The sequence below is a fragment of the Columba livia genome, chromosome 5, assembly GCF_036013475.1.
Source record: "Columba livia isolate bColLiv1 breed racing homer chromosome 5, bColLiv1.pat.W.v2, whole genome shotgun sequence".
Classification (NCBI taxonomy): domain Eukaryota; kingdom Metazoa; phylum Chordata; class Aves; order Columbiformes; family Columbidae; genus Columba; species Columba livia.
Window position 1 is genome coordinate 49,886,855 of NC_088606.1, and position 245,102 is coordinate 50,131,956.

General features: G+C 47.3%; 8 protein-coding genes, 1 long non-coding RNA gene and 1 other non-coding gene across 38 annotated transcripts; 7 read left to right on the forward strand and 3 right to left on the reverse strand.

The window, feature by feature from the left end:
• Nucleotides 1–39,660: 39,660 nt before the first annotated feature.
• On the forward strand, nucleotides 39,661–59,124 carry RASSF7 (Ras association domain family member 7). 2 transcript variants are annotated; one of them, XM_065065060.1, is made up of 6 exons: nucleotides 39,664–39,800; nucleotides 53,498–53,651; nucleotides 53,880–54,784; nucleotides 55,785–55,953; nucleotides 56,577–56,687; nucleotides 59,022–59,124. In XM_065065060.1, the coding sequence occupies exons 2-6, from the start codon at nucleotides 53,549–53,551 to the stop codon at nucleotides 59,051–59,053; spliced, it is 1,320 nt and encodes a 439-aa protein (XP_064921132.1). In that variant the 5' UTR covers nucleotides 39,664–39,800; nucleotides 53,498–53,548; the 3' UTR covers nucleotides 59,054–59,124. The 2 variants fall into 2 exon arrangements, with proteins under 2 accessions (XP_064921133.1, XP_064921132.1); XM_065065061.1 differs by lacking the exon at nucleotides 55,785–55,953 and having other exon boundaries at nucleotides 39,661–39,800.
• A 4,166-nt stretch (nucleotides 59,125–63,290) lies between these two features.
• Nucleotides 63,291–64,983, forward strand: LOC135579605 (uncharacterized). The gene is made up of 3 exons (XR_010473059.1): nucleotides 63,291–63,447; nucleotides 64,592–64,722; nucleotides 64,807–64,983. It is a non-coding gene; the product is annotated as an uncharacterized LOC135579605 (long non-coding RNA).
• A 5,209-nt stretch (nucleotides 64,984–70,192) lies between these two features.
• Nucleotides 70,193–100,449, forward strand: PHRF1 (PHD and ring finger domains 1). 14 transcript variants are annotated; one of them, XM_065065046.1, is made up of 19 exons: nucleotides 70,238–70,335; nucleotides 71,088–71,202; nucleotides 76,137–76,251; nucleotides 76,576–76,680; nucleotides 78,156–78,382; nucleotides 79,107–79,190; nucleotides 80,181–80,311; nucleotides 84,045–84,142; nucleotides 84,690–84,865; nucleotides 87,471–87,600; nucleotides 87,965–88,104; nucleotides 88,923–89,110; nucleotides 89,898–90,017; nucleotides 91,745–91,899; nucleotides 92,697–95,456; nucleotides 96,154–96,305; nucleotides 96,833–97,093; nucleotides 98,160–98,288; nucleotides 99,478–100,449. In XM_065065046.1, exons 3-19 carry the CDS (start codon nucleotides 76,161–76,163, stop codon nucleotides 99,610–99,612), a joined length of 5,082 nt encoding a protein of 1,693 aa, XP_064921118.1. In that variant the 5' UTR covers nucleotides 70,238–70,335; nucleotides 71,088–71,202; nucleotides 76,137–76,160; the 3' UTR covers nucleotides 99,613–100,449. The 14 variants fall into 14 exon arrangements, with proteins under 14 accessions (XP_064921114.1, XP_064921124.1, XP_064921122.1 ...); XM_065065043.1 differs by having other exon boundaries at nucleotides 70,259–70,335; nucleotides 87,962–88,104; XM_065065042.1 differs by lacking the exon at nucleotides 71,088–71,202 and having other exon boundaries at nucleotides 70,193–70,335; nucleotides 87,962–88,104.
• Nucleotides 100,450–102,532: 2,083 nt separating this feature from the next.
• LOC106145856 (malignant fibrous histiocytoma-amplified sequence 1 homolog) lies at nucleotides 102,533–110,457 on the forward strand. Of its 3 annotated transcripts, XM_021296655.2 has the most exons (11): nucleotides 102,533–102,614; nucleotides 103,619–104,498; nucleotides 105,100–105,391; nucleotides 105,830–106,016; nucleotides 107,187–107,377; nucleotides 107,481–107,968; nucleotides 108,581–108,738; nucleotides 109,202–109,361; nucleotides 109,812–109,882; nucleotides 109,989–110,095; nucleotides 110,305–110,457. In XM_021296655.2, exons 1-11 carry the CDS (start codon nucleotides 102,596–102,598, stop codon nucleotides 110,320–110,322), a joined length of 2,571 nt encoding a protein of 856 aa, XP_021152330.2. In that variant the 5' UTR covers nucleotides 102,533–102,595; the 3' UTR covers nucleotides 110,323–110,457. The 3 variants fall into 3 exon arrangements, with proteins under 3 accessions (XP_021152330.2, XP_021152329.2, XP_064921128.1); XM_021296654.2 differs by having other exon boundaries at nucleotides 109,989–110,313; XM_065065056.1 differs by lacking the exon at nucleotides 102,533–102,614 and having other exon boundaries at nucleotides 103,476–104,498; nucleotides 109,989–110,313.
• IRF7 (interferon regulatory factor 7) lies at nucleotides 109,613–114,288 on the reverse strand. Of its 3 annotated transcripts, none has more exons than XM_065065059.1 (10): nucleotides 114,130–114,288; nucleotides 113,875–114,037; nucleotides 113,586–113,745; nucleotides 113,398–113,465; nucleotides 113,170–113,209; nucleotides 112,733–113,065; nucleotides 112,467–112,577; nucleotides 111,950–112,330; nucleotides 111,735–111,853; nucleotides 109,613–109,832 (listed from the first exon to the last, which is right to left on the reverse strand). In XM_065065059.1, the coding sequence occupies exons 1-10, from the start codon at nucleotides 114,150–114,152 to the stop codon at nucleotides 109,791–109,793; spliced, it is 1,440 nt and encodes a 479-aa protein (XP_064921131.1). In that variant the 5' UTR covers nucleotides 114,153–114,288; the 3' UTR covers nucleotides 109,613–109,790. The 3 variants fall into 3 exon arrangements, with proteins under 3 accessions (XP_064921131.1, XP_064921130.1, XP_064921129.1); XM_065065058.1 differs by lacking the exon at nucleotides 109,613–109,832 and adding an exon at nucleotides 110,646–111,075; XM_065065057.1 differs by lacking the exon at nucleotides 109,613–109,832 and adding an exon at nucleotides 110,646–111,156.
• A 1,823-nt stretch (nucleotides 114,289–116,111) lies between these two features.
• On the reverse strand, nucleotides 116,112–172,732 carry SLC25A22 (solute carrier family 25 member 22). 4 transcript variants are annotated; one of them, XM_065065065.1, is made up of 11 exons: nucleotides 172,518–172,576; nucleotides 168,843–168,999; nucleotides 151,593–151,708; nucleotides 145,871–145,996; nucleotides 144,119–144,174; nucleotides 138,412–138,502; nucleotides 123,069–123,187; nucleotides 121,054–121,225; nucleotides 120,087–120,241; nucleotides 119,199–119,274; nucleotides 116,112–118,342 (listed from the first exon to the last, which is right to left on the reverse strand). In XM_065065065.1, the coding sequence occupies exons 3-11, from the start codon at nucleotides 151,610–151,612 to the stop codon at nucleotides 118,189–118,191; spliced, it is 969 nt and encodes a 322-aa protein (XP_064921137.1). In that variant the 5' UTR covers nucleotides 151,613–151,708; nucleotides 168,843–168,999; nucleotides 172,518–172,576; the 3' UTR covers nucleotides 116,112–118,188. The 4 variants fall into 4 exon arrangements, with proteins under 4 accessions (XP_064921137.1, XP_064921135.1, XP_064921134.1 ...); XM_065065063.1 differs by lacking the exon at nucleotides 168,843–168,999 and adding an exon at nucleotides 162,746–162,827 and having other exon boundaries at nucleotides 172,518–172,573; XM_065065062.1 differs by lacking the exon at nucleotides 168,843–168,999 and having other exon boundaries at nucleotides 172,518–172,732.
• Nucleotides 172,733–183,607: 10,875 nt separating this feature from the next.
• Nucleotides 183,608–202,865, reverse strand: PIDD1 (p53-induced death domain protein 1). 8 transcript variants are annotated; one of them, XM_021296712.2, is made up of 16 exons: nucleotides 201,764–202,865; nucleotides 199,655–200,027; nucleotides 197,498–197,911; nucleotides 196,601–196,804; nucleotides 195,705–195,759; nucleotides 195,299–195,500; nucleotides 194,500–194,628; nucleotides 194,007–194,186; nucleotides 192,506–192,653; nucleotides 191,348–191,483; nucleotides 190,966–191,116; nucleotides 189,320–189,443; nucleotides 188,047–188,165; nucleotides 187,539–187,646; nucleotides 186,405–186,610; nucleotides 183,608–185,665 (listed from the first exon to the last, which is right to left on the reverse strand). In XM_021296712.2, exons 2-16 carry the CDS (start codon nucleotides 199,926–199,928, stop codon nucleotides 185,428–185,430), a joined length of 2,688 nt encoding a protein of 895 aa, XP_021152387.2. In that variant the 5' UTR covers nucleotides 199,929–200,027; nucleotides 201,764–202,865; the 3' UTR covers nucleotides 183,608–185,427. The 8 variants fall into 8 exon arrangements, with proteins under 8 accessions (XP_021152387.2, XP_005509123.2, XP_064922127.1 ...); XM_005509066.3 differs by having other exon boundaries at nucleotides 201,743–202,865; XM_065066055.1 differs by having other exon boundaries at nucleotides 194,500–194,625; nucleotides 201,732–202,865.
• A 145-nt stretch (nucleotides 202,866–203,010) lies between these two features.
• On the forward strand, nucleotides 203,011–207,930 carry RPLP2 (ribosomal protein lateral stalk subunit P2). Its single transcript, XM_005509067.3, has 5 exons — nucleotides 203,011–203,224; nucleotides 203,779–203,902; nucleotides 205,603–205,651; nucleotides 207,300–207,398; nucleotides 207,813–207,930. The coding sequence occupies exons 2-5, from the start codon at nucleotides 203,780–203,782 to the stop codon at nucleotides 207,887–207,889; spliced, it is 348 nt and encodes a 115-aa protein (XP_005509124.1). The 5' UTR covers nucleotides 203,011–203,224; nucleotide 203,779; the 3' UTR covers nucleotides 207,890–207,930.
• Nucleotides 205,806–205,938, forward strand: LOC135579709 (small nucleolar RNA SNORA52). Its single transcript, XR_010473309.1, has one exon. It is a non-coding gene; the product is annotated as a small nucleolar RNA SNORA52 (small nucleolar RNA).
• A 5,928-nt stretch (nucleotides 207,931–213,858) lies between the features above and the next one.
• PNPLA2 (patatin like phospholipase domain containing 2) lies at nucleotides 213,859–240,121 on the forward strand. Its single transcript, NM_001282838.1, is given in 9 exon segments — nucleotides 213,859–214,058; nucleotides 230,957–231,189; nucleotides 231,358–231,423; nucleotides 235,419–235,628; nucleotides 236,544–236,604; nucleotides 237,535–237,702; nucleotides 238,096–238,228; nucleotides 238,884–239,006; nucleotides 239,857–240,121. Coding segments are annotated over 9 exon segments (1,446 nt in total). The 5' UTR covers nucleotides 213,859–213,871.
• The last annotated feature ends 4,981 nt before the right edge of the window (nucleotides 240,122–245,102 follow it).

Sequence of the window (245,102 nt, forward strand, 5' to 3'; positions counted from 1 at the left end):
GACATCCACCATGGATACGTCCTCTCCCCATTGCCACCAAAAACCTCACTGTGCCTGTGCATTGCCAGTTGGAGATCAGCAGATCATGCTAAAATTGAGGGAGTAATTGAGATATTTTTTAAGCATGCAGGGGATGACAGCCGTCCAATGGGATCCTCCTGCACAACACAGCATAAACCAGAAAAATAAAGTATCAGATTCCTGAATGAAGAGTTGCAGTATCATTTATAAATGTAAAAACTGCACCTGAGGAAGAGAGTGCACATGCAACCAGGCAAGCAGCTGCTTTAGCTGAATTTGAAGAGCAAGAGGAACATTTTGAAATGGATGCTAGAGAGGAGAAGAGATTCTCCTAAGTGTAACTTTTAAAAGTAAAGTCTCAGAAACCAAACCCAAGCAGCTGCAGAGCATTTGATAGGTATTCAGCACAGAGTGGGCTCAACAATTTATTTTCGACCTTCTCCAGCATCCATTGTGCTGGCCTAGTGTGATGCCCCCAAATGTGCTATGCTGGTAGTAGCTTGCTGTATCACATACAAGTTCATTTAGAAATATTTCCTTAGGAAACCTGCAATGCCCACAAAATATAATGGAGAACATTCCTGATCTCTTGCCTCAGCATTAGAAAGCTTTGTGCTATAGGTCATCAGTGGTGCTATAGAGCATCTGATGATGCTACATACAATCCCAGCATGCCTTGAAGAGGTGGTCTTTGACACAGGCCAGAACTGCAAGATGTAAATAGGCTCTAGACCATGCATGGCTTGAGTTCCAGTTTCTCTTCCCTTGTTGACCAGGGACTTCTCGTCTGTGGAGCCTGTCAGACCAGGCAGAGCTTCCTGGGGGCTGTGCTCCCCAGCGCTGCTGGGCAAATTCCTGATGCCAGGTCTACCAATCTGGAACTAGTCCTCCCAACCCAGCCATGTTAAAGTTCTCTGCCACTTCTCTCCCATTTATCCAAACAGTTGTCTCTTCCTTCCTTCTTCCCTGCTCCTGGTTGTCACACAGCTTAGTCCACCGCTTGCAAGCACTTGCTGGCATCCTGGTACCTTCTGAGCAGGACTTCAATGGAAGAGCAGTGCAAGCTGGGCAGAGTGTGTGTTTGTTTCTGCTTTTCTCTCTTCCATGGTTTTCCCCCTGCAGGATTCTTGCCCCTCCTCCTGATGGCAGAACAGCACCAGGACACTCTGTCAGGTTGCAAGGGGCTTCACAGCAGTGACCATGAGGGTGGCTCAACATCTGCCACCACCCAGCCCATATCACTTCTGTCCCAGCCCTTTCCCCATGTGGAGCCTGGCAAAATCAATGCCCAAATTCTTACTGCTGCTCTGCGGCCAGGAACAGACCCTTCTTCTCCAACAGTGAGTACCAACCCAGTCCAGTCTCCATCCCAGGGCACCTTGCTGGGCAGACTTCTGTCACCACCACCCTCCATACCCCAGGGGACAACTACAGCCAACAGGGGCTCAAAGGTGGGTACCTCAGTACCTGGTCTCTCTCCACTAGTGAAAACACATTGTCCCCAGCCATGCCACCTGTGGGGATGGTGCTGAGCATGTGCTGTCTCTTATCATGCTCTGGGCTGATCAAGCCCACGTGGACCTGGGCTGTGCTGGGGCATGCACTAACTGACGGTATGAGCAATTGTGGCTGCACTGTCTGCCATGTAAAGGAGCTTCATCGTTGTCATGTTCAGAGAGAGGGAAAGCAAAAGTTAAACTACTGTGAGAGCAAAACATGGAAACCTTTGGGAGATCTGCCTCAGGAGGAAGGCACTTGGTGAGAAGTGGAAGAAGTACGATGTGGTGGGCAGCATGGGAGAAGATGGACGTGCTGGCAGCAGCAGTCAGGTTGGGAGCACCATGCCATCCTGCCACAGGCAGAGAAGCACATGCTGCTGGACCAGACACGGAGCTAGTAACAAGGCTGGGGTGATGAATTGCCATTTGAAGTAACTGCCCCCTCAAGAGTTAGAGCAGAGCACAGTGTTTCCAGACCACCCAAATGACTGCTAATGTTGCATGGTCTTCCCGAGACGAGCATCTTCCTGGGTTGGGGTATAGATCTCTCAGCCCTTAGGAGAAAAAAGCTGCACACAGGAACAACAGCCGGGATCAAGACAGAGTCGTCTTCTCCAGGAGAAAGATGTTTCCTGGGTTCATAATCAAATCTTCCCCTCTTCAGAAGCTCAGTCCCAAGAGCTGCTGGGGCCCTCCAGGGGTTGTCTCCTGATGCCTCTCCAGGTGGGGCTTCGTAGGGACAGCCAGGAATTAAAAAATATTCATAGGTCTTGTGGGATCAAAGCAACAAATATATTTTTTTTCCCCTGGACAATCACTAATTAATTAATTTTTAAATGGGGAAACAAAATCTACACTAAAAACCTGTCTTTTCCCTGATTTGTCCTATCCCTTTTATCTTATGTAGTGTCAGTTTTGGTGGTTTCAAAGAAGAAAAAGAGATATGTTACCTTCCCCTTTCAACTGATACTGCCCCGTCTTGATTTTCTGGATTATGAACAGTCCAGAGGAAGCAGGAATTCAAACACAAACCTTTGGATTAGACTAGTGGCATGGAAAAACAAAGGAGAGGCCTTGCTGCTGCAGAAAAAGTGGTAACTTTACAATGAGATTGAGCAACTTTGTGAGTGATTTGCAGGGGAAGATGAGCAGAAGGGAGAGATCAGCTTTGGTGTCAGCTGCAGCTAATTCACATTGGATTTTATAACTGCCTCTTCAGAAGGCACCACCATTGCACTGCACTGCACCTCAGCACATAGGTGGGTGGGCGAAGACCCCAAGGACATAACCCAGCTGGATGAAGGCCTGCCTGCGCTGGCAGAGAGCCAAGCTCCTGGCCTCCAGCTTCCGGAAACCCCCAATGTCTTGTCAGTGGCTGAGGTTTGGGGTCAAGGCTTTCTCCTCTGTCAGTCCCCAGCAGAAGGCTTGGGCACTGATGATGTTGCTACAGAGAATGACCACCCTGTCTGCAGGATACAAGCCCAGGCAGGGGAACAGGGAGGTTGTAAGAGTCAGAATCACTGTTAAGTGCCCAACAGGACCCTGCCTTTTCCTTGTCGTCTTCACTTGTTCTGCCTGGTGGAATACAAGGTGCTAGGAGATAGGTTCATAGCAGAGTTGGGTGGTATTTGAACTCAGCCCAACAGATCTGCTCCTTGGCAACTTTCCTCAGCGTGATGTGCTGGCCCACCTGACAGAGCATGATGTGGAGTCTGAATATCCCTCTTAAGTGCTTGATACCCTGCCTTCCACTGCCCTCATCTTCTTGCTCACCTTGTAGTCCTGCCCCTTTTCTCTCAGATCTCTGATGATTCTGCTCCTACATGGAAGCTCTCCTGCAAGCAGCTTGACCCCTTAACAGAACCACAGACTGGCTGATGTTGGAAGGAACCTCTCAAGGTCACCTAGTCCAACCCCCCTGCTCAAGCAGGGCTACATACAGCCAGTTGCCCAGGACCACGTCCAGGTGGCTTTTGAATACCTCCAAGGCTGAAGATTCCACAACCTTCCTGGGCAACCCAGTTAGGTTCAAGGTGTGTTTGCAGAATCACACTTCTGACAGTGGGTAGCTCAGTGCTTCCCCCTTCAGCAGACAACGGGTCTCATTGCTTGGCAGAACCAATGTTCTGTTCCTGATGTTTGGATGGAATCTCCTATGTTTCAGTCTGTGCCCATTGCCCCTCATCCTATTGCTGGGCACCACTGAAAAGAGTCTGGCACTATCCTCTTGACACCCACCCTTGAGATACTTATAAGCATAAATAAGGTCCCCTCTCAGCCTTCTCTGCTTCAGGCTGAACAGGCCCAGCTGTTTCAGCCTTTCCTTGTAAGACCCCTCATCATCTTTGTAGCCCTCCTCTGGGCTCTCTTGAGTAATTCCTTGTCCTTCTTAAACTGGGGAGCCCAGAGCTGGACACAATACTCCAGATGCAGCCTCACCAGGGCAGAGTAGAAAGGGAGGATAACCTCCCTCAACCTGTTGGTCACACACTTATTAATGCACCCCAGAATACCCTTGGCCTTCTTGGCCATAAGGGCACATTGCTGGCTCACGGTCAAGCTGCTGTCAGCCAGAACTCCCAGGTTCTTCTCTGCAAAGCTGCTCCAGCAGGTCAACCCCTAACCTGTACTGGTGCATGCGGTTGTTCCTCCCTAAGTGTAGGACCCTATACTTGCCCTTGTGGAATTTCATTATGTTCTTCTCTGCCCAGTCCTCCAGCCTGTCCAGATCTTGGTGGATGGCAGCACAGCCTTCTGGTCTATCAACCGCTCCTCAGCAAACTTGCTGTGGGACTCTCAGTCTCTTCATCCAGGTCACTGTTGAACAGGTTGAACAAGACTGGGCCCAGCACTGACCCCTGGGGAACTCCACCAGCTATGGGCCTCCAACTAGACTCTGTACCATTGACTACAACCCTCTGAGCTCTGCCATCCAGGCATTTCTCAATCCATCTCATTGTCCACTCATCCAACCCACACTTCCTTACCTATGAGGATGCTGTGGAAGACAAAGTGTCAAAAGCCTTACTGAAGACAACATCCATTGCTCTCCCTTCATCTATCCAGCCAGTCATACCATCATAGAAGGCTATCAGGTTGGTCAAACATGATTTCCCCTTGGTGAATCCATGTTGACTACTCTTGATAACATTCTACTCCTGATAACGTTCTTTTCCCCTGCATTCTTAGAGATGACAACCAGAATGAATTGTTCCATCACCTTTCCAGAGATGGAGGTGAGGCTGACTGGCCTGTGGTTTCCTGGGTTATCCTTTTTGCCCTGTTTGAAGACTGGAGTGACACTGGCTCTCTCCCAGTCTTCAGGCAGCTCTCCTGTTCTCCAAGACCTTTCAAAAATTATGAAGAATGGCTTTGCATAATATCTGCCAGCTCTCTCAGCACTTCTGGGTGAGTCCCATTGGGGCCCATGGATTTGTGGATGTCCAGTTTGCCTAAATGATCTCTAACCTGATCCTCCTCAACTAAGGGAAAGTTTTCCTATCTCCAGACTTTCTCTCCTACCTCCAGGTTCTGGGATTCCTGAGGGCTGGTCTTAGCAGTGAAAACAGAAGAAAAAAGGCATTCAGTAACTCTGCCTCCCCTGTACCATCCATCACCAGGACACCCTCCTCATTGAGCAGCAGACCTGCATTTTTGCTAATATTCCTTTTGCTGCTGATGTACTTTAAGAAGCCCTTCTTGTTGTCCATGACACCCCTTGCCAGATTTAATTCCAAGTGGAGCTTAGCCTTCCTCACCACATTCCTGCATACTCTAACAGAGATCTTACATTCCTCCCAAGTGGCTTGTCCCTTTTTCCACATAACAAACATCCTGCTTCCATTTGAGTTTTGACTGGAGTTCCTTACTTATCCATGCTGGGCTTCTACTCCCTTTACTTGATTTCTTGCTTATAGGGATGCATCAATCTTGTGCTTGAATATTAACCAACTCTCTTGGACCTCTCTACCTTCTAGAGCCCTGTCCCATGGGATTCTTCCAATCAGGACCTTGAAGAGGCCAAAGTTCACTCTCCTGAAGTCCACGGATGTAATCCTACTTATTGCCCTGCTTCCTCCACACAGGATCCTGAACTCCACCATCTCATGGTCACTGCAGCCAAGGCTGCCCCCAGCCTTCCCATCTCCAACCAGTTCTCCTTGGTTTGTTAGGACAAGGTCCAGCAGCACACCTCTCCTCATTGGCTCCTCCACCACCTGTGTCAAAAAGTTGTCATCAATAATCTGCAGGAATCTCCTGGACTGTGTGTCCTTAGCTGTGTCTTCCCAGCAGATGTCAGGGTGATTGAAGTCCTCTGTCAGAACCAGGGCTTGTGATTGTGAGGCTACTTTCAGCTGTCTGTAGAAGGCCTTGTCAGCTTCCTCTTCTTGATCAGGTGGCCTGTAGTAAACACCCACAGCAGTGTCACCCTTGTTAGCTTGTCCCATTTGTTCTGCTCTCTCACAGAAAGTGCAGCTCCTCCACCTTGCCTTGCTGGCCTGTCTTTCTTAAAAAGCACATAGTCTTCCATAACAACATTCCAGTCATGTGAGCTGTGCCACCGTGTCTCTGTAATTGTAATGAGATCATGGCCCTGCAAATGCACAGGGTTTCTTTTGAGGGGTGCAGAAGAATCCACCACAGCCATACATACCCTTGAGGTGCTTGGCCTTCTGGTTCTCATCGTACAAGGCAGCTAAGGAATATTTATCGCTGCCTTGGTTGGCCTGGCTTATTCCCCAGTTGGATGAGATTCCATGAGCATTGCCACTTCAGACCTCACCCCCCACAAGCCCGCCAGTTTAAAGCCTGCTATACCAAGTTGGCCAGCCTACTGCCAAAGATTCCCTTGCCACTTGTGGTTTAACCCCAGCTAGTGATATAACCACGATAGCTGCTCACTCACCACCCCCCCCCCCAATACACTAATACACTACTAGTAAATATATATATATAAAATAGAATATGAAATAAAAGATACTCAATGCAATTCCTCACAAACTCCACCCATGCCAAGCAGCCAGTCCCAGGAAGCAGCACCTGGTCCCAAACAGCTGATCCCAGAAAGAGAAGAGAGGAAAAATAAAAGGCAGAATGGCCCGGAGGCCTCTGCATAACAGCAGGATGGCAAAAGGTCAAACTAAAGAAATTCCCGAACGAAACTTCCCCAAACAGGTCTTTGTCCCAGCTCTGACAAAAAGAGAGAGCATGAGAGAGAGAGATTGGAAGATCCCGACTCTCCTTAAATATGAAGCATGATGCTAAGGGGATGGAATATTCTTATTGGTCAGCCTGGACAAGTTGTGGCATCCTCTCGGATATTAGCTCCTGGAAGGCAGCGTACCTCTTGTGACTCCCTATCAGGCCAGCAGATGGGCACTTCAGTGACCTTTAACAGAGTCACCCTCTATGAGCACCCTATGTTTCTTTTTATGATACCCACTGTGTGCTATTGGTACAGTTTCTCCTTGCAGACCTTACTTGTTGGTGTCTATAGCTGTTAAAGCTTCATATCTCTTTTTGTTTGTGATACTAGAGGGTGGAGATGGAGGTGGACTCCTGCTTTTGTGAGTCACCAGGATCGAAGATGCTTCATTCTCAGTGATGCCCTCTACAGGAGCACAGTCCTGAAACTGCCTATCTCCATCTCAGCTCCTCTAATACAGTGTAGCCTTTTAACAGTTTCCTGAACTCTGCCACCTGATGTATCAGATCATCAACCTGTGCACACCTTATGCAGGCATTTACCTTTTCTCTAGGAGAAAGGTCTGGGCACCTACCACCTGTACCAAAGTCTCCTTCCTTGCAGGTTCTGTGTGGGTGCATGAGACATCTCAGGGGCTTTCCCTGCAGTAGCACTGTTTTTAATTCTTGAGGTGAGTGCTCACCACCATGGCAGAGACCTAGAGTACTACCCTGGGCTGTGAACTAACGAGCAGCCTGCAGCACCCTGCCTGCTCAAACTGCTGCACCACGCCACACCACATTTGCCTGTCCTGGTCACTCAGGCTCCCCAGAGGCCATTTAACTCTTCCACGGTGGCTCCTGGCAGCACCCCCACTGCGTCAGCTCCCTTGCAAGAGCGCCCAGCTGCCAGGGGTCTCTCTGCAGGTCTGCAGGGTTCCCTGGCTCTGGGATCCCTCTTTGCTCCTCAACATGTTCTCAGCCACAGAACTTAACCGTAGCAGCCGCTCTCTTCACCTACCAGTCCCTGTTCCCACACTGCAGCCCAGAGGAGGGATGCAGCTGGCACAACTTGCCAATGGCTCCACATTTCCAAAGATGACTTGTCATATATATATATTTTCACGATGAAATTTCAGAATACTAACAGCCACAAGAGGGTGCAATGTTTGTTTTCCAGCTGGCATGGAAATGAAGAGAGGCTGTCATTGCTCCTCATTCACAGAGTGCTAATCAACCGAATTTCCCTGCTCTCCCCTGTGCTGTTGCTAAGTGCATCCTCTCCCCTTCTCCATGGCTTCCCTGTGTAGGAAACAATTACCTTGCAAATATAATAGGGCCAGGCTGGATCTCTCAGCAAAGCATATTTTAATAACGATTTTGCAAGATCAGGTGTTCTACCTAAAGGTAGGCACACATAATAGGGCAAAAAGCCCCTGTTTATACCACTCCAAATCCCGGCCGCAATTTCCCTCTCCTGTTCCCCATTGGTTGGGTACTGCAGGGTTTACAGACTACCCGACACCTGCCTCAGTTTACATATTTTACTCATCTAATCCGAACAATACCCTTCCCCTTATTGATCTATTTAAATTATGGGTTCCTGGCTCTTTGGCTACCCTTTCCCCGAGATTAACTTGTAAATACAGGTATGAGTATGTATTCCAGGATTATTTCAAAGAGATTTTGTTTTACATTAAGGATTCATAGTCTGATGTCTCTCAGTCCTTCCCCTGGCTGGAGTCAGGCACCAGCTCCTCAGTTTTGTAAAAACAACATTACTTTGTTAAATGTTCCTTACACCTGGAGCAGGCTGTCCTACACAGGGTCTATTGCTGAGGCTTTACCCTTCAGCTCTGCTTTGGTTTGCTGGGGCTCATTGGCACATCCTGAAGTCAAGGGCAGGTGTTGGCTCCAGCTCTGTGGTCTCCTGCCTTGTCTTGCAGGAGCTGGCGTGAGCAGCGATGCTTCCTGCTGCAGGTCCTGTCTCCCTGTGCAGTGCTGGACATGGGCTCCCAGCATCCCTAGATTTGGGTGCTCTCCTGGCGAACCATGGCATGCAGGCACTTGGTGCTCCAGTGTTAAACACCCACTGTCCATGGCCCCACTGCCTACCTCATGCATGGAAGCTGACAGCTCCTGCCAGATTGCAGAGCAAGTAGCAGCACTGTGCATAGGAAAAGAGACCAGGAGGGAGCACACCATGTTCCATCCCTCTGTAACTTCCCAGCTAGTGTCATCCTCTCCCTAGCATACCCATGCCCCTGAGTGGGCAGCAGGCACCATGTGAGATTGGTGAGCATCTGGTTCTGCAGGTGCAAATACTTACACCCAAATTCCTACCAGGCCTGCAAGGGGGATGAGCTGTCCCAGCTGTGTCTCCCAACGCCCTTGCCACCCAGCAAGCAGCCACCACACTGCCCAGTGCTGCTCTTCCCTGCAGCAGCCCACCTTTTCCTTATTTGTTTTTCTTCCCTTGAGAACTATTCTTTCCCTCTCATATGCTGTAGTAATTACAAGCAGTAACTTAACAGTTGCTCTGCTATTCCAGGCTCAGCAGAGACACGCACCTCCGCCTTCCCCCCTTCCCACAGCTCCAGGTCAGCAACTTGGCTTCAGCAGTTAGGGATTCCTGCAATTTCTGCCACTCTGGAGGATCTGGACCCTTTTCCCCTCAGTCACCATCTGTCCTCCGCCTGCCAGTGTTGCCAAGGGGGATGGGACTGCAACATCCATCTGTTCCCATGGAGAAAACTGAGCCAGCAAATGTACATGCCCCACATCCAGGGTGAAGGCCAGCAGAGAGGGGGTGAGAGGGATTTTCTTGTATATTTGTTTCATTATCATGTGTCTGGTGTCACTTGTGAGGTCTGCTGCAGGTGACAACCACCACCCTTGCTCACAATGGACTCCTGAGCCATCTTGGTGGATAGATGGTGGCCTTAGACATGATATGGCAGATACCACAATCACAGCTGGTGGACTAAGTCCACACCCCTTAGATGAATGCAGTGCCATTCCCTTTTCCCATGCAACAGTGGAGGTGCAAAAGCAATTGCATTAAAAGAACTTCTTGGGTCCAGAAGCTTTGGTAGCAGCCCAGCACTGCAGGCTGCAACCAACTGAGCTAAAAAAGGTGCAGAGATGGAGAACAGAGCTGAGCTGAGAGGGTCAAATGCAGCTTTTCAGTGGTGAGGAATGGTAGTTGCAAAACCAAATTCATGTAATTAAAGGTTTTATTGTGTTGGTCTGGGCTTATCCCAAAGAGGCTTTTGTTAAAGAGATAAGGGGAAAACAAGGAGGTTGCCCATGGCCTGGAAGTCCTCTTCCCTGTCCTGTGTTGCATGCTGCTCCAGCTGTGTTGACACATGCACGCGTAGCCCACAGTCCCCCTGGGCATACCATGTCACCCTCAGCGCTGCACCGTGCTGCATCCCATCCTGGCACACTCCCCAGGAGGTCATAGTTGCCCCACACAGCATACCTGGGGTCCAGAGCAGCACCCAGCCCTCCTCCTTTGGGTGTGGAAGGGTTTTTTTTCTCACTTTGCAAGAGATTTTTGCCTACAGCTTATCCTATTGCTGAAAACCCAGCAAGAAAAATACGGCAGGATGAGGTGTTTCTGCCTTCTCCTCCTCAAGGAAAGCACTGCCTCTCAGATCATGCCAGTCTCTTCCCAGTCTGCCAAGGCCAGAAGCACATCTCCAGCACAGATGAAGCTTCACAGAAATGTGTCAAGACAGCCCCATCCACGGAAGTGGTAGCAAGATGTGTGAGTTTCTGCTTCATGCTGGCTCATCAAGCCCACGAAAGGCTGTATTCCACTTCTTAAGCAGTGCCAATCTGCTGCCTGCCTGCTTGCTCCTGTACTGTCCAGTATCAGCTGCTTCCCATCTTCCAAAGGCAACATTCCCAGCACCACTAGTTGCAGCAGGCTCAGGGCAGCAACAAAGCCCTGCAGCAACCTGAGGCAAGTGTCTGCAGCGTGACCAGAACCTGAATTCATTTTTGGCAAGCTGTGGTGCAGGCAGGTTACCTGTTCTTCTTCCCTTGAGTGCTCTTGGTTTTACTGAGATAGAAAAATGCTGGGGATTAAAGACAGTATTTTGCAGAAGGGTGGGATTTGCCAGAGCCACCAGCTTGCAGTGGACCCAGCTTCTCTCTCATGAAGGCATACCACAGCAGGTAACATCTTTCCCTGCCACCAGCCAGCCTGTCCTCACACAGGTAGTTCCCACAGGATGCCTGGGGCAGGTCTCTCTAAGGGATGGGAGTGGATGCTCTTTCTCATGGTCCTCCCAAAGTCGTGGGAATAAAAAGTGGGAATGTGCGAGGAGGAGGGTCTTCCCAGGAATTTCACTTCCCACTTCAATGCAGCGGTGGGCAAGGTCAGGGTCCATGGCCAGGGCTTTTGTACACAAAGAGGCTTTTCACACAGCAGGGTGACTACAAAAATTTCGTGCTTCTGCTTTTGAGTCGGCAGCTGTGCTGCTCTGCTTTGAATTACTCTCCATCCAGAGGGCATTTTGAAGAGGTGACATAGTGTTTATCTGAGCTGGCTTTGACGTTTAGTAGCTCTGCGGGATCACCAAGCACAGGCTTCAGTGCCGGCAGTGGTGCCACTGGGGTACACTAGAGGATCATTCGCCCAGGGAAGCAACACATGCCTCGCTTACACCTCCCACGTGGGAATAGGCAGCCCCAGGAAAAGGCGGCTTGAAAAGACTGTGCCATCTCGTACGGGTAAGTTGGCAGCTCCATCTGGCTCTGCTTTGGTGGAGCCCTCTGAGGATCTGCCAAGGGCGGCTGGTGGGGTCTGTGGGTAGTGTGCCAGGAGAGTGTGAGGAGGAGGAGCAGCAGGTGGAATACATGTGCCCCACACTGCTAAGTTTCTCTTGGAGGGTCCTAACCCTTCATTAAAGCAACCAGACTGCCCCATGAGAGGGATGGTGGGTCCAGGTGCCCGTTTATGGTGTGTTGCTGGTGCTCAGCTGGAGGGGAAGGTGCTATAGGGGCTTCAGCTGACCCATATGAGGTGGCCCTGGGGACATACTGGGCTTTGTGCCCAGGAGGTTCAGCCAACAAATGCTCTGAGCGACCATGTGTGTTTGACATACAGTGACGTCTCTTTGCGGCTCTGCTCATTTTCCCAGGTCTCGTACTTTGCTCTCACTCTCCCAAAAGGCGGTGATTTTTTTCTTGAAACTAGTGATGTAATAGCTGAGTCATCATCAAAACAGGAAGCTGGAGTATTTGTTAGGATAAAAACACATGGGATTAGCTCCATACTCCTCGCCTCTCTGAGTCCAAGCTAATTCGCAACAAAATTACAGTCCTTATCTCCACCCAAGTTTTGCAGCAGAGTGACTGCAGCCATTTGGTTATTGGTTCCTTCATTTCAATGTCTTTGATCATGTGCCACAATTAATCTGATCTGATGAGTAGGAGTCAGAAGTGAAATTGTAATCGTCTGTGCCTTTGGCATGCGGGAATGGAATAGTTTTGCAGTCTCATCTCCACGCTGGTAGCTCTAGAAAAAGCCTTCATCACTGGAACAGCTAACAACACTGTGCAAGGCTAAGGGGAACAGATATAAATGGAAATACTCGGTCCGGGGTGCCATCACTGTTCCCTGTTCATTTATTTTCACAAGGTGCGTGCTACAAACCGCCATGTCAATGCCTGAAAACCAGCTGGCATCAGTGGGCTCTGGGCACAAAGACAAGTCCGTGATAAGTTGCCTACAACCTCATCAGTGCTTGCTCTCACCTGCCATGATGTGATACCAGGCAGCTATTCCCCAGCGTTGTTTCATTGCCTGAGTCAAAGGTAATGTGTTTTTAGTGGGCTGAGAGGAAGGAGGCGAGTGGAAGGAGCATCAGGAGGTGACACAGTGCTGCCCAGCCCTGTCCTGTCTCTCCCAGCACTTTTTGCTTGCTAGATCCCAACAGTGCAGCACCGGCACTGTTTTTTGCTACCCCGACAGCTGGGATAGAAGTGTTTCCCGCTCTCTAGCCCAGACTACCCTTGCCCCCACCACACTGACTTTTCTTCTGCCTACACAAACCCAGATCTCCATCACAGCCCTTTCTGTATTTGAAACGTCTCTTCAGTCTTTCCTTTCATAGACAAAACAATCCCAGTTCCTTTACCAACCACTCCTTGATCACTTTTCTGCCCATCTGATTGCTCATCTCTCTTCAAGGGTTTCTTACCACTCTTGAAAAGCATTACCAGCACAGAGCAGAATTAACCATGCAAGGGAGCTGTTTTGCACTGTTCATAACCCATTTCATGGGTCACCTTTTCTATAGAGATTCTTCCTCTCCATCTTCCCTTTGTCCAACTGATTATCCCATCTCACCTCACCCTCACTTCTGTTGAATTATGTTTAGGAAAGGGTTCCAGATTCTTCCTCCAGTTTCTAATGACCATTTTGAATCATTATCCCTTTGTCAGGTGTTCTTGCAATTCTTCGCGTTTACTGTTATCTCCAGACTGAATACCTGAATGGGTTAACAATTTTGAGCTCTCTCTGTTTTGGCCTGAGCAACCAGTAAATATGCTCCGCTCACTCTTTGTATAGTGTTTTTCATTTCTACAATCATTCCCCAGACTTTCCCATGTGAATGTTTTATCCATAACAATGCCTGAAGTCTTTTTAACATCAAAATATGTTGTCTCCTGCTTTTTCCCTGTCCACAAAGCTGGTGGCTCCACACAGGGGATGGTTGGATGAGTTTGACACAGCTCACCCTCAACACATCCCAGTGGGTGGTGACAGGGTGTAGTTTTACGCTTGCTACACTCACCAGAGCAAAAGCAAGAACTGAGCAGAAGACATGAACTATGAGGGCTGCTCTCCATCCGATGTTTCACTGTATCTTCTTGGTTGCATTGAGAAGCCCAGTCTGTCATACCCAGTCTTGCTAATGGTGTGTGACAATAAGTAGATCTGCTGTGGATTGCATCTCCCTGCAGTGTCCCATGCTCTTCACTGCAACACCAGTACCTCCCTGCCAAGCAAAACTGGCATGTGATCTCAAACAAAAAGCGTATTCCAGGTGAAGAGCAAAGACAAAGGCTATCCTCTGCCTGGCTGTCCCTCTGGATTTGTCCCCAGTCTCTGTGTGGTGCCTCTTGCCAGATGCCAGCCATCACTGCTGGTTATCAATAACTCTCATCCCCCAGAGGTTGTCTCTTTCAGGGAAAAGCTGACACATTTCATCTCGGTACAGTTTCCGGGTGCTCAACCCTAGCTGTCAGCCTCCTGAGAGTTTCCCACATGGAGCAGACCGGCTTTGCAAAACAGTTATGGAAGGAAGCCCAATGAAAAGCAATTTAGGCTGAGAAGCCTAAATGAGCTCTCATTAAAATACCTTCAGAAAAGGACTGACAGAAAGACCCTGACTCTCAGCTGGGACTCCTGTCTGGCACCAGGAAAATGGAAAAAAAAAAAAAAAAGAAAGAGAAGAGGAGGAGTGAATTAATGCCGGTTTATAGGCAGAGCCCATAAAGGCGATCCTTCTGGCAGCCCTTCTGGCAGTCCTCTGCCCTCAGCCTGCCCAAAGGTTCATGCGAGGAGCTGGGGCTGGTGCTCACTGCTCTTGTTCACCTCTGCTGTGGGGCAATGGGCTGGAGTAGAGCCATGCTTCCTCCTCTCTGGCACTATGGGACATTGCTGTATTCCTGTTTCTGGCTGGGATGGGGTGCCCAAATACTCTGAAGTGATGCTTGCTTCAGGGAAGAAGCTTTGTTGCCCTATGAGTGACAAGGGGCAACTAGCTGGCACTTGGCAGGGAACAGTTTTGGGGTCCGTATCTTCTGTGTGCAGGATAAACTACGGCACTGGGTACATGCACCTGTGCATTTCTGAACAAGCTTTGACAACTGATCCTCATGGGTCTGATTCCCCCTGCGCATGTAGGGTGGGCTTCCTCCCCACACACCCTTAGGGAGTGAGTGATTCCCTCCCTAAGCTCCATCAGTGAACAGCAGGCTCCAGGGAGGTGGGAAGATGTCGAGGCTAGAGGGTCGAGATCCCGAAAGGGCCATTTCTCTGCTTAGGCAGTCATGCTTCTGTTTGCAGCACCGGGACTGAAGAAAAGGCTGGATGTATTATCAGCGTACCCAAGTCCCCCATCATAGATCCTGAGCATTTCTTGGGGGCCCAGGGAAACTCCCAGGTGTTTCTATTCTGGAGTACTCATGACAGACAATATAAAATCAGCCAAGGGCTGTATTGACAGTCTCATTTGAAAAATAAAGGATTAATGGTCTCTTGAAGCTGCTCAGTACTCTCTGACTGCTCAGGATTGATGCACCCATGGGAGAGACAGTAGAAAGTGCTAGGGGACCTCTTCTTATCCCCATAGCACACTCATCCATGTTTAGCTGGGACAGCCATGGTTCCTGCTGAAGTTCCCACACTGCCCATCTGGATCCCTTTAGGAAACAGCTCTCACAAGTCACTTTTCATGCAGGGGAAGCCCCTCCAGAGCCACCCATCCAGTGCAGCTTCTTCAAAAGGTGCTTAGTAAGGAACAGTGGTCCTCTATTGTCCTTAATGCCATTCATGAGACTGGGTGGTTTTAAGTGCAGGCCAGGGCAGTACCCGGTCCTCTGCACAGCAGGACCCAGGGAAACAAACCACTTGTGTTTGAGTTGTGGTACCACCCAGCTGATCAAACAGAAACCACTGCTCCACTGGGGACATCACCATCTCGGCATACACCACGAGGGTGACAAGGGGAGAGGTGATGACCTTTGATTTGGAGAAGAGACTCCGGAGCCCAGACCTTGGTTATGTTTCTGCAATACAAGGAAACCCTAGGGTGGCTGAGTCAGTCTGTAAACCCGCCTGGCATCACCCCAGAAAGCAGCTGCAGAGTCAGGAGCTGAAGCCTGCTTTTCTGCACACAACTCAGGTGTTTGCAGATGTGTAGGAGTGAGCTCATCCTGAGAAAGAAAGACTGGTGGACTTCAGGTGGGAGAAAAGCCATGGCTTGCCGTTGTTCCCACATCCTGCTGGCTCGGGACAAAGCAGTATCCAAGCTGGCTTTCAAACACAAGGCAGCTCCTTTCCAAGAAAGGGAAAGAGGACAGGAAGAAACCAGAACTGCCTTTTAAAAAATGTTTGCTTTAGGTAACCCCTCCAACTCAGGGGCCTGAAAGGCAGATAAAAAGCCTCGTTGACCTGACGTTAACCTTCAGCTGTCAGCCATTCAACTCCCTGGTCCTCACATGCCGCTGCTTAATCCAGGAGGAAAAAATGTATAAAGCCTGCCCAGAGCCTGTGCCATCTCTCTAACATTTGGCTTAAACAAGATTTTTGTCCTGCACTGCAAGTGTAGTGGTTCCAGTTCAAATAGCACTTTCCTTTGCCATTGCCTTCGCAGAATGTCCCAATGGTGTACCGGCTTATCACAGCTTCTGCAGGGCCATGCTTTGGGGCTAGGATCTCTGAGGCGATCAACACCTGGTGAAGTGTAAGCTGGGCAGAGGCATTGGCATTTTTTGGCTTCATGAGAACTTGAAAAGACCTTTCTGTGAGGTTGCATGGTCCTTTTTTTGGCCAAGATGAGGTGGCTCCTGATAGGCACAAGACACAGACTAAACATGGGTTTGGCTGATGCATGGCACCTCTTGTTGGGGCTGATGATCACACAAGGCCATAAAAGCCAGACCACAGTGTCTGGCTTGCCATCACATCCCTCATGATGTATCTTTAGTGGAGGAGAAGGTCAGAGGTGTGGTTAAGGAAGACATCAAATAGGAGGGACAACAAGGAGCACGTGGGCATTTGAGCTTCAGCCTGCCACCTTCTACCCCCTCACTTGTGCAGACTTCACTTCGTTAAACACGAAAGCTCTGTGCTTTCCTGAGCTAGTAAGTATGACATGTGGTTCAGCACACATGAAGCCGGCAAGGGGACCTGCTGCCCCAGGTGTTGGCATGGGGCTAGCAAGGGTTTTCTCTTCCCAGCTGGGAGATAGCACTGGTAAGAACATGTTTCCACCTGACAAGCAAGCTGGAGGAGGTGGGTGGGTGGCTTTATGCTTTCTAACATGAGCAGTGTGCTTTTGGTGGTGGAGAAACACAGCCACCAGCTGAACAGGTTTGTGTGTGCTTGGAAATAGAGCTTCAGTTTTATAAAAGATGCACGATCCTCTATAGGCTTGATGGGATTCTTCAATGGAAGGACCTCAGATTCTGCTGACTATGATAACCCTTTACCAACAAGTCATTTGAGGCTGCAGCTTTGTATCTTTCATGTAGGCTAGCAGTTGAGGACATGCACTACAGGGAGAAATGATTTGCTATCAAACTTTCTTGGTGATAAGTTTTAGCACATCTCTGATCCTGGGGCGCCTAAGGAGATGACTGGGATCCATATGGCTGCTTAGCCATGAGTAAGTAGAAACTCCTGTAGGTCAGACCAAGGGTTTGAATTGCTAGGTGTCCTAGGAAGCCTTCAGGGAGCTCCCAATGGCATGTTGCTTGGCACCCCCTCAATTCCCACCCTTTGTCATCTTCTCCAGGAATGAGAGCCATGTGGGCAGAATGTGGCTTGTATATCCCTTCACCATTCTCTACTGACACAGGTCGAGAGCATAGCCCTACATGCTTCTTAAACAGTATTTCTCTGTATTTATTAATCCAGATGATCAACTTGTCCAGCCTTGTCTTTAACACATGTAAATGCTCATATCCAACAGCATCCTTGGGCAAGGAGTTCCCCAGGTCTGTGCCCCACTGCACAAGGACCTGCCTGCTTTGAAATCCACCCCAATTTTTGCAATGGGAAGAGGCAGCAAGGCACATCCCTATCAGCCTTTGGGCCATGCATGATTTCATAGCCGTCTACCACAACCTCTTCAATCACATCTTTTCCATGCTGAGGAGTCCTGGTGTGCACAAGTCCTTGCGTGCAGGGAAGCTCCTCCAGACCTTTGATCCTCCTTCATCCCGTTCTCTGTGTTGGCCTATAATATTTTGGGTTTGAGGCTGCAAAGAGGTGCCTTTTGGGGCACAGGTCAATGCGGTAGCTTGGTTAGCATGCCTGCCCTGCAGCTCTCACTCCCTCCAGATGCTGCTGTTTCTTCACCACAGACTGTGCCAGCTCCTGTGATCCCATTTGCTTAAGTAATTGGCAGTGTATACCATGCATAAACAGCTTGTTTGTTTTTTTGGTTTTGGTTTTTGTTTTTTGTTTGGTTTGGGTTTTTGGTTGTTTGTTTTGTTTTTGTTTGGTTTTGGTTTTGTTTGGTTTTGGGTTTTTTTAATGCAGAACTCTTTCTCCTCTGAAGGGTAGAGGTGACATAGGGCTTGTTTTATGAGCATTGGCTGTTTCCTGACTGCAAAGCCATCCTCTCAGTGTTAAATCTGCTTGGTTTTCCTACAGTGACCCCATGGTGTGTAAGTGACTCTAGGCAAGAGCCTGGTGCTGCCCAAGAGCTTAAGGGAATGCATTTAGTGCTGTACCAGCTCCTTCCCTTTGCATTTATCCCAGGTAAAACATATTTACAAAACAACATAGAGAAGCAAAGCAAGAAAACAAACCTCACTGTGGTCTATTCCTTCCTGGCTTATTTCATGCTAGTAAGTCAGTGACGGACTCAAACTGGAACTTCAAAGTTCTTTGAAGGCATTCAGCCTCTCATAATAGCAAGAACCAGATGCTCAGTTTGAGTTCTAAGATGAACTTTGCTGCAGATGAGGCTGTAATGTGAATCTGTCTTGAGAAACAATAACTCTTTTTCCTACACTTTTTTCCTTTCTCTTAGCCCCACTGCAAATCTGCTCTCACCACTCAGCACTAATCTCTTCTTTGGCAGCTAAAACTATTATCTTTATTGTTTCAGGGCTTTGCTTCTTCCTGTTAGATCTCCTAATTGGATTTTTACTCTCTGATCCATTTAGTCTCTTCTGTGCATTCAGTAAAACCGTTTAACCCTTTGGCACCCTTCCACTTTGCTAACTGATTGCCCTTGAAGGTTCTCCTCTCCCCACACTGTTCTGATTTATCTCCTCTCCCTGATTTGCATGGGTATGGCTTTCCTAAGCAATGGCTGTCATCTCCAGTCTCACTGTCTTCATCACCATCTTCTTTACACTTTCCAACTTTTAATCAAGGGTTAAACCTGAGTTGTAACCAAGAACAAGCAAAACAATCCACATCACCCTTTAAAAGGAGGTCTGAGGTCACTCTAGGCCAAAATATTCCAGAAATGATGAAAATTTAGCTGTGGCTAACAGAAGGCTTCATCCAGATTCACCTCTCACCTCAGAGGAGAGAGAGCAGTCCAGCAAGACCAGGTGTCAGTCCCATATTTCTGGCTGTGTCTTAAGAGTAAGAGCAACCACAAGAGAGGTGATACACCAGTGGTGCTGTATCCACTTCTGGCTCTGCCATGGACATCTGTGCTGACCATGGGCAGGTCACTCAACACTTCCGCTCCTCTACATCCTCTCTGGAAAACGCAGATCACAAAGCATGCTTTCTTCCATTTCCCACCAATCTTGCCCCTTCGACTTGCAAGCTCTATGGGACAGGGTCTTGCCCTTGCGGTGCCTCCCATAACAGGGTCTGGGTCTTCACTGCAGGCATCAGGTACACCAATAATGATCCAATTGCATTGCAGGTGCTTTCTATAGAGCTGCAATGACCTCTGTCCTCTCTACAAGTAAATAAGTGGGAAAATTATTCTTCTATTTATCCAGCCAGCAGATACGCTTGAAGCTGTCCTATGAGCATGGGTTAGATGCAATGTAGCATGGAGGGGACTTGAGTACCCCCTATCCAAAGAAGGGGCTGTTTGGTTTCATAGCCTGAGCCACATGGTTCATCTCACAGAAGAAAGATGGATCCAAGATGATGGCGTCACACTGATGGTCTCTTTTTTCCATCAGGCCATACAGTAATGCAGTGCTGGGACTTTCAAGCAGCTGGGATCTTCACTTGTAGTGTATCTTTACTACAATTCAGAGCACAGCGAAGCAAACGCTAGTCCAGGTCAATCAAGCCCGGTGGTGGCAGAGGTGATGGACCTCCTCTTAGCAAGATGCTGAGATGTGTAGCACAATGGGAGGAAAACGGCTGCTCGGCCCAGGTCCAGGTGCCTGGCTCTTCACAGATCTTTATGGACCTGGTCCCCCTCCTCCTTTGACACTTTTTTCCCAGACTTTTACAACCTTTGTGCCTTTGTGTTTTTAATGCTGGAGCACATTGCCATATTAAAGCTGTCATTCACAGCAGTGTTTGCATCTTACCTGTGAGATTTTTAGAGATTTTGTCTTTGGTGTATCAGGCCAAGGTATTAATATCTGGACAGATGTCTGTTGTCCAGCAACACAAAAGCTTTGCTGACAGCACAGCTGCAGGAAAGCTGTGCAAAAGGGGATTTTGTGCTCCCTTCCCATGCTGGCAGCAGCAGCATCTTCAGCTCTGCAAGAAGCTGGTGAGTCCTAGAGGAGGAAGCTGAACCCACGCCTGGGCAAAATGCATGGGGCTGGTGGGCAGTGACTACCAGCTAAGGAGTGAGACCCAGGTCCTCTGGAGTATTTTGGTGTCTCACATCCTTTGATTTTGCCTGGACGCATGTCTCATTTCCCATTTAACAAGAGGTACTTGACTATTCCTGGTTATACCTGGCTCCTGCCTGTGTGGAGGAGGGAGATGGCACATCCAGGGGCTGAGTCAGCTACCCAAGTCACTCTCAGTTGTTTATTTTCCATTCACTGAAAATCTCCCCACAAGACTGAGACACAAGATTAGCTGTCTAAAATAAAACCTGAGATAAAAGATGGTGACCTAGGTGGCTGGAAGTTCACTCCTGGCTTGGGTAAGAACAGATGGGTAGAGGATAAAGAGGAACATTTCCAAATCATGTGCAAGAAGTGCAGAAATGGTTCTTTCTCCACCAGAGAAATGCTGGTACTATGCCAGCTTGGTGTTTCTGACTGCCTCGTCTCCAAGCCCCACCACTGGACAGGGCTGGGGTGCCTTTTGCATGGCTGCAACTTCGCAGCTCACTGCCATGTGTTGCTACACTATGGCGATGTTCAGCCAGCCAGATCTTGCTGCTTTGCAATCTTGTTCTTGTCCTTTCATATCCAACTGGCTCCATGCTGATGATACACACCTGCTCTCACGCCTCTTTGGGAAGACTCCCAGAAATATTGTTGTTTTCATCCTCCTGTGCTGTGCCTTCTGGTGGGGCTGCAGCCCTTCCTGATGGCTGCCACCCTCACCAACATTAGTAATTGGGATGATGGAGCTGCTGAGGGGGTGAAATCTATCCCGTTGCTTTCTGTGATTGTTGTTGCCCTTCTCCTTCTACAATGAGTCAATGGAGCAACCCGGTATCTGAGCCAAACAAGGGACATCTGTAACTATGGTCCTACCAGCACTGCTAAAGGCTGATGCCAAGGATGAGCAGAGCTACCTCAGAGCTACATGGACACCTCCCTGTGCACTTATTTACTCCACAAAGTCACCATGACTTAACTGTAGGTATGTCCTGACTATTAATGAGTTAAAGTCCTTTAGAGTCCCGCATGGGCCAGCTTCTGCAGAAACAGTCCATAATTCAGTAATACCTCATCCATGAGGTGCTGTATTGAGCCCAAAAGCAAGGAGGGCAGTCTGAGTGCCTGGTACTGTACAGGCAACATGTGGATCCACTGGGAAAAGGCTGATACAACTTATCCACATCCACCTGCAGAGCAGAGCCAGGTGAGAAGCCAGCCTGGATTTGTTAAGTGTTTGCCAGCACTGGGTGGCAAGTAAACCAGCCCAAGTTGCAGCCATGGGAGTGGATTGCACCTCGACAGCGTGGCTAATTAGGGGAGTGAAATGAGTGTTTGGGAGGTGGTATAATGGAGATGTGAGTCAGGCATGGCACCACATGAAGATGATCCTAAAGTTCCTCCCTCCAGTGTGCTCAGACCATGCTTCAGGTGTTCTTCTCTTGGAAGCTGGCAAAACCTCAGTCGTCTTTTGCTGGGCAGAATAAATGACAGATGGCAGGGTTAGCAGAAACCAGTTATGCTTATCCCAGAGGCTCAGTATCTGCTCTGGGCATGGAGGATGTTATCCTGTGATTTCATCCCATGAGCAGGAAGGAGGTCCACATAGATGCCTGAGTTGTCTAAGGGTTTTGATGGGAGGAGCTCTGCCAGAACACCTCGGTCCATGTTGTCCATCTCACACCACAACCAAGGTGATGTGGAGGTTTCTCTTCATTATCTACCCAGGCACCTGGACCTACCCCACCTTTGGAAGGAGCCTTGGTGGGTCTAACCCTCCCCCTCTGTGGGCAACTGAAATGCACTGTCTCCCGCAACTGACACCAAAGGAGCAAAGACGATGGCTGCTTCTTCCACTCAGGTATGCTCCTTGGTAGCAGCTGCACATGTTTGGGCAGGGAAGCCAGCACTAAAAATGGTCCATCTGCATTGTGCACCTCAGTCCCCCATGCTCATGAGGGAGGGGCTTAGGGCTCCACTTCTAGGCTCTATAGAAAACATCTTGCAGGATACAGCTAGGAGAAAAAATACCCTTGTGACCACATCCAAGCCAGAAAGCAACCCTGCAGCTGTGAGTCTGTGCCCACACTGTGTGATCTGGGGCAGAGCTAGGCAGGTGGAAATGAACACACTGGGGGCATGAGGAGCACCCTTCCAGTACTGCTAAAGCTCCATAGCTCCTGGGCAGATGTGACCCAGATGCTGGCTTTCCATGGTGAGGTGACCACTGGGGTCTGGACTGGAGCCAGGAGGTGGAGAGAGAGGATATGCAGAAGACCTTGGGCTTTCAAACTTGGTTTTGGCAGTTGGAGGGAAGAGCTCTTCTCCCTTCCCTTCTCCACGTTTCTTTTGTTTTCCACAGCCCAACAGTAAGTTGCAGGGGTGGGGGTAGAGCCCACCCAAACAAAGGCAGCTCTCCATGGGCTGTGTGACTGCTGTCACACTTTTTCACTCAAATAAATGCCGGTGGTGGATGACGTGGGTCTGGTGCTTCCCAGCCCCAGGGCTGATTGGTCCCAGCTCAGGTTTGAACGCTGGGGCATCCTGGCAACAAGAAGCAGAGGAGTCAGACTTTCCTGTCTCTGTGCTGGGAGAGCGGTGGGTGCTGAGGAAAGGCAGGTACCGTGGAAAAAGGAGCAGCACACAGAGGAACTGGCCCTACTCCTCCAGGTACCCCCTGCGCGGCCCCAGCTCACACCCCAGCCCTGGCTCTGGAGCTGGCATGAGTTTCACCCATTTTGCACAGTGGGTGTCAGCTGGCTGCTGTCAGTGCTGACTTTGCATATTGCTCAGCTGGCACCTGTGCCCCCCGCAGACTTGGCAACAGGGGAGCTTGTTTCCAAGGGGGGTGGGGGGGGGGGGGGGAGGGGAGAGGTGTGGAAGTCAGTGTTTTTTTGGGGGTCTTGAAAGTGACAGTTCAGTTGGGCTTGCAGGAGGGATGCTTGGGGAGAAATTGTGCAGGCAGAGGGGAGTCAAGGGGTGCATGCCCATCCCCCTGGAGCTGTGGCTGTGGGGAAGAAGGGCCCTCAGGCCCAGCTGTGTGCAAGGAAGCAAGGGGAATTTGGAGGGGGCATGCTGTAATGAAAGGGCTTTTTCCTGCACTTGGGAAATAGGAGCAAAGGTGTGAGGATGTGGCAGGATGAGGACGTTTGCCTGCACAGGGAGGCAGCACTCAGCATAGCGAATCTTGTACCTATCAAAACTGACAGAACCACAGGTGTAATACCATGTGCCAGCCATCAATGACAGGGCAGGTCCAAGCTGTCCAAGATGAGAAACCCCCTCCACATGGTAATATCCATCCCAGAGAAGCCTCCTGGCTCAGTGGAAGGTCACGAGCTTGCAGAAGGGCTGACAACATGTGTGGATTCAGAGCACATGTTGAAAAGCAGTGCCACAATTCAGAAAAGCTGTGGTGCCCCAAGTGAGGGATCGATCGGGCTCACAATGTCAAGACCTTTTAGCTCATGGCTTGTGTTATTTGCCAGGGCACAGGGCAGGGAGCTGCCTGAACAGACCTTTCCCACAGACCCAAAGGCACGAGGAGACTTGGAGATCCCTTCTAGCCTCATGCTTGTAGCAAAAGAGCAGTCCCGCAGCATCCTGGTGGCAAGTAAAGGCAGAGGAACATCATTAAATTAGCAGAGAGGGTTCTGCTGACAGCATGCCAAGCAGAAAGGGATATCCTCAGGCCAAGTGGGCATATTTCATTTGCCCCATCCCTGAAACAGCATTTGGAGGCCTTGTCCAGACATCCCTTAGGGCACATGCTCAGGCAAAGTGACTGCTGCCATCCAGGTGTTTCCCTCCATCCCCAGCCAGATCACAGCTGGATGTGTCACTGGAGTGGGGAGGTGGAGCATAGGAGCCATCCCAAACCATTTTCCATTCAGAGGCATGGGGACGTTGGGAGCAGGACACAACAAGGACTCCTCTACCAAAGGAGTCCCCAAAACAACGGTGTAATCACTAAGTAGCCTCATGATGGGAAGCAAACTGCTTGTTATTGCTGACCTGGTTTTGCCATGATGACCTGGAGGTATAAGATTAGCACAGCCATCCTGTTCCAGGGCTGGAGCGGGGAATTAGAGAGAGGGAAAGAGTCATGCCTGTTACATAGATCATTTTTACTATTTAAATGGGAATATGTAGCACAAGTTGTCAGTTTTCAAAAAAAACAGGCATCATGCAGTGTCACTAAAGTTTACAATTTTAGGGGAAGCCTTACAGCAGTATAAGCTTTGCCTAGAAGACCCAGTTACTGGATCTATGAAAATCAATGATGCTTTTGGTATCTAAATAAAAGTTAAGGAAAAACAACTCTCCCATGTACTTAGGGGAGGTTTGGCCTAGATGAACCTAGAAATTCAGAATCCTAAAGGTGAATGAAATTAATTGCGTATTTTAATTATTTTTTCAACAGTAATGGGGTTTGAGCCAATTTTTAAAGTTCAGCAACTTGGGACTGGGTGATGCTGCTCCTACTTGGACCAACAGCTCTCCCTGCTCCAGTTAGTTCAAAAGAGCCTTGTTTCTCTGAAGGGTTAAGCCAAGTACATTTTTCAGGCTTTATTAAACCCATTAACAGTAATGCCAGTCCGAAAACCAAGAGAGAGGAAAACATACACCTTGCAGGCCATAAACAGAAATAAATTCGGCTCTCTATCTCCTGAACAGTTGTGTTGAGGCAGTTTATGAACTGGGGATGCTAGCCCCAGTGAAGCATGACTTTCCCAGATAGCTATTAAATAACTTGTCTTTCCTGTATCTGCTTTTGTTTGAGCGGGATCATATTTTAGAACAATCCTTCTGCTCAGTTTGCATGTTTGCAGTGATCCCAGCAAGTAATCACTCCGCGACTGGTAGTAAATTTACTCCCAGATGTTTAATGATGGTATTTACTGTTGAGAGTAGGAGCTACCAGTTTTAGGGCTGTAGTGATGATGCGGTGATTAGGGTGGGTTGATGGGACACAAAGCAGTTGGGTAATTGCTAGCAATGAGCTAGTGAACTCCCAGGTAATTGTACCTTACCTGGAGATGTGTGTTGTCATGAATGGTGGTTTAAAGGCGAAGTTGTGAGGTGTATAAAGGAGTCAGTGACTCCGTATGACAGGGCTGAACTATCCTAGGAAATATCCAGGAAACTATCCCTTCTCCTTACCCAGAAAAATAACATTTGATCTGTTTTCTTTCCTCTTGCTTTTATAAAGAAGACACACTCATGGTAAGACTTGCACCCCTTCCTTCTCTTCAGAGCCTTTAAACACTGTTGAGAAGTAGAGATGCTCTGCTGATGTGCCAAAAATGGGTCTTGAGGGGAGGAAAGAGAAAGACTCACTGACTGAGCCTATGAAGGCCCAGCATAGACCCAACCTCTGCTAGCCACCAGGGAGTCCTTGTAGCAGAGGGACCCTGGCAAAGCTCACTCACTAGAAGGCTTCAGCATAAGCTCAGATCTTCTCCATATACATGAGCCTCAAGCAATCCTGGTTCCTAGGAGAACAGACATAATGAACAAGGTTTTTAAAGGTAGACATTAATTTTACTTCTAATGAATGTGGCATCTGCAGGAGTTAGTGTGATCACTTGCCCCATTGGCCCTTGGGCAAGATTTCCCAAGTCCCAGCCATCTCTGTGTGTGCTTGCGCTCCTCAGGGTGTTAATCAACCTGAGTATATTTAGAGCTGGTAGTCCTCACCTAGGCCTCGCATCTGAGGCTATTTACAACACCTGCAGTCTCCAGCCTTTTCACTTCTTGTTTGTTTGCTCTGGATAGCCATCAGTGGAGAAGCCAAAATTGCTTTGCCCTCCCTGCTGGTGGAGAAAAGGGCTGGAGACTCAGTTGCTGTAATTGTCACCCTCTCCTACTCTGGAAAGGAGAAATCCCCAAAGCAATGGTGACACTAGTACTCTAATGCTTCTGGAGTCTTCATCAGCAGGTCCTGGAGGGGTTTGGGAAAGATGCTGTAAGCATTGCATCTATTTTACAGCTGGGAGGGTAGAAGTGGGGGGCAGAGCCTTGACACACGCTGCCAGGAGGAGAGCAGGTTTGGGTAGAGGCTCTTCCAGCAGAGCCAAGAAGCTGACAGTGTTGCTCTCACCTCACCCAAGGGAGCAGCTCATCAGATGGTGGGAACTCTCTAGTTGAGTGGCTCGTTATCTGCTAGAGCCTTTTCATTTTGCTTCATTATTAAGAGACAAAGATGGAGAGCGTGTCTCTTCTCTCTTTTTTAATAAGCTTTCCTCTCCCTGTGTAATAAGAGAAAAATTGCAGCAAAACAGTCTTCAGTACAAGATTGTTCCAGCAATGGGGAGAAAATAAGTAGTTTGTGGGCCCAGGACCACCCAAGAGAGGGGCTGCTCCTTGCTCAGCAGTGATTTAAGGGGTTTAGCAAGCCAGAAGTGCCAACAGTAAAGCAGGGTTATCAGTATGTTATTAATTTAGGGCAACTGGACCAGTTATTTGCAGGTATAGGCTGATAGAAAAGACAGGTCCAGGTTGCTGTAGCTCCATCGACATGCCTGGAGCTGCTCTAGTGCTACAGTTAGCGATGGGAAAAGTGGTTTAAGCTGTTCTCAGTCCCCAGCCTGATCCAAGCACTTGTTCCTCCACCTTCTCTTTTGTTGACATAAAAGTTTCCATGACTACCTGAGTCAGAGGCACCAGTCTGGCAGAAAAAAAATAACCATTTTCTCCCCTGGGCTTTTTCTACAGCTGGACCTGTCCTTGATCCAGTTCTGTGCAACAAGAGTAGGGCCATCCTGATGGGGGGGGCAACCCAGGCTGTCAGGCCACCAGTGCCTGCTTTAACCAGTCCAAAATATCAGCTGGGATGAGAGGTCTCAGACAGATCCTTTCCCTTCACTTTCCTGTGGGGCTGTTAAGGGAAACACACGCTGATTGTGGTTTTACTAACCACTGCCAGAAGTTTGAAATTATTTAGTTTAACTTTTGGTCCAGGAACACTCAGTCTAGTGGCTGTGACCGCTGGAGTGCTGAGCTGAAGCAAATCCCTTGAAATCTGTGCTCTGGTGTGAAGATGATCACCAGGCTTCATGACACCATTTTTGAACCTGAAGGTAGTGAGGTACAGGCAAAGATCAGAGCATGAGATTCAAAGGCAGGCGCTGCTGAGTGTCGATCCTTCTTCTACTGCTGAATCTTTTTGTCCTGGGGCAAATTATTTAGCTTTCCTTTGCCCCACTCACCTTCCATCCCTTTTCCAAAACCTTTGTCACATGAGGGTTGGAGAGAAGCTTGCAAAACACCTGCTGAAGTGCTTTGAAGATGGAAAGCGGTATGCACAAATGATAAGTTGTATAGGCAATATAAACAAACCTGGATCTACGTCTCTCAGTCTAAATGAGGAAGGAGGAGGGGTTAACTGGTGGATGGCACCCACCTCCTAATTACAAGGCTTGTCTCTGGAACCCTTCAGTGCAAAGCATCCTCTTGGCTAAAGAACAACTGACATGGTCACCCCTGAGGAAATGTAAGGGAGGAAAAACTGGTCACACAACCACAGTGGCTGGAAATTTTCTTCGGGAAGACAGGGGTGAGCAGTGGGTGCTAGCAGTGGGTTGGAGATCATTTCCTGGACCACCTCCAGACCTACCGGTTCTGCTCTATCTCCTCTTGCTTCTTGTCTGGTGATTTTTTTCAAGTAATTGCCATATGGTCTTGAGGGTCTCGTAAGATCTAGGAAAGTCCTTCTTGTAGCTGCCATTAGTCTCAATTTATCCTCTCTGACACCTGATTTTGGGGAGGAACCTCTGACGTGTTTGTACTCTGTTGATCTCACACCAGTTTGTTGATGCAAAAAAGTGGCACAACCCAAAAGTGTAAGATGGAAGCAGTAAATCGTAGGTATGCTTTGCTTTCTGAACCTTCACAGTGTTTCTGTGTCACACTTCTAACTTATTTTCACAACAGTGGGTGTTAAAACCTGATGGTGCATGTGTATGTGCAAGGAGAGGTGAGATATCCATGTAATCAGCAACAAGAAACACTTCAGAAGCCATTAGGGCTGACAGATCTTCTGAGATCAGTTCCAGCCAGATGCCTTGGTCATCTTCCACAGTGCCCATAGCTCTCTCCTCACTGCTGCTTCTTGCATCTCACATATGCTTATGACCTTGCCCTAAATCTAGGTTATTCTTGCAGGCATAGCTCCCCCTGAAGACTACCTAGGATAGGTTTGCAAGTCTGGCTCCTTGTTTTGGCCAAGTACGGCAGCTGTTTTCTGCATGGGCAGGGAAGTGCAGGTTTAGCAGGCTGAGACCAAGGAAAGTGGTTGCAATTCGCATCTCTGCCTTTGATGCTTTGTAGCTTAGTCAAAAATCATCCAGGACCAGCTGCATGAAGACACAGAAGTACCTAAAAATGCGGGTTAATATCTGCATGCTGTTTATTTTGCTTTTAAGCTGGCTGTGAGAATTTCATTCTCCATTTGGGAAATAGGAAAAAGTATCTTTTCTCTGTCCTTTTGTTAGTCTTCTCCATGCTAAAAGCTTTCTGGGGTAGCAGATGTCCCCACCTGTGTGCAAGTGCATGTTGCAGGCCCTGATCTCAGCTGGAGACTTGTACTGAATCACACAAAACCAGCTATGGAGCTGAGCAGCCCAAGATGCTCTTTAAGCCTTGCAGAGCTACAGGTAGTGGAGGATATTTTTTCCCAGCTGAGTGGTTGATTCTCACAGTGCTATTAGGAGAGGGGGATATCTGCACTGCCTGGGTGTCCCTCCATCACTTACCAGAGCTGGGCAGCACTCACTCACAACTGGTGCTTCACCCTGGAAACTGCTCAGGGATGCCAAGTCTATCTGCTACCTAGTTTCTCCTATCCTGCAGGTAACAGCCTGGATTATTATTGCCCCACCCATCCCACTTGCCAGACAGATGTTAGAGGCAGTGATGGATATATGCTCTTGGATTAAAAAGCAATTTAAAATGCATCCCCATCCAGCTGTGGTCCTCTTCCCTGTTAGCTTTCAAGTGCTTTCTTGAATAAATCCTCTTTTTTAACTCAGGCCTACCTTTTCCTGCAGTCTTCTCCTGCTGTTTTCTGCCTGGCAAAGCTCCAGCAGCAGCCCCCGAGCAACGTGGCACGTGCAGAGGAAATGACTTTGGCTGACTGGGGTGCTTTTGTAGGGAGCCCAGGTGCTGTACACAGTACAGTGGGGAGAAGAACACGCCTCCAGATGGAAGTTAATGATCTCTTCCTCCTCCCTTTTTCCTCCTGGATCCAGCAATTCAGCAATTGTGTCAGCATAACTCAGCAGTGTGGGGATAGGGAGGAGCTGGAGCTTCCGTTGCATCAACCAAAACCGTCGCTTTGCTCTCAGATGCTGTGTGAACCAACTCAGGCACGTTGCGAGAAGAGCCAGAGGCCACGAATGCAATTGCAAAGAGCAAATTTTATTTTAGTTACCTTGCTACTGGGGGATTTCCAAAGCAGCAGCTAAGCTCCTGGCCAGAGGTAACACAAGCAGGAATGCCAGTGCTGCACAATTCAGCCCTTGTAGAAGATCGCTGGGCCTGCTGCATTCTCCTGTATTTCAAGGCTTCAAGCAGGCACAGCTTTCTGCTCTTTCTCACAACAGAGCAGGAATCTCAGGCATAATGATAAGGTGCCATAGAGTTTCTCACAGGCCTGTGTTATCTAACAGAGGTTCTACTCGTCAAGCACACAAGGTCAGTAAAACAGTGTGATGTGTGTGCCTTTTCTACACCACAGCTGCAAGTGACTTGAGTGTATTTACATTTAACCTTCTCGCCATTCTTGCACAATTCCCATATAGATGCCTTTTGAAGGCACCTATTTATGTGTCCTGGTTGTGGAGGGAGAAAAAGACCTGCAGGGAGGGACACTATAGGACAACTCCTTCGGGGGGAGGGTGAATGCTTTGTCTTCTGCCTTGGACATATCTATACCAGCTTGCCCTGCCCCAGTGTCTCTGCATAGGAAAGATCTCCCTTGACGTGGATATTCCTGCCTTTCCCCAAGGACTGTGAGAGCTAACCATCCCTGGGCTACCTTTCCAGAACTTTTCATCCTGCTAGAGACCATACCAGCATGGGCTGTGGTGAAGGTCTCATTCCTTCCCTGGGTTTGCCCTGCATCGGCAGCAGCAAGGATGTGCTGGTCCCTACAGTCAAACTACAGGCTGGTAGGCTTCCTTTTTGCCTAGGTAGATTTAAAAGCCTAAGAGCAACAATATCTCAAAAATACTTCCTCCTTTGGCAGTAGATCTGGGTGAGAAATTTTGGCTCAGAGTTGACGTTGCTTTGGGACAGGGATGCTGCGATGTCAGTGCTAGTGGGAGATGTCTATGCCTGCGCTACTTGTGGTGATGTAGGTGAAATCGTTAACCTGGAAAAGAAACATATAAATTACATGCATTCAATAGATAGATAAAGCATTACTTCTACCAGCACTGTAAATTAAGACATTTCTCCCCACCTCCACCCAGATTTTGCCAGCCTAAACTGGAATGTTCTGTGCAATATTTTTTTCCCTATTAATACTTTAAGAAACTATATTTTCAAGGAACCAGTGACTTCTTTTTTCTTAAAATCTCAATTTTCCCCTGAAGTCAGCTCAGAACACCTGTCTCTTGGAAAACCAGGACCCTTTAAGATTCTCAGGCTGCTTTGAATCACTAATTGCTTCTCAATAGGCAGGCCAAATGTTTTATCACTTCAAACACCCATAGCAATGCAAATCTATACAGCTGAGAAGCCTCTTTGGATGCATGGGGGTGATGGGTATAGATAAGGACTAAAAGTGGAAAGAAATTCAGCCCAGGGGGTCCTCTTTGTTCCTCCCTGCCCTCAGTGAGGTTGCCAGGACTACATTTGTTCCCCTGCATCTTTTTTGGATGGGATCCAGTGCCCCTTGAATGCAAAGGCAAGAGGTACAGTGGCTGGAGAATGTTGGATGAGGTCCTAGGTACATACACATTTCATTGCCCATGCCAGGCTCTGTATTGTCTTCTCTCTCTGTTTTCACAAGTGTGGTGTTTTCTAAAGCTCCCCCTTGTTGAGGGTGGTGTCCTCCAGGCTTCATCCATTCTAAAGTTTCTGGTTGTTCAGTTGATTTCCACTTTCTCTGAATACCAGCCAGGCATATTTCCATGCCTGGTGGGAAAAGTAGGGAAGTTTGGTGGGAAAAACAGGACCCACCGGAGAGTCGTTTGTAGGCACCAACATCTTCCATGACATGTCCTTTTTGGGGCTGTTTCCTGTGTTTTGGGGCTATGCTGGTTCACACAGTGTGCAGGAGATGTGCAGCAGGTCTTTGCAGAGTCTCCGCGGTGCTGGGTTGCCCCTGACTTCTTTGCCTGAAGGCAAATCTTGACTAATAAGAGGTGGAAAATCTCAGCGAGCAAGGACAGCCTAAACCCTCCTTTTTGCTTAGATTGTCTGTTGTTAAAGCTGCCTGCTGTGTGCTGAGTACGGTTGCACACAAAAATTGCCAAGATCTCAGCATTATGGGAGCGAAAGCCAATATACTGACTTTCCAATAGAAAGGAAGATGCATGCTGAATGTGCATCTGTTGGATGATACTTCTATTTCAGGCATGCTGCTAACATACAAACGGAAAAGCATGATTTTTTTGCATTATTTATGTAGTTACTAGAAAACCTTGGGTTAAGAATACAGCAATACTTTGTAGGCATCAGCTGTTATTTATTCTTAGCCTAGAAGGTAATAAAATCTATTTTCTCTCTGATTTTGCAAGTGAATTCCAGTTGACTGAGATACATTACCTAACTTGCTCAAGTACTCTGGACATGGAAAGCAAATAAAGTATCCTGACAAATAGTATCTTCATGTAAAATTAATAACTAATAAAAAAAATAGTCCATTTAGGATAATAACTTATCTTTAAAATTAAAATAAAAACTGCAAAATTTAGTCAGATGGGGAAAAAAAATCTCTGCTCCTCTTTATTTAGGTATCATTCTTTCTGTGTTTCAGATGCTTATAGGACCCACTTAGGACTCAAAATAACTAAGGATAACTATAACTATATATCCTTCAGGTCTTTAAGTCTTTAGTGAGGAGTTCCAACCCAAGTGTAACTGTCTTGCTAAACTGGAGTATACCCTTCATGTATAACCCTGGTCTTCCTAGCTGGGCTATCCAAGTCAGTACTCCAAACAGTTCAGGCTTGGGACCCTTCTTGTTTCTGCCTGAGGTCCCCATTGTTTAGTGCCACAGCATAGAGCTGGTGTGGGACTGTGCTGTGCTCTGGTGTCTGGCACCATCAACCACAGCAGAGCCAGGCCCTGGGAGAGGACCTCTGCTTTGCGTGGTGTGAGAGGACTGTGGCACTGACTGTGTGTAACATGGGGGTTTCTGAGAGCACAGGCTGGAAGGTGGCTACTGAAGCACAGTATTGGAAAAGCAGTTTGGGACCAACAGGAATGGCATGGGTAGAGAGCAGAAAAAGGTGTCCCAAAGGGTGGAAGTTATGCTCCTCCCCAGTCACAGGTGCCCTCCCAGTGCGAAACTGGGAGCCCAGGCAGGGAAGGAGGTGGAAAGGCTGCAGCAAAAACTGGAAAAACCTGTTCATGCAAGCTCAGGATCCACGTTACTTGCACTGCACTGGTTTAAAACCGGTCATGTTTGCTTTTGTTTCAAGGCAGAGACAGCCAAACTGTCTAAAGACTGTTTTCAGCCCAGCTTAGAGAAGGTCTGAGCTCCTGTGTGCCTGTTTTCTGTGTCACTGCCCCTGTGCTCTCCTAACCCATTGTCAGTGCATGGTCTTACTAGGGGTTTAAGCCTTTCTAACCAGAGGCTGGGCTAGGAGCATGCACACAGGCATGTTCCCCAGCCCATCTGAGAGGCAGAATCCACAAGCAGTGGGATCACATCCAGGTGCTCAAACCTCCTGACCAGCAATTGGCTTTGAAGAAGCTCACCCAGTGAGTTTGCTAGTTGAAGGTGGGTGGGAGTCAGCTTCTGGGTATGCCTCCCATTGCAAAGGAAGCGTGTTTGACCTCCCCTCAATGCCATAGCAGGTGAGAAGCTCATGGCAGTGATGCCACTTGAAGCTGCCCCACTGCAGGTCTCATCAATGCTAGCACTGGGGCTGGCTGCACCATGCTTCTTCCCACCAGAAGCTGAGGCAGATGGGTCAGGCCCATATGATCTATCGGATTATTACAGTCAACTAGGTGTGAGTAGCAGGGCTGAAACCATGCTCTGGTTGGGAAGGAGAAAAAATGAAGCTAATAGAGTTACAAATCAGATTGTCTGAGGCTAATGCCTCTATCTGCTTATTAGGCAGCAATAACAATAATTTAGCTTTGAAGGGCAATAATTCATCCTAACACTTTGCACCTACCTCATGAATCCTCACTGCTTATCTCACCCCTCTTGTTTGGGTATCTGAAAGCACTTAATAAACATTAATTAATTATTCCTCCACACCCCTGTAAGCAAAGTAAATATTATCCTCATTTTGCAGCTGGGGAAGCTGAGCTCACGTGAGGAGATAATAACTGAGCAAGGATGCAGGTGCCCAGAAAGCAAACCTCTACCCCATCTTCTACCACAAGCACCTTTCTTCAGAGGGCTCTGCAGTGTGAGTGTTGGGGACATAATCCAGGGTAGCTCAGGCCCTCAACCATGCACATTTCTGTGCTTATCACTGTTTTCAGGTGGCAGGAAAGGTGTAAAAAGGGTGAGGGCTGCTCCTGCTTTGGAGATGTCTGCAACAATGGTGGCCATCACTATCTCATCACATTTAAGCCTCCACCATGGCGGACCAGGCATCTGCCAGTGTGAAGCACCTGTCGTTATTTGCAACAGGACTCTCCATTTTTTAATGACTGGATTGATGACCCTAATCTGTTGGTGTGAAAGTGGTTAATCCCACAGCTCTAAGGACTGTCAGTTCAGAAACTTTTCTTCTCCTCCCTCTTCACACCTCATTTTGCATCCTAATCTAATGCTCTAGCACCAGAATGGTGGATCTTGTGCAAAGCAGAAGGTTCCAACCCCTGTCCTGGCTTGGAAATTGCGCTGCTATGAGAAACAGGATGCAACAGTGAAAAATCAGGCCATCCATGTCCCTCCTCTCAGCTCGGGGATGTGAGACACATAGTGCCGTCCCAAAACAAGATGCTTGAAGTTAAACCTGTGCTCAAGTGTTTTAATGGATCTTGGCCTTTGAGGAAGAGGAAGTCTGGCACCATGACTGCGGTATATGACAAAGATGTAAATTAAGGGGGGGATGTCCTCTGAAAATAATGAGCAGTGGCAGCAGAGAGGAGGATGAGACACCCAAGGTCCATGCAAGGCCAATGGAAGCCTATTGGAAGGTTTGTTGTTTGTTTGTTTGCTTGTTTTCAAAACTAACAGTTGACTTTTAGAAGGCAAAGGGATGCTAGCATCAGAGTGGGAGTAAGGTCGTGTTCCATAGACAAGTCACAGTGGATTAAATGTAAATGACTCTGCAGCTTGATGGACAGATGTGAACAGTGCTGGCAACCCCAGCTCCTGGTGGGGAATGGATTAGTAATGGGTACCAGTGCGTTTGCACACAAGAAAGGAGTGAAAGACAAGGCAGGGAGTTTTCCAGCATTACCCTGCCTGTAGCACCACAAGAAAGAGACATCTTTGGGCCCAAAGAAGAGAAGTCAAGCCTAGATAAACACCAGCTTGGTCCCCCATCAGACAATCACTGAGGCATAAAGAAAATCTTTAACAGCTTCAATGCTGGTTTTGAACCACTTAGTAAAAGGGAGGGTCAGGAGGTCAAAACTTTCAATGCCCCTGGGAAGGAGAGGACTTTGAAAAAGGCTTTGAAAAACCTGAACTAAATTAGCATGACCACACACTAAATGCTTGGGAAATCCGGATAGCTCAGGTCACAGGCTCCCCCAGCAGCAGAGTGGTGAAGAGCTGTTGCATTTCCATACTCAACAGCCGCAATTAATGGCGCTATTTCCTAGGTGAAAGGCAGATCTTGAGAATCCTACCCAGCACCTGGATGGGAAATAAAAGCTTGCAGAATGTTCCCTGAGCATCCTTTCTCTTCTCTGATGCCCTTTCCCCTTTCTATTTCTCCCATGCATTTTTGCTCTTCACCATTGTTTTGGCTGTTTCTTCTTCCCCTGTTCCTGGTGTTGCATGTCTCAACTTGCTGTTGAACTGGGGAAAGATGGTAAAGCTGTAATGACCCACCCATACCTTCCCCTGGGGATCCAGGACCTCCAACATAATTACATCACATTTTTTCTACTTTTTATTGCAAAAGGTGTGAGTGAGAGACCTGCTCTACATTTTGAGTTATTCACTTCCATTTCAAAGGTAGATTTTACTGGTTTGGACCTTTTGCAAGAGCTGTTCTAGCAAAGAACAGGCAACACAAGTTTCTGGAGGATGTAGGGACCTGAGATTTCTACCTTTGACCTCATTGTGGATTTTTACAGTGTTGACCTTCCACTTGGCCCGTTCCTTTGCACCATGAGTTTTCTGGACACTACTTTTCAGGAGACCCTTTGCAGGTCATCTCCATTCACAGCTCCCACTACCACAGGAGTAGAAAGCAGATGGGCACACGTAGACACTGCAGCTATCGTTAATGTTTTCAGAAAAGTGCTGTGTACCTATGAGGTGCAATCAAAATACATAAGAAGGAAAATGTGGCCAAAAAGTTTACTGTCTAGGACTGCAGTCCTACAGGACGCTGTTGAGCATCCCCATTCCTATTGTAGCCATAGGACACAAGTGTTCAGCAACTTCTGCAGGCTTGCTGCAGAAGCAGAATAAATACTTCATTGAACAAAGAAGGAGGACAGGAAATATAGCATGTTTCAGAGGTCAGAAGGCCTGCCCTTGAAGGAGAATGACAGGCCACCAGATCAAAATGTCTCCTTCCTGCAAGCCCTAACCTAAGTAGGGCTGTGGGTGGGAATGGCAGGGTACTGTCAGCTGCAGTGGCTCTGCGGTACTGAGCCCTGATTTGGCTTTCCTGTGATGCTGCAGCATCTTTTCTTTCTCATGCCTCTTGTTGTCCTAGAAACAGAGGATAAAATTCTTTCAGGCAAGTCCTTTTGTTACACTCCAGGCAGCATCTTCTGTTTCTTAGCAAAATGGTGTATAGTTGCATAATAAAACCCTTGCCAGAGAAAAAATGATGTGTTCAAAACCTTCTAAAGAAACCTGGAAAAACTTCACACCATCCAAACTTTCCCAAAGTCCTAAGAGTGCTGTAATGGTCAACTGACACTTCCCAACCCTGCTGCAAGTATATGCTGAGCAACAGAAGGCAGTACTCCTGTGTATATGTATAAAAAACTGTATCTTTTATTGATATTTATATCTCTGGAATTATATCTCTTATTTATATGTATTTTTTATATATACTTATGTAGATATACACAATAGGTCCTCACTTCTGTATTTGAATTACAGCTCTTGAGGTCAGGAAGTCTGCTGGAAGAGAAAGTCAATATACTGTATGGTACTGACCCCTTTTCTCTCTTGGTGCTGAGGCTTCCCTGGAAATGCCAGAATTTTGGGGGTGATTGTCTTTATTTCAGAGGGAAGCTTGTCTTCTGGGGAAACATGCCCTTCTGTATGCTGAGCCAGGCAAGGGATGTGCTGCATAATTTCTGTGTGGCACATGAAACATCACAGCTGTGTCAGGAAAGGATGGTGACTGACAAATTTCCTGAGGTTCGCAGGGTCTGGAAGCACATTCCCAAGGTATCAAGGACTTCATGGCAAAGGGAGAAAGAAAGGAAAGCACCATGGGGACCATGCAGCCCTTGTCCCCCAGGAGGAAGGGGACTGTAGCTCCTGCCTCTGGAAGTGTCTGGTGGGAGATGGTGAAATAACAGATGACCCTCAGGCCAACAAGAAGGTTTGTTAGCCATGATGCTGACCACATCCAGCTCCTGTAGAGACCAGTGGATGTGGGACAGCTCTGAAAATCTGACTTCTCATTCTTTCCTTTTGGAGATGGACCTGGAAAAGAAACTTTCCCCTAGTCTGCCCTCACAACAACAGCTCAGAGTGTTTTAGCTTTTAGCAGAAAACCAAAACCCAACAGCTCTGCAGATTCTGGTGTCAAATACCCATTTTCCTTTCATCACCCATGGTGACCATGCAGTGCCACATTGCAGCACGGACTAATACTGCTGTGCTTGATCTTGCTTGGGTGGTTGTCTCAGTGGAGAAGTGCTCTGTTAACAGAGGCTGTGACTGGTCACGAAATTATGAGCTGCTGCTAGTACATGGTACATTTGTACTCATGAGGGGATTTTTGTGCAAACATGTTCCGTATCCAAACAGGCCTCTGAGCAAGGAGTCTTCTTGTTACAACTATCTCAACTGCAATAGGGAGGCTGCTGGTAAGACCACAGGACCTGCTTGGTTATAATTCAACAGCTCAAGATGCTGAGGTAGCTCCACTCTCCTCCCAAAAGCAGCTTGGCTGCTCAGTGTACAACAAGCATACCATTTTCAAATCTTTAACATGCACCTTTAGAAAACCCAGTGAAGGACCAGTGAGCACAAACCCAGAAATCATCTCTGTCACTGCTGCTGGGTCAGTTCCAGAAGGTGGCCTCAGGAGCTTCTGAGCTTTGGGAGTAAATCTGGAGGTGAGCTGAGACGCTGCAAGGGTTGGAAGAGGTGGTCCATCAGCAGCCAGTCTGGAAGAGGTCACCAGTAGGAGCCTGTCCTCTGGACACTCTCATCCATCTCAGTTGATGGAAGTCATGGAGAACTCTTTGTAGGGTGGGGGATCATGCAGATGTGCAGGTACAGATTTAGAAGTATATTTCCATTCTTTTTACAAGCTGCTTAGGGTAGAAAGATTAAACACTCAAAATCTTTTTATTAAAAGAAAGACAACTGTCCTCACTAGCGACAAATGAACCTCTGTTGAGTTCATGTCTGATTAGGATCTCAGAAGAATATCCAAGCTAGTAAATAAGATACATATCTCCTGAGAACTGCTTTTGTTGTTTTCTTGTACAGATCTTTGTTCCTCCTGTGCTGTAAAGTCTCCAAGGCATTGGCCATGTTACAGAGTGCCAGATGTAATATCTGATTTTAGGAGATCACAATTATGAGAAATACGTCAGAACAACAGAAAACTTCATTTGAAAGCCCAATTAAAGCTGCTGAGTGATAGCTGCATATGAGTGTGTTGCATCACCTCCTAATCCAGCAGCCCAGATGCGGAGAAGTGAGTAGTTCAGGATGTTGTAAACCTGACATAGTCCACACGAGATGGAGGTTTTTCTGACTGTAAGTAAAAATGAACAGACATTTCATGATGGAGCAGCAGCACTGAGATCCATTTTAGAGCAGCCACCTCAGCCTGATGGGTGGGTGGGTTACCCTTTCTCATGAGCAGTAGGACATTTCACAAAAATTTCTGGATAAAGAAAAATAAAGTTAACTGTCCCCACGCCCTACTTCAGGAGATGCTTGGCACTGGGATTGCACCAGCATGGGCATGGCTGGAGCACCCTCGCTGATGAAGACTGCCAGGATGGGGCACTGAGGCTGATGCCACCACAGCCATCTTCCTTGCTTGGCACGCCACAGAGGAAGGGTGTCAGCATGCACGGCGTGGGGAGCTTTCAGATGGGGTTTTTGGGAGGTAGGATGGAAAAAGCATGTGAGGGGAGGAGATGAGCAGTTTCCAAAGCCTCCAGTGTGGCAGCAGGCACCTGCTTCTTCCCAAACTGGCTAAACCTGTCTCCCTCCCGTTGCCTCTCTGTGTGTTTGAAAGGTGTTTGAAACCCCCAGCCAGCTGGAGGGTGTGGGGCCTGTGCCCACCTCCTAGGCCAAGCCAAGCTCTTCCTCTCCAAAAAGCGTTGTTTCCTTCATCTGACCTGGGGACCTGTGGATGGGGCAGAGGCTTTTAGGTAAGGCTGAGTGCTTCTAGCCAGGAATGAGCCCATTCACATGGCCCCTGCAGTGCTGTGAGCTGGTGATAGAGAAGGACAGTGAAGTTTTGCTTGGTTTAGTTTTAAAAAGGGAGAATTTAAGACTTTGTTAAAAAACCACGATAACAATTTAAGACTTTTAAAAAAAAAAAAAAAAATTAAGAACTTTTTAAAAAATTAAAGGAGAACTTAAGACTTTTGGGGAACAAACAAGATTTTAAGAGATCTTAAAAAAAATAAGGAGAATTTAAAGCTTTTTTTTTTTAAAGGAGCATTTTTGAACTTTTTTTGAAAATAATTTAAGATTTTTTTTAAAAAGAATAAGAATTTTTTTAAACTTCTTTTAAAAAATGATAATTTGAGGAAAATAACAACAACAAAAGCCAAAAATCCCCCACCAAACCAACAAAACCCGGCACCACACGCTACCCAACAGTCTGTAAGAGCTGAAGCGCGGGGGGCGGGGCTCACCTGGCGCGGGGGCGGGGCGGCGGGGGGCGGGGCGCTGGGAGGGGGCGGGGCGGGGGCTGCAGGTCGCCGGGGCTCCGCGCTGCTGAGCGGGGCGGTGGGATCGGGCCGGAGCGGTTGCCGTTGGCGGGAGGAGCCGGAGTTGTGCTGCTGTGGCCGAGTCGGCGACAGGTGAGTGCGCACCGGGGCAGTGGGGCCAGGCCGGGCCTCTTGGCGAGAGGCCGCCGGCGCTTTGCAGCAGCGGGGTGCGGCGCGGCCCTGCCTGCAGCTGGGCCGGCACCCTCGGGGAGGGTGGCTGCTGCTGCTGCTGCTGCTGCTGCGGCGGCGTGGTGGCCGCTGGCCCCGGGTCTCCCAGGCGCGAGCCGCCCCCGGGACAGTCGGCGCCTTGTCGGCCTGGCAGGGCACACCGTCAGCGGGGGATGATCCCACTATTTTGGGGCTGCACAGTGTAACGACCCTCCCGGGTGTGCGGAGTGAGGCAGGAACGGTGAGGAGGTGACTTGGGGGCAGAATGCCTGCAGAAACTCCAGATGCCTTAATGAGAGCCCAGGCAGGATGACTGGGAGTGACTTTTGGCACTGGTGAGACCTTGAGCCCCTTTGCCACCTGCCTGGTGCTGTGCTGGTTGTGTCCTGGTTGGTCAGGCTTTGCCTCCCAGCTGCCTGGGGCACCCTAGCAACACCTATCACCAGCATGACCCACCCAAGCTCTGCCTGAAGGAGCAGCATTGCAGTCCCACTTTGCACTGAAAATGCTGTCCAGAGCCCACACTGGAGGAGCAGCTGAGGTGACATGAGTCTCAGCTACCCATTCCAGAGGCCTCACTGGGTGGTCTGTACCCACAGGGCAAAGCTGTCCCTCCTCCCTTCAAAGTCATCTCTGGCTTCCTGAAGAGAGGGGTTAAATTCCTCGACAAGAGCCTGGCTCCTTGCTGCATGCTTCCGATGCCTTCTGTGAACTATGCCAGCAGGTTGTTTTGTAACTCCACTTGTGGCCCGCTGCAGGTGGGAGCACAAACTCCTCTCCCTGTTTTTTAGCCTGCCCTGCAACAGCACTTCTTTATTGCACATTAAAAACCCAGTTGCAGGTTAAAAAAACAAATGCAGGTTTTGGGGTGGTATTGCATGGAGGGAGGGGTCATGGCCACGCACTCCTTGTTCAAACAGAGCAGCTGACTCCAGCACAGCCTGTGGCACTCCTCTTGGGATGGCTGGTTACAGGAGAAATTGGGAAGAGACAGGTGGAAACAGGTGAGAAATGGTCTGAAGAGGCAAGACAGGAGTTTTGGCTGCTCCTCGCAATAAGCCAGGGCTGGCTCCCAGGGATACCGGTGCTAATGGCATGCTTGCAGGCCCTGGCTCAGTGCTTTGCTGAGACTTGCCAGGCAGGTGCTGGGTCCCAGGAATGTGTGGCAGCAGGAACGCCAGAGCTCAGCTGTCCGATGGTGGGACGCTGGATCTGCCTGAGATGGGGCAGTGGTGCTGCATGTACCCAGCTACTCCCATTGAAGGGTAGTTGTGTGGGGTTGCACTCCTCATGCAGCAAGAATTGCAGCTCTTCTTGGGAAGAAGAAGGAAAAATGCCTGTGTGCGCATGCTGTATCTGTAGTGGTTATGAGCAGGAAGCATATCTGAATGCCGCCCGCTTTCCGTAGTGAGCAGTGCCAGTGGTGTCTGCTCCAGAAGGGGCTGTGGGGAAGGGGACATGCTCTTACCTTCTGCTGGTGCTGTTGGAATGCCAGGAATCCTCCTGCACCCTGGTTATCTTCTGGGAGAGCCTGAGCAGGCGCCTGGCCTCCCTCTCCGCATAGCTTTGCTAGTTTCCCCGCTCCCTCTTGAAAGAAATAGCACGGAAATCAAGAAGCCCTCCAGAGTGCATACATCTTCCTAAAGCCTTTCTTCTACCTTTTCATAGAAAGTTGTGAGGCCAAGGAGCTTGCAGTGCACTTCAAAGCATTGAGCGCTGTGGGTCCAAGGGTCCTGCGCTCTGAAATTTCCTAGCAAGGGCATGCCAGTTGCTTTAAAAAATAATACTCTTTGCAAATGAATATGAGAGATATGGGAGTAAGCTCTGCCAAGGGCTTGAAGCGGGGTGGGGAGGGGGGGTGCACCTGAGCAACAGCCTGACACTGAGATAACAAAACAACTTAAGAACAAAGTCTGATTTATTTTGATTTTTTTTTTTTTTCTTATGCTTAAGAAAAGTGAGTTACGGCTGTGGTCAGGCACTTGGTAGCTTTGGATACCCACAGGCCCCAGCAAGCGTGCTAGGGAGCTTGCCAGGCTTGACCAAACCTTTTGGCAGTGGGCAGCAGCTGGCCGAAGCAATGCACTGACAGCTGTTCTGAGTCATCCCAGGGTGCTCTGTTCCCTGCTCTTTGAAATGCAACTTGATGAAAAAAGGTAATGTGATGTAATTGCTGAAGATACAGGGATTTACTGCACCAAGGCAAACAGAGGAGCTTCTGTGCTGAAGTACAGAGTGTTTCAAAAGGACAGACCCAGTTTGAAATCACTATTGCTTTGAAATTGGATCCATCTTTTTGAAACACCCTGTATTTTGGGGACTGGATGTAAGAGGAAGGTGGCTGGGAGCTGGTCTGCTCTGGCAACGTGTGTTGTCTGTGTCTGGAGTGGAGACTTGTGTCACGGCTTGTCTTCACTGAAGCCATGTGTTGCAGAGAAGTGTTGCTTCAATGCATCTGCTTGTGCCCCCCCTGGATCATCTAATCTCTGTTTTTCAACATCTTTCTACCCTGCCCTGTTTGTGTCTTCTGCTACGGGAAAAACTTCCAGTGGTGTCTTGGAAGTGACCCAAGCCCATGTTCTGCTGTATGTGTTGGGGGGGATGATGCTTTGGGACCACATCCAGAGGAGGGGTTGATCCTACCTGCCTGGGAGCCATGATGTGCATGCCAAGGCTTCGTAGCAGGATATTTCCTCAAGTTGTGTGATGTCAGGTGCTGTGGTGAGCTAGGAAGAAGTCCAGGTGCTGCTTGATGATGGGTTGCTCTGTGCCTGAGTTTAAAGTCATGAGATATGTTTTAAGTATTAGCTCTGTGTTCATGTGTTGTTTTTTAAAAGTATCCTATTAAGGGATGTTCCTTGATCTGTCCCAACTTGTCTGTGCCCTTGTAAACCTGTGTAGTCAAATCAAGGCATAAGCGTGTCTTCACAGCATGTTTTTAACAAAATCCTATTATTGTAAATGATTGCTAACAATTTGATGTCCTGCCATTTTTCAGATGCCAAGTTCATGAGCTTTTAAAAGCAGCTGGTTATCTGGCTTTTTGTGGACTGCATTCAGCACTTTCTTGAGGGCTGGGGTGCTTCCAGTTGCCCCAGGCTAGCCATGTAGAATAACTCGTTGCTTCAAAAAAAGAAAAGGGGGGGGAGGCAACTTCTTACCTAAAGACATGGGTGGGTCAGCCCTGAGCTGGAAACTTTGGGGCAGTTGAGCACTGCCTGAATTTGGAAAAGTTTCCTCTGCTGCAGTGCAGGACCTGCTGGAGCTCTTGGTCTTAGGAGCCACATGCTCAGACTTCCCCAAATGCCTCATGTGTACCAGGAAGACTGGTGATGGGATGCTACAGTGCTCTCACAGCATTTTGGGGTCCAGCATTCTCCATGTTAAACCTAGCACTGTGCTCCCATTCACAGGGACTTTGGAGGCACCTATAGGAAAAGCACCCTATAGCAAAGCGGCTGAATCAGCAGAGAAGCCCAGTGAGCAACAACCTCCCCTTTGCTCCCTGTTTTTCCTGCCAACCTGGAGAAGCCATTGGCAAGGGTGAGAGCACTCAGCTAGTGTTGTGTAGTGAGGGATTGCAGGGAGGGCATTTTTTAGCGTTCTTGCTGGTTTGATGATTCCTGCTGGGAATATTGTTTTTCTTGGGAGACACAAGTGTGCAGCAAGGAGCTGGTCTCTGCCTCTGCATGCTAGCCTGTGATGGATGGTGGTGTGCAGCAGGTTGGATGAACAGCACAGAGAATAAAGGTGAGAATAAAGATGGATTGTTTTTATTATTATTTTGAAGGCTTTGTGGTTGCTATTTTCACTTGCTGAGTTTTATTTATTTTCTTTTCCAAGTTCTGGCAATGTTTGGAGGTGGCAGTGCTCCTTTCTGCAAAGAGCCAAATGTACTTGCAGTGGGAAGGCTGAGTGGGCCAGGCAATGGGATTTTATCCTCTTTGCATGTCGTGATCAGTGCTGGCTGGTTCCTGCTACATGACTTCCCCTGCTTCTCTGAGGGACAACATGAGCTTGATAAATTGTCAGAAAGCAGCTGGTGGTCTCCTTGGGCTCTTGACCAATACACCCAGGTCTTTTGCTTGGGCTCTTGACCAATACACCCAGGTCTTTTGCTTAATGGTTTGTGCCTGTAGAAAATCAGGTGTTTCCCAGGTTTGCTCTGAGGATATCTCTCCTCCTTCTCACTACCCTGATTTCTCTGGAATGGGGCTTTCTCAGAGCATCTCATCGAGTCCTTGAGGTCCCATCATAAAGGGGTGGCATTGCGAGGCTTTCCCAGGGCTAACCCAGCCCAGGGACCAGGTTATACCACGTCATACCTGGTCCAAGGGGTTCTCACCTGCCCCACCATCAGTGGGGAAAAAGCTGTATCTGCACAGGGATTTGTACTGCGGAAATTGTTGCTGTATGTTGTGGTGGAGTTTTTTGGTTGTTTTTTTGTTTGTTTGTTTGTTTTTAAGTCCTTTTTCATTGCTCTTTCTAGTCTTTTAAGAATCTTACAACTCAACACCTTATGTTGTGAAAGGACATTTGCTCTCCCACTCAGGCAGGGAAATATCCCTGGGATACAGGAGTTGATCCACTAGAAACAATATCGCTTTGCATCTTTGAGATGCTGCATGCCAAAGACTAGTTGTTCCTCCAGTCTACTTTGCCTCAAGTAACTTTTTGAGTGTTCTAACACAGTTTGAGGATTGCTTAGATTGCGATGTTGGACTTGGTGCTCTCCTCTCTGAATTCATTTGGCTTTTTAATGACCTCCTAGGGAGTATAAAGAAGTTGAGGTAGAAGGTTCAAAAGGTGGAGTTTCCTCAATATGATCCTAGGTGAGCATGAGTTGTGTGAGGATTAAGCTCCTAAATGCTGCTGAAAACCCAAGATTTTTGTTATTGCAACTCCCTCTCCATGCAGGTGGGAGGGCTAGCACAGTCCCTGGCACTGGTTCCCATCACATCTTGGTCCTTCAGGTATCACCAAGTGCCAGCCCCAGCGTTTGGAAGGAGGACACCTATCTCTGGAGGGAGAGATGAAGCCCTTTGCTGGCATTGAAATCCCTTCAGCCAAAGGTTCACCACCACCCAGCAAGGATGTTTTGGGGACTGAAGTTGGTTATGCAGCCATGATCTTTATTGCTTGCTGAAGGATGGTGACTTGTACACCCGATGGATGGCCCTTTGCATTTTGTTGCCAGATGGGGGATTGAGGTGCCTCTCCAGAGATGTGCATCCGTTTTAGTGCTTTAAAGAGCTTATTATCTCTGGATGGATTCAGGCAGGGATTGATAGCACCTCCACCTAATTAATCATGTGTCAGGTAGTGTGAAAGCAGAGACTTCTAAAATACCCAAGTGTTTTATCAAAAGTTTCAGCCTGGATTAATTCTGGGTGACTTGTTTGACTCTGCATCGCTGTGTGTGTGAGAGAAAGAATGGAGCCATTTCAGCTCTTGGCAAATGGTCATTAAAGGCCTTTCTAATCCTACGAAGTTATAAATAAAGGTATGTGGCAGCATGCGCCTGCATATTCATCAGTGCATCCTCTCCTATGGGACTCAGCAGTGCATCCTTGGCACATCGCCACTTTCCAAAGCAGAATCAGAAACTGCGAGTTATTCTGGAAACAGAAAATAAAATCTAGAAGGTTTATCCCCAGTTTTGCATTTGTTAATTACTGTCTCCCCTAGGATGAGAGTTGGAGTGGAAAGAGGATTGCTGGTAGCTGATGATGGCTCTTCTGAAGGAGGCTGGAAGGCAGGTTGGGGGAGAATATATGTAGTTCATTTGGCTTCTTCATGTCCTTGGTCCTACTCAGAGGAGCCTGATTTTTTTTCTGTAATCGTATGAAAATTACATCCTTGATCACTTTGAAATGAGACAGGGAAGACAGCAGGTCAGTGCCTGTCTCCCCTTGCTTTGTGGATGGCCAAAGTGCATCTTGTCCTCTGGGCTGCACTGGGTGAGCGTTATGAAGAAGCTGCACTTTGAGGGTTATTTCTGGATCTTCTGGAGGCATTGAAAGAAGTAGCTTGTTGGTTGGGTTTTCGTTGTTTTGGTCTTGACCTTGGAGGGGGTGTAAATTGGAAATCTGGAGGAAATTGAAACACTTTTCCTTCTCTTTGGCTGTGGAAGAGAAAGCAGGTACTTCGGGTACTTCAGAGTATTTCAAAGGCTTGAACTGGCTTTTGCGTCTCCGGATTTGCAGCATTCCTCTTGCGTCCCGTGTGATGAGAAATATAAGCTGTTTTCTGACTTGAGGAATGGGCTGCGTGTAACAATGGAGGAATATTCACAAATTGCATCATGCTTTCACTGGTGACCGCTGCGGAAGACGAATACAGCAGAGATGCTGGACCTGCTAGCAGATGCGTGCCGAGGTTGTGTTGCTGTGCAGATGATCTGCCAAACACCACTCAGAGCTTGGCTTTTAAGAGCTGGATTGTGAGTCACCCCCTGAAAACAAACAGGCATTTGGGCATCCTGGTGATGCTGTGCTGGGGCTTGCAGCTGTACAGCAGTGCCATGACAGCCAAAGAGCAAGCACCAAATAAATGTGTTTTAAAATAAAGGCAACAGTTTACGGAAAAAAATGGGGGATGGACTCAACCCTGAAGGGTTTTCAAGTCCAACACCTAATCCTCAAGGCTGATTTTGGCCAGACTAGATTTCAAGGAGACCCAGCCTTTCCCCTGTGCTGGGAGCTGGACACGAAAATACTTCCCCAGCCTCTCCTGGGCTTGCCATCTGGGCGAGTTAAATTGCTCAAGAGAAAAAGGAGAGTTGTAGTGCAAGAGCCTTTCCTCTTTCCCCTCTTATCTACACATTGTTGCTGGTTTTGCTTCACCCCCTTGAGAAGAAACTATGAAATTATTCTCAGCTGCTTTAAAGAAGTTGCACTTCACCTATGCATCTGGGATTGATGGCAATGGTTACAGCAATAGCAGGTGCTGCTAACTAATGTTTCCCTTGCAAACCTTCATCTTTATGCCAGCCTTGCCATCTCTTCTGCCCCTGTGGACAGTAACCATTAGTGCTGCAAGGGAGAAATACGATGCATTAAGGTGAACATGATCCATCACTTCCAGGCTGAAATGCTGTAACATGAGTGTGTGCGGGGGGGGGGGGGGGGGGGGGGCGCACTTTTAATTTATAATGAGCTTTTGGTTGGTTGTTCATCTGCAGGTTGGAGTGTCTAGTAAAGACCCCTGAAACATTGTCACTACCCATAATCCTTGATGTTTCAACATGGCTCTGAATGATAGCTTGCCATGGCCACAAATCTTGGCTTGTTTGAGAGGGGAAAAAATGTTCCGCAGCTTTGTCCCAGTGCTGTTTTTGAAAGCTTTGTGTGGGTCCAGTGCTGTAGCAGACCAAAAACTTGGGTGAAAGAAATGGTGAGAGAAATCCCCATAGGTGGAGCTGGGATGGGGTGAGCTCTTCCGTATCCGCCAGGACGTGAGCCTCCCTCCCCTAAATCCCTGTTGAAGGCTGTCACCCTGAGACCTGATGGATCCCTGTTACAGCCCTCGGCAGGATTTGTCCCTGGCTTTTCCTGCCTTGTTCAGCAGCATCCAGCCTCACCAGTACACCCCAAGCATGTTAGCATGCGTCTGTAATTTTGGGGAGGAAGTGGAGCAGAAAATGTCCAAGCCTCTGTTGTGCTCTTAATGGGGAGGTGCTGATGTGGTGCTTATGGCTCTCCAGAAATCCATCTCTTTGGGCAATTCCTGCAAGATCCTACTGTGTGGGACACATGCCCTTTGGGGTGCCAGGGGACTTAGGTGGTGATCTGTGGCTTCAGGACAAGTGATGCTTCATCTCTTGAGCAATGCAAGTGCCATGGAACTTAGCTTTTCTGGTCTTGGCCCTTCAATCTCCTTTGGGTGCAAAAAGCCTTTGAAACATAGACTTCTTCAGATGCCAGGTGTACATCATGCATCATAAGATGCCACCAGCAGAAGCCACTTGCTATCAAAGTGCAACAGAGCCCGGGGTGCATGTGGGCTGGGATCCGTCTGCACGTTTCTGGTAAAGCTGCACCTTCAGGGTATGTTTGCAGTGGTTTTCCCTGTCCCCAGCTGGGGTTTCTCCAGTGGAAGGAGGAGAGAAAAGCAGAGTCCACAAACCCTTCATGCAGTTTTGAAATTACTGATTTCAGTAATTTGCTAATTTTTGGAGTTTGCTGTCAGGCATGCTATGGCAGAGCAGGGAGCTGGACAGGGCATGATTGGTGGCAGACTATTATGGCCACCCCTAAATAAGCCACTGGGGTGTAAATTAGAGCCCTATATTTGCTGTTTTCTTGCTCTTGGGTGCTTGCGGCTGCCTTGCATAAGAGCTGGTGGCTTCAATAGGTTTGGGGGGGTGAGTAACACCTGCACACCCTCCCTGTGATGGCAGAAGGATGAAGAGCTGCCTCCCTGGGCTGTGACCACTCTGGTAAGACTAGTTTGTCACCTCTTGAGCCTGTTTAACCCCTGTTAGCTCTTTGTGCTGGGATGAAGTAACTCATTTGCTGCATTGGGCTGGAGCCCTGTGCTTGTGTCCTGCCCCCACACTGCAGGAGAGGACAATGACCTCTTTGGTGGGTGGTCCTCTTGGCTGCTTTGCACGGGGCCAGGAGATGGTGTCTTTTCAGGATCCCAGGGCCAGCATCCTCAGGTTAATCACGGCACTGTGGAAAGGTCCTGCACCACATGGCTGCAGGCAGGGCCTTGCCTCGTGCTCCCTGCTGTGGTGGCAGTGGCCATTGATGGTTGCCAGAGTCTGCTGCATGGACAGCTCATTCAGAGCTGTGCGTGATCATTTCCACCCAGTGTGGGAACTGCAAGACTGGGAGCTTCAACCCTTGCCATGGCTAGTCTCTGCCAAGCATTGGACCTGTCAGTGACATTAACCCTTCGCTACAGCCTCAACCTTTGACTGCAGCATCAGCTTCTGGCCTGGGATGGACATGGGATGGAAAACCCAGCAGGGCTGCTCTACCCCTGCAACACCTCAGCCAAGGACAAGTGGGGCTTCTCCAAAAGAAGGACCTGAGGCAGGAGTACACTGTCGATGGGCTGGACCACACGCAGTCCCCTCCAACAGGAGGGGATGAGCTCCATCAGGTGGCTTCAGTTCTCTGTGGATCTCCTCCATGTTGGGTCACCTCTCCATACCTGAGTAATGGGGAGGCTTCTGTTCCACCAAAGGGTTTCAGCATGTGGGCAAGTACCATCTCTTCCCTTTGGTGCTCAGGAGTTGGGGCCAGTGCTTCTGGCAGGGCGGGACCTCCGGAAATACTAAATAGCTTCTGGATGTGTCACTGCAGCAGCTGATCTGGAGCACTGAGTCACAGCACTCTGGCATGTCACATGGTGGCACAGGGCCACTCCTTACCTCCCTTCGCTGCTTGCTCTTTACTCGTGTGTTGGCCTTTTTTCAACTTGTGTGTCTGCATGCACCTGTGATGAGCATCCTCCCCCAGCACTGGGGAGGAGCAAGAGAGTTGGGTTCAAAGCAGGAATAAAATGATCAAGAGCACACCAGCATCTGCCTAGAATGCATCCAAAGGGATGCGGAGCCACTGGTCCCCATGAACACCTTGGTCCTTCTTCGCAAGTACAAATTCATAATTCGATAAAAATGTGTTTTTATAACCTTACCTCCAGCCCAAACCCTGACTCAAAAGGCTAGTCTTCTGACTTTTTGCAGTTTTAATTAGGCTTGCTGAGAAGTTCTCCCTGTGCCTTTGCTCTCCTGTCTGCCCAGCCCCATACCCAGCTCTCTGCAGGGAGCGGCCATAGTAAGAGAAGAGAGCAAAAACCCCCCAAATGGGTGAAACCTCAGCACTGGCATGATGCTTACATCAAAACTTTCATGCTTGTCCCAGATGGTACTTGCTAAGAGCTTGTTAAATAGAGGGGTTTGGGATGCAGCGGGATTTGGGTTGCAGCTGGCCTTGATGTTAGGTGCAAAATTGTTGGTTATTTTCCTACCATTTTTTTTGTGTGTGTGTGGCAAAATATGGGAGAAAAGCACAGGTAAAGTGTTTGCAGTCCTTGGCTGGAAGGTGCTGTCTCGGCTTTTAGAAGCCCCTGTGGGGAGCACCAGAGCTGTCCCTGCAAATCAGTGGTGACCCTCCCCTCTGCAAGGAGGGTGGCTGGCCAGTTTTCTTGGCTGGATGTGTGTTATTTCAGGTCCAAGGAGATCACTGAACCCTTGCAAGTCCTGGCAGCTATCAAGATGGCAGTTTGCAGGAGCTGTGCAAAATGTATGTCCTCCCTCACATGCAGAAATGCTCCTTCATCTCCTCTTCCTTTAGCCATTCGGCTTTGGGGAGGCTGGGAGATGGCAGTGCCAGGAAACAAAATAAAGCTGCAAGATCTGAGGTTGTTCATTTTTAGGTTTGGGGGGTTTAGTGGGGTTTTTTTGATTTTTTTTTTTTGTTTGGTTTTTTTGTTTTTTTTTTTTTGTTTGGTTGGTTGGTGTTGTTTGTTTTTTTTATGATGGTTTGGGTTTTTTTTGTGTGTTTTTTGTTTGGTTGTGGTTTGTTTTTGTTTTTTTTTTTTTTCTGGTTTTGTGTGTGTGTCAGCATTTGAAATTCCAACTTGTTAGGATATTTGTTGAAGTCATTGTATGAGTCATCCATACCCTCAGTTTTAGGACTCATCACATGGGGAAGAGAGCAGAAAATTAGTCACTCTGTTAATAATCTGCTTCCAATAAAAACGATTTAGAAACCCATAGTGGAGAGAGGGAAATAAAAATAAAATGGGAGCAGCCGTCACACATCGTGGTGCCCACAGCCACTTGCTCACTTCCCTGTGCTGTTCTTGGGGCAGTTGGCAAGTTGGCAGGGCCTGACAGCTGCCTGCACTTCTGGTTCATGATCAAAGTGACCACTTAGGACAAATATAAACAGAGGCAGGTGGAAACTGGCCTCCTGCTGAGAGGTACTTCTTCCCCCCAAAAAAGGCCTTTTTTTACTACCTGGTGATGTAACAGATGCACCTACTAATTAAAGCAGGGGGTGGGCAGTGAAGCTTGGGGAAAGGGGGGTCATATTTGCAAGTGGTGCAATGAGACTGCCCCTCAGCTGCTGATTTTTTTTAGCAGTGATGGTAAAGAGCTGGGAGGTGCAACAGCAGAGGTGATGCTGGAGGCAAGGTGGACATTTTGGGGTTTATTGCCTGGTGGGTGTTTTTTTTGTTTGTTTGTTTGGTTTTTTTTGAAGCAGGGTGAGGCTGCCATGGTGGGATATAGTCGGTAAGATGCCACGTGTAGTTTGTGGTGGTCTGATTCTGCTTTGGGAAGGAATGGGGAGGGTAGGCAGAGGAAAGAGCAACCCCCAGCCCTATTTACCACCCCGTTGCAAGGGAGCAGAAAATATCCTGTATCTGGCAGCAAGCTGGGGATGGTGACCCCCAAAAACCCAAGCAGTTACAGTGAGTGGTCAGTTAACAGGGACACCTGCACTTGCAAAGATTTAAGGAAATAATAATAACAGTGATGGGATTTTGGGGTGCTGGAAGATGTGACAGAGATGCAGTGGAGAGGAATGCACTGGCTGCTTTTTAGGGGGGGTTGCCCCAAACCAGAAGAAAAGCTGGCCACCACCACTCACAGTTTTTGGCAGTGATGTGCTGTGTGCTGGCTGCTGGTAAATGATTGCCGGAGTGCCCAGTGGAGGCGGGGCTGGAGATTAGTGCCCAAACAGGTGCCTAGGACTGGTGTGGCCGCAGCCATTCTGTTCCTGCACCCAGCATTTGGCAACCACTGGATTTTTTTCATCAGAGTGAGACTGTGTGGCGTGACTCAACCAGTTAGGTTATTTTTTCTAATTTATTTTTAGGCCCCCAGCCTCCCTGCAGGGTCAGGGCAGGGGAAGCTGGGTTCAATGCTAGCCCGGTTCGATGCCAGCTGGGTCCTTGGCAATGCTCCCCAGGATGCGTTGCCATCCCAAATTTGGCGTTAGAGTGCAGGGCGGGGGGGGGGAGGTGTAAGGGGGCAGGTCAGTGGCTTCGGTCCGAGCTGGGTGGTGCCACAGCAGCACCTGGACTTTGCTCTGCGCCGGGCCGGTTGCAGCCTTGAGTGCACAGGGTGGGGGAAGCAGTACCAAACCCCAGCCTTGAAATTAAATTGGGCTACACCTTGCAAATTTTAGTGGTTTTGCACTCACAGAGAGATCGGCTGAGCCCAAGGTGCCCTTCACCCCCACCTGGTTTCCCCAGCTGCCCAGCCAAGGCAAACATGAGCCAGCATCAAAGTATTTGTGGCAGCTACTCTGTGCCCACATTTCTGAGGTGGGAAGGAGGGTGGTACTGATGGGACCCAGCACTCATGGGGAACAGCCTTACTGAACTGTATCTTCCCCGATTTCTCCTTGCCTTTCTGGCACCATGATTAAAATCCCCTCATTGCTGGAGGCAGGAACCTTTAAACCCCTGCTTTGATTACTCAAGCAGGCAGCAAAAAGTAAGCAAGAAGTGATGTTTAACCCAAGATCAAACTTTCTCGCAGCCCAGCTGCAAACTTGGGAGAGCTGGAGCTGACGGATAGAGACTGACCAGCTGCATTAGTTGGGAAAGTAGTTTGGGATCCTCTGGACCAAGGGCCTGGAAATTTCCTATATACATTCTTCTATCAGGAGCTTTCAGACAAGCCTGATGCTAGAAAAAACAGTGGCATACTGGGGGAAAAAAGATACATCTTTCTTTGCACAGTGTTTGAAAACACTATAAGCTCAAATATTTGAGTTCTTTACAGCTTGTGCTCAATTTTATTGTTGTTGAGCTGCTAGAAGAGGCAGGAGTTGGGTGCAACTGAACTAACAGGTTTTATTTTAAGACAGGAGAAGTAACTGCCATGTGTGAGCCAGACTGGGCCCTGGTGTTGCACATAGCATCCCTGGGGAGCCCAGGCTTCGCTGCGGGCATTTGTGCCTGGCTCCCCCTCCCAAACCCCACCTTTGGTCACGTTTTTGTACAGAAAGGGGCTTTATTTTAATTTCTTAATCCCTCTCTGGTGAAGTGAGATGGAGGTAAATAGATTAAAATGTGCATTATCTGCACCTTCTTTCAATATCCCGTTGTGAGTGTGGGCAGCTGGCAGATTCTCCGCCTTTTCCAATATTGTCTGGAAAATCCCGTGGTGCCGTGCTGCCAAATTGTCAGATAAATCACAGTGAAAGTCCAGCAAACCTACTAAAAGTCTGCGCTCCTGGCAGAAATAACCTGGGCATCTTCTGGGCACCACGTAGGCACACAAACCATTTCTGCTATGGGAAGATTTATTTGGACCTGCTGCCCAGACTACAGCAAAAGATAAAATCTTGGGTGTTTGGTTGGTTTGTTTCGATTTTTTCGGTTGTGTTGGGGTTTTTTGGTGTTTTTTTGGGGGGTTTGTTTTTGTTTGGTTTTTTTAGATGAACGTCATTGTTTTAATAATATCAACAAAAAATGCAATCTATGTGCAGGTGGAGATGCAGAGATGGGTGGACAGTGGCAGTGGGTCATTGCTTGGGCTAGGCATTACAGGATGCTGGCATTAAAGATGATGTGATGATGCCATTCCTAAAGCATCTTGTATTCCTTGTTAGTGTCTTGAGATGAAAACCTGATTTCTTTTCTCCCCTCAGGCAGCCTGTCCTGCAATGAACCAGTGTGCCTGAGGCCTGGTAGCCAGGGGGATGGAGCTGAAGGTCTGGGTGGATGGAATCCAGAGGGTCGTCTGCGGCGTCTCAGAACAAACCACCTGCCAAGAAGTGGTCATTGCCTTGGCACGGGCTATCGGTGAGCCATCCCCACCTGCTGGGGGTATGCCCTTTGTGGGTGGAGGCATCTGCTGAGGGGATGCCCCATCTGCAGGTGCTTCCTGGGAAGAAGAGACCTTTGGGTGGGTATGGGTCCTACTCCAGGGTGGTGGGGATGTCACCAGCCACTGCCTGTGGCACAGCAGCCTTGGCACATCACTGCTGGCCATGGCTTTCCCCATCTGAGGTGCTTACCTCCTTCTGGCAGGTCAGACAGGCCGCTATGTGCTGGTGCAGAAGCTGCGGGAGAAGGAGCGTCAGCTGCTGCCGCTGGAGTGCCCCTTGGAGTCCCTGGCCAAGTGTGGGCAGTATGCCAGTGATGTGCAGTTTGTCCTGCGGCGGACGGGCCCTAGTGTGGCCGAGCGACCCTCCTCAGAGGGTGCTCCCCAAGCTCCTGAGAGGACGTTCATCCGGGCCAGCTTGCCCATCAAGCCCAGACCTGCCAGCACGGATGCATCCCGTTCCCGGGAGCCAAAAAAATCCATGACCTTCAGCTTGGGTCCTACAGGCTCCAGTGATCCATTTGCCATGAGCCGCTGGAGACACCAAGTGCAGGAAGGGATGGACTTGGAAGGCCGTGGAGTCATCCAGCCCTCCAAGGAGGAACTGTTTAGGAGGGTGCTGTGGCAGCAGGAGCAACTGCATTCCTTGGAGGCCCATGGTGTCACTCTGGAGACGGACCTACGGCTCTGGGAGTGTGGCCGGTTTGCTGGCCAGGAGGATGAGATCCTCTATCTGGAGCACCTGGTGCGGAGAAATGAGACAGAGCTGGGCGAGGAGGAGTTTTGGCAGAGTGAGCTCTGGCTGGAGAAGGAGTGTGAGCGGGAGCGGCAGGAGCGGGTTAGGAGCCTGCGGGCCAGCCTGGAGGAGTACACCCAGAGGATCTACGAGCTGAGTGCCCAAACCGAAGCCCTGCAGGAGGAGATCCAGTGGGAGATGGCTGAGAGGGCCAAGAGGGGGAAGGAGACTCCTGTACCCAGCCCCACAGAGCTGGAGGACATGGCTGCCAAGATGAAGAGAGACCTGGAGGCCAAGGTCAAGCAAGGCACCCAGCTGGAGAGCAACCTGGCCAGCGTGGAGAAAGCCCTAGAGGAAGCCGAAAGGAATCTACAGGTAGATAAGATGGGGTTGAAAAGCCCCGTGTGGTGGTGGGACCTTCAGGTGTGGATGGGACCAGTTTCTAGTGGCATGAGGCTAATGGGTTGAATGGGGTTGGTCCTGCCCCACCTGGCCAGTGAGCCTGAGGCTGGGTGCATGGAGATAGCTCAGCAGCAGTGGCCACTTTCAGGGGGATACCACCTGTCTTACCCAGACAGTGCAGAGTCCCACACCCATCGCTCTCTGTGCAAATTGCGTCTGGGCAGGGTCTCCTGCTGGCTGGTACATGGGGAGCACAGCATTGCCCCACTCCAGAATCGGTGATGTTGCTGAGCAAATGGTGCCTATGAAGGGTTGGTGGGTGGGTAAATGTCATCTTGGATAAAGGAGTCATGGAGGTGAGTAGCGTAGGTCCCCATGGTGCCTGTGCATGAAGCCTTTGATCATGCAAGCTGTACAGGGGCTCAAGCTCATGGCAGGAGGCTGTGCGGTGTATTGATGGCAGCCGTGGAGCTGAGCCACAATGCCCCCGCCTTGCCTGTCCCAGTCTCCAGCATCAGGGTGTCCAGGCACTGTGTGATGCCTGCCCTACACCCACCGGGTCCCCTTCAGTGGAGCAGAAGGGAGAAGCTTTTGCCCAGCCAGGCAGTGGTAGCTGCCCTTCCCCACGGTGGCCATGCTTGCAGCATCTCGTTTTGAGCATCTCGTTTGCATCCAGCATCTCGGGTGGCGGCCAACATGTGGTGACCGCTTGCGCCCTCTTGTGGAGACAGAGCAAAGCAGATCTGTTCCCAAAACAAGGCCTTCCTCATCCCTGGCCCCTGGGCACCCCGCTTCCCGCAGGCCCTCGTAGAGGGGCAGCTAAGCTGTGGTACCCCCGAGGTCCCCTCTGCCAACTCTGGCAGAGTGAGCCTCAGCTAGGGGAGGAGCCCTGGAGGATGTCTACCAGCTGATTTTGGAGCATGGGGGGAACATGCAGCTCACCCTGTCTCCCCGCTTGGTGTGTGTTTTGCAGGCCCAGACCCAAGAGCTGGAGGAGTTAAATAAGGAGCTGAGGCAGTGTAATTTGCAGCAGTTTATTCAGCAGACGGGGGCCACGGTGACCGTCCTGCAGGCCAGGTCCGAGGAGGACGCCCAGCCGGAGCCGAGCCCGCGCGAGCTGCCAGCCTGCCGGAAAAACGGAGGTCAGCATGCTGCCGCTGGCTCGGCCGCGGGGGCTGCTCCGCGGGACCCCTGCCCACTCACTGCCTCCCCTAGCCAAGGGGTTTGGCCCCAAAGCTAGCCAGTTCTGGCCTGACTACTGAGGTTAGGCAGCAGGATGAGGTTTCAGTGCTGGCGTGGTGGTCACTCACCACCCCACGGGGTCTCTGAGGTTTGCCAGCCTTAAGGCTCCTCCCTCATCTTCCCTGTTGAAGCCACAGGACTGCTCATAGCCATGCTCAGGGGTTGAATCCTGTGTTGCTGCTTTTGTGGCTGGGGCAGCTGTGGGGAGCTTTCCCTTGCAGCATTGCTTCATGCCACTACAGAGGCAGCAGAAAAAAGCAGGCGTCCGAGAGTCAGCATCTTTGTGTTTCGTGTGGGAAGGGCAAGTGTGGTGCCTGGGGCCATATCTGTATTCTTGAAGGGGTGAGAGGATGTGGTGGGAGGCTCTCGTGGAAGGGGATGGGGGACAACAAGGACCCCGTTGTTTCTCTTCCGGAGCACTGAGAGGATGATGGGGCTGCCCTGCAGCACTGTATTGGCTGTGCCCAGTGAGCACAGGAGGCACGAGCCTGGCCTGTACCAGGTGTTTTTTCCTATCCTGTAGGTTTTCCTCTCACCACCAGCACTGACTCGCCTCCCCGAGCCAGCAGCAAGCAGCTCATCGGCCATCCCAGGACTCTGCCGGAGCCCCTGGTGTCCAGCCTGAACCCCGAGGGTGCGTACGTCCCAGCAGGCCTCAGGAGTGCAAGCTGGGATGGGGAGGATGCATGGGAAGAGGGGAGAGGCTTTTGCTGCCCAAAATGGGGTGAAGAGAGCAAACGTGTGCTGGAAGCAGGAGGCCGGAGCTGTTCATAGATGCCATTAGAAAGAGCAAATCTTACACCCTGGCAGCCTCCACTCTGCTGACAAGGGCTCGCATGCTGGCAGTCTGGCTCTCCACCCTGCTGGGAGCTGGGGAGCATGCCACTCATCTCTCCTGTGGCCCCACATCCCCTGGGGCTAAGATCTTGCTAAGGTTAAGATGGGGAGTATTTGGCTCCCATCTTTCACAGGAGTCACTTATTCTCCATAGAATCATAGAATAGTTTGGGTTTGAAGGGACCTTCAAAGATCATCTGGTCCAACCCCCCTGCTATGAGCAGGGACATCTTCAACTAGATCAGGTTGCTCAGACCCCCATCCAGCCTGGCCTTGAATGTTTCCAGGGATGAGGCATCTACCACCTCTTTGGGCAACCTCTCCCAGTATTTCACCACCCTCATTGTAAAAAAAATTATTCCTCATGTCTAGCCTGAATCTCCCATCCTTTGGTTTAAAAATGTTACCCCTTGTCCTTTCATAACACACCTTTCTAAAATGTCTGTCCCCATTCTTATTAAGTACTGAAAGGCTGCAATAAGATCTCCACAGAGCCTTCTCTTCTACAGGCTGAACAACCCCAACTCTCTCAGCCTGTGCTCACAGGAGAGCTATTCCAGCACTCTGATAATTTTCATGTCCCTCCTCTAGACCCTCTCCAACAAGTCCATGTCTTCCCTGTGCTGAGGGCTCCAGAGCTGGATGCTGTAATGCAGGTGGGGTCTCACCAGAGCAGAGTAGAGGGGCAGAATCACCTCCCTTGACCTGCTGGCCACGCTCCTTTCGATGCAGCCCAAGATATGATTTGGCTTTCTGGGCTGTAAGCTCACGTTGCTGGGTCATGTCCAGTCTCATCCACCAGTACTTCCAAGTCCTTCTCCACAGGGCTGCTCTCAATCCCTTCATCCTCCAACCTGTATTTATACTGGGGGGTTACCCTCACCCAGGTGCAGGACCTTGCACTTGACCTTATGAACCTCATGAGGTTCACATGAGCCCACTTCTCCAGCTTGTCCAGGTCCCTCTGGATGGCATCCTTTTTCCTCAGTCATGTCAACTGAACCACTCAGCCAGAGGTCATCTGCAAACTTGCTGAATGTGCACTCAATCCCATTGTCTGTCATGATTAAGATATTCAACAGTACTCGTCCCAGTGTACCCCTGAGGGACACCACTTGTTACCTGTGTCCATCCAAACATTGTGCCATTGGTCACTACTCTCTGGATGTGACCATCCAGCCAGATCCTCATCCACTGAAAAGTCTGCTTATCAAATCCGTCTCTCTCCAATTTAGAGAGAAGGATGTTGTGGCTGACTGTGTCAAGGTTTTATAGAATTCCAGATAGACAGTATCCATAGCCCCTCCTTTGTCCACTGATGTAGTTACTCCATTATAGAAAGCCACTATGTTGGTCAGCCAGGACTTGCCTTTGGTGAAGCCATGCTGGCTGTCCTGAATCACCTCCTGTTCATCATGTGCCTTAACATAGCTTCTAGGAGGATCTGTTTCATGATCTTCCCAGGCACAGAGGTAAGGCTGACAGGTCAGTAGTTCCCAGGGTCCTCCTTCTACCCTTTTTAAAAATGGGCGTGATGTTTCCCTTTTTCCAGTCATCAGAGGCTTCACCTGAGTGCCGTGACTAAATGTCATGGAGAGTGGCTTGGCAACTACATCAGCCAGTTCCCTCAGGACTCTGGGATGCATCTCACCAGGTCCCATAGACTTATGTATGTTCAGGCTTCTTAAGTGGTCATGCACCTGATTCTCACAGTCAGAAGGGCTTTGTTCCCCCAGGCCCTGTCTTGCAGTTCATCCACTTGAGGTGTGGGAAGAGAGCTTGGGGCCTGGTTCACCCAAAAACCTTTTCCACTTCCCGCAACCCTTTTTGCATCTTGCACCATGTTTTCAGGTGCACCAAAAGTAAGCTGTGATGTCCCTGCCCAGTGTAGCAATACTGCCTGCATCCCCTTCCCACCTAGGACACCATCCCCTCAGCAAAACCCTACTGCCATCCTTCTCACAGCCCAAAACATCCATCCGCATCTCACCAGATGCTGCAGCATCTGCATCGTCATCTTCCATCCCAGGCTTTGCACTTGCATATGTCCTGTTTCCAATTCCCTTTTTTTTTCACAACCACTCACCTGCCATGATGAGGTTGCTCAGGTTGTTTTTGTCTTGTCTTACAGTGGTATCAACCAGACAGAGCATCTGGAGATAGAAGGGCCCAGCCAGTGGAGGATTGATTGCCTTGCAAGTGTAACTGTACAAATAAACCATATTTTATATATATATTTATTTTTTACTCCTTTATATCATGAATGAATGTGGATGACCAGACAAGAGTATTTTTACAGACTAAAATCAAATCAGAGACCAATGACACAAAGTGACCCTCTTCACCTGTGGATGGATGCAACCCTCTCATTCTACTTTATTTTTTTAAGTACTTTCTGTATTCAACAGAAAACAGCAGTGCTCTTGTTCCATGTAGCCTCCTCAAAAAACCCATCATGTATTTGGAGAAGTCCTTGCTCCTTTGACTAGGAGAGCAAAGCTGCCATGGACACCTGCCTGGAACCTCACCTGGATGGAGCAAGTTAACAGGTTTAACAGCATTTTGCTGCAGCAAATGGAGCCATGGCAAACAGCCTCTTCACTGGCCATGGAGGAGGCACAAGAGTAGCTTTAAGACAAATTTTATTATTATAAGAAACCTGTAGTAAAACCCCTTTCTCCATGGTGCCACAAACCAGGTTTCAAGGGAGCAGGCAGCACACGGCAGGGGCTTATTTTGCTTAAATCCACTTAACTTTTCAACCTGTTTTTAAAATTAAAAAAATCACGGAACGACCCCTTCCCTGGTGACAGCACAGGTAGGAAGCAGGACCAAAATGTACTTGGTGATGTTTCACTGTTTTTTTGGTTTTTTACTTGATGGGCAGTAGTTACTCTCAGTTTTTATTCATCTGTCCCAGTGTTTTAATTGCAAAACCAAATAGGTTTGGGGAGGGGATGGGTTTGTCCCGGAGGTCCCCAAGCCTGTTTTCAATGCATCGTATGCCAAAAAAAACAAAAAAAGTGACTTGGGCACAGTGTTTGCCATAAAGCCCTGCTTTCCACATACAAGTGTAATTGTGTGTGCTGCGGTCTGAATTTTCAATAAATCTTTGGGGAAGGAATTAAGCAAAGTGAGTATGAGCGTGCTGTTGTGGCCTAGGGCGAGCCACCCCACCAGCTCCTAGTCCAGTACCCAACGGGCACATCCAACCAGCTTTCATACCCCATGGCCACCTTTTTAATTTCTAAGCCATCTCTTTCCACTTGCTGTATTAAAGCTATAAGTATTTTATGACCAAAAGCATCTTATGCACATGCTCTTCTTCTTTTTTTCTTTTTTTCTTTTCTTTTTTTAAATCGCAAAGTGCTTTACAGCCAGCAGATTAAGTGTGTCTCCAGTGAGAGGGTGGACATCTCTGGGATAAAACATGGCAGCATTTTAATAATGCACAGCAGCAGCTCAGAGTATTTTAGGACAGGAGGCGAAGAGAATGGTGCTTAGCTGCAGATTGGAGCAGGTAAGGAGGAACTTTCCATTTGCCTTCAGGCCCCTCTGTCTGCACCTGGATAACCACAAACCAGATAGTTGGCTCTTGCTCTCCATCAGCATCTTCCATGAGGCTCTGCTGGGCTCTCGTCCTCAGGGATGTGCTCCTCTCAAAGCCAATGTTCAAGGTGCCACCACAGTTGAGCAGGTTGTTCAAATTATATTGAACGGTTAAAGTTTGCTTTGTTGGAAGGGTGCTGGTGGAGCTACATCTCTGGTTACAACTGGAGAGCTGCTGTAGCGGGGAGGTGCAATTTCAGAGTTGTCTTTTTTTAACTGAGGGGAGGTGGTGGGTAGTCCCTGCCACCCCTTCCCCCTTAAATCACGTATCTTGGGGAAAATTAGTTAAAAATACGTTTGCTCCATACAGCTGTATCAAATTTCTCTCCTGCTTGCTTCCTTTTTGGGTTTCTTGTGCTCATTTTTTGGACTCTCTTGCTTTTAAAACGAGACTCCACCTTGCTAAGAAGAGAAGCAGAGGGTGATGGAGGTTGTAAAGAGCATTTCAGTGCTGCTTGGTAGAAAAACACCTAAAAAGTGGGTTCAGAAAACCTGCTTGCCTTGGACAGGGCCAGATTTTTGGGATGTTACATGAAGTCCTCAGCGTGTCCTGAAAACTTACCCCTGGAGGTTAAAAACTGGATCTTTCATTTTTGGGGATACATTTTGCTTTCTGCAAAATAAATGGGAATAAAGTGGAAAGGGTCATCACTTATAGCACTTCCCACAGGGAAAAATGGGGCAGAAAGTTAATTTGAATCTCTGATTTTGGCATGGGGTTTTTGCCTTGCGCTTATGTATTACTTGATTATTGTTTTTGCACATTATTTCTGTTTAGCCCTTATCTGATGGGCTAAACCAGCACCAGTCTTTCTTGGGGGTGAGGGGAGCATGGAAATAAGGTTTTTAAAAATGTATATCACAGCAGATTAGATCCTGGAGCTGGTGCCACCTGACTGGGATGCAGGATTTGGAACTGTTGCGTGGGGTGGGGGACAGTGTAACTCAGCTCTGTCCCCCACTGTGCTCTGAGAATCAGGTGTGGAGTTAGGGAGAGCACCGTAGCCAGGGGCTAACTTTTTTCAGTGTCACTTTGCAGATTTTTTTTTTTTTAATGTCCTGTAAACCATCACCTAGCTGCTGCAAAGGCAGTGGTGTTTCCTAAGGTAAAAAATCAGTTTGATGAACACCTCTCATCCTGCTGTGGTGGACATCATGGTCTGTGGAGAGGCATTAACCAAACTCATTTATTACCTTAGGAAATTCCCCACCTGTGGGTGACCTATATTCCTCCCAGCACAAGGGACATGCAATGGCATGGCAAGCATGCAAGTCCCTGCATGTTAGTTAACTGAGCAAGGCTCGATACCCGCTCTGGCTCCCATGCCTTTCCACTTTTATCCACTCTAAAGGCTGTGTCAATAATACATTTCTGCCATTGAATATTTTATTGATGGTTTGACTTTTTTGCTGCTCGCAATTCCCATTTCAAGGCTGCATGATTGTTCCTAATTAAAATTTTATGCCCTGGGAGAAGCCTTCTTGCTACAGTGGAGATGATGCTGTCCTTTTCTAGGCCACTACAGAGCAATAGGAAGGAATTACTCATTGTTACGAGATTAAAACAAAGCAAATAAATGATTGGTTTTTTTCCCTTAAAAAACAAACCAAAAGCCCAGTGTATGGCACATACTGGAGAGGGAACAACTGCCTCACAGGCAAAGCAGGGATCCAAGTGTACCAGGTGGCTCAAGGATGCTGTGCCTGGGTGAGCAGAGAGTTGTGTTCCTGTGTCCCTTGGACACTATGGGTACAGCTTCTTTCCCTGCAGTGAGTGGGAATGGGCTTCAGGGCTTCTCCCTCCTTGGATGCTTCTCACTGCCAGCTCCAGTGCCACCCAAAAAACACAAAGCAGAGGATATATACCTGGTCTGTTTTTCACTCATGAATAGTCCCAGCATCCAGAAATCTGCAAGCTACCTGCAGGCTCTGTCAGCACAAGACACTATTCAGGGGAGTAATCCAGCCACCTCCAGCCTCCCAGGGGCTCTTCTTCTCTCTGTACTACCCTTGTTTTTTTAATATTTCATAAGAAAAATAGCTCCCAGCTTCTCTACCCTGGACTGCGTCAGCTTGTTAGGCCAAGCATCCTTTGCAGATGGTGGTCAGAGCACCACTGCTTCCCCAGGCTAGTATGGGTTCTCAAGGGCAGCACAGCTGCATACACTTGAAACATTCCCAGTTTGCAGTCATGGATTTGTACAAGTTCTTCAGTGTTTGGGTTTGGTTTTTACCCCCCCCTAAACTTTACCTAGAGTGCTAGAAGCATTTGTGCTGTCTACCAGCCCCTGGACTTGGCAAGCAGCTTCAGCACCAGTTACATAAGGAAACGTGTGAATGACTGGAGGAGAAAATGCCTGTTGGTTGTGCTCTCCAAGTGGTGTACAGATGCTCTGCTGCTTGCTCCTGGGTGCACAGCTCCTGCAAGGGTAGTTGACTGCAGATGGAGAACATAAACTATTTGAACTGGCATGCGTGTCTGTGCGGGAGTGTTGTCTGCTTTCCCTATGATGATTTCCCTTCCTCTGTCTCAGGGTAAAGACTGCATGCATTCTACCTTACCCTGGAAAAAAAAAAATCATGAAGCACTAGAGGAGGCCGGGAAATTTTCTTGTTTATGGATGAGCAAGTTTCTCTCCCAACGGAACCTCCTGCCAGCAGAATATTTTTTTTTTTTTTTAGGATGTATTATGTAAGTCCCCACTTGCATTTAACCAACTGCCTTCTTCTTAAACAATTTATGTACTCCTATTTCTCACAGGCCAGCCTGCTCCTTCAGCAAGGTTCACCACATAGGACCTGCCACTGGTACACATTATAGACAGAACACGATAGGCACTTCCTAGTATGATGCTTGAAGCATTAGGCCTGTTTACTTCCCTCTGCGAAGCGCTGAAACAAGAGAACAAAATCTTTGAGGAGCACAGAAAGTCCATTCAGCTTAACAGGTTTGACATTCAGCATCTTCCCCTCCTGTAAGGCCCACCCCTGCCTCTCCCCAAAAATGTTACGGCACCAGTTCTGAACAAGAGCTTTTAGCACTCTAGCTCCTCTTGTTACCCGGTTAACTATCACCTTACAAATCTGTTTATTAGCTACTGAAGAACATGAAATTAAGGGCCATATTAGCCCTGGTGCATTTTCTCCTAACTTGGGAGCACTCCATGGCTCTTGGGCTAGGGCAGGGGTGAAGGCACTGATGCTGGAGTTTCTGCTTGAGGGATAAGCAGGTTGTGCCCCTCTGCTCTCCTTTGCAAGCCACCTTCACTGGCTACAGAGGCAAGAGATGGGAGGAATGGGGCATGCAACGTATGTCAGATACATCACTGAGAAGGCACAGTCTTCCTCTTCAGCAGGTCTGGTGCCCTGGATTACACTAATAAGCACCCAAACACTGGTTTTGCACTATTTATTGAAGACTTCAGGTGACAGCACAGCAGGTTAATTTTGAATCATGCCACAAGAATGTTAAAAACAGGAATTGAGCCGTATGTTCCCTGCCCTCTCCCCCCACTTACTGGAGACACAAAAAAAAAAAAAAAAAGAGGCAAAACCAAACAAACTTCACTTCAACCCCTTGCCTTTGCTTACTGAACAGGATGATTCCTTAGGTAGTGGGAAGCTGGAAGTGTTCATACCACAGTGCTGCTCACCAGAACTGGGACAAGTCTTGCCAGGTGACCCACAGAGCTGCTTCTGCCAGTGGCATCTCCACGGGTTAGTCATCAGGCAGCACAGTCCCAAGCACAGGGCAATTTCTTCAAAGAGAAACAAAGTGCCTTCATTTTCAGATACATGTTTGTTACCTGTGCAGTAACCTATGAAACAGGGTGGTAAGGGGACTGCAGAGCTTCAGTTTTAGCTTGCAGACACACTCATACACAGGTGTGTTCTGCACCAGGTTCCCTGCTCTCCACATGGCTACATTATGCTCCTGCCTGCTCTGGACCAGCAATAGAAGATGCTGTTGGTGTAGCTAGGGAGGGGAAAGCTGTGAACTTGTTCTCCCCCCATTGAAAAAAGACCCATTTGGCTTCTGAACAAGTGTGATAGAAGCGTCAGTAAATTCAGGCATTTTTCCTTTCTTTCCAGCATGTTTGAGCACCCTGGACTCAAGCAGTCTGTGTGAGGCACAGAGGGCGCTGATTTTTCTTGTGGGAGAGCTCCTCTGGGATCCAGAGGGAGAAATGACAAAAGACCACAGCCAGGAAAGATGGGGACAGGTAAAATTTCTCTGTGCAGAGGACTTTTCTCTGCCTCACATGTAATCAACTACTTACTGACCAAAGCACTGCTGATTCCTTCAGATCAAGCCTTTACAACAGTCCAGGGCTATATGTGAGCAGCACAAGCAAGAGGGAGACTACCTAAGCCCTTTCAGGGAACCTCGGCAAGCTGCAGAGAATCCTATCTCATTATTATGAGCTTAAGCTGCTGATAAAGTTGTGCTACAGTTCAAAACAAGACACTTTTCAACTACCCAGCTTCTTCACCAGCCCAAAAATCACAAGAAAACACTTTGTAAGAGAAGCAATCTGCTTCGTCACTTCCTCCGTTTCTAGTGAGAGCCACCCTGGGCAGCTGGAGGAATCCCTGCCCAGCTTGCCTTCCTGTTCCTCGGTACCATGAAGTCAGAGTCCCCAGTGACAGCACAGCACGATCGCATAAGGCAGCTCTGCCAGCACCTGGCCAGGACTGAGGGTCCAAAAGAGCCCTGGCACAAGAAGTGGAAAGCAGCAAGCAAAGATGAGGGATGGGATGGGAAACAGAACAGCAACAAAAAGGAAAGTGAGGCTCATTTTTGCTTTTCATTTAGCAGACTAGGGAGTCTCTCTTTAAAGGTGACTCATCCAGGGCAATACCAGGCATGGCTTCTTCTGTTAACACACCCTTGGCAATAGCAGTTCAGTTAGTTACTGACTGGGTATCAAGACATCAGCAGCCAGCATGAAGAGCCTCTTTAACTTGCTACAGAGTCCACTAGCACTTACGCACTTTGAGGAAGAGCAGAGAAGGAGAGAGGGGGGGCAAGCCATCCCTCCTACGCAACTTTACCACCAACTCTTCACGTCCGCGAGCCACCACAGCCCACTCGCTCACCTCCATTGCTGCCAGACACACCGAGACCCACCACAAGAAGCGTTCTATCTTTTCACATTCCACCGTGCAGCACGGCGCTACCGACTGCACGTCGGGGGTCCGTCAGGCCAAGGATGGAAAGCCGCTGGAGGCAGGACAGTGGCGTTGGATGGGGGGTGAGTCCTTTGCATGCCGGAGCCCCTCACCTGGGTAGCGGGGCGCCGTAGCGTCGAGGCATGGCTCCGCGGAGGCGAGACGGCCGCACAGCGATGTCCGAGGAGCAGGTTAGCCGCTGTCACACGCACAGTGGAGTCGCCGAGAGCACAATGTGCGTTAGTCAGTGGCTCACCTGCTCCTGGAGGGTGACGGGGGGCGGCGGGGCCCACCTGCAGCACAGGAGACACCGGGCAGCGTGAGTGATGGGGCGGGGGGTCGCGCCGTGCCCGGGCTCCGAGGCGCGCCTCGGCACGGAGGGCTGCAATTCCACGCACCCACCCGCGGGATATGCTCCCTCGTGCCGCCCCGGGGACGGCGGCACCCCCTCCGTTGCCGGGGCGGGGGCGAGGGAGGTTCTCTCCCCGTCACGGACGCTGCTCACCTGCGCTCCCACTGCTCCACGCTCCCCCCGCCGCCGCCGCTGCCAACTTCTCGCACTGCCCCGGCCCGGCCCACGCCGCGCGCCGCGACCCCTCCCCGCCCCGCCCACTCAGCCGGGTCCGCCAATGGCGACCCCGCCCGCCCTCCCGTCGGCCCCGCCCCCGCACCGCAGTGGCCAATGGCGGCTCCATCACCGCCCGCGGGCCGCGGCGGTGGGGCGGGGCAGGGCGGGCCATGCGGCCCCCCCCGCCCCCTCGGCAGTGACAGCGGCGGGCGCGGCGCGTTCACTTCTGCACGTCGCTGCTGCGGGGAGGAACCATTTGTACCTGTTGAAACGCCGCCCGCCTCCCATTCACCCCGCCCTCGCCGAACCCCTCCCCGCCCTCGCCGCTACGCCTCACGCCGGTGGCCGCTAGCGGTACCCCCATATGCCGCCGCAGCCGGCGGAGAACCCCTTTCCCTCTGGAGCCCCCTTGCCCACTCTCTTCTCTCCCCCAATCCCCTTCGTCCCCTTCCCGCCCCCACCGCAGCCCGGCCCATGGTACGGTCCGCCAGGGCCGTGCCATCAGGGCAGTGTCGGGGCGCACGTAGGCGGTGCGCGGGGAGGGGGGGTGGTTGGCCGCACGCGGGGCCACTACCGCGGTTGGGAGGGGCGGGGAGTCGCCGGCTGGCCTCCGGCCTCAGCTGCTGCTTTGCACTTTATGGTATTAAATTTTACGTTGCTATATTAGGTTTTTTAGTATTTTTTTTCCTCATTGCTCCCCACCGGGTTGTGTGTGTGGAGGGGTGGATCAAAGAGTGCTACAGGCGTACCGCAGCCTGGAAGGTCCCACTCTGTGCCGGGGTGGCTTCAAGTGGCAAGAGCCCAGACACCCCGGGAGTCTTTTTCCAGCAACTTCCCCAAAAAAAGGATGGGCAGCTGAAGGCCGCCTGTGTGTTCTCAGTTAACAGTGCAGATCTTCATATTGGGAGAGCTTGCTCTTGCCCATCAACCTGCAAGCCAGCAGCCAAGCAAGGTCAAAATGCTGAAAATTTTAGGGCACCTGGAGGATCTGCTAAGCACTAAAGGTAATGCTTTATGGAAGGGCATAGCACTGTCCAGCAGAAGTGAAGAGCCCTGTTTGGAGGCACAGAGTCAGACATGGAGCCGGCAGGCTGGCTCCCATCTGAGGAAGTGAGCACGTTTGGTGGGACCCCTGCTTCATCCATACTACTGATGTTCAGGAAAAAAACACTTTGGGTGGAAACGTGGCCACTGACCAAACAGTAGCCAGACACCACATCTCTGCTGAACTGATATTGCACACTGTCTAGCAAAAGATATGAGCTCTGATCATCTCTTGTGAAAACTTCCTGAGCACCAGCTGTTGTGGCTCTAACAGGTATTTTGCAATCTGGTGCTCCTCCTGCAAGGTATGGTGCAAGATTTAGAAGCAAAACCCACCGTGGGTTCCCTGATAGCTGGTGGCAATTTCCCACCAAAAGGATTTTCCTATGTGTTCTGCTGATAGCTGGTGGCAATTCCCCACCGAAAGGATTTCCCTGTGTGTTCTGCTGGAGCGCTTACCAGTCCCCCGTGTCTCTGCTCTCCCGTTGCTGGGGCAGGGGAGGGAGGGCAGGGGTCACCCCTCTTCTGCGTGACAGCCCGCACAATGACAGCTTCTGTTGCTGTTTTGCGTGCACGCCATGTGGGGGGTTTTTTTGTTTTCACTCAGCAGCTGTAGGGAAAAAAATCACGTCTTTTATGTCCCCAGCACAGGGCTTGCACTCAGATTGGAGCGAAATCTGCCATGGAGCACGCCGGAGTGAGCCAACACAAAAAGCAAGACACGGCCATGGAAAATACTTGCTTTGTCTAAAAATAGGTGTTTTGTGTGGAGTAACATGGCTGGGTACTGCCCCAACACCTCCCTGCCCACGCTGCTGCTTCTGCTGGGCTGCTCCATGGGGCATGCTTGTCGTCTGCTGCTTTGCTCTGCCAAGTCCCTCGTCTTGTCTTCCAGGTGGTGCCTTACATTTCAGGTTTCATATTAAAAATATAAATAAATAAAATCATTCTTCTCTGACTGTAAGCGCACAGGGAAAGAGCGTGTTTTGATGCACTGCTTGTACAGCTGGCTGCCTGCATAGTCAGGCTGCGCATGTTGGTTGGACCTCCCTGGGCGATGTATTAAACCATCCGGCACAGAACGGGGCTGGAGAGGTGCCAGCTGACCAACGGGTGGGCAGGCGGACAGCAAAGCGCTCTCCCGCAGCCCAAGTGAAGGGTGCAATGGGTGCTTGCTCTGGAGGTACCATCGTGCATGTCTTTAAACAAACAGCAGGAACCCCCAGGCTCAGAGGATGGCCTGGCATCACCCTGGCGAGGCGCCGGGACAGGGAGCTTTCCAAGCAATCCCGGTGCGTGCTCTTGGCCCTCAGCCCCTGCTCCAGCTCCGAACGAGCTCCTGGCTCAGCCCTTAATCTCCGGGATGAAACTTCCTGCTGACACGGCCGGGGCTGCTCCGGGCAGAGCCTCCGCTCATCCCGGCCCTGAAGCTCTTCTCTTTGTTCCCAACAGCCGTTCAGTCGCCGCGGCGGTGCGGCGCTGCCAGAGCCCCGACGTGCGCGGTGAGAGAAAACCGCGTCTGCTGACGGAAGAGTGCCGCGGGCTGCCCCTCCGCCCGGGCTGCCCTCCCTCCGCCCGGGCTGCCCTCCCTCCGCCCGGGCTGCCCTCCCTCCGCCCGGGCTGCCCTCCCTCCGCCCGGGCTGCCCTCCCTCCGCCCGGGCTGCCCTCCCTCCGCCCGGGCTGCCCTCCTGGCACGCCCTAGCGCAACGCCGGTGCCGTCGTGCGGGAGGCCCCTTGCTACCCCCGGGGGCCGCCAAATGCCGTATCAACTAACGTGCCATTAGAAAGTCGTCTCTTAACAGCGCAGATCTTGTCTTTTCAAACACGAGGCACTTTGTGTTTCCTGGCTGCGGCTTCACCAGGGTTCTCACCCCAGCCGTCCCGCTTCACCCCTCTCCCACAGCCCCGAGCGGGCAGCCAGCAGCATGGCTGGCGCAGGTTTTGGTCCCCTGTTTGCAGGAAAAGGACCTTATTTTCCCCCCCCGACTCCGATTTCTGACAATGACCTGAGTGTCTGCGAGGACACAGGCGTTACGTCACGTCCGCCTGTGCTCCCCTTGCCGGCGGACAGCCGAGCCTGGGCAGAGAACCACAGCCGAGGAAACGCTGCCAGGGGAAAAATACCCCTTCCTCCGCTACGTGCGTGCGGTCATCATGAGGAACGGGAACATTGCGTTGGGATCAGCTACGCGTAGTTAGAGGGGGAAAAAAAATCACCCGCGATCTGTGCCGCTTTGAAGAGATGTTTACAAGTGATCCGTGTCCTCACAGACCGCACGATTTCCCTCCCGGAGAGCAGCACGCGCCCGGCTGCGCCCGCCCTGCCGCGCTGCCGCCGCCAGCAGCTGGGAAGGCGCCGTCCGCCGACCTTCCCTGCGGCTTTCCCTGGTACGACGGCAGCCCAGCCTTCAGCCTGAGGTGCCACCGCGGGGCACCGCCACCGCCCGCGCGGGCTGACGGGCTGAGCTCCGTGAGCAGTGGCCCATCTCCGGACACACGGGGCCGGGCGGGGCGCAGGCAGCTACGCGGGCCCAGCCCCCCGCTGTCCTCGCGGCCTCGACACCTACCCGGCTCGGTGGCCTTTGCGCCCCCTCCCCCCACCCCAAAGCCCGGGGCCACCGGCCGAAGGGACAGCGAGCCCTCTTGGGATGTCAGGGCCCCTCTCAGGCCTGCTTCTGAGGGGCAACGAGGAGGCGCCGGTGGGAGACAGACACACCCGTCCCCGCAGCCGCGCTGCGCGGCGCTGCCCGCTAGCTCTGAGCTCCCTCCCCTCGGGGCGGTGCGGCCCCGCCCTTTCGCGGCTTCGCAGTGGTACAACCCGGTGCACCCCTCCTCCAATGGTTCACTCTTTAGGCCGCTCTCCCCCCTCCCGCGAATGGTTTATCCTGTTGCCTCTCCCCTTCCCGAGCGCTCGCGTAGTGGTTCAGTCCTGCTGCCACCGGCGCTTTCGTGACCCGGAAGTGTGCCGGCAGCACTGCCGGGGCAAGGGGGTTTCTGTCTAGGCAACCTGCTACGGGGCCCGGTTATGTGAGCGCTCTGCCCTTCTCCTCACGTGAGTGCCCAGGGATGGGGCGGCTACCGGGCCCTGCTTGGTGGAGGGGGGCGGCGGCGGGCCGGGCCAGGCCAGGCCGGGCGGCGGCAGCGGGCCGAGGGCCCGAGTTGCGCGGAGCGGCCGTTCCCCGCCGCGGCGGGCTGTCAGCTCCGGAGCGAAACTGCCCCGCCGCGCTCGGGATTTTTTATACGGTTGTGTTGCTATAAACGTATTTATTCATTTATTTTCTGAGTAATCGCCGGCGGCAGCTGCCTGGCGGCTGTCGGGATGCGCGGCGGAGCGGCGCCGCTGCGGGGGGGGGCTGCCCCTGCCCGGGGAGTGTTCTGGGCCGTCCAGAGCCGCGTTTCCCGGGGCAGCGGCCTCGCGGCGGTACCGTTGCCGAGCGCGCGGAGGCGCCGTTGCCAAGCGCGCGGAGGCGTCTCTGCGCGCGCCGTTAACGGCGCCGGCCTGGGGAGCGATCCGGCGCGGCGGCGAAGGCAGCTTCATTTGCTTCGTCGTCCACCCCTCCTCCTGTTGTTTGCCGTGCACGGGTGAGCGCGTTAGAAGTTAAAAGCTATTTCGGCTTTCTTCAATATTGGGGTCTTGGTGGCCAAGGGCTAACAAGTAGAAACGAGGTTTCCGTGCGTTTTTAAACACCCATTAGCCTATTGCAAAAGCGTGTTTGGGCTTGAAAACTTCGTTGAGGGCCTTGTGCCTTCCTGACGGCTTTTTAAGGTGTGTAACAATGGGGTGGGTGTGCGTCTTCACAACAGAATAGAACGTCCTGAACTGGAAGGGACCCACAAAGACCATCGAGTCCCCTGCTGGTGGTTGCATGGATGCGTTGCTGATGCGTTGCAGAGGCGTTAGCTGTGTTATTTCCTTTAGGTCAGTAGATCTTGTTTCCTTTGTTATGCCCAGAAAAAACGGTCGTTTAAGTAGGGGGGGTGTTTGGTTTTGTGGCAGGGTTTTTTTTTGTGTTGTGGTGGTAGTTTTTGTTTGGTTTCGGTTGGGTTTCGTTGTGGCTTTGGGGTTTTTTGTTGTGTTTGTTGTTGAGTTTTTTGTTTTGTTGGGTGTTTGGTTGGTTGTGTTTTTTTTTTTTTTTCTTCCAGCTGTGCCCATAAACAGCAGGGAAAATTGTACTTTAAAGATGGGAAGGGTGTTAAAGACTGATGCTGAACAGGAACTCACTAGTAAGGGTGACTCTTTCTAAGAAAATAACCCTGTTAGGAAAGAGGAGGATGTGCGGCGTTAGAGAGTGTTTGATTCACAGCTGGAGATGGAGCCAGTGGTTTCAGGGAATTGCAGGCTGGGAGCTGAATAAAGCTTGGCTGCTGTTTTGAATACAGAGGTACAAAACGCTCAGCTGCTCCTCTGGGTAAGATGCCACACTTCAAGAGTGCCTTTGCAAAATCCATGTGTTGCTTTGTTTGTGTTACAAACTCCCTGATGGGTGCAGTGTCAGCTTCTGGGATGGCTTTGGTGGACAGTTTTGGGCCTGGAATTTAGGGTGGCTAAATTTAGGGCAGGACCAGGATGGGGGAATGGTAAGTACCCCCTTACCTACCCTAGGATTAATTTTCTGTGCCTTATTTGTTAAGTTCTTAGGCACTTCCATTATTTAAATAATTACATGGAGAGTTCTGATAGTGGTATGTAAGAATTAATATTTTCATAATTTAAACAGGGGAAAGTTGGATCTAAATTCAGATTTGAGGGCTTTCATAAAGCTTCCTGCGCACACTAGATTTGCATCATGTGACTTTAGACTGTAGGAGCTTCTTGTAAATTTGAACACTTTTCTGACTAGTTCCTCTTTTACCTTTGGAATGTGGTGGTGGCAGATACTAGTCACACCATATTCAGATGCTCCAGGCCCCTAATAGTCTTTGTAGCCTGCTGCTGGACTCCCTCCAGTAATTCCTTATCCTTCTTAAACTGGGGAGCCCAGAACTGGATGCAGTACTCCAGATGTGGCCTCACCAGGGCAGAATAGAGCAGGAGGAACATTACCCTGAATGTTACCCAAGCAGATTAAAATAAATGCCTTGTCTAGTAGCTCTTCTGTTTCTGAAAACTAGAAACTATGGTAAGAAGTTGGTGATGAAGGGGGTCGGTGGTGGAAAGGTGTGTTTGACTCAGAGTCACTCCCTGTTTTAGGTGGCTCTGTCAGCTTCATGTCAGAATGAGGTGGAGCTTGAGTGTGTTTTGCAGACCATGTCTCCTCTTTTGGTTAGAAACCTGCACTTCCCTTCTAGCTGGAACATACTCAAAATACATTAAAATACTGAGTTGTGGTAATGCGTAAAGATCTTGGTTCAAAAAAACTGTGTGTTTACTGAAGAGCTTGTTTGATAAACACTTATTCTGGAGGAAATAATCATCTTTGTTCTTAAAGCCAACAGAAAACCCTATTGCTAATATGGCTTGAAGAAAGTATTTGTAATTGCTATTTGTACAATTAAAATGAGTTAAGGCAGCTCGTTGTAAAAATGTAATCTGTCTTAATAGCAAAGCCCAGGCTTACAATTTATATTGCAGCAGCAGCTGTGCTGCAGTAGGCACGCATCACTCAGTGCAAATCCAGCTTGGCCCTTCTGAGGTTGTGCCCTTGCACAGGGAACCTAGGGCTGGGGAAAATGTGCTTGAACATGTAAAGTGATTGAACACCTGTCACACACTCATTGCTTATGTGGTTTGGTATTTTAGTAAAATATTGTGAGGTTCTTTTAAATGAGAATTTGAGAACGGACAGACATTAAGGAGTACGGTGTCTGCCTTTGGCAGACCTAGTGTGCAACCTGTAATTCAAATACTGGATGTGCTGTGTGCAGACTACCAATGTGTAAATGATTCACCTGCTCAGGGAACTGAAATGGGCTTTGCTGTAAGCGGTGACACCTTTTGTTAGTGGTTTTGAGCCGAAAGACAGGGGATCTCCGGGCAGGTTACCCTGCATCTGCATTTGCGAGCTGCCTGGTGGGGAAGCACCTTAATTACTCTGAATAGAGTCCTTTAAGTGGGATGCAGAAGAGAGGATCGGCAGATGGGAGAGCCTCCGCTGCCAAAGGGAGTTCTGCACATCACGGGATTTTCCAAGTGAGCAAGCGGAGAGGGGTTGGTTACAGTGGTGAGGGTAGGTCCTTGGTACCTCTGGAACAGGGATAACCAGTTGCTTTTCAGCCGTCTGGGCTTTTATGTTATGGAAGTGTGTAGTTAAGGTTTGCCTCAGAGGAATGACTACAGTCTCCTTCTAAACAACCTTCTTGGTTTACCTAATAGTAATAAAAATGCTTCCTATCTATTTTATATCTGCTGGTTCTAGCTCGGTAGGACTTAGAAAAATTCTAATGTGGTAAGTGCTGGAACAAAAGCTGGGCTTTTGTATAGGTAGGTGGGTGAGCTTTCTGAAGTTTATAATAAATGTGTTTGTGTTTTGCCTTCCATAAGGAAAAAAAAAACCCAACCAACCAAAACAAACAAACACAAACAAAAAACTTTGGAAATGCTTTGTTCTTAAAAAATAAGAGAAAAAGCTTTGGTTTCCTTTTTTTGTTGTTGTTTTTTGTTTTATTTGTTTTGTTTTTTAAGAGGAGCTGCCCAGTTTGGAAAAGATTTTTCCTAAAGTAAGATTTATGATGTGCTTCAAATCTCAAATTCACTTCATTTTGCTTTTTCTCCTTGACTCTTCCCAACTGTCCTCAAAAGAGGCTTTTATTTTCACTGACAGGATTTGAAAACTTGATTGTTTGCTGCAATACCAGATTTTCCTTAACTCTGAGTTTTGCCTCCGAGCAAAGTAGAAGCCTGCATTTGCAGCATAAATATGTCAGTTTAGATTGTCATGTCACAAGTGGTGATTTGTTTGCCTCTGTGCTTAAATGATATCCTTCTGTGGGGTAGCGGGGTGAAAATAACATGAGTAGTTGTTTTATTCCACAGCAGTGAAGACATGCATGCTGTTTGCACAGCAGTGATTTAGTATAAGTTGTTCAGAACTGTGGTTTTTGGGAATCACTTTTAAAAATAAGCACAGTCAGGAAAGGATCTTTTTATTGCTTTGCTTTAAGGAGAACTAGGGAGCAGGAGCTACAGGTCATTGTAGCAACGAAGTGGAGGCTCATGCCCGGTTTACCTCCACAGCGGCTGTGGTTGGCCTCAGAATGCTGTCTCTGGCTGGATGTGGCAGTGACAGCCAGGCAGGAACCCACTCTGTTCCCACAGCCTGCCAGTGGAGAAGTGATACAGGCAGAGGTTCTGCGTAAAATCTAAATACACTGTTTAAATTCCTGCTATGTACATAATAGGCCTGCTGCTGCCCTGCTCTGGGCATGATGCAGCCAGTCTCTGCCCTCATGTATCCTGGCTCTAACGTCACCACAAGTTTTGCGTGGTTAACTTAGCTTTTGTGAGGATATTATATAATTGAATTTGTTTGAATAATTCATACGCACACACTGCTGAAACTTGAAAAATAGCGTTCTTCCTATTTTTTTTTCAGTTACCTCATGGAGTGATTGGCTTTTGATGAGTTTCTGTGTTTTCAGCCAACATAAAATGTTTTTAAACACAATACTGTTAACAGCCACAAATTTAGCTAAAGATTTAAACCTCTAGGCAAGATTCTTACTGAAGTTAGGAGAAATCTTTACCAAAAACTTGATAGTGTTCGGGCTCAATTGTTTTTTTCTTCTTAGCTTTTTCTTTTTTTTTCTTACCCTGAGTATTTAATGAAGACTCCATTTGCAGTCTAGTCTAGTCTAGTTTAGCGAAACCTGCATTTTTAAGGGTCTTAAGTGCAGAGCTGTGCTATATGGCTCAAAACCAGGCCATGCAAGTAAAGGTACACATCAAGAGCACTTGAATAAAACCTGGTTTGTTCCAAAAATTCTCTTTAATATGCAAGCTATATAATGTGGAGCAGGGAGAGTGGGATAAGAACTCCAGATTGAAACTTTTTTGGCATGCTTGTAGAATAATCCTTTTTTTTTTTTTTAATTGTGATATGCCATCTAGCTTTAAGTGTCAATTAATTATATTTTCCCATGAGTTGCTCATAGAAGTTTGCAGGGATCTCTTTCTTAATGCTTTGTAGTGTTATAAATTATAAACTCTGTTTTGATTGTCTTGAATTCGGCTCAGGAGACATCTGTCAGTATCTGTCAGTTTTATTGCCAGTCTGTGCTAATTCACAGTAATTAATGTGATTGCATAATTAATATGCAACAAATCAAGTCATCTCATTCCTGTAGAATAATGGTGGTGAGGTCTGAGACTTCTCTATTTTGTGTCAGAGCTGTGAAAAGGCCTTTTTTTCAAAAGACTTAAAATACGTAATGTTTCTTCTTTTTTCTTTTAAGGTGAGCAAGATAGAGTATTTTGATTTGAAACACATACTGTCATGCTGTTAGGCCTTGGTCAAAAGGTTTCAGTTGCCTTTCATTTTTGCATTTTATTGCTAGTCCACAGGATGGTTTTGGTTTTCTATTCCTATTTTCAGTGGGGAGTTCTGGCTATATATTTTTGTGTCACCTAGGAGCCCAAGATAAAGCTGAATCTTTCACCTAAACAGAGTTTCACAAGCAGCTGGTTTCATCTAGCTCAACAGGGCTGTGAAACTTGAGGTAACGATAACTGCTTACCTGTAGACACCTCTGACTTGAAACTGAGAAAACTACTCAGTGTGACGATCCTTTGCTGTAGCGCAATGTCCCTTCTACCATTTGCATCTCCACAGATGCATTGGATGCTCTTTGCCAGGCTGATGCCTGCTCTGCTTGTGTAGGTAGTGCACTATCTCACTGAAGTCTGCCTTCTTGCAGGGAGGAGATTCCAAATGTCCTGCCATGGATGATGACAGCCAGGATGAACTGATCAACAAGAATGCTGCTTTAAGCAAGGGCAGAAGACCAAGTTTCGTGCTCCTCAGTGAAACAGGTAAATGCAGCCTCTCTGTGTGTGCACACTTCTAGGTTGGGAGAACCTATTGGATAACCTCCAGAGAGAAGTAAAGATATAATTGTGACCATTTATTTATTTTTCTCTGAGATTTTTTCTTTTTTTTGTTTGCTTTATAAATTCTGCATCTCAGACTGCTGGCATGCTTCCCTGGAATTTCTTAGAACAGGCAGCTTTGATACCACTGAGGAAATTTGGGCTTTCACTTCATATATAACATCCTGTGTAGGAATACTGGTGTGTCCTTCACTGTTCTGCTTGTCTATCTGCATCAAATAGATATTTTCCTCTTTTCTTTTTAAGAAAGCAGTAGTTCAGAAGATGATACCGGAAGTGAAGACGAAGATGATGACACCGAGGAAGAGGGAGGTGAGGACGACAATGGAGAAAGTGAAGATGAAGACCTAGGTAGGTCTGCTAATGTGCATTAACAGGCTTTTTTTTTTTTAATAGTTGGATGAAAGCTTTCCTCCAGAAATTAACCGTGAAATGTAAATCCACAGATGCTGCTGTGTCAGGCCAGTGCCCAAATCCTACAGTAATAAACAAACAAGGAATGTTTCCCAGTTTCTAGGTTAATAAATCATTTGTATTTTTGAAGACCATCTGCTAGCCGAAGTGATGTAGTTATAGTCAGTAGAAGTGAAGTCAAAATCACAGCAATGGCTCATGCTGTTTTTTCACTTCAAAAAAACATGTATGTTTGTTTGCTTTGGCATGGGGCTCTAAAATGAATGTTGTGATGGGGAATTTTGGAAATAAATCACTATTACTGTTAAGCCTAGGGAGGAGGGAAGAAGACTTGATTGATTTTTCTTTGAAAAAGGAGTGTGGATGTTACTTGGATTTTTTCATTTTACTGAAAGCGTACTCTGTAGATGCATGTACTTCTGAAACTGCTACACTCAAATTATTATTTGGATAGAAAAAAAAAGTAGTTTTTTGTCACATCTCAAAGCTTGTTGGGAAGCCAAGAGCACAGTTTTCCAAGTTACTAGTTAGACTGATTTGAACACAGACTAAAAGGTTGATGCCAGGTGCCAAAAAGCTTTATTGATCCGTCATTTAGAGTATTCTCTGCTGGACTCCATTTTCATTCTTAAAAAAAATAAAGCTGCCCTCCACCCCTCCAAAAATCAAACAAACAAAAAAACCAAATAAGTGGGAGGTTTTCATAGGTAACTTTTCACTGCTTCTTGAAAATGTCAATGTATTTCACAGGTTTTAGGGAAAGACTAAGACGTTTCTGTATTTTGTACCAAGAATAAAAACACCTTTCAGCAGTGTGTGTTGAGTGTTTAAAATAATTTTACTCAAAACCAAGCTTATTTATGCAGTCTTCAGCTGGGCACCCAAATGCCTTGATTATCAAAATAATGATTTACTGTTGCTATCTCTAACCTGTTCTTCTGCAAGTGAGCATATTGCTGCTGCTTGTTCTTTGGAGTGTCTATTGAAAAAAAAAAACAACCAACCAAAAACAAACCAACCAAACAAGCAAAAAACTGGATACATAATAGCTCTTGTATAACTTTATTTTTTTTTACTTCAGTGGTAGCCTGACATATCCTACTCTCTTCTTGTTTTGATAATCTGTTTGTTTTTCTGCTGTCTGTCCTTTAAATCTCTTGCAAGATTAGTCACATTATCAGGCTTTATTTTCTGTCAGAGTAGTCCATTGCTTTTGAGTGAAGGGATTTAGAAAAAAGAAAACGGCAAAAAATATTGCCTCAAATTGGGGAGGTTGTGCTTTGCCCTTGTAGACCCATAAAATAAGTTTACTTGGAATTTTCTGTGAACATGGTACCCCATCCTGCCCACCCCCTTTGCCCTCGCTGCTGAAACCCTGCAGCACACAAGAGCTGTTTGTCTGACTTTTTAAGATTTTGAAGATGATGATGAAGAAGAGGAGGAAGAAACTGAGGCCACTGTGAAGGGATTGGCTGATTCTCAGAAATTAGAGACACATGTAAGGAGAGTGGGCGTTTCTTCTGATGAGGATGGTGAAACCTGCCCCATTTGCCTCAACACGTTTACGGATCAGCCTGTTGGAACTCCTGAGAACTGTTCCCATTTCTTCTGCTTGGACTGCATTGTGGAGTGGTCTAAGGTGAGCTGTTTTGTCCCTGATGTCACGTGGCCTTCTGGTGTGCTTTGCTCTCTCCCCTCTGATCATGCTGTAATGAGAACTGTAATATTTATATTTGCTTGCTTAAGCTTTTTTACACAGACCTGGGTTACTGCTCTATTTGGCAGGACTCATGTTTGTGAAGTGTGGATCTGTTTTTCTTGTACCCGTTCTGATCTGTTCTGTTCTCTGAAAGCTGCAATGTCATAAACAAGTGGTTTTCTCTGTGTATATATTTCTCTGTATATCTATGTTTATGTCTTGTTGAGTTCTGTGTTGTGGCTGTTGGATGGGGGTCTGTTGTGACAGTGATTGTTTAAACATGCCACAGTATCAGCAGTTAAATTGAAAAAAATATCACTCTTACTAAATATATTTGCCCAAAAGAAAGAAAATGCCATAAAACATGAGCACTGTTTCAAGGCAATGTTTGGAAGAACTTTGTTGCTTTGGCAATTGAATAATAATTAAATAACTGATATAATCGCTTTTCTAAAAATGCATGTTTTCTCTGATACAAGGGGTTGTTTGTAAGCCACATAAATCAGATTTAAGTACTTAAAGTATCAAGACCAATAGCTGCTAAAATGATTACTACATGAATTTAATGCTTATTACAGTAATAATTTAATATTTCCATTTAAAAATGAAATCAAGAGAGGTGTTAATTAACTGAACGGTGTGGGTTTCTTTTTTTTCTTCCTAGAATGCAAATTCCTGTCCAGTGGATCGAATCTGTTTTAACTACATTATCATTCGGGCACATTTTGGTGGTAAAATCTTAGAAAAGGTAAGCTTTCTACTCTACCAAGCAACAAGGCCAATTAAAATTTAAAATACCCATTTGAAGGTTTATACTTCTAGCATGTTTATCTGATATTTGGCATCTTGATGGATTATTTCTTAACTATTTTGAGATGGCCTTTTAAGGAACTGTTACAATTTTTCTTCCTCTTTAATCATGTTTCCTGTAGTATTGTGTGTGGATTTAAGTCTGGCATTGTTTCTGATGGCAAAAAGGTGGATTTCATAACTGCCTCTTTAGCATAGTGGATGTTTGACTCTAAGCTGTTCTGCATTTAAAAGCCTGTCCACATGGGGGAACTTGCCCTGTATACTGCACGTGCTGTTATAATAAGAATAGGAATAATCAAGGTTATGCATTATCTCTTCCTTATGTCTTGCAATCAGCTACACTGTGTAGCAGTTGGGTTTGTAAGGGGAGAGAGACACAAGGCAATAGTAGAGCTCTTGAAGGCACAGGTTGAGTGTGCCAGTAGTCTCTCACAAAAGAATATTGAAGAGCTGTCATTGCTTTTTATTAGTATCAGGAACATGTTGGTTTTCAGGGGACATCATGGAGTTTGATGCTCTGTTTTCATAAACTGATAGTTTATTTTTAAGTGTTTGCATTTTAAAAGAAGTGCAAATTATCATTTAAATCATATGTTTAGGTGGGAAAAAGTGCTAATTTTTCTCTCTTTTGTTTTCGGGGTTTTCTTTTTTGTCTGACTGCTTTAGATCTTATTTTTGGTTTAATTTTGGTTTCACTTTTTCTTAAAATGTAGTTCTCTGTAGTTGGTGTCTGAGAGTAGACAAGTTCAGTAGATATTGTCAAGCATTTGGTCCTTGATGTTCTGAAAGAACTAAATGAAGGCTCTGGTATTTAACAGCAAGTTTGGTTCATTCACTCTTAGATTTCGTTGCAGGTGCTGTTGATGTGACAATGGATTTTAGAAAGTGCCATGTTCTGTATAAAATGTGAATCCCTCTTATTTAGATTCCTGCTGAGAACACGAATACTCAGAGTTATGATGATGATGATGATGAGGATGATCCAACCTTCTGTGAGGTGTGTGGCAGAAGTGACCGTGAGGATCGCCTGCTGCTGTGTGATGGCTGTGATGCAGGGTAAGAAAGGTTGAAATGAATGCAGCACCTGAATCATTGCAGATGGCACTGCGGGGCTGGCCTGTGTTTGGTCCACAGGCACTATCTGGTCTGTAGGCTGCCTCTCACAGCTCTTTTCAGGTTCATCATGTGGCCACATTTGTATCCATATAGTGCAGACATCCCCGTCATGTGACAGAACCTTTTCTAGTCACGTAGCAGCATCTGTGTGGAAAGTCCTGCACATGTCAGTGCTGCAGTTCACTGAACAGGGGATGAAGTTGTTTGTGCTCATCCGTGCAACATCTGAGTGCAAGAAGGGTGAAAAGTATATACCCTTTATGTCTCCTTGAGAGGGTGCATGACTTGTCCCAAATGACTGAGCATTAGTACTGTGTGGGAGCAGTGCTTGTTTTGAGGTCTTTTCTTTATAGACAGAGCTATTAAATTATTCCCTTACTCTTGCTCATTTCTGTCTCTAACATATTTTTTTCCCCCTCTTAGATTAATAAAATAAGTGTTTAAGTAGAGGCATCAAGATAGTTGAACACAACTTTGGGCCTACATTCTTCTGCTAAAATTTAAAGCTCTTTTACTGTTTAATCAGTCTTGCAGCATTGTCAATTTTATGATGTCAAAAGTTACCTATTGAACAAAGAGGGATACTTGCCTGCAATAAATATATAAAATGATCTTTCAAAAATTACTTCTAGCAAGCTAACTAGACATCTGCTAAGTCTAGTTTTGTCTTTGTTCTGTAGTGTCCCTATACACTGATTTACCTTCTGGAGAAGAGACAAAATCAGGGACACTAAATATTGTTAAGCATGTCATCAGAAAACTAAGTTTAAAATACTTAACCAAAACCAGTGTTTCATAGGTCTTATCTGAAGTCATGTCTTTCAGTTTTCCTGAACTTTCATAAGCCTTATCTGAACTCAGGGTATTGCTTCAGATTTTCCTTTGTGGTCTCTCAGTAGTTCCTCTGATATTTTTTTCCCCCAAGTCTGATACAGTATTTTTGATTTTTATTATATTTTTTCTAAAATAAGTTCTTTATAAATATGTGACTTCTAGAGTTAGCACTTCAGAAGAAAGAACTTAGTCTTTACTGTCTCTCTGTGGCTGACGTTAACTCTAGAAAAATGTAGAATAGATTGCTTCAAATCCTAGTTTTATTCCTCTACATTTTCTGCGTCACCTGACACTAGGAATGAAATTTTTCAGTTATCTTTGCCAACAATTCTTAAGTCAGTGGAGTCATCCTGTACTTCCATTTCTTTTAGCTAGACACAGTGTTTAAAATGTGTGGTATAATGCTATTATTTTATTACTTTAAGTTATGGTTTAAGTAATCAAATCTTTTTCCATTTAAACCATTTTCAGGTAAGACTTGTTGGAATGTGACAAGATAACTGTCTGAACTGTGTAACAATAGCACTAAGTTTGGTATGAATACAAAAGTGCGCATGTCTAGACACTTGAAAAAACAGTAGAAAAACTGTTAATTGCATTAATGGCATGGCACATTAATGTGTGACTTCATTCAGGTTATCAAATAGCAAGAAGATACTAACACTGATCTACAGATAGGTGTCAAGAATGGGGATACATCCGTGACCAAAATTCCTTAATTTCATAGCTCTAATTTCTCTCATTGTTTGTGAGGACTGAGACAAAATAATGAGGCAGAAGATCCCCAAAAGTGTCCATTCATTCTTTAAAGGTACAAGAAAGAAGTCTGAAATCAGTTCTTCACTGCCAGTCACAGAGCCCAAGAGGTGTGCTGAGGACTTGATGGCCAGTGTCTCTTGCGCTCTGCATTACACGCAAATAATCCTGGCCAGACTGCTTGGGCACACAGAGTCTTTGTGCTTATGTGTGGTTGGGTGCAAGAGTGCAATTAAATGAACTTGGGAAAATAAGTGTTAATAAAATCAATTTACTCCCGAGTGTTTGAGGGTTTGGGGTTTTTTTTGGGTTTTTTTTTGTTTGGTTGGTTGGTTTGTTTGTGTGTCTGTGTGTGTGTGTAAAACAAGTATCACCTTATCTCCTTCTATAAGATACGGCATTGAGTTTTGTTATGATGATTTCCTGTGCGATGAATTTCTTTCCCTATCCAGGGGACTCTAGATAGCTGTTGTAATAGGCTCTCCAGTGTCCAAAGTTTTAGGGCTGAAAGTCCTTGCTTCTCAGGCAGGTCATAATGTGACTTCAGAACTGCCAGAGATAATTTGAACGGTATGTAGTGAAGTTCTTGCTAAAAGTACTTTTGTTATGACTTTGGTCTGAAGCTAACAGTATTACTTGTCAGGATACTGCTCTGACGAAATTATCTCATTCCTGATAGCTAGCAGTCGAAGAATGAACTCTTCTTTCCTGGTGAAGGAAAATACTTTGCTACTCTAATTTTAAAGTAATGATTTGTTGCAAACATTGTTTTTCAACATCTTAAGTTTCTGAAAGAGCATAAAGTCCCATCTGCTGAGTGGTAATCTTTCATGCAAGAAGGACGTGATATTCTACTTTGTATTGACAATATATTTTAGTGTAAACATAATATTGGTGGATTTGACAGTTTAGCTGCAAATTTAGTTTATCACAGCATGGTTGGGAACAGGTTTGTAAGACACAATCTGAAGTTGGAGTGATGGGCGAAAGATAGACTAACAGCTGTAGTCTCTGGGGTTTTTTTGTATTGTTATAAAATGGGGTTAGAGCATCAGATGGATGCTCCTTCCCTTTACTTACTCTGTGGCCAGACACTGAGATGTATTATCAGGCAGTGAATTTTGGCATGGGAAGGTGAAACAGAGAGCTTCGGTCTTTTTTTTCTTTACTTATTTCAGAGTTAAACACTGTACTACATCAGAAATCACAGTAGGGTTTCCCCTTTTAGAGGAAGAACAGAATTGGTCATAGAAATGTTGCTAATTTGAAGCTGAAAACTGGAAGGCTGTGGTTTCTCTGTGTTCCTTGTCTAGGGAACTTGATCTAAGTACTTAGTTTTCATGGAAAGCATCTCATTTACTTGGGAAATCTGTTTAAGTGTAACATGAACATGAGTTGCTTCAAAAATTCTGTGCTACCAACATGTCACTTTGGCTGGGTTTTAATTGCTGAAAATGAAGCTGAATGAATTATGGAAACCAAGTTGGGTAATGCTGAAAGGCTTTCATGGGTAGCTTCTCTGTAAGTGGTTGGTGAGACTGTTCAGGATAGCTGCTCAGCCTGTTGGGTAGAGAACAATTGAAAAGGCCTCCCTAAGGCAGCATCATGCTCTCTTCTTTCCCTTTTGAGATTTGACACAGGCAAGCACAGTTCTCAGTCGGGTGGCGTTTGGAAGTCAAGTGTTGTTAGTCTCCAGTCCTGCAAGCAGCTGTGTGGAGTCAGTGACTGACCAGTGCTCTGCAACCTACCTTGTGCAGTCATGCAGAAATCCTTACCACCAGTTGCCTTAATCAGGCCATGTGTATGTGGGATGCAATGCATTTATTCGATGTAACTAGGCATTGTACTTGACCTGTGTCTAGTCATGCAAAATAAAATATTTGTAAGTGCCAGTGCCAGGTGGCATTGTCTTTCTGGAGATTAGTAGAAGCTGGTGCATAGATCATAGTTTCAAGCTTAAGAAAATACATGCCTTAATGTAGCGTGTGGATAGAGGTAAAAGGCTCTCTTCCCTTTGTAAGGAGCGCGTAGTTTGATTTTTTTTTTTTTTATTTATTTTTTTTTCCCCTCTTATTTTACCAAGGTATCACATGGAATGCCTTAATCCACCTCTGAGTGAAGTCCCTGTAGATGAATGGTTCTGTCCAGTCTGTGTCCCCATGGAAATCGGTGTGGCTGCAGGTAAGGGTTTTGTGGTATCCAGTCAAAGTAAATATTTTTCTCCTGACTTATATGATGTGAAGCATGTGTTGTTTTGAAGAGATGTTTAACCCCTGGTTTTATCTGTTTTAAATAATTGTTTTAATAGGCATTCTCTCTTGAACCTAAAGAGTTGACTTGAACTCTTGACTGATAAGAGGATCTTGTTTATTAAGGTTTTCATCTACAGTTACAAGCTGTGGAGCTGCTTATTACAAGCATTCTTTAACCTTTCTGAGGCAAGCCCAGCACTTCAGTGTGACTGCATTGTATTACATTGGAAAGAATTTATTAGTATCCTGACCTCAGATTGCCAAGGTAGCAGAAATTCCTGTTATCTAGAAAATCATATTTCTGTGTAACAGTCTGAAGCAGTGGTTTCTGCTCATTTCCTTTTGAGAGGATAATGTCTGCCTTTGAAGGTGATTGGTTTAAGAAATCTAATACTGATTTTGTTGTTATTGTCCAGAATTCTTGAAGTGCTTTCACCTATAAAAAGAAAAGTGATGTGGGCATGTTTTCTTTCAAGATACAGGTCATGTCAGTGAAGAGGAGGTTGCTGCCCTTGTGGAGGATGATGATGTTCCTACCACCAGTAGGCCACGCCCTCAAGTCCGAACCCGAGCTATAGCCAGAACTCGGCAGAGCGAACGAGTTAGGGAAACAGTGAACAGAAACCGGATAACAACAGCACAGCAAATTCAGGTATTTAGGAGTATTTGCTAATGAGACTCTTGAAGAACCTTGTAGAAGAGTTGCAGTAAGTCCCCCCTTAAGTAGCTCAGATTGACTGTCCATAGCACAATGGTTAGCAGTTGTGGAGTTCTTTTAAATTAAGATGTAGAACATGTGCAAATTGAGTGCAGCACATGACCAAGACACTCTATTTTGAAATCTGCGTTAGCTTCCTCTCTTAATCTGCATCTTTATCACCTGAGCTGTGAGCAAAATTGTATTCCCAGTGGCTGTTAATGCACATTTATGCACCGCTTCTGTTTTTTCATCATGCTTTTTTGCAGGGACACGGCATGTTTATTTGACATTTGTGTATTTGCTTGTTTGTCGTCCTACCCCCGCTTCCCATAGCGGTAGAACCTGTTGGCCACCTTCAGCCGAACTGAAGAGAAAAATGTATTTTTAAGGTTTCCATGTTTGTGAAAATCGGCCTCTTATTTAAGAGAAAAAAACCCATATGCCACTGTTCTCAGTGATGTGGCACTGTGAGTTTAACCACATTAACAGGTACCAGAGAATCTGTGCGAGAAAGTATCCTGAATACCCAGGGTCCCTCAAATCCTTTACTCGTTGAACTGTTTACTGAAGGTGACTGCTGAGATATTTAGTGATGTTTTTGCTGGCTGGGATAATTATGATCCTTTAGGTAATAACTGGTATGCTTCAAACTGAGAGCTTTCAAACTTGGGAATCTCTTGCCTGCTTTGCCCTCTGGCTTTAGCCAGAGCACTCTGCCTGTTACTTGCATAATTATAAAGAGTCTTAAATTGCACAGGAGCATATGGTGACTTAGTGTGAAAGCAGAACCTGTAAATAACCTCCATAGGACTAGTAATAGGTTAATTGGGTCTTCATTAGTGCTGCTATTGAATTTGATAAAAATGTGTGAAATTCTACCACTTTTGAAAGGAAGAGGAAGATATGACTTGACAGAAGGAAAATAGTTAGTACAAACTATACCTAGAAAGATTATTACAGACTATACCTAGAAAGCCACTATTACTTATTCCCTTTGTCTCTGAATAAAAGTGCATCTAAGATGCACACTAGCTTGTACCTTGAGTTTACTGAAGTTTAATTACAATGGTGAAGAAATATATAAGCTCTTGTCCTCAAAGCATAGAGAGATGTTGATTTCAGATGCTTGGAAGGCTTTAGTGTTTGGGGCAGGGGGGTGGGGCAGTTTGTTTTGTAATTCATCTGTTGTTCTGTAGGTGCCTAAACTAGTGGTGGTTAACTAAATGCACTGTTTTAGGTTCTTCTAGAAAATAAATATGTTTAGACTAATGTTCAGGGCTTTGCTTACTCCATCCCATTCTCTTACAAATCAGAGAACCTTACGTAAGATTTATTGGAACCCACGATACTTAAAACAATGGCATTCCAATAAAAATAGCTCAGTAATATAGTTTGGAGCATGTATTTGTGACGCACAGAAACCTGGCAAAATTACTTCCATAGTAAGATGAATTGACTTGTATTTCCGTTGGTGTATTGTATTTTCAAACATTTTGTGGTTTGAAGCTTCTTTGCCGCTGCAAGATACTCTAAAGCCATTTTCCTCTAGTGTTTGTGCCACATATACATTTTGTAGATGTACAAGGATCTGATGAATATGCTCTGGTAGAATGTACATGTAGTGAATAATCTGTAACGTCAGTGGCGTCTTTGCATCTGCTACCCTCAAATGAAACTATCAATTCTTGATGCATTGTAGTTCCTTGAAGAAAGGAGAGGGGATAGGAAGATGTCCCTGCCTATGGTAGGGGTGTTGGACTAGGTACCGTTAAAGGTCCCTTCCAAGCTAAACCATTTTATGATTCTGTGACCTTTTGGGAATATGGTTGGTGTGGCCATGGCCAACTTAACACGGCTGTTGAGAGAAATCTGCTCTTAACATCTTTCCAGCAGAAAGTCCGGCAAGAAGGCTTTGAGTTCACATTCTGAGGCTGGTGATTCAGAATCCAAATGCTTCAAATGTGGTTGACTCTTGAGTACAGAGAGGAAGATGAATTTGAATTTTGTAGGAGCAGCCCCTGCTTATCTTGGTGAAGTGAGGCTCTGGAGGGGAACTCACACCTGCCATTTCATTGAGTTCCCCGAGGTGTGCATTTGAAATGCTGTCTCTGGACATGTTTCACAGCATTAGGTAAATCTGACCTAAATAATAAGGATTTTAAAATAGGGAACCTGTACTGTGTTGGCTTTTCAGTTTTTGCTCCTTGCATTTTGCTGCGTCATGAACCAGAGAACAGTTAGCTGGATTTGGGAAGGTTTTTAAGTTAACTTTTTCATTGAGGAAATGTCAGTCTTGGAAATTGTTCTTATTTAAAGAATCAGAGTTAGGCTAGCCATGACTTGTAATACTGAGGGAGGCTGAAGAGCAAGGTCATGTTCTCTTTAATATGACAGTCAGTAGGTGAGATAAGTGACATAATTGCTTAACTCTGGCAGCTTGGTGACAGGAGTGCATCTCATTTGAATCTCAAATCCATTTTTCACCAAATGCTTTTATAACTAACTTGTTGCGGATCTTTAGATACCTATATCATGTACCTTCTAATCCTCCATGCAGCACATGCCAGGGCACCTCATGCCCTCTCCTCTGGATGAAACAATTGAGGAAGTTGTAGCAGGCGTAAGCACAGCCGTCTACCAGCGTCCTGTTACACCACGAGCTCCTGCGAGGCATAGAAGAAAAACAGGTAAGGGAATCAGACACATTCTGTGGTTCCCATCTGCAAGAATAAAAGCTTTGGGAAGATAAGTCTGAATCATACAAAATACTCTAAATTAGCTGTATGCTGCTACACCTGTGCAGCTACAGAAGTATACCACTTGCATTTTCTTCTTTCCCTCTGCCATCTCTGCCCAGAAGTCTCTCGAAGGTTGCTTTTAAATAAATCCTAATCCTAGTGATTTCACTTTTTCAGCTCTGCTGTTTTTGCGGTTTCAGCACTCTGTAGGTCGATTTGAGCTGCTTTGTGTGCCATGGGGGAATGAAAAGGGGAGAACAGGGTAAAATGCAGTGCCGGCACACAGCCAGATACTTGTCTTTTGTCCCAGCAGGTAGGAGACGGAAAGTAGGAGGCAAAAAAAGAACTCAGTCAAGGTCTTCTGCTGGGAAGAAGAGTTCAGGGATACAGCTGAAGAGACGCAAGCATCTGATAAGGAAGAGACGGGGAAAAAAGATGAGAGTAAGACCACATGTGAGTTTTTGCCAGTGTCAGTATCTTGTCATTTTTCAGCCATCTGTAAAAGTATCATAACATGGCATTCAGTGGAAGAAATAGCATCTTATGATAGCAGCTAACTTTTTTTTTCTCATGGGAGTATGTGCAGGATGTATACTCCAGAAAGATGCTGTGTGTGGAAACAAGTTGCAGCTTCCAGGCAGGCCTGCTGGGTTTGTTGACAAATCGCATTACCCGAACTGCAGGCATTATACTTTAAAGCATGTCTTGCAGGCTTTCTGTTATGCCTTGCCATTCAGCTGTAGTGTTTATCTGATACTGATGCAAGCTCAGTTAAAATTGCCATCACCTATTCCTTTTAGTAGGCTATGGATTTTTGTGCTGTTGCAAACCCAGGTAATCAGTCCTAAAGACTCTCGAAATCCCTCTCAGTTGTGAATAGGATTCGCATGTGAACTGTACTGAGCACTCTGCACCAGCTTGACTTTTCTCCTCAGCTACCTTAACTAGAGTTTACGTCCTACAGCTGTAACTGTCCCTCCAGCCTATAATAAAGAATTGACCATTTTGAATGACATTATTAGAGATTTTTAGAAACTTACCTGGTCACTTAAATCTGATATGTGTAGTCTCTGTATGAAGTGACATGTAGGCCATAGTTAGAAGTTTAATAAATGCTTTAAAACAAATATAGACAATAAATGCACACCACTTCTACTACCAACAGTAGTAACCCGATGACTGTACTTAGCCGAAGTGAGGAAGTTGGGGCTTTAAACTCTGGATATATACTTGCCCTAACATAAAATAACCTGATTTCTTTATCTGTCCAGATGAAAAATGGGGCTACTACTCGCTCCCGTATTGCAAAAACTCTTGGTCTTAGTAAACCTGTGCATGGGGCCTCACTGCCTTCTGTGTACAAACCAACGGAGCCCTCTCTTGGTCTGATGAGAGCAGATATTGGTGCACCTTCTCTGTCTGTGTTTGGAGATCCATATGCATTTGATCCTTACGAAAGGTAAGTTATCTCTGAATTATTATCAGGGGCCTGGTAATTTTCATAATTGTTGGGTTGTTTGTACATATAACTTTTTGCATAGTGTAGAGCTCACACCTGAAGGCAGCTTCAGATACACAGCTTGTCATAAAATATTGCCCTGTTCTTTCTTTCCTTCTTGGTAGAGTTGCTGAGCTCTTAAAGAATCAGCCTTCTTTAAAGAGGTTTACTGAAATAATAAGCCTCGTGAAAACCTTTAATAAGATCTATGAGGTTATTGAAAGGCTAGAGTCTGAAGAAGTTGGATCCTAATCAGTCATTTTCTATTTAAGTGAAGATAGCTAGCATATTTGGTATACAATAGAGTGGCATCATATAGAATTAAGTGGACCTGTGGAATCTTCCATGTTTCTCCTTTTCCCATCTTCACTTTTCCAGACACATTAAATTAAGGAGGAATCTTACTATGCCATAGTTTGTGTCTCTCTTAAGCTTTGGATTTTGGGGAAGTGGCATCTGAAAGTACCATTGGTGAAATTTAATTTTCCGCTGAATAAGTCTTGTTGATCCTTTAATAAAAGGAAATTACTCATTTAATATTTAAAAAATCTCCATTTGAATCTCTGGTGGCTGTTCTATTTATGTAGCCACAGAAAATAAGTGTATTGCACAAATCTTTTTTTATAATGTATTGTAATAAAACAAGCGATGCTCCCTAACCATATGTGTCCTAGTAGTATTATCTACTTCATTTATTTGACATGAAAAACATTCAGACAATTTCAGGGTGTGTGTGTTTTACCCACAGTAACGAAGAGGTTTCAACAAATCCAGATTCACCAGTGAGTGCCAAAAGAAGAGTTCTCTCCCAGTCAGCACTGAGGTCTCACCGTCCTGTAGCTAGACCCATTTCTGTGGGATTGCCCAGGTAAAAATCTATCAATTTTTTTTTATTTTTTTTTTTTTAAATTGTCTAATGAACCTAACAGAAGAATGACCTAGGTGATCATCCTGGTTTAACTGTTTTCTTACCCTGTGTATTTTGAAAGTGTGTGTGTGTATGCACACATGCTTGCACATGTGTAGATAAATAATCACAGCATTTCGTGCAAAAATCCCTGTCTCATTAACCTTTAAAAAAACCCACTTGCTTATTTGAGAAGGCTGGGAAATCTTAACTGCACATCCAGAGGAGCTGAGGGATGTACCCACTTCACCCAATTCCTCTGCCGTTTGTTGGAGCTCAGAAAATGTACAGAAAACATCGTTTGATCCAGCAATTTTTAACAGTTGCTTTGCTGTCTAACAGATGTCTCTGTGTGTGCAAATTGTGTGCCCCTGTGCCTGCCATGGCCAGGAAGTGTTATTGGGTGCTTCCCACTGGCAGCTGCAGTGGGTTTTCAGGACTGGAGTCTAGGATAGGATGCAGTGCAGAGGGGTAGGACACAAGGAGCAGGGGCATAATGAGAAGAAAAGGGATGGGGAAAGTGACTGAGGCAGGTACCAACCAAGTCACAGAAAACTGCACGGCTGAGAGAGCTGAAGACTAGGAGAAATAGACAGAGCTCAGCTTAAATTATTAAAGGTGCGAGAAGTTTACATACCTGTCCTCTAACCCACCTGCCTTATGGCAGAGGTTGGCTTCTCAGGATTAAGGTAGTATATTTCTATAACTTGGAATATTTCTCTACCTTTCCCATCTCAGTCCTGAAGGAAACCTTTTAGGAAGCTTTTCTTGTCCTCTGAGTTATGCAAGTAGCACCTCGGTTGGACGGTAGAACCGTTTAACTGAAATTCAGCTTTTTTAAAGGCTTGTTTTGCCTGGACTGCAGTGAGTTTCCTGGTCTGGCCTGGGTGGCTAATTCTTTTATTATTCCCATTTTGTCTTTCCGTTGTGTGTTATCGCAGGTTTTTGGTGTACATTGCTTTGTTCTCAGACAGAAATGAAATGTAGCTCCCTCGAAGAGCTAGGTCTATTGGTCCCTTTTGAGGTTGTTGGTTTTGTTTTGTTTTTTAAAAATCAGACCAACACAAAAGCAAAGAAAGAAGACAAAAAAAGCCACAGCCCAGCACCAAAAACACTCAAACCTTTTTGGCCCATATTTCAAGAACAGAGCGATTATAATTAAACCATTTTCATATGATTGAGTAATGCAAAAAAAGGGAGTGTTTTTGTTGTCCCATGTGTGGAAGCATTGTTGGCTTTTTTCAGTGTAATTCTTTCTATGCCATGCTCTTAGCTACCCTGCAAGTAGCCATTTACGTGTATTCTGACTGATGCTAAATACTGGTTCAAGCAGCATCAGTTTTATCAGATAGCGGTGTCAGCCTGAACAATGGTTTATGCCTCAAAAATGCCTCTAAAATGCACTGGAAAGTGAATCTTGATACATAACACAGTGAGCATGGCAAGGTCTCTGGTATGATTACATGCTTTCCTATCCTGTTGTGTTCCTGTAGGAAGTCAGTAGAAGCTTCACCTCTTTGTCAGAGGGAGACTGGGGACTGACTTGCTCTAGTGAAAACAAAACTAAAGTGAACTTCCCTGGCTGACCTCTGTTTATGGCATTGATTTTGGTTTCTTTTTGATGTAATGTGTGTGTATAGAACAAGTGCTGTAAGAGTAAAGGAAATATAACCCCTCTGAACATGCAGAAGCAGTGTACCTGCCTTGAGTCCTGATCAAGAAGCAGAAGGTGCTCCTGTGCCTGATCTGTTGGGAAGTATCCTGTCTGGACAGAGCTTTCTCATGATGAGTAGTTCAGATGTGGTCATCAACAGAGATGGTTCGCTGATGGCAAAGGCAGCAGGTAAGGGTTTGGCACTTCACAGTGCAGGTAGCCTCTTTGTTTCCTCCATGTCTGCCCTGGTCCTACAAGCTGCATAGCTTCAAACACAGAGATATTCAAATACTCAATAAGAGTATGTAGGACAGATATAGTTATTGCCAGCAGTAGTCCATCTAATCAAATTCTTACATATGCTCTGAAACAGTGTTACTTGTCTTTGTTCTAATTGCAGAGCTGAGATGTTACTGGAGGATTTTGGTTTTAGCAGGCAGTTTTCTTCTTTCAAAAGTACTGCAGTGTAGTTTCATGCTTTGCTATAAAAAATAGAGGATTGGATAGAGCAGAGATATCTTAGTATCCAGTTCTTCTGGCGTTTCTCATGTATTGCTGCCATGCCTGTGAACTGTATTTTGGTTTGAAAAGCAGTGATGAGGACCTCAGCGAGAAGTTTCTTTGCAAAAGTAAAGCTCTAGAATATGTGCTAGCATCTTCAGCTGTCTTCCCTTGGTGTGGTATTATTTGGTAAGAATCTCTTCAAACTGAAGTTTAGAGCTTTATTCTTAAAATAAGTATATATAACGTCCTCTGTTATAGGCATTTTTATCAGTCAGTGGCTACAGGATAATAAATACAAATATGGTGATATCTGCAGAACAGAAAAATTTAGTTCCTTAACATTAGCATTTACATTTATCACTGTTGGTATGTCTGTAAACCGAAGTGGAACTAAAAATAGTTAGCTCAGTATTTCTTTTAATGTTAGGGGGAAATGTCCACATATGTACTGAAAAGTTTAATTGTTTGGTTGTATGCCATAGCTCCACCTTACAGAAAATCAGCATGTGACTCAAGAGTGGATGATGGTTCAGAACATAACACCCAGCTGAGTACAGTGCACTCAGGGACCACAGCAAGCAGCTCCATTGCTGGACCTTCAGTTTCCCCAGGGCTGAGTACTAGACCCTCCTCCTCAAGCATGTTTTCATCACCTTCACCCTCACTGAGCAGGATTGAGCCTGCAGCAAACCCTGCACAGAGTACATCAGAAGAGGCATCTGTAAAATCAGAATATTCAATGACACCTAGATCTGTTCAGACTCAGAATATAGCTGCTCTGAGCAGGCACAGCTCAAATTTAGATGAAATGCCTAGATTTAATGGAAACTCTAAAAACTTTGCACCGACTGACTCGCCTTCAAAGCCCCTGAGCTGTAACTTGAATTCTGGCTCAAAAGCTGTAACTGTGTGGCAGCCATTACAACCACCTCCCAAGAGAATTGACATCTTTGAGCTTCCCAGGATACCAAAGATTAAAAAGGAAGCCAGCAGCAAGTGGGTGGAGCCAGAACCTGCAGGAAGCCAAAACTGTGATATCCCCAGCTCCTGTATAACCCAGCTGACAGGCAAAGAGACCACTCCTCAGCTGGGAAGGGGTAGCAAGGTAGAAAGTCAGAAGTCAAATGCCAAGGAATCTCAGCAATCTTCTGCCAGTACAAGTGTGTATAGCAGTTCATCGCTGCTGGGCACTTCGAGGAGCAAAGGCCCAAGCTCTTTTGAGAGTTTTAAAATCAATATACCTGGAAATGCGGGGCATTCCAGCAGACTGTCTAACCCAGGATTTTGTAACACCTTCCGCCCTGTGGATGACAAAGCACAACAGAAAGAGAGTCCTTCACCTCTTCTCTTAGTTAAGAAAAAGCAAGTCAAAAGTGAAATGTATGATCCCTTTGAGCCAACAGGATCAGACTCGAGTTCAGCAAGCAGCAGTCCTGAAAGGCTTGGCTCAGGAATCCAGTTAACTAATATTACCAGGACTATTTCCATTGAAAATCCAAAAGTTCAGACGTTTCAAACTGTCCGTCGTTTCACCCCTTACATGGTAGGAAATGTATTTGGATCTGGAGCTGACTCTGATGTACCATCTAGTAACACAGAGTCTCATGATGACACAACAGTAGAAAGCAGGATTGTTGAACAGATCTCTGATACAGAGGAACGAGACAATATGGATGAGGAAGACTTTCTAAGCAGTCCTTGCACTTCATCTGCTGTTAAGCAAGTTTCTAATGCAGAGTGCTTAAAGGAGAAAAGCAGAGAGAGCCCTGACGTGTTCTTTAATGCTGAAGAGTTGATTAGACCTAATATTAATGTGAAACTAGAACCAGATGGTCCCTCAAAGAATTATGGGCAGCAGAACATCCAAAAGGTAGAAGAAACAGAGAGGCAGTCATGTTCCAGATCCTCTTCAAACTCCAGCTCCCAAAGCAAGAAGATGAAAAGGAAGAAGGCATTTGTCAAACGGCACAAGAGATCCCAATCAGGGTCTAGGGATAGAGGACGCTCAAGGGACCGAAGCTCCAGATCTACATCTTGGTCAGGTGGAGAAGAGCATAGCAAAACACACACATTGAAACCCAAACGCAGGAGGTCTTCTACTGACCGTTCTAGCAGTAATGAACGATCTAAAAAAAAGAAAATGAAGGATAAAACCAAGGATAAAAAGGCAAAAACTTCTTGGCGTAGGGAGAGAAGGAAATCTAGGTCACGTTCAGGTAGTCCTGGAAGTACTTCCGAGTCTTATGAAAACAGGAAAAGGAAGAAACAGTCTCCATTGAGATCAAGATGGAGGGAACGTTCCCGATCAAGTAGCATTGAGAGAACTAAAAGGCAGAAACACAGGAGAGACAAAAGCTATGAGAAGTATGATAAAGATAGTAGCATACGGTCAAGGGAGAGAAAAAGATCAAGATCCAGGTCTCGGGGGAGGAGAAGGTGGAGGTCTCGGTCTCGGTCTGCATCTGGGTCCCAGGAACGCAAAAGCAGCAAATCAAAGGAAAAAAGACCACGATCGAGATCACATTCCAAAGAAAGAAAATACAGATCAAGAGAGACCTCACTTCCTCCTCCATCAGAAAAGAATCAAAAACCTTCAGCTGAACATGTGTCTGGGTGTCTGGAGCAACCCCATTCCTTTAACCAAGAGCCAAAGGAGGAGCTAGTACTGGAAGAGCATTCCATAGTCATCCAACCAAATGTCAAACTTGAGGAAATACAGGCTGAGACCCCAGCTCAAATGGGAGAGGCCCAAGAAACAATAAAAGTAGAGCCCATCTGTCAGGAAGTGACCAGTGAAACTGCATTCCCTGTGCCAGAGATCACAAACACTTGTGTTCCAGTTGGCAATGTGGATTCTTTTGCTGAAACGGAATTAATGAATAATAGTGATCCAGCAGCACTTGGTAGCTGTAGCAATACAAACCTTGAGATTACAGTTAAAATAGAAAATTCTGCATTATGTCCATCTCTGATGGAACAACCTTCAAAGGAAGAAGTTATCATGTACGCTCCGACTGAGGCTGCACCAATTCAGTGCTCGTCCAAAAGCGAAATAACAGATTGTGTGAAGGAAGTTAAACAAGAGTGCCTTGTGCCAAATGAGGAAACGAGTAATTTCAGTAAGCCTGAACTGGAGGTGGTACCTCAGGGTCCTGCATTGAAATCAAAAGCACCAGTGAAAAGAGTTACCTGGAATCTTCAAGAGGAAGAAAGCGGCATGTTGTCTTCTGCAAAAGTTCCAAGTATGTATCTCTCTTGGAAAACAAACGGCAGTTAGAGCAGGTTGTATATAAGGCTTAGAGTTTTGGTGCTTAGCTAAACCTGTTTGTAGTGCAACAGCTCTGTCATCTGAGCTGGGGTGGTTCTGTGGTTTCCAATGAGAGCTAGCATTTTGCACTTGTTGAAATCATGAGGTGAGTTGTGTTAATGAATCAGAGAGGACATGCTGTCAGCACCACTTAGCCAGCCAGCAGCAGCTTGTTCAGCCATGAAGTACATATTGCAACCCAATCTCTGAACTGGCAGCCTGCGTTCCACGCTTTCTGCTCTTAACTAGAATGGTTGCTTTGCCTTCAGAATTTATAAATATTACTCAGAACCAAGGAGCATGATAAATCTCTGTAGCTTGCTCCTGTGACGTCTGCCAAGCCAAAGCTGCTAGAAACAGCCTGGCTTGGGACCCTGTGCTATGTGTGTTGACAGAGTTGCTTGTGTGGTTCATATTGGTTCTTATGAAAACCCAGTAAAAAGCAATTGCTGAAGGGGATGGGAAGTCCTCTATTATCAGAGGCTTTAAAATGTTGATGACTGCTAAACAAAATCCCTTTATAGCTAGTCTTGTTGCTAGATCCTTTTTATTTTTTTAAATATAATTGGCTTTGAATCTTTGGCCAGTTAGTTTTTTGTTCTTAAATGTTTTCTTTCTCTTGGTGAACCTAGGGATGCCATTTTACAAACCTCAGCAAGCAAAAGACGGGGACTGGAAAGCAGAGGACTCGAACCAAACATTAAATCAGGTGCAGTTAAATGAGCCTCCTCCAACCAATTATATGATTCCTGAGCCTATGTTTCCTGATCTAGATTCCTCTCAGGTTGGTTCCTGTTCTGGCAGCTGAGTATCATGGAAGGCATCCCACCTCATCTGTACCCTTGTTGTGCAACATCCTCTCATGGCAGAGTTTGCCTTCCTCTGCGTGTGGTAAATTTCATATAGCACATACACCTCAGCAGTCTCCTAGTCATTTAATCTCTCAGGTGGTCCTTGCAGTTGAAGAAGCACATTTTCTTTCAGCTCTGCTGTATACATGAGGCTTTGTTTTCAGCAGTAATTTATGGAAAGATGGTGCTGTTTGAGAAGCTGTGAGGTTCTCCCTGATTGTGATCAGGCTGTAAAAATTGGCCTGATGGCATTGATCTGTGCCATCAGTCTGTGCTGCCCACCAGTTGTGAGTAGGGCTGGTGCTAGCTCTTGGTGCACAGAGACCTAGTTGAGGGCTGGGATGTTAGCCCCCCTCATTTGAACTAGTAATTGCTTGACTGTTTGAGTGGATAGAAGGTGCTCTGAATATGCTAATATCTGTCTGGTAAGTGCAAGCATTTACAAAATTTTGTTTTACAGGTGTACTGTCCAAATGTATCTATGAGGTCAATTCTGCCCTCAAGACTTACCACCTTGACGCCTCTCAGCCTTTCCACGATTCAGTTTATCATGCAGAGTAGACTTCCAGCACTTAGCTGCATGGCAGGACAGAGCCTGACTCCAGAGCCGGGTACCCTGGCCACTGCATCTGAACCAGGAATCCAAACTGCTTCTGTTGGCAACACAGAAGAAAAGATCAAAGCACCCAAACCTCCAGCGGATAAAATGAAAAATGAAGAAGTGAGTGAATGCTATCTAGTAGTAAATGCATAACATTAATGAGCTGTTTATTTGAACTTTTACAATTTGAGGGTATTTAACTTTCTCTGTACTGTATTCTCCCAACCCCTATTGTCAGTTCTGGTTTTGGTCACTTAATGTGCTATCCCAGGAGCAACAGGCAATCCTTTCTTTGAACTCTTTTGGGATTGACTCCATTTGTTGGTTCCACTTTCTATTGCTTAGTTTCAATATCACAGAGAAGGATTAAAGCATCTAAAATATGTTCTTAAGGTTCTGAAACTTTCTTGCATGAATGTTTGGGACTTTCCAAATACCATGATGTTCAAATTTCTTTGAACAACTGGTTTTCTCCTTTCCCCTCCAACTCTGAAATTCATGTCAATTCTCATAGCAGTCCTATAGAGAGGTAGGACCGTATCTTGCTGCTCATCAGCACTGAAAATGCTGAGATAGTTAAATAATTTAGAGATGTATTAATGGAGACATTAACACAAGAACAAAAACTTCTTAGCCAATTATTTTACTTTGTACCACAAAACAAAGCAGTAATATACTTTTCCCACTGAACCTCCATTTATAAGCAGCAGTTTTTATGAATTTGTTTTCGTAGAGTATGTTCTGATGTCATCTGTAGTCCTTACTTTATAGGCAACTCCACGATTTTCAGAATGCCTTTAGAACTACCCGAAGTTTTATATTCACAGCTATGACTTGCTGCTTTTAGAATCTGATGCCTTTTGATGGATGTATGTTTACTTCAGAGCTGTTGGAATGGAAGGAGGAGACCAAAATTGATAAGTGGACATTGTAATCACTTGGTTAAAACATATTCTGTAAAATATAGAATAAGTGTTACATAAAACAAGGGTTCCTTGTACCGCCACCTGTTATTTGTTTCAAGACTGCAATTTACAATAAAGGATCTCACTTTGAGGCTAGCTCTCACTTGGGCCATTGAAACTGTGTAATGAGCTTTTTCATTGTTAGAGCATTTCTAAGAAAAATAGACTCAGAAACCTTTCCCAAGAGAGCACAAGGTAATGAACTTCTTTTTGCTGTGCAGTACATGAAGAAGCTTCACATGCAGGAAAGGGCTGTGGAAGAAGTGAAACTTGCTATTAAGCCTTTTTACCAGAAGAGGGAGATTACAAAGGAAGAGTACAAGAACATTGTTCGAAAAGCAGTGCAAAAGGTAAGTGACAGTGAAATGAAGATGAGGAGCTGGGCAGATCATGAAAAAAGTGGCAGTACTTTGGATTGCACTTACCGTCTTCAGCAATTACATGCTATAACTGAGCAGCAGATCTTCGGACTCTTGACTCATACTGTGCAGTCTTGTGGTGAAGCAGTAGTTGCTATAAGCAGGACTGAGTGGTGTCACTGATGAGAATAGTCACACCGTTCCTTTTAGAAGATCATGTTTTCAGTGGTCTGGAATATTGCTAAAGTAAGCTGCCTGAGCTGAAATGTTCATGCCTTGGGTGAGGATGGTCAAATCTCTCTCATTAAGAACTTCAGCCCGAATCATCAAGCTGTTTCTGATAAAGTGAGAAAACACTTTGTGCAGTAATTCCTTGAGCACCTTTGGTGTCTGTGAACTTTGGAAGAGGGCTTTGCAATTTGACTGATGTTGACTTTTATCTTAAATCTTAGTGCTGACCAGATCGTGGCTAAAAAAAACACCTGATTGGCAAGTGTTGTCTTGGGGAAGTAATGCCCTTGCGGTCAAGGCAGTCAAATGGTACCCTGGGGAACTGTATTCTCTCCCTGCTCTGCATTCTTGCTGTTACTGAGAAATTCCATTATAAATCAAAATTCCTTAGATAATGGCTGCAATTTCACATCTTCTACGTGACCCATATGAACCTCATGTGTGGTTTGTAGGAGAGTTGAGCAACACAAATTGCTGCTGAAGTCACATGAACTATTCTCTGAACACTGATAAAGTTATTTGTAGTGTCCATTCTCTTTCCTGCATCTCAAAATGGGCCCTCAAAACTCCCAGATTCTTTTAGTCTTAGAATCGCTTCCTGAAAATTATCAGAAAAATGGGAAATTAACACTTCCTTGGTTAGTATGTATTGTGCAAAGCTGGATGGAAAAGCCTGTAGTAAAAATGAATAGTTCTGCTTTCAGAGGTCCTTCTACATTCAGTTAGTGCTCAGTAGATAAGCCACAGGCCATTTCTGGAATACTTGAAGTAGAATACTACTCTTACCCTGTTGAGTTTTCTGCTTTATGTATCCTGCTATGAGACTCAAGGGCCTATGCAGGAATCGATTCTCCTGGGAAGCTTAGTGCTTCTCTGTCATTTGTCAGTTGCCTGCCTGAAGTGCTGTAATACTGTTAACTGACCAAATGCCTTTTCTAATCCCTTGTAGATTTGCCATAGCAAAAGTGGAGAGATCAACCCTATGAAGGTAGCTAATCTGGTGAAGGCATACGTGGAAAAATACAAACATATGAGGAAACATAAGAAATCTGATGGTGACGATACACGTGAAGTAGAAAACTGAAAGCAAGCCACAACCTGCATGACTTGGACTGGACTTATTTTGGCTATGAACACTATGTCAGAGGGAATAATAGATCTGCAGTTGCATCTCATCGAAAATGAAGTGCAGAGAAGCAAGAGTATAATGGGACGTATTTCGGAACCTTCTTTTGAATTTTTACCATATGGGAATGAACTTGAGCTTTTTTGGATTACCTACAGATGTAGAACTAAATAACAATCAAATGCCTCAGACCAGCAGAGTAATTTGAGGGGAAATGTTGTAGAGATTACTATTTGGGACTCCCAGGTTGCTACAGTTTTCAGGGTTACTTTGATCACATTTTTGGGCTGTGCACCTGTGTTGTTGAAAGTTTGAAACTGGACACCACTTTTCATATGCAGTCTGTTGAGAGCTGTATATTGTTTCCTTTGTGTTTATTTATCGAAATATAGATTGTCTTTAGAAACTTCTGATTTAATACTTGAAACATTGTATTTTTAGCCCATTTGATGGTGAGCGAAGCTTTACTCACTCTGTCATTTGGGGATTGCAGAAATGAGCTAACCTTTATAAATTGACTTCAGAAACACTGCTCAAGCTGTGGTGTTTATTTGCATTCTGTTGGAAGTATCTTGTTAGTGAAAAGTTTAATTTTGGGGTGGGAGACTCTGTTGCACTTCTGTAAATAATGCACTGATGGCTGGTTTTGTCTGCCTTTCAGGCAAAAAAAAAACACCCAAAAAGCAAGCATTGTGAATTCCCAGTAACAAGCTGGGGATATACGGTTGAACTGATGTACAAAGCAGAAATGTGACAGAATTTATAAAGTTATTTTGAATGGTTTTAATCCTAAAACTGGTGTCATTTGTTTGTCTTACAGCTGCTTTTTGCTCTGGCTACTCTATAAACCTGCACACTTGGCTCTTGTGTAAGGAGTACTATGTTTCTAGAAGAGAGTTGGAGTTTAATAATTAATTTTTCCTCCTCCTCTGTAGGAGGACTATTTTTCCTATCAAGAAGCAAGGGAGTCCAGCACACATGCTGATGTCATCTTGCTTTCTTTAAAAGCATTCGTTGTTCACATGTACTGCAGAGCAACCAGTCTTTTAAGTGATCATCTGAAAGTCAATTACAAATATATTTAGCACCCTTGGACCTGACAAAAAGCATCATTCCCCATCTGATCATGATAGGGAGAAGACATTTAACAGAGAAGCTGAAGAGAAAACCAGTAAGTTACAACTTAGAAACTGACTTTCCCTTCAGTGGGAACTGAATGTACATGTTGGACCAGATGGCAGCAATGCATCTTAGTGAGGGCTTTCCTAACCTCTCAGAGTGCACTTGAAAGCTGCCCTCTTTAGCCGAGCAATAAGACTGCCTTCAAAGAGAAAACAGGCTCTCTGGGATGAGTTTTATAAAGCAAGTAACTGCATCTCTTTTTTTTTTTTTTTTTTTTTTTTTTTTTTTCTCCTGGTGACCATAGGCAAACTCGCAGATAACAAACTCATTGATCTCTTGGTGATGTTCCTAACTTCTCAGTGAACTCTAATTTTGATGATAAGATTTTGAGTTGCATACTGTCATTTTAGCTGGTTTGGGGACTGTTTTTTTTAAACAAGCCCATATACCAGTACTGTCTGGACTGGTGGCAAAATGCTCAACTCCTATCATTCACCATCCTACAGAAGTGGTTATGGGTGAGACCTGAGCATTTTGGAGTTGATCTTCCTTGTCTCTGCTTGCTTCCTATATGAAAGTGCAGCCTGGATGGAGTATCAGGGACTGATAACTTTGGCCTTTCTTTGAAGATTTTGGAACAAAGGCTCACTAAGACTGCAAAAGAATAGCTGGAAGAGAAGCTTTAGTTTAAAAGCTGAACTTGTAGCTAGAGTATATACCTAGCAGATGGGTGTGGGGTTGTAAATGTGAACACTGCTGATAGATTTCTTAAAAAATAAGGTTCAGAAACTTAAGGCACTATTGGCACAAGAATGAGATAACGTGATCTAGTTGTGAATACACTTAGGCTAGGAATTGGACACCTTTGGAGGTATCAGAGAAACAATTCTGGAATAAGCTGCCTGCGTGAGTGAAAAAGGGTAGGTGATGTGAAAAACGAAGCTTGACCAAATAATAGAAGTGACTACACTGTTGACCAGGAAGACAATGTCAATCTGTTTTGTTCCTCTGACTCATTCACTGCTTTAAATTTTTGGCTGGTGTTAGCTGTAAATGAGCAGTAAATGTAACAGCCTGTTGCAAGGTATCTTACGAGTGCATGTACTGCAAGGACAGTTAATTCTCAGTTACCTCTGTACCTGCTCTAGCCTGGAGGAGTGATGAAGCTGAAGACAATAACTTCTGCACCTGCCTTCCCCTGAAGTTACATGAACAAGAATCCTGGTTCTTTTCATTCTGTCTACCATTAAAAAAAATAATCCATCGAATTGTAAGCTGCCCCTTGGGAGAGGCAGTGACAAGCATACCTAAAAATGCCTCTTCTGGCATGTTCTAGAAAGCAGTTTTTCTAGTATACTGCGTGTACTACTTGTCATTTTGTTGTTGTTTTTCATTCTGATTGACCCTCTGGGATCAGATGCTGCCACCTGTTTAAAGGTAAGAAATTTTATTTATTCAACAGGTGCAGTAGTTTGGTACTAGAATAACCTCTTGTTAGTGTCCTTTCCCTCCTCTGCAACAGTGGTAACCCCAAAAGCTCCTTTATCAAAGACAGGGATGCTGCTGTAAGAAGTTGACTCAGGAGCTATTCTGCCACCTTGTCTCATAGGTGACCTCCAGAGCTGCTTTTGGGACATGCCTGTGGCACTTTTATCTCGTTAAAGGTGCTTGGGTTGTTGAGAGCTGCTCTGAGGATGGATGAAGAGAGGGTGGGGTTCCTGGGCAGAGCTTGGGGAGGTGGAGAGCGGAAAGACAGGAGGAAGTGAAAGGGGGAGGCTGAGCGACCAGGAGGATCCAGCTGGTGCCTCGCTGCAGGGCCATGATCCAGCCCAGAGCCTGTGAGTAGCTGCCCCAGCTCTTTGCTGCTCTGAATGAGAGTGGTGGTGGGAGCCCTTTGGTTTGTCTCTCTGATGGTGCTGAAAGAGAGACCAGGCATGTGGGGGAGGGTGAAAGCTTTCCTGCTGGGCTCATGCATGTCCCAGGTTTAGGTGGTGATGCTGAGAACGGATGATGAGTTGGTCCTGAGCAGGGTGGCTTGCACAAGGGAATGTTGCGCTTGATGGTGTCTGGTGAGGAAGTGAAATGAGGGAAAGGAGAGCAAATCTGACCAAGTTTTGTTCTAGTATCGTGTGATCCCCATCCCACGTCCTCCTGGTGTTCTTGCCTGTGAACCTCTCTGCTCTAAACACCCTTCTTTTGGGGATGTTCTTGGCCATCACCAAGTACCTCCTTGTGTGCCCTGTTCTGCAAGGGATCCCACTGCCCCTGCGTTATTCCCCACGTCTTCTGAGGCTGGGAGCTTCTCTGTGGGAATTGCAGCGTCCATCTGGAGATGGGGGAGGATGTGAGAGAGGAAGTGTCTGAACTCAGTAGCCTTGGTCTCAACACATTTCCCTAGCTGTGGTCGAGAGCTGAGGGCAGGCTAGACAAGTTATTTGGAGAGCAGTACTCCTCCTAACATGGGCTCTGCCCTGCCAGCCCACTGCTGGGATTAGAAATCTGCCAGTTTCCAAGTAGATGCATCTGTGGCTGGAGCTCTTGCAGTGCTTTAAGGGGAACAAAGCTGTTAATGGGGTGCTTGGGCAACATCTGGTGGGCACCATTTCTTCCTGTGTCTTCAGGCCCAGCCAAGATCCTTATGTCCTTCCTCTCTTGAGAGGGCACAGGATCTTCTCAAGCAGCAGCTGTGGTCGTGCTGTTCAACCAGCTCCTGTGTCTTACATCTGCTTTTTGTTGCTGGCTGAAATGATCCCAAAGTCATGCTGAGCTCAAGGGAAAAAGTGGTCTGCAATCCAAAGATTGAAAGTGTCTCTTAAACACCTTCCCTGTCCCATGCGACCAGGTCAGGAGCAGGACGACAATTTGCGTGACGTGACTCTCTCTACCCAGAGGCTGCGTGTGCTGCCTTCAGCAGTCCTGAGCAACCCCGCACTGGAGAGCCTTGACCTTGACAGAAACAAGCTCAGGAGCATCACTGGCATCTCTAAACTTTGCAATCTGAAGAAGCTGATGCTCTCCAAGAATGAGATTGTGGACTTTCCCAGTGAAATCCGGAGCCTTGTCTGTTTAGAGAAGCTTGAGCTGAATCAGAACCAAATCCGGGTCATCCCGGAGGGAGTTTTTGCCCATCTCCCCAGGCTTAAACACTTGCGGCTGAATAATAACCGTCTCAGTGCCCTCCCCAGCGACCTGGCAGCTTGTCAAGGCAGCCTCCAGTACCTCAACATCTCCAACAACCTGTTCCGGACCTTCCCCCGGCCTGTTCTGCAGCTGGGACACTTACAAGAGCTCTATGTTCAGAATAATGCCCTTCGTCAGCTCCCCAAGGAGTTCTTCCAGGGGCAATCCCTGAAAATGTTCAAGGCAAATGGGAACCCCCTCCGGGAGCCGCCTAGTGAAGTTTGTGCTGGTGGCATCCAGCAGATCCGTAATTACTTCAGCCAGCTTCAATACAGTTCTGGGCAGGAGGACAAGAGGGTCAAGGCCATGTTCCTGGGGGCCTCGCTGGCAGGGAAGTCCACTATCTGCAAAAGCCTGAAGCAAGGGCAAACCAAACTAGTGCCCAAGGAAGAGCGAACAGTTGGTATAGAGATCAGCGAGTTTCAGATTGAGGACTTCACATTTCTCTTCTGGGACTTTGCTGGCCAGCTAGAGTACTACATGACTCACCATGTGTTCATAACCCCACAGGCACTTGTCATCCTTGTCATCAATCTCCACATGTAAGTACTGAGCTGGTTTTGATTCAAAGTGGAGTGAAAGAAGAAAAAAGAGGGTGATGAAGCCCTGTGTGGGTCCACACCATTTCCATTGGACTTCAATGCCTGGTCTTCTCATCACTGGAGTAGCTAGCTCTCCCTCTCTCCCTTTTTGAGGATCACTCTTCTAATTAAGCCACTAGATCTGTCATCACCTTACCAAAGTCCTTTGTTTTGAGGGGTTAGATGAGCATTAACTCCTCACATGACAAACAGCTTTCCTTTTTGCCTTGGAAATACCTCTGTGAGCCCTCCTGTATTCTGTGGTGCTCCCTAAATGTGGAGGGATCAACAGGCTTGGGCTTTGTGGTAAAGAGGGATGCTCCCACCCACAGCAGACACACTTCACTGCACCCCATACCTTTAACTGGCTTAGGTTAAGTAAGGATGGGAAATTTAAATATTAGATTGGCTATGGCCCATTATGGCTATAGAGATCTGAGCTCCTCCCCAGTAAGCCCCTGGGACAGCACGGGGTGCATGGTCAGGCATGTGCTGGTGGAAGCTGGCTGCAGATCTGGAGGGTTAGACATGAATTTGGGATTGTCTTTCTCTCCCCACCCAGGTACCAAACTAATGAGAAGACTTTTAAGGAGCTTGTTGGTTTCTGGATCAACAACCTGTCCATGAGAGTTCCAAACTCAGTGGTGCTTCCTGTGGGAACCCATGTGGACTGCTGTGAGGAGGAGGAGGTGGAGGAGAAAAGGCACGACATCATGACCAAGATCTCGGCCATGCTGACGGAGAGAAAAAGGAACCTTGCTCACTTCATCAATAATCTGGAGGGCAGTGAGGAGCCTGAGATTTATGTGGACCAGTGGGAGAAGCTGAAGGAGATGGAGAGCCGTACATTAAAGGTAAGACTGAGATTATCATGGTTCTTTGCTGTTTATGGCCACTGTGTTGTCTCTGGTGGCCCAGTGTGCTACTGGTGATGGTGACCTGGTGCTAATGCATCAGGCTGCTGCTGCAGCTGCTCACCAGGGCTGGGGTGGACATGATAACCTCTGGCTGTGACCTGCTGGGTCCTTGTCCCTGCTCGGTAGATGGGCATCTCCTCCTGTGGTTTGCAGCAAGTACCTGGGGAGGAGTGGGGGGACATAATTTACCATTCACAGGTGATTTTCCAGGAACTGCTGGAAGAGCAAAGGTGTGAGGGAAACACTCTCTAAAGCTGAGCCAGCAGTGCACCCCATCCTTGGTGACCTCCTTGGCATTATGTCCGCCCTTTACGTCACAGGCTAAAAGATTCTTCTGGATGAGATTTTGGCAGGTGTGTGCTTTCTGTCTTCCAGGTCTTAAACTTAGTTGCTGTCAACTGCATGAACCACTATGATATCAGAAAGCTCGAGGCCACTATTCTGAAGCATGTGAAGAATGAAGATCTCTTCCCTGAGGTTGTCCGAGTGCTGCCGCCTATCTACAGGCAGGTGGAAGCTGCCATCATAGATATCACACAGAGTGAGGAAATGGCAAACCATGGTGAGTGATCCATCACCCCTGCTGCACCTTCCTGGGAGGACCTGCTGCCCTGTGGTTGGGACAGGCTCCCCAGTGCTTGCTGCACCTTCTGGCCCTGCTCATGTGGTGCTCAGGGTCACTGTTGACGACCGTCCAGTGCTACTGCTGGACCATTTACTGCTACTACCCAGATCTGTTATTACAAGCATCTGGGCTCAAGGCAGGGGCTTATGGAAAAGCATAGGAAAAGCCCAGGTGCGTCTTCACCAGGAGGCTTTGCCAACGTTTTCCAGCCAATGGTTGGAGGTACCCTGAGCTGGCCACATTGTCTGGTTTGTTTCTTTCCAGTAACGTTTTTCTTTTCTTCCCTTTGCCCTATACAAGCAATTAAAAAATCTTGCAGGAAGGAGCTCCCCATCTTTAATGCTTCTGTGTGGTTTCCAAATGTTTGTCCTGCTAACTTAATGTGATGGCCCCTACCCTAGCTAGCCTCTCCCTGTGTCTCCTGTGACTTTAGCAGGACAAGCAGGCAGGCCTGGCCCCTTGTTTATGTAGCTAAAGCAGGTGGACTAGATGATCTCCAGACATCCCTTCCAAACCCAACCATTCTGGGATCCCTTTGGCCCGCTTAGGTCAGCTATCCTGGCTGTGTCTCCTTTCCAGCTTCTTGTACATCTCCAGCCTCCTCACTGAAAAGTCCTTGACTTGGTATAAACATTGTTTAGCAACAACCAAGATGTGTATCATCAACCTTCTTCTCATACTAAATCCAAACCCAGCACTATACCAGCTGCTAGGAAGAACATTAACTCTGTCCCAGCTGAAACCAGGACAATGATAATCTGAGGTTTTCTGGCTGGAAACAAACCTGGTCTCAAACAATGAAGAAAACAAACAAACACACACAGTATTAGCTTTGTTTTTCAGCTGCTCCATTGAGGTCCTGGCAGGCTGCTGATATTGCTGAGGCAAAGGAAGACTATGGGAGCTGCACGGTGGCAGTGGGACAGCTGAGGATGGGAAAAGCATTTTTGGCCACAGCCACTGAGCACTGTTCTGGTCCCCAACTGCTTCCCCAGGAATGGCACGGGTGAAGCTGGGTGCTGCTGGTGTTTATTGGCTCTCTGAGGTATCTGCTTTGGAATGCTGGTGTGTGAGAGATGTGCGCTGAGCTCCCACATCTCCCTCTAGGTATGATGGACCTCCAGTACCTGCTCAGTAAACTCTCCCAGTGTAAGCACCTGGCCAGCCTGGGCAGAGAGCTTCTTCAGGACATATTGCGGTACCTCCACCGCATTGGGCTTGTTGTGTGGTATGAGGAAATCAAGCACCTGGAAAGCACTGTTTTCCTCCAGCCTACCTTCCTAATAACTATGTTCAAGGTGAGCGTACAGATCAGGATGATTTTCTATGCAGGACCCAAGCTCTGCAGCTTTACTGGGCTACCCTCTTTGCTGTCTTGTCTCTCCTTCTCTTCCTACCAAGCTCCTTGTGAGGTACTGCCTAGCTCAGCAGCTTGAGAGCATCCCTGTGGACACGCTGATTGGGGAACATGCCACCATCAGAGACAGGTCCAACTGGGTGTGGACCTTCAAGTCAAAGGCAATGCTGTGCCACCGGGCTGTGCGTGCCTTGGTGAAGCACCAGCTCTCTTCAGAAGGGATGCGGGATGTCTTTGAGGAAATAATGGGATACAAGCCCCACAGAGGGAGAGGGAAGCTCTTCAGCCTCCTTGAGCACTTTGAGCTCTGCCTGGAGGTAAGACACACCGAAGTTCTCAACCCACATGCCAGTGAGTTTGTTCCTGGAAAGCCATGGGAGACAACACGAGGCCAAGGCGAGTCCTGGTACTTGTTCCCAACCTATCTGAACCAGACCGAAGAGGTCTCTGAGGTGTGGGGAGGAGATCACCCTGAGGACCTCCACATCCGTGCCTACTTCTCACCTGAAATACCTGAGGGTTTCTTCCAGAGGTAAGTGGTGGTTTCCAGCCCTCAATGATGTTGTGTGGTTCAGGGTGTGCTCAGTGCAATGCCAGTATGACTATCAGCAAGCCCTTGGCTGTTGAGACCATACCAGCTGAGGCATGAAGCTGGGACTCAGGAGACCAGGGCAGCTTCTCAGCTCTGCCACAGATGTGTGAAGCCCTGGATGAGCCATTTCAATGTTCACTGCCTGGACCTGAGCAAGGACCATGCTCCTTCTGGTTCACCTTTCATCTGGGCTGGTTTTTGGCTAGTCCATATCCATCCAGGCAGTCAGAGGCCTCCCAGTCCCACCTGAGGATTGTCCAGTTTCTACAAGTGCTGGGACCGTTCCAGTTTCTGGAATGTATCCCATCCTTGTGGGTTTCTCAGCTTACATGAAGAGTTTTATCTGACGGCCAACTCCAGAAGTGGCTTTGGCTTAAGAGGCAGCTCCTGCTGCTTGAGCTTTCAGTAGGGCAGGGTCCTCATTTAGTGTCTGCCTGTTTCTACTGAAATTTGGTTCATATTTTTCAAGTCTACTTGGTGCCACACTTTCTCCCAGTGTTAAGAGATAAGCAGGCAAGATGGTGGTGAAAGCTGCGGACACTCTCCTTTCAGGCTCTTGGTGAAAGCTTGCTCCTTTTACTCCACACACTGGGTGGCCAAGGTGACCTGCTTACTCATATGCAATGGCAAACCTCTGCTGATCAAAGAGAACAACCAGAGGGCCTACAGCTACCTGGAGCTTCGCTGCAGAAAACCAGCAGAAAGGATGGGTATGGATCCCTGATCCTTATTTCATGACTCCCAATCACATCTCTCCTTAGCTCCCCTGTCACATCTACTCCTCTGAGCAGAGCATCCCAGAAGCCTCTGACATATGTTCTGGTCCAGCCAGGGTCCACCAGCAGTTCAGGCTTCCTCTAAAGGAAAGTCATGAAAGAAAAAAGTCATGTTTTCAGTCTTCTCATGGAGCAAATGGGTCATCTCTTCCCATAAGGTCCTAGCAGAGTACAATCTCTGGCTGGGTCTCCAAGTGACAGGCAAAAAGGCCTTCCAAGTTGTGGACCTCACTTATCTTTTAATTCCTTTTGGAGGCCAGTGAGCTTTCAGAAATGGAGCTGGTCCAACCATTCTGGCTGTGGTCTGGTGGGCTGGAAGTGATGCGTCACCATAACATCTCCTGGGCTGCCACAGTCAGGTGGTTGTGAGTAAGCAAGACCTTCTTTTGCCTGGAAGGTTTCCAGGTTGCATGGGACTTCCTCATGGCAGTTGTGTTCATCGTCCAGAAGCTTGCCGAGGAGTGGCCAGGGCTGCATGTGTGCATGAAGAGCCCGTGCCGAACAGCTGGCTGTCCTGCAGAGCTCATCTGGCCAGACATGGATGGCACAAATGCCGTGTACGTATATGTCATGCCCCTCCAAGCTGAGGACTGGAGCTGGGTGGTGCTACTGTAATGCTGGTGGGGCTGGCCAGCTTCTAAAAGCCATGTGAAATTAGTTGTGAAACTTGCTGGTCGCCATGTTTCCTTTCTACTGACAACAGCAGCCCTTGTCCCACATGGTGTTAGCATTTAATTGTGTGGGAAATTCGAGCATGGAAAGAAAGGTGAAAAAAAAGTTGAAACTCGGGGACAGGCATGTGATATCCATTCTGGCAAGGTACCCACATGTTCCCTATCTCATATGCTCAGGTGCTCAGGCACCAGGGAAGGCAGCAGCTGTCCCACTAATGGCAGGACCTCATGTCAGGGTGGAAAGAGTCTTCTGTCATCTTGGTATCATCTTCCATGGGAAGTGCTGAGGGCAGCTCCTGCTCCTTCTACTTCTCAGGGCTTTTTCCTCCACAGGACAAAGGAAGATGTTAAAACCTGTGGGACATGCAGGCACCGCTTTGGCACAGAGCTGCTCCTGCCCAAAGGTTAGCCCAATGGTCCCGGGTTTATGCTGCAACAGTGCTCAGGGTGGGAAAAGGGCTAAGGGTTTCATGGGGCTGAGGTGCTGATGGTGTCATCCCACCCCCCCAGTGCCCAGGAAGCTGGAGGAGCCCCGGATGCAGACTTCTGCTCATTATTATGTGACAAGCTATGGGACCACAACCTTTGGGCACAGCAGCATCCATGTCAATCAGCAGGTAAGGAGGCTGCCACCTCCCCTTGCCCAGGGTGCAACACTGGTGGCCAGGCTCATCCTCTCCCCTTGTTCCTGAAATGAGGGAGGGCAGCTACTTCCAGCCTGGGGAGGGACACCCCATCTTTCAGCAAAGCTCTGGTTACCATGCTCCTCCCTGAGATACCACTACCTCTGTAGTATCATATTGTAGCTCCTGCCTTATTTTTCCAGAACATTTCAAGTGAGTAACTCTGGGCCAGTGGGGAAGCACTTGCTGAAGAAAGAAGAATTATTTTTGTTTAGCCAAAGCCTAGCTGTCCTCAACACGCTTTGCTTGCATGTTTATAGTCTTAAGGCACAGAAATAAATACATCCTTTCATGCATGGCTAGTCACCTGTTTACACAAATGTAAGGGGAGAAATGTGCTGATGAGTGCTCTGGTACAAGCCTGCTGCCAGCAGGGGCTTTGCTGGGACACATCCCCAAGGTTCTGGGCGATGGGGGTGTGAGTGGTGAATGTCTTGAACTGATAGTGGAAGCAGATGTCCAGGCAACATCAGCAAGCAGGAAGCACCTTTCTATACATATATATATTTAAACTTAGAAGACTTAAGAAAATAAATCTGTAGAATGACCGCATTCCCCAAACCCACTTTAGCAGCTGATGGAGGGAAAAAGCAATGTGTGAGCTCCTGGACCAGAAGGTGGAGGTGCAGGGAGCCAGGGAGGAAAGGTCCCCACTATCAGCATCCCACAACAGTGTTGCTGGGGGGATGCCGGTTTGCACAGCCCCCAATGCCCAGTGCTTCCCTGCAAGCTGGTGCAGCCACAGGGAGCAGGGGGGAGTGGGGGGCTCAGTCCATCTGCATGTTGTACTGCTCGATGAGCTCGAAGAGGCTGAAGGAGTCAGAGAGCTGCAGGCTGATGGTGCCACTGTCAAGGGAGGAGGCTCCCTCGCGCAGCACCTGCTCACACCAGTACTCGCAGAACCTGGGCACCAGCTGTGGCAGCAAACCACAGGGGACAGCAGGGTTAGGGACAGCTGCTTGATGTGACTGCAGTGCCTGCACAGCCCCATCCTCCTGGAGCGGAGGAAGTGTGCATGGCACCCTGTACCTCTCCCAGCCCCTGAGGATCCCCATCCCTGGGCAGCTGCCTCTCACCCCACCCTGTCTCCTCACCCAGGCAGCTGTTCCCTGCCTAGGCTGGCCCTTCCTGGACTCCTGTCCCCCAAGGGTCTCCTCCCCAGGCACCTGCCCCTCCCTATTCCCCTACTCCCCAAGAGTTCCCCTCTCTTGGCACCCAGCCCCTCCCACATCCCCAAGCCACTCAGGGTCCTGCTCCTTTGGCACCCAGCCCCTGCCACCTCCCCTGTCTCTCAATTCTTTCATTTCTTCCAGACCCTGAAGTATCCCCTCCTTGGGTATCCAGATCCCCATGTCCCTGGACACACAGGGTTCCCCTCCTTGGGCTACCAGACACACATCTTCCCCTGGCCCGCAAGGATCCACCCTTCCTGATGTACCCAGACCCCCTATCTCTCTCAGACCCTGAGGGACCACCCCCCCCCCCCCACCTTGAGTACTCAGATCCCTATCTCCCCTGGCCCCCTAAAGTCTACCCCTCCTTGGGCAGCAGTGGTGAGTGTTGATTCCTGCACCTTGACCAAGATGAGCTTGGACTCCTTGGGCTTGGCATTACAGAAGGACTGCCCAAAGCAGAGGTAGATGGTGAAGTCAGGGGACCGCTTCCTTTGTCTGTTGCGGAAGTCCCTCAGCTCTGCAAGGGGAGACAGCGCCCAGTTTTGGGGTGAGCCTGGGAAACTTTAGATGCTTGTGAGAGACTCCCCCCGTCCTCCCCCACGCCCTTGCCCACCTGTGCAAAACTTATTGAAATCAAAGATGGGGGTTTCCTGATCCCGGCAGAGCAGGTTGGGTGAGGGTTCCTCGGTGCCCTCGAGCTGCCGGGACAGCGCCCAGAAGACCTTGCACTTCTTCAGGCGGGTGGCAAAGAGCTTACAAGCACGTTGCTCCAGCTGCAGTCCCACGCCAGCCAGCAGCTCCTCAGTGTAATGCCGCTGCCGGCAATCAGCCAGCTCGGCGGGGCTGGGAAAGCGCACCAGGTGCCCGGAGCACCCAGCCACCGCTGGGTCGAAGGGCTGGTACACCAGCAGGCACCGGCTGTTCACCACCTCCTCCTGGTGGAAGAGCCTCCCCCGGTAGTAGATGCTGACATCGAGGTTGGGGATGATTCCACCTGCAACAGGTAGTGATCAGCAGCTGCATTCCCCAAACCCAAATGCTCCCCCTTCCCACCCCCCCCCCAAGCATTAGTAACTATTAACAATTATATATAATAATTATAATTTATAGCTATTAATAATAACACTCACCTGAGTTATCCTCCAGTGGCGGCAGTACAGTGGGGGTGAAGAGCATCCCCTCCCCTGGGGATGGCACAGGGACCGTGACCTCTGGCACATGACATGGTGGTGGCACGGCCCCTGTGGCAGGAGACAGGCAGCATCAGCATTGTGATTCAGGGGGGTGCAGTGAGGCGTTGCTTTGGCATGGGGTGCACACGGCAGCACCCCAGACTCTTCCCACTCGGTTACGGCACTTGTACACCTGGGGCTAGATCCTGCCCCACAGCACTCACCTTGCTCACCCAGCAACATGGGGCCTGGGAGGCTGTAGGTGGCCAAGAGAGGCTGCTCTGCCATGGGCACCCATGGCTGAAATGTTGGTGGGGCAATGCAGTTGTTTTGGCTGGGCTCTGGGTGAGGCTGGAGCAGGGTGTCCCGGTGCCGGGCTTCCTCTGCAGAGAAATCACTGGTGGGAAAAGACTGGGGTCTCCCACCCATAGTGTCAGTCTCACCTGAAGGTATCCAGGATGGGTTCAGAGGGCCCAGGTTGTGGGAAGAGATGGCGCACTGTTTCAGCACCCACTCCAGGTCCTCCATCGTCGAGGGCTGTGTGGGGTCAGTGCCGCCTGAGAAGGGGCACAGCAGGTAGGAGGTCTCACAACCTCAAAAGCAGCCCTGCCTGAGCCTACTGGGGTACCTCTTCCAAAAACACTGGGGGACAAGTACCCACCTGGGGGGGCAATTTCTGGAGCAATGTCTTGGGGGTTGAGCTGTGAAGGGAAGCAGGATGAGGGGGAGTCTTACCACTGTGGATGAGGGACACCCAACCTCCACTTGCCCTGTGTTTCAGCCAGGTGCTGAGTCCAGCTTGGGTGCACCCCAAGGACAGAGGGGATGATTGCATTGCCTGAGCAGTGCAAGTAGGGACTCCTCTATTCTGCTGTGCCCAATCCATTACCTGTACCTGCTGGTCCACCACAGGGTCAGGGCTGCCAAAATCTCCCTCCTCTCCTCGACAGTGGGTGCCTGGAAGGAGAGCCATGTGAGGGGGAAGAGCGGTGTGAGTGGGGGGAATCTCGGTGCCCTGGGATCACCCACCCCACCCCACCCCACTCCCAACACCATCCCCAGTGGGGCCAGGCTTACCTGGGGCGATGGCATAGACCTTGTGTGGGTCATCACCACACTTGGAGTGGTCCTCCAGCAGCACAAACATGCGGGTGCTTGTCAGGGCACAGCGGAAGTTGGTCTTCCACTTGGCTGGGTCTTCTGGGTCCTCATACCGACCACTCGCCTGTGCCCAGGCCTGAAGGGGTGTGTGTGTGGGGGGGTGTGTGTGTCGCGGCGGGGGGGGCGGTGACCCTGGCTCCATGAATATGGAGGTTTCAGGGTTGCCAGGTATCCCCACCCTCCCCAGTTCCCCCATCCCACCCACCTTGAAGACCTCCAGGTCGCTGCTGGTGACATCTTTCCTGGCATTGTGCTTCCAGGGGATACGGAAGGCCTTGCGGGCCGGATCGATCCAGCGCAGTCCCTGGTACCTCCCGCTGCTGACGGCGTTCACCAGCCAGGGTCCGAACCGCAGCTTCTGGGCCTCCCTGCGGGCGCGGGGCCGTCAGCGGGGGGCAAACCGAGGCCACACGGGCACGGAGACCCGGGAAGGGCCGGGGGATGCCGGAGTGCCGCTTACCCTTCGCTCTGCGGCGCTGCCATGGTGCCGTGGCGTCCCCAGCCCTGCAGGTCCCGGGGCGGGTGGGTGCTCGGCTCGGGGCGCGCCGCCTCCCGCCTGGCCCTTTTATCCGCCCCCTCCACTCGCGCCCAGTTTCCTGGAAATCACGTGACCCTTCCGAAAGTGAAAGTGTTGCCGGCGGCCACCCGCGCCGCGGGGGATCGCACGCAGCGGTCCCCGCCCAGTCCCACTGGCGTGCCCGGGTGGGTGCTCTGGCCGTAGCCTGAGCCACCCCCGGGGGATGCTGACTGCCGAGCCCCGCGCAGCCCCTTCCCCCTACTCATAGTAAGTAACAACAGTGCAGATGTAAACCTGGCCCTGCACGGGCGTGGGACACAGACCTTGGTGGGCAATGGGCAGGATCAGCCCCTGGCCAAATCGCCCATGACCCCATGCTCGAGTTGCTCCCCCCGGGCTGTTGTGGCCCCAAAAGTGCTGGTGCAGGATGGCTGCACCCTGAAATTAAACAATGCAGGTTTGCAACAAGCAAAGGGCAGGCAGGTGTAGGGACACCCTGAAACACTTGGGCTTGGCCCAAAAGCAGCTGCACCCACCGCCACTGGCGTTTTCCAAGCAGCACCAACTAACAGCCCAGGCACGCAGGTCTTAGCCTTGGAGCTGGAAACGCCCGTGTCTTTTCTATTTATTTATTTATTTCAATTTATTTTAATTCCCCTTTCAGGCTGCCTTAGTTTCCACACTAAAGGTTTGCTATAAAAAAAGTTAAATATACTAGCAAAATCCAGGAGGGCAGCAGGCACTGGCTGTGCTTCCTGCATCCAAGAAACAGTTTCCCGGTGCACCCTTTTCCCGTAAAGCCAAGCACTCCCGTGGGCCTGGCCCTGCTGCCTGGCGCTGCACTTGGTTGAACACCTGCGAAGGCGGGCAGCGGAGCACCTAGCTGTCCTGGACCGCAGCAGGAGAGGGGCTGGGAGCCACTGCACATGGTTTCTGCACCTTGCACCTGCCTTGGCAGGATCTGGGGGCTCCTGGGGATGTTAATGGGCATCCCAAGCACCTCTGCCTGGTGCTGCTGCCCAGTGTGGCGGCATCACGGTTTTATGCAAAAAAAAGGAGGAAACAAAAGAAGGAAAATCAACGCTGGGGTTGTGCACTGGCCTCGAATGTGTGTTTCAGAGCCAGAACCACCCTTGCACAGGGATGAACCCTGTGGGGCTTGCCACCAGCCATACCAGGGCCCCAAAGCAAGGGACCCATGGCCACTTCCCAGCGGCAGCACATCCCCTCACCCCAGAAAGGGGAAGCAGCTCGCAGCCAGGGCTACAGCTGGCTTCCAGTAACCTGGGTCCAGACACAGCTGCCCGTGATAGAAAATGGTCACCCCATGCCCTGGACCATTGTGGGGCAGGTTATGTGGAGTTTTGTGTTAAATTAGAGCAAAATTAGTAAATAACCATTACATCAGGCAGGTCATGTGGCCCAAGTGCTGCCCCTCATCGCTCTTTCTTGACCCCATTTGAATATTTCCCCCTTTGCTTTTGAGGAATTCCCCCCAAGTGCTCTCAAGGAATTCCCCCCAAGTGCTCTCAAGGAAATTCCTGCAGGGCCATGGTCACTATCCCCTCCCACCTCCCCCCATGTTCATCTTCTTGACTCAGGGACATGTCCAAGCAGCCAAAAAGCAGCCCCATTCATGCCACCAGCTCCAACATGGTGGAAGAAGAGCTGGAGCCTTCAGGAGGAAAAGTCAGTTTTACAAAGAAGTTTTTAAAAGCATCCAAAAGGACAAGGAGAGCCATTGACTGCACCAAATTCTTCTCCAGATGCAACCCCACACTACCAACCTGCACCTGCAAGCTACCCAGTTTCAGGGGGCAATTCCTGCAGGCAGAAGGGCAAGGAGAAACCCCACTACTTTTATTGGCAAGGTTGGTTTTGGAGACCCTCCTTGTAAATCACAGAGCAGCAAGGAATGGGGCACCTTAAAAAAAAAAAAAGTCTGTTTTAATCCACCCAAGGGAAATCCAGACCAAGAGCAGCATCACAGCACTACACACAGCACAGACATCTATCATCATCTTTGCACATATTCCTCCCAGATTCACAGAGAAGTCATTACGAAAAAAAGAAAATTAAAGAAAATTATTCACATATGCAAAGTAACAAACCAACCACAGAACAATGTTTTTGAAGAGAAAAAGGATGCATCAGAGAAGAAGGTCCTCAACATACAGGTTTTGCAAAAACCTAACCCAAGAACATTACAACAGAGGTGTTTCTCTTTTAAACATTAAAAACAGGGAAAATTTTTAAAATGAATTTAAATACACTTTTGAAACACAAACACCAAGGAAGCACCTGGAGAACAAAGCAAAAAGAAGGAATGAAAAGTGAATTTGACCAGTTTAATTTAAACACCAAAGTTGGGTGGATTGCACCAAATGGAATAAATAATGGAGAAGATCGGAAGATCGTGCTGGGTTGCCAGATCTCACACTTAAGATCACTTAAACTAGAATTAATTACACAGCCCAAGAGAGTACTGAACAAGGAAGTCCTCTGACAAGCGATGTTAGCTGGGGCGGTGTCCCTTTGACAGTGGGTTGTAGGTGTGAATTTGCCCCCTGCTACCCAACAATGATCACCACCCCAGAGGAGAGCAGAATTATGAGGTTTTGTGCTCCAGAGGACTCTACCTCGTAACTATGTACATGGAAACACGTCCTCACATGGGGCGGGAACCCTCTGCTTCTTAAACACCGGCTGGCTCACAAACACAACCAAGTCAAAATGTCAAACATCTAAGCACAACTCGACACTGTGTTTTCACCTTGCAAGGCAAGCACACAGGGGGTAGTATTTCTAGTGTGGCTCCCTGAGGTTGGGCACTGCAGAAGTGGAGCAGGCACCTCCTTTCATGCACCTCGGGCCAGGCTAGAGAGGGGAAAAAAAAAAAGAGAAAAAAAAAAATATCAGCTAAACTACACCTGCAAGCACCGCTTTATCATCCCAGCGGTGGGCAGGCTGAAGGAATGTAAGTCGTTTTTTGTTGATTGGTTTTCCCTTCCCACAGCCTCTGTATTTTTAAAAAAACCCAACAAACAAACAAAACCACAAAATTAAAACACACAAAAAAACCCCACCATCAAACAATAACACAAAACCAACCAACCAAACCCTGAACAAAAATAACTTGATCCAAAGTTCCTCTCCTTCTCCTGCCTGTCACCAAACAGTGAAGTGCTTTTGGACATTCATGTGATCCCACAGACATGTTCCCTATAGAGCAGACATCTTGTCTCTGCACCTCACCTGCATGTGCCTGTGACACCTGGTTAGAAGTGACATCCCTTTGCTTTAAAATTTAATTACAAAATCAATAGTAACGATCTCCTTTCCCTTCCTCTGATCTCCAAGTTGTCCATTTAAGCCCAACGCATTTTTGAGAAAGCGAGAAGGGAGGGGTGAAGGTTTCCAGGCCAAGGAACTTGCCAGATCCAGCATCCCCTCTGCTATGTCTCCAGTGGCAATGACATGAGGCCCCTTTACACAGTGCCTGCTGTCAACCTGGGGCCAGCAGAACCAAGGAGGGGCTGAGAGGACACAGCTTCCCCTCCATCTCCTCCTCAGACAGCTAGCAACTTCAGGAAGAAATAGGGAGACTGCAGTGGATGAGGATTCAGGTTATTTCCTTCCCATCCTTCTTCTTCCCCAGGGCTGGGAGGAGACTTCTGGGTCTGCAAGCCCAGTCTGTGCTTACCAGTCCCTAAGAATGACAATCTAAAAACAAACCAAAACCAACCAAACAAAAAAAAAAACACAACCCCCCCAAGAAAAGAAAAAAGAAAAAAAGGGCAAAATCAGGTGTCATCCATGGAAGGAGTAGGAGGGGACAGGTTCCAGACTGAGACAGAAAAGGGACTCTCTCCCTCTCTGCCCCATGCCGTCCCTATGCAAACCCTTTGTGCTGTTGCTCTGACATCTATTGACACAGATGACAAACACAGGGATGAATTCAGTGCTGCAGAGGGCAGGAGCGTGCACACAGCTGCACCAGGGCTAGGCCCGGTGCTTGGGGAGCATGTCCAGCAGGAACTCTGCAATGCCAATGAAGTAGACGACTTGAGCGATGCCGAAGAGAGGAGCGATGACCAGGGCTCGGCAGTAGGCTCCTTTCAGGAAGGCCATGGGCCCCTCCTTCTGCCAGATCTTCCTGGGGAGAAATAGCACAGACAGGTAAGTGTCCATTCCACCCCTCCACCATGCCAGGAGAGCCTCTGGCCATGCCCTGGCTTTCTGCCTCACTACAGAGACTAAATCCAGGCAAGCACTGTCACCTGGCACAGCCTCCACAGCAGATCATCCACCATCCCCCATGTACTCTGCGAATGGCCATGCATGAACATGCCCCATCGCTATGTCTGGCCTGGATCTGGATGTACAGCTAAGATGACACCATGCTTGCATCAAGATGTCCCCCCATTCGAAAGTTGGGGCCAACTCCACCCTCAGTATAGGGCAGATCCAGTTGGCAAGAGACTCTGGCCACAACAGCGATACAAAAGTGCTTGTGTTTTGAAACGCAGCTAGACCACAGTTTAGCAAAGGGTCAGAGGAGAGAGCAGGTAGGGACAGCCCATCTCTGACAGCACTCCCACAGTCGCTGTTCAGAGCAGTCCTGGGAGGAATATGAGACTTAATGCTGTAGGATTTTCAGGCAACAGGGCCCTGGGAGAAACAACCACAGCATTGCCTCCCTTTGCATAAATCAAATCTCGGTGTTTTGACTGCTGGGGTTTGGACAGAAGCATCTAAATATAAATGTTATCTTTATCTTGCTCAAAGTACGAAGTTGTTCTCTTTTACATAGCTATATATACGAACAGTATATATCTGGTCATATATCTATGTATCTGTCCATATAGACAGGTAGATAAAAGCACAGGTTCGGAGAGAACCTGCAACAGAGAAGCTACTGGTTGTGTCTAGAAGCTGCACTGACTGGCTGGCAGTGGGCAGCAGTAGATGCTGTACATCTGACGTGGTGCCTGCTTCACAAGGAGCCTTACTTGGTGCAGTCCAGGATTCCTGAGTAGGTGTCCTCATTCACTCCTCTCTGCAAGGACTGCAGCCGTGTTTTGATCACTGGGAAGAAAGAGACAGACAGTGGTGAGCACTGGGAATGTAGCATGTTCTTCAGCAGGCAAAAAACACCTTGAGAGTAATGTCTCTGAAACACAGCCAAAACAAGATCACCAAGAACACAGACCATTTTCATATATTTAATCAGCAAAATGGGAAAACAAACCTATTCCTTTAAAAAATAATAAAAGAAAAAGAGAGCCTCCCAAAAAACAACCTCCTTCCCCCACTGTGACCACCATTTCCAAGGCTGACTTAAGCTTTAAACGCTTTCAAATTCAGATGTCTTTCGGTAAAGTAGAAACTGATTTTCAAATACTCAGCTCCTTCTGGAACAAGTATCTAAAATATATAGTGCTGGTCTTATACTTCTTCACACCTTGGAGCATGTGCAATATTTGGGAGAGAGAAGTTACTTTCTGATGTTTTTCAAAACAGAGAAACCAAGGTGGTATTTTAGGTGGGTGCTGTGGAGCACAATAAAAGGCCCAGATATCACTCCACATGGTAACGTGTCTTTCCAGGGGAATATTCATAGTCATTCCTGTGAAGAATGAGAATGACTGAAATGAATGATGCTCTCCTCCTGACTTACCTAGTGAGTACTGCAAACCTTCGTGTAAGCTGTGGCCAAAGGTCACCTGAAGGAAATATCACCTAAACTGGCAGCAGCTCAGACAGCAGAGCTCTCCCGCTGTGAGCTCGTGCTGTGAAGAGGCCACCACTGTCACCCTCCTCCTCACCTAGCTCACTTGTGGGCCTCTGACTCCTGCCACTTGGCAGCAGGCCACCAGCACAGGCTACTCGGGACTCACCATCGCAAGGATTGACAGCCACCGCAGCCGTACTGCCAGCCACACATCCGGAGAGGAAGGACACATAGAATGGAGCCTTGACATTAGGGTCTTTCTGGCCCAGCTTGTTCAGGTTTGCAAACAGCGGGAAGTAAACAATGGAGAACGGGACATCCCTGCAGTGGGGAGGAATGAAGGGGAAGAAAGAAGAACAAGGATGAGCCAAGCCAGAGTGCGACACCAGCAAACTGAGCAAAGGAATGGCTGCCAGCATTACACATTGGCAGCACAGCCCCAAGTGCAATGCAGATATCCCAGTTCTGTAATTGCAATGCAGACATGAGCTGAAACTCAGCAGGGGCAAAACTGACTGCACAAAGTACAACGGGTCCACAGGGGGCATGGAGCCCTGCAGAGTCAGTTGCTTCCCCCTCATTTTTCAACATGCAAACTGAAGACCCCAGCACATTCAGAGGTCAATCTTTTGTCCACTTTTGTTAACTACAAGAGGTTTGTGTCTTGCCCCCACATGTCACCGGGCATTGCTTTAGCTCTGCCTTTGTTAAAGATAGAGGAGAGTAACTCTCTGAAACCCCAGTCAGTGTGCCAGAGCAGGCACTGGTCCTTGCATCCAATGTGCTCCATGGCCCAGAACCCATTTCACACTCTGGAGACTCAGGCTGACAGTTTTGCTTTGCTAGCTCACAAGGACTTCTCTACAGCATTAAAATACGGACCACTAGGGAGACAAAAATCTTCCACAGAAAGAAGCAGAATTAAATCTTTCAGTGACAATAAGGTAGCCTTCCTTGCTTCCCTGACCTTCCCTTCTTCAATGCGTAAAACCTGCGCATGTAAACCAAACCAAAACAAACCCACACACCCCAAAGCCAACACCACCTTTGCAGACCCGTTTCCTGGATGGCTGGTGCTTTAGATTCATTATTTGGAACACTGGTGCCCTGCACTCAAGCCCATGCCACCTTACCTTAGTAGCGTGGCTCCCAGGCCCTTGTAGAGTCCTGTGATGCCTTTGGTCCTCAGCAGCTCCCTTGTTATCTGTGTTGCTGTGGTGCGCGTTTCCACCAGTGGCTCTGCTGACCCCGCCGCAGAGGAAGAGGAGAGCTGGGTCTGTGCTGCCATCAGCTTCTTCTGTGCCGCTGGGGAGGAGCAGAGAGAGCACTGGTCTGCAGGACGCTCAACAAAAGTCTCTTGCTGCCTGGTGCCACGGGACAAGGAGGAAGAGGCAGATCTCCAGGTGCATTGAAACACACAGACTAAGGCCAGCCAGGTGCCCTGCAAGCTATTGCTTCCAGTCTGTCCATCTCCCTCAGCCTGAGACAACCCAGCTCATCCCACTCTCAGAGCTGGCAGCTGCCACACCACAACACTGTCTGCTGAACTCTGCTACTGAGTGGTTTTACCTAAGCAGGAGCAGCCTGTTGTGCATGACCTCCGCGGCGCAGAGAGAAGGAGCTACCGTGAGCAGGCAGGTGACGTGCCTGCTTCCAGCTCCATCCCTGAGCTGCCCGTAGGACAAGCTAAAGATATTCATATATGAAAGAGGTTCAACAGTTCTGTTCTTTGTTTCTTTCCATTGAAAGCAATCATTAAACTGGGGAGTTTCTCAGTGACATTTATAAATGCCACCTGGTTTCCCCCAACCTTTCCAAACTGATGTATTTCTGCTCTTTGGCCAGAAGATGGAGGCAATCCTCTGGCTGCTACCGGCACACCACAGGTCTCTTGCCACACAGAGAACAGGTTGTTCAGAGCAGCAAAAACCTCTTCTGAACCCTCAAACCATAGCTTAATTCCTTCAAACATTTTAAAATAATATGCACAAAGAGGATAAAATCTGCATTAAAAACAGTAAACAGAGGAAAGCAAAAGTAAATCTGTGATTAATCAGGAATGCCACATCAAAGGAGAGATTACAGAACCAATCAGTCCACATTCCAGGAAGGGCCATAAACATGGTATCTAACAGTGTCATGCAGGGCTCCCGGGGAATGAGACCACACCCGGGGCTGACCTCTGGAAGAGATTAAGGTGACAGGAAACTGCTCTTTCCCTCCATGACAGACTCTGGCGTCCATTCTTACTAGATATGCCCCACAGTGTTTCAGACAAAAGGCTCACACTCCCTCCTGCTTCTGCTTGCCAGCTCCTGCCCACAGTCCCAAAAGCCTGACCCCAAACCTCTTCCAAATCCAGCAGGCTGGGAGAATTTTATCTACGATTTCAGCCAAGACAACTGCTGCTTTTATCAGGAAGCAAAAAAATTGAGAGTAAGAAGGGAGATAAGTCATTTGGAAAGGACACATCCCCTTGAGAAGCTTTTAGGGAGATGCTACAGGCAGGTAGAAGAGAGAGAATAGGTATCAGAAAATATAGAGATGGAGGAAGCACCACAGAAGAGCACTGAAGGATGCCAATTCCTTCTTGGGTACACAGTAACTAACAAGTTTTAATCACGCTCAAGTTGACCATGCAGTCATCTCTCCTGTCTCTCTCTGTCCGTCAGCAGCATTTCCCATTTCACTTGCCAAGCCTATTGCTCTGAGCAAAAAAAATCATCACCTTTTGCAGCTGCAAGGGCCTCTGCAACATGTTGTGGTTTAACCCCACCTGGCAACTAAGCACCATGAAGCCACTCACTCAACACGCCCTCTCCCACAGTGGGATGAGGAGGAGGATGGAAAAAAAGTCAAACTCGTAGGTTGAGATAAAGACAGGACATCAAGGGAAGAGAAATTATTAGGAAAAAAAAAAAATTCTATCCTATCCAAAACCAGAACAAAAGCCAGGTGAGGGTGGGAGAAAATGAGCTAGGAAGAAGAGGAGAAACTTCTGCTACATCCTGAGATACCTCTGACCTGGGAGAGCAGGGAGAAGAAAAAGGGTTTTCTCTGTACATTCCTTCCCCCCCTGCCTCGATAGCCCAGACCTAGCCCTTTCTCCTCTGCCTGCCCAGTGCACAGGGAAGAGAAAACCACATACCAATTCGCCCCGCATCCTGCAGCTGGATTTTGAGCATCTCCATGGGAGTGGTGACAATGACCTGGCAGGTACCTGCGCCGCAGCCTGCCAGCATCTCCCTCAGCAGTGTCAGCTTTTTCCTGCCCGAAGAAAAGAGTGAAAGAGTCAGTCAGAGGAGATGGCCTGAAGTAACACTGGGACAGCCAGGTGAAGGGGACATGGGGCACATCTCTGACCTTGGGGGTTACAGGAGAGGCAGCCCAGGGGATGGGGAAAACCTGCTAGGCTTGACAGTTTAGCATATCTGAGGCTTGGCACCAGTGCCAGCATCACCTGATCTGGAGGGAAAGACCCATTTTGGCCCCAGAAACAGGATATTCAGAAAAAGGCACAAGCCCAGCCAGAACAGCCCCAGTCAGGAGCACACAACCCTATTCATCCCAAAACAGAGAGCTGCAGCTCTCTTCCAGCCTGGCATTGCCCCCAGTCAGGGGGCTATAGCTTCAGAGGGCAGCAGAGGACCTGAGCATTAAGAGGCATAAGCTGCTTTCCTTCTGCCAGCCTAGTCCTTTAGACACTGTCAACATCCCCACAAACAAACAAAGAGAGACAACAGAGCAAAAATCAAGGGAGGAAAACATTTGAGTTGCTGATTTGGAGTTCTCTGGCAAAAGCAAAATAAATAAACAGCAAATGTGAGAGTCAAGGAGGCAGCTTCCCTGTGGTTAGGTGATTCTTCACCTCACCAGCCTTTCCAAACCTTAAAAAGTAGCTTTGGCACTAAACTGGTCCTGCCTGAGGGACAAGGGATGGGATGGACCCCCAGAGCAACGCACTAGAGAGCAGGGATTATCAGTGACATGTTCTTGCCTAATGAAACGCAGAATTTCATAGCTCCCCCCATCCCAAAGCCATGAAACAGCCCAGTTAAGACTAAAAAGAGGAACATAGGACGCAAATGCTCAAAAAGTCTCTATTTTCAGAAACCGAGGGGTTTTCACCCTGTAGTATATGTCAACCCTTTGCACCAGAAAACACTGACTTGATTAAAAATAAAAGTGCCTTTGATCTGCTATTTTCCAAAAGGATGGGGAAAAGAAGCATTTATAAATCACACATCTAGAAGGGAACAGCCTCCTCTTTTTTCTGTTTGAAATACAAGTACTATTTTTACTCCCCCCATCCCTGCTCCTGCAGCAATATCTCATCTTAACCTATTCAAGGCAAGTTCCCAGGCCATGGCAAAAGCAGTCCTACAATTATATACCCTATTTCCTTGGAAAACCAACCCATGCTCCCTTACCAGGGTTTTTATATGCACACACAGAGCACAGCTGTGGCACTGTGGGCCAGTGAAGAAATTTCAATGCCAGCCCTACAGGAAAGGGAGGGGATATGTGCTGTAATCCTGCCAGCCTACCACGTCAGCTGTGCTGATTTCACCACCTCTCATCTCCTCCCAGGGAGGATATGAGAGCAGGGGATTAGAGGTACAGAGCCACAAAAGAGATTACCAGTGGCTAAATATAGAGCTCTCCCATGAGGCTAAACAGGGGAACATTTTACAGTCTCCCTTTTCCAAATTCCTCCATAGATGAGAAGCTGCAAAAAACAATCCCTCCTGTGGAATTACCCACATGGGCACTGAAGTGTGCACAGCAAGCTTTCCTGGAGGCATGCAGGTATCAGCGTGTGCAAATCCAGAGGTCTGCCCAGCACTGAGGCCTGGATGTGGCCCACTTGCATGTCCTGGGCAGCCTGATGCACAGTGCCAGTCTCTGCACAGCTCAATACAGTCAGCAGCAAGGCTACACAATCCCTAGCCCAGCCGTGGAAGGAAGCAAATCACCCAAAGGAGCTGGCTGTCAGTGCCCCTCTATGGCACAGCAGAGCATTTCCCACTTCAGCAAGAGCCCTGGAGCATCCCTGGAGTACGTCTCCCAGCTTTTATTTGGGGCGACCACTTTGATACCCAGTTCAAAAGATCAGAAAGATTTGACCTACATGTTTATCTGTGGACCATTATCCAAGACAACAAAAGTCAGTCTGGCTTGATTGAACTCCATGGAGCTATGTCAGTGTGACCCAACAAAGGATTTATATGTGTGGTTGTATTTTAGAGATGTCAAACAGGTACATCAAAAGCACCTAGAACAAGAACTTTTAGATTGTATTTTGCATACCCTGGGAACTGGGGAGAGTCCAATAAAAAACAGCCGAAGATAAGCAACTCTTTTGTCAGGTTTAAAATTTGCCATAAAGGGGTCAAACTCCCTTTGCAAAATCTCACTAGTCTTCATATAAGACGAGCTTGAAAACAGTTCGTCTCTAAATGACAAAGGGGTTTAAATATTTAAGGCACCGCATGCCTTATCCTCAGTGGTTTAAAAACTAGCACATCTCAACTAACTTCAAAAGCTGCAACAACAGCAAGGATCTGGTCCTATAAAAGCAGAAACCATCTTTTATCACAGCAAAAGGGTGTTAAATATAACATATACACAACAGCCTCAAATTCTGTACTGGCAGAAATTAGTTGTTCCACTTTTTTAACTGACATGCAATTTATTAGTGACAAATGAACAATGTCAAATGGAAAGGGGAGACAATTCATGCTCAATCAAAATTAAACTTTAAAACTAGAGCTGAAAAGTAAGAAAATTAAAAAGTGGGAATTAGAGGTTTATGGAGGGCTTTTCAAGAGCAATGCATCAGTCCAAAGTCAGAATCTCTGAAAGCATCGGTATATTGATGTCACATGGGAGCAGAATAGGATTTTTTTCAAGTTTCTGAAAAATTTCAACCATGTACGAATTGACTGTGCTTGGGCAGGGACCAAAACCAGTCATTCTGGAATAAGAATGACAAGATTTCCAAAGATGGGAAATCTTTGAACTATGAAAACATCCATACAAAGCCACATTTCTATTTGCTACCCAAGAAGCTACTGTCACCAGCTTGCTTGTCACCCTCCTCACACATAAAATAACTTCTGCCTTCAGTCCGTCAACCCAACAGATCGTAGAAAGCTCCCAAAGAGTTACAAACCAGAGTCAGCTGCTTTCAAACAATTTAAATAGCGGGTCTGTGATATGGATTAGGGGATCAAAACACAGAAGCCATCCTTCAAAGGGAGGGCAACCTGTCTGCCACAGCCACACAGGGACATACAAACTGCCAGTCCCTTTAACTCAACCCCTGACCTTCCAAGAGAGACTGGTGGGACAGTTCACATGACTGGAATGTGGTCATGGATGGCTATGCCCTTTTCAAGAAAGACAGGCCAGCCAGGCGTGGTGGTGGAGTTGCTCTCTATGTGAGAGAGCAACTACAATGTACTGAATGTACTGAATGTACTCTGCCCAGGAGTGGATGACGAGCGAGTTGAGAGTGTATGGGTCAGGATCAAGGGGCAGGCTGGCAGGGGTGACACTGTTGTAGGTGTCTATTACAGGCCACCAGATCAGGCTGAGGAAGTTGATGAGGCCTTCTATGGGCAGCTGAGAGTGGCCTCACAGTCACAGGCCCTGGTTGTTGTGGATGATTTTAACTTCCCTGATGTTTGCTGGAAGGACCATTCAGCCAGCCAGCCACAGTCCAGGAGGTTCCTCCAGTGCATTGATGATAAATTCCTCATGCAGATGGTGGAGGAGCCGACTAGGAGAGGTGCACTGCTGGATCTCATCCTCACTAACAAGGAGGGTCTGGTCGAAGCAGTAAAGGTTGAGAGCTGCCTGGGTTGCAGTGACCACGAGATGGTGGAGTTCAGCATCTTGGGTGGCAGGAACAGAATAGCAAGTAGAATTGCAACCCTGGACTTTAGCAGGGCTAACTTTGGCCTTTTCAAGCAATTGCTGGGGGAAATCCCATGGGCAAGACTGCTTGAAGGAAAAGGGGCCCAAGATAGCTGGATTGCATTCAGAGATTGCTTCTTCCACACTCAGGATCAGAGCATCCCCACACGTAGGAAGTCAAGGAAGGGAACCAGGAGGCCTGCGTGGTTGAATGGGGATCTGTTGGGTATGCTCAAGCAGAAGAGGAGAGTTTACAGGTCATGGAAGCAGGGGCTGGCCACTTGGGAGGAATATAAGGCTGTTGTTAGAGGATGTAGGAAGGCAGCTAGGATAGCCAAGGCCTCCTTAGAATTACAGATGGCGAGAGGGGTCAAGGACAGCAAAAAGAACTTTTTCAAATACACAGCAGATAAAACTAATACCAGAGGCAATGTAGGCCCACTGATGAATGGGGTGGGTGCCCTGGCGGCAGAAAATACGGAGAAGGCAGAATTACTGAATGCCTTCTTTGTCTCTGTCTACTCTGCTGGAGGCTGTCCTGGGGAGCCCTGTACCCCTGAGACCCCGGATGAAGCCAGGTCGATGGAGGAGTTTGCTTTAGTTGATGAGGACTGGGTTAGGGAGCAATTAAATAGTCTGGACATCCATAAATCCATGGGTCCAGATGGGATGCATCTGCGGGTGCTGAGGGAGCTGGCTGAAGTCATTGCTAGACCGCTCTCCATCATCTTTGCCAAGTCTTGGGAAACGGGGGAGGTGCCTGAGGACTGGAGGAAAGCAAATGTCACTCCAGTCTTCAAAAAGGGCAAGAAGGAGGACCCGGGTAATTATAGACCGGTCAGCCTCACCTCTGTCCCTGGGAAAGTAATGGAACAGCTTATCCTTGGTGCCATCTCAAGGCATATCAAGGATAAGAGGGTTATTAGGGGCAGTCAGCATGGCTTCACCAAGGGTAAGTCATGCTTGACCAGCCTCATAGCCTTTTATGAGAATGTAACAAGGTGGATGGATGATGGCAGAGCGGTGGATGTGGTCTACCTTGGCTTCAGTAAAGCCTTTGACACAGTCTCCCACAGCATCCTCACAGCTAAATTGAGGAGGCGTGGTCTAGACAATAGAGTAGTGAGGTGCATTGCAAACTGGCTTAAGGAGAGAAGCCAGAGAGTGGCAGTCAATGGTGCGGAGTCTAGTTGGAGGCCAGTATCTAGTGGAGTGCCTCAGGGGTCAGTACTGGGGCCAATATTATTCAATATATTCATTAACGATTTAGACGTGTCTGCTGATGACACTAAGCTGGGAGGTGTGGCTGACACGCCAGAAGGCTGTGCTGCCATCCAGCGGGACCTGGACAGGCTGGAGAGTTGGGCGGGGAATAACCTAATGAAATTTAACAAGGGAAAGTGTAGAGTCCTGCATCTGGGCAGGAACAACCCCAGGTTCCAGTATAGGTTGGGAAATTACATATTAGAGAGCAGTGTAGGGGAAAGAGACCTGGGGGTCCTGGTAGACAACAGGATGACCATGAGCCAGCACTGTGCCCTTGTGGCCAGGAAGGCCAATGGCATCCTGGGGTGTATTAGAAGGGGGGTGGTTAGTAGGTCGAGAGAGGTCCTCCTTCCCCTCTACTCCGCCCTGGTGAGACCACATCTGGAATATTGTGTCCAGTTCTGGGCCCCTCAGTTCAAGAAGGACAGGGAACTGCTGGAAAGAGTCCAGCGTAGGGCAACAAAGATGATTAAGGGAGTGGAGCATCTCCCTTATGAAGAAAGGCTGAGGGAGCTGGGTCTCTTTAGTTTGGAGAAGAGGAGACTAAGGGGGGACCTCATTAATATTTATAAATATGTAAAGGGTGAGTGCCATGAGGATGGAGCCAGGCTCTTCTCGGTGGCAAACAATGATAGGACAAGGGGTAATGGGATCAAGCTGGAACACAAGAGGTTCTGCTTAAATCTGAGAAAAAACTTCTTCTCAGTGAGGGTGACAGAGCACTGGAACAGGCTGCCCAGGGAGGTTGTGGAGTCTCCTTCTCTGGAAACATTCAAAACCCGCCTGGACATGTTCCTGTGCGACCTCACCTAGGCGTTCCTGCTCCAGCAGGGGGACTGGACTAGAAGATCTTTTAAGGTCCCTTCCAGTCCCAAACATACTGTGATATTGTGACCTGCAATCACACTTCAGAGAAGCAGGAGCTATGATGCTGGGAAATATAAAAGCAAGAAAGTTCCCATTACAAACTCCCTTTCACTTCTAGTGCCAGCTCAAAAATGCCTCAGACAAGCCAAGCAAAGCACTCATGTAAGCCAGATCCACCTCAAAGTAGATTAAACATCGCTCTGGCAGACATTACTGCAGATACGGTACAACCTACCTCTGGCTGCAGGAGCTCTGTGTTGCACACATTTTGACTAAATCACGAAGATGGTGACTCTGTGCGGGCACATCAGGTTTGCCTTGGCATGAGATCCTAAGTGTTTTGTTTCAATACAAATGTCTGAGGAAGCGAACAATGGACAGGGCAACAGGTCTGGGCACACTGAACACAGGCACAACCTGTGTTTTGTCCCAAGACATACACCAGCAATGGAAACAAAGGCAATGCTCCTCTCAGGTGTGTATTCTGTGATTAAGAGCAGCCTCACAATCACAGGCCCTGGCTGTCATGGGGGATTTTAACTTCCCTGATGTCTGCTGGAAGGACTACTCAGCTAGCCAGCCACAGTCCAGGAGGTTCCTCCAGTGCACTGAAGATAACTTTCTTATGCAAATTGTGGAGGAGCCACCCAGGAGACGTGCACTGCTGGATCTCATCCTCACTAACAAGGAGGGTCTGGTTGAAGTGGTAAAGGTTGAGGACTGCCTTGGTTGCAGCGACCATGAAATGGTGGAGTTCAGGATCTTGTGCGGCAGGAACAGAATAGCAAGCAGAATTGCAACCCTGGACTTCAGCAGGGCAAACTTTGGCCTTTTCAAGCAATTGCTAGAGAAAATCCCATGGGCAAGGCTGCTTGAAGGTAAAGGGGCCCAAGGCAGTTGGTAAATATTCAGGGATTTCTTCTACCAAGCTCAAGATCAGAGCATCCCGACACGTAGGAAGTCAAGGAAGGGAGCCAGGAGACCTGCATGGCTAAACAGGGAACTGCTGGGTAAGCTCAGGTGGAAGAGGAGAGTTTACAGATCATGGAAGGAGGGGCTGGCCACTTGGGAAGAATATAAGGCTGTTGTCAGGGGATGTAGGGAGGCAACTAGGAAAGCTAAGGCCTCCTTAGAATTAAAGCGGGCATGAGGGGTCAAGGACAACAGAAAGAGCTTTTTCAAATATGTGGCAGATAAAACTAACACCAGAGGCAATGTAGGCCCACTGATGAATGAGGTGGGTGCCCTGGTGACAGAAGATACAGAGAAGGCAGAGATACTGAATGCCTTCTTTATTTCTGTCTACTCTGCCGGAGGCTGTCCTGGGGAGCCCCGTACTGCTGAGGCCCCAGAGGAAGTCAGGATGGTGCAGGAATTTGCCTTAGTTGATGAGGACTGGGTTAATGAACAATTAGGCAATCTGAAAATCCACAAATCCATGGGCCCAGATGGGATGCACCCGTGGGTGCTGAGGGAGCTGGTTGATGTCATTGTTGGACCACTCTCCACCATATTTGCCAAGTCTCGGAAGACAGGAGAGGTGCCTGAGGACTGGAGGAAAGCAAATGTCCCTCCAGTCTTCAAAAAGGGCAAGAAGGAAGACCTGGGTAATTATAGACCAGTCAGCCTCACCTCCACCCCTGGGAAAATAATGGAACGACTTATTCTTGGTGCCATCTCAAGGCATATCAAGGATAAGATTGTCATTAGGGGCAGTCAACATGGCTTCACTAAGGAGAAGTCATGCTTGACCAACCTCATTGACTTTTATGAAGATATAACGAGGTGGATAGATGATGGCAGAACGGTGGATGTGGTCTACCTTGGCTTCAGTAAAGCATCTGACACAGTCTCCCACAGCATTCTCATAGTTAAATTGAGGAAGAGTGGTCTGGATGATTGGGTAGTGAGGTGGACTGTGAACTGGCTGAAGGAAAGAAGCCAGAGAGTCGTGGTCAATGGGGCAGAGTCCAGTTGGAGGCCTGTATCTAGTGGAGTGCCTCAAGGGTCAGTGCTGGGGCCAGTACTGCTCAATATATTAATCAATGACTTGGATGAGGGAATAGAGTGTACTACCAGCAAGTTTGCTGATGACACTAAGCTGGGAGGAGTGGCTGACACGCCAGAAGGCTGTGCTGCCATCCAGTGAGACCTGGACAGGCTAGAAAGCCGGGCGGGGAAAAATTTAATGAAATATAACAAGGGCAAATGTAGAGTATTGCATCTGGGCAGGAACAACCCCAGGTTCCAGTATAAGTTAGGGAATGATCCATTAGAGAGCAGTGTAGGGGAGAGGGACCTGGGGGTCCTGGTGGACAGCAGGATGACCATGAGCCAGCACTGTGCCCTTGTGGCCAAGAGGGCCAATGGCATCCTGGGGTGTATTAGAAGGGGGGTGGTTAGTAGGTCGAGAGAGGTTCTCCTTCCCCTCTACTCTGCCTTGGTGAGACCACATCTGGAATATTGTGTCCAGTTCTGGGCTCCTCAGTTCAAGAAGGACAGGGAACTGCTGGAGAGAGTCCAGCGTAGGGCAACGAAGATGATTAAGGGCGTGGAGCATCTCCCTTATGAGGAAAGGCTGAGGGAGCTGGGTCTCTTTAGTTTGGAGAAGACTGAGGGGTGACGTTATTAATGTTTACAAATATACAAAGGGTGAGTGTCACGAGGATGAAGCCAGGCTCTTCTCGGTGACAAACAATGGTAGGACAAGGGGTAATGGGTTTAAGCTGGAACATAAGAGGTTCCACTTAAACTTGAGAAGAAACTTCTTCTCAGTGATGGTAACAGAGCACTGGATCAGGCTGCCCAGGGAGGTTGTGGAGTCTCCTACTCTGGAGACATTCAAAACCCACCTGGACATGTTCCTATGTAGCCTCATGTAGGTGTTTCTGCTCCGGCAGGGGGATTGGACTAGATGATCTTTCAAGGTCCCTTCCAATCTCTCGCATTCTGTGATTCTATGAAACAGCCCATCTCTATCTCCCTTTAGATTAACGGCTGGAAGTGCATTTACTTTCTGGCTGAACTTTGATGTCTACAACTTCAAACCACTGCTCTTCCCTGAGCCTTTGTGTGCTAAACAGAAGCACCCACTCCCAATAGCTATCCCTGCATGAGCACAGTGAGATTATCAACTCTTAGCTGGCTCTTTCTCTAGCGGAAGGGCTGGATTGACCTACAAGTACCAGTGGGCTGGATGAGGGTTATCTGCATAAGTGTGTGGACATCCAGTAGATAGCTACAGGAGAGGATGCCTTGGCCCACAAGGGTTCCTGTCAAGTGAATGACCAAAGTACACCAGGTGACACAAGGTGACACAGCAGCTCAGCACCAGGACTAGCAGTAGCATTCTTCCTTCCTAAATCCAGAGCACCACTTTATAGCTTGTTTATGAGCACTTTGCAGCTCAAGGATCAACCAGGCCATGCAATAACAACTTAAAAAAATTCCACAGATGAGATGGTCCAAGTATTTTAGGAGAGTCTGAAAGAGGAGTAGATGACGGAAGGAGCCCTGGGGAGACACATCAGCTGAGAAGGCAATGGAGAACAAGCTCCAGTCTCCCCATCTGCATGGGAGAGAAAGATAAGTGCCTTGCTTGTCTCAGGATTTCAGTTGGAAAGGTGAAAAAGCTCAGTAAGTGGGTGCCTCCGGAGCTGACCGAAAATCAAAAAAATAGTAATTTTGAAGTGTCGTCTTCTCTTCTGTGCAACAACAGCAAACCATTTCTCGATCAGATTGTGACATGCGATGAAAAGTGGATTGTATACGACAACCAGCAACGACCAGCTCAGTGGCTGTACCAAGAAGAACTTCCAAAGCACTTCCCAAAGCCAAACTTGCACCGAAAAAAGGTCATGGACACTGTTTTGGTGGTCTGCTGCTGGTCTGATCCACTCCAGCTTTCTGAATCCTGGCAAAACCATTACATCTGAGAAGTCTGCTCAGCAAATCGATGAGATACAGCAAAAACTGCAACACCTGCAACCAGCATTGGTCAACAGAAAGGGCTCAATTCTTCTCCACAACACCACCCACCATATGTTGCACAACCAACGCTTCAAAAGTTGAACAAATTTGGCTACAAAGTTTTGCCTCACCTGCCATATTCACCTGACATCTTGCCAACCGACTACCACTTCTTTAAGCATCTCGACAACTTTTTGCAGGGAAAATGCTTCCACAACCAGCAGGATGAAGAAAATGAGTTCTAAGAGTTCATCAAATCCTGAACCACAGATTTTTATGGTACAGGAATAAACAAACTTATTTCTTGTTGGCAAAAATATGTTGATTGTAATGGTTCCTATTTTGATTAATAAATATGTGTTTGAGCTTAGTTATAATGATTTAAAATTCACAGTCTGAAACTGCAATTACTTTTGCACCAACCTAATACAAGGAAGGAGGAAGCAAAAAGGAAGAACATTTGCTGACATCAGCAAGGACACAGTTAATGCAATCTTGCCGGTCTTCCTAGGGATCTGAACTTCTAAGTCAGCAAATTGCCAGTCTTTGCTCCAGAACAGCAAACAAAACAAAGGTCAAGACTAAAGAGGACAGAACATGTATAAGAATAACACCCCTTTGAGAAGAACAGCCAGATAATCATCTAGGGACACTGCAGAGTTTTTATGAGCAAGGAATCGCTTTTGTAAGAAGCCATGAGACACCTTCTACCACAGCCAAGGCAGAGTATTTAACCAAGAACCTGAAAAATAAACAATGGTACCTGGCAAACATATGCCAAACATAACTGCTGTCTGTCTGGCACTCAGCACTTTGGAGATAAACATGAAACCCTGTAAGACACTTTAAAGGGACTGTTTTTTAAGAAGTGTTTAACATCCACATTCAAAGAGGACATAAAAAGCAGGCAACATATCTATCAAAGAGACCTCACACACTGAGCATCCAAAAATCAACAACGTACTTTAAATGCACACTGGTGTACTACTGATTTAGGTTGCCTTCATACCCAAGTGCTTCACTTAGCCCTAGTAACTTCTCACATTATCTGCTCTGGACAATGAAGCTGCTGCTATTTTAACAGCAGCTGTGAGCTTACGGGTCTCTCAACACATCCAGCTTCAGAAATCCAGAGGAAAAAGAAAATCTCATCAGTTTCCAGCAGCCTGAAGGCTGGAAGTTTCCCCTCTTTCTTGTGTCCTGCCTTGCCAGCCATGTGGTCCAGCCAGCACAGAGTGCCACAGGAACAAGGACCTGCCTGAAGACTCTTCTGTTGGTCAACTCTTCTCCTGGGAACTGCAGAGGCCCTCAGGTCAAAATCATCACAGGACAATGTTTGACTCTTATTGCCTTTCTTAATCAGGAACATGGGGTGCTCTTCAGGTTTTTCAGTATCTTTGTTTTCCTCCTTTCCTCCACGGCATACTAAGGGGGTTTCCAGCACTCATGCAATTCACCCAGGCCCCCCCTTGTTGGTAAATGCCCAGGACAGCTTGGGAAGACCAACACAGTTTTGTTTCCTCATGAAACAAGAAGTTGTAGCAGTAGGCCCTCATAACAGTCTCAACATCAGAATAGAAACAGGCAAAGAAGCAGAAATCAAGTCCCCTAGTCTGTAAGCACACACCCTTCCTGCACCAAAATGATGGGAAAATCATCATAGGGGCCAGAGTGCCCCCTTGAGCTAGTCCCAGGGTGGAGAAGGCCGCAGGAACAGACAACTTCAGGCCCAAGGATATGGGTGCACCAACAAGAGCACAAGGCCCCACATGAGGTCCTGCTGACCCAATGCACTACCTCCAGCAACATCCAAGAGCACAGCCACTTTTTTTTTTCCTAGCAGTTTGTCCAGGTTTGGGCCAAGATAGAGTGAATTTTCTTTCTCGTAGCTGTGTTTTGGATTTAGTACCAGAAGAATGTTGGCTTCCCATGATGTACCAGGTGCACAAAAAACTGAGAGGGAGCATAGCCAGGACAGTTGATTGAAGCTGGCCAAGAGGATGTTCCATACCATATGATGTCATATTTGGTATATAAACTGGAGTTGGCTGGGAGGGAAATACTGCTGCTCAGGAACGTATGGGCTATTGGTGTTACAGGCAGTGAGCAAATGAATTGTGCACATTTGTTTTGTATATTCTGTTATTATTATTATAATTATTATTATCATTTTCTCTTTGTTTGATGTCCTATTAAACTGTTTTTATCTCAACCTATGAGTTTTTTTCTTTTCCCTTTCCAATTCTCTCCCCAGTCCCACTTGGCAGCAATGGGCAGAGCAGGGTCTGTGAGCAAGCAGCTGCGCGATCCTAGCTGATGGCTGGGGTTAAACCATGACACAGTTGAAAAGCAAGTTCATGTCAACACTAAGTTTTTCAAAGGATAAAAAATAATGAATGCATACTAAAAGTTGTGCCACTTTAGGCTATTTTGGGTCATGCTAGATTTGCCACACTCTCGCTGGTCTACACACGCTTCTTCCACTTGCACATGGAGGACACACTCAGCATATTTTAATCAGCAAATACTGATAGAACATGCACATTTTATCACAGAAGGATCTCCAATTCATGCAACACATTTCAAGAAAGACAACTGCTAGAAGCTTAGCAACAAAGGCATTAAATGTCAAACAGGTCTGGAAGACTTTTGCAGCTCTGAGGCAGAACAGCACCAGAGATACCTTTGGGATGCTGGTGTAAGAACACAGCATACTATGAATGTGTAGCAGATAGTCTGGCTTGTGCAAAGAAGGACCTTAGTGGAGCTGAATGAAGATCTTGGTGGCTCACCATGAAACACTAACCCCCAGGCTTATGTTGAGCCTGACTCCATCGGCTGCGCTTTACACTATGTAACACCTTGACTGTTGCAACTACATATCCAGAAATGAAACCACATTGACATTCCAGGCAGCTTCAGTCTTCACCTTTCTAACCCTGGGCTATTTTTTTGTTCATACCTAGGCTTTGACTGGAGTTGTGAAACAGGTGGCCCAGCCTTGCAATTGCTAGCCGTTATGTACCTTGTTTTGCCCTGGGTAGGACCGGTGTTTGGATTCCAGCACTGCTAATCCTGTTTTACAAAAACAACTGGGGAGGAGGGCACAGAAGCATCTCAAGTGAGAAACCTGCAGACTGCAAACAGGTTGGAAAGAGGGAGCAAGATCAAGGCAAACCCTTGGGGGACACGCAGCTTTGTGAGTCAATGAAATGGCCCCTGACCATCACTCCTATTTGCCACATGTACTGCATGTGGGAAAAGATCCTGCGAACTGCCAAAGGCAAGGTACCATGCCATGACTACAGCACAGCCAGGTACAACCCCTCTGGCAGGTTACATATTCCATCCTCAGGCCTCAGATTTCCCTAGCATGAAGGAAAAGTATCCCATGTACTAGGCAACGTCACAGCACACACCAGACCTTTCAGCTAGATTCCAGGTTCACAGCCTATACCAGCCACAGCCAACCTGCAAGTCATTTTCTTTCTCATCTATCTTGGAGTGACTTTTATAGTCAGAAACAATTTAAACCATCTATCACAGCAGTACTAAGGCTCTGCCTCTCTGTCCAATTGATTATGGCTATGCTTATGAGCAGAGCTAACCAGATTTCATTAATCCAGGACCCCATGGTTGCCAAATGAGTTAAGTGACACTGATTCCACATGCTGCCAAGCTCTCGTCACCTAACTGTGGCCCAAACTTTCTCTAAGGGAATTAAAAATGCTTTGTGTCAAGACAAAGGTTCCCCACTACCTGAGTGGTATCATACTCCTGCTTCAGGTCATTGTAGTGTCAGTCCAATCAGTGCATATGTTTTAGGACAACAGACTGTCTTCTTTTGGCAAAACTCTCTAGCTCTTTTATTCTGAATCAAGCACAGCATATCATCCACATCATGTGTGGATCAGGCAGAACCCAGAAGTCAAGCTGGAAGAGGTCCTGGTGACAACCTCAGCAGCTCATGGAAACAGCTGCATCCTACTTACCCAAATACCTGATCAAAGCCTGCCTCAGCAGTTAGAGGCAGATACACACATTTATCCTGGCGCAGGACATTTACTGACAGGTATACCATGTTTTAACAGCTGAAACATCACAGCAGCGATTACTCTCACAGAACAACAAATATGTTGCAATGCTGGTCTGATTTCTTCCACGGGCCACTCTCTCAGTGACGGTACAAGGCACGGCAGCTTGGCACCCCTTCATCTTCCCTGTATGACCTACTAAGCCCTCACTTTGTAGGTGGTGGCAGAGAGCTAGCTGTGCTCCTGTCTACTGCAGTATGCCACGACCTGCTGCGTTGTCTGCTGCGGGGATCAGACCCACTGCTTGGCAGAAGCGAGGAGCAAGGAAGACATCATTACCTCCTACTGTCTGAGCACTATTTGAAGAGACAGGAAATCACAAACAGCTGCGAGCCGATGAATCACACAGGCATTTGTTAGTTGCTACTTTAAAAGACTCCAGAACAAAAAAATTAGATACATGAAAAAAACTAGATCCTCAACCTGTTTCAGTCCACAATCTCCTCTGAAGTTGTTGAGCTGCTGATCTGCAGCAGCCGAGACTGATGTGGTACTTTATGGGAAGTTGTTAAACCAAGTAATCGTGGTAGATCTTTGCATTTTCAGTGAGCCTTCACCACATCACACCACTGCTGAGGGGATAAATCAGGATCATATCACAAGCAGCCTGTTTTCTAACTACTGTCATGGAGGACTGGGGACAGGGCCCTTCACTGGCTGTCTCTGGAGAAAGGTCTCAGTCTGAAGGGAGACACAAGTGTTCTCTGAACTGCAAGTGCTGGTGAAAACAGCATTAAATATTCAGGGTCCAGCCCCTCTCAACTGATCAGCTAGCATCTTTACTTACATTTAATTCACATGAACCAACCCACACTTGCCAGCTAAACAGATAATTTTATTCCTTCAGCATTTATTTGCAGGGCAGCTGCTGGGCAAGACTGCAAGTGCCTTTTGTCAATTCAGATTCACCACCTGTTTAAAACTCTTTTCAAAGTACAAAAGGACAAGAGGGATGTTAAGTTTGAGGGTTACAGAACTTGATTTGCCATGTGTTCAAGCCAGAAAAAGCATAACAGCATCCAACAGGATGCTGAGAACAAGGGTCTTCTCAGCAGTTGTTTGAGCAGTGAGCAGTGGCATTTGGGTCCTCTCAGATATTTTGCCTTCAAATTCTGGATCTGATAATCTTGGCTTAGATCTCAGACTATTTTTAGAAGCTTGAATAAAAAGCAGTCATGCAGTGGAGTGTTTTTTACTTCTCATTTTAGACATTACATCATTAGCTCAAATGTAATCACTGTTGAGCTGTTCAAGGTAAACTTGTATTTCAGTCATTACGGCACCACATTCCACCTTTGCTCTGACATCTCACCAGACAGCCCAAGAGCTGGTGTCTTTTAAGTTGAATGCAAAAGGTCTGCACCCCCTACTCACCCATCTTTGGAGAGGTGATGCCGGAAGAAGTCATTGGCTGCCAGTTTGATAGCCTTTTCTGGTGTCACTAGAGTCAGGTTCACTGCAGCCCCTGGACAAGGAAAAGAGGAAAAGGACATTGCAGAATAAGAATAAAGGAACGGTTAACTGGATGTTTCAGGAATGTGTTATAACTCCTGCTCAAAACCAACCACTGATGAAGAAGAGCTCCCAGTGCAAAAAAGGGGTTTAGAAACATAAAACACAACTGGAAATTAATAGGATTTCTTCCTCCCAACATCTTGGGATTTTTAAAACATCCCCTGATGTGTTTCTACACCATTTGCAATGTTTTTTGCAATTTCTTTAGCTTCACTACTACCTCCCACCATGCATACATACATCCTCTTCTCTTATCCAAGGATGCACTGCTATGAATCCAGAAGGATGCAGATCAGACCCTCAAGATAGAAGTACAAGTTGGATTAATAATCAGTCCCAACTCCTTTGCAAATATTATGTGATGCTGAGAAGCAAAAGTCCCCTGCCCACCTTCTTGCTAGTACCCCTTCAAAGACCTGGAGGCGGCTGAAATCAACTGGCTCATCTGCACAGAACTCAGCCAGCTCTAGGCCAACCCCGGGAGTTAATTGGCCTCACTTGGGTATCACCACTGGATGTCACTCTCAGAACAGCCACCGTTGAAGTGTCTTTTTGTCCACCACAAGCTGCAGGATGCAGAAGTTCCCCTCTGAGCACCGTGGCAAGGCTTGCTAGGGGACCTGGGGCGTAAACAAGCCTTGACTGCCCCACCACCTGCTGGATTGCCCTTTTGTCAGGAGCAAATAGCAAATCCTTGTATTGTGCCTGCCAAAGAGAAAGGTCTGAGTGGCCCAGCTGGCTGCTGTGGGCCATGGACACCAGCATTAGTGCAATACAGCAGCCTGGAGGCAGCTTTCAAGCTGTCCTGGGGGAAATGGAGTGAGGGGAGGGCCCGTCCCTTCTGAGTATATTGGGTTTGCACCATTAATGCTCTAGAATATTCTCTTCCCTTTAAATCTTATAGCTCAGAAAGTCCCCCAGCAGATGACTGCAAGCTCTTTCTGCCTGCACTGAAGCCTACTGAGCCCAGGCCCTCCAGAGGAGCTTCACTTGAGACTTGCTAACAGCTTGCAAGGACAACACAAACACTAGGGTATACCTTTTGCATTTATGCTTGCTGTAGAGATTAAACAATTTGTCCCAAAGCTCAATTTTCCAAAGAGAAGCAGGCATAAAAGCCTGCACTCATACTACGCTCTGAAGATGTGGCAGGGTTAATTTTCAGGTTTGAACACAAGTTGACAGGATCTGTAAGGGCTCAACACAGCTAAAGAGAGGCAACTCAATCTTCTGTTCCTCAGGATGGACTCCAATCCCTCCAAAAATTATTAAAGAATTCTTAAATTAGACACAGAAAGACATAGGTTTAGGGGGACTTTCCTCAGATTAGGAAGCAAAGTCATAACTAGGACTTCTCGGACCAAGACACAGGAATCCTTGGCTCCACATCCTCTGCTCAGAGGACACATGCCCATTATGTGGGAAATCACAGCAAGAAAACAGACAGCCTTTGCTGGGCAGGGCTGGGCAGCCCAACATGTTTTCCCCCCTTCCAACTGCCATGTTCAGGTTTTGAAGCAAACTAAGCCAATGCATTCATTCCACACTGGCCATGACATCCAACAAATGCCATCATCTTTTACAGAAGCCAAATTAACTAGCCAGGCAGAAGGGCAGCCTTCTCATACTCTTGGGTTTTTGCAAACTTCTAAGTGTACCAGTAACTGCTCTTCTCCAGTTCGATGTGCTTCCTACACATCATGTCTCCCTGCCATGGCTCTTGCATGTGATGAGAAGTCACACGGACATGAATCTCCTGTTCTACCTCTACTGTTTAACGTCAATCATATCAGGATCTACAAAGCAAATCCACACAGCCTTATTTTTTAGTGAAGTGGCTACCCATGAAGTGTTTTCTTGAATGCCAAGTTGAAAACAGCTTAAACCCCACTCCTAACAGCTGGAAAGTAAAACACTTGCACATTACTGACATGCAGCATGAATAACCATTTCCTTGGATAAACAAGCAGAGAAAGAAAAAATAAACCTGCTACTCTAACGCCAGTGCAAAGAATATATTGAAAGAAAGAAAAAAACTCCAAACCATCAAGTAAGAAAGGTGTGCTGACCTCCTCCAGGAACCAAGACGCTTTCACAGCAATTCCTCCTTCAACTGCCAATAAAGTAAAGGGTAAAACCACAAAATATACAGAAAAAAGGTAACTAACCTGGGTTTTCTCCTACATCTTTGATATTTTCAGTAAAGCTGCTTAGCAGAGAAGGTATAATCCCTGTCCTCAATAATCTGTAACAGCCTCAATCCAATGGAGCAGGAGAAATCAGATACTTCAACTGCTGGCTGTTTGCTTTCCACAGAGTTTTCTACTTTTTTACAAAATCTTCAATTCTAGCTATGCCAATATTCTACGCCAATGACTCTGTTTCCTAGATTAACCCTAACACTGGCCTACAGATAATGCTACATGTACCAGAAGCAATGACAGACAAACAGAATGCAAAAATAAATTGCAACCATTAAAAACAGAATTCTGAAAATAAGTACGGAAGCACTATGAAGAACAATATCGAGCAGAGGCAAAACCAGTTGTTTGCCAACTGAACTTGTAAGCAACCTCTTGTCACTGAGCCTTGGGTTTTGTTATTAAAACACACTTATTACAGAAGCGCTTATACATCACCAGCATGTAGGACATAACAGGAGGATTGAGTCACCCCCAGTGCAGCACTGGTGCATATGGGAGGTATTACCAGCAGAGCCCAGGGAATACTGCCACACTACTGCAGCTAAACTGCAGCTACCATCCAAACATCACCAACAGCAAAGGGCATTTCCCCAGTCTGATCTAAGCCTTTGGCTCCCACCAGCTTGGCCAAACGGCTGGTCTGTAAACAGCATTGGAACTTCTCAGTACACATGCTGCGATCTACAGGTGGCTTCTGGATAGACTGTAGCAGGGAGCAGAGAGAGCACCTTTCCAAGGTCCCCTTCCACTGGTGTCCACATGCTCCAGGAGCCTACAGGTACCATGGATTCATTCACTTGACATCATGTCTGAAGGTAGCACACTGTCATCCCTTCAGCACAGACAGGGCTAGACAGCACCACACAGCTTTGAGGCACTGCTGCTACCTAGATCTTACAGAAAAAAAACATGAGAAAATAACCTCCTGTTCTTCCTCCCCCAAACAAGCCCAAGAATCCCTGTAACTTTTGGGGATGAACTCCAGAGAAATGTTGGGATTGCCTTATACATCACACAATTCACTACGGACTACTCATACAGAACAAGGACTGCCCACATGCACCCCTTTAAGAGATGATTTGTAGAAATGCACCCTACAAGTTCAAGCCTCTCTCCTGTCTGCACTGAGGAGCTATGATTCACACATTAAGGAAACCTGAAGTCACACAGTAGGAATGGCTGCACCCAAGCAGAACCTTTCTGTTCTCCAACAGAAGCCAAGTGCCCTGCAGGGATGACTGATGTGATTCTGGCTCCTCCATGGGGCACAGCAGCTGCCACTTTAGCATATTAACATATAATCCTCCAAATTTCACCTTAAAGGCTGAAAATAAAAAGCTTGTGAGTCATACAGCAGCTTCTGCTGGGGAACTGGGACAGATGGAGGGAGCAGGAACCAATCCCACCATCTGATTTCCATCTTCCCCTGTCTGCAAGGCTGAGCCATCTCTTTACCTTCTTCCCAGAAAAGTACTCACATTCTTCACGAATCCTGTGATGTATTTTACCTGCTCATCCTTTCCCTGAGCGGGAGGGGCTGCTAGTGTCAGCTCACAGAACTGAGGCACAGAAACCAGGACTTGGAGGACTCACTTTTGCATCCTAGCCATGCTGAAATATCTACAAATTTCTGGAAGGAGCTGAAGCTATTCACAAAAGCCCTCTCCAAACCCAGCTTCTCATTTAATAGTCAGAGGTGACAAGTAAATTCAAGCCACTATCAGTTCCCTGAACAGAGCGGGTAGAAAGTTAGTGGGACATGGACCAAGCTGACTAAACTCACTATGGCTGGGAAAAGCAAGAACTATGCAAAACCCTCTACACCCTTTGAGATTTCTGCTTGAGAGTGGAAAGTGGCATGGAGATACACACCCTCCCTACCACCCTAAGCCTCACAGCACTGAGATGTCTCTCCCAAAAGTCATGACAGGTCCTAGAGTCTCCCCTGTAAGTTTCCAGGAGCGGCTTCTTCCTTCTGCTCCCCAACAATCAGCCTGCCACTGCACAGTTACAGACAAAGCTAATGCAGGCTCCGTTCCCGGCTAGGCACACAGAAGCAGCCAGCTCTTGGGAAAAATCAAGGGGAAACACATCACTACTAGCATTGAAGATGGAGCTTGCCAGGGTTCTCAGGGTTATTTGTCCTGTTGCCTGCTCCCTTTCCCGGGAGCTGGTGCAAAGCAGCCAATCCATCCACAGCATCCACTGCACTCCCCCGGAACGCCCACCAGCAAGTTGGGCAAGAGACACTGCCTCAACAGCCAGTGCCTGCTCCCACGATGGCTGGCTGCAGCCTCTGCGTTTCCTTAGGGGGTATAGAAGAAGCAGCAAGAGATGCTACTGCTGCCAACAGCAAGGTGCCAGCATCTCCGGACTTGTGCTTGAAAAACAAAAGAGCAAGGATTCACTTAAAGCAGTACTTTAATCAGGCTTTATCAGTGAACGAGTGCCACAAAGAATGCTGTCTGAATGCCTCAGATAAAAACTGCATATTCAGGCAGTTGAATACCAGTATATAAAATGAATTGGAGTTCACTGTCAACTAAGCCAGTTGGACTGTCCTGAAAGCCAGGAAGGCATTCCACATTTTCTTCTGCTAGGAGTTAAGTCAGAATTTGGTCTGCTGTTCCTCTCTCCTCAAAATCTTTAAAAACTTTCAAGGATTTTGTGTTTAAACTAGAAAAGGTACAGTGACAACTGAGGAAGTCACTGCTGCAACAGACAGCCTAAGCCACAGAGCCAGGGGATTTCTAGCAGGTTAGCATGTAACAGCCAAACAGCTGAACCTCCACCTCTGACTGTCTTGCCATCCCAAGGGAGTTTCTTCTGGGGGAAGGTTATTTTTTTTTAATTGCATCTTGTCTTAATACTTGAACTCTGGTAAGTTTCAGAGACGTCTAGTTTTGGAGACAAGCTACCATTTAGATGGGACAGCAAGCCTGACCACGTTGGTGGTGGGCTTTGACATAAATTCAATCATCAACCCCAAAGTAAGGCACTTCAAGAGGTTTTCTACTGCCCTCCTGATGAAAGTTACCATGCCCAAGCTGGGAAATGCACACATAAAGTCCTGAAACAAAGTTCAGCAGCTTCACTTAAACTCCTAGTAAAGATGAACTTCAGTAAACGGTGAGGTTTAACACCAAAACAGCCACAGGGATGATTCACACCCTCAATGGTGGAGAGCTGAGCAGACATCTGATGTGCAGGAATTTATTTTCAGAAACAGCTGCACCTTTTAACTTCTTAAGATATTGCTAGGCTATCCATTTATAAGCCAGAGAACATGGGCTTTTCCTCCCACTTACGCACCAGTGCTTCCAGTGCAAAAGCTGTGTCGTGCTTGACTCAGCTTTACTTACCTCTGTACATGCCAAAGTAGCCTTCCGACCGAATTGTTTTAATGAGGCAGTCAGACCTGCAAACACAGAGAGATAAGCCACAAAAGCTCAAAGGTGAGTCAGAACAGAGAAAAACAAATCAAATCTTTTGCAGTGGTTTTCATTTACAATCTGTCAGCAAAATCCTGAGCTGAGAAGGGAACTGCGCCAGCCACTGAATGTGCCATTGTTCAGGACTGAGTCCAATTTCAGCCCCTAATTCACAGGGGCTTTGAAACCCCCAGCTCACCCTGCATATGCTGTCTGCTTTCTGGAAACACAAAAGGGAGAAGTGTCACTGCAAGGGTTGTTTATCCAGGCTCCCCTGTGGCAAATGTACATGAGATGCTCTAACAAGCAGATCCCCAGGCACATATTTTTAAATCCAGATCTGGAAGGGAAATAAGCAGGGTCAAAACCCCCAGTACTGACTTGCTTGACTTATTGCATGAAATTTGACACAAGGCATACAAACACTAGATGACCTGAACAATCAGTCATCTGTGACCTCCCACACAGGTTAAAGCACACACTTTTAACACATCGGGTCCCACAGCAGACAGGGAGCACTCAGGCTCCTGCCCTGGGGAGAGCATGGCAGGGAGCCACAAAGGTCCACTCCAAGCAGAAATCTGTTGCCTCCCTTGTTTCAACTACGTTTACTGCAAATGGGAAAACTGTACAGAGTGCCAGAGTAGCTTAAAGCCTCTGAAAGGCACAGACACACACCTAACAAATCCAGATGTGCAGTTCAGGAAGGCAGTGCACAGATCCCCTGGCAGTTTCCCACTTTGGACCACAGCTGCCTGAAGCCTGGACGCTGGGGTCTTTGGGAAGGGACTGGCACTTCCATGGCCATAGGGGGAGAGAGGTGCACATGCATGCATGTGTACGTAACTAAGGAACAAAAGGCTCTTAGTAATAAGGGAAATGTAACTGATGAAAACAAGAACATTTTTCTAAGGGATTTGGCAACACAAGGAGTAAACTTCATCTCCACTCTGTAGTAGTGCTGAGGTAAGAGAGAAGGAAATGCAGAGTTTCCTCAAGGGCTTCATGGCCCGACCCAGGACAAGACTGCTCTAGGCTACCTCGCGTTATTTGTGAGGAGCCCATCTTGCATTGCTGCCAGTCAAGGCAATGAGTTTCTCCTCTCTGCTGGGACTCCCCAGATCGTTTGGGACCCTATCTCTCACACACCTCACCTCAGCTCCTGCAGCTTGAACACGCCCATTTCCTTGGGAGCAGTGCCCCCAACACATTTGCAAGTCCCAGAAATCTTGGGCATTTTTCTCCTATCCCACCACAATGCTGGAGACAAGGTGTTTTCCCCAAGCCAGTGGCACTGCTTTGAACAAGATGCAGCAGAGAGGGGAGCAGGAAGTTTCTCCCCACCATGCTCATGCAGCCCTGCTGCCTCACCATAAGGCTTGCACATCACTCCCAGCCCCTCAAGCTGCAGCAGAGTAAGATGGAGCCAGAGCCAGGTCCAGCTCCTTTCTCATCCTGGAAAAAGGGAGCCAACAGCCAACTAAAATCATACATAACATACCTGGGGCAGGACATCCCCAAAGCCCAGGTCTCTCTAGTATAGCTTGGTTCAAGATCGTTCCCTGGCTTTTCTGGGGACTGCCCAGTTCCTAAAAATGCTGAACTCACCTGAAAGAGGTAACAAAGTGGAAGGATTCCCTGCCAAAAACCCCAGGGGATGCTGCCCATGTGGGTGGTACTCACATGCTGGTGTACATTCGCTGGCCATTCTGCTGGTTTTGCAGGCGAGTTTTTGCCAGGTCGATGGGAAATACACAGGTGACCCCAATTAGCCCAGCTATCCCTCCATTGATCAGCTTGGCAGGTAAACTGTAAGGCAATGAGAAACAGATGTCTTAGCACTGGGATAACGTCAGAGGACAGAAAGAGGAAAGAATGGACCTGTTTTGCAGGAACTGAGTTAACACATCACTGTGCAACAAGGCTGTTCCCCACAGCATGAAGGCAGCTCTGTCTCAAGGCAAAACTTTGCCCTTGCTGCACATACTAGGAAGGAGGGGAAAGCAGCTCATAGAATCAAGACAAACTGCTGATGAGTGGAGCCAAACAGCTAAGCCAAACGTCACTAAGAGCAAGAAAAAACCCTGTTCGCCAGGACCCAAACATTTCTGTTGTCCCTAGAGGAGAGCAGACAGAGTGCTGGACTCTGTCCGTCTACAACGTGGACAGACTTCATTTAGGGCCTGATGGCATCCAAGCCAGCAGGTTGACTGGCAAACGCTTTTCAGCACCGCAATCAGATATGAATCTAATGAGAGGTTCGTGACACGTCAGCTGCTACCATCATGTGGGAACAAGTCCAGCAGAAGCGTCCAGCTGGCAGCCAAGGAACAGACGGCTGCAGCTCCAGGAAACTGTTTCCAGACCCATCGCCTGGGGCAAGGGCAACACACACAAACCAACAGCCCAGCAAAACCACTGGACTGGCAGCCTGCAGGACCACAGATTAAGAGACATGAGCTCATGCCTCTCAGAGAAATAAAAACCTAGCTGGCAGCATGTGCTTCCGAAGTGTGGGGCTTTTTCTGCTCACCCTTGTGCTCCACACGGGGAATTTCGGCAAGTGGTGCCGAGTGAAAGCCAGATGAGCTAAATATGAGTTCCCTGCAAATTCAATTATGAGAAATGTCCAGCACTTATATGTTCAATATTTACAAACATTAATAAGGTCACCCCTCAGTCTCCTCTTCTCCAAACTAAAGAGACCCAGCTCCCTCAGCCTTCCCTCATAAGGGAGATGCTCCACGCCCTTAATCATCTTTGTTATCCTGCGCTGGGCTCTCTCCAGCAGCTCCCTGTCCTTCTTGAACTGAAGGGCCCAGAACTGGACACAATATTCCAGATGTGGTCTCACCAGGGCAGAGTAGAGGGGAAGGAGGATCTCTCTCGACCTACTAACCACCCCCCTTCTAATACACCCCAGGATGCCATTGGCCTTCCTGGCTACAAGGGCACAGTGCTGGCTCATGGTCATCCTGCTGTCCACCAGGACCTCCAGGTCCCTTTCCCCTACGCTGCACTCTAATAGGTCATTCCCCAATTTATAATGGAAGCTGGGGTTGTTCCTACCCAGATGTAAGACTCTACACTTGCCCTTGCTATATTCATTAAATTTTTCCCTGCCCAACTCTCCAGCCTGTCAAGGTCTCACTGAATGGCAGCACAGCCTTCTGCCGTGTCAGCCACTCCTCCCAGCTTAGTGTCATCAGCAAACTTGCTGACAGTACACTCTATTACCTCCTCCAAATCACTGATTAATATATTGAATAATACCGGCCCCAGTACTGACCCTTGAGGCACTCCACCAGAGACAGGCCTCCAACTGGACTCTGCCCCATTGACCACGACTCTCTGGCTTCTTTCCTTCAGCCAGTTCACAGTCCACCTCACTACCCAATCATCCAGACTGCACTCTCTCAGTTTAGCTGTAAGGATGCTGTGGGAGACTGTGTCAAATGCCTTACTGAAGCCAAGGTAGACCACATCCACTGCTTTGCCATCATCCATCCACCTCGTTATGTCCTCATAAAAGTCAATGAGGTTGGTCAAGCATGACTTCCCCTTGGTGAAGCCATGTTGACTGCCCCTAATGACCCTCTTATTCTTGATATGCCTTGAGATGGCACCAAGGATAAGTTGTTCCATCAGCTTTCCAGGGATGGAGGTGAGGCTGACCGGTCTATAATTACCCGGGTCCTCCTTCTTGCCCTTTTTGAAGACTGGAGTGACATTTGCTTTTCTTCAGTCCTCAGGCACCTCTCCCATTTCCCAATACTTGGCAAAGATGATGGAGAGTGGCCCAGCAATGACCTCAGCCAGCCCCCTCAGCACCTGTGGGTGCGTCCCATCTGGACCCATGGATTTATGGATGTCCAGATTGCCTAACTGCTCCCTAACCCAGACCTCATCAACCGAGGCAAACTCCTCCATTGTCCTGACTTCCTCTGGGGCCTCAGTGGTACAGGGCTCCCCAGGACAGCCTCCGGCAGAGTAGACAGAGATGAAGAAGGCATTCAGTAGCTCTGCCTTCTCTGTATCTTCTGTCACCAGGGCACCCACCTCATTCATCAGTGGGCCTACATTGCCTCTGGTGTTAGTTTTATCTGCCGCATATTTGAAAAAGCACTTTGTGTTGTACTTGACCCTTCTCGCCACGTTTAATTCTAAGGAGGCCTTAGCTTTCCTAGTTGCCTTCCTACATCCTCTGACAACAGCCTTATATTCTTCCCAAGTGGCCAGCTCCTCCTTCCATGAACACAGGATGTTTCAGATACTGAACTGATGGCTGACAGCAGTCCTAGACTGCAGTTGAGTGAGCCAGTGAGGCTGAGTCCTCCTATGGGGGAACAGACACGCTGCCTTTCATGACGGTGACATGATGCTCTGGATGGGAACAGAGACCACATTACCCACTAGAACCAGTAGCACTGAGGCTCATCATAGCATGGTGGGGTGAAGTTCTGCAAACACCTTCTCCCCCAGCAGCATTGCAGAGCACTGTGCATCAAGGGGCAATTGCAGAGAGCATCAACAAGTGGCCATGCTGAAATAGCTGCCTCTCAGCTCCAGGGAAAGGCAGGATGTGGAGACTCAGGGTTTTCAACTTGAGGTCTCCCTGTTGGAAGCAGATAAAAAAGGGGTGGAAAAAAATTAGAAGTCTTTGCCCACAAGTGCTAAGCATGACCTAGACACTCCAGGAAACTCCTTTCAGCCTCTGCTCTCCTGCAGCCAGAGTTCCTTCCTCCTCAACAGCCACACTGATACAATACACACATGCAGCCCCAGGGCTGGCAAAGCTGGAAGAACAGGTGCAAAGGACAGGCAGACAGACCTGAGCTCAGCCCACATCCCCAAACAAGACTGTGCTGACCAAGGTCAAATCAAGTGCAGCATGTTAGGAAGGCAAGCCCAAATCAGTGCATGAGATCAACTCAAGGGCCAGAATGCAAGACCTCACCAGCTCAAGACTCTGTTGCCTCATGGACCTTTGCACCACAGTTCGAGAGGTGAATAGATTTGTTTGCAAACTTCTATGCTCAACTTGTTCTCAGGACACGGGAAAATTTCAAACAGTAAGTTTTGCATCATCTCTCTCTCCTTATTTAAACCACAGTCACACTGAAAGAGGAAGTTAAAAACCATACAAAAGCATGTCAAGATGGAGGCACCACTGGGAAGGAGGGTTTTTCAAGAGAGGATCACATCAGCCTCCCCAAATTCAGCTCCAAAGTCACTGCTGGCAGGTCACAGACTGCAAGGCACAACCACTGTCCCTTTCCAGCCTCAGCACTGTCATCACCTCTCTAAGTGTCCCTGAAACACCCAGGGCAGGCAGACACTTGCCTCTTGAAATCTGCTCCAACACTGAAATCATCATAGGTTTACATCAGGTGGGACAGAGACACAGACATGCAGCAAACATCTTGCCTGCTGGCACTATAAGTGCAAAAGATTTCAGCACAGAAGCCAGCAATAAAGGAGAACAGTCTGATATGCCTGGGCAAGTAAAAAATTTGGGAAACATGGGCTGCAGAGAACCCCTCTCTCTGTGGGGGAGAAACCCTTGCTCAACACCCCCATCACACCTGAATCCAGCCATCCAGGTTCCCCCATGTGCACCATGGAGGGAGACCAGTAAGGACGGACTATGCAGCAGTATCTGGTGAGATGCTGAGATCAAGTTTCACGTGCACTGCTCCATAAATGCAATGCCCTTGATTGCACCTTGGCACAAACCACTGCTGTGGATTTTAGCCTTTTGGTATCCATCTTGTTTTGCTAAGGGATGACAGATGCACACTACAGGGGAATAGCAGTTTGGTAGATCCTTCAAGCTTAAACAGATCTCACTGGCTTGGCTGCCTGTGATCACTGCAGACTTGTGGTTGCACAGATGGGGGAGATGACCTAAGGAGGAGAGGTGAGGGATTTGGACCACAGAGAACAACCTGAGACAGAGGGCACTGCATCTGAATCAAAAGCTTTTTGCCTTGTGACTAAGCCATCCCACTTTTCACCTCAGTGCTCTCTGCTCTCTCATGGGATAAGAATCCACTGTGCCAAGTTTCTCTGTCCTATTTTGCTTCTGCACAGCTACAGCCTCTCACTGCCTAGGTGTGCAACACTCAGTGAAACAGGGATACCATAGGCTAGCATACAAATAAAGCCATTTGCTCAGTTTAACATGGGGAGAGAAAGGTATCCCAGTCAGAGGGGCTAGGGAAGATCTTGGAGGATGCATGTGCCCTTCCTTCAAAATCCTAAGCTTCAAATGGCCACAGACGTCTGGTTCTTTTGCTCTGCTGAAACTATCAGGGACATACACCCATCAGGCTCTATGGCGGTGAATCTCAGTGTGCCCTTCAGGGGTGTAAGTAGTGCCAAGTGCTCTCCAAACTGCATAACTGATGACAGGCAAATCTAGGCACATAAACACTTCACAATGCTGTCTTGTTATCAGTGCAGCTCAGGACTTCAGGACTTCATTTGCAGAAGGTAGGCTCAGAGGAAGATATCCTAATCTCTGCAAATGCTAAGAATGGGCAGCCTTCTTGTCTGCAGCATTCATGCATTGCCAAATCCTGGTCCTCTGTCACCATGTCTCATTCACTCACTCACCCTCCTGTCCTGAACTGGTAACCTGGAAAAGAAAATGTTAGAAGAGGACCACAAAAAAACTCCACAAGAATCCCATAGCATGTAAGAGTCATTTATCTGGGGCAACTTTACAAGCAGCAGAAAGGTAAACCCATGCGCAGGACTGTGCAGATCCACCTGACACAGTTCTTAAGAAGCTAAGGGTACAGCTCTATCTTTCCAGAAAATGTATCCCCATTCATTTCTGGGAAGGACTCAAATCCAGCATTTCCATATGCCAGGACTAATGCTCTTAAATTCCTGCTGTGCACTTAAGTGTTACTCTTGTTGGTACTTCATATTCCTGTGATCACTCAAGTGTTGACTGGCTTTAGAAGAAGGGCACAAGGCTGTATCTACATGGACTTTGTAATTACAAGCACTGCATCCTACGCTAGTCAAGGATCTGGCTTTGCTCCCTTGATGTCAGCAAGCTGAAGTCAGCAGGCCAAGCTGACCTTTGAAAGAGGAGGCAAAAAGGAACAGACATACAGGGGTAAAAACCAGAAAGCAGAAAGAAAAAGGCAGTGAGAAAAAAGAACTGCAGAAAGCAGAGATATGACAACATGGCAAAGACAGAAAACAGGAGAAGTTTGCGAAAAAGCAGGTAAGAAAGGAACAGAAAAAGAATCAGAACTCTTTAAGGCCAGAAGAGACAATCAGGTGATTTCTTCCAACCTCCTGTATCACAAAAGGGATTAAGTTTGAAAGACTTTAAAAGAAAAATCTCAAGTACAACCAAAAACTCAAAAATTTTCAAAACAGTTACCTGATCTGTTTATCAGCCATTTAATTCAAATTTGATCTTGTTAAGAAATGAACCTGTTTCTTCAAACCGTTCCTTAATTTCTTCTTCAGTCACTTCTTTTTCACTTCAGTTTCTTCCTAGGAAAGGAGAGAAAGACACCAAGGAGACAAAGTTGAGACACACACACTCTTCCTGAAGCTCCGGCCCTACTGAGCAGGCTGCAGGGTTAGGCCAGCTGAGGAACAAGTGATTTAAGGGAGCACCTTGTCTCCTCAGACAGGAGACTGAGCTCCAGAGGGAGCCTTATAAATGTGTGTGTGTATATAAATATACCAACATATATGGAAGGAAAAGCTGTCAGAGTCATCAGGCTCCAGCAGCACATGAGGAAGGGCAGCATCCAGGACAGCAGTACCCATCACAGCTCTCTTGAACTCCAAGGAGCATTTCATACCGCACTATGTGGACCCCCAACCTTTTGCAGGTTCACCCAGCGACTCCAAGACAATCATGTGCCATCACAAGACCTGTTCGGCACTTCCCTTCAACACATGCATGCTGTTTCTAAAGGACAGTCTTCAAAAAACTGCTCCTCCAGTGGTTACAATCCTTCCTCTATTTCCCAGCCCAAATGGAGAGCCCATGCTCAGTCTTGTGCCAACATTGTCTTTTAAGTAGTGCCTCTCCCTCCCCAAGCTATTGATGTGACTCTGCCCTTCAGACCACTCCTACTGGCACAGCACTGAAGGTTCAAGTCTGAAGGAATTGGTTCTTAGAGAACTCCTAATTGCTACTGTTTGATGAGAGCTGGCAGACGTCACGACACAAAGAAATCTGGATGCTGCAGAAAATTCCATAAGCTGCCACAACCTTCAGCTTTCTGTAGGTGCCTTTTCCTCCTGCTTCCCTCCAACCTAGGAATCAGGTTACCCATGCTTTCAGCAGGCATCTCAGCAGTACTCAGCCACCCTCCTCCCTCTCCCCTTCCAGCTGCCACCTATGTAGCAAGCCAGATGCAGAAGAGATGCCTTTGCCCCTTTCCTCCGGAATGAAATTTGACCCTTAACTGCAAATTTCCTAAGTCACATAGAATCTCACATCCAACAAGGTGGCTTTCAGGCTAACATTTCTGTTCTGGAGATACAACCTGAGGGCCAGAGGCACTCTTGAGAATAAAAGGTCCCTGAAAGCACAAAGAACTGGTGATAGTACAAACAGTAAGGGAAGGAGAGGGGGTGAGGTTACACACAGTTCAGCACTACCCTGCTCCCCTCCCTGGACAAGGACAGGGCACCACAAAAGCACTCGCACAGTCCCACACTTGGACAACGTGAGGCTAAAACCACCTCTTCTGAAGTCCCACATTCAGCCAAAACCATGAGAGACCATCACATGGATCTCACTAAGGAAAAGGGCTCCTCTCCAAAACTCTGCCATGAACCTCACCCACTACACTAGACTATTACACCTTCCATGATCCCTCTTCAGACAGTTTACCTGATCTTGACTAATCCATGGAAGCAGACCTTGAAAATCTCCAGATCAACTATGTCTGCACTTTCTGAGTGAAAATTGCTTACACCTTTTGCTGCATGTGCTTTCACATGCATGTTCACAAGAGTAGTTTCTTTCAAGTTAATCTGATTCGTTATCAACTTAACCAGAATAAGACCAAAATATAAAATAAACAGGGAGAACTTACTCAATAACGTCTATACTCTCAATAGGATGTTTCTGTCTGAGGCAGCAGCTCTGACAAAATACATGCACCAAGCAGTCCTTACACCCCACTCCAAGCTCTGGCAAACTCCCCCTTCTTGCCTCTGCTGCACCCTTCCCTGCAGAGGGGCACCCAGAGGGACTGGCGCCACTGCAAATGGCAACACAAGAGAAGACAGCAAGGCTGCTCATATTCACCACTGACAGGCAGCCAAAAGAGTGAGAGACCGAGACAGACAGACAACTGTATCACAAGGTCGTTCCTTACCTGCTGATACAAGTAAGATGATGGGGGTTGGAGAAGATCCTGCTGCACCAAGAGAGATTTGGGACAGTTGGATTTAGCTCTCTCTTCTTTTCTTTTGACTTTTGGCTTCAGCTCTCCACCTGCCCAGTAACTGCAGAGCCCTCCCCAGCTGTCTGACCCAGCTGGAAAACTGCTGCTGCTTCCCACCAGGGTATAGATACTACTGCTGCAGCTGCACAGCAGGAAGGAATTTAAAAATAAATAAATAAATAAATTTTCCTGGGTTTAAAACCGGGCAAAGTTACAGGTTTCCTTAGTGCTGGCTGTACGGCCAGCAAATGCCAGGACTAGTATCATCTCTCCTAACAAAAGCTACTCAACTCACAGACAAGCAAGGGGAAGTGAACAATGTGATCATTTTACAGCAGACACCAGCACTTGATAACTGTTTACACAGCATCTGGCACAGCAGAGGCCTGAATGTCTGTGGCTGGGGATTTTAATGCATTAAGGGATTTTAATGCACTGAAGTGGAAAGCTTATTTGAGCTCTCTTTAAACAGAACCCCAGCGAATGACCAGTTGCAAAACAAACCCAAAGTCACTGCAAAATCCACCTGAGCACTTTGCCGTAATCTACAGAACTTTGAGTCTCTTAGAAAAAGGTGAATGATGAAGCCTCCAGTATCCTGGCCATGGAGCCAGACCCCAGTCCCTCTGAGGGCAGGAAAATAGCTCCTGCAGTCTGGGAGGAGGAAAAACACTGGCTGGGAAGAGAACGCTGGTAATTCTGTAGGATATTCAAAAAACAAATCCAGAACAACATTATACATTTCACCTAGAAAGGAAAGAGATTACGAAAGGACCTATGTATCCCCACAGGAACACGGTGCTCTCAGGAGCCTAAAAATGCAAATAAAGGCAGGCAAGCAAAACTTCTGCAGCCAAGGAGGGTATAGCTCCAGGGCTTCCTATGGGAGCAGGGTCAGGGAGCAGAGCTTGCATCTTCCCAGGAAACCTCCATCAGCACCTGCACCAGGGCAGCAGACAAGCCAGCAGCACCAAAAAGATGACAATGCCTCAGAAAGCCTTCATATGGTTAAGCTCCATGGCCTGGCGGGCAACAGCACTGTTGGAACTGGGAACCTGCATGGCATGAGCAGCAAAGAGGAAATGAGAGCTGCCAGACACCAACCTCAAAGTTGAAAAGGCTGAGCAGTCCTCATGGAAGGGGAGTCCTAAATCGAACGTCCCATAATTAAGAAAGTAAGAGCTGCATGGGCAATGCATTATGTGGAGTTAATTCCTTCCTAGAGTGCTGTTAACACAGCTAGGCATGGATTAATGCCCCATTACTCACACACCAGGATTTCCCTTCTACATTTATTAAAATCATCAAGCAAATTAGTTTCAGAGCAACTCACACACCACAGCACGGGGAATCACCTCTGTCCTAGGTGGATAAGCAGTGTGAACGGCCTGAATCTCATGTTGCTGCACACAGACAGCCCAGGAGCTTCCTCAACCCAGCCTCTCTCTTTTCCCAGCTACCGAGATCCATCATCAGAAAGCAACAGATCAGACCAGACTGGGGGTACCACAATGCAAACCTAGCCAGCTGTGGAAGTATCTGGTCCTCACAGCCCAAGCCCTTGGCAAAATGGGGCTATTTTGCTCCCCTGCCTTACCACACATCACAGACAGTCATCCAGCTACGTGACCCAGTCAGTAAGGTTTTCTCCAGGATGGCCAGCCTTCGCCTCCTGCAGACCTGCCTACTACTGATCAGCCTGAGGCACAAGGCTGGACTCACAACCTTTGGTTCTCGCCTTATCACCTGAAGGAAAAGTGTTTACCAGGAAATCACAGCCCAGCCTGGGGCATGGAAAGGAGCACACAGTCTCATCACATGCCCTGTGTGCTGCTGACAAGCTTGAATACAGGCACCTAACACCTCCACACAAGAAGACACCACAGAAGAAGGAACTGTTTAAGCTTACCCACACCCCTTTGACCATGCGCATCACATTTATTGCCACTGCACTGCCAAAGGCTGTGGGTTGCCACCTCTACCCCTGGATGCCACTGCTCAGCCTGCAGTCTGACCCTGGGGGTCCCCAGAGCTCAGCACACTTCTCTTCCTGCTCTCCCTGTGCCAGAGGCACCACTGGCACCCTCCAAGCTAGCCACGGGCTGCCAGTCCACTCGTTCCCCCAAATCCTGCCAGCAGCCGCCCCACAGAGGCCATCTCTTTGCTTTTGCCCTCTGCCAGTCTTCCCATTTCCAGGCTCTCCCCTCCCCAGCAGCCCCACTCTGCAGCTGAGCGCAGCCTCTTGGGTGCAGACCTTCAGACACGCCAATTTATCTGAACACACGCAGGCTGCCGTTTTGACGTAAGACCTTTAGCCAACATCAGCTGGCACTGTGGCCAAAGGAAGCAATCCCATCCCCTCCCTACATCCAAACATGTGTTCCCATGCCTGCTTTCATGCCAGTGCAAACATCTGTGCAGAGTGGTCACGCAGGGATGAGACAGAACTGGAGGGCAACACATGCTGGAGCTGTCACTGAAAGCAAACATTCAAACTTCAACCTTGATTTGAAAATAAACAGCAGAAGGAAAAGACAGCATTCCTTTCCACATATTTCCATTTGTCTTGAGAGCAGACAAAATCAGTGCCCCAGACAGAGAAGCCAATATCAAGAAGCAGGGCTCAGAGGGTGAGAGGAAGGAGCAAAGCCATGCCAGTATCCCGCGTCAAAAGGACACATCCATGCGACCACTCACAGTCAGAGAAGTGGAGGGGTGGGCAAGGGGAGAAGCAATCAGCAACTAGGACCTGTTGAGACAGGAGAAACTTCCTGGGATAAGCACACCGTTTTTCTTCACAGTGTAAACATATTTGAAGGTGTGCACACCCTGCCAAGTTTTGCTAAAGACTGAGGCAAAGCTGCCATCGCAACAGTGAGGTTTAAGGAGAGCAAACTGAACCGCAAATATTTCCTAAGAAAAGCTGCTTTCTAGATGTGTGTGTGCTGGTCACAAAGCACCCTAGGGAGTCAGCACCAGGACATCTCATCCAGGGACAAGCCATAGACTTGGCTCTCTCCTGCTCAGAACATTTCAAGACAGAGGGGATGGAGGGAATCAGTGGGAGGTTAATCTCTGCAGCTTGCTTGCTTGAATTTCCTTGCACCACCAGGCAGGGCATTAGTTCTCAATAAACCCAAGTAGCTCCCAAACACACTGGCGGACACTCCTCCACCACCACAAAGCATCACCTCTCCGGGTGCACAGCAGGACAGCATGGCCTCTTTGTACCATTCTGCCATCAGGCAGAAGCCCTGGGGCTGCAGACACAAACTCAACTGCTTCACGGTCAGTGTCTGACTGTCCCCATATGACACTGGGCTTTGAAAGCACCAAACCCAGGGCAGGTCTCCCCCTTGCCTCAGGTGGAAAAAGGCCGAAGTCTCACTGAGGAGGTGCTACAGCACCTGCCTGCACCACCTGCTGCTCGCACCCCCGTGGGGACAGGCTCCATGGCACAACGCCTACTCAACTTGTAAGCCACTGGGAACACTGAGCCCCAGCATGCAGGGCACTCGCTCCTCCTTCCCGACAGCCCCTTGCAAGAGCTCTCAGCTCCTGCAGGCCCTCCATCCTCCATGACTCACCTTTGCCTTGTGTAGCTTCCTGCTGGCTGCTCAGGATGGGTGTTCCCTCCAACACTCTCCTATCTACAGCCAAAAACGCCAGAGCACATTCACAGTGACAACAGTTGGGCTGGCACCCTTGCAAAACAGCAGGCAAACTTTGCTCTTGTATCTGCAAACTGGGCTCAGTCTGCGGATCCTTAACTCTCCATGTTGTGAGACCTTGTGATGATAGAAGAAAGCCTCAAAACCTCTCCCTCATGCCACAAATAAGCAAGATCCCTGGAGGTGCAGGATTGTCCCCGGGCTGAGGACACGTTATAGAGGCACTTGGCTTCGCAAACACATGTGGTGCCAGTATAGATTTACCTATATGCCCACAGAGGGGAAAAAAGAGGACCAGAACTCCTGATTAGCAGCAAAGGCTCCTCAGCTCTCATTCCAGCTTTGTCACCAACTTGCTCTTCACCTTCAGACAGGATTTCCAGCCACAACTGGCAGCCTGAGGAACACCCACACCCTCCCATTACAACATTCCAGCTTAGGAAAAAACAAGACATGAACAAAAGTCCCACATCTTAGCAGTGGTACTTGTGCACCACATCCTTTACCTATCCAGACCACTGTATTTACCCATAATATCGTGACAGGAGCAGAGACACAAGAGGGCCATGGTGGAAGTGTCACAAAGGGGCAATCCTGCAATCCCCTGAGACTACAGCAACGTCCTATATTCTGATACTGCATACACAGTGTTGCATCTGTATTTTCCAAGATTTATTTGGGACTACAGGAAATTCAGAGACCTCATTTACCTTCACAAGCAGCAGTCAAGAAAACAGAGATAGCAGATACTGACCTTGGAAATGCCACCTCCACCACTTCCCAAAGATGGGGAGACCTCTATGGGCAACTACTCATGCTCAAAGGTAAACTCAGTCTTGGCTCTTCATGGCTTCTACAGAAACATGGACCAAGAGGTATTGGAGCCAGAGGGCCAAAAACTCAGAAATTCCATATGTCTCTTATAAAATCTTCAGCAATGCAGTGTATGAGGTCACAAAACGGCTGTAGCAGAAATTCAGGCCCAGTATTTTGCTTGAAAAAAGCGGTGGGCTTCGAGTCTTTGGTCTATACTGACCTGGAAGTCCCTGCACCAATTCAAAAAGATCTGTAAAAACTAGCTACAGAACAATTAATCCATATGCAAATACAATAAACTACATATATGTGTCAGGTTCTAGAGAAAATGCTTATTTAAATTAAGTTTATAATGGCCTACATTATTTTGCAGCTGAAGAGCACAGGCTAACTGACAGATAGTAAAACTGCCCAGACATGATCATGCTGGTGTACAAGCAAGTTTGCAGCTTGGACATCTTTACTCAACATAAGTGGGTGCTTATCGTCAATGATGCCCCTTTCCAAATGTCACTTAAGAAATCATATAGTCACACACTGAACTGACGTGATGCTATTTTTAAACCCACCTTCTTCTGGATCAGTTCTCCGTACCAGTCTTTATGAAATTACAGTTTCAGAGACATGCAGCACTAGCTGGAGAAAGAAGTTGGAGTCAGGCAGATGGGAGACAGAGCTGGGAAAACAAACGAGAACTTATATACAGTATTTCGTCTTCAACAATCTATGGTGGCCAAGAAAAGGCAGAGCCAACTGACGCTGACAGACAGACCAACCCTTTGATCTCGAAGGACTTACCACCAAGAAAACGAATGGTGCAAATTCCTCACTCTGGTGCTCTGCCAAGGGACCGGCAGAGTAGAAAAAAGGTTCCCCCCTCCCAATTTAAAATAATCACCACATATAAAGCAGTAATTAAAACCAGCCAACTGAGAAACCCAAGAGAAAGCAACGGCTGGATTCTAGTTCACTTGGCAGGAATGAGACAGAGCACTGAGCTGAGGTCTTGGGGCATGAAAGCGACCATTCATTCCCCAGCAGCAACAAAACCAGGGCTCCTGGCTCTCAGCAGACCAATCTCCTCTGAAAGAAAGGAGTGGCAGTGGCCCTGCTGTTAGGAATAAGCAACTTTTTTAGGCCAAATTGCAGCAATACCTCACCAGAGCAACACCCAAACACCCACAGAGCTGTTCCTGTTAGATGCCTTGAAGTGCGTCCTCCTGGGATGGTGCTGGCTTGCTGCAGCCAAACCTGATACTGCAGAGGAAAAGGACTGCCAGCACAGGTCAGTGCTGTGCCCACTGTGAGCCTCTGATGGGAGCTGGTCACACAAGATGGACATGATGCAATTCAAGGTCTCCAGGACCCTGGTGATGGCCCAAGTCAGAGAGTTCGGCAGCAGCTGGGTCAAGGACCAACTGTTATGGATGACCACCACCTTCATGTCACAAGATGAGTATGTTTTTTCTCAGAATGTTGCCTACAGCCCTAGAAAAGGCTTTTTCTCTCTGAAAGGAGGGGGAGAGAAATACAAACTGTTCTTTTGAAAAGAAAAACAACCCACAAATCCAAGTTTGATTCTGCCATGTCATGCTCCTTCAGGCAGATGCAGAACAAGACACACACCAGAACAGCACGAGGGAAGACCAGTGAAATAGTTGGGTTAAGCTCCACCACATCAAAGCTGCTCCTTCCTTCTCCAAAGTCGTCCAAGCCAGTGAACAGACGATGATAATAGAGAGGAAAAAAAAAAAAGCCTCAATGGCTAAAAAAGCTGGCCTGGAAAATGCCCTGTCTTGGTGGGCGCCAAGCAGCCCACAGCTCTGAGCCAGCAGGCTGCTGTGATTCAGCACACAAAGCCTCCTACGCAAAGCCAAGCAGCATCCATCCCTGCCTCTGAAACAGGAAGAAAATAAAAAAAAAAAAAAAAAAAAGAGGAAAAACCAGACAAACAAAACCACCAAAAAACAAATCCCCACCTCCAGCAAGCATCTGAGGTGCCTCAGCAACCATTTCTCTTCCCATCTTCGCATAGACTTTTTTTTCCCCTTTCCCAGTACAATATGTACCATTGCAGCTCCTCACTTCACTAACCACTCACAGTTCCTTCATCCAGGAATTGGGCTGTCCCACGAACAGGCTCTAAGGAAGAAGAAATAAATTTATCTGTTCCAACCTGCTGCAGACCGACTCATGTGCATCCCCTGTCACCCCATGGAGATCTCACAGAGACTTTTATTTTCCTGCCATGCCTCCCAGGAGGGACAGGTCCTCAGCAGATACAAGCCAGAAGAGCTCATTGTCTCTGGTGGAGCCTCTCTGACTTGTTCCCCACCAGCTGCAGTGATAGGGTACATTATTACACACACATACACACTTCTGTCCAATTTCACAGGGTTGCTTTGCCTATCTGCCTGTAACAGCCTCTTCTTCTCAATGACATTCCTGCACAAACTCATGATGACGAGGAACAGTTCAGGCCTTAACAGCCCAAGCTTATTTGGCAAGGAGGAGAAAGAGCAAATGAGAAAAGTAAAACGAGGAAGGGGTACCAGGCAGGATACCCGTATCTCACTCCAACAGCTACCTGCAGAAAACCTGACCAAAACTGTGCAATCACAACAGCTGCTTTCCAGCACTACTCTTTCTGCTCCTCTGTCCAGCTCATGCTCACTGCAAAGAGCATGACCTATGATTATTACAGGAAGGGGGAGAAGAAAAGCAGGAAGCCTCCTTTGCATACGTAGTGATCTTGGCTGAAAAAAGCCCCCGAAATGCATAACCCACTAGTTTTAGAAGCAGTGCACGACCTTACTATCCCAGGTGCAGGACTACAGGAAGAGACACACTACCATCCTGGACTCACAGGCTGCCCCATTCCAGGGTGGTGGAGCACAAACTGGCACTTACCCCCATAACCTGCATCTTCTGAAAAGAAAAAAAGAAAATGCAACAACAACAAAAAACATACCACACACACAAAAGCCCACAAAATAAAACATCAAACCAAACAAAAAACAACAAAGCAAAAACAAACAACAAAAAAACAACCAAACAAAAAACAAACACCACCACACACACAAACAAACAAAACCCAAAAAAGCCACAACAAATACAAAAGAAACCACCCCACACACACACAAAAAACCCCAAACCACAACCACACCTGGTAGCAAGCATCCTGGCAGCATCCCTGTGCATGGCAATAACCAGACCAGCAAAAAGGACTGAGGATCATAGCACTGCAGAGAATGAAACTGCTTGCAACTATTTCAAGTCCTTTCATGAGAACTTCGCAGTCTCAGTCATAAGCAGCACCTGAATACAGCACCACTTCCTCTGTCCCAGGATTCCCTGAGGGGAAACAAGGTAGACAACTAAGCAAAACTATAATCAGTATCTAGTTCATAAGCCAATTGGAGCAGAGTTCAAGCACAGGTTGCTAAAGTTTATTTCTGTCTATTTCTGCCTCCCAGTCTGTGTCATATCACACATTATACAGATCCTTTTCTACAGATAGTGTAGAGCACAGGAAATATCCAGGGCTGGCTATTTAGCAAACCTGCCCTGAATGCTTCCTTCTGTCTACTGTGCCTGTTGCTAATTCTCTTCACAGCTCTGCTCATTAATAAAAATACAACACAATAAAAGAGAACCACACACATATACACCTTGCCCATATTCCCTCCATACTGGCTGATCCTGAGTCACCACCAGTGATTAACTGTTGCTGTGCAGTGAGGAGGACACAGTTATTAAGTTAATAGGAGCTGCTTAACCTGGCTACAAATATACATGAGTTCTTTGTGCCTTAGTGAGCTAATAAGGCATGTGCTAATTACATTAATTCAAACAAGCCCAGCATGCCCTGAGGGCAAAGGGAGAGAAGAGTGCAGCAAACCCTGGCTCTTTCATAATAGCTGTGTGAGAGTGGAAAGTACTTGCCTTGACAGGGCTTTCAGAGAAGTACACAAGCACTGCAGCTTTTACCCCACAGCTCGCCTCAGCCCCGCTGCCTGGTTAACGTGCAAAAAGCTTTGCTCGTTCACCTAGTGCTTGGTGTAATGACAGACACGGGATCTCCTCTCCAAAGGGCTAGCTGGCTTGTCCCTTCCCACCTCCGTGGTCCAGAGCACATCACAGGCCTTGGGATGACATCCTGTTGCTTAGTGACCGTGAGTCTGGGACCCTGCTGACACCCCCTTTTCCAACTGGGATGACGTGGCACTGGCAGCCTCTAGCCACAGAGCAGCACCAGGGGCTGCAAGTCACACAGCATCCTGCCACACACCGCTCCTCACATGGACCTGTCTCCCCCACATCCACAAAGTCAGCCAGGGACAGCTCGGCTGGACAGGCAGTACGTGGAACCTGCAGTGTGAGCTCAACCAAGTTAGGAAATCCCAACTGGCTCCATACACCTACCTGGCAATGGAGGCAGGCAGGTAGGACCATGAGCACTTCCCATGTCAAAATGAGACCTGAGCCTTCAGAAACGGGAAGGGACAGACTGTGGCAAGGAAAAGCAAAAGAATAGCAGGAAAAGAGAGACACACAACTCCACCAATGTTCAGATACACTCAGAGAGGTGCCTCCCATCTCTCCAGCTCAAGAGTAACCAGATCCCTCACCTCTGCCACCCCTGGCAAGGAGCCTTCCTCGGCATCAGCTGTGCTCACAATAAGGGCGTCTGCTGGGCACTGCCACCGCCTCCTGGCATGCAAGGGAGAGAGAGGAAGAGGAAGAGGAGAGGAAGTCGGTTGTATTTCTTTGCATCTCCAAGGACACGTGCTCACCAAGCACTCTCTGCAGCATGCACTTGTTCCTGTGAACACTAGGGGACCGTGCCAGAGCAAAGAAAAGGCGTGGGGTTTTTTCCATTCTGTTCTCACTTCTTCCCATACTGCAATGCAACTGGCAATACACAGGGTCATCCTTAGGCAGCCTGAAAAGCAACCACCTTTCCCTGTCAGCAAAGACTATCCCATGTAAATTGCAGGGTGTTTTAAAGACATGATGCTGACTCTCTCCCACTCAAAAATCAGGCACCAGGCAAGACCCCAGGTTGCAGAATAGTAGTACAATGCAGTTTGTCCTGCACAAAGAGGCACTGGTACAGGCTCAATGCAGTCTTGACAGTGGGTTGGCAGAGAAGATGCAAATATTTTCATGAAGAAAACCATATTAGGGATTTTTAGATCCTGGAAACTGCACCTCTCTTAAGACATACGATTCTGTTTCCCAGCAGAGGCTGTGGTTACTTAACCACTAGTCCAGCATAACTTCAGGCTACTGCCAAAAAGGAGGGAGTTTTTCCTTTCCACAGCAACTACAGGAACTTAGTTTGGACCAGGCCTATTCCCAGGTCAATGCATAGCTGTGAACACACAAATGCTTTGGCCAGCACAAGGAGAGGTGGGAGTGAGAAGCAGGGCTGCCACTCTCAGCAGCAGCCTGTAGCCTGACTGCTGTGGGCGCTGGAAAAACAAAACAAAACAAACAATGAACAATGATAAAACAGAACAAGAATCCCTCTAGGGATGCCTGGGAGATAACGGCTTCTAGGCCCTGAACAAACAATTTTAAAGACCTGGCAATCCAGAGCCCTGTGAGGCTGTACGTCAACTGATGGCTGTCACTTGGTGTCCCAAAGATGGACTGCACAAGCCCAGCTGGAACACCAATGCAACTCTCCACTGTACCCCTGTAGCAAAGGCATGGTGTTTCAAGAGAGGCAGCTGCCAATGTGGGTGCCAACGTTAAAATATTGCAGGTTAATGAAACAGAACCCCAGCGTCTGAAAGGATGTAAACCTGCCTGTGTCACCCTCTGGAGTTAGGAGCTGGGTTTCACCTAAGGCAATGTGACAGAGAAGTATCAAGAAGAAGCCACCATGTAAGCGTGCAATCACTGGTGTACAGGCTGCGAACTCAACTGCTTGCTACACCCAAGACTCTATTTCAGGTGCCTCTGTACAAGAGACCAGACAGGAAGAGCAGGACATCTCCCAGCCTCCCAAACACTTTGCAACAGCAGGTAGAGACCTTTCCAAGGAAGGAAACTTATCTCATTACTTCCCACTGCTGAAGGCAAAATTCGACTAATGCTCCCAGTACACTAGAGGAAATGCCAGTTAAATGTCATGTTAATCAATACTCCTTGCCTCCCAGCAATAGGAATGGTGACAAAGGACACTGCTGCTGCCAGTCCCTTTGCCATGGGAGTACATGAATGTACCTGCTCTGTTCCTGCATCACAAACAGCATTTCTCTCCTCCCAGCTCAGCTGTTTGCTTACGCCAAAGCTGTTCAGATCACAGCAAAATGGTTCTTTGCTAAACAGATGTCAGTGCCCCCACATGGGTCATGTTACTGCCAAAGAAGGTAGCAGCTCCTCGAGGGAAACTCATACGTGCTCTGTGACAAGCGGAAAAATTTTCAGGGGGACTGAAACCACAGTCTGATGGCTTGGGAGTCTGTGGCATAATCCATCCACCCGCTCCTGCTCACCCAGAGTGCTGTGAATCAGTGGGCTGCAAGGCAGGTAAGGCACTCTCAGCAGGAAAACAATATATTTAGGAGGCTACAGGCAAATGAAATCACATGCAGTCCTGCTCACCCAAACATAGCAAAAGGAGATGGATAACACAAGAAAGGAAAAAGAGAGGAAAAAACTGAAATAAGTCAAATTTGGAAAGTCATTCTCTGGACACTAAATGTCTTACCTGGCTTCTCTGCATACACAATGCAATGCTGGTACCTACCAGATGGATCTGCAAGAATTTACCTGACACATTAAGCATCCTCAGAAAAGCAATCCGTATTGCATTGCTTAAGAATTTGACCTGTTTTCAGAAAGTTCTCAAAAAAAATAATCACCCCTGAATAATAATCACACCTCACAGCCCTGCTCTAACTACCAACCAACACTGTCTTGCCAGAGAGTGTATGGCAGGAACGGCAAAGAGCATTAAAGACAACAAATTGTCATGCCAGCAAGCAGTGTAACAGGTGCTTTGTGTTGGGAGACAAACAATGCTTTGGCAATGCAGGAACCAGACACACTGCTCTGTTCCAGAGATCCTCTGGATCCTGAGCCACCCACTCCAATCCACCATCCATTTGAGTCAGCTGTGGCTACTGAGATGAGTACCCGCTTGTCTAGCAGCAAAGCCCACACAAGAGGTCTTGCAGCACTCTGTTGCTGTCACAGTTGATGTCAGGACCCCAGGTCTGGTATCAGCTGGGGAAACAATGTTCTCCTTACCCTGCAAGAGCAGTAACCTCATAAGTGGAGGGGAAGAGGGAAGGCTGGCCACAGCAGGCAGCTCTGCCAGAGTTCATCAGGGTCCCTGACCATGACATGTATATCCTCTCCCATCCCATGTCTTTTCAGGCTACCAGCATGTTTGTCACCTCACGTATACGCACAGGTGTGTCCAAGTAGCACATGCCCTTTGCCTTGGCTGATGTGTTTGCTTCCAGTTTCAGACTACCTCAGTTTGCACTGCCCCAGGTCCAGGTAACTGTACCAGCATGAGAGACATCCCAGTGTTAGACCATGCCAGGGCCTTCCCACAATCTCACCAATGTGCCAAGCAACATCTCACAAGCTGCACACCCACAAGCTGACCCTGCACCTCTGCAAACTGGCCACAGCTCCTCTCCACCAGAATAGCCCAACAAGCAGGCACAGCCGAACCTCACCGCAGGGGAAGTGGGAGCTCATTCCATGCCAGGGACCTGGCAGAGCTGCAGAGACTGAGTCAGCGGTGCACAGATGCCTCCTGAGCATGCAGAGGCAGCAGGAGAAGGCTGCTCAGCCTCCTCAGGAGCGTGCTGGCAGGCAGCACACCGCACAGTGCACTTGGGCACACGCCTACACACAGCTCAGCAGCAGCCAAGCATTTCTTCCCCCCTTTCCAAAACCAAATTTAGACCATTTGTGGAAGTACTTCTACAAATCACCCCTCTCTCAGGAAGGGCCGGGGGCTGAGTTTAGTTGTTTATATAGCGTCTGGCATTTCTGTAGTTTTAGTATCCAAGATATTTCCTTCAAGTTCTCCATTAGTTTTGAAGAACCAGAGTGGGACACCAATGAATCTTCACTCTAAGTTTCAGGAAAAAAAAAAAGGGGGGGGGGGGCATAAAAAAGAAAACAGCTGCTCAGTTTATGTACACAGCTGCTAACAAAGGCAATGGGACAGCTCAGGAGAATGGGATCAGGCCAACACAATGTGTTTTATATCCTTTAAAAGAAATAGTACCCTTAGAAAATAGCCTTCATGAACAACAGCTGCTCCCAAAGGATGAGATGAACCAACAGTACTACTGTTGCCTTACAGAGAAGAGCTCAGCTTACCCAGAGCATGGAAGAGAAAGCTAACTTCATCCTTGAGAAAGTCAACATGAAATGAAAAAGGAAAATGAAGCCCCAGCTGCTATTGCGTACATGTGGGAAAACGCTGGAAATGCTGCTTTCCCTATTTAGCTGTAAGGGACAGGGTCAGAAGCAGACATTTTACTGCTTATCCAAGGTCGTGTTCTGAATCTGTGGCAAAGGAGAAAGCAGCAACCAAATTCACAGTTAGCCCTGACATATCCTGACCCTAAAACATGCACCCTTTCTTTTTTATTTTCATATAAATCCCTAACAATAATAGAGCAAAGAACACAGCACTTAACAGGGCACCAAACAAGCTCCCAGTCTGCACATGGCCTTGGAGAAGGCATTTCCATCGCCTCCTACCCAGCAGGCAACAGGGAACTGCCCTGTATCCTTTGTCAACATGCACAGGCAGCACAGCTGTTAAAGGCAGGAAGGGGTCAGACACATCAATGACAAGGGCACACTACTCAGTAGCAACAGAATGACAGATGTGCTTGTCCAGACTAAGCACACCACATGCTACCACCTCCTTCCACACATTTCTCCATGCAAAGCCAGTGTTCACCCTGGCTAGGAGCTTTCACATCACACAGCACAGCCCCTTATGGAAGCAAAAAGGATTCACTGGAAGCTGCAGCTGAATTCAGAAATGAAGGATCATGGCTACTGGACTGGCTTCTGGCTTGATCCAAACTAAGAGCTGACCTGCACAGCATCTCTCTCCTACTAAAATGACTTGCTGGAAGTACTGTATCTTTGTCCTCTAATAGAAAAGCACACACCTTCTCTCTTCCTAACGGCCTTCTCCAAGACAGTCACTCAGTGCAGCAGCACCACTGTCCTGTATAAGAGGGGAAGTTTTTCTTCTCCTTCCTCCTCTCCACTGTGTCCATGAAGTTCCTCATAGCTGGGACAGCCTTTAAATTGAGAGCATGAACCCCAACCTTGGAGCCAAACTCCAGGTGGGACGTGCAGAGTCTTTGACGGGACTTCAGTCATCTCTAGCTGCTCAAATTCATGCTGTTTTGTGAAACTCAGCTGGATCAAGATTAATGTCTCTCCTCCCTGCCTCTGGACAAAGGCTGCAGACCCAGGAAAAAAAAAAAAAATCCAAACAGCTCTCTTGATAAACCACACACTAGCATCAGCACCAAAGGAAGGAGCAGGGCACGTGGAGGTTTGACAGCACATAGCCACCCACGCACAACAGCACCACCAAAATGAGAACAAGAACCAGTTATGAAAAGGTTTAACAAAATAAACATAAGACTGCATTCCTGTGAGCAGCTCACCACAGGATGCGTTCAATCAGGAGCAACAGAGACCCCACAAATTAAAAAAATGGTATCCCATCACATTTCTCCTGATGCAGAACAAGCATTGCTGCCCAGGTGCCTTTCCCTTCCCCAAGCAAATAATCTCCATGAGGGTAGCCCTCCTAAGACAGTAAGCATTCAAAGCTTTTATATTTGCAGATATATAAGAGGAAACTGCCAGACAGAAATTCAAACCACCCAGAGTGACAAGGTCTTTTCACTGGGCTTCTGTGGTGTTTTGCCTTGTTTTCTAGAGTTTTTGCACCCCCTGTTACTTTATCTTCACAACTGAAACGACCCAGCAATCAATACTGTAAGGTTAAAGCAACACCGAGTTTTGCATTGGACAGCTCAGTCCACCCCTCCTTCCTGCTATTGCTGCACTGGAAGGCAAACAGAAGAGGACATGAAAAAATTATTTATCTGCTGTTAGGATTAGTTGGAGCAACACAGCGTTAGCTCTAGCAACCCGCCGTGCTGTTAGCTGCATATGGCCAAATGACAATCCTCACTCCAATCAGGCACAGGCCAGAGGACTCAGCCTTGCAGGAAAAGGCAGGCTTCACCAAATCACAGTGCCAGGGAAGCCAAAACACACTGTCCTGTTAGACCTCAGGCACTTCTTCAGCAGAGGAGAAGAAATGCTTGCAGTCACATCTCGCTGTCTCACTACAGGCAGACAAGGCAACTGGCTCCAGCAAGGCTGGAGTCCATCATACACCCATTTATGAGAAATGCACAATGAAACATCACACAGTGTGTATGATATGTTCAAAAGTAAAAAAATAAAAGCAATGCACTGGCTTGCTTAGGCAGTATCCACAGCTCATTTGTCATGATAAGTAATTGGTAATTCCAACTCTCCTAACTTTCTGGTAGTGCAGCTGTTTGGGTACTTTTAAGAATGCCCAAGTGTGCAAATGTGGGCATCAAAGCATGCTTTTGCATTTCCTGAAAACACAGTTAAGGATTTAGATTAACATATACACAGATGCAAAAGGAATAATAACCAGTCCTTACATACCTGCAGTAGCAGAAGGCAGGATACTGTGACTGGGCAGATCCTTCCCCATTCTGCGTTGCTGCTGAAGGAGCAACACAGGCACTTGTCCTTACACAGTACTGCAGATTTAAACAATGGAGCAGAGGCAGCTGGGAGATAAGTGTGTCCAACTGGAAGCCTAACAGGATGTTAACAAACTTGTAAGTGACAAGCTAAAAGGCTGTGTGCCCAGGCTCTTCCTGTAGCTCGAGGGGTCCCACATGATGGCCCAGCCTCAGCTGGTGCAAACCAAACCTGCCAGCAGCTGTCTAGAAATTTCATCCTGGGGAAAAACAAATCAAACAAACAAAAAACCCCCACAAAAACAAAACAAAAAGACATAGGAGAAAGATCCACTCTGAAAAAGAACAGCCAAGGACAAGGAAGGCTTAGAAGAAATGCCTCTCTGTTCTAAAATAGACTAGAAAACATGAAATTGTAGAAACACCCTTCATAGGGCATTAGCATCCTACTGTAATACACATGAACTGCAGCACCCAGAATCACAAGGAAACTCATTTGTCCCAGCCATTCCAAACCTGATTTGACTGCACATCATCTCCCCAGTGTAGAATCTCCTAACAATCAAACAAAAATATTTTGCATTTTCCCACCCTTTTCTTTCCCCCTTGGGGCCTAGTTTCAAGGTCTTTTACGGCAGCATAATATGTTATGGCAGCATAATATGATTTTAGGCAGATAGAAACAGCCCATTATGAGATATATCCCATACAAGGCATCTTGTTGGCACTGGAAAGTTGACACGGCAAAACACTGGCATTTCCCTGCCCCAAGGCGAGCCCAGGAATCAAGTGACAAAGAAAATCATCATGCTGAAAGAAGGCAGATGTGTTGCAAGAGCACCAAAAGACCTGTGTCCATTCACATCTACTTTCAACACAGCTGAATTTTCTTCTTGCCACACAAGCCTTTCACCTCACAGATTTCACAAGGACAGACCACCTTCCAGCAGCTAATGCGAATCTTGCAATTGTCATCCAAGAGCATTTTCTTTTCACAGCAGGGTGAAAGAGAATCCAAAGGTTTGCCAACAAATGTAAAACAAGTAACCCCCAGCCCAGCACAAAACCCAAAGCCCAGGACTGGTGAGGACTGGAGACAGGGATGATACACCATACTTAGGTACTCCTTGCCAAGGGAGAAGGAGCATCTCCATCAGTCACTTGTCTTACAGCCTCCTGGCTGCAGGTTATTCAGCTAAAAACTAGAGTGCCAGGGATAAGTAACTATTTTCACAGCACTGCACGGTCATCATATATGCTGCAATGAGGGTGTTTCCTAGATCGAGCTTTACCACTCATGGAAAAGCTGTTCTTAGGGAAATGTGCAAAACTGGGCCGCTGGTGAGGGATGCTGGATCTAGATGTGTTTTACTCTAGCTAAACACAGCACAATGCTTTCCCACCCAAAAATGCTGCTGCCCTACTCCAGAAAATCTCTCCCTCCTACTATTTCACAATTCTCAATATAACAACAGTTATGCAAGAACGACAGTATAGTCACATGGAATGCTTACAGCTCCTAAGTGAGACTTTGCATATTATAACACCCTCATCAGAGCACAGCTCCAAATCCTCACAGCTCCCAGGCTGTGAGACACACCAAATCCCAGTCACTGCATCTCAGTCCCTTCTCCACCACACCTTTGCCCTGCTAGAGACCTACAACACAAAACATGACACCCAAGAGAGTGCAGGGGCTGCTTCCATGTGTGTATCCTCCTCTCACCTTGGCCAGCCAGGTTGAGATTTCCCCCTGTCTTTCCCACTAATTTAAGTCTTGGCAGGAAAAGGGGAGCAAATGGCTCTGACAAGCTGACACTGATATCTAACTCCAGTAACTCAATACAGCACACTACCCTTCTTAAAATGGCAGCAGGAGGATCTGCTATGGTCTTGGCATCTTAGTAAGACATTAACAAGATTGCTGGGCATCAAACAAGACTAGAGACTTTCTTCCAGAGCAATGCTGGGCTCCAACTTATGACACAGATTTGCTCTTCCAACTTGGCCATCCATCTCTGCCACCAGTCACCATTGCCTTCAAAACATAACACTCCTTACTACAACAGGCACTCAGTGAATAAATGAGCCCAAGGGCACAACACCAGGAGAAAAATTGTACCTGTGTGTATGACAAGTAGTAGCACACAGTTAAAAATCCTACAGGCAAGACATTCAAAAGGGTAAATCCTCATTAAATACTGGTGTTTATATTTTGGTGAAGAGATTAGTGTAACTCTATCTATTAGACCTCATCTATAACTTTATTTAGAACAGCCTGGTAAGCAAAACACAAAGCAAGGACAAGACAATCACCATCCAAGTCACACACAATACATTGTTATCAGTACCACTCCAGTTCAATTGCCTTCTGCTTGCCATTGCCAAGAAGTGAGTTCTTGAGAGGCAAAGCCACAGTGACTTGCAGTGATCAAAGTCACTGCAGATACAAACCCAACAGCAGCAGCTGCATCACAAGAGGTCAGATCAGAATGGCAGCAAGACTCTCAGAGATTACATGCTATGGTAAAAAACACCCAGTCTTTAACTGTAAACATCTAATATTGAAAAGATACAAGGCCAAATACATATAGCTGGGATCACACTCTGACATTTATTACTCTGACAGCGTGGCAAGGTGTACAAACTAAAAGCTGAGAAGCCCTGCAGGAAGGAGGCCCAGGACACTAGGAAATTCGATTTCCACGGCTGCACTCTCACCCAGCAGGAGCCCAGCAGCCCCAGAGGGTGCAGCAAGAGAGGAGAGGACGCTTCAGGTTCAATTCCCAGCGTGACCTTGAGGAAATCCCACAGCCTACGCGCATTTCCACATTCCCCATTCAGGGGAGAAAGAATACATTAACCTTGACCTACCTCAAGGAGGCAAAGATCTGGCTTAGGAGAGCCTGGAAGGAGCTCTAAAGGGTTTAGATGCAGGACCCTGCCCTGTAACTGGGGCACCCGGAGGCCACAATCCTACAAATCACCTCAGAAACCCCCGAGAAAGGTAAAAATCACTTTTGCTATCCAAAGCAGCAGCTCCGGGAGACTAAGGGGCACGGCTGAAACCGGACATGTGTCACTGCAATTCCCCCAGCACGGGCAGGCGGAGGAAAAGCAACGCTGCTACGGTCCCTCATGCCCGGCAAGGGCAACCCCAGCACCGCGGGGAACACGGGGTGATCTCCCTCAGGCTCGGCTTTGACACACGGGCAGCTGCGCCTTCAGCCCCAAATCCGGGCAGGGGAACTCTCACCCCCTGGGAATACAGGAGCGGCTGGGGGAACCAGCACTTCCAGGGGTGAGCGGGCAGGCGGGGTGCCGGGATGGCTTACAACCCCTGGGGCGGGAAGTGGGAGAGCAGGGGAGCCTGCTCCCGGGGTGGGGAGGGTACACGGGGGGGGCAGAGGAGCCCGCTGCCCCCGGGGTAAGGGGCTGGCCCCCAAGAACCAGCGGTGCACGAAGGGGGCCCGGCGACACCCTGGGATGAAGGGTCGGTCCGAGAGAGAAAGAGGCCGGTGCAAAAGGGGCCAGGCCGGGAGAGGCGAGACGAGCCGTGGCCCGGCAGCAGGAGGCGTGCTGGGCCCCCCGGCGGCGCCCCCGAAGGCCGGGGAGGAGCCGCGCCCGCACTTACCGGTCCGGGGCGGCGGCGGATTCCCTCCGGGCCGGAGGCCGGCGCGGCGCAGGGTGAGAAGCTCGCGGCGCGGCGCGGCCCGGCTCAGCTCTGCCCCCTCTGGCCGCGCTCGGTGCAGGAACAGCTGCCACCGAGCCCACCCCTCCGGGCGGCCGCCCTGTCGCTGTGGCAACGCGGGCGGGGGTGGCCGGGCCTCGCCGCGGCCTTTCCCGGCCTGGGCCACAGCCGCGGTGAAGCGGCCGCGGCCGCCGAGAGCCACGGCGGAACGGGATGGAGTCCCGCTGTGCCCGTAGTCCTGCCCTCCCCTCCGAAAGGGCGAGATGCGCTCTCCCTCACCCCACCTGTCAGCCATCTTGCAGCCACCTGGAGAAGCAGCACACGGATTGGGGGGCGAACAACAGAACAAGTGAAAATGGGGTAAAAATAATAAATCATAGAATAGTATGAGTTGAAAGGGACCTTCAAAGGTCATCTAGCCCAACCCACTGCAATGAGAGGAACATCTTCAGCTAGATCAGGTTGCTCAGAGCCCTGTCCAGCCTGGCCCAAAATGTTTCCAGGGATGGGACATCTACCACCTCTCTGGGCAACCTGTTGCCGTGTTTCACCATCCTCACTGTAAAAAAAAATTATTACTCGTGTCTAGCCTGAATCTCCCTTCCTTTAGTTTAAAACCATTAACCCTTGTCCTTTCGTAATGCACCCTTCTAAAATGTCTGTCCCTGTTCTTATTATAGGTCTCTGTACTGAAAGGCTGCAATAAGGTCTCTCTGGAGCCTTTTCCAGGCTGAACAACCCCAACTCTCTCAGCCTGTGCTCACAGGAGAGCTGTTGCAGCACTCTGATCATCTTCATGTCCCTCCTCTGGCCCCTCTCCAACAGGTCCATGTCTTCCCTGTGCTGAGGACTCTCTGGATGCAGCACCCCAGGTGGGGTCTCACCAGAGCAGAGGGGCAGAATCACCTCCCTCGACCTGCTCCTTTCGATGCAGCCCAAGATACGATTGACCGCCTGGGCGGCAAGTGCACAAACATGTCATTCCCTTCAAAATAAAGACAAAGCTGGTTGTGGTAGGTTGGGTCATCATGTGTTGCCTGCTGCTCTACTGGATAGCCTCCAGGCCACAGGTGGCCATTGCTTTTGTGTTTGATAGGCTCTGTTGTGGTTTCAGGTGCATAACGGCATCCAAGTCCTAACGCAAAAACAGCCATGGAGACCATTTCAGTGAGCTTTGGAAGCTAAGCAAGAAGGTGAGGAGGACAGCACCTCTTGGGAAAACACCCACAGGTGTGACACCACCAAGGAAAAAGGGAAAGGTCTCCAGGGGAATACATCTATAAGAGCATCCCTCACCGTTCACATGCACCAGGCACTACACTATAACGGACACAGCGAGCGGTTACCAGCTCTGCACCAAAGGCTCACAGGAGCCAGCAGAGCATGAATGCACCAAGCCTGTGCAATGAATCAGAGATGATCAGAGAAGAGCTTCTACAAGAATGGTGGAGTGTGTCATGAGGACACTGTGTGCACGGAAGCAACAATTACATGGAGTCATGATGAGCAGCCCAGGAACATCAGAGTTGTGCATGCACCTGAAAACAAGAGGAACTTGTTATCACAGTCAGGGACCCTTAACCCAAGGTGAGAAAATGTAAACCAGAGGTCAGCAAAGCATCAGGAGGCAATGCTGATGAGTTGGATGTAGGTCAAAAAGGGCTTGTGCACTTTCATCCTGGGCTGGGCAAAGCATGAGAAAATACAGCGCAGGAGGTAACAAATCTCACTCCAGAAAGGTGGTGACTGACCAAGGAAGGAGACATCTGCACCACAGCCATTTTCTTGTCTCTACCACATCCTTAGGAAAATGCTGGTGGGCACTGACATGGGGCTGCCCCAGTTTGGGGAACAGGGAAAGAGAGCACATGGGAGCTGTGGTCACCCCTTCCCACTCCCTAGCTGTGAAACTCCTTCCCACCCCCTTCCTTGGTGGGGGCAGGTCGCTGCTCTGCCTGATGTTGCCAAGGCTTTGGTGTGTTTCACTGCACTGATAAGGTGCCATCCCATAGATGTGCTGGTAGGACAGTACTGTCCCGTGCCAATTAAGAGGTTAATGCTATCCAACTTTGCACTGAGTTTTATGAGGATTGCGATCACCTGCTTTTATTTTTGCTTCAACTGCACAAAAACAACTGCTCTTTGTAACTTACATGGTGCAAAGGACCCATTTCTTTCACCAGCCTTTAAAAGAGGGGATTAAAAAAGAGCAGAGGAAGCAAGTTTGCATTCAGAGAGTGCCAGGTTGTCAAGGTTTCCTCTGCTCTCAGACATGATTTTTTTTTCTTCTGACAGACACATGATGGATTTAAAACCATTCGGCACAAAATAAGAAACAGGGAAACAAAAGTGCAATTTGAAGTTAATTTGACCAATTCTGTCAGGGATAATAAAAAGTCCTTCTTCAAATATGTTAATAACAAAAGGAGGGGCAAGGAAAACCTCCATTCTCTGTTGGACTCTGAGGGAAATATAGTTAACAAAGATGAGGAGAAAGCTGAGGTACTTAATACCTACTTTGCCTCAGTTTTTACCAGTAAGACAGGTGGCCCTCAGGACAACTCATCTCTGGAGGTGGTTGACAGAGATAGGAAGCCAAATAGGCCCCCTGTATTCCAGGAGGAAATAGCTGGTGATTTACTGAGCCATATGGATCCTCACAAGTCTATGGGACCAGATGAGATCCATCCTAGGGTGATGAGGGAGCTAGCAGAAGAACTTGCCAAGCCGCTCTCCATCATCTTCCAACAGTCCTGGCTCACTGGGGAGGTCCCATATGATTGGAAATTGGCCAATGTTACCCCAGTCCACAAAAAGGGCTGCAGAGCTGACCCTGGCAACTACAGGCCTGTCAGCCTGACCTCGGTGCCTGGCAGGGTTATGGAGCAGATCATCCTGAATGGAATCACACAGCACCTTCAGGATGGACAAGGGATCAGACCCAGCCAGCATGGGTTTAGGAGGGGCAGGTCCTGTCTGACCAACCTGATCTCCTTTTATGATCAGGTGACTCACCTGGTGGATGAGGGGAAAGCTGTGGATGTGGTCTATCTGGACTTCAGCAAGGCCTTTGACACTGTCTCCCATAATATACTCTTGCAAAAGCTGGTAGCCCATGGCTTGAACAAGTGTACTCTACGCTGGGTTAAGAACTGGCTGGAGGGCCGGGCCCAGAGAGTGCTGGTGAATGGGGCTGCATCCAGCTGGCGGCCAGTCACTAGTGGTGTTCCCCAGGGGTCAGTGTTGGGTCCAGTCCTGTTCAACATCTTTATTGACGATTTAGATGAGGGGATTGAGACCATCATCAGCAAATTTGCTGATGACACCAAGCTGGGAGGGAGTGTCGACCTGCTGGAGGGCAGGAGGGCTCTGCAGAGGGATCTGGATAGACTGGAAAAATGGGCTGATTCCAATGGGATGAAGTTCAATAAGGCCAAATGCCGGGTGCTGCACTTTGGTCACAACAACCCCCTGCAGTGCTACAGGCTGGGCGCAGAGTGGCTGGAAAGCAGTCAGACAGAAATGGACCTGGGGGTACTAATTGACAGGAAGCTCAACATGAGCCAACAGTGTGCCCAGGTGGCCAAGAAGGCCAACGGTATCCTGTCCTGTATCAAAAATAGTGTGGTCAGCAGGACAAGGGAAGTGATCCTTCCCCTGTACTCTGCATTGGGGAGGCCACACCTGGAGTATTGTGTTCAGTTCTGGGCCCCTCAGTTCAGGAAAGACATTGAAGTGCTGGAGCGGGTCCAGAGAAGAGCAACACGACTGGTGAAGGGACTTGAACATAAGACCTATGGGGAGAGGCTGAGGGAGCTGGGGTTGTTTAGTCTGGAGAAGAGGAGGCTTAGAGGTGACCTCATCACTCTCTATAACTACCTGAAGGGAAGTTATAGCCAGGTGGGGATTGGTCTCTTCTCCCAGGCAGTTAGCAATAGGACAAGGGGGCATGGGCTTAAACTCTGCCAGGGGAAATTTAGGCTGGATATTAGAAAGAAATTCTTTACAGAGAGGGTGATCAGGCATTGGAATGGCCTGCCCAGGGAGGTGGTGGACTCGCCGTCCCTAGAGGTTTTTAAACTGAGATTGGAAATGACACTTAGTGCCATGATCTAGTAAACGGACTAGAGTTGGACCAAGGGTTGGACTCGATGATCTCTGAGGTCTTTTCCAACTCAGTCAATTCTGTGATTCTGTGAAAATGGAGCTTCAAAAGCAACGATGTCTGCATCTAACGTGAGTTGAAGAGCAGAGCTCAGGACCTATGAAGCAATGTTGTCATCATGGTACACATGGGAGCATTACACCAGGTTTGTGCTCAGCTTGTCACAAAGCTCCCCCTGCAAGAGCCTCAAAATCCTGGGCTGCTTTCAGCCTGGCTACCAGAGGGGCTGTGGGCTGATCTAGCCCTGCCAAGGACACAGGTCAAGTTCAGTCTGCTGGCAAAGAAAGAGGCTTTCACAAAGCTGCGTTTTTCAGCTTCCTTCCTGTGGATGGGTTTCTGTTAGATGGAGGTTTGTTGTTGAACTAGCCAGGCCCAAAGGAATTTCAAGGCCACCTTGGAAAGCTGAAAGCAGGATCTGCTGTGGAAGTAAAACAGTTCAACAGCAATACGACGTAAATCAACAGACCTATTAACAGTGAGACTCAGGCGTGTGGACAGCTCGTGAACATAGATGATGTCCAATCAGTTAATGCATACTTGGAGTATGGAAGCATGATCAGGAAATAACTGCATATATAAGGAGGCTTGTTTCTGTAATAAATGGCTTTGTGTGATTCACATTGAATCGGAATGCTGAGTCCTTTATTTGCTCCAACACTTCCCCATATGCATTACTTTCTCTTTTAATACATCGTGAAGTGCCAGCGAAATCCCTGAGTGCCTGATGAGTGTGGATATTAAACCTGCTCTCCAGCCACTTTTCTCCATGAAAAACAGAGAAATCAAGTCTCAGCAATGTTAGTCTCTGAAGAAAGAAAAAAAAAAAAAAAAAGCTTTCAGGCTTCCATCATTGATTATCAAAAGCCAAAAAGACATAAAAATACCATTTTCTTCCTTTTGTAAATGACTTTTAGAGCTGCAGGAGTGCTAACAGGTAATATGTAATGAGCTGGCTTGCAAAATGATGCTCATGTTGCAAAATGTTGCTCATGCAACATGCCCCACAGGGGCATTCATCTGTAGCATTCATCTCACCATGCCTAGCACCCATGGGGCTCCAGCCTCAGGGCTGCCCAGCCTCCAGCAGCCCCTCTTCCTGTGTGCCCATCTGCAGCGTGTCACACAGCAGGGGTGCCCTGGGTCCTTTGGCAGCCAACACAGGCTCCCACGCTCGGCACAGAAAGTGCAAGGGAAAGCAATCTCATGCCCTGTGTGCTTATCTCCCAGGTAAAAGAGCAAGGCACTTCTTTTTATCAAGTCCTGATGAATGGTGCTGTCTTAGCTGTGAGATTGGCCTCCAGATCCCGCTTAAGGCACAGCTGCTGGTGTGGAGCCTGCAGCTGCAGCCACTACAGGAGCCTTTTGGCAGGCCTTATCCCCTCATGCCAGGGAGAATCTACCCCACCGCATCCCACCATCCACATCTGCCTTCATAGAGAGGTGGCATCGGATTTATGGGGCATTGCAGGACAGTGAGCACCACTCCTTCCCTGGAGTATGTGGCTGAGCAATGCCAAACAGTGTCATTTGCTCCAGGATTTTAGAGTGTTCCCCACTCTCCACAGCTCCTTTGTTCATCTGCCCTTGCAGCACTAGCAAACAACTAAGGGAAATCTGCAGCCACATTAGCCTGCTTTGCTGCTTCTCAGGAGCAGAAAGGTGAGATGGCTCCATGCCGCCAGGCTGGAGGGTGGAGTGGACACCGAGGGCAATGCCATCCTGCTATGGGTGAAAATGAAACATCATGACTCACAGGGAGAGTCACAACTTCCCAGGGTCACTGCTTCACCAAAAGCTGCTGCCAGCTCCTTCAGGGCCATGTTATTTTGGGACTGCAAAAAGGTGATGGATCCATTTGTGACTGCTTCTGCCCTCCAGCCATCATTGATGCACAGCAGTTGTCACAAAATAGTCTGTTTAAGGAGCAGGATCTTCTTTTCCCTGCCTGGGCTGTGACCAAATCATCTCATGTAAGGGATTTTTGAGGGGGAGACACTGTTTTCTCACTCTTCTCAATGCACCAGGCTGAAAGCCTTACTGGGATTGTCACTCAGCTGGATGCTCCTACAGCACATGAAGGACATGCCAGGCCCCAGGAGCCGGTAACCTGCAGTCTTGGGAGGGAGCATCTACAACCAGCATTACAATCCGTGCTTGTTCTCAGCTCTGGCCTCAGGGAAAAGCTAAGAAGCACAGGGATCTTCTTTTCCTCCAAAGTGGAAGGAAGAAAACTGAAAACATTTGTCTCGAGCTGTTGCTGCTTCCAGAAGGAGTAAAATCCTCCGAGGACTGGGCTGAAGAAGCAGCAAGGTGAAGATTCACACCTAAGCTCATGGCCTCCCCCAGCTATCCTGTTACTGCCTTCCCTCAGCCAGCTCTCCTGTCCTACTTCTCACTGTAATCTAAAGCTTCTCTTCATCAGTCCAGCAAAGCATAATTAGCAGCCTAATCACCCAGGTTCATCAGCCAGGTCCTTTCTTGACATGGTGGGGAAAAATGGGCATCTCCATAGGGGCTACAGCCACCCCCTGCATGAGCATTGCTCTCTGCTGGACATGCAGATTTGCTGTTTCAAAACCTGGTGAAGCTAAACACCTCCAGAAGACAAGGTCTGGCCCATGGCAGAGACCTGGCAGAGCTGGCTTGGCTGGGACACATCTGTGGTTACTGAGATCACTGTGTATTGCCATCTCTTTTTCATACCCAAAGTTCTGAGCTCTTGGTGCTTGCCTTGGAGCCATCCCACGGGTGGACCTGCAGCACTCTGGTACCTTTTTTATCAGGAAAAAAAGGTTTTCTGCATTAGGAAGGAAGAAAACTCAGAAATTTCTCAAGCTATTTGTGTTTTTATTAGAAATACCAAGGTTTACTCTTGCTGATTCAAGCAGAGGGCTGATGGGATGGTGAAAGCATGGAAACTTATGGCAGCTTGAGCAACTAAAAGATAAGAAATATCAACTTGCTGTTTTCCCACGTCAGTCACTAAATGTCTGCAGACAGCATACCTCAAGCTCTCATGTCCTGTTAGCTACATCAGACTTTCCCAACTTCTCCATGACATGTGAGGCTGTCCCGTATCCTCTGTGACAAACCTAATTCCCTGGTGGCCTCCTGCGACCCAGCATCTGATGGGCACACAAGGCCTTCCCCAAAATGCCCCTGGTGACCCAGTGCATGAGAACAGTGCCCCAGTACCTGGGACTTCTTGTGCCCAGCTAGGAGGTGCCCAGAGATACCTCCAGCTGCAGCTCCCTGCTGAGATGCAGTGAAATCAAGGCAGAGCAGAATTTTTCAAACTTCACATATCCTCGGTAGAAATCCCATCTCTTCCTTTGGGTCGTGCTGCCTAGTTTGTTACGGGTCACCACCAAAATTCTCAGTCCAGGAGCAAAACTTCACATGTGGCTCCAAGGAAGGGTTCAGGCAACAGCCACCTCCCACCCATGCAAGCAAGACTTGCAACTTCATTGCTTTTCTACAGAAAGCAAGTAGAGTTGTCTGATCTGCCTCCTCTGCTTTGTTTCTCCACATACTCTGTTGCTGACATCTTACCTCCTGCTTGAGAAAGGCAGCCCCAGTCTCTCACTCCTTCCATGTGGGAATGCATTCAGCTTTCTATATTAATTTGCTTTTTAGAGGATCTTTTTCTCACCAATGTAATCAATTACTTTCTGAATGCAACACAGATCTCACAGCAATGAGCCAGTTTTAGAACTATGCCAGTGGGAAAAAAGTAATTCCTTTTTCTTATTTGTAGATGATGTTCGATTATTTCATATGGTGCCACCTAGTTGAGAAACAGTGGATGGCAACCATCTATTCACAGTCTTCATCTTTTTCCAGGAGATATAATACTATGCTGTAAAAAGGTAGTGGCTAAATTTTCCATCATCATGGCGCCTACCTGGTTTCCATATATCCCAAAGTCAACAAATTCCTTCAAGGTAGCTGAGAAGTGGAACAAGCCCCAAACTCTCCCTGTGGATTTTCAAGCCACACAGATTCACAGAAGAACAGTGCTTTAAGAACATACAATTTCTTTCTGCAGAGTTCAGGAAAGGGACACACACTCAATTGTAGCAAAGGCTGTTTTTTTTCATTTTAACAACTGATAGGCAGGGTGGGCTTACTTCGCAGCAGCCTGGGCTGGGGTTCTGATGTACTGGTGTCTGGAAACCAGCCCCACAGCTTTCCCAGTCAAAACAGCTCTTGGCTTTCACAGTATCACAGTATGTTTGGGATTGGAAGGGACCTCAAAAGATCTTCTAGTCCAGTCCCCCTGCTGGAGCAGGAACACCTAGGTGAGGTCGCACAGGAACATGTCCAGGCGGGTTTTGAATGTCTCCAGAGAAGGAGACTCCACAACCTCCCTGGGCAGCCTGTTCCAGTGTCTGTCACCCTCACTGAGAAGAAGTTTTTTCTCAAATTTAAGTGGAACCTCTTGTGCTCCAGCTTGATCCCATTACCCCTTGTCCTGTCATTGTTTGCCACCAAGAAGAGCCTGGCTCCATCCTCATGGCTCTCACCCTTTATATATTTATAAACATTAATGAGGTCTCCCTTTAGTCTCCTCTTCTCCAAACTAAAGAGACCCAGCTCCCTCAGCCTTTCTTCACAAGGGAGGTGCTCCACTCCCTTAATCATCTTTGTTGCCCTACGCTGGACTCTCTCCAGCAGTTCCCTGTCCTTCTTGAACTGAGGGGCCCAGAACTGGACACAATATTCCAGATGTGGTCTCACCAGGGCAGAGTAGAGGGGAAGGAGAACCTCTCTTGATCTACTAGCCACCCCTCTTCTAATACACCCCAGGATGCCATTGGCCTTCCTGGCCACAAGGGCACAGTGCTGGCTCATGGTCATCCTGTTGTCCACCAGGACCCCCAGGTCCCTTTCCCCTACACTGCTCTCTAATGTGTAATTTCCCAACCTATACTGGAACCTGGGGTTGTTCCTGCCCAGATGCAGGACTCTACACTTGCCCTTGTTAAATTTCATCAGCTTATTCCCCGCCCAACTCTCCAGCCTGTCCAGGTCCCGCTGGATGGCAGCACAGCCTTCTGGCGTGTCAGCCACTCCTCCCAGCTTAGTGTCATCAGCAAACTTACTGATAGGACACTCAGTTCCCTTGTCCAAATCGTTAATGAATACGTTGAATAATATTGGCCCCAGTACTGACCCCTGAGGCACTCCACTAGATACTGGCCTCCAACTAGACTCCGCACCATTGACTACCACTCTCTGGCTTCTCTCCTTAAGCCAGTTTGCAACCCACCTCACTACTCTATTGTCTAGACCACACCTCCTCAACTTAGCTGTGAGGATGCTGTGGGAGACTGTGTCAAAGGCTTCACTGAAGTCAAGGTAGACCACATCCACCGTTCTGCCATCATCCATCCACCTTGTTACATTCTCATAAAAGGCTATGAGGTTGGTCAAGCATGACTTACCCTTGGTAAAGCCATGCTGACTGCCCCTAATAACCCTCTTATCCTTGATATGCCTTGAGATGGCACTAAGGATAAGCTGTTCTATTACTTTCCCAGGGACAGAGGTGAGGCTGACCAGTCTAAAGTATGCTTTGATCCTCCTTTTGGAGGAAAACAGTGAATTTAAGGACCATCAGATTTCCATTCCCTTTTAAAAGATACAGCAGCATGACATTGTCAAGTACAGACACTGTAGGGTACTAAACCAGCAGAAAATCTTCTGAATTGGCAAGGTATCTTCCAATGCTCCCTCATTTTTGTATCCAGTTTGATAGGTTATATTTGCCCTGTTGTGTGTTTTTTTTGCTGCTTCAACCATCTACTGCAACTGTAATCAGTGTTTCCTGGCCATAGCAACTACAGGCTTACAAAGGAGTTACTGTGCCTCAAAGAGTTTATTGATAAAGATAACACACCTGAAAAATAACATGCTTTCCATTGACTCTCATCCAGCTCAGATATTTGCTGCCAAGTCAGCTGAAGGAAAAAGCAGTCATGTTGTTGCTCTGATTGCCCGCCAGCACCACTGTATCATCAGCTGGGTGCTTGCTCTGATGTCACTGCGAGGAGAAAAGCAGATGCCAGAAAGGCAGCCCAGCCCAGTGGCTGGCACTAGGCAGTGAAAGACTGAAGATAACAATACTTGTCTGTGGTAGTTACTTAACTTTCTTTAAGTTATCAGCCCAAATCCTGAAGAACTGTTCTAATGATGATGCTGTCTAGGGTTTGGCATGTCCTGTCACCTGCCCTGATTGTAGCCCATACCTAGAGTAAGCTAAACAACTTAGTACTAGCCTCCCTCTCTCCTAGTCCAGTCTTCTTATCTGGAAGAGCTGTAGCTCTGCTGATACTTGGACGAGCCTTCCACAGAGTCCAGCCCACCAACCCTTATTTCGGCATTGCCTAACTCAGCTGTTGTGTGGCCATCACAAACAGAAAACTAAGTGCAGCTTAGCTTCATTCTATTGCAGCTGTGGATGCTACCTTATGCTACCTGTAGACTTCCTTAGCCTGGCTTTGCCTAGCCAAAAGCCTCCTGCACCTTTGCCAGGGGCCAAGCTAAGCCTATGTACTGTCACCTCTAGACTAACCTTGTTGCTCCCTAGACCTACACCACCTGACCTCTACTCACACACTCAGCTAGTCAAACCCATGCTCAAATGTTGAGTTTCCCATCTTAGCCCCACTGTAGCAAAGCCAAGCTACAGGGATATAAACTCAGCTGCAATCTGTCCTGTGCTTTGCAGTCAGCAGTACCGAAACATTTCCCATTTCTGCGCAGCATGGCCAAGTTCACCTATGTCTTTCTGCCAGCAGGTTTAAAGGGACCTGTCTCTGTTTAACACCTCAAGGCATTTATGGATTAGCAGACTATGCTGTGAAACAGTTAAGTGCTTATTTTATTCCCAGTGAGAGCAATATGCCCAAATGCATCTCTCCAAAACTGAAGGAAGGAACACATACCTCATTGGTATACATCAAAATTACAGACAAGAACATATGACACAGACTACCAGAGAAAACGTACATTCAATAGAGAATTGCTTACTTGAACACAACATGAGACTTGAGGGGAAGCACGACCTAAGAAATCAGATCTGAGGAAGTTGCCAGGGCCCTTAAGTCTGCAGGTCCTTGTCCAGTGCTCTGAACTGGACACTAATCAGTCTGTGGCCCGAGATATTAGAATAGCCTTAAAAACAAATAAACCAAAAACCAAACAAGCATAATTATTTTATGCTTTTCTTTCAATTGTACTGATGGTAGGCCTGAAACACAGCATCAGGGAAACCACAGGTGATTCCTCACAGGGGGAACATCAGGATTTCTCAGACCTGCAGCTGCAGGTTGACTTGGAGTGTTTGCAACCCGGCATTTCCATAAAGACTTTTGTTTTCCAGACTGAGATCAGCCCTTTAAATATTGCTTAGAGTGTGGCATATACTGAAATCCAAATCTGTCTTTCAAGAGTTGAATTTATGTAGATGACAGTAGTCTTTCAAAAATCTTGCATGAAATTTCCCACTGGCATTAGTGGGTCATTAGTTGAGGCCCATTATGAGATAGGGAACTGGAAGAGAAGGGCACCTCAGTAGTCAATGATTGTGCAATTAAAAAGCAATAAACATTTCCAGCCTTATACGAGATGTTCAGACTGCAAAACCACGAGGTTAGCTCTGTGCAGTTCATGCCAATCCCACAACAGCGTCTATTTCACAGCTGGTCAGACCAGTTTTTTAAATGCAAATCTAAGTCATGCTTTCCACCAAACTTCACAAGGGGTCACACCTTCACTACTACACAGGCATATTTCACTGGGAGGATGTGAGGAATATCCCTTTGAAACTGCAAGGGAAATTTTACTTTTACTTCAATTACTCTCTCCCAGAACAGCAGGGTTATGGATTTTTGCTTATTTGTAAAAAAAACTGGAACTCTGTCAAAGTCCAGCAGCATGTAGGTCTTATCTAAAAAGCCTGGCAGGTGCAGCAGCCTGGGACAATGTGAGATTTTATTTGTTCCAAAATAGCTTTTGGAGCAAAACCAAAAAGCAAGAGCAGTTTTGCTATAAATGAGTTTCTTCTTCCCCCGTGAATACTTACGTTTTGTTTGGGGCTTGGGGGAACGGGAAGAGATTTGACAGGAAATGGAAAACATTTTCATGGGAAATATAGTTCACATTTTCACGTGAGCAAAACACATCATTAACAGAAATAGCTGAATAGTCCCCACCGTACAACAGACCTTCATAACACGACTGCACCTCCACTTTCCCATCAAGCAATGGAGAACAAACAGATGCAAATACTCACACCCAGTATTTCCAGCAGAACACGGTTTCAGTGCTAAGTTATAAATAAATACACATAACACAAGTATTAATTCATTAAGAGCCACTTTAGCCACTACTCAACTGACAGACACTTCAGTCTCTGAATTTCTCTGTATTTCTGAAATCTAAAGCTCAAGGTCAAGAAGTGGAAGCACAAAAAAGGCTCATAAATGCACTCTAAACTGGCAGGGGTTGCCAGACATGGCATGTGAGTATAGACTCAAGAGCCTTCCATAGTTTGCTCACTATTAAATCAACATCCAGCTCCTCAGGAAGACACTAGTCCTTGAGGTGGGAGCAGCCCCAAGACAGTGTCACTCCAGGTACATAGAGGGATCCTGTACGAAACCCAGTTCTTTATGCTAGGTGCTACATCATGGCTGTTGCAGAGTCCTCAGTGCTGCTCTCCTGCTCCAAGCCCACACGGCGGATGGACTCCCTGTATTTCTGCTGTCCCAGCTCAATGATGGTTTCAACCTCATCAGCGATGTCCTGGCGGCCACTCTCTTTCATGGCTGTAATCAACTTGCTCACACAGTCAGGATCCTCTGAGTTTTGCTGAGCCCATGAGAAAAGCATGTCCAGGATCTGCTTATCAAGGTCCTCTCTAAAGAAAGAGTGAAACACAGAAGTAACAAACACACGCTTCCTGACTGGAAACCCAAAGAGGCCTTGCCTGAGTCCTAGCCCACGACTGGAGCCCCAAAGAAGACATCATGACACAAAAAGCACTCAGTAGGCCTGCCTTTTCCCCACCCATCACACAAGAGTTGCAGTTTCTGCACTAAAATCTCTCTATAATTTTTTTTTTTTCCTAATTGAAATATCAAATTAAAACAGTCTGCTTTTGAATGTAAATTCCCCATAGGAACAGTAGTTCAGTCATAACAAGTCTCATTCTCTCCTACTGCTCTGGGTTTTGGTCAGATGCAATGTCCCATGACAAACCATAAGCTCTTTTCGAATAAAGATTATATTCAAAATTAATGCCATAGACTACTGCCCATTGTTAAGAGATGGAGTCTGGCCAGGAATCCAGATCACAGAACAAAACAGGAATGTAACTCATCCGAACTACAGAGCTCATCAGGTTTGTTATTTCCCAATTTTGTTTTCAAACATAAAGCTTTGTTTTATAATGGCCTGAGAAAATAACCAGTTTTCCATAAATAAGGTAATGTTCTGAGAAGAAAAAATAGTCCACCCATCCTTTATGCAGTGAAAAAATTCCAGTGAGAAAAGTTTAAACCAGTCAATCATTAATTTATACTATTATACTGCAGATAGATAGATAGATAGCCAGATAGACATAATGCATCACTATTGATCACTGTGTCCTATCTGACCTGTTATTGTATCCTATGCGCTCAATCTGCTGGTATGTCAAGCCAAGGTTCAGGCCGATGGTCTGCCAGTCAGCTCCTACACGCCTGGCAATGCTCAGCAGGTTTGTCTGTGTCAGGTAGCCAGTCTCAGCATTGCCCAGGTTCAAGGGAGGGAAGGAGAAGCCATTTGGGGGACCTCGGTTCTCACCCCAGCGGGGTTTCAATCGCTGTATCACAGAGAAGGGAGAGAGAGAACAAGCTAAACAAATTGTTTTTGTAGAAGATAGCGTCTGGCCATTCAGTCTCCACACTGAAATTTCCTTCCTCTTGGGGAGGAAGGAAGATCTTGGGGATGAAGAGTCAGTAAGCAGCAAGGAGCACTCACACTAGCAATGTATGCTGCCTCTGAAAAATATCAAATCATAGTCTTCAGTCATAGCTCACACTGGAAGTTTCCTTTCTTGTCTTTAAAGAGCATTTTTCAATGAGCCACCTCCCAAAAGCATAGTTGCCTCGGCTGTAAGAGAGCACTTAAGTCTAGATTTGTAGTTGAGGTTACATGTGTCAGAAAGGGATGTGAGATCATGGAACATCTGAAGGGAAGCATTCAGTCTACAGAGGTATTTATTGTTTTAAGCTTCTCAAAAATAAATTAAATTCAAGAAACAAAAGTTGCATTTCTCACTGTAACATACAGCCTAGCCTTAAAAGCCAGTGGCTCACACCAGAATACTTACATTCAACACCTGTATTCAAATCCAGCCTAACTACCCCATCCTAGATCTTTCCTTTTTCCTGCTGTGTGAGCTGTGTGACTAAGAAATTTATAAACAAAACAGACGCTTCTTCTAATTATAGAGAGCTTCCTCCTGTTCTACATCCCTCATTTGTTCAAAGGATCCACCCTCTCTGACCACCCATCCAACAAGCCTGGCTAGATAAGCAGGAGAGATGGAGACCACTCCCAGTTATTAATGTTTCTCTTTTCAGAAGAGCTCAGGGGAGTAGGAAGTCTCCACTGTGGCGAGGTGGAGCAGCCATTCCTTGCAGTCATTCATTGCATCTGTTCTCATGGAGACAAAATTAGCTGAGTAGGAAGGCTGTGCTCTTACTCCATCTAGATTCATTTTTTTTGTAGGAGACAAAACAACTCACAGGTAGTTTGATGGGCAAGGTAGCGAGCCAGAGGGAGTCTGGTCCTTTCCTCCTCCTGCTGGCATCTTCAGGGATGCTGTCAGGTACTGCCGCTCGGTAGAAAGAGACCTTTACAAACAGAAATCATGCAGTGAGGCTCAGATTCAAGCACAGTGGCCAAGCCTGTTCGCACTCTGCCTTTTCTGTCTGGGAAAGAATGAATTTAGCATTTGTGGCCTATCCTCAGTCCATAAATATGGATTCTCAAGTGCAACTGAGAGGAGCACTGAGTTTCTGCCATAAAGGCTGGACCCACTGCCAACACCCAAAGAATTAATGGCAGGAATGTAAGTCAGAGATCTAAGTGATGAGTGATCCTTCCAAGACTACTCTTCTTGTTTATTCAGAGTTTAGTCAGTGGAATGCAAAGCCCAGGGAAAGAAGGGAGAAAAAGAGTCATGCCTGGCACTCAGAGAGCAATGATCCTGATGAAGGAGGAAATAAGAAGTTGGTGTAACTGTTTGCTCACCTGGCCTTTGACAGCTTGGCCTTTCCTGTCTACAGGGGAGGTCACATAGATTTCCTTCATGTTCTTCAAGTGGGAGTAAAAAATAAATGAGAGACGTCCATCCACACAATCAGGGCGATCTGTGCAGAGAAGCAGCAAACACTCAATTTGTGCAGAAAAGTGTGCAGCTTTTCAAGCCTGGCCAACAGCCCATCACCCACTAACAGCCTGCACGCTATAATACTATCTATTCCTTCTACTCATGCCTCAAAGATTGTAACCCCCACTTCCTCGCTGGGTGACACAGGAAAGCAGGAAACACTGGCTGTGGAGAAAGCAGGTCCTACAGGTAAAAAAGAATGGCCACAAGGTGGAGATCAAGTTCAAGAATGGAAGGCAAGGCAGGACAAGACATTCAGATGGAGTCAAGTCCAGCCTTGACACTTCCATCCTTGGTCCATTCTGCCTCTTGGAGGGTAGAATCAGCTGCACTAGCATCCTATAATGCACAAAAATAGGTCACCTATCTCTTCACCATTTCTGCACTGGGTGCAGAAAGACAAATAGAGCTAAAGGGCATAAAATATAATCAGGTACAACATTCATATATGTAGTTATCTAGAAATGAAGTTAGAGTCCAGCCTAACTTAAGGACAGAGGGACAGACTCTGGCCCCATGAACTCCACTGAAAGACCAGTGCACTTTATTATTCTCCATAGAGCTGCGCTTAATTTACACCAATAAAACTGTACATTCAAGTTTTGCAGAAAATGGCTCTGTTTGCAGCTGTAACAGGTGCAGACACATTGAGGCATAAAACATAATCTTGAGTTTTGGTCCTGCTCCCTCTTTCCTTCTCTTCTAATGGCTCCAATAGGAGGAATTATTTGCTTTGGATTATTTCAGAAATACCTTTAAAAAACAAAATCTTTATATGTGTTCTCTCAGAAATGGGCAACATTAATTAGATCACCATGGGCATTCCAGTCTAAGATGCCAGGGCATAGCTGGCTGAAGAAGCAGATCAGTCATAAAACAAATACACTTGGCTATTGCCCTCTGCAGGCTACAACAGCATGAGAGGAAATGACAGCCTCCACACAGCACTTTAATAGGGAAAGTAGGCACAAAAGTTGGGTGACCAGAGAATGTGACAAGTCCATGGGCTGGCTGATGTGAGTAGTGGGCAAGCTGAAGACAAGAGAGGAATGCCATGGAGCCCCCAGCAGAAACACCCCTAGGGCTAGACAAGCACAAGAGGTAGGAGCAGAAAGGAGCCCAGTAATAACATACCCATATCAATGCTGATGCCTCGCTCAAAAGCTGCAAAAAATTGCTCTCCTTCAAACATCTCCACCATGTCGGATGGCTCAGGTCCTTGATAGCGATCCTGAAGCTTCTTCAGCACTGGATCAACCTGATGAGGAACACAACACAGGACCCCATGTTTGGTGTGAAGCATGTCTGTCCCTTGACCCATGACCCTATACCCATGATGTTTCTTTCACTAACCTTCAATGTGGAAAGTCCATTTTACATGGAAAGGATACAAACAATTGAACAAACACCCCCTCCTGTCCCAGGTACATTCACTACAGACAAGGAAGTGGTGCTCTGTGTTTTGTGTCTTCCCTATTTCTCTTCTTGAGTAATAAGCAGAAAAAGAGAGGCCATCCCAAAACTGCCATTAAAAATGCATTTTCAGCTACGTCTCTATCTTTTTAACAGGTCACTAAAGATAAAAGACAGGGAGGGATTTACTTGCTACTTTATCCTATTCACAGTATGCCATTAAAATACATTTTCTCTGAAAAAAAAAACATATGCTACAATAGCACACAGCTGAGAACACCAGAAAGTACATTTTGGTTTTGCAGCCTCTGATCACACTGTCAGACCTCGGGTCTCAGAGGCCGTGCAAGAGTCAGCCTAGAGCTGAGGTGTCTATTCTTCTTTCTATTTGTAACAGTAAACCTTCTCTCTCACCCCATGACCATCCTTGGCAGACACCCCCAAGCCTCCATCTCATTGCTGCCTCTCCTGGAAACAATTTTAGCCCAGAACCCAAGATATATAGAATCCTTACAGATGTTATGTCCATAGGCCATTTCAATACAGGAGAACAAATAAAGAAAAAAAGGATCAAGTAGACCAGAGGATTATGCAGAGTTAGATACACAGCCCAGTTGTGGCAGTCTGATAAAATGACCCTCACCTCATTGAGCTGCACTATCTGCCAAGACACAGGTTCTACAAGCAGAGATTGATCCTTATTTTGCTAAAATCTGAAACAACACTGATAAAGGCTGATACCCCTAGGGCAGAGGTGGCAGAAGAGAATGCGCAAGCACCTCCTATCTCCTTCTCCTCCCCTTCTGTACAAAATCAGCCAGATTAGCTCAAACTAATAGCACAAACTAATCTGATGTTGCACTGAAGCAGATTAAGGAGGGCTCATATGCTCTATTCCACTGCTTGAACTGTAAACAGTAAGGAACATCAGGGAGAGTACCATTTCTAACCACTCCAGCTGAAATCAAAGCTTCTGCCCACACTACTAGCCCATGTCAGACAAGTGACATGTTAACTTTAACACATTTGACTGAAGTTTAAGCCAGGTGTTTTGCCTCATGTTTGCTGGATGCTAACAGCCCACACATGGCCAGTTATTGCGGCTTCTCTGATTTTAGCAGCCTAGCCCTCGAGGTTTGCAGGAATGGAAAGCACTGCATGGCATCCACCATTGTGTAGAATGAGTTTGCCTTCTTCCCCCATCTCCCAGTGAGCCAGTATCACACTACCAACCCAGTGTGGTGACAGCATACCCCAGCTGTGACCCTGGGGCAGTGAACAGGACCATTTGGTGCACTGTTGCCCTTATATCTTGCAAAGGGAGGCCCTGGGAGCTCAGGAGCAAGATAATGTAACACAGATCAGACCTTGTGCTTGGGGACACACTGTAGTAGGACTTGCTCGGGGTCCCTCTTCCTCTGCAGAGCAATGAAGTTCACCTGGTACATACGCAGCCGTTCATAGACTTTCTTGGCAATGCCTCCAACGTAGGTCTTGGTGGTGTACCACAGCCAGTACCTGGCAGACAGGGAATTAAGAAAAAGGAGGGAACCTGCCTTGCAAGAGGAGCCAGTGTCACACCCACAAGACTGTAAAAAATGATAAGTAGAAACAAAGTGCTTAGCTGGGCCTGACTGGCAAAGAGAAAAGGGAACAGGTAGGGTTAATGGCATGACCCCTGGTCAGAGAGTGGGAAAAGCAAGGCAGAGAAACATCCCATCTTCTCCTCAGGACCAATCCTGCACTTACCATGAGAAGTGAGTGACTTCAAACACTGCATAAATATGGGTGAATTCCAGCACCACCTGACTGGTAATGTCATCCCAGGTTTTGCCCTCCAGGTCGCCATGGAGAAGATGCAGTCTTGACTGATCCAAATTTAGCCCTAAAGACAACAAAGATAAAGAGACGCTATATGCAGCAGAAGCCTTTATTCATGGTTTCACAAACCCAGCCACAGTTTCAGGTGATTCACTTTTTAAAAGCACCAAATTAAGGCTCATGGCCTTCTCTTCACCATCCAGGACTGAACTTTGGTGAAACACAAGCAGCAATAAAAGAATGAGGCTACCCTAATGCTTCCAGGATATTCAGGCAGAACATGCAGATTTAAAGTGATAGTGAGCTGATTTCCAGCAATAGATTCATTAGACAATTCCCATTACCCTTATCTAGGGTTATTAATTAAGTTCTCTCTCTTTCTAAATGTACACGCCACAGACTTTCCAGTCGTGATGTACTTTAGACATACAAATACCAGGCAGTGTTACAATGAAGGCCAAGCTCTACCCAGAAAGATGTTACTTCTTCACAAAAAAAGCCAGGAAAGGTCAAAGAAAATAAGAATTAGGAGATACAGGGTACTCAGCACCCAAACAGAAGAATACCTGTCAAGGCCAAGGCTGTTTATTGCAGTATTTAGAGTGGGAGACTGCTTAGTGTATGATCGCACACTTTTAACTGTGGTGGCTTAGCACCTGATTCATGAGTAATGAAGTAAGAGAGAAGGCAGACCCCTCGCGGCAGCATCTTCATTACCTGCTTCAAGCTATTCCCAATCACGAATCAAATCCCTTTTATATCTCCTCAGCTGGAAGGAGTGCCTCTCCAACCCAAAATACCAACCCCAGCAGTCTAAATACACATGCAGTTCAGCAGAGAAATCCATGTGCCAAGGCCCAGTTTGTGCTGCTGGCCTGTGAAGCCCAGCCCTAGTCTGCAGGACCTGAACTACCTTCAGCTCCAGCACCCTGCACCACTACTCACTCAGCAGACACACCTTTCTGTTCCTGCAGGTAAAGTAGCAAGATTTATTATTAACAGAAGAGGCAAACAAAATTCCTAGCTTGCCATTTGTGCTTTTCCACATATAGTGTTTCTTTTTGCCAGTTATCAGAATAAACTGACCTGTGACCCCAGGTGGGAGGGGCAGCTGAATTCTCACTGGCCTGAGAAAATCCACCAGGGAGTCCTGGGAGAGGCAGAGCAAGGGACTGGCTCTGCATCCTGCATCGGCTGTGATTTCCTCTATCTCTTCTGCAGAGATTGGCAGCACCTGAATGTGGAAGACAGCATGGTGAGCAGAACAGTCAACACCCAAATTTATGCATTGCTCACTCAATTTCCCAGCACCCAGCAGGCAAATGCTGCTCTTTGCTCAGGACCTGGTGAGAAATGGAAGCACAGTGCACTTTGGTTGAAGTCTACTCTAATACTGGTGTCAACATGGCAAGCTTGGACAGGTCAAGGTATTAAAAAAGTATTTAGCACTATCTAGCAACTCTACAAAACAACAAATTTTAGTGGGGTGCCTTTAGAATTAGATCCATGTAAATAATCTCTCTCAAGTCTCACTCACTGAGCTCAGGCTCAGTATCTTTGGGTCTCAACAACCCCAGGCAGCACTACAGGCTCAGGGAAGAGTGGCTGGAAAGCTGCCTGGCAGAAAAGGATCTGGGGATGTTGACTGACAGCTGGCTAAACATGAGCCAGCAGTGTGCCCAGGTGGCAAAAAAGATCAACAGCATCCTGGCTTGTATCAGGAATAGTGTGGCCAGCAGGATAAGGGAAGTGATCATCCCCCTGTACTTCGTGCTGGTGAGGCCTCACCTTAAATACTGTGTTCAGTTTTGGGACCCTCATCATAAGGAAATACTAGAGAGACTGCAGAGGAGGGTGACAAAGCTGCTGAGGGGCCTGGAGCACAAGTCTTATGAGAAGCAGCTGAGGGAAGTGGGGCTGGAACTGGGGAGAAAAGGAGGCTGAGGGGAGACCTTATCGCTGCCTACAACTACCTGAAAGGAGGTTGTAGCATGGAGGGTGTTGGTCTCTTCTCCCAAGTAGCAAGAGACAGGACAAGAGGAAATGGCCTCAAGTTGTGCCAGGGGAGGTTTAGATTTGATATCAGTAAAAAATTCATTATGGAAAGGGTTGTCAGGCATTGGAACAGGCTGCCCAGGGAAGTGGTGGAGTCACCATCCCTGGAAGTGTTTAAAAGGCATTTAGATGAGGTTCTCAGGGACACGGTTTAGTGCTAGAGTTAGGCTATGGTTGGACTCGATGATCCTGAGGGTCCCTTCCAACCAAAAGGATTCTATGATTTTGCAAGGGAACAAGAGGCAAAATCTCCTTGCATTCCCTTCACAGCAGCTACCTGCTGATCTGCTGGAGGGAGCACTGGCAGAGCTGTGAGGTGATCCCTTTCCCACAGAGGGCAGCTTGAAGCACAGCCCATTTTGCAGGCAGGGAAGCTAAGACAGAAGGTGATCTGAAATGGGTCAGCCCGTGAAGCGTCCATGTCAGACATTAATTATTCTAGGGTGGACATCTCACCTTCAGCTGCACTACTTGGCATGGGACAACAGCTGCACTAGGGCTTACCAAAGCTTGTTTTTGAAAGCATGCATACCTGCAGCTTGACATTGCGAGTCTCTTCAGTGACTCCAGGGGGAAAGGTCACTTTGATGTTTGGATCCACACTGGAAAAGAGCAATGTCCCCTCTGTTGGCACTTTGCATTCATTTTGCACAAGTCGAGACACAACGAGGAACCAAGAGAAGTGAAGGACGCTACAGTGAGCCATGTGCTTCTGTCACAGAAGACAGAGGAGAAAACATATAAGCATATAACATAATACAATAAAGGTAGGAAAATAAGTGACAATAACCACCAAGCAGATGAAAGCACTAGAATGGGGATGAAGCATGGTAGGCTTCAACTCATCACCTTCAGGAGACACACCTCCATGACACAGGAAACCTGGAGCTGAAATCCACTACATTTTAGAGCAGCTACTCAAAACACATCTCATTAGATGTTCCAAATGGGTTCACACTTGGCTGGGCAAAATCAAAGAGGGGAACAGGAACAATGTGTGTCACTGGTCATTCCAATCTGCTTACCTTTGATTTTCTCTTCTGCTTCACTCTTGTGCTCAGATCACTCCAGTTCTGCCCACTGAATGTCCGAACTACCACCTCACGCTGGTGAAGGGTTTGAGGGGAGGCATATGGCATCCAGATCTGCACCTTCTGGCAAAAAAGCACTCCTGTGAGATACCAATAGAAAGGATAAAACCAAGACTAGCTCTGCTCTGTGACTTCCTGTGCAGACAAGAATGGGAAGGGCAAAGCATGGCCTGTATGAAGGGAGTGGAGGAGGAGATAGGAACCTGCTCTGTCCTGCAGCCTCCAGGGAGGTGACAGGAGATATCAGGTCTACTACGTAGTGTAACGGCAGGAAAAGTTCAGCAGCTTGTGGGAAGTAAGGGCAAAGAAACTTCTGCAGTGAGTTGCTGTCAGCCATGATGGGGCTGATGGTGTAAGTACTCACCAGCTTGAATAAAAAACACACAATCAGACTTTTAGAGAAGGATGCAAACCATTCTCCTTGCAGGCTAAGACCAAATGCTGAAACAACTCTGGCACAGGAGGAGGGTTGTGAGCAAGTAAGGTTAGAGCTCAGCTCAAGCAAGAGCAGTAGAGCAGGCAAAGGAGCCAAACCAGCACAGTGCTAGGGAAACTGGCTGTGTCCTTTCTGAGTCTTTGCAGCAGGACGTCTTTGAAAGGCAGTCCTGCAGGTACTTGAAAGCATCAGTGATTAGGATAGCTGTCTCAAAAGTCCCAAAAGACTCTCTCAGAAGACTATGCTGAGCTATTGCAGAAGCAGATTGATGAGGAGGTAGCCTGGATGTGTCCTCACCTGCTGGAATTTGACCCCATGAGGCTGCAGCTCCAGGACTCTACTTAGCAGGACATCATGGTGTCTCAGCTTTACGCATTGAGGGTCTGGTGCCAGGGTTCGGAAGTAGATCTGTAGAGGGTCAGAGGCAGCCCCCGGTGGAAAGTAGAAACGAATGCCACAGGCCAGGACCACTTTGCAGCCTTCAGAGGTGACAGTAAAGCTTCCAGAAGAAATGCATGAATGTATGACACTGTGCAATGACTTCAGCACTCCAAAAATCAATAGAAGAATCTCGTACCTTGTGTTTGACTGGTCTGTTGAGGCCACATGCTCCTACACAACCATGCAATAACCACTATGCCCCAATCTTGTTTGGGACCTTGTTATACCACTGTAACGTAAGTTCTCAATAACAGAGGTTTACCTGTCCTCTCCTGATGGAAGGAAAAGTCTTCGTAGCTCTCCGGCACTGGATTCATCTGATGCAATAAGAAGGTTTGGGTAGGAGGATACAGAAGTTACTTAAATGGGGGTAGACAAGAAAGTCTGAACTTGCATTTCAGGTTTGGCTTAATCCTAATCTGACAGAAGTCACTAACAGAACCCTGCTCACACTTCAGCAGGCTTCAGATCAAGCAGCAGGAGGACGGGAAGAGGTCTACAGGTTCCAAGAAACACTGGAAATGCTGACTCTCCCCAGGTAAACTCAGAAGCAGGGAAAATTAGAAAATGTTTCAACCTGCCACCCCTGCAGCTCTCAGGGCCATGTTTGATCACCTGGGGCCACCCCTGGAAATCAGAGATTGCTCTTGTGCACGTGGGCACCATCGGGAAACCCTGCTCAGATTTTTGCTCATTCATCACCTTCATCTTGGACAAAAAGCTGCTCCTGGGAACCACAGGAAAGCAGGAGGTAACTGCACAGCAGAATAACCTCTTATTGCCCTCTGTGCTTCTAGCATGAGCCACCGCAGACTCAGGGCCATGCAGCAAGTCCAAGAACTGGTGCTCACCTCTGCTAAAAAGGCTGGACCCCTTTGGGGGCCACTTCTGATCCATTTCCTGTGAATCCCATTTTCACTTCCACTATAAAATTTTTCCTAGCAAGCCCAATTCCAGAGACCACTGATCCCTTCAGGCCGGGCTCAGGCTCATAAAAACAGAACTAGTACTCTCTGTATCCTTACAACCTAATAATTATTCCAGACAAGTAAATACTGATCTGATTCCCCTCTGCTTGTTTTCTCTAATCCAAACCATGCTGAGCTGAGTGAGGGAACAGCTGGGCAGAACCTACAGCAGCAGCAGAACTGCAATTACCAGCCTGTGGGGATGGCTCAGTTTCTCCTAAGGGATTGCCTCGGAGGTGCACGAATGGTGAGGTCTGGATCTCAGGGGGGACAGCACGGAGGCAATTGTTCTGCAGATCAAGTCTAGACAAGTTGGGCAGGCTGGCAAGCGAGGCAGGGACTGTCACCAGAAGATTGCTGTGGAGATGCAGCCGCCGCAGAGACTTCAAATTGGCTGCAGATTAGAACAATAAATGACCCCCCATCCGTGCTGTTAATTGCATTGCACATCAGCTCTAAGCTCCCCCACCACTCTCCTCATCACATGTACACACAATACGGGAAAAGCACAAGAGCCCAACCTCTCTTTAGCTCACAAAATAAAAGGGTCCAGAAAATTAGCTGAGAGGCAATGCAGCCTCCTCTGTCCTCTGCTTTTCAGCACCCAGCTATGAAAATTAACGTAAGATGCTTCTGTAACAGCATCAACGAAAACCCTGGGCACAAATACAGGACCAGGAAGCTGGGCAGCAGAAGTTAGAGCCTGGTTCCATTAACTGATCCACACTGGTCAGCACAATTTCAAGTCCAAATTTGCACCCCATTAAACCCCAGCTATTCTGTTTCCAGTCCTGGGTGCTACCCAAAATGAGACAGGTCAGATGCTTGGCTATTGTAAATGTTATTGAAATTTTAGCAGTCTTGCCAATCCACAGAAGCAGAAAGCGTGGTCCAGAGTGCCATTAATGCTCAAAGGGACTGACTGAACCAAGTACATTTCTTTTCGATATCCCTTCCACTTGCCTCTAATGTATTAGATGGTTTGTGCTAACAATTGTGGGGACAGAGACCCAGGGCCCCAGGGATCCTAGACTGTACTAAAAGCTTGGCAAGCCCATGTCCTTCTTTTTCCCTAGAAAATACTTACCTAAGGAATCTGGGATGCTTGACAAGCGATTCCCAGAGAGATCCAGCTCTGTGCAGTTGTGCAGATTTCCAACTTCTTCAGGAAGGAATTCCAAAGCATTTTCTGAGAGATCCAGGTTCTGCAGCACTGCCAGCTCCCCAATGCTCTGAGGTAAGTCCTTCAGCTGATTTTTCATAGCAGAGAAGAAAGTCAGCTTGCTCAGAGAGCCAAAGTTCTTGGGGAGTGCCACCAGGCTGTTGTGGCTCACCAGGAGCACACAGAGGCTAGGGAGGTGGAGGATGCAGCTGGGCAAGGTGGAGAGACTATTGAAGCTGAGATCCAGGTGGGTGAGACACCTCAGGTTCCCAATGTCTGGTGGCAAGCTTGTCAGGGAGCCAAGCTGACATGAACCAAATTCATCCCTGGCATGGCCACCTGGGTGTGGAGGTAAGTGGAGGAAGAGGTCAGTATGCTACAGGGACACCTCACCAGCCTCACGTGAGACACCTTAGCACAGAGACCCAGAAGATGTGGAGCTACTGATCATAGTGAGAAGTTCTGATTACAAAGTACTCATAGACAAGTGGGGTTTCTGCTCCTTGCCTCGATTTCCTGATCAGTGAAAGGAGTATAATGGTGAAGACCTGTTATGAAATCAAGAGATGCTACAGTCAACCAGTAGGGCTCTGCTAAAGACACCTCAAGTCAAAGCTCAGAAAGAGCCAGGACACTCCACACATCTACAAACCCTTCAGCAGGTTAGCCCATACCCCTCCAAGCCTCTGACTCTCTTTCCCCACCTCCCCCGCAACAGCACCAGTGGCCAACACACAACACTTTCTGGACTAAGGAGACATTCCTCAGCTTCCAGGCTTTCTCCATGCTGTTGAGGGACAAACAGCTCTGAGGACTGAGACCTGCCCTTGCAAGACTGCAGAGCAGACACGAGGAAAGCAGTGAAAATATGGGAAAAAAAAAAAAAAAAAAAGCAGGTAATTCAGGACTGTGTAGGCTAGACAGAGCAGAGAGGGAATGGTGCAAGTCCCCCCATGCCAGCCTGTGACACTGAAATGGGAAAAGGGCTGCACCCATGGAAAATAAGTTAAACAAACAAAAAGAAACTTCCAAAACTCCATTTCTTCACCATTTCCTACTCTCCTTCCACTTTGTCTATTTGTATACACATACAGCAGATGGCACCAAACATTTTTTATGCTGCATAATGGTAAAAAATAAGAACAATCAAACTAACAGACACATCACACTTCATACATAAGAAAATCTTAGTGACTATTTTATTGCACTTCAGGATGCTCAGGGTGTGTGTATATCTCACAAAACAAGCCTGATAAAAGGTATTGCTGTTCTCCTCACCTTACTAAAGTGGGAAAAGACAAATGAAATCATTCACATGAGAAATCTGTGGCAGATATAGAAATAAATCTCAATTTTTCAGTTTTTAGCTAGAACCCTGAATTATGGCCACAAACTCCCTCTTTTTCTCTCTTTTTTTTTTAAATTCCACCTCCCAAAGAGCAAATGATTCAGTCTGATACAGAAATGACACCACTTATATTGAGATCCTCCTACAATAAAAGATTAGAAAGTCAAAGAATTACCTAATATTTATAGGTCTGACCATTACTACAGCTTGCCAACTTATGTTCACGCCCTGAGTCATACTTTTGATAAAATGTTGAGCAACCTCTTCTGGTCTGTCTTGAACTCTGCTACACCTACACTCACTGACACTAAGCAAGGACTAAGCTAGGATTGATTCAGATGGAAAGACGACAAAGACACCTCATTATACTCCCAAAAATGAAAGAGGGGCTGAACATTTACCAAAAAAATCCAACACCTTTCAATTCCCCTCTGCTTGTACAGCTGTGCAGAAAATGCTCTTCTTCTAGAGGATGGCTAAAGAAAATGGTGCAGCATCAACCCAACCAGACTCCAAAAACCAGTCCCCAGGCAACTGTAGAAACAAAGGAAGGAAATAAGAGCCTAGATGCTGGATCTTGTTGAAATCTGGATACAGCTCTGAGAAGGGCTAAGAGACAAAGCTGTAGTAAGGGGCACTAGGACAAAACAAAACCAAGGACAGTTTGTCCTGCAGATGTGGACAGAAGAAAAAAAAAAAAAAAAAGCTGGATGGTGACAGACCCCAGAATTTACCTTTGAGCACCAGGGATTTCAGGTGCTTCAGATGAGGAAGGATGCCCAGGGTAGTGCCAAGGAGGTGATCGTTGCTGCTGAGACGGAGGAACTCCACCTGGACCACCTCTCCCCGTCGCCTCTCGAACAGCTGGAGGAACCAGCGGCAGCCGTCAGGATAAACATCCAGGTTCAGTCTGTTGTCTGCAAGGCAGGAGCCAGCAGTAGCAGGAGCCTCTGGAGTCCCCTCCCTGCACTCGTCCCCGAGCCCCAGCAGCTCTGCCATCTTCTGCATCTTGTCCACGGGGTCTGGACATGCTCTGACTTGCCAGGCAGGCAGAGCACTGGCGGCACCACAATGCAGCCGGGACAAGGAGGAGGCAGAAAGATGGCTCTGAAAGAGAATACAAGTCATGATAAAGGCCTCCTGCCCCAGCCCAGTGCAGCTGGAAGCAGTTTATAATCACAGCAAGAGGGCAGGAGGGATTACACGCGTGTTACTGAAAGCTTTGTGGGCAGAGAGCACAGAAATGCAGGGTGACAGATGCCATGGATGTTTCTCCTCCTAGGGAAAACCTCTGAGTTCTCCCAGCCAACAACTCAGCAGGGAACAGCAATTACCCACCATCAGAATAAACAGCAATATTAACTTTAAAAGATACAAATGTAAATTCCTATGCCTTTTGCAGATTTCAAAGGGCCTTAGCAGGAACCTTTACAAGTGGAGGGGGAAACTGAGGCAGAGAGAGCCAAGCCAGAAGCAGAACCCAGAGTCTGCTTACAGGCTGCGATGGGTGTTCATTGAACACAGTTTTGACAGCAGGTGCCAATGGGATAAAAGTGAGCATAGGTGAAAACAGGCAAAGGGCAGCAGAGCAAACATGGCAGGGCCAGGGAAGTGGATAGAAAAGGCACATCCATGGGACAGGAGCACTGGCCTGTGCGGTGAGACTGGGGCTCTTGCAGATTGGCCTCTGTAAGGATGCTCTAATGCAGCAAACTGGGCACAAAGCCATGGCCAGCTAGATACAAGCTAGTCTTTGTTTCCTCCCCTCACAGCACCCTCCACGGAAAAGGGAAAAGTAGATATCACATAGTGCATGCTATGAAGGATTTAAACCTAAAGGAGCAGAGGTATGGAATTTGAAGAAATTAATTATTCCTCTGCCTTCTTAGTGTGAAGAAGCCTCTATCCACCTAGGACTTTCAAAATCGGCCACTATCATCGTAGCACAATGGTACTGCATGCACAGAGGCCCGCACTTGTTTTTATACCAAGCCACCCGTTTCCTGATCTTTCCACTTCCTTTATCTGCTGCAACTCTTCCTGAGCTTGGCAATTAAACGAGCATATGGTGTGAATATCAGGAGTTCTTTCGAAACCCTGCCATGGATCAAATAGGTGAATAGAAGTTTCTTTTGAGTGAGTGATGCAAAACTACAGAAAACTTGAAACAGTTTTAATGTCTAAGGCCAGAAGCAAGCTAATGCCTCTGCAACACTCTGAGGAGCAGTACTTTTTACTGTTAACCTGTGGAACACAGCAGCACTGATGTTCCTGAGGCACAGGCTGGAGGGAGGTGTCACAGCTATCTCCCTGAAAGAGCATAAATCTTACAGACATGTAAGGACAGGAAGAACAGGTAAATGGAAACTATTGCTTTAGTAAAAAGGTGAGCATTTCTTTTAAAAAGGCTGTACACAACAGATACACAGCTTTCTTACAGATGTGTGTAGGCAAAAAGACCACCTGCTATAGCTTTGTAAAGCTATTTATGGTGAACGAACCAGAGAGCAGCTCTGAACTTGCCAGGTTGGAGAGGCTCAGAGACCACAAATGCAGCATCAGCCACACGTACAGGACATAGGCAGGCACCCTTGTGCACAGACACACGGGCATGCACACATGCACACGCACCCCAGCTGTCCTTGCCTGCCCTGTCACCAGCTCTGGTGACCCCAGCCCTCCACTAGCCCACACCCACACGGGCCCCCAAGCCGAGGCTCAGCCCCCAAGGATCCCCCGCAGCAGGACGGACAGTAGGGCAGCCAGGCCACATGCACCATGCTCTGCTGAGCACTGCTGCACTTTTCTCACCCCCTCTGCACCTGGTCCCTGGCACACAACACCTGGGTCCTGAAAGCCCGGCCGTGCTCCGTTTGGCTCGGCTTAGCGTGGCACAGCTCGGGTCAGCTCAGCTCAGGCACTTCCTGCAAAGTTTGCAGGCGAGCGGCGCTGCCGGGGCGGGACAAGCCGGAGGAGGCGCCAGACACAGCGAGACATGGGGCAGGCAGCTCTGGGTGACCAGGCCCAGGCATCCCACTGTCACAAAAACGTCACTAAATGATATTTTCCTAACACTGCCTGGCACCCTAGCTGGCCCTCGTGCGGCTTCCCTGGCTCAAACCTGAGCTCAGCCTGCAGAGAGCAGGAGGTACGGGCAGCTCCTAGTCTTGTGCTCATTCACTGCAAATTCGAGGAGAAAAATGCAGCAGAAGCTGGAGCTACAAGGCTGGAAGGGCACAGTGCTGGGTGCTGCAGATCCAGCCCTCGGTCCTGCCAGAGCCACGGGGCTCTGCCATAGCTGGGCTCCAGGAGGGCACAGCCCTTCAGCTAGCTGCCTCGCAGCGCAGGACACCGTGTGGTCTAACACTGCATCCTGGTGAGGCCCCACAGCATTTGTGCCGCTCTCCATTTTGCTTGGAGGAGCAAAGCCGGGTTTTCCTGGTGCCACAACGCTATGCCACGGCAGTGCTGCTGTATCAATGCCCTGGAGAAGTGTCCCTTGCTTAAAACTGAACACAAGCTGCACAATACCCCGAGAGAAATGTCTGTTCTCGCAGGGAGCAAACACTAACTGCTGACTGCTTCTCTGAAGCACTTCCTCAGTTCTGAAACTGCGAGCCTGGTCACTTTGCGATGGCACCAAAGTGACCAGAGCAGCAGGCAGCTGCTGTGGAGCCCCCAGGGCAGCACGGCAGCGATAGCCAAAGCCTCCTCGCAGCCAAACCACCACAGTTCTGCTTTATTTGGGTTCAGTTCATTTTGGTACAACATTAACTTTTCACTTTTCTTCATTCCGCTACTCCAGGAAGAAACCAAGCAAACCAAGCGCGGGCTGTAACTCCGTTAATCCACAGCTAGCCCTTGCCGCTGGGCTTCTAACCCCCAGCCTTCCCGGGCCAGGGCGGGCTACCCGCTCCCTCCTGTGCGGAGAGGCCTGGGCGCCCCGGGAGGCCACGCCGACCCCGTCCGGGAACGAGGAGTGCCGCCGCCCAGGCCGCAGCTCGGGTGCCACAAAAAAGCCGCGGACAGTGAGTGACCGAGCGCCCACGCTGAGGCGATGCCAGCCCCGCTCTGCGCATGCGCCACCGGCTGCGCGGCGTCTGTTCGCGCGGCAGCAGCAGCAAAGTCCGCAGCTCCCCATTGGCCTGCCCGCTCGTCCCCGATCTGGCCCAATGGCAGCGCGTGTTGTTGAGGGGTGACGGGAAGAAGGCGTTGCCGACGTACTGCCCCTTCCTTTTCGCTGCCGCGCTGCCATTGCAAGCGCACGTCTCAGGCCTGTCTCCCGCGCCGCCACCTCCTCTCAAGTAAGCGCGCGGAGGTTCATTTCCCCCTTTCCCGCGGGAATGGTCGCTCCCGACACCGCCACCCGCTGCCGCCAGCGGACCTTGGGCGAGACCACTTCGGGCGGGAGGGGAGCGGGGAAATGGCGGCCATGTGCTCTCTCCTCCTGGGCCCAGGCCTGGGCTTGTGGAGGAACGGGACAGGCTCGGGCGAACGCCGCGGGGAGCCGGGGCGGGGATGCTGTCTGGGGCGCCAAGAGGCGTTCGGGAGGTCGCGGTGCCGCGTTCCTCCGGGAGCGGTGCGCGGTGGCAGCGGTTTCAGGCCGCCTGGCTGCCGGCGCCTGCAGACAGCGAAACGCGGCGCGGGGCGGGGGTCGCTGCGGCTCCGCCGTGTGTAACGGGCTGCCGTGTGCGGGGCCGGTTCGCGGCCTCGCAGGTCCTGGGTTTTCATTCTGAAGTAGAGCAAAACAGTAGTAGCCGGGATGATGAGTTTGGCTTCCCTCAGTGAGGAGAGAAGCTTCCCTGAACGTGTAATTAGCATTGACACGGAAGACCCCATTAATTCTCCTGTTTTCCAGGATGCGTTACGTTGCAGCTTACCTTCTAGCGGTCCTCGGTGGCAATGAGTCTCCCACATCAAAGGACTTGAAAAAGATCCTCGACAGCGTTGGCATTGAGACGGATGATGAACGTATGAACAAGGTGGTATTGCCTCCTAATGCCAGATAGCCGTGTCCTAGTCAGCACCAGATGTTGCAGCTGTTTCTTTAGTTGCCTTGCTGGTCATCTAGCCTTATTTTGTTGATATGTTCACTTATCATTGCTTGTTTGATTTCTAAAACACTGTTTAACTAGTCAGAACTATTTGTAGAAGTCTTTCTACAAAGGAAGCTTTCTTATTTAACACCTGTCATCCGCAAAGACATCTGTCAGTTGTTGCTGACTTCTGACTACTTAGCCTAAGGATTTTCAATGGGATGGTGGCCACAGATAAGTATGTATTGAAAATAAGTTCTGTCATGACATAATTTTTAGTTTACAGTTTATGTTTCGTTTTGGCTTTTGGTCATTATTGATTCAAAGCTAACACTTTTGAAGCCCTGATATTCAGTAATAAATTCTTACATAGTGTATGGCAAAGAAGGATTTGTTAATTTACCAGGAAACATAGAGAAGTTATAACATGGATGTTAAAGTTATTCAATATATATGTATTCAGTAATAATATGTAGGAAATTTTTGGGAATTAATACTGAAAAATGTTGAAAAACAGGCTTTTTAAGAAGACAGCATCATAATTAGGATGTTTCTTGGAATTAAAAATAAATGGCCATTAAAAAAAAGATGTTATCACGTAGCTTATTCTTGTGTGCAGAGAGGTGGAGGAAAGAAGTTTGTTTCCCATGTGGAGATGGTATTTTATCATAGGCTGCAACAAACAATGGGTTGACTAAACTGACACCATCCTTATCGTGCTTTGGGATGTTGGTTTGAACTTGTGGTGCTCCTTTTTTAAACACTAGTTATTTCAGCTTTGGCTTATTTATGTCTGTTTAATACCTTCATAAATTAGTTGTTTTCTCCAATCCTGCAATATCTAGAAAGCTACTCTGGAATTTATTTGGGTCATGATTAATTAGTTCATTTCTATTTGCATTTGCTGTATCTTATGCCAGTGTAAATCTAGTGAAGTCTTAAAAACACCTTCCTTCTGGGTGAGGCAAGCACACAGGCACAGCATTTCACAGGTCACACTCCATGTAACCAGGAGGTGCCAGTTGAAAAGCTCTTGGGTTAAAGCCCTTTGGCTTTGCTAACCCTGCAGTGCTCAGCACTGACTCCAGGTAGCAGAGACTCACCAGTAAGGTCTGTGGCATTCTCTTTTTTTTTTTTTCTTTTTTTTTTTTTTTTCCCTCATCTCTGGTTATACAGCAATGGTAGTAACATTGAAGTTGGGACTCTCTGTTCCAGTGCAAGCATACAACAGCCAGCTTGGCAGTAACATTTGGTAAGGCTGGGAACAGGGCCCTGTGGTTTTTGGTCTGGGGCCCAGTGCTTCAGAGCCTCCCAGTGGGTATTAAGCAAGATACATTAATAGTCCCTCAGTGACTAGTAGACCATTAGTGGGATTTCCTAATTGGGTCCACAGTATGTGTGTGTCCTTTCTGCAAGGTTGTTGGATTCATTATGAGTTAATTGTAACAGATTTCATGGAAAAGTGTGAAAGATTTATCTGAAGTTTTCGTTTCAATGTCCTGTTCGTTTGAGAAATAAGGAATTTTGGGGCTGTATAATCAGCAGGATGGATGCATTGGACGTGATAACTAATCAGTACTTGTTTAAATGTAGCTTATATTCCTGCTGTTTTGCAACTATTAACATTCTAAACTTAATTTACACAGGTTATTAGTGAGCTGAATGGAAAAAACATTGAGGATGTAATTGCTCAGGGTAAGTAGTCTCTGAGTGTCACAGATCATTGCCTCTGCTACTTTGATAACTTAAATCTGAGAGTAGAATTGCTGCCAACTCTCTGATTATTCATCAGTTTAGCTTTGCAGTTGAGGACTTCGATGCTGGCTCTCAGCTGACATGACTGAAATCCAGGTCCATTCTAGTTCCCTGCAGGTTGGTGCCAGTACCTGCTGGGTTTCGCTTGTGGACCACATTAAACTGGAAAACTTAAGCATGTGTGAGCTTACTGGTAGTCTGCTCATTATGTAGTTTTCTGGACATGTTGATCAGAGATAATTAGCTGTCCTTCAAGTTCTCAGGGAGATTTTTTCTTTTCTTTACCCACTTGGATGCACCAATTATGTAGAAGAGGAAGAACAGACTTAAATGTAAATTGGTGTCAGTTCACATTAAGGATACAGTTGCATCTTCTGCAATTAATACAAGCCTCTCTAGTACACATCTCTTCTAGAGCTCCCCAATTCTGGCATTTCCTTTTCCCTAAGACAGGACTCTTGAGTGCTGACTTCTGTAGAAGCTTGTGCTCTTACCACAGCTGGAACTTTTAACATTGATTTGGCTGTAAGGCTGAAGTAAAGCAGAGCTGAGGGTAGTGCAAAGGTTTCTGACTGATCAGTTTCTATTTTTTTGCCAGTGCATAGGCACAAGGGAACTTTTAGGCATGTATTTGCTTAAAGGTTGCCAGGACTTTGCCTGACCTTGCTATTACAAGCAGTAACTGGACATTTAGGTCTTCAGACCACATGGACAGAAGAGAAACATTACGCATGTGCTTGACACACTTGTGCCATCTCTTTCTGAAATACCTTTTCTTTAAATAAGTTGTTTTCTAGAACATACTGACATGCATATGGAACATGTTTGTTTACTTGGCTAGTTTATTAGAGCTTGAAGTAACAGAATTATTTAGAAACTGATTCCCAGAAATTGGAATACAGGCAAACATACTGTGTACGTGACCTTTGAATGCCAAGGGAGTGTCGGTATGTGAAAGGCAGATACCAGAGAATTAGCTTGCTTTCCTGAGATGAGCATAAATCAGAAGTCAGTTTGTTAATCTCTGAGGAAATGCAGTAGGGTGTTGGAGGTTTTATTTAAAATACAGTACTCTTTCCCATATATACATTTTTGTCCCCATCCCCTTCTCTCCCATAAGTATAATCTAATCATGCCCTCACGGTTCTCTATACTGTTTAAAAAAAAAAAAAAAAAAAGGTGGGGGAGGAAGCCAGTCCTGGCTATATGTTATTTTTGAGGTGTATTATCAATTCTGGGCTATTATGCTGTATTGAGAAAACATAGTTTTTTCTTTAAGTGTAAAATTGGATGTGTTTGTAGTTATTTTTATATGACAGTTTTGGGAAAAAAAAACACAGGACTTTGTATACAGAAGAAAAATTACTAATAATGTGGGGTCAGTGTTCTGAGGGTAAGCCTTTGTGAATCTTAAACTGTTGAGGTTTTTTTCACAGAATAGTTTATACTTATGGGTGCAGCCTCTTGGTCCTTTCAGCTAATAGTGACAGGTTCAGTCCCTGAGGTATAGTATCTTTTCTGTACTCTCTTCAGCTTATCTCTTTGCTTGTGATGAGCATTTAAATACTTGCTCTTCTGTCCCACTCAGGTAACGGAAAACTTGCCAGCATGCCGGCTGGAGGAGCTGTGGCAGTCTCTGCTGGAGGGGGCTCTGCTGCTCCCGCTGCTGCTGCTGCTCCTGCTGCTGGTGAGTATGGGTGGAGGACCATTGTTACAGGGCAGTTTGGTTTTCTCTGTTAAAATCTTAAAAATCAAGTCAAAATTGCAAGGCTTTTCCACTTGAGCAGTTCACTATGTGATTTAAATGTAAACTGAACAGTTACTTTTTCTTTGGGCAATCAGAAGCATTTGTTCTTTATCCACCTTAAGACTGATCTCCCTTAGAACCAAAAATCAGACTTCACTGTGTTAAATCACACTCCTTCAATAATAGCGTGTCCCCTCAGTGTTTTTATTTAGCTATTGAAAAAGAATGAGGTGAACCATGGAGGCTGAAATACCAATAATACAGAAACTGAGAACACCAAAACATGCGTCTTAAAAATCTGTGGTGCAAAAAATGCACATACTAACAATTGGCTTTGTCATTTTGTTCCTTCAGCTGAGGAGAAGAAAGAAGAGAAGAAGGAGGAATCTGAAGAATCTGACGATGACATGGGATTCGGCCTATTTGATTAATTATTTGTTGTAGAGAAATTATTAAAATCCTTTGTTTTAAATTTTTTTTGAGTTTATTATTATAACCATACAAGTGCTGTTTGGTTCAGACAGCTGTTCTTAAAATAGCTTTGATAAAGCTTTGATTTTTATCTCTGTCTAAAACAGGTATGTGAATTTTATGACAAGCCATGGGACTCAACCATGTTAAAGTACTTAGGAAACAGCTAAGCTTCTGTGAACCTGGATGCTTGTTATGACACTCCTGTTTTTTAAACAGTATATGGAAGCTGAATCTACCTGATGTTAATGGAAGTTCACCTTCTTTGTACTATTTGCTGCTCCAGTGACTAGGAAAGAGTCCCATCTATTGGGCAGTAAAAGGATATATTTTAATCAATTCCAAAACACATGAAACTGAATGGACAGCAGGTTTGAATTAGTCCAGAAGTAGTATAATTTCAGAACTAGTTACAGTAATTAGTTTTTGTAAATATCCAAAAGCACCAATTTCATTGCTGCATCAGATGTCCAAGATCTGGCAACAACACCAATAAAATGCTTGACTGTGCTTGGATTTTATGTTACAAAGAATTGGTAACAAAAAACTGCATTCTGCTGAGGCACTGAGATCTATGGGAAGGTGTTCTTCATAACAAATGTCTGAACTTATCAGGACATAAATCACCTTTATCTGAACAGAATTAAACTTTTATGAGGAGAACAGTATTTTTGGAGAACTGAAACAGTGTTCTTGTGTGTGTAGAATGCATCAGTTTGGGAGGGCAGTAAATTTTGCTTTTATAAACAGTCTCTGCTGGGAGATAGTTCTGGCAGGCAACGTCCCCTGACTTCTGCAGTGGTATTTGGCTGTCACTATACATCGGTAGAGTACACGTAGTACATGATGATCTTCCCATGCCAAGTCTTAACAAGTAGTGTTTTAGAAAAAAAAAACAACTATCATAGCTGATAGAGGTATGTTGGTTATGGGTCACTGGACAAAGCATGGCAAGTACTTCTGAGAGGGGTGAAATGCAAGTAGGAAAAACTTTATCTCCTTGTGGTGCACTGAGAGAAAACACCAATTACTTCACAGCAGCCAAGGGAGAGGGCAGTTTAAAGTTAGATCCTCAGACTTCAGAATGGCCATGATTTAAGCAACTAACCCTTGTTGCCCTTCTGTGCCTGCTGCAAGAAAGTAACAAGCATACTGCCAATACCTTTCATCAGCTTTGTCTCAAGTCCTAGCATGGTGATCCTTGTGGCAGTAACAAAAACTGCTTGTCTTTGCAGTTCTTTGTCAGACTTGTAATGGCTGCGGTTTTGCACTGAAAGGGGTGTGGGTATATACCTGTGTTTCTGTCCTTGCTGATTTCTCCACCTCAGATCACTGAAAAAAGAGTAGTTCTTGGATGTGGTTTAACTGAGAGGTAGCCCCAGCAACCTTGCAAGATTGCCTTGCTTGGCTGCTGCAGGAGCAAAATCAACGTTTCACAGGAAGGAAATGCCCTGTCACCACTCAGCAGGGGTTTTCATTGCAAAAAGGAATTTCAGTGGCACTAAGCAGCTATTGCATGACTTTTTCTGTGCCCAGGCCTGTGCAATGAGACTGAAACCTGTGGTTCCTGCTGCTGGCTACTGTGATGAGAGGAGGGTTACAGCTACATCTAGACCAAGTTTTTTCCCTATTTTTCTCCATCTTCTCCCAATGAGTTATAGACTTGATCCTGTGCTAGATGTCCTGTTATCACCTTTAAATTTCTTCCTGAAGTTCAGCATTTTGATGAAAACTCCCGTCAGTCAATCTGTTTTGACAAAGAGAAGGATGGCTCATTTGGTAAACTGTTTAGAGAATAAACTTTTGGGGGCAGCTTTCTGAGAAAGCACTGAAAATACAGCATTTGTTACACTGTCACAGGGAGCCAGTTAATTTACATAACCACCTTGTAGGTACTCCATGTGCAGGTCAGAGGATAGGTCTGCTCCAAGGTTTCACATGCATTTTACAGAATTTGCTAAAGCTTCTGCACAGTAAAATTTTATTCCAAATGCAAAATCAAAGTATCTTAAGCTTTCTTGCCCTTATTATAACCGTACAAGTGCTGTTGGGTTCAGACAGCTGTTCTTAAAATAGCTTTGATAAAGCTTTGATTTTTATCTCTTATCTATACTTACAAAATAGTTGTCACCTGATGGCTTTGTACACGAGCAGTGATGTGCCTGGAAGTCTGTTGCAGACTTGCCTGGTGCTCTGGATGGAGTTTACCTCTCTCTGTTCTGCTGATCTCCATGAGCTTCAGCTGTGAAGGAGCTGGGATCCATGCTTGTCCCCTGTGGACGCTGTTCTGAATTTTCAGGTGTCACTGATGCCTTTTTAGACTTAGCAATTATTTCCAAAGGCAAGGGTAGTGGTGAGGTGGATGCATTGTATTCCATGATGCTCTCAGAGAAAACTAGTGCCTGAGAACACTTGGAGTGGTGGTCTAGTGTCTCTTGCAGAATCAATTTTAGCTAGAACAGATCTTTCGTGACTTCTTCATAAAGAAAGGCTCAAAGGCATTGAAGGGAAAGGAAAGGATAGCCTTGTGCCTGGAGATTACACTGGTAACTCATTATTAAAATGACATTAAGAGATAGTGATTTGGTTATAGGCCTGATGTTGAAACACGCAAGATTTCCTCACTGGGACACAAATGCTGTGCCATCTCAAATCAGCTGTGATTGAAAATCATTCCTTACAAACACCAAGGGGCACAGAGAGTGACATGACATCTTCACTACTTGGAAAGCAGGGAGAATGTACTGGACACTACTGGAAAGTAATAAGCAATAGCTCCCTGGGGCCACTGTCAAATTAACTGATTTCACTCTTACTACTAAGGCCTAGTTTTGCAAGCTGCTAACATGCAGGCAGCCCTGCTGAAGTCAGTAGGTTTGACCTATGTAGGACAGAGCTGTATTAGCTTTCGAAAATTTAGTCCCAAGAGAGCAGGACAAGGGCACTGCTTCATTGCCTCAGGAGATGCTCCCATGAAACAAGTCCCAAGTGTTTGCCATGGAATAGTTTGATATCACAGGTAAGAAAAAGACATTGAATTCAGGCTTTCCGGCAATGTTCCAGCACTTAGGTTGGACTTCATGACCAGTGCCCTAGTCTAGCTGACTACAGGCCACAATGACATGCTGTAGACAACGGTGTAACAGACTGCCCCTCAGCTTCCCTTTAAAATTAATTCAGTTGGCTGCCAAAAACCAAGGTCTTACCTGGAAAAACATTATTAGCTTGAACATTATTATATGTACTAGCTGCTCACCATTCATTAGACTAGAAAACAAATGCATCAAAGAGAAATAGCATGGGAAGGTGTCTCAGTACCATCACGACATGCAAGGACATAACTGAGCTTGCAGTATTCTGATAAGAGTTTGATACACATGAAAAGCTGCCAAGTAAATCATGCTGACCTGGCTTCTTGCACGATTATGAGCAAGTGCAGGATTATGGCAGTACTTTCTTAATGTAGAGAAAAATACTAGTTTTGGGGGAAAATTTATTTTTTAGAAAAATGCAGTTTTTTACCAGCCTGCTAGTGCCAGTACCCAAGCAGCACGCTGCAACACAGGTCACATGATTTTTTCATTAACTTCCTCTAATAGGTAACCTTGAGGGCCAAGGCATAGTGATATAAACAACTCAGGATGACATTGCTATTGAGAAATCAAGTGAAACTAACTGCAGCACTGTTGTTTCTATTTTCCAGACACAGTAGGAACCTTAATGTTTGTGAAATGCTGAAAAAACAGAAAGCAGTGGTGGCTCCGTAATGAGGCTGTTCTTGTGGTTACTAGTGTTAGGGAAGAATCTGCAAGCCAGGTTCAGTATTCAGTTTTGCCGCACATTTTTGCTGAAGTCACAGCCCATTGACTAGTTCTTCTGCAGTACAAACCCTGTTCTGGAAAATGCAAAACACAACATTTTATTTGAGTTTGGCTACATGGAAATACCTTTCCATGTCACCAGAAGCATGGAGTGAAAGCACTATGGTCATCTTGATGTGAAGGGCCCTTAAGAGGGTGCTCAGGTGTACCAAGGCTTACCTCTTCAGGTGGAGGAGATGAAGGCTAACAAAGGCTATGGAACCACATCAAATGCAAGGCAGGAAGGAAATTACAGAAGCAAAGACAGGTACAAGAGGAAGAGAAAGAAGGGTGGGTATAAGGCATAGAGAACTTGAGATAAGTAGGGTTAATTCTTCAGGTGCTCCAGGATATAGCTAGTATATATCAAGGGTGCTTCCTGGCTGTTAGGTGAGGTGGTGGGCTCCAGGGTAGGGCCTGGAAGAAAGATAAAGCTGGATTCCTGCCAGTCTGATGGAAGGAAAGTGCAAACACTTAATAAAAAAAACAGTCTGTAGCAGTTAGACTCTGAGGCTTATCTTGATCTCAAATGTTTGATTTATATAAGGGTTACCTGCTGAGTTTGGTTGCTTTGGTCAGCTGACTGAGGCAGTAGACAGGTGTTCTTACAACCTGGATGGCCCCTCTGTGGGGAGGGTACCAGCTTCTCTTCTATCCTCTGTAAGGACATTCGTAGTGGAAGGAACAGGAAGGGGGCTGCTTGGATGACCTCTGCTAATACAACTGGTGAAATTCCTGTGGGGAGGAAGGCTTAGCTTTGCATAGTCTGAGAGCTGTTAAGGACAGGTGTAATGGTGTCCCAAATGAGAAACTTCTGACCAGTCATAAGAAAACTAATGCAAATAGATTAATACCAAGATGAATTAAGTATTTTTTTTTAACTTTGGTAGAAAGTGCTTTTGCCTCATGTTGATCCTACTAAAAAACTACTGATGCTGTTTGTTTTGTACTTCCCAAACCTCCCTTCTGCTGATTTTGCTTCCTTGCTTTGAACAGCTGCATCTCTCACTATGGTGATCTTTTTAATGTCACTGTAAACTTTCAGACTTATCTAATTGCTTGAATGACTATAGTCTGTATTGTTTATGACAAGGGTATCTTTCCAGCTTCTGAAATCTATTTTGATGTAATAGCACTGGCCTCCCACCCAGTGCTGTTCTGTGGCAACCTGATATGCCATGGGCTTGCCTGCACTAAAAGGTTGTGCAGAAGCACTACTGAAAATTGCAGTTGCCCTGACCAAAGGCAAGCATTTTGGTGCGCTTAGAGGCATCTAGAGAAAACTCCTAAGAGAAGGTTAGCAAAGGTAAGCACCTGTGTGTGTTTTGGTGAGTTTAGAGGCAGAGAAGGCTGTTCAGAGAGAGGGGTTGTCTTTCCTCTGTTCTTGTGATGTAGCTGTGCTGAGCCTTGCCTCCCTCTGGCTCCTCAGCTTTTTATGAAACGGCAAAGCTTTTCTCCTCATGTCTCTTGCCTATCTCCTGAAAAAAAAAAAAAAAAAAAAAAAGGACTGTACTTGCAGGAAACACCAAGAACTTGGAAGAGAGGCCTCTAAGAAACAGCATGTTTTGCGGGGGAATGACAGGCTGCTGCCCCGGTACACGGCAAGGTTTGGGGTACTGCAAGGAGCAGTGATCCCTCCTCCTTGAAGGAACTGGCTTAGCCTCAGACACCGAAGTGAACCACTGGTGCGGCTGCCATGGCTCAACAGGCGGCGAATAACCGCAATGCCCGCGGGGGCCGGGCTCACGGGGCAGAGACAGAGGGTTCACCGGGGGAAGGGTTGGAAGGAGCGGCCGGGTGCTTTCCGCCCAAGGCCGGCATCGCCGCCCGCTGGCTCGGCTGCTCCGCAGGCCGAGGGCGGGCCTGGGGGCCGGGCCGCTTCATATAAGCTCGGCGGCCGCGGCCGGTAACCCAGCGGCGAAGCCTGGCGTTTTGGCGTCTGGTTTTGGTAGCAGCGTCCCCCGTCTTTCGTCCTACTCGCCCAGGGGCGGTGTGATGTGAGAGGAGCCCCGCGGTTTCCCTTCCTCGTCGCAGCTGCTTCTTCCCCACGCGTCCCCCCGTCTCCAGCGGGGCACGGAGGCCATGTTCCCCCCGGATTCCACCTGGAATATCTCCTTCGCCGGCTGCGGCTTCCTGGGGGTCTACCACGTCGGAGTAGCCAGCTGCCTGCAGGAACATGCCCCCTTCCTCGTCGCCAACGCCAGGAAGGTCTACGGCGCGTCGGCTGGGGCGCTCACCGCCACCGCCCTGGTCAGCGGCGCCTGCCTGGGTAAGCACGGGGCGGGCGCGGAGCCCTGGGCAGCGCCGGGCGGGCGGCCTGAGCTGCCGGCGCTGTCACAGCGAGGGCAGCTGGCCGCCGGAACCGAGCGCTCCTTCGAGTCTTCCCTTCCCTGTTGTAATTTTTAAATTACAACAGCATGGGGGATGGAAATACCGTGCCGCCCTCCTCCCCGTTCTTCTGAAGCGCATGTGGCGCTTTGTTTTTAAGGCCTTTACCTCGGTATTCACACGCACCTTCCCCGGCCCGGTTTCTCATGGGTGGCTGCATGCCTCGAGCTGAAGCCCAGGGCGGTGTTGGAGGTACCTCAGCCCTGTGAGGTGGTGAAGCTCGTGTCCAAAATGGGCACCTGATTCCCGTGTGATGGTGGGTGGGTGGGTGTCGCTGCACCCCACAGAGCAGGTGTCTGCAGAGGAAGCAGGGGTCCTGGTTTTGACCCCTGCCATACTAACGTGGACTTGTGAGGGCTCAGTTCTTGGGTCGGGCTTGCTTGAATGTAGGTCTGGTGTGTGAGGAGTGGAGCCAGCCTGCGACAGGAGGCACCAGCTTAGTGGCTGCAAATGCGAGGCAAAGCAGCTGGAGATAGAGGCATCAGTGTGTTGCATGTCCAAATTAGAGTTGAAAAGCATATCTGAGTAACTAGGAAAACTCTCTTTATTCTCTCTTAGCATCTTTACTTCTGGATGAGGGTTTATTCCTGAGGGTGTAGCACACTGGGGAATTTTCTTGATATCTGCAAGAGTTAGATCTCCAGTTTAGTTAGATATCTGTTTTTAAGTCACAGAAGAAACCTTAAGAAGTTACCTCTGAAGCAGGCACACAATGTAGTCTGTTCCTGCTTAGGTCATGTCTGGGGAGCAGCTGAAGAGAATGGTGTGTGAGGTGCCTCCTGGTTTTTTGCTGTTTGGAAGTTCAGCTGTTTTGGATATGGGAGGAAGTCAACAAACACATGCTAGGGTGTGTATTTGGACGCTTTTACTTTGAGAATAACAGATGCAGAAAACTATCTTAAACTTGGAAGTGAAATGTGGTGTGAGAGAATCAGGTATATCTATTTAGTCTCCGAGAATTACAAACCTCTCCTAGAGCCAAGTGAAACCAGAGCTGTTTACTGCTTGAACTCTTCTCCCCTTGATCGCAGGTGTCTTTCCACGGCACTCCCTGTTCTTTGAGGACAGGCAGAGTTTAGACATTTAGCCTTCATGCAGCAAAAGTTAGCTTCTTCTGTTTAGGTAGATTTGAAGTTTTCCCCTCCTTAAGCATTTTGTTTACTGAAATGCCTAATGAAGTGTAACTGTTGCGTCTGGAGCTCCATGGGAAGCTCTTACCAGCTGTACCAGCCCCAGTCTGGGATCTCAAAGGTTGTAGTCATGCCAGGGTGCCAGTTTTTATCATGGGCAAGGCAAAAAGCCTCCTCTAATCCCTTCTGCAGGGATCCATTTGGTTTTAGCTATCAGGGATTTTGATACTTTACTTCTTGTTGCTTCTGTTGAGCAGGTGGTTGCACAATTAGTTCCCTGCCTGGGTGGTCCCTGTTGTACTTGGAAGTGTGGTGTGAACATGAGACAGGCTGGTGGTAGTGTACAAATCCTTTCCCTTGCACAGGTGCCATTATAGTGCTGAGCAAGTTGGTTATCATGTCTGCCTTCTTGCTATTTATGTGTCTAGAGCATCCATGGTGTGCTTAGCATTGCCATCAGGGAGTTACACAGCCTGGTAGAGAGCTTTCTGTGAATCAGGATTAGGTTTTTCCACTTACTATGAGGTACCTGGGGAGGCATGATAAAGAGGCCTGAGTTAGGGGCCACCTTCTAGGCAGCATTCACCCCCCTCCTGAAAGAGGGCAAGCCATGCTGTTTAAAGCCAGCCAAGGCTTTGATCTTGTGTGTTCAAATTCTGTCTTAAGTTTCACTTCTCTGGGTTAGTTTTCTTTTGACTTGGCCTGTATGGCTGGCATATATATCTTGGTTAGAGAGCAGCTCTAAGGCAACAGAGCTGACTTCTGAAAGTAAAAGCAAACAGGGTGCTTGGCTGGAGTGGGGCATGGTAATTCTGCACTTTGTCCTTGTTGTAAAACCTCCAGACAATGCATATTACAGGCTGAGGTTCAAGGGTTAGGATGAAATCATAGGGAAGAAGGGAATGGGGCAGAAGGTGCAGCTGCAGCCTGTACTAGGAGAGTAGTTCATCCTAGTACAGCCTGTTGTAGGATCCTGCCTATCTGTGTTTGTTGTGCAGCTTGGTTCTGTCTGAGAGTAGGTGTAATATTCTGTGGGCTTTGAATCTTATGGGAACTGTTGCCCTGCACTGTCTGTTGCCATGTCCATCAAACTGGGATGCTGAATACTGTCCCTTGATGGATGACAGGCAGAGGGAAATTTTTCAGAAGACTTGCTTATTTGACTGTGTGTAGATTAAGGTTAGTGTCTTTACACATGTGTACTTGATTCTGAACTCAATGACATTCTACTGTGCAAAGATAAATTCTTCCTGGGGAGGAATGAAAAAATCTCCTACTTTGGGGTTTTGCTTTTATTCCAATCCTTTGAGACCCTGATGGGAGAGAACATAAATTTTTCTGGACTTCGGAGGGTAAGATCCTACTTAATGGTTTCATTTCCAGCTTTTTCCTTCTGGACTTTGTATCTGTTCAGTTTGCCTTTGAGCTGATTCTGCATTCTCACTGAATTAAGACCACATTGTCATCATTTGTGTATGGCAGTAAGGCTTTGCTATGGGCTAACGCTGACCAAATGATCTGCAGCCTTGAGAGTTCACCTTGAACTTGAGAATACCAAATAAAACAATATTGGGCACCTGTATTAGCTAAAGAGAGGACCTTATTTCTAAATAAGAGGCCAGGAGGTATTTATGGTCTGAAATGACCTCACCTAGTTCTTGTTAAGCACTTTACCAGGAAGTTGTAGGGATCTTGGATTTATTCTTCAGGGCTACAATGATGCTATTGTCCTACATCTGAAGCACTCTCTTCAGCTTGGACATTCTTCTGTTCACTGGCATGAAAAAGCATTGCTATTTTTCCACTAGAATAGTCTGTGTGGCTATCAAAGGTGCATCAGGCAAAGTCTCACATGTTTACAAGTTATGTGATTGTGCATACTGCAGTGTTGTAGCATGAATCACTTCTTGTCCTGATGGTTTTCTGGGAAGTGGCTTTCTGTTGTATCTATGTCTTATCTTGAGGTTGTTGGAGTTTAGCACACCAGGAAATGCACCTTCATATGCCAAGCAACGAGAAGTTGCAGTCTTCTGCTTGTGTATACCTTAAATCCTGCAGATTTTCACAAACTCTAGGCCTGGAGCTCTGAGGATGCTTTCCTGTCTGAATAAATCCTTAAGTTACTGGGCGTGGATGAGTTAAACTGGCTTATGTGATATGATGAGACTGCCCTTTTTTTTTCCAGTCACAAGTAATATTAAAAGGCAGCTGATGTCAGATTCTTAAATCTTTAATACAGGGTAGGTGATATTTTTTTTGTTAAGGGTCTTGAATCATCTCACTCCAGGGAACTGTATGGGGTTTGGTGTGCCTGTTTTGAAGCACAACAGCCTGGATGAATGATGGGATGTGAATCTGTAATCACTGGAAAGCTGGTTTTGAGCTGATGCTAAGGTCCCAGATTGTAGTTGTGACTCAGATAACCAAGAGCATCTCTATTGTCTGTGTAGCATGTGAGTATTGTCCTATACAGCTCTCATCTGAGAGTGGGTTGGAACTGCTGAATTGCTTCTTTTTCAGGGGGAAAAGGTGGGTTCTGCTGTGAGAGGCAAAGCTGGATATCAAACCCCGTTTCTGGGAGTTAGCTGTTATACTAAGGCATGGTGATGTCAGCAGAAACTAGTAAAGCAAGCTGAGGGGATGCTTCTAGTACTAAGAATGCAGAAAGGAGGGAATTTGGTGGGGTTTGTTTGTTTGTGGGTTTTTCTTGTGGTTTTTGTTGTTCTTGGTTGGTTTGTTTGGTTTTGTTTTGTTTTTTAAACTAGTATCTTAGCCAGGACACTGTCTCAGGCTCAACTTGAGATGAGGTAACAGTTATTTGACATTCAGGTTTGCTTGGCAGCTGTCACCATATTATGACGAACGGGAAATATACTGCTGACCTGCAGAGATTTTTCCATTGGGTAGCAGGAAGAGAAACAATCTAACAAACCTTCTTTTTACTTTTTGAAACTGAGATGATGAATAATAGCAGCATCTTGAATGTTGTGCTTCTGAAATTTGATTATGTGCATGCAAAGGCTTAAGGACTGGTCACAGAGGTTATTTTTCTCTGTGTGTGTGGAGTGTAACACCAAATCCTAGATTGAGAGAGGGAAATAAATCAGCTTAGTCTCTATGGAGTTCTCAGAGCAATGCCAGTTTGTGCTGGCCAGAGCATGAATTCGTGAAGCTTATCCTAGAGGAAGTGTATGTGATGCTGTTTTGTGTGACTGTGTGGAGACATCTATAGGTCTCCCCAGGTACACAGAGAAAAGCTTTGTAGCATCTGTGGCCTCTCAAAACTCAGGTCCTTCCCTGCACAAGAGATTGTCATTTGCATCTCCTGCAAAGGCTGTAGCTGTGAGAAAAGTTGTTGAGCTCAGCAGCCCCAGCCCAGTCAATGGAAGGAGAGGCAGCCTTATGTACGTACTTGGATGTAGTTAATTTGGAACCTCCTTGTACTACCTGGAAGCAGTAAAGCTACTGCTGCTTTCTCCGGTGGAAAATGGAGGTGGGTGGGAGGATGTCATGTGCTGACATAGTCAGAAATGTTCACTGGCTTGTTGGAGAAGCTGCTGTGCCTGGATCAGTGTAGTCAGTAGTCACAGTGCTGCAGGCTCGGGTGTCCAGATGAGTAAGCTAGCAGCCAAGTAGCCTGCAGTAGCTTTTGTGGGGAAGGAAGGAGCTTGTTCCTGCTGTCTGTCTGGCTTTAATAAGGAAGTTCCTGTGGGGAAAGGTGCTCTTGCAGGCATCTCATTGGTTGAGTGCAAGGGAAGCCAAGCAGCCACTCTTAGCAAAAAACATAGCCATAGTAATGCGTGTGTCTATTCTTTTGTCAGCCCATGTGGACAGTAGGTGTGCAGAGCAGCTTGGTGCCCAGCCTTGCTCCATCAGCTGCCGTAGCAGCTATGCAGGGTCGGTGGCAACAGCACAAGTGGTCTTTGCGCAGTCATTCTTCAGACCCATGATATCAGCTTCTCTCTTGAACTTGTAGCATGTCCAGGCTGTTCCACTTCTTTCTGTCTCTCATCTCCCAAAACTCTTAAAGCCACCTGCAAGTCTTCCCTATAAAATATGAGAAGCTGTCATATGTTCTTCAGGGGCCTGTGTACAGTTATTGATTATGTTTGGAAGTTGTTTAGTCCTGATAAATCAAAAACCTCTCTCAGATTCCTTGATCTGTCTTTCAGTTCTAAACTCCTGCTGTTAGTAGTGGTTACAACAGCTTTGCCTGTGCGTCCAGTAGATTATGGTGTTTGTTTCCTGCCTGTTGGAATGACTGTACTCTGCTGCCAGCCCCCTGCTTGCTTTTGGCTTCCACACATTTCCCTCTGTGCCCTCCATGAAGCAGGGGTGAAGTATTCACTGGCCTGGCTGGATGGGATTTTCAACTCTGCTGTGCTTGCTTTGTATTGTACTTGAAGAGGACCATGCAAGGGCTGTAGAAATGATGATTTATTTGGCATTCCTTCTTTCCAGAGTTGGGAATGGACAAGCCTCTTAATTCTAGGGCCTTTTGCAAAAGCTCAGAAGTCCCCCAGTCCAAGGAGCAATGTGGGTGGGTGACTCCTGTCCATTGTGCTCTCCACAAGGCAGACACTGCTGCTGTTTGGATTCCAAACTGGCCACCACTTTCTCATTGAATTTTCTGCACTTCTGTGCTTCCATTGCTCAGCTCGAATACTCAGTCTGTTTCTTTCTGGGACTTGAGGTGAAAGTCGGGATGTGTCTTCAAGAATCTGGCAGTCAAGGGATCCCAGGTATGTATATTTGCCTTAGGCCGTCTCTTCCTTGTCAAACAGGCATAAGGCATCAGAGAGAGTATGAGCTGGTGAAAAGGAGGGGCAGAGGAAGTGACTCCATCCATGTAGAAGGCTGTGTCCTTGGGAAAAGGCAGTATGTGTCCTGGAGGTGATAGGGTCTGGGGCAGTAGAAAATGCCTTCCAAGGAGCACTTAGAAGGGAGAGAACTGGTGAGCCTGAGAATGTAGTAAAGATGCTGGAGATTGTTGTAGCTCTGCCTGTTCTAGCTACAAAGGCTGGAGGAAGGGAGGGGAGAGTTTGACACTTGTGATACAATTGCTGCTTGTGGCAGGCCTGATATTGTCCCTAGGGTTGTGCTGATCTGTGGTATAGTATGTCTGGAGGATCTGTCCTCAGCATTCCTATGTAAGGGGCCTTTCTGCAGCTGAAAGGCTCAGAACAAGCCGAGCTCCATGCCATCCCAAGTGGCGATGAGTCCAGGTGGGTGGTGTGCACTTTGTTCTCATTGCTTGGGGTAGGAACAACCCCAGGTTCCAGTGTAAGTTGGGTAATGACCTATTAGAGAGCAGTGTAGGGGAAAGGGACCTGGGGGTCCTGGTGGACAGCAGGATGACCATGAGCCAGCACTGTGCCCTTGTGGCCAGGAAGGCCAATGGCATCCTGCGGTGTATTAGAAGGGGGGTGGTTAGTAGGTTGAGAGAGATTCTCCTTCCCCTCTACTCTGCCCTGGTGAGACCACATCTGGAATATTGTGTCCAGTTCTGGGCCCCTCAGTTCAAGGACAGGGAACTGCTGGAGAGAGTCCAATGCAGGGCAACAAAGATGATCAAGGGAGAGGAGCATCTCCCTTATGAGGAAAGCCTGAGGGAGCTGGGTCTCTTTAGCTTGGAGAAGAGGAGCCTGAGTGGTGACCTCATTGATGTTTATAAATATATAAAGGGTGAGTGCCATGAGGATGGAGCCAGGTGACAACCAACAGTAGGACAAGGGGTAATAGGTTCAAATTGGAACACAAGAATTTCCACTTAAATTTGAGAAGAAACTTCTTGTCAGTAAGGGTATCAGAACACTGGAACAGGCAGCCCAGGGAGGTTGTGGAGTCCTCTATTTAGGAGACGTTCAAAACCCACCTGGACGCCTTCCTGTGTAACCTCATCTAGGTGCTCCTGCTCCAGTAGGGGGATTGGACTAGATGATCTTTCAAGGTCCCTTCCAATCCCTAACATTCTGTGATTCTGTGATACGTCATGTGTGCAAGCTGGTAGTTTTAGTAGAACCCAGGGCTTTGTGCTGCCCTGCAGCACTTGCCTGGACCTGAAACTATGGTGCTTTCTGGTATAGATAAATCTCTGTTGATAGGCCAAATCTATATTGGTGGCTTCTGTCTGACAAGTCCTCTGGAATGAGCAAGCTTCGTGAAGTGGCTTCAGCAGCTGTTTCCCAGGCTTTTGGCTATGCTGTACCTGGAGGATTTCTTGTGAGAGCCGACCTTCCTCTTCATACAGTGTAGTTTGTTTGGATGGATACTGGTTTTTGTGAGCCTTTTGGGTTAGGATTTAAAGGAATGAGTACCATTTTAGTGTTGGAAGCTCTGGCGGTGTCTTTGAGCTGCCACTCTTGTGGCTTATCTAATTTGGCATCCTGAAGTAGAGGAGGTGGCATCTTAGGGTGTAAATCAATCCAGGAGCCTTTAATGTATGCTGATTACAAGAGCTGCTCTTGCTGGCTTCATTGAATGCTGATTAAGGGCTGGACGTGGCAAGAATGTTGTTCCAGTGTATCATGGAGGCAGGCTGTGGATTCGGACTGCCATAGTTATGTCATGCATGGAGAAAGTTAGAGGCCTATTTTGGAGTGGGCTGTCAGCACAGGGGGAGTTCCATTGATTTATCTAGACCAGTGTTCTTACATAGTAGGATTGGCAAAATCTTCTTTATGGGGACAAACTAACCATTTAACTACTAGCTATACTTCTGCACACAGAGAGCTCATTCTGTGTGTGTGATCCTCAGGTGACATTGCTACGTCTGTCTTGCTGCTCTACTTGCTTATGTACTGCTCAGGCTTGCAGGAAGGGTTGAGCAGAGGCTCTTCCCTCGCAGGGGTTTGTGCAACCCTCTGTGAGCAGCTCCTGTCCTGCTCACATGTCTGCTTCCAGAACTGGAATCATCCTGATGCCTGGGAGTTGTGGTTGGGAAACTGCTGCTGACGTCCATGGAAGAAAGGTAATGTCAGTCTCCAGATATTCTTGTATCATGGCTCCCAAGGAATGCATCGTGCCTTGTGGTCTGACTGAAGATGCTTCCCAAATAAGCTGCTTCATCAAAGTTAGATTCCTTCTAGAACGAAATGCCTGTGCCTTTTCTGAGGACTGCTTTGGAATGAAGCTTTTCATTCTCCCTTCCTTACTGGTAGCAGGCTATGCTCATGTCATGGCTAGTGAGGGAAAGTTCAGGGGTGTAAGGTGACACTTAACATGGCTACGTAAAATGGAAGGACACAGCAAGCAGCATGCTCACAGGTGCATGGTGAGGGGCTTGGCACAGACTGGAGCAGTTGGCTAACTGTGCAAGCAGGAGGGAGCTGGGCATGATGCAGCCTGAGGGCCTGTGGAGGACTGCAGAGCTATTCCTTTTATTCTCTGTTAGGGCAAGACAGTGCTCTAGCAGCCACACAAGTGTACAGTGAGAAAGGACAGGGGAGAAGGGAGACGGACACCTCTTTTCTGCATGACAGAGCCAGTCATGTCTCTGGTGAACACAAAGCAATTGCTGCCTGCAAGTGTGCAGGAGGGCATTTTGCAGGTGTTAGACCAGCAGTCACCAGAAGCTATGTGTGGGCCTTGCTTTGGTGTTGGTGAGCCAGCTGAGGGTAATAGGTCTTGTGTGATAAAGCTGAAGTGGTGCTGGCATGGCAAGTATTTCTTCAAGCTCTGGAAGCAGTAATGATGACTGCTCACTCCGCTTTGTCTTCAGCAGTCTGTGGTGCAGGTGCCTGGCGAAGGTATCTACTGTCCTGTAGCACTGGTCTTTTTTCTTCCAAAATATCTTGCCTCTAGTGATACCTCCACTGTGAAGGGGAAACAGTGTGCCTTTTCTCTAGATGTGTGGTGCCATTCTGCAGACTTACCCTGAGAAATTAGTGTTAACACGTGTAACATTGTGTGTGTGGGTGAGACTTGATCCTTCTGCACCAGTTCCTGTTCAGAGTAACAGCCACTGGAGGCTTTATGTTAGCGGTTTTCAATCAGACAAATAAAGCAAGAATTAGATGTGGTTCCATTTCTGACTCTATGCGGGGCAGAGGAAAAAGGAAATTTTGCTTTATTACAGATGTTTCTCCCCTTACTAGCTTTTTCTTGCTGAATACTTGCTTTTAAAAAGTGACTTAAACCCCAGCATTGCTCTGAATCAGAGTGAGCAGCAGAGGTCTGAGCTGCATGTTTTTTTACTCTCTGAATCCCAGTTTCTTGTCATCTCATGCAGTTTGTGTTGCATTGTAGCATTGGCAGGGATTGGTGAATGGATGTTGACAGGACATAGCTTTCAGTATAACTGGGGTCCTGAGTGACTTTTCATGTGCTGTTATGCCACTTAATTTCCCTCTAATACAATGAACAGAGATGCAGCATTAAGCCTCGTATTAGGGAATTACAGTGGAGAAAGATTAAGCTGTTGTGGTTGTGACAGGGAATGATCCTGGCTGCCTGCCTGAACTGAGCTGCCTCTTTGCCTTCCTATTATTTCACAGTAGCAGCTGCACTGTTTTGTGTTGCAAGAGTAAATGCCCCAGCCCTGGCTGCAGAAACAAAGGGCCTCAGCTTGCAGAACATCAGTTGCCTAGTGAAGCTTTGGTGTGCCAACACTACATTAAGTCCAGTGCAAAGGTTTAGCTTAGAGACATAATCAGGCTTGGCAGCTTCTGTGTCTGTTGTCCCAAAGCCATTTTGCTTCTGTACAAAGCAGAGCAACCTACCTTAAGGTGAGATGGGGTATGAATTGTGCATCTTGCACTTTGGCTTGCACGAGGTTCCTGCCCTGTAGGTACCTGTGGGTGGACAGGCAGGCAACAGTCACTGTGGGTTGCCTGGTGAGCTGCTCTGTGCAAGAGGGGAAAAAACTGGGGCGACTTAAATGTAGATCTTCTCCTTATGCTCCCCACATCCAGGATGTGGCAATAGTGCTGGTTCATCTGTTAACTAGTATCCAGAGCACACAAAATAACCATCTCTTTTGGCTCAAAGGGGAAAAATGGCTCCTTTTGGTTTGGCTTTATTTGAATAGATGAAGTGACCAAGAGCTTTTTACTTTTTTCCCCAAATTTTACTTGAAATGGAGAAGTAAACATCTCTGGGACAAAAATGCTAAGCAGGAGGCTTCTGGCCCTGAAGCAGTTGCAGGTGATCTGGCTTACTTATCCCTCCTGCCACAGGCTGCGTCTTGGCACTGTTTGTGTCTAGAGTTTGCAATGCTGAGCACTGAGAATCTGAGTCAGAAAGTGTTGTGGGATGAGTCCTTCCTTCAGCATCTGCCTCTGGCTGTGAGACCTGGAACTACCTGAAAAGCTGTCTCTTCCTCTTGAAGTTTCCACCTGCCCCACCTGCAAGGTTGGAACAGGTGTTGCTTACCATAGGGATCCCTAGGAGTTACTCCTTTATATCAATGCCCTCTTGAGTGAAGGGGATGAAGGACCATTATTTACAGCCAGTGGCCAGGCTTTCTAAGAAATCTCCTGTGCAAAATAATTTGCTTGTTGAGTTTGGGTTAAATCCCTGCACAGCACCCCTGATGGGAAGGGTTGCCTGCTACAGGAACAGCTGGTCAAGCAGTAGTGCTGTCTGCGACCTAGTGGGTGTGTCTTGTGGAGGGGAGTTGTTTGCTACTTATGTATCACCAAAAAAACCAGAAAAGCTTCCTTCCTGTATCTCTTACCTGGAGCCCAGTCAGCTGAGCTGTTTCCTATCTGATGGCAAAATAGCAGAATTGAGAGAAGACCGTAAACTAAATATACATCAGAACAACCAAAGTTAGGAAAGTTAGGCAAGTCCCAGAAGAACAGCTTGTTTTGTTTCTCAATGTTACTCGCTTACAGGAAGATGTGTACAGATGTGGAAAGAACTGGTGCCTATAGAGGCTCCATTGTTAGCTGCCATCCCCCAGCCTCAAATATTTAAAAATGGGTGTTTTTTCTTTGTGTTAAATAGTAGGGGTTATACAACTTTTAGCAAGTGAGTGACAGATGTACCCTGCAGCTTGAGATAGCTCTTCAGTTTCAGTGTGCATGTGGAAAAGAAATCTGTCACCTCGAAATGGCTTATAAGGGCAGATCATAAGACATTGCTCTCGCTTTGTTTCCTGCTGGAATGGATTTGTCTTTGGGCACCCCTTTGACATCCATCCAGCCTTGCTGATAGTCAGTCAGAGAACATCTTGGGTCAGGTTCCCATTCAGCACAAGTTGACCCATGTTTAGCTTAGCTCAGCTGAAGGTCTGTCTGGTTCTTGCTCCCCTGGGACAATGAGTGGAAACCAGGTTGCTTCAGCATTGAGTGGGGGAAGGGGAACAGAAGTCCAGCCGAGCAGTGGGATCTTTCGCAAACTGAGGTCACTGCCCACAAGAACTGGGGTTGTCCTTGGGTCATGGACACGTTGTTATGCATTGCTCCTTGGGGTGAACAAATGAACACTTTCTGGCAGTCTGAGCTACCTGTGAGGAAACATCCAAAAAGTTCTCTGTTAATTATTTTCTAGATGTCAGCTTGAAAACTTTTGTTTTGGTGCCTGCTGTTTACAGCTTTATGTTTTTGTGCTGGTAACAGGATTGTGTTATAATAGGACTGTATAATCTCCTGGGAGAGACCAGGCAGGTAAAGTATGTGCGTTGCTTTCTCTTGGTATTCAGACAAGAGGCAGGTGCGGGAGCTGCGTGTGCTGAGCTGGAGCAGCCTGGGGATTTGTGCCCAGCAAGAATGTGGGACAACTCTCTGGAAACCCACACTCATGATTATAGACTGGCTTTTAGCTCTTCTATGGATGAGGTACAGACAGCTGAAATAGCAAGGGACAGGCAACCGAGCTAAATTAACCTTGAGGGAGATCATGCTAGTCAATTCATTCTGACTCATGCTATTCCTAAATTTGGAGCTGGACTAAGATCTACTAATGGGAAACATGAGAACTCCAGTAGTGCTCAGCAACCATCTGAGTTGAAAATGGTGTGAAGATTGTAGCTGGGGACTCTTGCAGGGAGCATCTGTGCTGAGTATCACACAAACATCACTCAAACAGATAGCTAAGCAGAACTTAAGTAGCTCCAGAATGAGATCCCTGGTTACAGTACACAGGAGCTGGCTCCTGTCCTGAAAACCTTGCAGTCAAAATAGCTCGGTTGTCTTCCCAGACTAACATGCATTGGGCTTTCAGGGTGCTGGAGGAATGTCAAAAGCACCTGAACTTCCTTCTGCTAGCTGGCTTCCTTTCAAAGCTTTTTGTGTTGGTGTGTCTGGCCAGTCTGGAGCTGTATCTGGGTAATGGGACTGAGGAGAGAGGCGCAGTGCCTCCTGTGTTGCTGATGTGTGGGAAGGAGTCCATTTGAATTCTTGTTGGTGTGGAGTGAGAAGCAGGTTTAGCAAGGATCTGCATGGTTCTCTGCCTGCCCCAGTAGTCCAGGCAAGGTGACATCTGCAGTCAGGGGTGTGACCTCTGACTGTGCCTCCTACCAGCAGGCACAGGAGATGCTGTCCCTACACCCATGCACTGTCTGTGCCATCCTCTGTTCTCCATCTCTGTTGGAGAGCCTTTCCGTTAAGCTTGTGTCCTGTTTACTGCCGCACTAGCCAGGGAGCAGGAATGTCCCTGGCACAGAGGGTGATCTTTGTGCCAACGTGCAGCTCTTCCAGAGGGAGGTGCAGTGTTGCGGGTGAGCCACAGTCACAAGAGCTGCTGGGTGGAATGTCCAGAATGCCCTTCTCCCTCTTCAGCCTGCTCTGCTATTTTTGTTTGTGTGTTAGGCTTCTTTTTTTTTTTTTTTTGTCAGTTGAAATACTTTATGGGTCAACCATGCCTTTGTTTGACAGATGGATATCAATGTGGTCGAACAATAACACGTGAGCATCATGGTACTCTTGGTGCAAAAGCACTGCAGATATGGGTCCAAAGAGGCCCTTCTTTCCCACTACTCACCCCTCCTGCTCTGGGGTGTTTAAGCTTTGCAGTGATCCTCATCTTTGTGTGCTGCACAGACTTGAAGTAGCCTTTCTGTTTCATTTCAGAACTCTTTGCTGCAGTTAAGGGTCTTCCCAGCAGCCTGGCAGACGTGGGTTTTAGTGATTGATCTTCAGCTCTTCTCCTTTTCCAGAGTCAGAGTAGCACCAGGCTGCTGTGGCTGGCGGTATTTGAATACAGTTATAAATAGCACATGCTGCTTGATTTCTTTTCAGGTTAGAGAAGGGTAGTTTAAGGCATGTGAGGCAGTAGACATAGATACTGGGTTATTTTGGAGTTGAGCATGACTGGTGGGGTGACAGTAAGCTGTGCCAATAAGCTAATGTGAAGTTAGCTTGACATAGCTTAAAAATGAAATGCAAACTAGCAACTGCCTTCAGGTCTTTTCCCACGGGCAACAGTAATTTGCCCCTTGTAGCTGCCACAGAAGGATCACAGATGAACCAGCAGAGGTGGAGCAGCTGGCCTCCCTTGTCTGGCAAGGAACATGTTGGGGTGTTTCAGGACACAACTATATGATGCTCCTTTGTATTATCACAACTGAAATTCAGATAAGGATGATGGCCCTGTGGTACTCGGGTTCAACACCCATTGAGGCAGCGGTGGGGGCTGGGAAGAAGGGGAATATTGCTTTTCTAATGAAAATGGAATATTCCACATATTGATATAATTTTAGAAGAAAAGGTTTAGTAAATCTGTATAGGGGGAAGTGTTGAATTAACTGGTTGCTGGGAGAAGAATGAAGTGTTTTCCCAGAAAGCAATACCAACTGTTAGAGATTGTCTCTGCTCCTCAGTACATATCTCAGTAAGTGAAGAGGAACTTAATTTAGCTTTTTCACATGACCCTGTGTTCCGAATCACCAGATCCATCAAGAAACATGGGAAACTTTTCTGAGGACTGGAATTGGCATGGGACTAGCCCTAGTAATAATTAACAGCTTGTAGGTGACCTCTGTAGGACTCATCTCCCTTGAACACCTCTCATTCAGCTGCTCCCTCTGGCATGCTGTGAGCAGAATTTGAGCTGGTTTTCCTGGAATAGCACTTCTGGTAGTTACAGGATTAAAACACTTTCACCTCTTCTCTCTCCTCCCAAATGTATTTACAAGAGGGCTTGTCAGCTGTCATAGATCTAGCAGCATAAACGTGACTCCTTTGGCTGAACTCTTAGCTAGCCTTGTTTCCAGGAAAGTGGTGGTTCTTCAGATCACCCTGTGCTGTCTCTTCCCACAGAGCCATTCTGCACTTAGCTTTGGTGCAAGTGAGCCAGCAAGTCCAAAAAAACCACAGCTGCCCTTAAATTGAAATACATCAGAAGCTCCTGTTTTTTGACCAGTATTCACATGAGTATTAAAAAACCCCACACCCAAACCCGACAAACAAAAACCCACCACAAACAACAACAAACACCCAGAAAGTATTCAAAGACCAGAATGGCTATTTAGCAATAACTATTTTTTTTGTCCTCTGTTCTTCTCTGTGCCTCCCACCCCACTTGGCTGTGAAACAGTGATAGAGCAGGCAGCTGCAACCTAAGTCTCTCCTCAAATGCTGAAACAGTCTGTTTCCTGGCGTATTTGGGACCTAGTTGTTTTGTTTTTCTTAAGCAACTTCTAGCTCACATTTTAGTTCAAACAGTCATAAGCTCAATTTAATTGCAGTTATTTTCAGTATTGCTGTCAAATCTTTCTGCACATTGAGATGCCAAGTCTGAAAGCGTCATTCTCTAAACACCATCTCTAGGGTGACACCTCCCCAGAATGACCTATGCCCACGGGGTGTCTCTCCCCTGGACTCAATACCTGCCTTCCCACTGGCTTTTTCAGCTAAGTCAGGAACCCCCTGCAGTGTACTCAGTGGAGTTTCCTGGGCTCATGCAATGAAGGTGCTGGGCTGGGATTCATTCAGGATTTGGTTCTTTTGCAGTTTCTTTGTGTGTTTCCTCCCCTTGTCAGATGTAAAGGCATCTTAGGAAGCATTACGAGTGCTAATGTCATGGTGCTGATAAAATGTAATTTCTGGGAGGCCGACTTCATTTTGGGAAGGATGTTGAACCATGTGGCTACTATCTGGAACAGGCTGGGCTCAATGGCTTACTGCTAATTGAGTAAATAAGATCAGAATTAGGCTGCTAAACCTTGCTCTAGGACAGAGCAAAAGACTGGGATTATAGTGCTAAAAATTGCTTCAGAGAGGGGAACTTGGATTTTCTGCTAAGTTGCTACCTCACAGTGCCTAAAATCCTGACCCCAAAGTCATGGTTTATCTTCAAGGGTCCAGCTATGTGTGTGCTTGAGCTACTGGTGTTGATGGGTTTCCTAAGCAAAGAACCACGTTCACAGGCTGTATTCATAGAAAACATGTTGCTGGTACACGTGTATTGCAAAAGAGTGGGATGTGTCAACATAGCATCGAGGATGTTGTTGCTCTTATCTCCATTGTATTTATTAACCTGGGTCTAACTTGGGTTCTGCTACCTCCTTTCTGCAATTGCAAGACAAGCTGCAAAAGCAAAATAGAGGGATTTCAAGTTGGCTTTAACTGGTAGTCTTTCATCTTTCTCCAGGAAGTGAACTTCAGTTTGACTGGAGAGAAGTCTTTAGTTGTGAAAACACATCTCTTTTCTCCTGGTTTCTTTAATTCTTCCCCTCACATTCTTCTTGCATGTATATTCCTGATGCCCATGAGAATGCTGTGATTGGCTGCTACTTTGAGCAACTGTTGTCATGTATCTCACCATGGCTAGATGTGTGTGGAAGCAGCAGTCAGTGTGTGCAAAGGGCAGCACACTGGGTGCTGAGGGTTTGGCTTGGGTTGATGTTTTTTGTTTTGTTTTCTCCCTTCCCTCCTTTCCCACTGGAGAGCTCTGATGCTCTTGCCAGAACCAGCTCCTAGTGACTGCGAGATAATGGGCTTAACAGATGCCTTCCTTTTCGTGCAGATGGGATGTCTCCTCTCCTCCAAACCCAGCTGGGTCAGTGTGTGAAAGGGTCAAGCAGGCATGCCTTTGAATCCCGATTGCCATCAGTTTAGCACTGTGGAATCAGACACAGAAGGGATGGGATGCCAAAGACTCTGCAGGTGGCACTAAGTCACTGATTCCCTAATGGAGTATAATGTCTGACTTGCTCACCTGAGATGTGTCTGACATTCACAGCAGAGCTGGGATCACTTAGCTGGAAAGCACTGACATTCCTGTTTACTGGCACTTTGCTTACAGGCAGATGATGTTTTTTCATATCAGAAAAAAGAAGATGCTTACTAGAAAAGTTTTAGTGGAAGATGTTTTGAAGTGAATTTAGCCATAAGCTCAAAGCTGTTAAAGCATCTTTCATCTGTTCTTTGTTAGCCTGTGTTTTTACCAGCCCTGCGTTGACCAGTGAAACAGGATCTAAGAAAAAGTGTGAGGCCTTAACCAGTTGCATATGGTCTTTTACTTTATAAAACATTTGTGAGATGAGGGTAGCTCTTTGCATTGTGGTAGTATGAAAGCCAAGATAGCAAACTTCTATGACTTGTATAACACTGCTCACAGTAGCTTCTTGTCTTGAGTTATATATCAGCCAGTGGGGAGAAACCTCTGAGTAAAGCTGTGAATGAGGTTTTTCTGTGCCTTATTTTGTAAAGAAGGCTGGGTTTACTAGGGTTTCAATGGTGCATTTTTCTTTCTCTCATTGCAGGTGAGGCTGGCGCCAGCATTATTCGAGTGTCAAAAGAAGCCCGGAAGAGGTTCTTGGGCCCACTCCATCCGTCTTTCAACTTGGTGAAGACCATTCGGATGTGCCTGTCCAAAACTGTGCCAGATAATGGGCATGAGGTTGCAGCAGGACGTTTGGGTATTTCCCTGACACGAGTCTCTGATGGAGAAAATGTGATACTGTCGGACTTCAATTCCAAGGAGGAGCTGATCCAGGTGAATGGAAAATTACTGCAGAGAGCTAGGCAAGATCTGCATGCAGTTTTGTTTTGTCTTGGTCTCCAAGTACTGGAGTAGAACTGTCAGCACACACCAGTGTGGTGTTCTGAGAAGTTCAGTAGGCTACGATCTGCTTCTTATATTCTGGATCTCTTTTTCCCTCAGGCCTGTATCTGCAGCACCTTTATTCCTGTCTACTGTGGGCTGATACCTCCAACCTTGCGTGGAGTGGTAAGTAAGACTCTAAGATGCTCCTTCATTAAATCGTGTACTAATGAATAAGATGGCAGAAATGCTGGTACTCAATTTTGGCAGTCTTATTGTCTGTCTGCTGGCAGCAATTAGCCTGAAGAGGCACAAGAAATTCTCAAATAATGGCTTCCAACAGTGGGTGTTTCTTCTTTCTGCTGCTGTCTGCAGTTGGCTATAAATGTCCCGAAGACTAGAGGATTTAACATGATAGTAACAATCTGGGCAAGTGCTGGCTGACTTAGCAGATGGTTCTCCTGCCTTCTTGGTACAATGCTCTCTGTCACTGAGGCTCTAACTCTCTACATGTGGAAAGAACTTGGATTCAGGATAGAAATAATGAGTGTAGCCCCTCTCCCACATGCATGACACTTTCTGCTGCCTGCTTTTTTTAACATCTTGTCCAAAGCTGTCTGAGCAATTTCTCCCTTCTGTGTTTGCATGAAAACATTTGAAGGCTGTGGGGAGCTGGACTGTCTCTGAATATTGCAGTCATGCTTAAGGGCCTCAGCTGAGCTTGGACTTCCCTTGTGCTACATAGATTAATGTGTATGTTAAAAGCCAGTTTGTTTGCAAGTAAATAAAATCATAAAAACATTTTTGTAGGAAGAGACCCTTGAGATTGTGTCCAACCATAACCTAACTCTGGCACTAAACCATGTCCCTGAAAACCTCATGTATATGTCTTTTAAACACCTCCAGGGATAGTGACTCAACCATTTCTGTGGGCAGCCTGTTCCAGTGCTTGACAACCCTTTGCATGAAGAATTTTTTCCTAATATCCAATCTGAACCTTGCCTAGTGCAACTTGAGGCTGTTTCCTCTTGTTTCTTGCTACTTGGGAGAAGAGACCAACACCCTCCATGCTACAACCTCCTTTCAGGTGCTTGTAGACAGCGATAAGGTCTCCCTTCAGCCTCCCTTTCTCCAGGCTGAACAGCCCCAGTTCTTTCAGCTGCTCCTCATAGGACTTGTTCTTCAGATCCTTCACTAGCTTTGTTTCCGTTCTTTGAACTTGCTCCAGCACATCGGTGTCTTTCTTGTTGTGAGGGTCCCAAAACTAAACACAGTATTCAAGGTGGGGCCTCACTAGCACCAAGCGCAGGGGGATGATCACTTCCCTAGTCCTGATGGCCACACTATTCTTGATAGAAGCCAGGGTGCTGTTGGGCTTTTTGGCCACCTGGGCACACTGCTGGCTCACGTTCAGCTGGTCGTTGACCACCATGCCCAGATCCTTTTCTGCCAGGCAGCTTTGCAGCCACTCTTCCCTGAGTTTGTAGCGCTGCCTGGGATTGTTGTGACCCAAGTGCAGGACCTGACACTTGGCCTTGTCTCAACTGGATTTGGCTCCATTCACCACAACTCTTTGGGCCCAGCCAGTTCTTTACCCAGTGAACAGTACACCCATCCAGGCCATGAGCTGCCAGCTTCTCCAGGAGAATGCTGTGGGAAATGGTGTCAAAGGCTTTACTGAAGTTTAAGTACACAACATCCACAGCCTTTCCTTCATCCACTAAGTGGGTCACCTTGTTATAGAAGGTAATCAGGTTGGTTGAGAAGGACCTCAAGTACCAGGAAATGGAAGGGTCAATAACTGACCTGTCAACACACACTTAAATGTGAATTGTAGCATGTGGGTGAGATGAACCCCTAACAAGTATCAAAAAGCTAATTGTCAGTTCATGTGAGTAAGTGGCCCTGTGTATGGGAGGACATGATAAGGGAATAGAACTGGGCACCCTAGAAAATACCCCAGCCCATGAACCATTCCCAGAAGCTGCAGCTGCTTGTGTCTGCAGGCGGCTGGGGCCTTCATCCTCTGGCTCTGTGCTGCTGGAGGCTTTGCAGGAGATTGGAAAGTGATTAGGCTTGGGTTGGTGGAGGTTCAGGCAAATACAAAGAAGTGGCGACTGATCTTTAGTAAGGAATAGTAATTGGTGTTGCTTGGGAAATGGTGGACCAGAGAGCGGGGTCTGCACATGTATTCCAAGATTTTAATACAGTGAGAAGACTTTGCCTGACAGCCTTATTGTAGTTAAGCCTTCTTTCTAATGGCATCCCTGCACTCATACTGCCACCCTTAGGTAAACGTATGTTTCTGCATCCTTACTGCAAAACTAGTAGTGTCTTAGTTAAGTGGCCAACAATCTTATCTCCATCTTCTTTGTACCAAGTGGGTGCTACCTGCCTGCCTCTGTCCTCTTCCCACTCAGCCTGTCATGATCTCGTCCTTGCAGAGGGAGTCAGTCAGCCATCCTCAACTCTAGCTGCTCCCAGCATGGCTTTCAGTAGAACAGCTTTGGGGAGATGACCACAATCATGGTTTGCTATACGGTTGCTTTTTGCTTGGGGAAAATCGATGCCCAATTTAAAAGGGAGCAGGGGTTCAGCTGATTTTTTTGTACCTCATTGTCTAGAAAGCATCCCGTAAGCAAGCGGAATATTCCTCTTTCCAACAGGGTCTACTTTGCCTTGAGATTAATCTATCTCATCCTTCCACTTTCTTCAGTGCCCAAACCCAGGTGGTGTAGGAGTCTCTTAACTATGTCTGTCTTGATATTGTGTTTAGTGAATGAGGCCTGACATGAGGATAAAATGCCTAGTGCTGCTATATTCTACACTGTAATTACAAGCCATTTCCCTTGAACCTGTAGGCTATATTCAGAGGTATCCTGAAGGTTTAGTTTGTCCCCAAGAAACCTGCTGTGCAGTCCACCCTGACCCTTTTGCCTCGATGGGAGCTGGGTTCTTACAGCTGAGTTTGATTGCTTTCAGCCCAAAAGCCTATGAATTGTTCCCCAGGCTCAGAGAAGCTCCTTGAAGAGGTCTCTGCCTGTCTGCCATCTTTCAAGAGAGAACAAAGTGCAAAGCACCCTCCAGGCAAAGCAGCTGGTGTTTTCCTAGGTATTGTATATCAAAAGATTGATGTTGATGATCAGTCTGCCTGTGAGACAAGGCAAAGCATGTTGCAGAATGGAGCAGCTCCTCTTCTGATCAGCATTTCCGTGGTCTGCCTGGGTTTAAGCTCCACTAAGTCTCTCCAATGGAGAGCTGGAAGATGTTACAGCTGTTGCTTATGAGGCCATGTAGTTCCTGTATGAAGATTTGCATTTGAACCTATCCAAAAGGAGGGGTTTCGGGCAGCAAATGGCAGCATCAACCCACAGAATCAGCAAGAGTCTTCTGTAACTGAGGTTCACAAGAGCCTGCGTTATTGCTCTTAAAGGTCTCAAACTTCCTGCTCTTTTGGCTTAACCTTTTTATCTTCTGCATGTTGCTTGTTCTGCCAAAGGCCTGTGATAGAGATTGTCTCGCTCAGCTCCTTGTGCAATTTTGGTATTTCAATGAATGCTTTGAATTGAGTGCATTCTGCTAGGGTTGGCTTTTCTGCAAGGGTGACGCAAATGTGATTATGGTACATAGATACAGAACATTCTCTGATAAGAAGGTACCTGTTAGAAGCAAAACCCAAGTCCCTTGTACTCTGTTATTACACCACAGCAAGCAGATTCCAAATGTGTATGCATGTGTTGGGATTGCTGCTAGCAACAAATCAGCTGATTTGCTCTTGGTTAACAAATCTTATGCCAGTGAGAACTTGTGTCTGAGCTTATTAATTTTAAAAACAAGTGAAAAATTACATATTGTCACAGTGTGGTTGTTGGTATGTCATATTATTTAAATGGACCACAGTCAAACCCCATAGGAGATATAAGTCAGCAGTCAAGCAAGTGAATATGCCTTTCTCCTTGAACGCTTGTCACCAACACAACTTGGCCATAGGAAGAAAGGCACATAGCAAAAGGAGATTATAGACAAGATGGCTGCGCTGTCACTGGGTTTGACTTCTCCAGTGCTGCTGGATGTACTCCATTCTCTTCCTAAGTTGTTGGCACAAATATGAACAGTGACACAGTACAAAAAGCTGCTTAATCAGTTAAGAATACAGAGTGCTTAATTTTTCTTGATTTTAGAGGTATGTTGATGGAGGGATTTCTGACAACTTGCCACGATATGAGCTGAAGAACACGATCACGGTGTCTCCATTCTCAGGAGAGAGTGATATTTGTCCACGGGACGGTTCTACAAACATCCATGAGCTAAGAGTCACCAATACAAGCATCCAGTTCAACCTTCGTAACCTCTACCGCCTCTCAAAGGCCCTGTTTCCTCCAGAGCCACACGTGAGTTTTCTGGCAGCACCGGAACTTGGGGACAAGTAGATAGGCACTGGCTATACTGTGCACTTTAGCAGAAGAAGATTTCAGGAACTGCTAGTTTTGTATCTCTTGTCTGTTTTTTAACCTTGACATTATCAACCCAGTGACTTGGCAAATCTTGGCCATCTGCACAAGGTTGTATACGTGGCTTGGTTTTCTTCTGCTCCTGGGAGATCTAGAGTTTAGGTGGTAGCACTTGCTTGGAAAGTATTCCTGTGTTGCTCTCTCTAGAGTAGTGTTTGCCAGGAAGTCAGGCTCACTGGTAAACAAGGATTATCAGCCATCAGAAGCAATGTGCTCTTGAGTGTTTTAAGGTCAGGATGGAGGTGCCAGCCTGAAGACATTGAATGTCTCCTAGAAAGTGCTAGTAGAGCAGGTGGTACTGCAAACAGCTTTGCATAATTCTGAGCAAATGCAGCCTCAGATAGCCCTGGCATTTGGGCATAATAAGCATGCATTCATGCACCGAATTACTTGGACAAACTTTTTTCTGCCCCCTCTCTTGTCTTAGCTGGCTTTATCTGCAAACACAGTGGCTCTTCCTGGCATCTGCTAGGATGTATTCTGGGCTGCTTGCCAGAGTAACTTGCTGAAGGTTGCCCACAGCAGCATCAGCTCTAGATGGGGAAATGAAGTGGCTGCAACTCTAAGCCTGTAGGGTAGGATTCCAGGTGTCCCTTTTAATACTAATTACCTTGTGATTCCCATATCCAATGTATTTATATTATATCTCCCATTTCTGCTCAAGCGTGAGGCACTTGGCCTTGAGGTAGCTCAGGAGTTAGAAGAATTCCTCTCAAGCCAGCAGTGAGCTGGTTGGTTGCTCTGCTCAGCCAGGCAATCTCCAAATGACTTGCCCTTGCCTTCCTCTGCTCACAGGTGCTGCGGGATATGTGCAAGCAGGGCTATCGGGATGCACTGCACTTCCTGAAGAAGAATGGTAAGGCACTGGGTGCTTGTACAGTGCACTGACTTGCCTCTCTGTGCCAGACTGGGTGGCTTGGCTTTGTGGATAGTCAATAATCCATATAAAAGCTGGGAAGGCAGAACTGATCTGTGTGTCAGATATCAAAATATGGAATTTCCATTTAACAAGTCTAATTTAGCACTTCAGGAAGCAGAGGTGGAGTGGACACACTTCCACTGAAATGCAGAAGGACTCTAAGCACTCTGATATCAGAGCGGTAGTTTTGGCACAACTGGGCGTTGAAGCTACTTAGTAGGTGCTCAGTGCTATACGAACACAGTTGTTAGGCATCGGTGCTGTTTGGACCCCTGCTCCTTTTTATGTGCAGCTAGGGTATGCCTAATGTGGCACAGCAGTGCAAAGTGCAGGCATGCCCTTAGCATCCCCCTCAGCAGTTTGACATTGCTGTCTCACTCTCTTCTACCTGTAAGTGCTGGACTTTCTTGCCTCCCAACTGTTGTAGCAGGTTGAGTTTGTGTTTAATGCCACCTAGTGTCACTTTGCAGCAGATCGAGCACATTTGATTGCTCTGTGATGTATACCTTACCCGGAGAAGAGCAGTCATGTGGTTGTGTGTGTGTGTGTGTATTAAGCTGCAGAAGGGAAATTTTGCCTGCAAGACTGGTGACTGGCAGATTACAGCAATAAAACACTGCCAATCAGCACCCTGTGGTACTTAAAGAGGGAAAGTTAGAATTTCTGGTGGGGAAAGAGAGGATGATCTTCAAGCAGCGAGGTTTCTGACTTGTTGTGGTAAACATTACAATAGATGTAAACTAAAAGAGGTTGGGTATGCTATCTGTCTGAGGGGGGTTAAGGTGAAGTGAGGGATAACACTCTAAAGGTGAGGCAAGGGCAGCTAGCTAGTTTATATCATCCTTGTGGTATAACTTCTCTTTTCAGGTCTCCTTCATCCTCCAAGTCCTGCCCGTTCTCTCCTTGCCATAGAAGCCCCTGCAGGAGATAAGGAAGAGGAAGAAACAGAAGCTGAAGACCAACTAGATGACAATACTGCTCTTGCTGTTGTTGAAGAGCACATCTTTGAACATTTGCCTCCAAAACTGAACCAAGGTATGATCCAAGGGGAGAGAGCCCAGACAGTCTTCCTGTGCTGCCTGCTCCATTCAGAGGATTACTGGAATGTTGGTATTGCCGGTGGTTTGGCTTGGCCATACCCAGGGATTTAAATGGCACCCCCTAATGGTTAGGAGGAGTTGGAGCCTCTTAGATGTGGCTGGGCCTGTGGAGGTTGAATTGGGAGAGGGTGATTCATTTGACAGTGTTCTGCATGGTAAGGAGAGGAGGGGATCTTGTTGCTCAGTGCTTTTGGAGTCTGACAAAGCTAAAAGCTGCTGTTCTCAGGAGTGGTCAGAGAAGTGCTACAGTCTGAGTAACTTCTGGGGTATGGCAAGGAAATCGATAGTCCCACTGGGGGGATTCAGCCTTATTCTCTTCTGTCTTCAGCTCTTCTGGAGGCTTGTGCTGAAAGAAGAAGCATCTTGACTGATATCACCAACATGCTGCCTATACGTGTGGCCACGGCAATGATGGTCCCCTATATGCTGCCTCTGGAGTCTGCAGTTTCCTTCACTGTCAGGTAGGCTTTCAGCTGGTTCCCTCAGTCATTTTCTTCCCAGTGCGGTGGAGCATGAATGGACAGAGTAGGAACCTCTAACTCTGCAGTGCCAGCCTTCCTGGGAAAAGAGTTCCTGCCACTTACCAGAAGTGTGAAAAAAAAGCCAAACCAAAACAAACTTTTCCTGTCTGTATGTGGCATTTAGCTACAGCCAAAACTTCCAGCTTGAAGGAAGATGGCTGTGTGCTGTAACTTGCCCTAGAAAATGGTGATAAATTTTGGAGCCCAGAGAGAGACTTCTGGGGGTAGAGTAGTCCTGACCATTTCCAGCTCTGTGTTTAAATGGCTGGAAAGACAGGTCAAACTTATATCCTATGAAAAGTTTCTGGAAGGAGATAGTTTGTGATAGAAAGGCCTAGGGAAAAAAAACTTTCAAAATATGAAAATGGATGAAAAATATGGACAGTGAAGTCACAAAATATAAAGAAAGATTTCTTGGACTGTTCTCATCCTTCACAGATTCTCCCCCTTAATTATGTGAATGGTGGCGTAAATGGCTTTTAATGCATTTGTCACTAAAAATAATGAGTAACCATTGACAGGATGCAAAACTGGCATTCTTTTCATCCAGTCCTTTGTGTGGCCCAACTAATGTTTGTCTCCTGTCTTTTCCCAGGTTGCTGGAATGGCTCCCAGATATCCCTGAGGATATTAGATGGATGAGGGAGCAGATGACTGAAATCTACAACTACCTTGTGAAGAAAGCCAAGAAGAAACTTGGTAGCCATCTTTCAGCCAGGTATGGCTGCTTTCCTCCACAACGCTGTTCTGGAGGAGCCTTCCATTTCTCCTTTTACCTTTGATATCTACAGACTTTGTTCCATTGGAGCAGAGCAATTAAGGCACAAATTGACCAGAAGGATTTACTGCCCAACCTAAAATGCAAATCTTGTCCATGGTCTCTTGTATTCTTTATCTGTTGGATATCTCAGCACATGGTCTCCTTCCCTCTTCGCATTACAGGGCAGACCCTGTAATGAAGCTGTTCCTGTAGCAATAGAGCAGCAGATGTATATCTTGTTAAAACAACATGCCACCTTATTCCATGCTCCCTGTATAAGACAGAGATGCTTGTCTGTGTGGCATTTGCTGGCCCAGTGTCCCCTAAAAGTTCCTTCCAACAGGTATTTGTATTCAAATTACTGTTCTGCCTTGATCTGGGTCTGGTTTAGGGTGGGGAGAAACTAGGATGGCCAGAAAACACCAGAGGGTTTCTAAATGAGATGGAGTGCTTTGGGTCTGTGTGTGTGCCTGTCCTTCTGAGCTGGAATCCCTACAGTAGGCCAGGGCTTGAGGCTGAGGCAAGACTGTGTTGCTTGGATGAGAATAGGAAACCGTGTGTTACAGTAGTAGGCAGAGGGTCTCAGCTGTCATTTGGATCCTAGTATAAGGGAGTCATTCTTACCACAAGAGCTCATGTTCTGAGTAATCAAGAGATGTGAGGTGGAAAATGGGCACACACAGAAACTTCTGGCTAAGATCACGCAGTCAGTGGTTGAACAAAATAGCTCTGTGGTTCTGGAGCTCTGGTCTGGTGACCTGCTCGAGTCTTTCCGTGTACTGATTCTTTGCATGTGTTTGCCTTTCAGGCTCTACTATCACCTCGAGCTTGGAGAGCCCAAGAGCCTGCCAATTTCTTCTGCATTAGCTTCTGGTGAAGCACTGCCTATGTGGATAAGAAGCAACCGTTCCCTATCTGATGTTATGATGAAGTGGGAGGAGTACCAGCGCCAGCTCCTGCTGGGCTTACTCTGCATCAACGTGGACATGCAGGCCTCCCTCTTCCCTCGGGAAGGGTTTCAGATAAAGCTTCCACCTCTAGACTGTGCAAGAGAGTGCCTGCCACTCTTCTGAGCCTGCTGCGTGAGGGGATGAGGGTGGGTGGGAAGGGGAGTGGATGTAGGGTGGGACCGGTCTCATCCCTCACTGGTGGGCTGCCCTGTGCTCCTGAATATGCTGCAAAGGGGATTTCCCTGGGATAGAGACTGGTGGAATTGACTGTAGCCATGTGTGGCCCATGGGGCTAGGCAAGGGATCTCTGTGTTCAAAGACACATGATGGCTGATACCTTGCTCTAGACTTGTGTTGACGCCTGGCCATTGCCCATGGCCAGGCTGATGCTGACCCAGCTGGGCTCTCCCAAATAATGCACTTTGAATTACTGTTGGCTTTTTACTGCCAAATAATTAGGGTGTAGATGATGCTCTCAAGTTCATACAGCATTTACCTTCCTTTTTTATTAGAGCATGAGTCTTGTTTTTTCTTAAATCATCTGACATCCCTTAGCTCTTTGTGCTACTGAAAGATGAAGTAACCTCTTGCCAAACCAGTTTTTCTCATCGCTTCCAAATCTCCTCTTGACTTTCTTCTTTGCTGAAGCTATGTCCTTTCCCCTGTCCCTTAACTGCATCCCCACTGGAAGCCAGAGCTGGCTCTGCTGCAGACTGCACTGGGACTGCAGAAGTGTAGAAGACTTATGTATTTACCCTGATTCGTGTTGTCATAGTCTCTCCCTTTTTTATTTTTGTCCTTGTGGAACTGCTGCAGCTAGAACTCGTGAGTGTTAAGTAAGTCATTGAGCTTATTTTAAAGAAGTAATTTAGACAGTTTGTTTGTTTGTTTGTTTGTTTGTTTCCTAGGGAAATGTTGAATTTCAGACCCATTCCTATCACTGTGAATGGAGTCAGTGTGGGGTTACCCTGGAAAAGTTCAGCCTGACTATCTTGGGAACAGCTTAGCAGCTGAAGCAATGTGAAGTGCTTGTAGGAAGGTGAGATTGTGCAGGGCATGTTATTTTTTTGAGTGGCTTGTGGTGGAGTGTCATATCAAGTGCTGGGGAAGTGACTGCCTCTGACAGGGCTTTGTTCCTTAAGGGACAGTACAACTGAAGAAAATTCCAAGTGAGTGATTCAGAAGGGATCGCCTGCCAAACTGAGACTTGGCTCTTTCACTCAAATAGTTTGGACATTGAGGCTTTGGAGTGAGAAGGTTGTAGGCTTGTAGCTATACCATCCTCACAGCTTGCCTGTCTCACGTTGTGGCTCACGAGTACAATTCTGCAGCTGGCAATAGCAGGAGCATGAGAAGTAGAAGTGAAGTTTGGAGCATTGGTACACAAGCAGCCTGCTTGGCACAGGCTACTTTTGTCTTGTCCCTCCAAAGACCAGAGCTAGTGGGTCTGTAGTAGTGCAGCATTCTGCCTTGTAAGGTACCACCTTCTCAGTGGTGGCCTGGTTGTGACTTGCTGTGCAGAAGCATAAATTCTGTTCTTCACAGGGTGAGAGACATAGCTTCCTGTGGGGATTGCATGTACTTAAATTTAAGTCCTCACACTGCCACAAAACCAGCTCCTTGTATCTTTTTCTGCAGTGTATCTAGCTGCATGAGGTGTCTTCTACCTTTCCTAGCACAAACAGTATGCAACTGGCCAAAGCAACCATGTGCTGTCTTTGCTGGGGAGCAGAACAGGGTATCTGAAGCTGATTACATAGGCTACATGTGGAATAGTGGTTTATAATAGATTCTCTTTTGCACCTTAGATTTAGAAAGAGAAAGTAACCCTGGAAGTTCTACTAATAGCTGGAGAAAATAGTGAATCTGCTTGTTCACATCTGTATAACCAGCATGGGTGAGGTGGTGGGTGCCTTCTCCTACCAGCACGATTGTGCACTGGAAATGGGTTTGAGTGTTTGTGGTAGAGACTGTGATAAACATCAGGACTTTTCTGTAGTGGCTATTGCAAGCTGGGAGGCAATAGACTGGGTAGCTGTGATGCTAACCAACTGTCTGGGAGATGCCAGTGCAAATACGAATTTGTGGCTTAGGCTGTCACCCCACTGCCCTTCCTGGATATAACCTACCTATGTAACACAAGGGCCTGCACAGCTTATGAAGCAGGCCTGCACTTACGCAGTCAGATTTAGTCTTAAGCTCCATGTAGTTAAGGCAGTTAGGGAACAGGGAAGTCACTATAAGAACAGAAAAAAATTGGAGGATTCTGAAATGAAAATAGGAATATTGGGTTGTAAAACAAGTCAATCTTGTGATTGTCTAAAGCCTGCAGAAAAAGCTTACTGCTAGATGGATATAACTGTAATCAAAATGAACCAGCAACCAGCTACTGTCAGTGGGAGCAGGATTAATTTGATGAAAACTGGAACTGAGGAAAGGTGCTTATTTTGTGGTTTGATGTGTGATTTCTTTTCTTCTACTGCTTTGGGCTGCCTTCTTTGTGGGAATGGCACATGAACAGCTCCTGAGTTTGTCAAATGCATGTCTCTTGTCCCTAATGCACACAGAGCAATTGGCGAGAACATGAAGATATTTAGTGGCACGTAATGAAGGCATTTCATCCAGAAGCAAAACATCTGTGAGTGGTAAAGCTGGATAAGAAAAATCTTGTGCTTAGAAGCTGCTGCCCTTTTGACTCTGCCTCGTTTGTGTTAATATACAGGTGGAGAAAATGACGCAACTATTTTTATTATCCCTTCTTCCTGGACTGGTAAAACCACCAAGTGATTATGTAAACCACTAAACTATGAAACAAAACTATCTTGGCAACAGAGCATGCTAAGAAATTGCAGGTTGGCACCCTTGTCCCCTGGATCTCCTCTCTCCTCAGATCTCCTCTGCATCAGAGCTGACTGGGCTGGTGCCACTGTCTTCCAGTGCTCTGATCCAGAAGGTTTGTTGGTTCTGGTCCATGTATTTCAAGAGACTAACCACAGTTTCTGGGAAAAGGCCTGAGTTTCATTCTCTGTTTCACCTCATCTGTCTCAGTTTATTACATTAACCTCTCAAAGATAATCTTTTGTACACTTCAAACTGTAACCACAAACCAAAGCCTGGCTTTAAATATAAAGGTCTAGCTCTTCAGGGGGGAAACTCCTGTTTTCCCTATGCTAATTTGCAGGGTGTGAACAGATACTGGGAAAGCACCACTCCGTATTAACAGTTTCTTTGCCTGTGTTTATTCCCCAAGTAATGCAATGGCTCTTCTGTGATATCTCGTTGGCTTTATACATTTAATCTCTTCTAAAGAAATTGCAGATCTGTCAAAAATACCTCAAACTACCCTCTTCCTTAAGAGGTTTCACGCATTTGCTTGAAATTCTTTCTGCTCATTCATCACAGATTGGAGAGGATGAAGAAAGTAGGGAAGATCTTCTTGCCCACTGATCCAGAAAAAAGGCTGCGGCTGCTTTTGAAGAATAGCTTTTTTTATTATGCAATACTGTCTTGTCTAGATCAGACCCTACTCCTTTGAAGTTCCTGGAAATCTCTTGGTAGGCTCTGAACTAGATATGGAGGGGTTTGCTGTGGTAGATAGCTGGAATTCTTCAAGCTTTTGTGCTAGGTGTACCTCATGGCTTGTGTTGTCCTGCGGGCAGCAGTTGCTGATTAACCTGTGCTTGTCAAGATCATAGAAACAAGGTAATAATCTGTAGCAAAATGTGTGGCTGAGCAGCTCAGTGGGTAGTTTCCAGGGCCTGTCTGCTCTCCATAGTTGAGAGGTCAGGTTCCTGGACCAAAAGTTGATCTTGCAGTCCATGTCCGATTGTTCTTATAGCATTCACTTGAACTCTGCGAGGGTCCCGACCCTTGCTGTTTCACTCTTTCTCATGAAGGGTCTGCTCATTCAGGAATCCACTTTTTTTTTTCCCTTCTTCCTGTGATACAGGTACTACTTGCTGCTTTTAACAAGGCTAATGGTGAACTTCTTGTGCATCTAACTAGCCCCTAACCTGTACAACACCGTAGAGTTGTTTTTTTGTTATGTACAACAGGCCATATCTATTACATGCTTTGTAAGCCACAATGTGTGTATGGTATGTTTGGTTTAGTTTGCTGACTGCCCTACTGTTAGTACTGTTGTAAGCTGATTTTCAAGGGATAGGAGAAAATACTTCTGACCACTATCTGTAGGACCTAGGAATTATTTTCTCGTGACTTTTTGGGGGGCTGTGTACCAGCAACACTCAGATCAGAGAATAAAAGAGGATCTGCTGTCTGACAGCCCTGGGGTATCCCTACTACTTCTTGCATATTCCCCAGAGTTTTTGTCAATTTTTAAAAATTAATCTAATAATTCACTCCTTCCTCTGAGAGAACTCTCACTTTCACCAAAGTGATTATGGGAGAAATACCTGATATTCTGTGCAAGTGTTTCCCTTAGGGGTCCATTTCTGCTAAACGCTTGCTAGATGTGGAGGGTGACGGGGCTGAGTGTTGCCAAAGTCAGAGGGCCTTGCCAAGAGTTTTCTTAAGCTTTGTTTCTGTCTTCCCCATAAATCAATGAGAGAATGGACCACCTCACCTGGCTGCCGTATTAGCCAGTTTGTTTGTGCCAAACACACTGTGTGCCTTTACAGTGGGCTCTGGCCTGAATACCCTCTGTGTCCCTGCAGTGAGTGCAGCAGGACTTGTTCCCCCCTCCTCTCCCTCCTGTCCCTTGTCTACCTGTGGGACATTCTCTGTCTCCAATCTGCAGGCAGCAACACTGGGGCAGTCCCTTAACTGCATCTATCTCATTGTGTGGATCCACATCAGCCCTCCTGCACAGGGAGGTCAATCCTCTAGTTACAGACCGAAGACTTAGAAATGTAACTTTGAAATAAATACCTCTTTCAGTTCAGGTTTTCTCTTGCTCTTGAAAACACCATCTAAAGCAGCTCTTTGAGATAAATGTGTCCTGGGACTCTGCTGCTGTTGCTGAGTTTGAGAAGATCCTTAAGCACACAATGCATGTGGAGGTCCTGTGGAAATTACTGGTGTCAGAGCAGCAACTAGACAGCAGCAATTACTGATGTCAGAGCAGCAATTAGCAGCAACAGCA

Coding starts and splice junctions, on each gene's coding strand:
- RASSF7 (XM_065065060.1), top strand. CDS start 53,549: ATGGAGCTGAAGGTCTGGGTGGATGGAATCCAGAGGGTCGTCTGCGGC. Junction 55,954..56,576: donor AGCCTGCCGGAAAAACGGAG/GTCAGCATGCTG, acceptor CCTATCCTGTAG/GTTTTCCTCTCACCACCAGC. Junction 56,688..59,021: donor GTCCAGCCTGAACCCCGAGG/GTGCGTACGTCC, acceptor CTTGTCTTACAG/TGGTATCAACCAGACAGAGC.
- LOC106145856 (XM_021296654.2), top strand. Junction 105,392..105,829: donor TGGAGAGCCGTACATTAAAG/GTAAGACTGAGA, acceptor TCTGTCTTCCAG/GTCTTAAACTTAGTTGCTGT. Junction 109,883..109,988: donor AGAGCTGCTCCTGCCCAAAG/GTTAGCCCAATG, acceptor CCACCCCCCCAG/TGCCCAGGAAGCTGGAGGAG.
- PHRF1 (XM_065065042.1), top strand. CDS start 76,161: ATGGATGATGACAGCCAGGATGAACTGATCAACAAGAATGCTGCTTTA. Junction 95,457..96,153: donor GTCTTCTGCAAAAGTTCCAA/GTATGTATCTCT, acceptor TGGTGAACCTAG/GGATGCCATTTTACAAACCT. Junction 97,094..98,159: donor ATAAAATGAAAAATGAAGAA/GTGAGTGAATGC, acceptor TTTGCTGTGCAG/TACATGAAGAAGCTTCACAT.
- RPLP2 (XM_005509067.3), top strand. CDS start 203,780: ATGCGTTACGTTGCAGCTTACCTTCTAGCGGTCCTCGGTGGCAATGAG. Junction 203,903..205,602: donor ATGATGAACGTATGAACAAG/GTGGTATTGCCT, acceptor TAATTTACACAG/GTTATTAGTGAGCTGAATGG. Junction 207,399..207,812: donor TGCTGCTGCTCCTGCTGCTG/GTGAGTATGGGT, acceptor TTGTTCCTTCAG/CTGAGGAGAAGAAAGAAGAG.
- PIDD1 (XM_021296712.2), bottom strand. CDS start 199,928: ATGCAGAAGATGGCAGAGCTGCTGGGGCTCGGGGACGAGTGCAGGGAG. Junction 197,912..199,654: donor GAAATCCCTGGTGCTCAAAG/GTAAATTCTGGG, acceptor CTCCACACCCAG/GTGGCCATGCCAGGGATGAA. Junction 196,805..197,497: donor AAGCATCCCAGATTCCTTAG/GTAAGTATTTTC, acceptor TCTAATCTGCAG/CCAATTTGAAGTCTCTGCGG.
- SLC25A22 (XM_065065062.1), bottom strand. CDS start 151,612: ATGGCTGATAAACAGATCAG. Junction 144,175..145,870: donor CAGCGAATGTACACCAGCAT/GTGAGTACCACC, acceptor CTGTGTTTGCAG/GTCTGACTGCCTCATTAAAA. Junction 120,242..121,053: donor CTGGGAGCCACGCTACTAAG/GTAAGGTGGCAT, acceptor TCCCCACTGCAG/GGATGTCCCGTTCTCCATTG.
- IRF7 (XM_065065057.1), bottom strand. CDS start 114,152: ATGGCAGCGCCGCAGAGCGAAGG. Junction 112,578..112,732: donor CATGTTGCTGGGTGAGCAAG/GTGAGTGCTGTG, acceptor CTCCTGCCACAG/GGGCCGTGCCACCACCATGT. Junction 111,854..111,949: donor TTTCAATAAGTTTTGCACAG/GTGGGCAAGGGC, acceptor CTCCCCTTGCAG/AGCTGAGGGACTTCCGCAAC.